General features: G+C 33.3%; 1 protein-coding gene across 2 annotated transcripts; it reads right to left on the reverse strand.

The window, feature by feature from the left end:
* Positions 1 to 13,386: 13,386 nt before the first annotated feature.
* On the reverse strand, positions 13,387 to 148,520 carry CDH9 (cadherin 9). Of its 2 annotated transcripts, XM_074200029.1 has the most exons (11): positions 148,293 to 148,520; positions 70,452 to 70,746; positions 62,268 to 62,387; positions 61,499 to 61,666; positions 53,209 to 53,396; positions 51,045 to 51,298; positions 27,341 to 27,477; positions 26,354 to 26,475; positions 16,415 to 16,532; positions 16,073 to 16,324; positions 13,387 to 13,874 (listed from the first exon to the last, which is right to left on the reverse strand). In XM_074200029.1, exons 1-11 carry the CDS (start codon positions 148,518 to 148,520, stop codon positions 13,387 to 13,389), a joined length of 2,370 nt encoding a protein of 789 aa, XP_074056130.1. The 2 variants fall into 2 exon arrangements, with proteins under 2 accessions (XP_074056130.1, XP_074056131.1); XM_074200030.1 differs by lacking the exon at positions 62,268 to 62,387 and having other exon boundaries at positions 148,293 to 148,367.
* Positions 148,521 to 288,358: the final 139,838 nt, after the last annotated feature.

Here is a 288,358-nt window from a genome sequence, read left to right on the forward strand (position 1 = left end):
TTTAAGAGACCTTCAGTAATCAATGCAGAAGCCCATGACTGTTTACCTGAAGTTAAAGTCAATATGCCTCTAATTGAACTTCCAGCTGAAGAAGAGGTTTTGAATGCCATTAGGCTCCTTTCTTATGGCAAATATACCTGGTGCTGATTCTATTGCAGATGAAATTTAGAAGATCAATGGGGTTTATTGTTCATACAAAAGCTGACTGTAATTTTTTAAGGTTATATGGCATGGGGAGGTTATTCCCCAGAAATTCGAAGATGCTTCCATTGTTCATCTCTATAAATGTAAAGGGAATGGATGATCCTGTGATAGTCTGAGGGGTTTTTCTCTCTCTTAATCATTTCTGGGAAAACTCTTGCTAGAGTCCTCCTTAATAGCTAACTGGAAGATGACCACCTATCTGAGAGTCACTTTTAGAAGTCTGGTCTCAGAAAGGGTTGTGTTTGTTGTTGGACAAGCCCAGGAGTGGGATGGAAGTCTGCCTTTTGTAGTTATGATCAAGGTCTTGGTACTGTCAGTTGTGAAGACTTATGGGAAAATTTTTTTTATGTTTTTTGCTAGGCAAATGGGGTTAAGTGGATTGCCCAAGGCCACACAGCAAAGTAATTATTAAGTGTCTGAGACCGGATTTGAACCCAGGTACTCCTGACTCCAGGGCCGGTGCTTTATCCACTGCGCCACCTAGCCACCCCAACTTATGGAAAATTTTCTTCAAAATTTGGATGCCTGGTGAAGTTTATCAGTATTGTAAATTAATTTCATGATGGCATATTTGTCCTAGTTGTAGACAGTGGGCAATGCCCTCTCCATTTCCCAGTCACCACTGGACTAAAACAAAAATTGTGTCCTTGCTCCCATGCTTTTTAGCACGATGTTTTCAGCCATGTGATCAAATGCCTTCACTGAGGATGAAGAGTATCAAAGGTCAACTTCCCCACTAATGGTAGGGGAACTTAAAAAGATTGCAAGAACAGGGCCAAAGAGGAAGTAGTATTGGTACATGATCTTCTGTTTGCAGAAGACTGTGCACTCAATGTAGCCTGTGAAGTTAAGATTCAACAAAGTATGGATTGATTATTTGCTGTGTGTTCTGATTTTGGCCTTGGTTTTTCAATCAATACCAAGAAAATGCAGGTCATCATCACACAATCCTTAAGTCAAACCATTGATTACAGTCAATGGAGAAATTTTGAATACTGTGGGTTATTTCACTTACCTAGGCAGCATATTTTCCAGTTCTATAAATATTGATAATGAGGTTGGCATACACTGCCAGAGGTAACCCAGGGTTTGAGAGGTTCCAAAGGAAAGTGTGGGAGAAAAGAAATATTAGACTGACTAACAAGGTGAAGAGCCATTAATACATTAATATCTCATTAATACTTTAATAGCTCAATAATGTATGCTTCTGGAACCTGGAGAGTCTACCAGTGCCTAGTAGATTTCCAAATAAATTGTCCTAGAAAGATTATGAAGATAATATAGCTGGAAGGATAAGTTAAAAGACAATGAGGTCCTTGTCAATCTAAACTGCCAAGCATTCAAACATTACTAAAGAGAGGCAACTTCCATGAGCTGACCACCTTGCTCAAATGCCAAAAGTACTATTTCATGAAGAACTCAAAAAGGAAACTTTTATAGGGAAGTAAAGGAGAGGGTCAAGTAAAACAATATAAGGACACAATCAAAGTCTTTCTTAAGAACTTTGGAATTGGGGGCGGTTGGGTGGCGCAGTGGATAGAACACCTGCCCTGGAGTCAGGAATGCCTGAGTTCAAATCCGGTCTCAGACACTTAATAATTACCTAGCTGTGTGGCCTTGGGCAAACCACTTAACCCCATTTGCCTTGCAAAAATCCTAAAAAAAAAGAACTTTGGAATTGATTGTGCAGCATGAGGGACACTGGAACAAGAATGCCCAGAATGATGTGCTCTCTTTAGAGAGGGTGTTGTACTCTATGAACAAAGGAGAATTGAAGTAGCTCATAGGAAAAAGGAGATGTACAAGTTTAAAGAACTTACCCAAGTTGTTCACATGACTATTTATGCCCAACCTATGATAGAACAATTAAAGCTCATAATTATCTAATCAGCCACAGTCATGCATACTGTAACTTCTCTCTACCATAGTGATGTCCTTTTGATTTCCTAGATAAAAAAGGAAAAGAACCATCATGATGACCTGTTTTCAGTTTAAAAATATTTTAAAATACATAAAGATAAAAGTAGAAAACATTTGCATAATCAATGCAATATAATTAATGGAAAAATAAATCTAATACTATCTGCAATAAAAAGATACAGCTCAGACAAACCACTTTAAGAGGAGTGGCCAGGCCAAAAAAAAAAAAAGAAGGCAGATAATTTTGGGGTTTATCTTAGGTTTTTGCAAGGCAAATGGGGTTAAGTGGCTTGCCTAAGGCCACTCCTGTACTCCTGACTCCAGGGTCCATGCTCTATCCACTGCACCACCTAGCCACCCAGATTCTTTTTTTTTTAATCTGGCAGAAATAAAGCGTTGACAAAATAAAACCATCAACATAAAATCTTTTTCTTTGAGGTAATTAAAGAAAAAAATGACAGCGATTGGAGCACATAAGAATTGTGGCTGTCTCATGGTGAATCTTTAATAGTTCTAATGATTAGAAACCATTGGATAAAACAATCTCTGCTTTCTTTCCCAGTTTAAAAAAAAATAATACCTTTAGTGTCATGTTAAAATTGAAAGTCCAAGACAATATTTAATTTAAAAATACATTATTTAATAAAGTCCCTTTAAAAAAGTCTTTAATTGCTTTAGTCTTTATAATTGATTTAACTTAATGCCAAGAAATGTGGAATAGTAGAAGGAGAACTAAAATTTAGAATCAGGAAAACTGGTTTCAAATCCTGCTTCTGATGCATACTAAATAATCACTTCACCATGAAAAAGTTAAATAAATTCTCATTGCTTTAGAAAACTTCCTAAGAATAGACATTTTAGAGGCAGGTTCTGTTTGATGGAGGGAATTTTCTTGTCAAGAATTCCTTATACCAATGTAGTGAGAAGTCTTATTTTGTGTGTGTGATTTGACATCTTATTATACACATCATACACATATACCTAAACATACACATACACACATAGAAACATGAACACATTTGACATCCATGTGCATAAAAATAAATATACATATACATGAATATATGCACAATATACATGAATATAAGCACAATATAGATATATATTTAATTATATATTTGTCCTCTTCACTGCTATTGTTATCTAAATGTTTACAATTAGGAATGAAATCTTTCATGTTATTTTAGTGGTTTAAGCAAATTTGACTTTATATTATCAAAATACCCATTCAATATTAAACAAATTTCAAAGTTAAAAAAGCAACTGAAAGATTTTGAAACATACTATTTTAGTATATTTTGTGTGAAACATTTTAAAATGGATTTTAGCCATTGTAAAATATTTAAAGTAACAAACGAAATGTATTTTTTCAAAGAAGATTTTTAAGATAAAAGTTGACAAAAAGGTCATTCTAATTAAAGGTATATTTCTCTTTCCTAAACTCCTGTAAATAAATATCATTTACAAGGAATTTATTTTTTCCTAGTGATTGAATTTTAAAGTAGGAAGAGACCTTAGATGTTATCTTTTCCAATACTTATTCAAATAATCCCATCTAAATAATTTGTTCTTAGTATGTATCTAGTCAACTTGATGAATGACCTTACAGCAATCAAAACTTGCTCACTCTCAGGTATCCTATTCCAGTTTCAGACCATTCTAATTTTTAGAAAATTCTTTCTCATCATGGATGGGAAATGATTCTATGACTCCTGTTTCCCTAACTATCCTCTCAGACCAAGAAGTTATGATCTTATCATGCCAGTCCCTCAAAAATTTAAATATACCTATCATCTATTATTTATCTTTTCACACTAAAAATCCCAGATATTTACAATGCTTCTCATAATCTTTTAAGCTATTGATAGCCTTCATTTAGATAGGCTTTTACTTGGTGATTTCCTGTCCCCAAAATGTGTCCCAAGGCCTATACAATATTCTAGACACTTTCTCACCAAAGTAGAATATTATATGAACATTAGGAACTTTACTATGATTTTTTTATATTAATACAACTCTTCCATTAATACAACCAAAAATTCATTCACCTTTTCAACTGCCAAACAATTCTCCATGTTCTCCTTCCTCTCTTAGGAAATTTTTCTTTCTGTTTTAAAATAACAACTTTGATGACCAACATATCTTTTGTAGTTATCAGAGTAGATAATTAATTTGAAATCACTTTACTTTATCGTCAATTTGCATATGAAGGTCTTTGGGAACAGATTTGCCAGAAAGCACTAGATAGTGAGCCAACATAAATTAGCTAAAGGTGAAAGATGTAGGCTGATTACTGGTTAACAGAATGTAGGTGAAGGGGACATCAAGTTGGACAGACAGGTAGAATAGTCAAAGTGGGCCGGAGGAACAATCTACTATACATTTGCTAGAGAACTACTTATAAGAGATTTAGAATGCCTAGAGCTATGGGAGTACAATTTATGATTTGTGGTTTTATTTTCTCTAAGAGTTCTAATACATATTCTTTTTCTATAAATTTTTAAATAAAATGTATTGTGTCATGTGAATATACATGGCTGCAAGGGGAAGGGTGAGGGAAAATGCCCAATGCAAAATTTTCAAACTGGTTAGGAGGCAATGAGCTAGCAAAGCATGAAAAGTCCTAAAGTATAATTGGGTTCTTAATGCCAGAGTCAATTGTCAATCAACAAGCATTTTTAAGCACCTAATGTATTTCAAAAATTGAACTAAGCATTGGGGCTGTCAGTGGGAAAAATAATTCTTGCTTTTAAAAAATTATCACAGGCTATTGGGGGAAGCAATATTATAAACATTATCATATATAATATAATTATACATATATAATACATACATATTAAATTGTGGATTAAAAAAAGAAAAATTACTTATATTAAGTGGTATCAAGAAAGGCTTCTTATAGATGGAAAGATTTCAGCTAGAACTTGAAGATGTCTGGGGACATCAATAGATGAACAAAAAGAGAAAAATAACTCCACATGGCAGACAATCAGTCAGTGAAAATGTCCAGACTCAGAAGAGGGAGTGTTTTAGGGGAGCAACAGCAAAACCACTGTCACTGAACTGCAGAGTAATTGCAGGGAAGTGTGATATGGGAATTTTGTAAAAGTAGAAAGACCCAGGTTGTGAAGGGCTTTAGAATATCAATAGAAAATTTCAGGTTATTCTGGAAGTGACAGTGAGTCACAGGATTGTTTTTGAGTAGAAGAGTGAAATGGTTAACTTGTATTTCAGAAAGATTAATTTGACAATTGATGGTGAGGGCCTTGAGAAAGGGAGACCGATTAAAAGATTATTACATCAGTGAAGGCATAAGATAATGATGGTGTGTATCAGGATAGCGGCAACTTCAGAAGAAAGAATGGAATATTTTGGGGAAATATCAAAGTAAAATTAATGAAACTTGATAACAGATTGGATATGTATAGAGTACAATAAAGAATGAGGGATCTAATTTGCAAGTATGGATGATTTGGAGATTTTGAAGGTAAGGGTAGTCATGTGGCATAGTAGGCAGAGAACTAGAATTAAACCAGAAAGACTCATCTTCCTGAATTTAAATTCAGTCTCAGACAGTTACTAATTTTGTCATTCCTGTACAAATCATTTCACCCTGTTTCCTTCAGTTTCTTATCTATAACACAAGCTGAAGAAGGAAATGACAAACCACTCCTGGATCTTTGCCAAGAAAAACTGAAAATAGGATCATGAAGAGTTGTACATAACTGAAGTGATCAATAACACTAAATATCACAGGTAGTAATAGAAAAAATTAGGAAGTTAGGAGGGGTAAGTACAAAGATAAGGAGGGGTTTTTTTAGTCATATTTAATTTAACATGTCTAGAAGACATTCAATTGATTCAATAGCCAGTTCAAAGTTGAGTCAGGAAATCTAGAGACCAGAAGAAATGTTAGAACTAGATAAACATCTGAATAATGTCAGGACAGAAATAATTGCATACCTGTCATTTGCTGAAATCACAAAGTGAAAGATAAAGAAGAAAAGATGGCCCAGGATAGAGTCTTGTGGGACACCCATGGTTAGCAAAGGAGATTGAGAAAGACTAGTTATGTAGGAGAAAATTTAAGAGAAAATAATGTGACAAAAATCTAAAACAGACAGTATCAAGGAAATGTTGATTGACAGAGTCTAAAAAAAATAAGGATTGGAAAAGTTCACTAGATTTGGTGATAAACTACCTGCAACTTTGGAAAAGTAATTTCAGTTGAATGATGCAGCTTGAAGTCAGACTACAGAAAGGAAATCTTTTCTACAAGAAGTAACCTGAGAGAAATTTTTTTTCACAAATATTCCTATTATTAATGTAGAACAAGCAATACATTAGACAGAAGTAAGCCCAACAATGGTGGTTGTCATAATTTTTAAAGATACCTTGCCCAAGTCAAAATTGGTGATGGAATTCTTCAAATCGTTTTGTTTATTGATGGTTTCATGCTAAAAGCATCTTGGCCTGAAAATCTATAGATCCTAGTCAGTAAGATCTACAGTAAACAGAAGATGAACTTAGTCATCTGACCAGAGAAATCAAAACCAGTAAATAATGAATATGATATCAAATTTGATAGATTACTTATTGAAGTAGTCTATCAGGATGAGTTTGTATTTTTCCATATATATGTGTGTATGCATATGCATTGTATTTGGTATTTGTACGACTATTTTATCCTGGTATATTATCAGTAGTTTAGATAGTGTTGACACTATAATCTTTTCTACACTTTAATCTAGAAGAATCACATGTTTAGCTAACTCAAAAGACAATGGGTTAAGAAGAGAGAAACAGGATAGATATTTAGGTTAAGCAAACTATAGCCTCTAGGCCAAATCCAGACTACTGCAAATTTTGTATGGCCTATGAAGTAAAAACGGTTATTACATTTTTTAAATAAATTGTTCTTAGAATACAGCCAACCTCATCTGTTTACATATTGCCTTTGGCTGCTTTTGTGCTACAATAGAAAATTTCAGTGTTAGTGACATATGAAGCATGCTCATCGCTTTATATACTTACAGTAATGTAGTCACTATGACATTTCTCATTCATTCCTTGGTTTGTTGATGTTTTTAATTATATATATATGTATTTATTCATAATAATGAATTACAATTCTGTCAAAACAAAAAAAGATGAGGGGGAAAATAATATTCTTTTTCCAGCTCAGGGCCAAGTTTTTTGTTTTTTTTTTCTCCTGAATGATAAGAACTACCCTCTCCACCATTACAGAACACTGCTTAGCTTTAGAAATTTCTTTTGTTTGCTTGTTTTTTTTTTCTTTTGTATATTTGTTGATATTCTTTAATGAATTTGTCATAAAATTTTAAGGCAAAAAAGACCTAACATATGAAACATGCTGTAATGAAGTTAGTTCAACAGCACATAACGTTGCTTGAATCACAAATAATGTCAAACTGTTTTATACACATCCTGTGTTGTCAAAAGTTAAACCAGGAAGTGTGATCTCCATTTGATTGCAGGTTTGCAGTGGATATATTTATGGGTTCAAATTACAGCTCTAGTAGTTGTGGGTTTGTATTTTTTTTTTTGTATTTTTTGGACCCAGATGCAAATTCAAATGATTTTTCCATATTTTCCAAATTTGATTATCTATAAAGAACAGATTATAATGACAATCTGGAAATGTTTTCTAAGCAATTAATATGCTCAATTAAAACCATATAATTTAGATTTATATTAGTATTGGCAAAGTTATCTACATGAGAAAACATTTTTAAAGATAAATCCTACAAAGTCTCATTATAGATTAGCATTAACAGATAAACAATCATAATCAACTTTGATATGGAATCTCCAAATTATCAATACATTATCCCACAAAAAAGAATTCTGTTCTTATTATTAATAGTCTAGTATTACAAAAAGTACTGTTTCTAGATTTAAATATATCTTGCATAATTCTGAATCTATATAATTTTAAGATAATTATAATAATTAAATAATATTATTCTAGTGTGAATTTTGTCAATACAATATTTGGAAGTTTAGAACCATTATTATACCCATTTTTCAGATGTGAAAACAGAAACAATTGCAGGTTAAATGACTTGCTTGGAATCACATGACTAGATAGTATATGAGATCAGATTTGAACTTAAGTCTGATTCTAGACCCAAGTCTTTCCAATGAGTTACTTATCTACTGTTTTTGTCATTTTCTATTATTTTTAACTCTTACACTAGTACCCTACTCCCCCATGCCTTTTTGCTCCCATAAATGTCTTCATAAAAGTTCCAAGACTATGATCTTGCCTCTGAGTCCTTCTGGGTGATGAAGTTTGGTGGTCAGGTGATGACCTAGGCTTTGATTAATGAAATAATTTCATGAAGACTCATGACCCCAAGTTATAAGGGACAGATATAATTTACATGCAAGTGCAAGGTTATTGCATGTGGATTTTATCTCAAAAAGATAATCAATTAGTCAGGGTTTATATAGGAGTACAGGGAATGACCTAATGTGCTGGGAAGTGGGTAGGGATTAGAAGTGGTGCAGTGTAAGGTATTATATCAGAATGTTCAGGGATAACAAAGATCTGTTTCTGTGGATCAAAGAGCTAGCAGTTTGCTATCAGGATATGTCTTCCACCTCCCTGACCTTGTAGGATCTTTCTCAATGGCTAATGCATCTACAGGAGACTCATATAATTGTTATCAATTCAAGGTCTGGCACAGAGAGGCAGCTAGTGATATTACAAGAACATATAGTACTTTCCCAAGGTATAAAATTTGTCAGTTTGTTGTAAAAACCACAGAGTCCTGCCTAATATTTCTATGGCGTTGCTGGAGTCTCATGTTCATTTCAAAATTGTACTTCCTTGATGCTAATATCAAACATACACAAACTTGTCTCATCCAGAAATGTAATGGTGGAATGGAAAGAAAATTTAACTGAGAATCATGAAGAAGATTGAATTTTGAATTATATCTGTCCTAGTTTGTTTCTGACTGTGATGGAAGCTTCTGTTTCTTTATGTAAATAAAGAAAAGAATTCGATTATTTTTAAAATTTCTCACTGGGTTTTATTTTGTCAAGGCAATGGATTAAGTGACTTGCCCAAGGTCATACAGTTAAGTTAATTTTAAATGTCTAAGAACAAGTTTGAACTCAGGTTTGTACTCTATCCACTGTACTTACTAGCTGTCCTTAGCCTTAAGGCTTTTTAACGTTTCAAACCTTCCTACTTCCTAGCATTTCCATAATTTTGTACAAAGACTAATTTAATAAGTTAACATACTTTCAGTGAAACCTTCCTAAGCCTAATTTTACCACCTTTGTTCATAGAATCTTAATATAACACTTTCCAGTTGAGTCTCAGCTGCTCTTCTTTGGACCCCTGACAGATCTAATGATTTATCTTGTTTTTGGACATCATCTACAAAATAGCAGTATTAATACATTTTCCCCACTGAACCTAAATCTTGCAATATTTCCATGAAATGAGTATGTTCCTATATATTTTCTTATCAAGTAAATGATTGATTAAGGCTTGATGCTTATGAATAAATTGTACCTTATTTAAAAGTAAAGATACCTTTAATGAATGGGAAGCTATGTTCATAATTTTTGTGTATTCACAATTTATAATCTCAGTGTTGGTTTAAGTAGTATCTGTTAATTTCTTGTACTTTAAGAAGAAAATGGTACATTTGGGATATTAATAAAATTCAGACTTGCAGACAGATACTGACCCTCAATTTGAAGAGCAAACTGTAATTATGCTTTGATTATACCTCCAGCAATTTTGATTTCCCAGATTTTAATTAACATTATCTTCAAAACAATTATAATTAAATGGTTTAATTCTGTTGAATTTAAACAAAAGGTAGACGAGATATTTGTAGGTACTTTTTTAACTATGCCTAACTAGATCCCCATGAGAATTACAGTAAACCGTCACAATTAAGTATTTTTTAAAAAAATCATGCAATTACACATAAAACTAAGAATTAATGCTATATTGTTAACCTATTCATAATAAACTCACATAATATAATATATTTATTTATGATGTTTGCCTCTAAAAGAATATGAGGACCTTGAGGGAAGTGCATAATTCATTTTTTCTTATTCATGCACTATGGATATCATTTGTACAATGTTAAAATTTAACTCATGCTTATTTATTGGTTGGTCAAGAGTCTATTAGTTCTCTATTATAGAATACTTCTGTTTTATATTTTGATAAAAATTAAGCAATTAGAGAACTTTTTGAAATTGATTTGAATTATAATAAATAAAAATAAATTAATAAATAATACTGATTACATATTATAACAAAATAATATATCAAAGATAAATAATTAATAAATAAAATAAATGAAAAATGTCTGTCTTCCCTCTGGCTGAGTCTAATATTGCAATTAGACCAAACTTTTCAAGAATCATTGTCAAGGAAAAAGAATATATTCATTTTAATTCTCTGTTTCAATTTTATGACTCTAGTGGTCTAGCTGTGGGATCACAAATTAAGGATTGGAGCAGCTACACAAGAAATACAGATGGAATGGTTTCGTGCATGAATGAATGGGTGCTCAGATCTTTGTCAGAACCAGATGGCAAAGTAACCTCATTGCTTGCCTCCTAAAACCATTACCTATTTCCCAAATACTGCAGCACTTATAGTGTTCCCTGAGCACAGATGTATCTAAAACACTAGCATTGTTCTGCTTAAACCCCACTGATACCACAACTAAGTTGTACAGACAGTTGAATTTTGAGTCATGAAGTCCTGAAATCAATTCTGATGCCAAATATTCCCTAATTTTATGACTTTGAAAAATTCATTTAGCCCCTTTCTCATTTTCTTCCTATAAATTTGTTATGAAAAGTAAATTCTACATTTAAAGAACTTAAAAAACATTAAAATATTACATAGGTGAATGCTGTTATTAGAATCTCTTTGTGGTCTATCATGATAATGGCCAACTAACCATAGGTCAACAAACCTTGTTAACTATTGCATTGTATATTTGAATTAAAAATATTTTGGTAAAATGAAGTCACTGTTATAAAATTTAGGTTTAATTGTTCATTTCCTTTAGTAACTGACTTTAAGAATAGTGATTAATGGATTACTATCAGCCTTGAATGAAGTCTCTAGAAGTATCCTGCAGGATCCTGTCTTTAATTACACTCTTTCTGACATTTTCATAAATGATTTGAATGAATACATATATGGTCTGCAGACCAAATCTATAAATGTATAAATAAAAGTTGGAGGTGTAGCTAATACACCTGAAAACAGAATTATAATACAACACAGATCTCAACAACTTGGAATGATGTGATAAATTTAACATAACTAGATTTAAGTTACAAAATATGAAAATTTTACCTAGAGTCAAAAAACTTCTTTCATAAGTATATACAAAGGGAGCATGCATGAGCAAAATTTCATTTACTAAGGATTAGATGAAAATTATTTTTATGACTAACAAATGCATACTTTTTAGTATAAAGAGACACACAATGAAAGATTTTTTTCTTTGAAAAATAAACTTGGAGACTTCAAGTTCAATGTATCAATGATGTGGCATCCATCAGTCAACAAAGCTAAAAAAATTCTATGGTAAATTAATAAAATTGGAGAATCAAAAGTAGTATGAGAAACCTAGAACTATTTTTCTGATAGTACAATTTTAGTTGAGTTTTGAAGGAATCCAGGATATCTATGAGGTAGACATGAATAAGAACATTTCAAGAATGAGGGAATAAATAAAATAATAAAAAGGAGCATTCTATTCAGTTCTGTGTACCAGAATTTAGGAGGCAGACAGAGTAATTAAAATCATTCCATATAAGGAATGGTGGAAGGAACTTGCAATATTCAGAATGGAGATAATAAAACTTTATTGCCATCTTCATTGTTTTCAAATATTTGATTGAATATATGAAATAAATGAACATTTCAAACTGTTTATTATGTACCAAATATTTGGTTATCCAAATTGCAAAAGCCATTCCCTGCTCAAAGGAATTCACAATATATTTAGAAGAAACAAAATTATACAAGGGAATGCTCAGTGACAGAAATGAAAGGACAGTGAGTAATAAATATGTAACTTCAAGGCCCCGAGATACTTCAAGTATATTGAGAATTAATTTTTTAATAATGGTAGATCCAGAGGGTTTGATTGTTGGGCCCACAATAAAATGATGTTTGACATGATAATTAGGGAAAAAATGATTAGATTCGCTTTATTTGCCTTCAGAAAGCAGAAATTGTATCAATGTCAGTGTGAAGATATAAGTGGATTCAGAGACATCAGCCAAGCAACTAGGACAGTCATTTAGTGAAAGTAAAGATCAACAGAATGGTACATATTTCAAGTGTTGGACTAACATGCACCCAATACCCAAAAAAATAAAGGAATCTTCCAGAATGCTAGTTAATTTCTCTATACAAAATACATATAAAGAATATGGATAAAAATAACCTAAGGTCAGAAGTCAAACATGGATTGCAATATCCATCAAGGTTGGGTATACTCACATTGATGTGCTCACAGATACCACACAAAGAAATGGAAAAGGGAATACATTGGCCCAGGAGGTAATGCTATTCCTGTGACTTGATATGGTCCAGCAGGTATTGCATAATCAGTTTGTTGTTTGTTCATGGAAAATTCTAATGGTCCTCACACACTAAATATTCTATAATTCATTATATTATAAGAGGGGACTGAAATGTCTATAAAGATAGTTAAAAGCATCTAATTTTTATAAATACTAGTTTATTTCATAAAAATACAAAAATAGAAATATACATTTATAAAAATATCATGAATGAATCAACACAAAGACTTCTTCAACTCAATAAATATGGCAGTAATAGTTATTTAGCTTTTTATATTAGTTTATAAAGTACTTGCACAATATTCCATATAATAAAGGTGATTGTAAGCAAGATAAGAAAAAAATTTAAAGTTTCCTTCTTTTTGAAAAGGCACAAAAAGCCTTTTAATGGTATCTTTGATACTGATGTGATACATCTTCTAAGATTCTTAGGCAGAAAGGGTGAAAATTTCTTATAGCTATTCCATTCATATTCATTCACGAGGACATAGTGATTAGGCAAACCCTTACTAAAACAACACTTATGTTTTGTTTCTATGTTTGAGTTTGTATTTTCCTCTGTTCAAGAGAATGCAGGTCACTTAATTTAGCAATAAAGACATTACTTTCATTAATGTTGACCCAGTAGGTCACTGGCAAATTTTATCAGTCTCGATCACTGTCATCTCCCCCATACATATCTGCAAGCTTTTTAAATCTAGGTCCCCAGTTACTGAGATAATCATAATCTTGGTTACCATCTGCATTAAGCGATTCCAAAGAACTGAGAGAATCTGCTATGGAATCATTCCCTTCATAAGCATATGTTGCTAGGGAATCATAAGGTGGAGCACTTGGATCTGAATCATTCTCTTTTAATCTTCTATGGATAAAGTCTTGTACATCAATGTTTTCCCACAGTGGAGCAGCCCTCCTAATCTGGAAAATAGTTTCAGGTATTACATCCCTTCGGAGTTTACTGTCTTCTCTGGCTTCTGGATTCCGTAGAGTCCCAATGTCAAAAGCTTGGGTGTCTTCTTCCCCACCTCCTTCATCATTGTAAGTCACAATATTGTCTCGAACATCTTCTTTTGAAATAATCAAGGGTTCCTTTTTTCTCTGTCTCTTGAGTGCAGTAAATAGCACAACTAGAACTGAAAATAAAAATGAAAAAAGTTGAATAAATTTTAATGATTGAGAAGAAAGCACATTTTTGGGATATGAGTTCAATAAAATTGCCAGCAAAAAGAAGCAGGTTATTCTTTGATACCAGAAAGACTTGAGACTCAGGAAAAATATAGTGAGGTCTTGGTTAGTAGAAATAATGAATCCAGGTGAAACATTACATTACTCAAATTCATATTTTAGTTCGATTGTGCTAAAATCAATTGCTTTATTCTCCATAATGATAGTTTCTAATAATGTTTGTCCCTTTCCTTTCTGGACTTGAATTTTTTACAGTCCTACCCCACTGAGTAAAGAGGTATGGAAATTCATGCTTCAACTTGCATTTTTTTAGTGTCTTAGGGTTTGTTGATCTTCCCAAATTTAGATGAAGATCATGTGATTTTTTTGCTTATTTTATCTTAATTTTTACTTTTATTGTTTAAAAGCAGTTAAAACTAGATAAAACAATTATGAATAGATCTTCTCTGAAACAAAATATTTGGTGTGTACTATGACCCATGGTACTCCAAGCCTTTACACATGACATCAAAATTTTATTCCATTTGCTTAACTAAATACAATTCATCAATATTTTCCAAAATTTATTCTGTGGACTTATATTTGTTAAAAAATCTATTTGCAATTTTCTACATCATTTCATAAAACTTGTAATTCCCAAGTTAATTTAACAGATGATTAGCATTTGGGAATGTGCTTTTATTTTTTAATTATGTTATATTTAAATTGTGTAAATTTGTGTGGGGGATATGACTAAAAAGGAAGATAACTTTCAAAAGAGGGTTGTCCGTATAACACTGTAAGTCATTTTTATTCTCATTAGGAAGGACAAAAGGAGATTAAGAAATATCTGTTAGCTATACTTTTTTGAAGACTGCTTTATAAATAACTAAAGTTCAAGAATGGGAGCTAAAGGAAGAAAGAGTTGGAAATAAAAACAGCATCTACAAAGGATTGTAGGAAAGTGAAAAGAACATACTTTGGACTTTTCTAATACTTTATACTTGGAAAATGGAGAAAATTTTCCTTCCTTTGTACAGAGAGCAAAGTTGTAAATTTTATTTGGTAAAGAGAAATTATCCAAATACAAGTAATTTATTGATAATTGGAAATACACATTTGTATAACTGAATATTTTACCGAAATGTATAACGTATACAGTACATTGATCACACATAAGTATTACTATGTGTAATTATGGTAAATAACAGGTCAAAATAATAGTTCTTTTTGCACAAAGGAAATGAAATAAATTTTAGTAGTAGTTGCCCACACACTTATATTCACAACTGCATCATTTTGGGGAAATAAACATATTTTTAATGTCTGTGAATAGTTGCATCCTAACAGCTGGTTGCATTTGTTTGTATATTAACTGTTTGGCAAAATTTGCCCTTACTTCTTTCCCCCCAAATTTTTTTTTTAATATTTGGATCATTTTAACTGCCCAAATGATTTCTCATCCATTTCCCTCATGCATCCACTGAAGTCCTGTAAGAGTTCCTGGCCAATGGGAAGTCATCCAGGTGGTTTGTGAGCCTTTTCATTGAAAAACAGCCAGCTTGGACTAGCATTTGAAAATAAATTTGGCTGGCCTCATTGCCCTCAGCATAAGGATTTCTGGCTGAACAGCTAAGGAAATGAATGTTTTGAAATTGTTTGACAGTAGAACAACTGTTTAATTGAATCAAATGTCCTGTTAGTATACACTCAAATAAAACATTTGTTTTTGTGAAACCCACATTTATTTAGGAAAAACAAAAACAAAACCATTAGCCTTGATGTTCTCATGGTGGCAGTTCAGAACTAATACAATCTTTAATTAGAGCATTGCATCTTATATAACACATTTATATTGTAGTTATTGATATTCCTTATAATTAGTATGAGCACTACAAAAGTTTCCATGCATTTGTCTACTAGACACTGAATATTTTTACGAAATTTAATCTTATTTTGGCATTGTTTGCAAATGCCAACAGTATGTGCTCTCATTTTGAACATAATTAAGAAGTGGCCAACTAATGTGAATGTGTATAAGAGAATGTGGAAATTAAAATGGCATTGTGTATTCTTCACTTCCAAGTGCTTTCCAAATGTTATTCTGATAAAAAGAGGGGCAGATATTTTGCAAGTTGAAAGAACATTTATTTACAGAGCCACTTACTAAGCAGAATGAAGATGCATAGGAGAATAGCAATGAGAGCTCCTGTACTCAGACCAGCTGAAAGGATCAAGGCCTCTGCATTACAGGACTGCATATTTCCATGATTATCACAGGCACACACATGGATAGTTAGTGTTCCAGTGCTACTTTGGATAGGATAATCATTGTCAAATATTAAAATTGGTAGGAGATATGTACTCATTTTATGGCGGCTATACCCATCCTTTCGAGTAAGAATTCCAGCTGTGTTATCTATAAAAAAGAGTAAAGATAAAAAAGATAATATATTTACTATCTAAGAGAGGCAAATAAATTAATTTAATGAGTAAGATTTATGAATACCTTTATTATCTACAATTGTGAAGTTTGGATTAAGAGGAAATTCTGGTACTGGTTCAAAGAAGAACTTGTGTCCCCGAGGAGGGTCATCTTTGTCCATGACACTGATTGTCTGAATCAACTGGAAAAATAATAATTTTATTGTCATTAGAAGGAAAATTAAATTGAATTGTTTGTTGGATAAACTTTTGTTTCAATAATCTTGTAGATTTTATAATCATTTAAAAAAATTCCAGTGTGGCTACAGCATTATTAAATTGAATATTTTTGTTTTGTTTCTTTATTCTTTTGGTGTTCATGAGTTTTTTCTTTTTTTAATTTTTAATTAATATTTAATCTATATATATTTTCCAGCTACATGCAAAGAGTGTTTTCTTCAATCATTTTTTTTACAGTTTTCAGTTTCACATTTTCTCCTGCCCTACCTTCCCTCCCCTCCAACAGAAAGCAATCTAATATATAATTGTTAAAAATATATTTATATTAACCATGATATGAAAGAAGAATCAAATCAAAAAGGCAAAAAATAAGAGGTATAAAGATCATAATATATAAAACAAATTTTAAAGCTTGAAAATAGTAAGCTTAGGTCTGCAGTCAGACTTCAGAATGCTTTCTCTAGATGTGAATGGTATTTCCTATCACTAGTCTTTTAGAAATTGTCTTTGATTATTGTATTACTGGCATGAATAAGTCCATCTTGGTTGATCAGCCATTAATACAATGTTGCTTTTAAATACCTTTGTTTTTAAGTGTTAACTGTCAGAAGAAAAAATAAGTTTGTTTTTACCATTGAATGGTTTCTTTAATAACAGAAGTTCAAAAAAAAAAAAGGTTTTTACATAAACTTCCCAAGGATGAATATAGAGCTTCAAACTTCAAGCAATAGTTTACATGCAAGTCTAGAATTTGGGACAGAGGGAAAAAATAGTGATAATATTATGGGAGTAAACAAGTAAATAAACAAAAAGAGCTTAAACAAAGAGTAGAGGAGACTGTAGGGAATGCCCATTTAAAGAGATCAAGCAGAGATCCAGAAGAGTGGGGAGAAAATTGTTGTTGCTGTTATTTTGATTAGGGAAACAGCCACATTTACAGAAAGATGTAAAAGCAAACATTGAAGATAAATGAGAAAGAAGGCATAGCTGCAGGAAGATTTTGCACAAGATGAGTAAGAATTGAATTAAGAATACAGATAGAATTGCTATCCTTAGAAAGGAAACAGGATTCATCTCCCTTACTCTGAGATAAAGAAAGGAGGAAGGATGAATTGGAAAAATTAGATGTATTTACAAGTAAGGAAGAAGAATAAAGAGTACTTCACTAGATTTTCTACATTTTTAGTAGTCTATCTTTTTTTGTTGTTTTTAATTCACTCTATGTGTTGGACATGAGAATTTGGAAGGGAAATTTAAAATAAAAATTATTATAATGCTAGATATTTTTAATCATAATCAGTGCTATTAGATTGAAATAAAGACTTTATGATGGCAGTGAGAGTATAAAAGAGTTCAATCACACAGTATTTAAGTTTATAATAGTTGAAGTCATTGATATTCCATGATTTTCTCTAACAGGAATGTGAGGAAGTATTAAAAAAATATGTGATGGAATTTGACAAAGCTGAGATCTTCATTTTGTAAATGGTTTAAGGATAGTTAATGAAATGACTCAACCATTATCAATCTATTTGACTTTGGATTAGATAATCATATGATATTTTCCAACTCTCAAATTCTGTGCTTTTATGTGATGACTAATTTAAACATATCTATATAAAACTATAGTACAGTCTTTATATGGTCCTATCAATTTAGATTATTTATAATATTCTCCTTTAACAAAGTTAGTTTGTAAAGAGATTTATGTGGACAATTCATTTGGAACAAGACACATCACTTTGGAATTTTAAGTAATTTGCAGGCACTGAAAATTTTCAGCTTTTATGAGTTTATTTCCTCATTCTATTGAATATTTTCTCTTACAATTATGGAAAAGACTTGAGACTTCTTTCCAAACTAATTACATTTGAATTTATCTACTTCATCCATGTCTTTTATAAAATCCTAAGGTTCTGCATTGTTACAAGTAATAATTTCCTTCATTTAAGACTGTAAGAGGAAGAATAGTGATTATTGAGTGCTTCCATATTCTTCTCCTGAAACAGAGGGAAATGAACCTGAATACACAAGAGAAGAGAAGTGTTTTAATAATCAGACTGCCAAATTTGTTTTCTGCCAACAAAACCTTAACAATATAGTTTTACAAAGTATTAATTCGTTTTACTCTCAGAAGAGAAGATGAAAATCCAAGAAAATGCCTTTCTACTTTTCCATCTATCTTTTTTGATACGGTAAGTATTCTTAATTAAAAGACCTGGTAGGAAGTGGCAGAAAAGTTTCAAAAGAAGTAAACAAAGACACACATACCAATAAGTAAGAATGGAACCAAAGATAGAAGTAATAACTGAAAGGTATTGAAAAATAGAATAATGGTAAAACAAAAGAAGAGGAAGATTTTGTGCATTTGATGCTTTTCTCGAGACAGCTGGGTAGTACAGGACACCTAGATAGCACAGTGAATAGAGCACTGGCCCTGGAGTCAAGGGTACCTGAGTTCAAATCCAACCTCAGACATTTAATAATTAACCAGGTGGGCGACCTTAGGCAAGTCATTTAGCCCTATTGCCTTGCAAAAATAAAAAAAAAAGTTTTTCTCATAATGATGTGCACTGTTATAGCACAAAACAATTTACCAAGGACTAAAAAGGGGGGAAAACATATCAATAGATAACATTTAGGAAAATTTTTAAATAAAAGATATCTGTATATTTATGTGTGTTTGTGTGTGTGTGTGTGTGTGTGTGTGTGTGTGTGTGTGTGTGTATAGTTGATGGGGAGAGGAATACATAGATAGAGGATGGATAAATAGCTAGATAGACAGGCAGAGAGAGAGAAAGAGAGAGAGAGAGAGAGAGAGAGAGAGAGAGAGAGAGAGAAAGCAAGAGAGCCAGTCTACTAAGAAAGTACACCAAAAGATTATAGAAAATATTCCACCTATAATGGTAGCTATACTCATTATAATATTTAATAATTAACAGAGATTATTTAGATATATCAAGACTGGTACCTCTTGCTCCTTTTCATGTTTTCCATGGAAACTAAAAAAAAAGAAATCTGTATTGTTGTGTGGTCATGAATATTTGGAGAGAAAACAATTAATTATGAAAAAAAGTTGTGTTTTCATCTCTGCTATCAAATGAAGCTAGTAATTTAAATTTAAATAAAAATATTTTTATTTAGTACCAGTTAAGAGATGGAATAGAAGTCAGCTGGGATTAAACTTGGCTTTGTGAACCATGCTATGACGCAAAAATTATGCAGTCTTGACCCGAATTAGAGAATTTTTAATAAATGCAGGGGAAAATGTTTCAACTTGAAATGCTGTCTAATCTTATTAAAAGAAAATGAAAAGACAGTGATAAATAATTTCCTAATCATTTATAATAAGTGTCAAGGGGTAGACCATAGAAAGATAAGAAAAAAATATCAGTTAAATAATTCATAGTAGAAAATTATGGAAAAACAAAAGCTATATTTATGGATTCAGTTATCTAAATGCATATGATATTGTCAATAAACAAAATATACTAGCAATAATAAGATAAGTAGGTAAATGTATCTTTTAAAGGAAAATGAAATTTAGAATTGTTGAGATGCATCTCTGTACAGGAAAATTACAATCAATAGGTACATTTAATTGAAAAGAAATAGAGAGGTGAAACATTTAAAAACGGAATGGAAATAAGTTGTAGAGTTGTAGAGCTATCCACAGTAGAAAGAATAGGCTGTAAAAGGCAAGGATTTCCTTATAACTAGAAAAATTCAAGTTGAGTTTAGTTGACAACTTTGTTGACATTATTTTACAGGGTATTTATATTTCAGTTAAGACAGGATTGCCTCAAGGATTCCCTCAAATCTTATAAATCTATGACTCTAGTAAAAAGAGAATTGGGAAGTCTCAGATAAACTTCCTTCCTAGTCATTACACTCAACATTCTGGCCTGTATGTTCTTTGCATTTTATATCCCGAACAAAGGGAAAAAAAACAAAACTTAAGTGTAACCATATTGTTGATGTTTTATTGCTGATATCAATCTGATCTTAATGCATTATCATAATAGAGATGTTAGCCAAGTACATTATAATCACTGATTGCTGATATGAAAACCTACTGGTTATATGACAAGCATTTAGAATTATTACTTTCTGAAATGATGCCAGCATATAATGAATTGCTAGTGCCTTAAGGCACTTAAATAGAGAATATGAAACCACCCTAGTTATTAAAAAAGTCAGTTGAATATTTCTCTATTCTACACATTTGTTCTAGAATCCTATCAGAATCATATTTTCCCTTTAACTTCTTAGTATATGTTCCTGGGAAGTTCAGATGCTTTCAATACAAAGTTAATCATTTTGAAAAGTTATCTTTTTTAATCCCTTCTTCTATATTCTACAATATACATGCATAATCACATGATTAACATGACATCAGTGAATATTTCATTTGCAATTGATTCAGTATTTTATTAGTTGTTTAATGTGTAAGGAAATCAATGTTTGGTTTTAACAAAATAATAATCACACTTTTTTTGCTTAATTCTTTCACATTTTTAAACCTCTGAGAAAAATGTTTATCCTATAAGTAGAAAATATATCAGAAAACATTATGACACTCCCTGTAGCAAATACAGTTAAGTATTTGAAATAGAAAGCACGACAGATAAATAGAAGAAATAACAAATAAGAGTTGTATCATTATGCATACTACTTGGGATAACATTCTCATTCTTCATTGAATTTAAATTCTCTATTATAAAAATTAGAACATATTTATAAATATTTTATACTCAGACCATCACTTGATATGGTTGCAAAGAGAGAGTATAGGGTGTTCCAAAATTTGTAGGACAACTTTATGCTGGAACTTTTCAAAATCAATATAGTTTTAAGCTTAAAATTACATTCAAACTTTTGGGAAACCCTGTATAGGTTATCTCAACAATCATTTAACTACAAGCTAGGAACTGTGCTAAGTGTTATGGTTTCACAGAAATGGAAAAAAATATATAGTCCCTGCTTTTAAGGAACACAGTAACTGATAGGGGGAAAACATGGCAACTCTTATGTCCTGAATCAATACAGACAAAAGAAATTGAAAGTAATCCCAGAGGGAAGACACTAACATTAAAAAGAATCAGAAAACTCTTCTTGCAGAATGGGGGATTTTAATAGACAATTGAAGGAAGTCAGCAAAGGAAGTTAAACTTTTCAAAACACTTTGAAAACTTTTAAAATAAATATTTTCAAACATTAAGTGTCTTTATTATTGATAATAATAATAATAATAATAATAATAATAATAAAGCAAGTCAATTGGACCATAGCTTGACTTTTGTATAGGAATTTATATTCATTTATATAGACTCAGTGTTTTTAGTTAGGATGACCTCAGAGAAAACTTAAACCAATGCTATCATTTAATAGATGAGGAAATAGAAGCTCAGAGTAATTTAGGTAATTGAATTCCTGTTAATTCAATATCTGATTATAGAAGTATATAAATTTTTGAACATGTCTAATTTTGAAAAGAGATAACTTGCAAATTATATTGAACAACAATGGAGCTCTAGATGGTTCATTAGCTTGCCATGGTGACTGAGATTTTAAGTGATGTATTAGAATTTAATTTTAAATATCAGTAGGTTTTAAAATTAATCAGGTAGTGTGCCATCTAAATCCTGAGATCCTGTTATTTCTCAATTAGAAGTGTAGCACTCTGACATATCAGTAAGAGAGTTTGATTTTTAAAAGATTTCAGTACTGTAGATAATCTCAAAAGTAAAGTACAATAACTGAGATGAATAGTATAATTGGTAAAGAGGTCTGATTATAGAATTCACTTCTTAATTCAAATTCTGTATGACTGAGCTGCCTTGAATTCTGACCAATATGAAGAAGTAGTTACTGAACATTAAATGAAACTGACATAGTGCACATTCAAAATTCCTTTGCTATGAAAATCTGTCTAAGACCATCAGACTTACCAGTGGTATACTGAGGTGTTCTGCATATGAGATTTTCCTTAATCTGGAATTTGGTTGGGGTAAGAGTGAAGCAGGAAATTATGTATATGATGACTGGAGAAAGAAGGCTGCCTCAAGTTGAGATACCAAACATTACCATTTTAAATAAATCAATTATTGATAGAGAGCATGGGTGTGCCTAAATTATGAGACTAAAGATAAGAAATAATCATTGCTCCTGAGAGTTCTAGACATACATGTACATTTTCAGTCTCTGCTCCATGCATATCTATGGTAAAGAGTAAAAGTCAAAAGAAAACTACCAAAAACAAACCACCAAAACCATTTAAAATCAGTAGAGAATATGGCATTTGAATAGAGCAAACTGTCCATAGTGGAAGGAATGGGTAGTAACATATGATTTTTGGGTAATGTCCCTGTCACACTATATTTCACCCCACTCTTTAAGGTTAGAAATTCATTATTAGCTATTCAGTTCAATGATATATGAAATAAAGATGATGCTACATGAAATCAAGATAATTTCATTCAAGAACCTTCTTTTAATGTGTCAAATATAAAATCCCATGCTATTCATTACCTTTCATCTTTCCCTCCCTCCTTCTAATTTTCTAGTCTTCTTACATCTTATATATCTCTATAGAGTTTGTTTTATCCACTGACCCTAACCTTTGTAGTTTTCCTCCAGTAAAAGACTAGATATTTTCACTGACTGACTCCCCAACCTGGAATGTTCTCCCTCCTTAATTCTCCTTCAAATTTCCATAACATTCTTCAAATTACAACTAAAGTTTCATCTTTTCCAGTCTCTCTTAATTTTAATACCTTCTCTCTGAAGATAATGTTATATTTATTCTTATTTGTAGATAATTATTTGCATTGTCTCTGCCATTAGATTTTGAGTTTGTGAAGGGCAGGAATTGGCTGATATTTAAAAAATATTGCATCCCTATAGTTTTGCACGGAGCTTGGAATTTAGTAGATACTTAATGAATATTTATCAGTTGACTGATTGACAATACCCTTAGAAGGATAAACAGACTTTCTAACATGATTGACAGGCCTTAGAGTAAATTAGTTTACCTCATATTCCAGTAAATTAGTTTAATTTATTTGTTGTTTTCTTTACACTAAATTTATCTCAACTCCTTTGAGAAGTATTAAATAGGAGAAACTGGAGAAATTATGAAACTGTACTGAATAGATTTGCTATAAATTTGTCTTATGTAATCTCACTGAAATGAGACAAAACTCCTACACTTTTTTAGTTGACTCAACATCGCACTTACCAGATTAGTTTTTCTACACTTTTTTCCTTTCTTCAAACCTTTTATAATTCCTGCTTCCCTCACTTTCAAGCAAGAAACTTGTTTTGTTTTTCAAAGAAAAAAATAAGTCATTCATTCATTCACAGATCTTCCTATTTTTATTTTTTTCTCCTCACATTTTCCAGATGCCTTCTGCTGCTATCTTTATATTTACCTCTGTCACACATGAAGAGATGTTCTTTATCCTTGCCAAAGCAAAACCTTCTATTTGTATAATTTGTCTCATTCTATTCTGTCTTCTTCAATAGATATTCTCTATATTTTCTAATTATTTTGTACTTCTCTTCACTACCCCCACATCTACTGGCTGCTACCTTACTGCCCACAAACTTGTCCACATTTCCCTTCTTCTCAAACAACCCTCACTTGATCTATCCATCTCTGTTAGTTATCACCCTATCTCTCCTTTTTTTGTGTCTGTGTGGCTCAACTCCTTGTTTAGCTAGAATGTGTGGGCAGTGAGTACCCAGTCAGTGGGAACTTGTTCCATGAAGATGAAACCAAGCAAAGCTGCAGGTAAAAAAGTGCAGTGAGAAAGTTTTCTACAATAGATGACTCCACTCCCTTTACTCGTTTCTTAATTGTTTGCTAGCTGGTTTCTAATTTCATCATTGAACTAAAACTTCCCTATCCTAGAGTTCTCTTAATTGACAAATCTAATGGAAGGCAAATTAACCTAAGAGGTCATAGAGCCACAGATACTCAGAGTTGAAAGTTAATTCCTGTCTGGACAAATCCCATCCAGTTTAGCCAATAACTGAACAAGAATCCTCTCTACAATTTATCTGAAATGTCTTTATTTATCCTTAATTTGCATATTTCATTTAGAGGATAACTCCTAACATCTATATTCAGTTTATTTTTCTAAAATCCTTAAGAAGTTTTCCTCATGTGAAATTTAAATTAAATGTAATAAATGCATTTATTTATAAAATAAATGAGTTTACCAAATTTTTAGCAACTTTCACTTACTGCTCTTAATTCTACCATCTGAGACTTAGCAGAACTTGTCTCTATTCTCTCATCTGTGTTACATTCCTACAAATACTTAAAAATGGTATTTCTATTCAGTTCACCTCCAAATCTTCTTTCCTCCAGTCTAAGTATCCTTTGTCCTTTTGACCATTTTGCAAAACCATGATATTAAGGTCCTTCATTTTAATGATCCTTCAGATGGTATCGAGTTTATCAATGCCTTCTTAAAATATGGATCCCAGAATACAAACTACACTTCGAAAGTGATCTGACAAGGATAGAGTACAACACAACTTGTGATTATCCCTTATCTTATCTTCCTACTATCCCTCTTTTAATGAAACTTAGTCTCATCAGCTTAGCTGGGGGGGAGTGGATTTAATGGATTTTTTTAAATTTCGCATTTATTATGTTGGGGTGACCATCCTGAAATGCTTGCTTAGGGATCTGTGACTGAAATTGATCTTGAACTACATTGATAACTGAATTTATAGTATTCTTTGCTCAATTTGCTTTTCTCATCAGTTTTGAAAATATCATTTCAATGGAGCTAAAACAACTTTTGAAAGTTTAAAAGAGAATTCCTCCTTCTTCAGAGTGACTAACAAGTATTTAGAAGCATGTATGTGAGTTTTAGTGTCCTTGCATACACATAAATATGTGTGCCCAGTTTTAGATTGACCATTGACTCATCAATATAAGTCATGGGAAAATTTTAGTATCTTTTAACAAAATTTTCCCTTATGTGATTACAAATAATTTAGTACTTATGCATTTAGTATATTTATGAGTTGCTTTGATCAATTTGAAGATATCCAAGGAACATAAATATTATTTATTATCTATTTGCTTTTCACTTTTCAATTTATGAATTTTCTATTAGAACATTTTATGACTATTACTTAGAATCATATTTCTTGTATAAATTTCTTACATGTTAATTATTAGCCAAGAACATTAAAATAATGGCAGAGAAAGCTTTCCTGATAGAGCTTCTAAGAAGCAGATAAAATAACCAAAAAATGAATTATCATATATCATTTACTTTACTGTAGGTAAAGTTCATTTTTTCAGACTGCTGATGACTTCATTAGGGATTACATTCCAGTAATTTGATGAGTGCCACCCAACATCAGCATAACAATGATTATGCAAAATATCTTGTATCTATATCATCTTCATTATATATTTGGTGCATAAATTAATGCAAATCATATTTTTCTTCTATGCTTGTATCCCTGGGCATCTATAGCAATATCATAAGCAAGAAGTTTTCTTTGAAGTCAGTGGAAGCTGTGAGTCCATACATAACACAGGCAAGTGGCAGAAAGGAATGAGAACAAAGCATTCATATTGCAGTACGTTGATGTATGTGAGAGAAATTTTGGGAAAGAGGACCAAAAAAGAAATCTTCTCCAGCTAATCTGCCTAAGTGAATGCTGATTTAAAAAAATGGAAGGAGAGAGAGAGAGAGAGAGAGAGAGAGAGAGAGAGAGAGAGAACACAATTTTATGTACAGCATGTATTTACCTGCCCAGGTTTTGCATTTTCACAAACAAATGTTTCATAATATCTGGCAAATTCTGGTGCATGGTCATTAATATCTAAAATTCTGATGAAGACAGGAATGTGACTACTTTGCTTTTGGTTATCTGTAATTAAAAAACAAAAAAAAATTCTGTCTCACAAAATTACAATGATGTCATGTGTATCATTTGTTACCTACAACAAGTGATTTCTGTGATTTCTCATTTCCTAGATCGGATCACTTTTGAATGTTTCATTATACTTACAAGATCTAAATAAAAAAGAAATTAATATAAATTAGAATGTCCTATAAATCTTGTTAACTAATTATCTTAGCATGATAAGTAGTTTGATTTGATGTTTTCTCTAGCCCATAATTAAGACAGAAACCGAAAAGATTATGTACATATAGATATATGTATGCATATATATATATATATATGTTCATGTTTGTATATACATTAAACTGAGAACACACCTATTTCATTGTTAAGGGAAATTTCCAGTATAGAATCTACTCCCTTTACTAATTCCCATGACAAACTTTGTATCTTATAGTCTTAGATAATTGACTGGTGCTCTAAGTAACTTTGCCTTTGCCAGAACTTATCCTTAGGTCTTCTTAATACAAAAGAGGGCTTTAATTATTTTTGTTTCAGTCTCTTTCTCTTTAATATCTGAATCTTTCCCTTCATTCTGTTTCTTTATGTCTGTATTCTCTCCTCCTGTTTATGTCTGTCTATATTTTTTGCAATAGTTCTTCTAAATCGTGCTGATTATATAATCCCATCAATAAAATATGCTGCTTCCTATAATCTATGTAGTTTTAATAATAGAGAAATATTTTCAGAAATTATATAATGTAAAAAGAAGTTATGTTAAGATAGCATAGAATAAAAAAGAAAAGCACAAAAAAGGCTGACTCTTATAAAGTATGGATGTGTGTTAGTGAAAATATAAGAGTTTTGGATAAATTAATCTGCTTCTTACTAATTTCACTTGCAATAATGGTAATGTTGTGCCATGGATATGCTTCTCTGTCAAGAGGTTTCACTGTGAAGATTGATCCATTTGCAGAGTGGATATTGAATATTCTGTCCATATCAGTGTGTCGATCTACTGAGTATCTGTCAGGAAACAGAGATACAAGTCAATATGTTTCACAATATTAGGCTATATTATTACTGCTTGAAGAAAAAGGTTATAGAACATGACTCGAGATTACATTAACACTTGTATTGACATTTCGGAATAAATCTACATTATTTGGCTTTTCCCAGTTTTGTTCTTCTGCACTATATTAATACTTTCTTTGGAGTGCTTGTTTTTTCTGATGTTTAAGATTGCTTTCATGAGCCTGCCAGGGTTTAAGTGATGCTACAATTGTCTTCTCTCATTCTAGGTTAGCTTTAGCAGAATGTGAGAGGTAGCCCATTATTAGTTGCTGAACTGAATTGAACATTATCAAATTATGGTGCAAAATACTTTCAAAGAATCCAAGGCTTTGTCCCAATAGATAACAGAAGATTTGCCCAAGGCTAAATGATTAGAATTGCAATCATAACTAAGTGATCTATTTTGTTGCTGCTGTTTATCAGTTTTGATCATATCCAACTTCTCATTACCCCATTAAATTTTTCTTGGCAAAAATATGCACCATTTCCCCCTCCAACTCATTTTTAACAGATTAGGAAACCAAGGCAAACAGTACTAAATGACTAGTCCAGGGTCTTGAAGCTTGTCTGAGTTTGAATTTTAATTCAAATCTCCCTGACTTCAAACTTAGTGTTCTATTCACTGTTCCACCTAGCTAACCCAGGTGATCTGTAATAAATTATATTAGGATCAATGCTGAAGAGACAAAAGTCTCTTTCCTCAATGTCATGATTTTGTTCTTATTTTTTTTTCCTATAAATCTTTGCACTCAATCCCTATTCAAGTTGTATTATGGAGCACCAAAATTTTTTCATTCTGCATTCATTCAGCTTTAATGAATATGTTAGAAACACACTAGAGAAAATATTATTTTGTAATCTATGTATCTGATCAGTTTCTGGTGACCTACAGGTAGAATCATTCCTCAAAAGGCCCAAATTCTTTTAAAAAAAATTGTTTTTTCCCAATGGAAAACTGCAGTGCATTTTGATTTATGCCCATGTCAAAATTTAATGTCTATTACTTTTGTCAGCACACAGAAATGTTTTGTAACTAATGCTGAAGGATGATAGAGTTGCTCTTATGTTAAATCAAGAATTGAATTATCCATGGAGATCACCAAGCCTGGATGTTCCTTGTCCTTATAATATACCAGGGTTTTTCCATCATCATATGCTGCTTCAGAGACTAGGGAACATCCAATTGCTTTCTGGAAATTGACTCCACATCTATGGAACTTATATAAAGATATAAGTTCTGTCAAGTAAAATAGTGAATTAGAAAATTACAAGCTAAACTCTACCACTTTTTAGATGTTCTAATATTGCCTTCAGTCTTAATAACTGGTTTATTCTTTTTGAATAATGATCATATGCTTCTAAAATAAAACATTTCAAATTCATCTATCTACATAGTAAAATAAACTAGGCATGCATGTATATGCACATATGTATGTACATACACAAGTGCATCTATGTATCCACCTATGGTATGAAGGATCCTACTCTTAGACTTTCAATTAACTAATAAAGGGAAGAAGTTTGTTTATATTCAGTAGGGGAGCTAGACTTTTTGCAAATCCTGCTGTGGTATTATTATTATTATTATTTAAATCAACAATTACTACCGCATGTATTCTTTCATGTGAGATCAATTAGTGTTCTAGCATGATGGAAATTGAATACTTTATAGTGATGTTTCTCTTCCCATCAGGGTGACATTTACCTAAAAATACCCCATAATATTTAATGTAAAATCTTCAAGAAAGGAAAATATTCGGTGAAAATTTGGACTCATACTTTTATACAATCATTTGGCAAACATTTTCAGACAATCTTGTAGATAATTAATATCACTCTGAAGAAAGATGGACCATGGGGCGGCTAGGTGGAGCAGTGGATACAGCACTAATCCTGGAGTCAGGAGTACCTGAGTTCAAATCTGGCCTCAGACACTTAATAATTACCTAGCTGTGTGACCTTGGGCAAGCCACTTAACCCCATTTACCTTGAAAAAAATATTAAAAAAAAGAAAGATGGAACATAAATTCAATTCATGAAACAACAAACAAACAACAATGAAGTATCATTCTGCAGAGCCCTTCTTGGAACAGATCTTGAGACATGAATACATTGAATAGGTGAGGCACAAGGTTGGGGAAATTTTAGTGAAATGTAAAATGTGTCAGGAAGAGTACTGAGGAGAAAATATGATTTATGGCAGTATGTAAATGGATAAGTAAGATGGAGACAGTATATAAAAAAATGAGAGTTTGAAATGCAAAATTTGTCAAAGGTCTCTTTTTTTTTTCTTTCTTTCATCTAAAGTATTATATATCAACATTTGACCAGGGTCATGATATTCCTGGTGGGAAAAAAAAAACTATTCCCCAAAGGAATTGAGGGGAAAGAATTTCTAAGGTAGTAGTGAAGGGGACTAGATTGGGAAACTAAAAACCATTCTAGTATTAGCTGTCCAGTGCTAAAATCGTAATATACAGGGACACTTAATTCATGGCAGAGAAGAATGATTCTATAGAAGGGCTAATGGAAAAAAAAAATCTGCAGAAAATACTTTTTATAAGACGCTGTTTTTTAAATAATGAAAGTACACTTTGTAGGAAATACCTTTTTTATTCCCCTTCCATTTGAATTTTACTCTTGTCCTTATTTCATTTGATTGTTAAAAGAAATATTTTCGAGGGAGTGTGCATGAAGAATAAGCCTGAAATATATATTATAATGTGGAAGTACATTAGCTCAAATATGAACTCAAACATTTGCTATCTGGGTAATCTTTGGACATGTCTTTTAGCCTGTTTGCCTCAGTTACCTCAACTGTTAAATTATAATGATAGCATCTGACTTACAGAGTGGCTATGTGGATAAAATGAAGTAATATTTGTCATAACCTTACAGTGGTGTTTACTACATAGAAAGTGGTACAAAAATGCTATAACTACTACTACTACTACTACTATGACTACTAGGACTACTGCTGCTGCTGCTGCTGCTGCTGCTGCTGCTGCTGCTGCTATTACAAATTTGACTGGGAAAGAACAACACCTAGTTAAGAGTTTATATTCGAGGGCGGAGCCAAGATGTAGACAAGAAAGGATCTTGTCTTAGATGCTCTCTCATAAAACTCATAAGCAAAGGACTCTAACTAAACTTTTGAGAGACAGAACCCACAGAGGGACCCAATGAGACAGTTCTCCTACTCAAGGTAACCTGGAAAAGAGCAGAAAGGCTCTGCTCCCTGGGGTCGGAGGGGTATCCTGCAAGAGGGTTGGGCCGACAGAGCAAAAGAACTACAGCCTTACAGAGGCAGCCCCAGGGTGCTGGGAGCCACGGCTCACAGCAGCAGGGGAGTCTCCTGAGCTGCACCCTGGGGAGCACCGGGCACAATGTGGGGTAACAGCAGGGGGACCTCTGCCAGAGGGAGCATGTGAAGTCCAACCCTCAGGGCACACAGCAAACAACATGGTCTTTTGGCAGCCCAGATCCAGGAACTGAAGAAGGCGGAGCCTGGAAGCAGGAGCCCCCAGGGCATGAGCCCATTGAGCTGCAGGAGGGGAGTGAAGAGAGAGATAGGGGAGCTTTGTCCTCTGCCCCTGGAACAGGACTCTGGGGCTCTGACCACATTCACATCCTGATCGCAGTCTAGGCCCCCCCCCATAGAACAGCAGGGACCCCCCACCTCGGCCCCATGGCAGAGGGGGGCACTTATGGTCATTCACAGACCAGGAGAGAGGACAGAGCCTCACAACACACTGAGATACTTGTGGTCGTGTCCCAAAAGTCCAGGAAGCACCCTAAAATCAGGCTAAGGCTGGGAAAATGAGCAAACAGAGGAAAAAGAGGAATACCATTGAGAAATATTACTCATATGAGCCCAAGAAGGATCAAAACACCCAGTCTGAAGATGAGGAAGCATAAGCTCTTGCATCTAAAGACTCCAAGAAAAACCAGAAATTGGGCTCAGGCTATGACAGAGCTCAAAAAAGACTTTGAAAATCAAATGAGGGAGTTAGAAGAAAAACTGGGAAAGAAAGGAGAGAGATGAAGGAAAAACATGAAAATGAAGTCAGCAGCCTAGTCAAGGAAATCCAAAAAAATGCTGAAGAAAATAACATGCTAAAAACCAGCTTAGGTCAAATGGATAAAAGAGTTCAAAAACGTTATTTTGGCGAAGAATGCTTTAAAAAGGAAAATTGGCCAGATGGAAAGAGAGATAAGAAAATTCTCTGAGGAGAACAAATCCTTCAGACAAAGAACAGAATGATGGGAAATCGATGAATTTACCAGAAATCAGTAATCAATACTTTAAAACCAAAAAAATGAAAAATTAGAAGAAAATGTGAACTATCTCATTGAAAAAACAACTGACATGGAAAACAGACTTAGAAAAGATAATTTAAAAATTATTGGAATACCTGAAAGTCATGATCAGGAAAAGAGCCTTGACATCATTTTCAAAGAATTACTACAGGAAAATTACACTGATATTCTAGAAGCAGAGGGCAAAATAGAAATGGAGAGAATCCACCGATCCCCCTGCGAAAGAGATCCCAAAAAACCAACCCCTAGGAATATTATAGCCAAGTTCCAGAATTCCCAAGTCAAAGAGAAAATATTACAAGCAGCCAGAAGGACACAGTTCAAATATTGTGGAGGTGAACTCAGGATCACACAGGACTTAGCAGCAACTACATTGGAAGCTTGTAGGGCTTGAAATATAATGTACCGGCAGCCAAAAGAGCTTAGAATGCAAATGAGAATCAACTACCCAGCAAGGCTGAATGTCCTCTTCCAGGAAAAAAGATGGACTTTCAATGAACCAGGGGAATTTCAAATGCTCCTGTTGGAATGGCCAGAGCTGAACAGAAGGTTTGATCTTCAGATACAGGACTCGGGTGAAGCATAGAGATTGGAGGAGAGGGGCGAAAATATGAGGGACTTAATGATGATGAACTGCATGTACTCCTGCATAGAAAAAGGACACTGATAACACGCATATGAACCTTCCCAGCTAATAGAGCAGGTAGAGGGAGCTTTTATAGTTGAAGCAAAGGAGAAAGCTGAATTTGAAGATAAAATATGGAGTAAAAATGGAGAAAAAAAGGGAAATGTAATGGGAGAAAGAAAAAGGAGAGGGGGAATAGGCCAAGATATTTCATATAATAAGATTTTTCTTTATTACAATGAGCTATAGAAATGATATGGAAAGGGGGAAGGCAATGGGGGAAACAGGGAAACTTCGCTCTCATCAGAGGTGGTTAGGAGAGGAAACAGCATATATACTCAATGGGGTATGGACACCTGGAGTAAGAATTGGGTGGGACAGGGGGAAGGGGTGGGGATGTGAATGATGGAGGACAGGATGGACCATAGTGGGAGAGTGGTCAGATATAACACATTTTCTTTTTTACTTCTGGCAATGGGCTGGGATTGGATGGCCTGTCCGGGACCATAGGGCCAGGTGGATGCTGGGCCTAAGGGGTGGTATGGGGACTCAGGGCCTCTTGACCTCAGAGCCGGGGATCTGCCTGCGGCTCAACTACCCTACCACAGAGTCAGAGTGAAAGGAGAAAGAAAATATAGTACATGGTATTGGAGAAATACGAAAGGAGGAAGTTGCGATCATCAATGGCAAGGGTGGAAAAATATGGAAGTAACTTTAGGGATGGACTTATCATAAACAATGTGATCCACCCACAACAGAGTTGTTGGTGTTGGAACAAAGACTCAAGCACATTTTTTGTTGTTATTATTTTGGGGGGTGGTGCAGGGCAGGTGGGGCTGGGTGGCCTGCCTGGGGCCGCATAGCAGGGTGATCCTTGGGTGTCTGAAGGCAGATTTGCACCGGGGTGCTCCTGGCTCAGGGGCCTATGCTCTGTCCACCACCTAGCTACCCCTACTATTATTACTATTTTATTTTATTTTGGGTCTTTTTTTTTTCTTTTCTTTTTTTTCTATTTTTTTTTTTTTTTGGTTTTTGCAGGGCAGTGGTGTTTGGGTGCCTTGCATCTCACACAGCTGGGTGATAGTTGGGTGTACAGGGCCAGATGTGGGCTCAGGTGCTCGTGGCTCCAGGGTTGGTGCTCCATCCATTGCACCACCTGGCTGTACCTACAATTATTACTATTTTTTAAAATTTTAATTATTTTCCCTTTCCCTTTTACTTTATTGATAAAAGAATTCTATATCTATGGGGAGGAGGGGGTATTTAGTTTACTCTTATACAAGAATATTTTATTAATGTAAAAACACATTTGTACAAAATGAGAATAAATATTAAATAAATAAAAAAGATTTTAAAAAGTTTATATTCGTGTTACTTGAGGAAAAAGGATAAGGAGTTATGTATTGTGAGAAATGGAAGCATTAGCATTTTTTTTATAAGTGTATTATTCCTATTCATTTGGCAGCTAAATAGTATAGAATCCTAGTAATGGAGTATGGAGGCTGTGAGATCAAATCTGCCCTCAGACACTTAATAGCAATGTAACTCTGGGCAAGTAATTTAACTCTGTTTGCTTAGTTTCCTCATCTGTAAAATGAGCTGAAGAAAGAGTCAGACACAAATGAACCATAGCCACTCAAATGAATCCAAATGTCTTTTTGTTGAATTATAATTTTATTTTATTGTTATTTTTTTTAGGTTTATGCGAGGCAAATGGGGTTAAGTGGCTTGACCAAGGCCACACAGCTAGGTAATTATTAAGTGTCTGAGACTGGATTTGAACCCAGGTACTCCAGACTCCAGGGCCAGTGCTTTATCCACTGCGCCACCTAGCTGCCCCTATAATTTTATTTTTTACTGAGTAACAAAATTGCAATTTTTGAAAGGAACATTAATAATTATCTTAAACAATAAATGTCATACTATAGTATAATAAATATATGCATAACAAAACATAGTGAAATTCTTTTAAAATATCCATAATAGTAAATCCATATTAATGCATTATTCATAGTTACAATATATTGTTTAGATTAAGAGCAATTCCCTTTTCTACTCAATGTATAGTTGTATAATAGATAATTTACGGTGTTTTCACTTTCCTCCTACACATTAACAAGGTTAAGGTAGTGCTCCTAACTGACTCTGGAATCAAAGGAATTAGGTTCAAATTTTAACTTAGATCTTTACTGTGAGACCTTGAGCAAGTCACTTAAATTCTCAACAAGGTATTGTGGAACCTCATGATCACTGGTATTGAGGAGAAAATGAAGAAATACATCCTTACAAACTGATGGTGTTACTCAGCAACATTTAAGAATTTTTCCTGGGGCAGCTAGGTGGCGCAGTGGATAAAGCACTGGCCCTGGAGTCAGGAGTACCTGGGTTCAAATCCATTTTCAGACACCTAATAATTACCTAGCTGTGTAGCATTTGGCAAGCCACTTAACCTCGTTTGCCTTGAAAAAACCTAAAAAGAAAAAAAAAAGAATTTTTCCATTCTAATATGAAATAGAAAATACTCCACTATTTTGTAGTTGAGTAGAGAACAGGCAGACAATTAAGGAAGTTGGATATTTACCTTATTTCATTTAAAAATGATGAATATACACGTATACACAGATAAAAGTATCCATAAATATGCATGTGTGTATATCCCTTACACTAATGAAATCACATCAAGTCTATCTGTAGATATCTAAATTTCTTCATTTATATCTTAATATTGTATGTGTATATGTTTGGATGTAATCACATAAATATACATTTAATTGCATTACATAAATATATGCACATATGTGTACATATTTAGCATTCTTCTCAAATTATAATATGAATATAGTATAGGATAGCTATATATATCTGTGATTTATGAATATATGTATTTGTGTATGCTATATATATATAAATATATGTATAACATATGTATTCAGCCTCCTTTAGATCTTGTTGAATTTTATGTAAATGAGTGGAACCCTCAGACTACAACCAGGATTCCCTTTCTCCTTAATGCTAATTATCACCAGTGACTTAAATTTGTCAATGTAATACACCAATTCCAGGTAAATATAAAAGAAATTCTAAATAGATGATGATGATGATGAAAGTACTTTACCATGGAATCTTCTATTCTGGGGTTCATAGATTATGTGTTAATTACAGTAACCCCTCTGATTCCAAAAATGGACCTTCCTTAATGAGGCCCATAATAATTCAAAAGAGTTATACATAAAAAATTTGGGTAAAAAAATATTTTATCCTACATTTTTGAAGAAAACTACATTAAGGAGGTGATGCCATGATTTGAGTGAGATTGTGCTATGCTAAGTCACTAGCCTCATTTTCTCTTCTAGAGTCATCTGAGTCCAGTGACTAGATATGGATCAGGACAACTGGAGATAGCACTGAAGGGAGGCAATAAGATTTAAGTGACTTGCAACAAAGTCAAATAGCTAGTAAGAGTCAAGTGCCTGAAGCAGAATTCAAACTTCTGTCCTCCTGACTTGAAGGCCAGTGCTCTATCCATGTATCACCTAGCTCCACTTTATGTGGTGGAGGGGGAGGTAGGGTGAGGAATGAACAAACACACATTCAAAAACATTACGCCATGATGTTAAATGAGAGTCCATCAATAACTTGGACAGGTTCATCAGAAGATGAATTAATTGTTGAAGTTCTGAAGTATTGAAAAGAAAGAATAATCCTAGATAGCTTTCATTTTGGAAATTAAATAGTACTTCCTTGTGAAAAAAATGCATCTTATTTTTATAACAATAATAAATGACATTTTAGAACTCTTTCAGGTTTTTAAAGCAATTGTATTTTAGCGTCAGAAATATCCTTTGAGTTCTATATATACCATAGATAGTACTATTCCTATTTTACAGATGAGGAAAGTAAGGTTGGGAGAAAGCTGCCCATCTAGCATTTATGCAGAGATTTAGGTTTGCTATGCTCTTAAAATTTTTATATCAAATGATCCTCACAACAACCCTTGTAGGTTGCTAATATTATTATCCCACTTTACAAATGAGGAAAAAAGAGTACAGGTTAAATGACATCTCATAGTAGCACTTAGCTAGAAAATATATGAGGTCAAATTTGAATTCAGGCCTTCCTGACTCCTTAATGTGCCACTGAGCTATCTCAAATCACCTAAGAAAGATTTGAGCTCAAATATCCTTGTGTCCAAGTCTAGCACTTTGTCCACTACAGCATGGTCTCTCTCCTAGAATGAATGTTCCTGTTTTTATAATATTTTATTTTTATTAGTATCTTCCCCCATTTACATATTCAGAAAAATTTTAGCATTCACTGTTACATGATTTTGAGTTTGAAATTTTTCTCCCTCCCAATTCTACCCTCTTCTGAAAATGGTAAGCAGTTTAATATAGTACATATATATATATATGTATATATATATATTATCATATAAAGCATATTTTCATATTACTCTTAGTTGTAGAAGAAGAAACAGATCAAAATAAAGAAAAACCACAAGGAAGAATAAAGTTATAGGAAAAAAAGCTGATTTGAAATTAGAGTACACTAGTTCTTTATTTGTATATGTATAGCATTTTTCCTTTGTGAATTCTTTGTATTTGTCTTAGATCTTTGTGTTGCTGAGAAGAGGTGAATCATTAGTTATTATTCATCACACAATACTGCTGATACTGTATGTAATATTTTCCTGGTTGTGCTCATTTAATTTTGCATCAACTTATATAAGTTTTTCCAGGTTTTTCTGAAATCTGCCTTTTCATCACTTCTATTCCTACACCACATTGCTATACCACAGCTGGTTCAGCTATTCCCCAAATGATGGGCATGCCCTCAGTTTTTAATATTTTACCACTATGAATAGGGCTGCTATAAATTGTCTTGCATATATAAGTCCTTTTCACTCTTTATCTCTATGGAATATAGAAACGGTAGGGGTATTATTGGATTTAAGGGTCACACAGTTTGATTGCCCTGCTTGAGTGATCTTGTGGCAATAGAAAATGTTTGTGAATCTTGGAATTGCAAAACCTGTAAGGAATCAAAATTATATTTATTCTAAAGAACAATGCAGAAGCATAATGCGGGTACAAATGATTAAAGTGCTTTTTTTCAAATATATATACCCAGAAATGAAATGGAAAAAGGGACTGAATCCTGAAAGGGCATCTAGGTGGTACAGTAGATAGAGCACAGGCCCTAGAGTCAGGAGGAATTTTGTTCAAATGAGGCCTCAGACACTTAACAAGTTCCTAGCTGGGTGACCTTGGGTAAGTCACTTATCCCCACTGCCCTGCAAGAACCAAAAAAAAAAAAAAGAAATACTATAATAAATGCATTTTAGAGTACTAAGTAGGGTGAGAGGATTTGCTATCTATTTCTTTTTTTTTGTAATAGAATCATTTTACTAAAAAGGGATGGGGAAAGGAACTGAATTTCCAAATAAATTTCTGTCTATTCAGAATAATATTGTGCCATTGTTTCTGCAATGACCCTTATTTGTAAGAGGGGAAAAATATAATACAGAATGCCAAGGATGACATATAATTTTGGTACAGAGAGCAATGTTTTAGTATATATAATGGATCTTTAATAAGTAATGGAGCAGTCTCTCAAATTCGAGTAAACAGTTAAACATGAAAGGAAAGAACAGCAGTTTCTAAAAACCTCTCAAATTTAACCCACCTTATTATATATTCCCACAGAATCATAGACAACTGCTAGAACAAGGCAAAATTTTGCAGAACATAGTTTGAAAATATCAAGTCTGAAGTTTGGAGTATAAGATTAGAATCACCAGTATGTGAATAATTGTACATCAGTTTGATTTTTCTCACTGGAAAAGTTTCAATATAACAAGGAAATATAAAAATAACCTCTCCTTAGTTCTGCAACTTCTTGCCTTAAGACCTAAACAGATTTTGTTTAAAGGAAGTGATGTAGACATTTATAATTTTACTAGGCAATATGGCAAATTGGGAGGACCACTGTAGTGGGATTCAGAAGATAGACTTGAGATCTAACTGTGACTCTTAAATAACTGACCATGTATCCTGGGTCTTTATTCTCTTACTCTTGACTTCACCAGCAGCAGAATGAACAATGTGAGGATCAGTAAATTCTCTTCCATTATGAAAACTATGCGATTTTATGCCAGGATCTTTAAGTAGTACTGCTGAGGGACAAAATTTATTCATTTTTCTTATAGATTTAAACTTTAGATTATTTTTGAAAACATAGATTCCATTCACAAAAGAGAGTCCAATGAGAATTTAATTTAGCTGGCAGTGCTTTTGTAAATTCCAGCTTCTGTATTCATTCTATTCATTTTATTCAATGCATTCTCAATTAACAAACTGAAAGAAGAGATCTTTTCCCTAAATTCTTTCTTGTTGATCCTCTATAGCCTCTGACACTGCTAACCACTCCCTTCTCTCAGTTTTTTTTTCCTCCACCTGACTCTCTTTTGTTTCTCCTCCTACCTTTCAGACCATTCTTTTTTTTTTTTTTTTTTTTTGCAAGGCAATGGGGTCAAGTGGCTTGCCCAAGGCCACACAGCTAGGTAATTATTAAGTGTCTGAGGCTGGATTCGAACTCAAGTACTCCTGACTCCAGGGTGAGTGCTCTATCCACTTCACCACCTAGCTCGCCCCAGACCATTCTTCTCAATGTCTTTTGCTGGATCTTCATACAAGTCATGACTTCTAATCATAGTTGTCTCACAATACTCTGGCCTGGGCTTTTTCTCCTCTATTTCTATTCTATTCACAGGTTACCTCAACTGCCTTTGTCAATTTAACTGCTGTCTCTAATCTGCTGAGTCTCAAATCTACCTATTCTGACTGACCATTTCTACTAACGGATAACCATTCATTTCTTATTGTTTTTCAGATATTTTGAACTAGATGCCAAATAGGTATTTTAAACTCAACATGCCTAAAAAAGAACTCAAGAACTCAACATCTTTCCTCCATTACTCTCCCTTTCTCTCTCTGTATAAACATATATGTGTATATGTGTGTGTATAATTAGTTTACTTATTGTCTCCTACATTATATTACTTTTAGAGTGTCTTTTACTTCTTTTTTTATAATCCTAGAATACAGCACAATACCTTGCACATTTTGTTGTATTGTTGAGTTATTTCAGTACTACTCAGTTCTCCATGACCCAATTTAGGTTTATCTTTCAAAAATATCATAATGGTGTTACACTTTTTTCTCAGGATTATTTGACAGATGAGGAAACTGAGGCAAACAGGTTTAAGTGACTTTCCCAGGTCACACAGCTCATAGGATTTTAATTCAGGTTCCTCTGTCTCCTGGGCTGGTATTCTATCCTTTATCCTTCCAGCTGCTTCTGTTACATATAAGTGTTTAATAAATATGCAAATATTTTTTAAAGTATCCTATTTTATGTAGAAAGAGGACTATAGTACCTGTATTTTTTTGACAAAAAAATTTCATTTTAACAAATAATCAGATTGGATTATATGCATTCTTTGCTGCTTTGAATTGTACTCCCAGATGTCAATGAACTAAGCAGTCTCTATGTAGAAATCCTCTCATTCCCTTTCAACTTGATCTGGCTAAAACAATGCCTATATTTACAAGTGTTCTGTTTTTGGTAGCAAAGAACTAGAATAGTGTCAACTCAATTATGTAACTAACACTTGAAGTATTACAAATGTAATTATACAATTACTATACTTTACCCTTGAACAACTACCAAAAAAGAAAGTAGAAAAAGTAATTAACCATCAAGTCACTAGTTTAAGTTCTATTGTTTCTATATTATGGATGAGTTGAAGTGAGTAAGATTAAAAGGGTTCATGGGTTCAGAAAGTGAAATTTCATTTTTCCATAAAAATATTTTTCATGGGTGTAACTTATCTTGCTATAATTATTTAAAGACAAAATCAATATCTCATTTGATATTCCCATCAACCCTATGGGTTTTGTCATTATGCTATTCCTATTTTACATGTGAGGAAACTGAGATTAAGAGAGGTTAAGAAATATAACAAAGTCAAACAACAAATAAGTTTCTGGAGCAAGACATGAAACCTGATTGTCCTGTTCAATATTCTTGTCATTCTACTATTTAATTACAGATTGGTAGGCAGTATTATTAACTCCACATTACCAAAGAGGAAACTGAGATTCAGTTAAAGGACTTAATTTTTCTCATTCTCACAATCTGCAAATGAAAGGAATAGCTTTTAAACTCAGGTCTTTTGAATTTAGACTCTGATTTTTTCACTATTGAGGGGATTATGCTTTGCTTGTAACTTTAGAGGCACTTGGTGCTACAGTGGAGACACTTCTTGCCCTGGAGTCAGGAAGATCTGAGTTCACATCCTATATCAAATAGTTGTATAACCCTGGGAAAGTCACTTAATGTCAGGTTCCTCAGCTATAAAATGAGAGAATAATAGCAATTCCTCCTGGGGTTGTGGAACAACTCAACATTTGAAAGAGGGTATGACACATATTAGGTGTTTTAGAAATGCTAGCTGTTATTATTAGCTTGTGCGATATGAGAATGTTATTTTTAGCTCTGTTATCTTTGGAATAAAATTCCATTCCAAAACAACAGTCTGGAGGTCTAGTACAGTTTGCTATACTTGGATTTTGCCTGAAGAATTCTAAACGCTCTGTCAGAAAATAGTTGTCTCACATGCTTTCTCTTTGCATTATCATTGGAAAGAAAGCAGATTGCTTCTTGTTTGCTCCTTCTCTGAAATAAACTTCCAGTCTTCTCTGAGTCATGATGAAATACCTGGGCACCAAGTTTTGTTTGGTTATAAGTTCTTGAATTGATATCAATGGCAAGGGGTGCTTCTAAAATAGCTGAACTTTAAAATGCATTGAGATCATAAGAGGTGGGAGATAGGAAGCATCTGTTCTCAGAACCTGTGAGGATATAATCAAGTCTGTAACCTGAGGGAAACTTGATTACTAATGAAGTGAGGCAGAGCTGACAACAGCTGCTAATTGTGATGATAATCTCAAATCCTTTTTACATGTTTTAAGTGGCAGATGAATTTCCGAAAGTGTATGTGATGACTGTTGTGCTGTTTGGTGGGGTTAGTTTCCTGCCTTCTGTAGCAGAGAATTGCTAGTCTAGTTTTATTATATGTCTTTCCTTCACCTGCTTCTTGAAACCTTCTGACTTCCAGATCAGGCTCTCTTGGGTTATATAATCTCAATGACAATAGAACAGGATATTCTAAATTGTTATCACAGATTGACTGAGAAATCATCATGATATATTGGAATATATGTATATATGTATATAGAGAGATATATAGATATATGGAATTATTTGATTTACCATCAATGTTTATATTTGAACTATAGATAATCCATGTTTTACTTATGCAACTATGAACCAAATAACATAGTCCCCTTTTAAAATAGGTTCTACTGAACCTCTCTAATATTTCTCAATTTATTTCTCAAATTCTCATCATATTTCTCAAATATATTTCTCATATATTTTATGATTTTGTAATTCTAAGTAAATCTATATTTGGCATAAAGTGAGAGACTAATATCATCTCTTAACCAAAAAATAGTTCTCCCAACAGCTGTTATAGTTCCTGAATTTCAAGTATTTGACATTTAAATTTTCTATTAAAATGCAAAGGTTACCATGATTAATTCATAAATACAAATAAAAATATCTCTGGGAAGAGTTTAACCCAATGATATTAACCTTTTACCCAACAGACCAAGTAGACATTAAACTCCTAACCAGATTAAAATATAATGGAGAGGGGGCAGCTAGGTGACCCAATGGATAGAGAACCGGCCCTGGAGTCAGGAGTACCTGAGTTCAAATTCAGACTCAGACACTTAATAATTAATTACCTAGCTGTGTGGCCTTGGGCAAGTCACTTAACCCCAGTGACTTGCCAAAAAAAAATTATGAAATACATAATGGAAACAATGTTTAGCACAATAAATAAAAATAAATTGCAACCTAGATATTATTTATTTGTGGTTTGCTAAGTCAAGATGCAGCCCATAGGATGCTTTTTTCTATTTGAGTTTGCCATCACTAATGTAGCACAAAGAAGTTTTGGGTAATGTTTCTTTCAATCTCCGCCCCCATTCAGATTCCCAGAGCTAATTTAGCAACAATTATCCCTCAAATTTCTTGGTGTAGCTCTCAGGTTTCAGGAGTGTTCCTCTTATGTCATTATATTGAATTCCTTCAGATGTGCTCCCTCCCCCCATTAGCAGTTAAAAATCAATTTAATCAACAAATTTTAAGTAACTTTTAGAATTTACTAAGGTGTTAAGGTAAAAAATATTTAATTTCGGACATTCCTCATTTTCCCTCAAAGTCTGTGATACATACAAGTGCATAATGAATCTAAGGGGATCTTGATGTTGGAAGTCTTTTTCCTCTTGTTTTTCAGGTGCTTAAAAAATTTCCCTTAGACTTGGAATCTCTTTCCTCGGTTTCTTGTAGAAACACAATCCAAACTTCCTTTAGCTCCTGGTGATCCAGAAATACACAGTCTAAATCAGAGATGCCATTTAAGACACTGCTGACAAAGTAGGACTCTATCCTGGTGTGATGCTAGGGTGTTGATGAGAAAGTGTGAAGTTCACCATTTTCCAGACTCTCCTAAGAGAGAGAAAGGAGACCTGTCTAAGACAAAAATCTCTCATTTTCTTCCACCCTCCATAATTCCTTCAAGAGTTCCCATCTCGATGGTTTCATTTGTAGTCCCTCCTATTTCTGGAATTTCCTCCTTTCTCAACTGCATTGATTATTTTTTTTAGGTGTTTTTTTTTTTTTTTTTGCAAGGCAAATGGGGTTAAGTGGCTTGCTCAAGGCCACACAGCTAGGTAATTATTAAGTGTCTGAGACCGGATTTGAACCCAGGTACTCCTGACTCCAAGGCCAGTGTTTTATCCACTGCCACCTAGCCGCCACCTAGCTGCCCCCTAACATTGATTATTTATAGATGATCTTGTCACCAAGCTTCTTCAGCCTCCCAGAAAATCTATATTGTGCTATAGTTGTAGTCTAAAGGCTTATTGTATTTGGATTAAGATCTTTGATTGGAATAAATGATTGATGGATTGATACTTGTTCTCATCAATTTAAGATACCAGAGCTTAATATGAGAATTTGGTTTCATTCAATCCTTACAAAGAAAACATCTGAAATCTTCATCAAGTACCAGGTTAGTAAAGATAAATTTGATTATAACATCCCTCTTGTGGAATGGAGCAACTGACAGGAGATTCTAGAGAGGAAGAAGAATCTGAGAGAAAATTATATAAAATAGAAGGGAACAAAAGAGAAGATCTCTGCCTGTTTCACAATGTTGCCGAGGTCATCCTTGACAGTAACCAGCTATATCATTTTTCAGGCCTTTGCCTTCAGTAATCCATAGATGACAATAATCTTTAAGTTTTTCTTTGTTAATGTTGCTTTCATTTGTATTTTTTTTTATCCAGAGCTATCTGACTCTTTTCAATCTAAGATCACTTTGGAAATCTACAAAGTTTCAATGGGCATAGTGTAATGATTTATTGCTTTGGGGGCAGATTTAATTTCCTACCAGATCAGAACTGTTCAGTATTCTAGTAGAATGCTTTAAATCCCCTCTAAACATCATATCAGTTCTTCTGATTTCTAAATATAAGGGAAGATTTATAGGAACTTAAAATATTTTCAATGATGGAATATTTCAGAATGTGGAAGAATCCAAACATTAGTAGCATGGGCTTCGAACAAAATTGACTATAGTATGACTTAAAATTTTTATGCCAATTTTTGTGTCTATAGTATGCTATGCTATATCCTTCTTAGATCCTTAAACCAGTTGGCATTACAAAGAATAATGCTAGAGAAATCCAAAATAATGCTCCTAACAATTAGGGCATTCATAGTATACAGCTCCTGTCTAGAGGCATACATATCATTTTACTCTTTGAGAATATACCATACAGAATATGAAATGTTTGAGGCTCCCTCTGAAGGTTATTGACTGTTCTATTGTGTTTCCATGTCTTATTTAGAAAGATGTCACCCTGATTTAAAACAATTCAGCAGTAACTAAGATCCATATATAAGCAATAAAATAAAAAAGAAACAAAAAACAGCCATCGCAACCACCCAACAAACAAACAAAAAAACACAATTTCTTCAACCTATTTAGATATTTAAAAGGAATTTTTAAACTTTTTTTTTGGCTTAGAATTTTTGGTAGTCTGGAAACCCTAGGGAATCCTCTTCAAACAAGTGTTTTTAAAGGTATGAAATAAAATAAAATAAAATAGATTTCAAAAGAATGCAATTATATTAAAATAAGAGTTTTAAATTTTATTAAAAACTTAATGTACCATAGTTTAAGGACTTTCTAGAGTGTTTGTAGGCTGTATGGAATCTTTCATGTTACAGAAAAGTAAACTATATCAGAGAAGATAGGTGAACTGGCCAAAGTATCTTGATTATTAAGCATCAGAACATAGGTTCTCTGGCTCCAGAGGATGTACTTTTTTTTCTTTCTGTTTTACCCTGCCTTTCTTAGCACCATATATCAATTTAATGAATCATAAAGCTAAAGCAAAGAAAATACATTGGGGAAAGTTCTTTACAATAGTGCCAAGTGACCATTGCCATCATCAATAGAGGAATCTGAGCGTCCTGTTTAAAATTCACCAAAAAGTTTGTATTATTCTGTAGTATAAGATGCTTTCTAATTCCTCATACCCTAAAACAATCCTGTACTTTCTGTAGGAAGTGTTCAATAAAAATGGAGTATGCTGGAAATGGATTCAGGAAGATGTGAGTTCAGATACTACCTGAGTGACAATCCCTTAGTCTTTTTTTTTTGCCTCAGTTTCTTATATTCTAAAATGAGGACAATAATAGTTTCCATCTTACAAGGTTCTTGTGAGGATAAAATGAGATGATATTTGTAAAGTGCTTACTAAGGTCCCTCTTTCCCAAATAGTAGTTGCCTCTGTTATCTCTATTACCAGGCTCTATAGGAGCCCTAATTCACAGTACTTAAGCATCAATAACTTCCTCCTTATTTGTCTTTTCAATTATCAAACCCTAATGAAACAAACTCTTGTCATTTTTCCTGGATAGGTTTTATCAATTTATTTTCCTATGACTTCCCTCTCCTATGACTCCCCTTAAACTAAATTAAAAACTTGTCCTTGAGGACAGGACATAATTTTGTATATGTATCTTAAAAGTTTAGCATGGTAAGTAGATCATATTAATTGTTTAATTTTTTCATTCAATATCTGTAAAATGTTACAGATGTAAAAATTTAGAATTGTTTTTCTTTCACTAAAATATACAGTATTGTCTATTATCATAATGCGAGTACCTAAGTAAAAGTTTTTTTTGGTAATTCATTAAGGAATAGAGATAATGCTAAGTATCAAAGGGTAACTTAAAGGAACATAAATCCTGAAAGGCTCTACTCAGATGGAATAGGCTGTGAATGCAGACCAGAATATAGATGGCATTGCTTGATTTTAAGGACAAGTATATGAATAAGTATTTTAATAGAAAGTTGATTAAGAGTTGATACATTTCATTTGTACCATAGCAATATGGTAACACATAGGTGAAAAAATGATAAAATATCTCTCAGACCGATGTGAACTTCTTACACAGTGACAATGTGGTTATAGTGTGGTAATTAGAAAGTACAAGCAGTCTGAAGCATTCCTTAGTCATCAAAGAATCTTGCTAAATCTTAAAATTTTTTTTAAGGTTTTGCAAGGCAAATGGGGTTAAAGTACCTTGCTAGGTAATTCTTAAGTATCTGAGGTCACATTTGAACTCAGGTACTCCTTACTCCAGGGCTGGTGCTCTATTCACTCTGCCACCTAGCTGCCCCTCTTAAAATTCCTAATATACATTTTTCCATTGATCAAATAATTGCCACAAAATACATGCATTTTAATTTCTTCACTATAAGTGAAGCCAGAAGTCTTACTGAAAATAGAGGTTATTGAAAAGAGAATGATGCATAGTTTCTCTTCAGTGAAGAAAATAAACCAGTTGATATACTTGACATATCATTTTCTAAAAGGCAACAAATAACTAGAACTTCTATCATGTGAAATGTCAAAGATACTTAAAAATCACCATAGAAATTGTTTAATCTTTCATGCTAATTTACATATGTTAGATAGTAAAAATGTAAATAAAGTCTTTTGAAAACAAGGTATAACAGACCAACTAAGTAAATACCTTTATTTTTAGTGGCTTAAAAATTATAATGGGCACAGGGAGATATGACAAAAACAATATGGAAAACAATTTTGGACAAAGAAATGAAAAAGGCCTAATAACTGAAAAATATTCATGAACTTTTACTCATATATTTTTAAATCATATATACTTTCTTCAAAAACATCAAAAGATACTAGGGTTAACAAGAACCAAACATAATTTATGATTTCTATTTAGTTGTATTTGTCAGTCCTTTCTCACTCTTTGTGACCGCACTTGCAATTTTCTGGGTAGAAGTATTGGAGTGGTTTGTCATTTCCTTCTCCATCGCTTTTTCCAGATGAAGAAACTGAGGTAAACATGATTAAATAAATTGCTAGAGTCACATAGTTAGTATCTCAGGTCACATTTGAACTCAGTTCCTCCTGAATGTAGGACTGACATTATCCACTTCACCACTTAACTGCCCAAAGAATAATTAAATGCTAAATTTTCTTTGAATTTAAATACTCATTTAATTACCTAAGTACCAAAAGCCTAATTACCTAGGAAGTACCTTAGTGGTAAAGTACCTAGTTACACAAGTATCTAAGTGCCTATGTTTCTACTATTCAATTAAATAATTACTTAAATACCAAATTACCTAAGTACATTATTACCTAATCCTATATGGCTAATTACTTAATTATATAATTGCCTAAGTGTTTATGTACTAATTATCTAAGGGATCAATTTTGTTGTTTTGTTGTTCAGTCTTTTCAGTTGTGTTTGACTCTTCCTGATCTCATTTGGGGTTTTCTTGGGAAAAATACTGGAATGATTTATCATTTTCTTCTCCAACTCACTTTACATATGAAGAAACTGAGACAAATGGGGTTAAGGCATTTGCTAAGGGTCAGTCAGCTAGCATCTCAGATCTAATTTGAATTTAGCAAGTTGAGTCTTACTGACTTCAGGTCCATCACCCCATCCAGTGGGGTACTTATCTGCCCACTTATCACTTAATAAGCATCTAGGTTTTTAACTTAGATAAGTACCCAAATACATAAACATCTTATTACTGAGTAAATAATTACTCCTATAGGTACTTTTCTAAGTACTTTGTCTAATTACCTGAGTACATAAATACCTCTGTATATTAGTTCCTAAATACCTAAGTATTTATTTCCTTAAGTATCTGAGTATATAATTCCCTGAGTACACAAGTATATATCTCTATATATATAGATATATCTATATATAGAGATATATCTATATATATATATATAATATTCCTATATGCTTGAATATCTATCTTCAATCTGGTTCAAACATTTTATTTCAGTTTAAACTGGTTCAAATTGGTTCTATCATGTTCCAGTTATTTCAATTTAATTATGTCATTTTGACCTTTTATTTTTTTATATATTGTTTCTATTTTTATGGGTATCTAGGACCAAAACGTTTGTTAATGATTTCCACATCAGTGATGTAAAAAAGTCTTTTCAAAAACTGATATTTCCTGTACTAGGAACAATCTGGAAGGAAATTGTTTGAAGAGGGAGTTTAATGTTAAATATGAAAGTACCTCAGAGATTAAAAGTATAATTTCCTTAAGTTATCTTACTAGTCAAGTGAATCCTACACTGAGTAAATCCTTTTGTTAAAGGAGTCAACCAGGAAGCTACAATGAGTCAAAGTCTTGCTCACTACAAGATAACATTGCTAATGTTTGTTGACTGACCTTACTAAACTGTACAGCTCCAACCCCGTCCTACTAGCTTTGTGGTGAGCAGGTCCTGCAGAACATCTTAATTCTGTTAGCAGGTCTTGCCAAGCATACTTCTGGGAAAGTATTCCCCATACTTGTTGGACAAGATTGTCCATTATTTTTTTTTGCAAACCCTTCCCTGACTCTCCTCTTTGTCATTTTTCAGGTATAAATCTCCCCTGCCTCCTGGACTATGAGTTCCTTTGTATTTTGTACTGGAGGCCTAGACACTGGTGTCTGATCTTCATCCTAATAAAACTTTTCTGCTTGCATCCCATTTTGAACTCTGTACTTTGAAGGGTGGGCTTCATCCTATTGACATAAAGCATGTTAATATGTTGATTATTCATCATTTTTCATTTAAAGGGACTCTAGCTATCATGAAAGTATTAATGTTTTGTATTAGATTGAAGCGAATTGAATTGCACTGGATAAAACTATTTTTATAAAATGAACTCATAGCATTTATATATTTCTAACTATTTGTATGTCTGTATATATATCTATCTTTCTATCTTTCTGTCCATCTGTCCATACCTACATCCATCCACCCATCCATCTCTCCATCCATCCATCCATCCATCCATTCATCTATCCATCCATCCATCCATCCATCCGTCCGTCCAACCATCCATCCCTCTATCCCTCTATCTATCTCTCTCTATCTCTCTATCTCTCTATTCATCTATCTATCTATCTATCTATCTATCTATCTATTGTTCTAGTACTCTATTTCCATATTACTTGAGAATGTTGAATGAAAGGAAATATGGGAGAAAAAGGTCAATTTCTATTAAAAATATTAGAATTATATTAAAACTAACACTTTTATGTAATTAAATAAAAGAATGCACATAATTAACTAACACAGTTCTATCACGTTTTGTGTGATATTTACTCATTGTCAATTCTTAAGTTATTTTATATTCAATGTTTCTCAACTACTTAGCAAAAGTAGAATTAAAAAGCTGTCACCCACTGAGATCCAGTTTCACATCACCAAATATATTTTCTTTTTTAAAATGATTTTGATTTACTATTTTTTTTTGCAAGGCAGTGGAGACTTGCCCAAGGTCTCACAGTTAGGTAATTATTAAATGTCTGAGATTAGATTTGAACTCAGGTTCTCCTGACACTAGGGCTAGTTCTCTATCCACTGTGCCATTTAGGTGCCCCACGAAATACATTTTCAACAACTGAAAATGAATGTCCAATTTATATCTACTGGTTGCCATACAAGAGTGAGTGGAGAGGGAAAAAAAGGAAGAAAAAGAAATTTATGCACTAGGTTGTTATATATTTAAGGGACCAATAAATTACATAAAATAGATTTGCAGTTTCATGTGCCATATTTTTATTATGCTGTGTTATAAAAATATTTGTTTGATTGAAAAAATTTATTTTTTTAATAAAAGGGTATTTTCTAAAACACAGGATTAATCCTGTCATTTTCCTATTCAAGTAATCTCAGTAGCTCCCCATTACCTCCAGAATCATATATAAAATGCTTTTTGGGCATTTTAATGCTGACTCACTTTTTCTATTTCAAGTTTTATGACATTTTATCCCTATCATGTATTTTCCCACCCAAGAATAGAAAAGTAAAATCAATGAATAACTAAAGCTAAGTCTGGTTATATATGTAGCAATTTGTTTTGAAAAAAAGTTCACTGTGATCTTTCTGTTTAAATGAGGCAGTGATGATATTATTACATTTTTTATTATAAACATTTAAAATCGTGTTTTTGTTCCCAAAACAGTGAATATACCAATCAATAAACACACAAGTAGATTACATAGAAAATAAGTAGGATTTATGAAAAAAATGGAAAAGTATTGTATAGAATGAGTAGAGATAATTTATGATGTGTTAATGGGTTAAAAAATACATGTTAATGACAAAAATCAATCAAATTATTAAAACCTATAAGTATATGTCCTTTAATAATCCAAAGAAAATTATCTTGTATTATAAACGTCACTGTATTTTAAAAATTTTTAAATGACAAATATAGGGAAAACTGTTAGTATTATAAAACAAAGTTCTAAGGGTTTATAAGTTATTTTTAACCAATAGAAAATGCATCTGGGATTCAGAATTTCTAATGATAACTATGGACAGTTTTAGCAGCATAATTCCAACATATTTTCTTTTCTATTTTGAGTTTTGTGATATGTATGTAATTTCATGAACAATTGTTTTTTCCCCCAATTCTTCACATGTATAGCAATAAGAATAACAAATAAACTCATCATCCTGTCCATTCGCAAAACTTAGTTTTGTTTTATTTTGCTTGCAAGGCAATGGGTTTACGTTGCTTGCCCAAGGCCACACAGCTAAGTAATTATTAAGTGTCTGAGGCTACATTTGAACTCAGGTACTCCTGACTCCAGGGGCGGTGCTCTATCCAGTGTGCCACCTAGCCACCCCCCCAAAAAAATCTTAGAATTGAATGATTTCCCCATGATTTATTTGCTAATTTTATTTAAAGAACCATGGTGGAAGAAGAAAATAATTGATTATGACTGATGAATTTAAGAAAAAAATTTTTACAGTTTTGTGTGTCGCAATGTGAACATTTCTGAAGTACTTACTTTATTAAATTCTTGTTGGTATCTGGATCATAAGCTAGTACTTGTCCAATAATGCTACCCTCTTTGACATCTTCATCTACTTCAATCAAATAAAAAGGTTTGTTGAAGACAGGGGGTTCATCAACATCTTCCACAGAAATTTTGACCACTGCTATATCCTTGAATGGCCCCAAATGTTGAAAACGTGGATCAGGATGGGTATTACTTGCTTCCACTCTTAGAGCATATACCATTTTCTTCTCAAAATTTAGTTGCTAGAGATAAAATTGGCAAGAGTGTACTTATTTAATAAAAGCACATTTTCTTTAATCCATGACATTATACTAGTAGTAGTAATTACTCTTCTTAGCATGAACTATAGATAAATAGTTTTCCAAAGTAGTAAGCATCACAAAAATGACAAAAAATAATGCTTACTTAACAATTAAAAAGGTAATCTCACTATAAAATGTATTTCTGCAATGTTTGTGGAGTTGGATTAGACATTTATCAGATTTTGTAAAATATATAGCAACTGACTCATTATTGGTCTTCCTGATTTGAGTCTATTCTATATTCAATATTTGCATCAAATACCTGTCAAATTGAGATAATGAAATACGTACTTGATCATGTTAACTTCTATTAGAAATTAAAAAATCTAAAAAGACTCACTATTGCTCTATGATAAAATTTAAAACCTTCAGTCTGGACTATCATTATCTGGTTCCCACCTATCTTGCCAATTATGTTTCTTATTTTTTTTCCCACTTACTTTTCTTTCTGGTTAAAATGACCTGCTAGATATTCTCCATGAATCACATATTATATCCTTCCCTGTAATTTTTGCCCCATTCAGAGAAAAAGTCTTAACCATCTGCTTCTTAGAATCCTTAGCCTTCTCTAGTGTTCAACTCAGATGACTACTGCTCTATGGGTCTCTCCATCCATCTTTTCTTTGTTTTGCATCTTTGTTTTCTCATTCTCTCTCTCTCTCTCTCTCTCTCTCTCTCTCTCTCTCTCTCTCTCTCTCTCTCTCTCTCTCTCTCTCTCTCTCTCTCTCTCTCTCTCTCCCTGTTTCTCCTTCTGTCTGACTGTCTCTTTCCCTTGTTTTCCTAGTAGAATGTTTGCTACTGTAAGTAGATTCTATTTGCTATTGTTTTTGACCTACAAGTACCAACGCATTAGAAATTTAGCTCAAAAATATTTGTTGAAGGAAAAAGTTTTAGTTGAAAATGGAATTTCCTTTTATTTTTAATATTGTTATGAGGAATATGAATATTACAGTTCTCAATTTTTCAGTAACATACATATAAATATAAAACAAGTGAGTCTGCTCTGAGCTATTTGTCTAAGTCCCCCTTTTAATTATTTTGACTATCTGATTCTTTTTTTTTAGGTTTTTTTTTTTTGCAAGGCAATGGAGTTAAGTGTCTTGTCCAAGGCCACACACCTAGATAATTATTAAGTGTCTGAGGCACCATTTGAACTCAGGTACTCTTGACTCCAGGGCTGGTGCTCTGTCCCCTGTGCCACCTAGCTGCCCCTATCTGATTCTTAAGAACACAAAATGAAACATTTTTGCTAATCCTTGGGAGGAAATGTTGAATTGATATAACCATAAAGCATAAGGTAATTAAACAAATTTTTAAAATTTGACTTGTCAGTTTCAGCATATTTAGGAAAAAAGCAAAAAAAATTTATATCTTGTCTTAAAATTCATCAAAATAATTATCAACTTGAAAAAATGTATGATTATTGCCATTACACATATTATACTTATGTATTAAGAAATTTAATATAATGTAATAAGCTAGGCATTGACCTTCAAAAGAAGTTCTTTGTATTTTCTAACCTCTTTAGTAGTTTACTTTCTCTTCAGGACATCTTTAATGGAAGCATATAAATTAAACTTCAAAAACTAGTTAGCATTTATTTTGAATGCTAATTTTTTTGAATAGTAAAATACTGTATGAATTTTTATTTGAACTATTAAATATGTTTGATATGGCAAAGAGGAGGTCTAATGGGAAGAGAAATGTCAAAACAGTTCTCATTAATTAAAATCATAAGGGATGAATTTCCTCTAAAGGAGGTAGAAAATTAATCCAAAAGTTTCATGGAAACAAAACCTTCAAACAGATAATTTCTTCTACATTAATTTAGCAAAAACATATAAAGGAACCTTTTTGACAGTTATGATTCCTTCTTGTGTATCCTTATCTGTAATGATGTCAAACATGTCTGAACCATCTCCTTCAACCAGGCTGTATTCCATCTCTGCATTCTCCCCAACATCAGGATCACTGGCTTTTATTCTTCCCAGTGGAGTTCCAAGGGGTACAGTCTCAGGAGAACTGAACTGATAAGAACCTGCAAATTAAGTAATGCTGCTTTGACATTGTGACTTTAGATATAGAACAATATTGATTTCCTCTTCCTTATGTCATTTGAATAAAGTGGTTTTAAAATTTCAAAGGTGTAAAAATTATTTTTTTTCATGCAGAGCTCTGAGCTTTGTATTATCAAATTAGCGAAGTTAAGATTTGGAAGAGGCCTAAAGATTACCTAGTCCAAAGTTGACATTTTTGAGAAGAGGACACTGCGGACCAGACAGATTATACCAAAATATCAGTTACTTAAAAATTTGGAATACAAATCTATATCTCAAAAAATTCAGAGAAAGGCAAGAAAATCTATTTTGCCTTTTATTATTCCTATACCTTAAAAGAGGAATTTCATGAGTCTGCCACTTAAAGAAAAAAATCTATATTGCTACTTGATTCCCTCTGTATTCTAAATAGTCAATAACGTATACCTCTATCAAAATATTCACCTTTTAAATTGGTTTGTAATTTTTTTTCACTATAGTTTGATATGGCATCCAGATGGTTCAATGAACCTGGTATTTCCATAAAGATGGATCACAGAACACAGGAATCATCATTTGTATTGGTTTCATCAAATTCCTCTTTGTGTCAACAGTCAATGGCCCTTTTGTTCACATTTAAGTAGGGCACATATCCTATTGGAATTTAGGTAATTAAAGAAAAATTTGAAGCACTACTTTCTTTTTAGAAATCTAGTTGTGTTTTTTTTCCCTCAATTAAATAGAAAGTAGAAATCTTGCCCGACCGACTAATGCTCAATTATAAGTAAAATTCAGGATTCAAACTCATTTTAGACGACTTCTCACTTGTGGAGAATGATTACTCAGTGTTTCTGGCCTATAGGAAAAGATTTGAAAATTTGAAATCTAGTAGAGATTCCAGACCTTCTGGCTTCAGTTTTCAAAGAGAAGATTAGTAGTCCTGGATGCTCTTCAGGGGAGAGATCATTAAAGGGAGATAAAGAGAGAAGATTACACAAAATAAACCTGTAACCTTGATTATTTTGCTCTTCACAATGTACCATGCTAGAACTTAAGGTGATTTCCCCTTCTGTGAGATCCTGGACTTTACCTCTCCCATGCTTGAACTGATATCTTTCACCCACAGTGGGAGAACTTATTCACTCTGTCCCTTAATAGAATATGCTAGTTTGTATAATTACTCTAATTCTTATTTGCTATTGGTTGAATTTATGAGTTTTGCTATTAACTGTGTGAATCTGTCTAATTGACATTTGGTGGGAAGGAAGTCAAACCTTTGGATACATTATTTGGAGGGATTATTAAGGGATAATGATCTGAAACATAAATAGAAAAAATATGACAAGAAATAATAAGAAAAAATAAGAAAAGAAATATAATTTTTTAACAAAAAAAATACTTCTTCTTGAGTCAGTAGATCAAGTTTCAAATCCCACTGACAACACATACAACCTGTGTGACTGGATAAATCACATAAATTCCCCAAGTCTCATTTTCTTCAACTATCAAAAAATAAGGCATAAAGTAGATAGTTTGATGTTTTGCTGTTCTATATCTATGATTCTTCAATCTCTAATCCTTATTTGTTTTTTTAGTTTTTTTTTTTTTTTTGTAAGGCAAACGGGGTTAAGTGGCTTGCCCAAGGCCACACAGCTAGGTAATTATTAAGTGTCTGAGACCGGATTTGAACCCAGGTACTCCTGACTCCATGGCTGGGGCTTTATCCACTACGCCACCTAGCTGCCCTAATCCTTATTTGTTGATCAATTGTTCACTCATATCCAACACTTTTTAATTCCATGGATCAAAGCACGCCACACTCTTCTATCTTTTATTGTCTCTTGAAGTCTGAGCACCTTCATATTTATAGTTTCCAAGATACTAATTATTCATCTCATCCTCTGCCATTCCCTTTTCCATTTGCCTTCAATCTTTCCCAAATTATGTTTTTTTCCCTCTGACTCCCATCTTTTTATTTTGTGGCTAAAGTATTTAAATTTCAGCATCAATAGTTGACCATACAGTGAATAGCCTGAATCAATTTAGTCATTGACTAGTTTGATCTTGCTGTCCAAGGGAATCTTAAAAGATTTGAAAAAATCAGTTCTATAGTGTGCAGTTTTCACTACTATCCAACTCTCATAACCATAATTGCTACCTAGGAAAATCATAGCTTTGACTATATAGACATTTGTTGGCAAAATAATGTCTTTTCTTTTTAGTATTTTGTACAGATTTCCTTCAACAGAGCAAACATCATTTAATTTCATGATTTCAATTGCCATCTGCAGTAATCTTTCTATCAAAAAATAGAAAATCTGACAATTTCCATTCCTTTCTGTTTGTTACAAAGTGATGAATCTAATACCAAAATCTTAGTTTTTTCTTTTTTTTTCATTTTTTATGTTAATTTGTAATCCAGTTTTTCTACTTTCTCTTTGACCCTCATCAAGAGACATCTTAATTCTTCTTCACTTTCTGCCATCAGAGTGATATCATCTGCATATTGATATCATCTGTATATCTGAGATTGTTGATATTTCTTCCAACAACTTCAATTACAGGTTTTGATTTATAGAGTCTGGAATTTTGCATGATGTCATCTGCGTAAGAGTTAAATAAATAAGGTGTTGTACTTTCCTTATCTTAAAACAATCAGTTGTTTCCATGTTCATTTCCAACTGTTGCTTCTTGGTCTTCATACAAGTTCCTCAGGAGACAAGTAAAATGACCTGGTACTTTCATCTCTCTGAGGACTTATCACTTTTTTTTTCCTTTTTTTGATGATCCACAGAGTCAAAGATTTTAGTGTAGTTAATGAAGCAGAAGTATATTTTGCTTTTCTGAAACTCCTTTGTTTTCTTCACAATCCAGTGAACATTAGCAATTTGAAGTCTAATCACACTCTGCTTCTTTGAAAGCTAGCATGATTTTCTGATTAAGTCTTAGTTTACATTGCTGAAACTTAGCTCTGAGAATTTTCAGCATAACTTTCCTGGCACGTGAAATGAGCATGATCACTTGGTTATTTGAACATTCTTTGGCATTGTTCTTTTCCAAGTCAGGGTCCACTGATAATTTTCAAAATTTGCTGCCTTATTGAGTGTAACTTTAACAGCATACTCTTAGTGTTTTAAATATTTGAGCTGGAATGTCTTACGTTTAAAAAACGGTTCCTCGTTCCTGGCAAAATTCTCTGGCCTTACTTTACAGTATGGAATATCTAGGTTCATTCAATGTTCAGCTCAAATGTCACATACTATGTAAACTTTCTTGGTCCCTTGCCCCTATTTAATATTCCACAAACCAATTTAGTATATTTTAGTACATTTTGAGTGGACATGTCTGTAGCTAGATTGATACCTTAATTAAAATGTAAGCTTCTTCTGGGAAGGTAATTTTTACTTTTTTATTTATATCCCCTGTACTTAGCAGGAGGAATTGAATAAATGTTTGTGAGGCTGAATTTTAACTTTTTTACTTACATTAAAGTGTAGCAAGTAAGGAAGTAGGGAGCCATGCTTAAGTGTATGAGAAACAATCTAGAAGAATGTAATTAGTGATGGACTTTGAATTAGGAAGTTCTGGGATCAAATGTCAAATACTATAATAAACAAAATTCCATGAAAATTCTTTGAACCTCAGGGTCCTAATCTATAAAGTGGAATAAGAAATCTTTAGTTTGGTCAGGTAGGCATATTATGGTGCTCCAAGGAGTCAAAGATGTTTTTCATGGTCAGGTCCAGATCACCTAATATGAAGGGAATGTATACCCCCTAGCTACCACCTGGGTAGAAGGAGTTTCTTAGTTTAACTGCATTGTCAGAAATTCTGTATCTTTAAAACTGTTGAGTCTGAAAATCACTTTCTTTTCCATGTGCTCTTTGACCCAAGTGCCATGAACTGAATAGCAAAGAGGTAAACATTTTTATTAACCTGATCTCCATTTTACTTCTTGATACTGAGGGTTTCTTTCTCTTTGGGTGTTTGTCCTGTTTTATTTCATCATTCTCAGTTCTAGATAACATAAGATTAAGCACAGGAATTTAACCCATGGGGATGTGAATTCTAGTGGAGACACTGCAGTTCCTCGCACATTAGGGAAGATCAGAGTAGACATGATGGCTAGGATTCAACCATAAAGTCAGTTTTGGACATGGAACAAGAACTATGCTCTGTAGGAACTGAGCCAAGATGTGAACCTAATCCCTTTCTCATTCCCAGAGACTAAGCTGGCATAGTAAGACAAAAATGATAGAGAGTAGGTTTATTTATTTGTGATTATACATTCCGAAGTAAATATTCCTTTGAAAATGAATTCTGGGGGTAGCTAGGTGGCACAGTGGATAGAGCACTGGTCCAGGAGTCCAGAGGTCCTGAGTTCAAGTACAACCTCAGACTCTTAATAATTACCAACTGTGTGATCTTGGGCAAATAACTTAACTCCATTACCTTGCAAAAACTAAAAACAAAAACAAAGAACAAAAACAAAACTAAAGACTGTTACTTTAATTTAAAAAAAGTTATCTTGTGCATTATGTAATTTAGCTATTTCCTGTATTTTATTTTTGCTTCAAGGAAATGATTTTCCCTCAACACATTCAAATCTGATCAATGTATAGCATAGAAACAATGTAAAGACTATGAGATTGCCCTCTGTGGGGGTTGGGGCAGGAATGTGAGGTTGGGGGAGAATTGTAACATTCAAAAAAAAAAGAAGAGTTGACAGCTAAAAGTACAATTTAAATTGTATTATCTAATTAAATTGATGTGATACCATTCAATTTTTTTATTTTCTCTGGAGGCACAGATGAAACCATAATATGCAAAAAAATTAAAGACACATTTAAAAGCTCTAAAAATAAAGTGTTTGCCATGCTTATGCATATAATACCAAGTTGATCATTTTAGGTAAAAAATGTTGGATAAAAGAAATATCTATTTTAGTATACATTATGACAAATAATACATTTGATATGTGTTTGAAATGATATAAACTAGTACTGTGATAAATTCAAGTATTTTGTTTGAATCTTTGATATTATAAATTAGGCACAGGTATATAAAGGTTGACTAGAAGTCAATCTTTATGCACCACTTTATTCTGTATAAGGCTTATTAAGATACCCAATCTTTATTTTCCTCTCCATAATTGCTCTGTAAGGTAAATGTTTCAAGTTGTTCTAACCCTTATATCTATTATAGAAAAAGAAACTGACTTAGAGGAAAAGCCTTGCCCAACTCTAAATAGTAAATGAAAGAACTATTACTTGTCTTATTCTAAATTCCCTTTTTCTAACCTCTGACACTCAGAGAATGAAGGCTACAGAAAATGATGGAATTTTGCATCAAACACATTCTTAAATGGACAATTTCAAATTATCATGGTAGTCACCATTTATCAGAATGCTTTCAAAGCTCTTAATATATGTTCTTTATTTTTCTTCATAAAAAATCCTTTGAGGTATATTGTATAAGGAGAGTAATTCACATTTTATAAATAAGGAAGCGAAGCATTAGAACATTTTTTTTGTTTTGTTCACTTTTTTATAATCACACATCTCAGTAGTCATAAAAGAACTAAAAATCAAAGTCTCATTTTTAATTTCAGTATCTTTCCTAGCTTAATTTCAAAGAATATGCAATTCTCTAATGATATTATCATAATTTAAACTATTTCAGAGAATAACTAGCTGAAACACTGATGGTAGGTCTCAATTGCCTATTGGAAAGGATAAATTTTAAGGGAATTTCATGTTCACATGGTATATGCAATTTACCAGGTAGGATAACCCTGAGACTTGGGAATTTTCTCCTTCAACAATTCATCATCAACATCATCATCATCCAACATTCAACATCCATTATAATCCTGTATTTTGGAGCTATGCAACTTAGTATAGCCAATGCTATCTTTATTAAAATGAAAGACTTTTTCTTAGAAAAAGAATTATAAGTAGGATTGCATGATATAAACAAATTTCACTTTGGGCTATTCTATGATTTCAGTCTCAACATTTAAGAAAGGTAATGAAGGATAATGAGAATATATTTGCATAATAGGACAGGATAGAATATTATTATAAAATTAAGGGAAGATTTAGGTTATATAAAAGTTATGACAAATGGAATAATATTATAATAAGCTCCTATAAACTTATAAGATTTTTTACTGATTTCCTCTTTCACCAAAACAAAGATAATTCTGTTATTAAAGACTGAACTAGAATATTCAAAATACCTATAGATCTCAAGTTTTAAAGTTTTTAAATTTTGATGCAATTATAAACTGGATGTCTGTTATTACAGATTCTGCTTAGTTGATTTTAAGAAACATCAGAAATTTGTTCATCTAGATACACTTGGGAGATAAAACACTTGTTTTCTTATTGTTTATTTTGTATTATTATTTTGTATTTTTATTATTTTGCATTAATATATTGTCCCCAGAAAATTGCCAATCAAGCTGTGAAGCTGAGGTGTTTCAATCTGAGACAATGGGAGTCTTGTATCTTCTGTGTTACAGAGGAAAGATAATTTTCAGTGAGCAGTTTTCAAACATTTCAGTTTATGAGGGACCAGATAATTTAGATTTGCTTGACAAAAACAAAATGAAAGGCACAGAGGAATGGTTCTCTGATATAGGTTCCCAATTCCTGAAGTGCATTCCAAACAATTCATACTATAAAATGCACTAGGCAGTTTTTGAAATTCAACCACATTGCTTCAACAACACAATTTTAATAAATATATAAATTTAATTGATAAAGCCTTGTTTTTAAAGGTTTACAATCAAATCATTCTTTTGATTAATTCTTATATGTGACATGACAATGAGAAAGCTACTTAACATGTTAGTGTCCCAGGAAACTAGAAAGATTATGCTCCATATATGTTACTCATCTGCATTAGTGGAAGGAGTTACTATACTTAACATTCCCTATACCCATGAAATCACATGTCTAGCAAACAAACCATGAGTACTGGAAAAGCTATGGAAGAATGAAAATTATAATAATATATATTATTTAACATACATTACATAATAGAAACTGCTTTGGGTCACCCTAATTCCTGAACATATCTGAATTGATGCTTTGATTTAAAGTGAAATCATTAATTTTTTTGATTGTTTATTCATTCATTTGCTTATAAAATGATATCTTTTTAGACACCATTGTTCTCTGTATATATCAGTTGTACAGTATTCATTAATACTTAGTTATTATTATTGTTATATCAAATGAGATGAGTTTGTTGTCCTGGTATTAATGACTAGTCTTTGGCATTGAAAGAATGTATGTTATTTTTATTGAATTGAATTATTTTGTCATAATTCAGACAGGCAAAAGTGAAATAAGTAATATGAATAGCGTGTTATATTTGAAGAGCTGAGCTAAACATTTGGGGTGGTGCCAGGGAGGGACTGGGTTGATTCTCCTCATTAGTCTTGTCTATACTTTGGTACAAGTACCTTCCAAACTCCTCTTGACACTGAAGGGTTTCCATTTACCAATTTGGAATTTGATAGCATTTTATGTTATGATAAAGAAGAAGAGTAGGAAAAATTATAAAGTGAGTTGATGAAAAGACAGAAAATATATAAAGTGTTGTGGACTGATTTTCTGATTGGAAGAAGGATAACGGATTTATTCAAAATAAAGAGTACTTTGTCTTAATTCCTTCTACTAATCAATTCAATACTAGTAAAATTGCAGTCCTTTTTAAGATATTAAGTCAAGTAAATGACAGTGGCTAGTTAGACTTGCCTTAGACTTGTTACTCCTGTGATCCCAGTCAAATGACTAAATCTGTCTTAAGCTTCAGTTTTCTCATTTACAAAAAGCAGATAATAATGACACCCACCTCATACAGTAGTTTAGAAATTAAAGTGAGATAACATGTAAAGTGTTTTGCAAACCAAACTTGCAAGCTATTGGAAAGATAAATAATATCATCTTGGAACTTTCCTCCACTTATTTATGTATTCAGAATAAACTTTATTCTACTGTAAAAACACAAATAGTGAATCTACTTAAGAAAATAATGGCACATCATGAAAGCTGTTTTAAATAAACTTCAAATGAATTCAAATATTCCTTACTCTGGGGGAATCGTGGAGGATTGTTGTTGACATCGGTTAAAGTGATATTCACTGTGGTTGTTCCTGATAATCCACCCATCTGTCCTCCCATATCTTTGGCCTGGATGACTACTTGATATTGTTCCCTATTTTCTCTGCTCATATCTGGTAATGCTGTTTTTATTATACCTTTTGGAGAAATAAGAGAGAGAAGTCATGCATTTTAAAACTAAGGTTTCAAAATGGTTTTATGCAAGTTATACTGGACCAATGCTAATCACTGCAAGGAAATAAAATTTAGGTATACTGAAATAAGCCTTTCAATCCATGGCCAATTTGATGTAATTGACAGAATAGAGATTGTTCTAGTCCTGCCATTTAATTATCCTTTTGATAACAAGCATTAGCTTTTCAGTCTATGTAAATCTTTCAGTCAAAATTCTTGTTTAATTTTAGAATTTGTCACAACCTTCAGGGTTTGTCTCTTTCTTAGATTGACCCATGTTTTAATTATTTGAATGAAGCTCTATTTAACTTTTTGTTATATAATTTAAATCAAGACACAGGTAGTTAAAACAAAGTAGAAAGGAAATTCAAAATTAATGTACTTTTTTAACATACATATACATATTTCCTTGGTGATATGGATATAATTTAAGTCACATGATCAATGATTTTTTTAAATATATAATTTTTTTCTATTTATAGAAAAAACATTAAGAGGAATTTATTCAATATCTGATTCTAAAACAATTTCATTGAAAATTATGTTCAAGTATCATTTTCTTACCAGATTCTGGTTCCACTGAAAAGTATGGCTGTCCTTGAAGTATACTATATACTATTTTGGCACTATTTCCATAGTTGGCATCATCTGCATCTGTGGCCATAACTTGGATAACAGATGTACCTAAAGAAAAAGAAGCATTCCACCCCCCCCACGAAACATGCTTGAAGATATATGTGAATAAGTCAAATTTAAAATAATGAATTGGATCATCTTTGTGGTAGTCTAAGATCAATAAGCATCAACTCAGGGAATCATGAAGCTCTGACTGACAAATATTAACATCCACTCTAATGGAAATTCTTTTGTACACTGACAAGATTATCTGTCCTTTCTCCCTTTTCATGTTTGTTTGTATTGATTTAAACTGGATTACTTTAATCTGATTTTGCTTCTAAGTGTAAAAACAAATTCATAAGATTTTATGCCTTAGAAGAATATAATATGGCTTAATTCTGTGACATTTTTAATTTACTTGAAGCACTATGAAAATATTTTACCACTGTATATAATGTAAGCATAATTTTCAGATACTAAAATGATTTCTAACTGTAAAAGAATAGTCGGTTCTGAATATCACACTTATAATCCTCCTGGTTTTCCTTATTTGTATAACATTAATCATCTTTTGTTAAAAAAAAAGCGAGACATGAACACCAAGTCAAAAATCTGCTTTTTATGAATCAAATACAGGAGGGCATAGAAATAAAAGTTTTGATACATTTTCTTTTTGTTCTTAGGCCTGTAATATTTATGTAATAATAAAATATGCATGCACATCTCTTATTCAGCTTATAGAGACAAAGTTAGGTATCACAGTGGAAAGAGTTCTATGTTTGGAGTCAGTAAGATCTCAGTTCAAACCATACTCAGACACTTACATTTTACTTGACCCTGGGCAAGTTACTTAACTTTTGTTTGCCTCAGTTTTCTTAACCATAAAATTGTTACAATAATAAGATATAGTGGATGCCTACTAAAGGGTTGTTGTCTTTCACTTCTCTCTATATAAACTTAGAGAAAGTAGGAGAGGATAATAGAACTTTTGACAAGAATGCAAAGGGTCTGATTTTAAATAAATTCTCATAGTGAGTCATGTCTGAGGATCAGTCTTGTCATTTTAAAATGGTGATAGAGGCAGAATTACATAGTGACTAAAACTCTGACCACGGAATCAAGAATCAGTTCAAGCCCTGACACTTAGAATCTGTGCCGAAAGGGTCACAAGAATGATCTGTACTCCTTGATAGAAGTAATTTCTCAACTAAATCTTCCTACACTGACTAAACTGTATATTGTTTTAATAATGCAAGTAATAATCACACGTAGATTTCAGGGTAATTGTTAGGTTCAAATAGTCTAATGTTGCAAAAAACTTTATAAAACTGTATTATTAGGTGAATGTTAACATGAGTCATCTTTCAAGATCTTTTATAGATAGATATTTAACAAAAATATTGTCAGAGAGGTAAGGAAGAAGGAGTAAGGAAGGAAAGCAGGAGAAAGAGAGACAGAGAGAGAGAGAGAGAGAGAGAGAGAGAGAGAGAGAGACAGAGAGAGAGAGAGAGAGAGAGAGAGAGAGAGAGAGAGAGAGAGAGAGAGAGAGAGAGAGAGAGAGAGAGATTGCCGAGATATAAGCTTTAATTTTGTGGACTTCATTATCTTAATATTTAATTTTTCTGTTTTCAATATCATCTTACTGCTTTATTATACCTAAATGATAAGAAAATATGAAATAAAAGCTACAAAATCATTTGACTCATTTAGATGTGATAATTACATTTTTCAGTAACTCCACCTATTGCATTATAGTGATGTTCTCATTTCTTTGTTACACTCTGATTTCTACAAAGAATGAAATCACAGTTTTGACATTTAATTTATAAATATCTGTAAATACCAGTTGATTGTGAATATAATTTTTCTTGTAAAAATTATCAGTTATTTGTCCTTAAAAGCCATTTCTAACTAAGTTTGAGGATCCAATAATGTATCTAATTTTACTGGCAATTGAAGTTCCCATATTTTCTATCAGTAATAATATACTTGAAATCAGTTTGTCCTCCGATAAATGTTCTAGTTGTGAGATAAGAATAGGTATTTTTGCCTACACTACAGGAAAACTGAGGTAGAGAGAAAATCAATTCTTTGTATAACAATATGATATATGACATATTTAAGCAATAGTAGTAAATCATTTCTTGCTTTACATTTCAAACTCTGTTCCCTAAATCAATTGATGATATTTCTATTTAATATATGATAAATTGTAGACTCACTTACTTCAACAGAGAAACTATTAAAAATGTATTAAGGTTATATCAAACACAGGGTGTAATTATATGAATAGCATATATCATGATGCAGATAACAATCTGACTTCAGTTCTTCTCCCACTAGGTTTCCTTAAACTTTTTCATTGCCCCCACTACTTTGTACGCATATAAAACATATGCAAATGTGATATTTTTAATAGTTCAGAAATAATATTTTACCAACACAATTAATGTTTTATCATCTTAAATGTAACATAGCAAAAAGATGTCTGGAAAAAGCATCTTCATGGAATAAAAAATTACAAACCCTTAAGCCAAGTTCAAAATTAAAGAATAAATCACTTACTTTCTCAGACTATAAGGGAACAGAAACCAATTGCCTGAAAATGAAAGAAAATAATTCCTATTTGGAAGAGAGTAGAAGTGATAGAAATGGGATAGATAGGAATTGTTTTACTATGTTAGATGAATTCATTTATATAAGATGTGATAAAAAGTTCTGCATGTTTGATATTATTGTGTCATAATGGAAAAGGCTCAAGTAAGTTTCTTATGCTGCTTATAATGAAAAAAAAATAAGCAAAAAAAATATGCCATGTGTTGAAAGAAGAAAAAGCAAATGCTTTGATTATTTTTGCTAAACTGAATACGTACAGAAAATAATGAGCGAATATTTTAAATGGTTTTGACTTAAATAATCTTAGGAAAATTGATAAAATTCTTTATATTAAAGTTTTAATACTGTTTATAAATTTAAAGGAATAGAGATTCAGCACTTTTGAAACCATTCTATTTGGGTAACTAAATGAAATTCAGATGGTCCAATCTCTAATTTGAATTGACTATTTATGAATTTATCTCAAATGATCTGGTCTCAGACAAGTTACAAGTTTGCAGTGGAAAAATAGCTTTTGCTTTGCATTAAAAATATGGTGCTAAATTGACTGTGACTACATATGCTAAATAGGGGAGCCTTTGTCAAAGAAGATGTTAGAGAACAGGAATATACCTGTAAACTAAGTTCTCTCTGTATTTTCCACACATAGCTTAACCACTTCCATTCAATGAACAGTCATTATTTGTGTACTATGTAGCAAATAATGTTTCTGGGCCCTAGAGAAAACATAAAGATAAAATAAATATAGCATTATTTTTTCCCTTGGGGAATCTAGGTATATCTATTTATTAAGTAATATTATAATTTTGCCATACTGCATTTTCTCAAAGGACAAAAGAAAATACTAAATTATTATTTATAAATTTTACAGGAATTCATTTAAGAGTCAAAAAGTAGACTTGCCAAAACAACCAAGTTTATTCAAAAAAGAATATTTTTGACCAGTTTTAGAAGAAAATACAGGGAAGGTAGGAAAGCTGTTTTGGACTTTATATCTATGGCAATATTATCATAAATTATCATATGAGTTATCAAGGGGAGAGTGGGCAGTATTATCCAAATTAAATAAATTAGTCCTTCAGAATGTGACCTATATATAATAGTCTGATAATTTTTTTTAAATTTAATAATGTTTTAGGGACAACTAGGTGGCGCAGTGGATAGAGCACCGGCCTTGGAGTCATGAGTACCTGAGTTCAAATCTGGCCTCACACTAACTGCGTGGCCTTGGGCAAGCCACTTAACCCCCACTGCCTTGCAAAAATTAAAAAATTAATAAATCAATCAATTAAATAATTAATTAAATTTGGTGAGTTATTTAATCACAATTATTTTCAAAGATCAATTATTTGTAACTAAAAATCAACACTAATGTAATTATTTGGAAATCCAGAAGAAATTAGTTTTTTTATGTTTATTATAGATGACCATATTAACTAAAATGTGCTCCAGTATGTTAAACAACCACTGTTACCAATACTGACACTATTAATACTATAGTAGCTACTGCTGCTACTACTAATACTACAGCTGCTGCTATTGCCTTTGCTCCTGCTACTTTACTAGATACAATTACTATAATTATTATATTACAACTGCTTGCAGAAAAATATTGTATTTCCCCATGTATAAGATGCACGCTTTTCTGAAATATTTGTGGTCTAAAAACTTTAAGTGTCTTATACAGTGGTTGAAGATTTTTTTTAACTTGTATTTCCCACTTTTTTTGCACTTGTTGCCTTTGTGCTCATTGTTTCACATTTGTTGCCAGTAATTATGCCCAGAAATGACTCTGAAAAGATTTTCTTACATTTCTGAATTCAAGTTAAAGGTGATTGTGCTGCTGAACATAAACTTGGTCCTCCAACTTAGAAAACAATCCAAGACTGCCTACAGGAAGAAGAAACCATACTGAGACAGTCACAGAAGAAAGCCAGGAGAGACAGAACAGCTAAATGGCCTGATTTAGAGAGGGAATTGAAGAGATGGGTTGAAAAGCAAAGGACAAGTGAAATTCCTCAGTCCACAAAAATGTTTCAGCAGGAGACGAGAAAAATTGCTGATGAAAAAGAAGTAAATGATTTCAAAGGACACAAGGTGCCATGAAACAAAATGAACTAAGCATGTGTCCACTGACTAGACTTGTCCAGGAAATACTTGAGGCCAATCACAGGCCAGACCACAGGCAGGAGAGTGGTCTGAGCCTCTCCTAAGATGATGATTTGTCATCAAACATGGATGAGGATAAGCTAACTGATGGAAGTTTTTGACAGTGATGAGTTGAACAAATATTTTGAAGAATACAATTTTAGTTAAATAATGTTATGTTCTACAATCATTTTCAAATTGCAGGCTCCAAATTAAGCTGTGTCTTATACATGGGGAAATATGATAACCTTGAAATATTTGAATGTATTTAGTTTTAATATTAAAGATAAAGTGTAACACTTAAAATACAGCATATCTCCTAAAATACTAAAGAATCTATACTCTTTCTGAACACTGCATGGTAATACATTAACCCTTGGAGCTTTTTTTAGTCATATATGCTCATGGATACATTATAAGTATGATGCATAAAACAAAATTTAAATGCATTTTAATAGTTATCTATTTGAAATAAGGAATGTAAAAAGTTAACCTTTAGGAAAGAGACTTTAAAATTTAAAATATAAATGCTCAAGGAGAGAAAATCTATGATATGGTCATAGATTTAGAGATAGAAGGCTTAGCAGTAAGCTATTACAGGACCCTCATTCTATATATATAAAGAAATTGGAAACTAGAAAAATTAATCAATGTTTATGATTGGTTGATAAGTAAACACATGTTGTCTTGGTAATAAATGACAGAAAAGAAATTTATCCTCAGGGTCTCTTATTCTCAAACCAACACTGTTTCCCACAGAATACAAGTTTGTTGTGATTTGAAGATAGCCACTACATCTGAATCTTCTCATTTTTAGGAATTAAATTGAATGACTTATAAGGGTCCTTCCAGTACAAAAATTTGCTTTTGCTGTATAAAAATCAGGACATAAAAGGAATGTCTAAATAAATAAAATTTAATGAAATTTTATATTACTAAGTATATTTTTCCAATGGCAATAAAGTGAAAAGAGGGAATTAAACAAAGAAAGAGACCATATACAGCAAAAAAGCTATATTTCAGTTCATATTGCTTTATGAATGTTAATACTGCTTATTTTCAGCCTGTTGATTTCACACAGAATTATAAATAGTGTAAAAAAATTTGGAAGACTATTACAGTACCCTTACTAATGTAGCCAGATCAGTGCGACCATCTTGACAAATGGGGTAATACATTAGTTTTAATCCATTATATTAATCCATAGTATTCATAGTTAATCCACAGTATTCATCTATGCATATTGTCTGCGGAAATCAATGAAAGCATCATATTATGTTGCTATTACAAAAAACTTTTTATAAGAATATGCAGGTTGAATACAAAAAGGGAAATAAAGAAAACTAAAATTTTTAATAAACTTAGTGAATTATTAAATCTTTTCTGATGAGAAGGAAGAAATTGTTTTCATCTTAGAAAGCTATAGTTTAGCCAAAAGGAGAAAAATGTCAATTTACTAAAGGGAAAAAGCATTTCTCATGCTTTTCTTCTAGAAGCTATTATATTTATTACATTATTATTATATTATATATTATATTTATATTTATCCAAAAATGAAATAAATGGTGAAATTTCATCATCTCTGTTTTTTGATATTAATAGTCAAAATTTATAGACCACTTTGATATGTGCCAATCACTGGCTAGACATTTTAAAATGATTTTGCCATTTGATACTTACACCAACCAAGGAAGGTAGAGTTTATTATTATTATTATTATTATTGTTGTTGTTGTTGTTGTTGTTATTATTATTATTGCCTTTTTACAGTAGAAGAAATTGAGACAAACAGGGGTTAAGTTATTTCTCTAGGATCACACCTATAAATTCATTTATGTTATAATTTGAGCAAAGTAATACAGAACATTGAAAAAACAAGTCAGAGTCAGGACATAAAAACAAATATGAGTCCAATGAGAGAATACCATGATGGCATGAGTTACATGCATTAATTTCACTCTTGTCTATAACTAGACAATGGAACAGACTTTAGCCTCAATCAATGGATTTAGGTACATTTAAGAAATCTTTTAACCTCAGCAACTCAATCTCCAGGTGGATTGTAATTAGTACTTCAATTCTTATTCCTACTCAGAATCTGAGAAGTAATCACTCAAGCAACTTAAAAGAAATAATTTCTTGGCAATTATAGGATCCAGGGAACTTTTGGAATTGTTAAGGTTTACAAATCAGGTTGGTTTTTTTTTGTTCATTTGTTTTGCCAATAAGAATGTATACTGCAGTTACTTAGGATTATTGTCCTTGAGTGTTTCTGTAATATTGGAAAACACTAAGATAGATAGATAGATAGATAGATAGATAGATAGATAGATAGATAGATAGATAGATAGATAGATATAGATATAGATATAGATATAGATATAGATATATAGTATTATTCATTTTTTCTTTTATTTTAATTAAGTTTTTCCTACTGTATTTTAACCTATTCACTTTAAAATCTTACAGTTTATTTTCCATTTGAGAGTTATAAGGAAATCTGGTTACTTTAACGGGTTATGGTAAAAATTAGAGGAGACATAGTGTATACATGTACAAAGTACCATATAAATGTAATGGACTTTAATAGAAAAATGTTTCTGATAATATTTACTCATATATTTTTAATTTTTTAAAATTTTTTGTCCATTTCATCTAGACTTTATTCCCATATGTACTTAAGCAATATGAATACTGTGACAGGGTAGAATTTAAGTTTTGGTGTCATTGCATTTGTATACATGTAAAATATGATTATAATAACTCAGAGTTACATATATAGAGAAATATACAAAACATAATTATACACACACACACACATTGCTATATATCAGAAACTAGAAAGTTGGATAGGTAGGAAAATAGATAAATAGAGTGGCAAATAGATCAATTTTAAAATTATTATCTCATTTGATCCTTACAAGAGCCCTGGTATGGAAGGCATTATTATACTAAGTTTAAAAATGAATAAACTGAGTCGAGTAGAGGTTAAATGACTTTCTCAGGGTTATATATTTAGCAAATATTCTAAATCCAGACCCAGTCCTCTATCCACTATGACAACTTTGTTTCCTCAATCCATGTTGGTGTAAAGAAATTTTAACTGAGATTGTTGGATTTTATCACAGTTCTCATTTCCCCTACACTGTTTATATGTTTCAACAGACATTATAGTTGTTAGCTGCCTTATGGGGGAAGGGAGAAACCAAAAACATTTTGTTAGGTTGAATTTAAGGAAGTAAGAAATCAAATAACTATGAAATAATTCTAAATCTATTTCTTATGATAAGCAGTTGTCACAATGCTATAATTATAATTGCCTTAACCAAAAAGTATTAAATTATGTATGAGAATATTTTATACCTACCAACCCTGGACATTTCTGGAACACTGGCAGTATATAAATCCTTTGAAAATTTCGGTTCATTGTCATTTATATCATGGATTTTAATGATGAATTCAGATTCAGGCTCCACTTGTCTCCCAGTCTTCCTGTCTATAGCTTTGGCACGTAGAACATACAAAGATCTTTCTTCTCTGTCTAATTTCTTTGCAGCGTGAATATCACCTGTATTTTCATCTATAATGAACAGACTGCCAGCCCCATCTCCTGTTAATATGTATTTTAAATTTCCATCTCCTTTATCTTGGTCAGTGTGTAGCTTCAGGGAAGTAGAAAAAGAAAAAACCCCATAAATAAATCTCTTGTCATCACAGACCAAATCATTCAACACATATGAAAAGTTTGTTCAAATCTTAAATATAATCGGGGACAGCAGTGGTTATCTTCTTTCTGTCTTATGGTTGGAAAAACCACAAATTTCAGATTGTCACACTCAAAAATCATTAAACAAATGAATAAAGCCATGAGGGCATATAAATGATAAGAAATAGCATTAAAATAAAATGACAGTAAACATGATATATCATTCAAGTCAATTCAAAATTCCCCAGAACTTTATTTAATAAAGATTAGAAACATCTGGTGCTCTATAACTTTACAAATGAGAAGAACACAGACAGACAGACAGATAGAAAGCATTTTGTTTCTGTGGGTAAAATAATGCTTGTACTTTTGAAAACAACTACATAGAATTTTAAAGCACTTTCTTTTACTTTTATCATTTTGATATAGCAAAACTGAATAGTTGTGACCTATCATTTTAATTACACTTCCCCATGTTATGACTTGCCTTTGTCCAAAATAATAAATTAAATGTGATTCTTATTTTTATTCGAACATCATTTGGTTATTTCTGTACAGAAAGTTGATATATTGCTCCTTTATCATGCACTAGCAAGCATGTTTCAATCAATTCAATATTATCATTTATAAGTCACCTTGTTATAAAATAATTGACATATGATAAACTTCTTCCATGAGTTAATAACTTATTATAGTGAATATCATGATTCAGAGTTGAAATTATGTTTACAAGACTCTATATCTATTCTGACTAGATGCATTGTCTTTCTTTGGGTTACCAGGATTCTCCAAGCGTCTTCATAACCATTGTATCTTTGTATCTGTGTCTGTGTGTGTGTGTGTGTGTGTGTGTGTACAGGGTATATATATATATATATATATATATATATATATATATATATATATATATATATATATATCTACTTTTGACAATTTGATGTATTTTTAAGGATCTCCTCTGAGAAATATTTTAAGAGAGTAGAGTAAAATACATTGTCAACAAAGGAAATGCATTATCTTGAAATAAATTATCAAGATATATATACATATATATATATATATATATATATTTATAAAAACCTTAAATCTAAAACAATAAATTTCCTGATGACAATTAGGAAGCTTTTTCACAAAGTTTAAATTGGAAAATGAGACTCTGTGTTCTGTTTTAATAATGAAATAATGTTAGTAATAAAATTTTGAGTGCAACTGCAAAATGACAATTATTTTTTCTAGATATTGAGCAAAGAGATTCTGGTAGTCCAGAAAGCACTAGAAAGAGCAACAAATTGATCTAGAAGAACTGTGCAAATTTGCATCTAACAATGTAGTATAAATTGACAGTTATAAGAAGACTCCACTGTATGATGTTTTAATGTAAAGGATGAAGATTCATTAACTTAATTTATCAAATATTCAATATATCTATCATTTTCTAGGTTCAAAGAAAGAAGGGGAAAAGAGATGACAATCAGTATCCAAAACAATTTGTGATATGGGCAGTGGGGTGAGGTAGGTATGACAGGACCATAAATATAACTTTAGAATTTTAGTGAACAAAAATGAATTCAGTTGATGTAGGAGTGGCTCCCATTCATAGGACCATGAATGTTTTCATGAAGGAGGAAAATTTGAGTGTGAAATCATGCATAAGTCAAAGAATGATAAAAATGAAAGTTTAGAATTTGAATTGTGATGGGTTTGGTCAGTGTTATAAGTTGTATACTTTGTCAGAGACGAAAATTGCGTCAGGAGGTTGTACCTTAAATTCCATGTTCCAGCAAATTAAGTTTACAATAAAGTTAAAAAATCAGTTAGAAAGACTTAACTTGCTGAAAGAACATGGGATATTTGATACATTTAGTAAAATAAGCAAGCTTTAAACACCATAAACTATTTTGGGGACAATTTCTATTACCTCATTGACAAAAATTATTAATTTTTAACAACTGACAAGAACAGGTTATATGTGTGAAATGTGACAATAATGTAGCTTTTTCTTCTCAAATAAATATGGAAGTGTTACCTTCTGATTAATTCTTGTTCTTTAAATATTGAGAAATTATACTTTCTTCAATAAAAATGTCATTGCTTGAAATATATTTTCATTTACATTATGAATTTTCTTTCAGAATTAGTTAAGAAATCTTTTTTAAGAAAAATTAATTCCATGTAATATTCATTGTTGTTGTTCAGTTAGTTCTTTTTGACTAAATTTTGGGTTTTCTTTGCAGGAATATTCAATAGTATGCCATTTCCTTGTCCAAATTATTTTAAAGATGAAGCAAACGAGGCAAACAGGGTTAAGTGATTTGCCCAGGGTCTCCCAGCTAGTAGGTGTATTCCTGTCTCCTGAAAAGCAATTCTATCTACTTTGCCAAGTAGTTTTCCCACCATATTCTATGTACTTTATGTTTAATAAAATGGAATTATAGCAATTGTATGTCCATTAACTCTAAATGACCTTTGTCTCCTAATAATTCAATCCACTCACAACAGACTAAATTTCTGACACCACTAGTGATATCCAAACAAAAAAACAACTATGACATTTCTTCTTCTTCAAGTATTAGAAGAAGAATCAAATGTAAAAACCTTTGAAAGTGAAATTGACATCAAAATAAAAGTATAGCCTCCTAAAGTGATAACCATGGCAAGAAAACCACTCAACAGGCTGTATACATTCTGGAGATATACACTAGTTTGGTAACCTTGACCAAGTCAATCTCTGCTTCAGTTTTCTCATCCATAAAATAGGGATAATCACACCTACCACCCAAGGTTGTTGTGTGGATAAATGAGATAATATTTTAAGTACTTTAACAAATTTTAAAATTTTACATAAAAGACAGAAAGTGGCAAAAAATCACCATCATCACCATCATCACTTCTGGGCTTCAGGCTTACCTGTTTGAATACTGAAGCAAATAATACTTGACTTTATGGGAACCCCAATCCATGAGTGCAAATACAAGTTAAAGTTTATGGAGAGTCTAATGAGAGTACTTGAGATATAAAGGGAATGTGGTCAAATCAGATGATTTGCAAATCAAAAGGAGGAAGCATAGTAGACACCATTTGAGTAAAGATCAACATAGGTATAAACAGGGAAAAAATAATATTTTGACATATATTGCATAGGACTCAGGACAGGAATTTACCAAATCATTTAGGAAACATAGAAACCATGTGGAATTATGGATAGGCTAAGTTTAGAGTTAGGATAGCCTGGCTTCAAGTATTCTTTTTTTATGTCTTTTCACTTTGTGATATTGGACCAACAGGCAAATTTCAGTGATTATAAACTGAAAAATAGTTATTGATATACTTTGAAGGGAGGGAAGAGAATGTATTAATTGGAAACTTTCTAAACTGATGCTACTGGATATGAGGTAGAGTTAAATAGGGGGTCAAAAAGAGGAGTTAGTCTTTACAACAACTACAAGAGAAAAGCAAAGGCAGAATTACATAACAATTTCAATCTCATTTTCTTCTGATTCCTTTGCCAAGTACAATGACAAGAATGAAAAGATCAAAGATAATGAATAAGAGCAAGATTTGTAAGGGGACATAGCTATCCACAATGAGTTTGAGTAACTAAGTCAGAAGAACTTCATCCCTACTGGATGAACGGAATCTTTTGCTGGAAGAACTGTCTGTTAATTACACTCTTGATAGCTTTGAATGAAGATGGAAAATATGGAAGTTAAACCAAAATGAAGAAAGTATAAAAATTGCCCTACTTTGAACATGTTTGTTTGTTTATTTGATGTAAATAGAAAGCTTTAAACTATTGTCTATTGAAATTGACTTTGCTTTCTGAAAGATAGTGCATCAATGTGTGGAAGAAGTCTATAAAATGGAATTAAAAGGATAATTATAAACAAGTAAAAAAGGATTCAGTGACTGAAAATAAGCATTTGATTTTCTTTTTCAAGAAAATGTCTTGTCAGCCATAATTTCCTTTTTTGGATAGGATTGTTAACTACTAAGTACAAAGGGGCTACTTTAGACATCATGTAAAATAACAACAATCACTTAAGGAAACTAAAAGCTCCAGGGGTTTTCTTGAGTTCAGATGGGATAAATATGTGTAAAAGAGTTGTTAAGAGGAATCTGAAATAAGAATGGGAAAAAAGAGAGTAATTAATTCAGTGCTTTTGTGGTGAAGACTCAAGTGGAAAGACCTTTCCATGACTCTTTAACATTTGCTATTTTAATTTTAGGAGTTGGATAAAGACATTGATTGTTTTTAAGATATTGTAAAGATGTGGCAGCTTAAAAATTAGAGTACTGAGTCATAAAGTACATAGTCTTTAAGAGAATAATCTAATTTCATCTAAAAGAGACTTAAATAGCAAAAAAATACATCTGCTGAGAGGGAGATAAAATTTTAGTCAATTCAAGTTAAATGAGTCAATAAGGTGATATGAAAGCAAAAAATTCTAATGTTATTATAATCAGATTTAAGAGAAATTTAATATTCAGGAATTGGGAGGTGGTAGTTGCTTTAAATTTTATCACTTTAAACCTGATCTAATTCCTTCTACTTTTTCTGAAAATAATATATTCGATGATTCATTGAAAACTAGAAACAGTCTTGTTGAAGGTCCTGAATTCTATGGCATCTGAGAGCTATTTTGAAAAACCTTAGAGGTAATTTCTAAAAAGGAAGGGTTTTTCCAAGACTTTTGTACACAAGCAGCAATGGAAAGAAGGGGAGGGGAGAAATAGTTTTAAGTAGGTATATTCATTTGACCAATTTGAGCATACCTAGGAACCAGACAACCAACATATGAAAGGAAATATTTTGATGAAAACAAAGAGAAAGTAGCAGAAGAGAGAAATGAATGAGGGTTTTAGAAAACATTGCAAAGTCTGAGTCTGACATAGAGTTATTGCTACTGTTTTTTTTCCAAAGTAATACAATTCATAAATTACATCTTGCATTTACAAAATGATGCTAATGGTCAAAAGCCAGAGAAAGTGATAAGTTTTAACTTAGACCAGCCAACAGAAAAGCAACAAGGATTTATTAAAGGCCTATTATGTGCAAAATATTGTAATAAATTCTTGGAATACCAAAAAAATATTAAAAGGCAGTCCCTGCCCTCAAGAGGTTCACGATGTAATGGAATGAGACAACATGAAAGTAATTAATTATATATAAATTCTATGTAGATAAACTGATGTTAACCCAACTGAGGTAAAGTACTTGCATTTAAGATTTAGTGGGAAAGATGGTAGAATCTTAACTGGGACTCTATAGAAGCCAGAAGGTGAAGATGAGCAGGGCAAACATTCCAGGCAGAAGGGACAGCCAGTGTAAATGCATGGAATAAGTTAATGGAGCATTTTGTATTAAGTATAGTAAAGACATCAATTAAAAACAATTATTAAATTAGACATAATGGGATTTTTGATAGGAAGTGTGACCTATTTGAAAGAAAAGTAAAGGAAAATGGACCACACATAACAAATACATGTAAAGATTAGTCAGTATAAAGCAAATCTTGTAAACAATGTCAAGAAAAAAAACATAGATGTATTTTTTAGCTATTTTAAGGGAAAGACAGGTACAAAAATTATAGTACTTCAATAAAAATTAGAAATTACAAATGAAGGAAGAAAACAAAACACTAATATAAATATTAGTTTCATTTCTATCATTATTTTAATGGAACTCAGACAGAAATAGTCCTGAGACTAGTTTTTATTTTTAATTTCTTAATTTTAGTTTTCTGAGATTTCTATTATGTGGGTGATAAAATGATTAAAGTCTTATATTAGAATATCGATTTGGAATTAAGATGCAGCTTCTATATATATATACATACACTGAAAACAGTTTTAGGATAATTCCAATAATAGAAATGATATCTAGGATGATATGTGCTTCATTTTTGCCTATGTGATTTTGATATTTTTCCCCTGTTGGTTTTCTATATTTTGGAAACTTTTCATTAAATAAAGCATATAGATTAAGACTATTTGAGAAGACAATATCTAGTTGTCATTTAATGAATATTTGCTGAACTATATGTGCAAGTAACTTTTTTTGGATTTGATATGTTGAGGTAGAGAAAATAGATTTCCTAATTTTAAGAAATATTTTTTCAGAAACATATTATGAGCCTTTATCATTTATTTGTGAATTATTATTATCAGTTCCGAAAATGTAAATTATTGTTACAGCTATACAGACTGGGAGCATTTAAATTTGTTGATGGTATTCAAATAAACAAGTCACTATCTTGTCACGATCAAATAGACAAATCATTTCAAATAGACTACCACTATCTAAAAATTTTTGATGGTATTCAAATAGACAAGTCACTATCTTTTACATTTGATTTTCTATCTACTACTGAAGAGATGCAGAATGATAATGATGAATTTCTCTCCAAAGGAAAGATAACAGAGTTTATAAAATATATGCAATTAATTCTGACTTGGATTTCAATTCCTGTCAAAATTATAGAATGTTTTATTAAAAGAGCAAGTTGTTGATACAATCATTCTGGAGAGCAATATGAAACTATGGCTGAAAAGTAATAATACTGATCATAATCTTTGACCCAACAATACCAATATTAGATATTCTAGAAGAAATCATAAAAAATGGAAAATCCCACATGTTCCAAGATATTCACAGCAACTCTTTTTGTAGTGGCAAAGAACTGAAAATTGAGGGGATGCATATTAATTGGGGAATGGCTGAAAAAGTTATGGTATATGAATATTATAGAATATTATTGTTTTATAAGAAACAAAGAGTGGTGGTACTTTAGAGAAGCATAGAATGATTTTTCAGGAACTTATGCTGAGTGAACAGAGCAGAAACAAGTGAACATTGTATACATTAAAAACAAAATTGTAAGTTGGTCAACCTTGTTGAAAGTAGCTCCTCTCAGCAGGTCAACCTTAGGAGATTTATTATGGACAATGCTATCCCCATCAAGAGGAAGAAAAGCAAAACAAAAGAAAACAAAACAAAAACCCTTCCAAATCCGAATGAACACTTCACTCACTTTTCAAAAAATTTCTCTTATGTATTTCTTTCCTATCTCATAGTTTTCTTTCTTTTTCCTTAATCATAATTGCTCATATAGAAAATGATTAATCTGTAAATATGTTAAACCAGAAATGTATTTGTTCAATATTCACCTGACTGTTCACCACTGATGGAAGGGGGATAGAAAGGGAGGGTGGAAGAAAATTATGTAACTTAAAATATATGCAAATGTATATGGATGGATGCTGACAGCATCTCATGACATGTAACTGGAAAAATGAAATATCAATTAAAAAGTAAAAGAGAAAGTAGCATAAAGAATAGACTGTCTAATTCCCTTTTCTCTTTTATTTTTTTTTAGGTTTTTGCAAGGCAAACGGGGTTAAGTGGCTTGCCCAAGGCCACACACCTAGGTAATTATTAAGTGTCTGAGACTGGATTTGAACCCAGCTACTCCAGACTCCAAGGCCGGTGCTTTATCCACTACACCACCTAGCCGCCCCCCCTTTTTTAAAATGGTTATCTAGACTTGAATAGGATGGGGAAGGCAAGTATGATAATATACATAAGTTTTAGTAAAATAGTTGTAAAAAGTCTCTTGATGATTTCTTTGTGGGTAAAAATGACATGTTGAAATGAGATTAAAATTAGATAGATTTAGGATTAACTATATGACCTGACTCAAAATGTTTTAACTTAAGAAGAAGACATTAACTTCAAAGAAATTCTCTGAGTGCTCCAAGAATCTTATTCACTTGATCTGTCTTCCATTTAATGACAATGTTGTCAATGACATGAAAATATAGCAGACATGGTTAACCAATTTTCAAAGGGCAAATATTGGGGAGAAGGTAGATGGGAAGTATGAATGAATAATAGAATTACTATCTAAACAACCAACCAACCAACCAAAATGTCTTAAAATGATAAAACAATTTGTTGAACAAAATAACATAAAATTCCATATACATGAGGGCAAAGTCAGGTATTAGAAAACAAAAACTAATCTTTACCATTTGTAGTAAATGAATGCATCATTATATAACAGTTATGTAGAATTAAAAAAATATTAGTGACTTTTGTAAAAATCGCAATTTGATTTAATGACATTTTTATTTGAAGTTGATAAGCATTTATATATTTTTGTTAGGTTTTTGCAAGGCAAATGGGGTTAAGTGGCTTGCCCAAGGCATTTATTAAACACTTAATTGAAGTGTTAGGTTCTGTAAATAAAAAGATTAAATGAAGCAATCTTTGAATTCAAAGAATTTATCTTGAACTAGAGGAAAGGAAGGCAACTATTTAGATTAATAATATGAAATACAAATTACAAATAAAATGATTTCAAGATTTAGAAATATTAACAATTTGATGTCATTATAAGGACCTTTTAGGAAATGGCACCAGAATTGAGATGAGTGTTTTCATCTTTTTTAATGGATTTTTGAGGGTATTCTGTGCGGTTATATAAACTTGGACTTAACTTTCTACTAGCTAGGCAATTACTATAGAATAAAAACTATTCCTCATGGAAACTGTATATGTTTTCCAGTGCTCCCCACAAAAATGAGTGAACAGTACAATATGACTACCAAAAGATTGATTTAATAAACCTAATGTACATTAAGAAGCATGAAGGGGACAGAGTCAAGGTGGTGGAGCGGAGGCAGGAAATCCCACAAGGTCCCCCCTTACTAATCCATTTCCCTTTAAATAATGATTGCAACTAAATTCTAGAGTAGCAAAACACACAAAAATACTGAGTGAAACATTTTTTTCTGTTTAAGAACTTGGAAGATCCACAGGAAAGGTCTGTTACACCAAGGTTAGAATTGCCCACAGCACAGCCTGGGTTGTGCTGGCCACAGGAGCAAAAAGGCTCCAATTATCCAGCTACAACCAGTGGGATACCTAGGGTCCCTGGGATGCTTGGGTCTGTGGCAGTGACAGTAGTTGCCAGGTCCTTCCAAGTTGTCCCAGTGATTGCCAAGGACAACTTGGAAGGACAGTGGGGAAACTCTGCCAGACCAGAGTGGGCAGGGACCCCATGCAACACAAGCCTCCATGCAGACTTGATTCTGGGCACCAAGAATAGGCTTGCAAAGCCAATCAGCAGTTGCTTCCAGAGCACTCAGCCCAAGAATGGTAAGGGGGACATGGGAGATTATAGAGGTCTCTCTGCTATCTATTCCTGTGGTATGATTCTATGTCATTGCTTGTGCTCAGATTCAGACTACAGTCTGGTCTCCTGTATCAAGAAAGGGAGCTGTACTCTCATAGCAGAGGAGTGTGCTTGTGGTCATCCACAGATCAGAGAATAGGCCAGTCAGAGCCTCTCATAAGATCTTGAAGGAATTGAATGTAGTGTTGTCCCTAAACACAGCTTCAATAACCCTCAAAAGTTAAGGACAGTGCAATCTCCACCCTAGAATCAAAACTCCACCTTAAGAAAAGCAAAAATTAAAGACTGGGAAAATGAGTGAACAAGAGAAACAAAAAAAAAATCTGACCATAGACAATTACTTTGGCCCTATGGAGGATCAAAATGCACAATCAGTAGATAGCAAAATCAAGGCTTCTGTTTCCAAAATTGCCAAGAAAAAATATGAATTGATCACCAGCTATGGTAGAGCTCAAGAAAGATTTTGAAAATCAGGTAAGGGAAGTAGAAGGAAAAGTGGAAAAGGAAATGAGAGTGGTGTGGGAAAAATCATGAAAACCAAGACAGAAGCTTGGAAAGATATAAAATATATTGAAGAAAATAACATCTTGAAAACCAGCTCAGGTCAGATGGAAAAATAAAAACCAGTCCCATAGATCAATAAGCAGAAGAATGACTTTAAAAAGCAGATTTGACCAGATGGAAGAGTATCGAGATATAAAAACTCTTTAAGAAAATAATTCCTTCAAATATAGAATGGAGCTAAAGGAGCCTGATAACTTGGTGATAAATCAAGAAATAATAAAACAAAAGACTTGTAAAACTGGAAGAAAATGTGAAATATCTCAGTGGAAAACAATTGACCTAGAAAACAGATCCAGAAGAGCACATTTATAAATTATTGGGCTACCTGAAAGTCATGAACAGAAAAAGAACCTAGACTTCAATTTTTAATAAATTCTCCAGGGAAATTGCCCTTGTATCCTAGAACAATGCTGTTCAACCTTACTTTTAAAACGTTTTTATTGACAAAATAGACAACATTTTTTGATTTGCCATTTTAGTGAGAGCTCTGTAGTAGCTTGGCTTTGTTTAATATAGCATAGCCAAATTCCAGAACTCCCAAGTCAAGGAGAAAATATTACAAACAGCCAGAAAGAAACAATTCAAATATAGAGTTAGAGTCAGGATAACACAGAATTTAGCAGCACCTACATTAAGGGCTCATAGGACTTAAAATATGATCTTCCAGAAGGTAAAAGAGCTTGGATAACAAACAAGAATAAACTACCCAGAAAAACTGAACATTCTCTTTCAGGGGAAAAGATGGAAATTCAATAAAATAAGGGAACTTTCAAACTTTCCTGGTGAAAGCACCAGAGCTGAACAGAAAGTTTGATCTCTAAGTAAAGGACTCAGGCTCAACATAGAGAGGGTGGATGGGAATGTCAAATTATGAGAGATTTAATAATGTTGAATTTCTTGTATTCCTACATGAGAAGATGATAGTACTAACTCCAATGATCCTTCTTGTTTATTAGGGCAGTTGGAAGGAGTATATTTAGACAAAGCACAGGAGGAAGCTTAATATGAAGGTGTAATATATTACAAAAATGTAGTTAGTGGGCAAGAAAGGAATGTACAGGAAAAAGGAAAAGGAGAAGTAGAATGGGCTAAGATATTTTGCATAAAAACTACAAAAAAAGCTTTTTTCAATGGAGTGGAAGGGAGGAAGGTGAAGGAGAATGAGTAAGCATTCATTCTCATTGGAAATGCCTCAGAGAGGAAATAACATCTACACTTAATTGGGTAGAGAAATATATCTTGCCATAGAAGGAAAAAAAAGGAGAGGAACAGGATGGAAGAAAGCCAACAGGGGAGGGAGGGATGTATATGACAGAAGAGAGGGACGAGCATGGGACAGGGCAGTCAGATAAAACACAGTTTTGAGAAGGGACAGGGTGAAAGGAGAGAGAGAGAGAGAGAGAGAGAGAGAGAGAGAGAGAGAGAGAGAGAGAGAGAGAGAGAGAGAATAGAATAAATGAGAGTGGGGAGGAACAGGGATGGAGGGAAATACAGGTAATAGTAATAATTGTGGAAAAAATATTGAAGCACTTTCTCTGATGGCCTTGTGATAAAGAATACTATCCTTCTCAAAGACAGAGTTGATGGTATCTGAATACAGACTGAAGCACACTTTTTTTTCTTTCTCACTTTATGTTTCTTGAGGTTTCTCTTTCCTTGTGGAGGGTTATATTTACTTTTACAACATGACTATTGCAGTAATGTGAAAGCAAAATTTTAAAATATAATGATAAAGAAAATATAAGGAATGGAACTTCAGAAAAACTTAGAAAGACTTGCATGAATGCTGAGTGAAATGAGCAGAACCAGAACTCTTTATTCATTAACTATAATGCTGGGTGATGATCAACTATGATGAGCTTGCTCATTTCATCAGGAGTATAACCAAAGACAATTCTAAAAGATTTGTGATTTAAATTGCAAAAAGATTTAAATTTTTAAATGCAAACCAAAACATAAAATCTTCAATTTTTAAATGTTATCTCGTGAATTATTTTTTCCTCTAATGTTTTTTTCTCTTTGTGATTTGATTCTTCTTTCATAGCATGATTAATATGAATATATACTTAACATGGTAAATATACATATAACCCACATTAACGTTATGTCAGGGGGAGGTGAGAGAGAAAGAAGGGAGAGAAAAAAATGTGAAACTCAAAAGTATTGCAAAAAAAGATTATTGAAAACTAGATTTGTATGTAGTTTGAAAAATAAAGTGAGAATCATGCAGAGGTATATTGGAGAGAGCTCCTAAACCTCATCATATTGCCAAAATTTCACTGTAGTCTATATAGTATAGAAACAAGAAAACCCTACAATTTAGGGTTTGATTTATTATTTTGTTTACTTCCCAGACATAGAAAGTTCAGAACAAATTTTAAAATATGTGCTACTCCTTTTTAGATAGATTTCATTTATTTTGAATTTTATGATTTCCCCTAATTTTGCTTTCTTTCCCCCACCCACACAGAAGGCAATCTGTTAGTTAAAGTATATTTTTTAAAGAGGCAGTTTTAAAAATCATTTTTAATTTATGGAATAAAAGAATTTCCATAATATAGTACCATTAAAATAAGATTGTTGTTGTTGTTGTTTGTCCTTCTTTCTAGAAGAGGACCATAACATTACAAAGATGATGTCATGACTTGCAAGTGAATTGAATTTAGGTGAGGCATGATCGTGCAAAGGCACTGGTTTTCCTCTTTGCTCTAGCATTCTTCTAGTACTCTGGGTCTAGTGGCAATATATAGATCAGGAATACTGTATGTGGTCCTTGATGCAGTTGGAGACATTGACCTTTTTAAGCTAAGCTCTTTCCCAGGTCTCAGTTTGTCTGAGACAACACATATTCAGTGAATCAGACTAGAAAAGAAATAATGCCAAAAATTGGCCTTTATGACTTAATAAAAAAGTAATCTGGGAGGAGAAGACACAGGATTTCTGGTCAAACCAGAAATAATTGCTATTTACATTTACTTTGAGGCATCAGAATCAAAGCATTGACATATAAGGTAAGCTTGGCCCATGATCTATTGTTGATCAATCAGTAAAAACTGAGCCCAGGGTTTCCATCTTTTTGATGAACTTTTGAGAGAAGTCTTGTTGTTCTAAGTCCTATAGATTTGGAATTATACCTCTGTTAGTTTGTCAGCTACTAATGGATAGAATCTATTTCTCATGGAAACTTTATATTCTTCCAGTGCCCCCCTTAATATGAGCCAAGAGAACAATATGCCTACCAAAAGAATTGATATAACACTAAGATACATTAAATAGCTTTCCAGGTCATGTTGGACCAGCTCCTATGCCTTGTCAGAGTTGATTGCTAAAATATCAGTGTAGCCTTTTTATATCAAAAATAGAAAAAATCCCTACAAATTAGGAATTGATTTATTGTTTTGTGCATTTTCTAGACATAGAAAGTACAGAACAAATTTTAAAGTTGATGCTACCTTTTTATGAAAAGTCAGTATTTTTCTTTAAGTTATTAAATAAAATAAACCTTTTCATAACATAATCTATTAAAAACAAAAATATTGTTGCTGTTATTTGTCCTTCCTTCTAGAAGAGAACCATGATGTCATGACTTTCGGGAAAATTGGATTCCAGTGAGTCAGACTTGTGCGAAGTTCCCAGTTTCACTCCTTCCTCCTTGAGGCATCTGGGTTCAGTGACACTGTATAAATCAGGACAACTCTATATGACCTTTGAAATAGTGGAAGAACTTGGTCTTTTTAATCTAATCTTTTTTTTTCAGCTCTCACTTTTTCAGAGACAACACACAGAGATTAAGGAAAGCTCAGAAATGATGCACAAAGTGACCTTTTTTTTTACCTACTCCCAAAAAATAAAGAGGAGAAGGCCCTCAGATTTCTAACTAAAACAGAAACAATTGCTATTTACATTCACTCTGGAGCATAAGAACCAAAATAATGACCAAGGTAGACTTGCCTTGGGATTTATTGTTGACTAATCATTAAGAGTTTGAATCCTTAAAAAATTCTATCCTGTAAACCCCAAAATATCATCCAAAGTTTCAAAATCAGTATGGTTCCCTATTTGGACAGAAAGAAAGGAAGGAGGGAGAGGAAGCAGGAGAAGAAAGAGAACAAGAAAGGAAGGAAGGAGCTGTATCACCCAAATGGAACTGGTCAGTTGGATCAATTAAAAAAAAAAAAAGATGGCACATGAAACTGCAGATCTACTATGCACAACTTAATATTCCTTTTAAATGTACAATACAATTATGACAGAACTTTCTTTTTCTTCTTCTTTTCCCTTCCCTTCCTCTTACTTCCAGAGATGGCTATTTTGTATAAAGGTATTGTCATGACTGCCTGTGACACAGAAAGAAAAAATATGATCTCCTAATTAGCTCAAATTCTATTGAGAAAGACAATATGGAAAATATTATCCATAAAAATGTGAAAGGAAGGTATTTTGATAATAAATGGGAAAGGGGTGAAGAAGAATTAGTACAAACCATTTCACGATATATTTTTCCCCTCAGTAGAGGTAATACAATACTCATTTGTTAGTGATATTATAGTAGGGATTCCTTTACAAGTGTTCAAAAAAATCATGTGAACCACTAAATGAAAAAACAATACAAGGTTCAAAAGAGGAACTTGGAATGAACCAGAGTCTGATCACAAATTACAGAGTTCATGAACATATTTATTTACCTAAAAGAAAGAAGCTTGCAAGTTGGAACAGTACTTGTTCTGACATGTTCAAGGACCAACTGAAAAGTGTGAGATATTTATACTTTTCAAATAAATGAAGGCAAGGGATTTGGGAATAAAGAGAGGAAATAGAAATAATTATGTGGGGGAGGCCTGGGATGGGGGATAGCACCGAGATGGCAGAGAGATGCCAAGGAGTTGCTTAAGCCGTGCCACAGTTTCCTTAAGAAATAATGTTAAATCTAGCCTCTAAAGGGATTTTGGAGCAACAGAGCTCCCCCAAAATGGAATAAAATGATTTTCTGTATTAAGATAACTCATAAGAATTTTCAAGAAAAGTCTTTCTTCCCTGAATAAAAAAAAATGCAACCCAGCTCAGGAGGAATTTAGGTAAGCCAGGAAAAGTCTCTGAGGTAAAGCAAAGATCAACAACCAAGGACTTCAACTTGACTCAGTAGACCAGAGGCCCAGTACACCAACTGTGAAGTCTCCAGTCCTAGGTCAGAATGCAGATTGCCAGACTTTGAACCCCCAGCACAATACTGACAACTAGGTCAGGCAATTCTTAGAAAGTGGTGAAGCCACCAGCACCTGAACCTTCAATAAAAAAACAAAACAAAGATCAGGACCCTAGCCCCCCAGCAAAAGAAACTTGGGCAAGTGAAAGTGTCACTAGTGCCCCAAGAGCAGATTTCAAATGTTGCCTTTCTGTAATATCTTTCTTGAAAAATGAAGAAAAATGAAAAAACAAAACAAAACAAACCTCGACCATACAAAGGTACTATGGTGCCATGAAAGATCAAAGCACAGTCTCAGAAAAAAAGACAGAAATAGAAAAATACCTTCATGTAAAACCTCAAAATGTGAGGTTCTTTCAAGTGCAAAAAGTCCTTTTGGAAGACCTCCAAAAGGATTTTAAGAATTAAATGAAAGAGATAGAAGAAAAATTGGGAAAAGATATGAAAGTTATGCAGAAGAATCATGAAAAAAGGAAAACTTGGAAAAGGAAGCACCAATTTTGACTAAAGAAAACAACTCCTTAAAAAAGAATTGGTCAAATGGGAATAAAAAATTTTTCTGGGGGGAAAACAAATAGAAAAGATAATACAAAAACTAATTGAAATAAATCATTCTTTAAAAATTAAAATTGGACAAGTAGAGGCTGATAACTATATGTGACATGAAGAAAAAGTCAAATAAAATTAAGGTAATGTAACAAAAAGGAGAAAAATGTAAAATACCTGACTGGAAAAAAGTTGACGTGAAAATAGAAATAATTTAATAACTATTTAATCAATTATTTGGAAGCCATGATCAAAAAAAAATAGGAACTTGGATAGCATCTTTCAAGAAATTATCCAAGGAAAACTTCCCTGATATCCTAGAAGTAGAGGGTAAAATAGTCATCCAAGGAATCCATTGATCACATTCAGTTTACTTTTTATTTTTTATTATTTATTTAATATTGTTTTATTTTATTTTTTCCAATTACATGTGAAGATAATTGTCATCATTCACTTTTTTTTCAAAGTCCAGCAGGTATGCATTATGAAAACATGAGAAAGGAAAAGGGAGATTTTTGTACAATAATATTTTTATACATTACTAAAATATTCTTGTTTAAGAGTAAACATAACTCCTCCTCCCCCCAAAAAATAAAGACCTGCATGAGTGAAAAAGGAAATGGGAGAGAAAAAAATTAAAATAATAATAATAATAATAATAATAATAATTGCAGGTATGACCAGGTGGTGCAATAGAAGGAGCACCAGCCCTGGAGCCAGGAGCACCTGAATCCAAATCTGGCCCCAGACACCCAACAATCACCCAAGCAAGCTTTAAAAAGCAGAATTGGCCATATGGAAAAAGATATAAGAAAGCTCTCTGAGGAAAACAAATCCTTCAGACAAAGAATGGAACTGAGGGAGGTTGCTGATTTTATAAGAAATCAGGACACAGTACTTCAAAAGAATGAAAAATTAGAAAAAAATGTGAAACATCTCATTGAAAAAACAACTTATATGGAAAACAGATTTAGGAAATATAATTTAAAAATTATTGGAATACCTGAAAGTCATGACTAGGAAAACAGCCTTGACATCATTTTCAAAGAATTACTACAGGAAAATGGCCCTGATATGCAAGAAGCAGAGGGCAAAAATAGAAATTGAGAGAATCTACCGATCTTCTTGAGAAAGAGATCCAAAAAAAAAAAAAACAAAAAACAACCCGCAGGAATATTATAGCCAAGTTCCAGAACTGCCAAGTCAAAGAGAAAATATTACAAGCAGCCAGAAGGACACAATTCAAATATCATGGAGCTACAGCCAGGATCACACAGGACTTAGCAGCAACTACACCGATAACATTCTGAAAGAGATCCCAAAATGAAAACTCCAAGGAATAGTGTAAACAAATTCCAGACTTATCAAGTCATAGGGAAAATACTGTATGAAGTAAAAAAAACCTATTTAAATACCAAATAACCACAGTCAATATTACATAGAACTTAACAGTTTTTACATTAAAGGATCATAACTTTTAGAGTTCTAAAACGCAAAATAAGTTGTAATACAATCAAGAATAAACTACCAAACTAAGTTGGGGAAAGACTTTTTTTTCATATAAATTTGACTTGTACTCTATATATGTTAGAAATGAGTCCTGTATTGGAAATTTTAGCTATGAAAATTATTCCCCAGTTTTTTCCATTCCTTCTAATCTTGGTTGCACTGTTTTTATTAGTGCAAACTTTTTTAATTTAATACAACTAAAAATTTTCATTTTGCATTTCAAAATGATTTCTATCTCTTGTATGTCCAAACATCTGTCTCCACTTCACAGATCTGACAGGTAAAGTACTTCTTTCTCTCCTATTTATCATATGGTATCACTCTTTATGTCTAAATCCTGAACCCATTTTCACTTTATCTTGGTATGGGGTGTGAGATATTGGTATATGTATAATTTGAATGCATTATTAAATATATATTTGGCAACCATTTAATAATGAAAGAAAGGAATGAAAAGAACCAGAATGATCTCCAGATCAGTTCATGATATAACATGTACATTTCCTTTTCTTTTGAGGAAATTATTAATCCATGATAGAAATACTGTGGTTATAGTTTACCTGAATTTAAGCACAACTTTTGATTGAATATCTAATATTATTGTTTTTGGGAAGCTATAGAAAGATAGCTCTTAGAGAGTGAGACATTCATTAGGCAATTAAGCAAATTCAGAACTAGCCAGATGGTGAGATCCAAAGAAAAGTTGTTTCTCTGACCATGTGGCAGAAAATTTCCAGTCTAGTGCAGGATTTGTTCTTGTTAATATTTTTTATCAATGGCTTGGAAAAGGATGTGGATGGCATGACCAGTAAATTTTTTTCAGGTGACACAAAGCTTTGAACAATAATTTGCACACTGATTGGCAGAGAATCTAAGGGATTTTTGACCAGTCAGAAGTACCAACAAAAATCAGATAGAAATAGGGACCATTAATCCACAATTAAGAATCAAATTGGACAGCATATTGATTTAATTTTTATATGTAATGTTATGTTTTATTATATTTATATTTATTGTGTTGAATATTTCCCAGTTACATTTAATTTTTTAAGAAGTTGTCTTGTTCAGTCAATTTTGATTCTTCCTTTTCCAAACTATTCTTTTTCTAGTTTAGACAGTAGTAAGGAATGTGGGCAGTGTTTCTGACTTCATTGAACTAAAGCTTTTGGTTTTATAATAGTGATAAACTATAGTTTAAGTACTAAAAATAAATCCCATAAATATAATATGGTTGAGTATGTAAGTACTTCATTGTTTCAAAAAACTCTGAATGTTTTAGTTGATTTCAAAGTCGATATGAATGAGTTAATTTGATAGCAAAATAATTTAATATGGTCTTAAGATAAATGAGATGGTCTTAGCTTCCGGGGAAGTGATAACCCTAGAGTTCTTTAAAGAGAACTCATATGGAGTATTATGTACAAATTGGAATGTGATGATTTAAGTATAAAATACATAAGCCGAAAAATGTTCAGAGGATGGTAATCAGTGTGCTCAAAGTACTTAAGATTCTTTCATATGAAGATTGGTCAAAGAAAACTATGTATATTTAACCTTGAGAATAGAATACTCAGAGAGGAAATGATACCTAAATTCAAGTATTTGATGATCTGTAAGGTGCATTTTGGATTAGATTTATTCTGTTTGGCCACATATGACAGGTGCAGGAACAAGGAAGTTACAAAGAGAAAATATTAGCTGAATAAAAAAAAATCCTCAAAAATAGACCTGTGCAAAAATGAAATAGTGGGTACTCTCAACATGGAGGTTTTCAAAGAGAGAGTAGCAGAAAAATTGTCAGATATATTTTAGAGAAAATTGCTTTATGGTATGGTTTATTTCAGATAACTATCACCATGCTTTTCAAACTCTCTAATTATGTTATTTAATAAACAATTTGCTCTGTTAAAGTGTGTCTTCACATAGTTCACATAACACTTCTTCCTTGTTTTCTTTCTCCTTATCTGGATTTTCCTTTATTCATAGCCTTTAATGATTCATATTTAAAGTTTTGCCTCTCTCCAATGTCATTAATGTAGAATTGACTTTTATCACCTGATGGGGGGGGGGCTCATAACGAGACTCATAATCAGTTATCCTGATTTGCCTCTCCCATCTCCAATCTTTCATTCCTAGTGCTCACAGAGGGATATTCTTAAAGGAGAAATATGGGCAGAGCACACTTCTGCTCATAAAACTTTTATTAATTCATTTTCTTTAAGGTAAAATGCCAATTCTTAAACTTGGTATTTATGACTTTATGCAGTCTGAGATCAACCTGACTTTCTAAAATTATTTCACACTACCCTTTTACATATATGATAAATTCCAATCAAACAATGCTAGATATTTCTGAACTGAGCACTTCAGCATAACTTCTGTATATATATATATATATATATATATATATATATATATATTATATATATAAAATATATATATTAGTTGTCTACCATATTCATGTTGCTATTACTTAAAAGAAATTTATTCCCTTCTTGATAATACCTCTCTCTGCTCAGGTTTCATCTCTCCTCTGAAGCTTTAACTGTTTTTTTCACTGTCATTCTCCAACAGCAGTGTTACTTGTCTCCTCAAAGTACCTTAAGTCCTAAGTGCCCATCTATTTTATATATTAACAGTGTAATATAAACAGGTGTATTAAGAAAAATGGCATTTCAGTATTGCTCTTATATCCCCCCACCTAGCACAGAGAATGTACATTCAGGAACATAGAAGTTGATGGAGGTTGGTTAAAATCTCTTTTAAAATAAACTACATTAAAATTAATATTTCTAATGCTTAATCATGATCCCCTTACTATAGCACTTGTATTTGCTATCTTGTCTCTGTAACTTTGTTCACACATTTACACAAGCTCGGAAACCCATATCTCATCTCTGTCTTTTAAAATATTACTCATATTTCAGAGAGCAATTCAAATGTCATACCCTTCATTTATCCTCTTCTTTATCCTCACTTCCAAGATATAATCTCTCCTTCCTACTTCTGTCCTTGAATTTACCACATTTGGCCTTGCATTAGACAGTCCTTTTCTTCAGAGCCAAGATGAGTTCTTTAGTAATTTTCAGACCAGAAATGAATACCTTTCTTGGCATAGTCTAAAGTTCAGAATATTTAGATAAAGATAAAACAATATAATATTGTTAAAGAAATAATGGCATCTTAAGAAAGATACATATGATAGGAAACCACTGTATATAGTCAACTCTATTGTCTAGGGTTATGAATCAGGCTTGTTACTTGTCTTACTTACACTGTACTTTGTTTATGATTGATGAAATAATAGGCTAACTATATGGTTTTTTTAGAGACAGAGCATCTCCACAAATACCCAATGGGATGGCATTAGATATATTGCTGACAGGAGATCTATAATAACTGTGACTTCTTGAACTAGGGGCTCCATGATGTCTTTTAACACTAGTAAATCTCACTTTGCCACTAGAGCAAATACATGTAATGCTCTATTCCATGAAAGAAGCTGTTGATTATTGTGCAGCCACTTTTAAACAATAAACACTTCAAAACCCACTAATGGAATTTGAAGCGAGAGGGGGAGTAAATACTATTCTATTTCTACTAAAGACCTGAAGTAATTGAGATAAGGACTTAAAAGTCCAAGAAACTGTACTGGAAGGGATGGTCTTCGAATCCAACAAATTCCAAAACAGAAATTCCCTCTACAGCATACAAAACAACTGATTATTCAACTTTCAGTTTAAAATCTTCAGTAACCAATAATGGGAACCTTTGTATCCATGGGAATTTGTACTGAGTTAGAATAAACAAGTCTACAATAAGAACTCCTGTCAAATTTTCAGTTCAAATTCCACCTCAACTCACTTCAAATCAAATAATATTTTCAAAATAACCTCACTAAGAAAAGTATCATTTAACTTTTCTGCAAACTGAACTTAAAATCTTTGGTAAGTTACTTCAAAGTGGGTTCTTTACAAGTCTTTTAGTCAGTTGACTAGTGGAGTTTACCTTTGAAACCCCACAAACTTTAGTTAAAAAAAAACATGAATAAAAATAATTTTAAAAATACAGTAGAAGTTGGGGTGCAGAGGTTGCTTGACTTGAAAAAATAATACATAACTAGAAATACATAAATCTTATTTTTGTTTAGAAATTAAGAATAGCCCAATTCATTCATTTTTAAGGATGAAAGAAAGTTTAAAGTGGAGGAACACTGCCATCTATGAGCAATAATAAAAAAGTACATCTGATGCAGTTTAGTTGCTGGTAAATTTTTGTTACTATGGGATACAATAAGTTAAAATAAACAGGTAGATATATACTCAAACAAAATGTTATGCTTTATTTCAGCCTTAAATGTAGGTATCAATGTTTCCTTCTATTTTCTAACAATTTTCTTTAGTACTAGCAGCTATTTAAACATAAAACCAACATAATTTCATTTAGCTTCTCACAGATAGGTTTTATTCTAATTTACACAATTAAGCAACTGAATATTTTTTCATACAATGAAGAGAAAATGAATCATTACCTATGAGAAAATGTATTTTTTAGTAGCAGCCTTCAATTTTAATAATTATTTTGAAGTGTGCATTGAATTTTCTCATGCTATGGCAAATATCTCCATTTTACAGATTAGAGATTTGGATATTTGAGAAACGGCATAATATGCTTATGGGTCCATAAATAATATATGACAAATTGTAATATAAGTTCTGTGTAATATTTCCATATATGGAATTACAAATCAAAGTATTTCAAACTGATAATGTACTACAGTGGTCATTCAATCTAACACATACTTAAAATGTTTAAAAAGCCTCTATGATATTTTTGACAAGAGGTAAAGCCATGTTTTTCCCAGAAAATGAACAAGAAGCTAAGTTCATTACCATCTAAAGCAAATATCTTTTAGAATATCTCAAATTATTAATAAATCTCCATTTATATCAAACCTAAATTTTCCTTTTGACAAATTTCTCGCACTTCCGTATCTCTTATTTCTAGACAAGTCTAGAATTTTCAGATTTCATTTTCTTTTCTTCCTTAATAAAAAAAAATCTGATACATATGACCATCTCAAATCCTGGTTCACCTCTCCCATTCTCCATAAACTTTGAAAAAATATTGATTGAAAGAACACATCTTATCATTCTTTCAGTCTCTGGGTTTGGAGCACAGGTGGTGCAGGTGACTTTGACTCTTCAGTGATAGTTAGGAATTTCCTGGGAGCTCTCTAATTCAGATTTCATCTCCTTATTAGTTGTATTTTCTGACCTTTCTTATTCAAATACATTTCTTTTTTCTATTGTTTGGCTTTCTATAAAGAACTAAAGAATTGAGGAGTTCAGCTTTCTCTGTAGAGTCAATTAATATTGTCCCTCTCTTCCTGAGTATGACTCTCTTATTTATCCACTTTAACAGCAAAATTAAAAATTAAAATCAAAAAGATCTTTTTATGTCATTGTTATGTTTACTTTTTCTAACCATTATATGCCTTAGACTTTTAGCGCTTCAAACATTTTAAATGACAATGATATTTTTGCATCTTTCCTCTATTTTCTTGGCTAATGTCTTAGATCATTATAATTTAAAGGTTCATTGGTCCTTTTTATTGTATAATTGAGGAATCTGATGATGAGGTAAGTTAAATGATTTGACTAAGGTCCAACATCTATGCATTTTACTTTATTTTTTAAAATATTTATATTAAAAGTTTTCCAAATTCCTTTCCTGTCTCTTTCTCTCCCCTCTTCCTTTTCTTAGACTATAAGCAATCAGACTTAAGTTATTCATGTGCAATTATGTGAAATATTTCCATATTAGACATTTGTATAGGAAGTCTCAAATAGAAGAAAATTGGGAAAGAAAATGAAAAAAAATGGCACACTTGGGTCTGTATTCAGACAATATCAGTTGTCTTTCTGGAAGTGTGTTTTATTATTAAGATAATTATACATCATTATATTGCTGAGAATAATTAAGTGATTCCTAATTCTTCATCAAACAATATTGTTGTTTCTATTTACGAAGTTCTTTTATTTCTATATCTTTCCCATGCTTCAGTTCATCTGAGTCTTTTCAGATTATGCTGAATTCATCTTGCTCGCCATTTCCTCTAGGAAAATAATATTCCATTATAATCACATATCGCAGTTTGCTTAGTCATTCCCCAATTGTTAGATATCCCTTTGATTTCCAATTCTTAGGCCTGGCAAAAGGAGATATAATTAAAAAATATTTTTAACAAAATTGGGGTATAGACCTAAAATGGTTTTGCTGTATTAAAATATATGCACGGTTTTATAGCCTTTTAGACATAACTCCAAAATGTCCTCCAGAATGGCTGGATCAGTTCACAACACCACCAAGAGTGCACTAGTATCACAGTTTTCCCACATCTCTAACATACATCATTTTCCTTTTTTTGCCATATCAATCAATCTGATATGTGTGAAGTGGTACATCAGAGATGTTTTAATTAGCATTTCTCTTATCAATCATGATTTACTTTTATGCATTTAAAAAAAAATCTATCATTTCTAATATGTTTACACATTGTATATATGCTAGGTGGCACAGTGGATAGAGCACCGACCCTGAAGTCAGGAGTACCTGAGTTCAAATGCAGCCTCAGACACTAATAATTACCTAGCTGTAAAAAAAAAAATAAAAAAAAATTACCTAGCTGTGTGGCCTTGGGCAAGCCACTTAACCCCATTTGACTTGCAAAAAGTAAAAAAATTAACCATGGTGTCATCTTGAAAGTGTCTTCCATTTCGTTCTTGGCTTCAATTTTTTTAGTATTCATTTCTATCATTTTACAGTGAATTATTAATAAATAACATTATTCAGTAAGCTACTATTTGATATACATTTTTCTTCTATAATCATAGTTCTTTCCAAACAATAAGCAGACAAGAAAGATAAGGAACTGTATATATATATATATATATATATAGATATATAGATATATAGATATATAGATATATAGATATATATAGATATATATATATAGATAGATAGATAGACAGACAGACAGACAGATAGATAGATAGATAGATAGATAGATAGATATAAATATATATAATATGTATATATATATATATATAATATATATATATCCTCTAAGGGAATTAAAAGCTTAATAAAAAACACTTTTAAGTAGTTTTGTTGTTACATTTTGACCAGATGGAAATGCCCTTCCCAATTCTCACTTATTCCTTTCAGAGAATAAAGCTTTCTGATTGTTGACATTGTTCTTTACACACTTCCTATTTTTTAAATTTCTTTGTAGTATGTGTCTGTGTTCATTTTTCTCTTTTTGTCTCTGTATCTGCATAGCTAAGTCTTATTAAGAACACAGAAAAGGAAGTATTGTTGAAGGCAAATTAGATCAGCATTTTTTGGTATTTTTTTTTGATGTCATGGTGATTTGCATTTGTGTATACGTGTGTGTGTGTGTGTGTGTGTGTGTGTGTGTGTGTGTGTGTATGGACAGGCAATGGAGGTTTTATTACATTACAATGACCATGTTTGCATTGTATGTATTGAATTCAAGTATACTCGCTGTGATCACAAAAGAATGCAGAAATCCACAAGAAGTTAGCAGAGATATTGTAGTTTATCACACAAAGGTTCTTGGTTATGTGGCAAGAAATGACAGACTAAATAGCCTGACTTATGAATAGGGTACTAGAGACCCACAAACGAAAACACTGGAAGTTAGAAAATCATTTTGATGAGACAGTCATCTGAGTGTTTAACCAAAAAAAAAAAAGAGGGAAATATGTATTTTCTATTTGGTCAAATTACAAGTAGCCTGGTAATATTATAAAGAATATTGCTTTTGGAAGCCTTGGACCTACCATGTACTGTATGCCCTTGGGTAATTCATGATCAGATCTTGCTGAGTCTGTATCCTCATCTATAAAAGGGACAGAGATTAGTATTTTTGGTGGTGATGTTTGTCCTTCATTCTCAACAAAAAACATGACATCATGTGAGGTGATGCCATGACATGTACATGAATTGGATTTGAGTGAGGGGATGTTGTGCTAAGTCAACAGCCCCACTTTTTCCTCTGGAGTCATCTGGATTCAGTGGTCACATATTAATCAGGATGACTGGAGATGGCCCTGGATGTGAGGCAATCAAGGTTAAGTGACTTACCCAAAAATCAAATAACTAGTAAGAATCTCAGATCATATTTGAATTCCTGTCCTCCTGACTCCAGTGTTCTATCCACTGGGTCACCTAGTTCCATAATATTCATTTCAGTAAAGTATTGTGGATTTTGTAATGTAATATATAGATTGCTTAAAGATTTATTTTATAATATTTTAGGTATTTGCAAGGCCAATGGAGCTAACTGATTTGCCCAAGGTCACACAGTTAGGTAATTATTAAGTGTCTGAGGCTGGATTTGAACTCAGGTACTCTGGATTATAGGGCTGGTGCTCTATTCTCTGCACCACCTAGCTGCCCTTATTTTATAATATTTTGCCTTTTATATTCTTGAAGCTATTGAAGTTTAGAACACTACTAAAATTTTTGGGATAACCCTTTATAAAGGTGAATTAGTGCTAGCAGTATTATCTGTGTTCCAATTAGAGTTGGAATTGAACTAATGACACTCTACAATTCATATTAAAGCATTTTCTTTCTGAACTTAGAGGAAACAAAATAACTTTTATGCTGTCTCTAAACTCCATTTGCTTTCATCTCTATTATTTATCCAAAGACACCTCCATTTAAAACTGTCAATTATTCCATTTTTGCAGACTGTTACTTTCTACATTCTACAAAATAATTTTGGTAAATTGCTGTGATTTCTGACCCTACCTCCCACAACTTCATAACATTTATTATAATTTCAATTTTCATCTCTTTTCTGATGATCCTCAAATGTACATCTCAAACTCTAATTTTTTCAAGTTTTTTTCTTATACTTCTATACTCAAAAAATTTCTACTGTCATCATCTAAATTATAATATCTGAAATAAAATTAACACTTTTATTACTCTTCGCCCAATTCTTAAATTTTCTATTATCAAAAAGATTATGCAACATTGGGATACATTGTTCATCACAGTTCTTTTATTTTTATTTTTTATGCAAGGCAATGGGTTTACATAATTTGCCCAAAGTCACACAGCTATGTAATTAAAAGTGTCTGAGGCCACATTTGAACTCAGATCCTCCTGACTCCAGGGCCAGTGCCCTATTCACCTAGCTGCCCCTGTTCATCATATTTAACAAGTTATTAAGTGCTATGACTACTTTTGCATTTTGCTGGGATTTGTCTTTTTTCAATTTCTATAAAAAATAAACACAATTCTAGATGCTTAATTACCTTTTACCTTGATTTTGGAAATAACCTTCAATTTCTCTCTGGGAAATCCTTAATATAGTCCATCACATATTATCACTGTCCTGACAGTTTGAGTAAAATTATTCTTTTTTTTTTTTAGGTTAGTTTGTTTGGTTCTTTTTCCAAGGCAGTGGGGTTAAGTGACTTGCCCAAAGCCACATAACTAGGTAACTATTAAATGTTTGAGATTGGATTTTGATTCAGGTACTCCTGACTCCAGGAACTGTGATCTATTCACTGCACCATCTAACTGCTCCATAAAGCTATTCTTAAAAATATCTCCTTTTCATTTTGAGAATTCATGCTTAAGAAAGCTGTGACTCAAAGAGTTCTTTTATTTATTTCCCTCTTCCAAATATAATTCATTGAGTAGGGGTACAGACAGTAAAAAAGTAATCACAGATTTCAGGGAGCATAAAATGAAATAAAGATGGCACAAAATAGATGTAAGAGAAATTAACATATGAGTGCATGGAGTTCAAATTCCTGTCCTTCATTTTTTGCACAATGAAATTGAGGTTCCAGTGGTTAAGAAATTTGCATTAAATTTCTAACTTTTGACTCTTTATCTAAAACACTTTCCACTACATTAACTTGACATGAGTTTGTGTTAGCAGATACAATAGGTATTATATTTTTGTTTAAGAAACAAACGCGGTAGCATCAAGGGGGTGAAATTGAGTTTGAAGGATGGTAATTATGTCATTATGTAAAGTTAAGTGGGGAGAGAATTATTTAATGTTACTGACAATAGAGTAGTAAATGTAAATGAAATGCTAATAGCAATGTAAAAGACTGAACCCTTCAAATAGTTCAGATTGTCAGAGAAATGACTAACTTTTATGATGTATATTACATTTTTTCTCTATAGTCAATATTTACTTCATATCATGAATCCTGGCTTCAACAGATAATATTTCATATACATGTATATATACATATATATAATATGCCCAAGATTTTCATATACATATATGTATATGAAGCTCCTTTGATTTTTGGTAATGAACATATTCTCAACTTGTAGCAGCAGGGTCTTTTGTTCTGAATTAGATTTGCCTCCCAATTTTGTGAAGTCTTCCTCCCACATTGGAATCACTCTTTCACATACCAGTAATTGGTATATGAAATCATTAGCACTCATTAGTAAATAACAGTCCTATCCACTGTAGGCTATGGCATTCTTAGCTATTTATTTGATTCATTTAACTAATATGTATTTGTAGGCACTCCTCAAAGTTGTTCTTTTCCATCCTTTTATTTCTTAATAAATAGTTTTTTCCTTGAAATCTATACTGCCATGGACTTAACTATTACTGGTGTATAGAGATGATAGATCTTTATTTGCAGATCTAATTTTTTTCTCTTAAATTTCATTTTCATAATTTCAGAGTTGTGCTGCAATGACTAATAGATTTCTACCTGCATATCCATTATTGGAAATTCATTTTCACAAAAAATTAAATATATTTACTTCTCAAACCACTCCCCCTGATGATTTTCCTATTTCTGTCCAAAGTGACACTATTCACATTCCCCAAACTCTAAATCTTAAGTTAATATTTAATAAGTTCTCATATCCTCTCATAACTTCTCACTTCTAATATCCACCATCCAGTAAGTCACCACAAGTCCTGACAAGTTTACTGCTGCAATATTGCACTTATATTTCATTATTTCAATTTCAACCATAAAATTTTCAATTCTTCTCCTCATTGCCTCTCAACTGTATTCTTACAATAGTTTCCTAGTGGAGCTCCTACTTGTCTGTTCTGAATGCATTTCATCCCATATACACTAGAAGATTTCATCATTCCTATTTGGAAAATTTAGGAGTGGTAGCAAGCTCAAGGAAAGTTATTAAAAAACACCAGGAAACATTCTTTGGCAAAATATAAGGAAGAACTTTGTAAAAATTATCAAATTTTGAAAATAGATTGAATGACCATTACTCAAGATTTTTGGATAAGCAATTCATGACTCCTTTAGTGGTTGAATTACTAGACTACAAAAGTCTTTTCCAACATTAAGAATCAATTACTCTAATCTCCCTAAAAATAGATCTGAATAGGTTACTTTCCAGCTCAGATTCTCATATAAGCCCCCAAGAAAAATATAGATTCCTCACGCTTCTGTTCAACTCTCTCTAGAATATAGCTCCAACAAGAATTTCTAATATTGTTTTATAAAATTATCCTGCTGTTATATAGCCTAAATTTCATTCTCTGTTGTGGCTCATCAATAAATTTATTATATCCCATGTTTTCTTGATATTACATTTCTACTTGATCATGAATTGTTCTTTCTTCCCATCTCAAAGTACAAAAATGACACATGGTAGTAGCTTTACCTAAGTATATTTCAGTCTCCATACATAGAAAAGGCTATTGTACATAATCAATATCCAAACTATCCTGCAAGGTCTAGATCAAATGTTACCTTCCTGAATCCCACAGTTCTCTTCTTCAGCTTCCCATAAAATTTTTTGTTGGTACCATTCAAATCAAATTTATAAATTCAGCCTGAGAATGCATTTATTTATTTATATGAATAAATTCTTGTACTAAATTATGAGGCCCTAAGTTAAGAGAATGTGTTTCATTCATTCTTTTATTCTCCATAGTTTTGAGAGCAAATTACATATCATAATTTGGAATAGTTTGGTGATTTCTGAGCTTCACAATTAAGGAGAATTGGAGTTAGTTCATATTTTTCTTTGCTGACTTTGCTTTCTGATTTGAAAGAAGATGGGTCTGTCACAAAATATATCAAAGACTTACTCAAGCTAGATAAAAGTTGATCTAATCATGATTCTGTCAATGGAAAGGAAATAATTCCTTTGAAGAATCATGAAAAAATGAACAAGAGAAAAGATATAAGAAAACACAGTAGAGAAAAGAATTATATGGAACAATTGACAGGTTGTCAGTCACATAGAAATACAGTAATTGTTGTGTTACTCTAAATATATATTATTAGAATCAAGTCATTTTGAGGGCAATTGGAACACTGATTAGTAAACGAACATTGTTCACCTAATGAAGTAAAAAACGTTTCCTGATTTGTATGTGATAAAATACTATGTACACCTGTGGCATTTTTAGGCAAAAAAATTCCTGCTCACAAAGAATACATGATCTAAGAGACTGAGCATAGACATAAATACAACTAAACAGTCACAAAACACACACACACACACACACACACACACACACGTGTGTGCAAATATATGTGTTCATATCTACATACAGACACAACTGCATTTATGCATATTTTGTGTGTACATATATGGACATATATATATGTATATATATATAAATGTGTGTGTGTTTGTACATTTATATAATATTGTTTCTGTATTTAGATAGAAAATTGTGCAGCATTCCAAGAGGAGTTCATTATATCTAAGAGACAATTTAGCTTGTAATGAACTAATCCTTATGTCTATCCAAGATTACCACAGGTATTATTTTTTTTACGTAGCCTCAAGGAGCATACATATTTTAAAAAGATAAATTTTTGCAAGTCAAAAACAAAAGTTTTTCATCAGGACTTTTTTCTTTCAATCTTATTGGAAGAACAGTAGAGTTTCTATTCTTTTGTATGTCAATGACTGCCCTTCAGGAAATCTTATAGAAGCTTCCTACTATAATAACACACATACAAAGTCATAGTATAATTATAATTTACTCTTAAGTCATTGAATTTGAAGACTAACAAATGTATTTGATTGTTAAATATTATCTCATTATTGATTAAAAAACAATTTAAAATTAGATAGGTCCAAATCATTGCTGAGTAACTATGGTATATTTCATTGCAATATAATCTTTTTTTTTTCTCTTTCCAAAGGTTTTTTCTGGGAAGTTCTTACTTCACAAGTCAAGACAACAAGCATTCATTAAGCATATATTATGTACCAGTCTTTAGGAAAAACAAAAATACTTGCTCTTGTTAAATAGTTCATAATCTAATGGGAAAGAATGAATGCAAACAAACTTGTACAATCAAGATATTTACAGGATAAATTGCAGATATTCTCAAAGGAAACTCATCATCAGAGTTTCAGAGATAAGGCATCTTGAGCAAGTTGGGGTACTAACACCAAGATAAGGTGTCCTATAGTTAGGACTGCTTTGAATTAGTTAAAAGTTTATCTTCATCAGGAATTCCCTAAACTATTGTAATTATAGGCCTAACGGTATATCATACCATAATATTGATGAATGGAGTTGACATCAGTAATATGATACCAATTCAGCTATCCAGAAATACAGTTTAGCTCTAGTATGAAGATCCTGCATGAGAATATATAAGATTAGCAATGTGATACTTCCAAATTATGTGAAGCCTTGATTTCCAGGATAAACATGTTGCATTTTATTTGGTCAGAAATGAGGTGATTCCCATATAAATTTAAACTGGTTTTGAAATTTGATTTTCTACCACTTTTATCATACTATTTACTCCCCCAAAATGTCTTAATTTATTATAACTTTCCTCTCTTTCCCGCCATTTTTTCCATATTGCACCTTAAAAGGAACAAACATATTTTATAAAATACTTAATGTGGTTGTGTAGGTTCAGAGCCATTTCAATTGCACACCTAAGTTAGAAAACTGTTTAAAGTAAAAATGAATTAAAATATATTAATTTTAAAGAAGCAGACCTTCCATCTCATACAGAATTATGACATGAGTAACCAGAATAATTATTTAAGTCAATTCTCTCCTGTTCAAACAAAAATATATGCTATTTGAATATATAAAAGTTTTGAACTATAAGCAACTTAGAACTCCTTTGTTACAAATATCAGAACATCTCTGAACCAGATGAAAATAACTTAATCAAATTATATATCAATAGAAACCTGTGATGGTAGTTGCATCAAAATACCAAACAAACCTCTGCAAGAAGATCTATTGTGGGGTGGGGTTCACATCACTTTGCAAGATAATCAATTCTACTTTAGTATTGCTTTCAAAATAAGAAGCCTCTCTCTTATTTGAGAGTAAAAGTAGATTATTTTAAATACTATTATGACTTATTCTTTGTTCTGCCTTCTGAGAACAATCAGCACAAAGTTAATAATCTCTCAATATGATAGCTTTTAAAAATAGTTGAAAACAATTATCATGGTGACCCTAAATATTATCTTCTATTGTTTTTCTGTTCCTCCAAACAAGTATTGCATAATATGACATAGAAGAGTGACAGTGTGATGAAGAATGCACAATCCTGATTTCCCTTCTCCAGAGAATTTTACCATTCCTCTAGGCTAACCTAAACAGTAAAGTGATTCAGGGAATAGAGTGCCAGCATATAGTTAGGACTTCTCATTTTCCTGAGTTCAAATCAAGCTTCATATAGTTACTTAACTGTATGACTCTGAGGGAATGAAGAGTTAGACATGGCTAAAATGACTGAACAACAACAAAACCTAGCTATGGAGAAATTGCAACCCTTTACAAATAAAGTCAATGATCATATTATATTTTGCATTCTTTACAAATTTGAAAAGTTATTGTCCACAGTTTTGGCTTCCCAACCAATCACCACACAATTAAAGATTAGTTATTATTACCATTTAATGCTCTCCTTGCTATTCTTCATTGCCTCATCTTTGCCCCTTAACTATTTTCCAGAGATGGAGGCAGAAAGGCTGTATCTATCTATGGCTCTTCCCTTCATTCTTGTAATGTTCCCAACCATAATATTTATTCTGGGCCCCCACTCTACTTTATAAATTGTCTTTTTCTATTAGTTTGTACAAAAATGTTTAAGGGCAGAGATAGCCTTTAATTTTATATATTTTTTAGCTTTTTTTCTTCTAGGCAAATATAATTAAGGGACTTGCCCAAGGCCACACAGCTAGGTAATTATTAAGTGTCTGAGGCCAGGTTTGAAATCAATTACTCCTGACTCCAGGGCCGGTGCTATATCCACTGCACCACCTAGCTGCCCCAAATTTTATATTTTTAATAGCATATATTAATAAATATCTTTAAAAATCATTTCATTTTCATATATTCTAGGAATTCTACTAAGCTCTGGGGATGTATTGACACAAATTGAAATTGCCCCTGCCCTTATAATACTTACATTCTATTGAGAAAGTAAAACCATACATTGATCGAATATAGAGAATATATACAAAATATATTTTTGGTATTTGTTGCAAGGAAAGAAATTGATAGCTGAAGGATTCTAGAAAACTTCATGTGGAAGGTAATGCTTGAGGCCAAGACTTGAATGAAGAAAGGAAACAATTACTAGAGACTAACATGTTTGGTATCCACTAGGCATCTTCAAAGCTGTGCCCTCACCATAAACCTTCTCAAATTATCTTAGGCTATTGGGAAAGTTGAAATGTGCAAAGAGAATCAGCATTCTAATAGAAGCTTAGACAAATTTAGCAATATGAAAAGTCTATCTTTTAATTCTAATTTAATAATCCAAACACTACAATCTAAATTATTATTTCTTCTTTTAAATAAAATGGACATTATGAATATATTGAATATTCAATATTATTATCCTTTGAAACACTAAGAATTTCATTATTTCTCCTAGACTTTATTCCCATGTTAACCATGATCTATTACTGATTTCAAGTGGGAAGTGCCATGCTATAGACTAGATACCACAAAATTAAAATTTTCATAACAAAAATCTTTACCTTTTATCTCAAATGCATCCCTATTCAGAACTTCCATAGTTCTCTCAGGGGTACTACCCAACCCTCCATTATCTCATATTCATAACCTTAGAATTATCCTTGACTATCCTTCCCTACATCATAGGTGATATCATATCATTTCTAACTCTAGAATTTCTCTTTTTTATTACCCTTTCTTACAAATCCCACAAGAATCACCTTAGTTTAGGCCTTCATAATTTGTCAGTTAGACTTGGAAATACTTGGTCCCCCTGACTCAAGTTACTTCCGGACTCCAATACACCTTCCATAGGTTTGCTGAAGAGATTTTATTTTAAAAAAAGTATTGTTCTGAAATTCCAATAATTCTCTTTTGCATTCAGGCAAAAAAATTCTCTTATTTAAATTCTAACCCAACCTAATATAGAGGGCCAGCTCCTGGGAATCATTTTCACATATCCTTGGTGACTTTTGTTTTTAATTTTGATATCTCTTATACTTTATTTTTCTTCCTTAAGAATATGATTTCTCTCTCATCACATTCAATTTGGATCAATGTATACCATGGAAGCAATTTATAGACAGACTGGCAAATTGCGTTCTCTGGGGGGTGGGGGGAGGGAAGCAAGATTATTTATTTATTTATTTGTTTGTTTATTTATTTATTTATTCTTTTTTGTACAAATAATGTTTTTTGTGCATTACTAAAATATTCTTGTTTAAGATTAAACATAAAACCCCCTCTCCCCCAAAATTATAGACCCACATGGGTGATAAACGGGAAAGAGAAAAAATTAAAATTAAAAGAGAAGAAAAATACTAATAATAATTGTAGGTATGGCCAGGTTGCACAATGGATGGAGAACTGGCCCTGGAGCTAGGAGCACCCAAGCACAAATCTAGCCCAAGATACCCAACAATCACCCAACTGTGCAGCCCCAGGCAAGCCATTCAGCCCCATTTGCCTTGCAACACCACCAAAAAAAATAATCAGAATAAAATTGTGCTTCAGTCTGTGTTCCAGCACTATCAGCTCTGTCATGGGTGGATCACAATATTAATGATAAGTCCATCACAAAAGTTGCTTCCATATTTTTCCACTGTTCCCATTGCTGTTTACAACTCCCTCCATTCGTACTGCTCCACTACCATGTAATATACTTTATCTCTCCTTTCACTCTGACTGCTGTAGTGTAGCTGAGTGGCACAGGAGACAAATCCCTGGTCCTGGGGCCAAGAGTCCCTGAGCCCCCATACCACCCCTTAGGCCCAGAATCCACCCAGCCCTATGGTCCTGGACAGTCCATCCAATACCAGCCCCAAGCAAGAAGTAAAAAAGAAAATGTGTTATATCTGAACACTCTCCTTCCATGGTCCATTCTCTCCTCCATCACTCACATCCCCCCACTTCCCCCTGTCCTCCTTCTCTCCTACTTACTCCAGATATCTACACCCCATAGAGTATGTATGCTGTTTCCTCTCCTAGACACCTCTAATGAGAGAAAAGATTCCCTCATTCCTCCTTGCCTTTCCCCCTTCCATATCATTGCAATACCTCATTGTAATAAAGAAAAAAATTTATTATATGAAATATCTTATATTATTGCTCCTCTTCTTTTCCTTTCTCCCATCACATTTCCCTTTTATCTGCTGACTCCAATTTTTACACCACAATAAATCTTCATATTCAGCTCTCTCATGTGCTTCACCTATAAAAGCTCCTTCTACCTGCTCTATTAATTCAGAATGTTCATCTGAGTATTATCAGTATCATTTTTTCTGTACAGGAACACTGTAGCTCATCATCATTGAGTCCCTCATATAATCCCCTTCTCCACTCTCTATACTTCACCTGAGTCCTGTATTTGAAGATCATACCTTCTGTTTAGCTCTGGCCATTTCAAAGGTAACATTTGAAATTCCACTGGTTCATTGAATGTTGATCTTTTTCCCTTGGGAGAGGACATTCAGTTTTGCTGAGTAGTTGATTCTCGATTGCATTCTAAGCACTTTTGCCTTCCAGAATATTATATTCTAAGCCCCATGAGCTTTTAATGCAGTTGCTACTAAGTCCTGTGTGATCCTGAATGCAACTCATAAATATTTGAATTGTATCATTCTGGCTGCTTGTAATATTTCTCTTTGACTTGGGAGTTCTGCATCTTGGCTATAATATTCCTGGAGGTTGTTTGTTTTAGATCTCTTTTGCAGGAAGATGAATGAATACTCACCATTTCTCTTTTGCCCTCTGCTTCTAGGATGTCAGGGCAATTTTCCTGTAGTAATTCTTTAAAAATGATGTCAAGGCTCTTTTCCTGGTCATGACTTTCAGGTATTTCAATAATTTTTAAATTATCTTTCCTAAATTTGTTTTCCATATCAGTTGTTTTTTTTTTCAATGAGATGTTTCACATTTTCTTCTATTTTTCATTCTTTTGGTTTTGAAATATTGTGTCCTGATTTCTCATAAAATCAGAAGCCTCCCTCAGTTCCATTCCTTGTCTGAAGGATTTGTTTTCCTCAGAGAGCTTTCTTATCTCTTTTTTTCCATCTGGCAAATTCAGCTTTTTAAAGCATTCTTCTCCTCAATAACTTTTTGAACTCCATTTGACCTATGCTACTTTTTAACATGTTATTTTCTTCAGCATATTTTTGTATCTCCTTGACTAAGCTGCTGACTTCATTTTCATGTTGTTCTTGCATCTCTTTCATTTCTTTTCCCAATTTTTCTTATATATCCCTCACTTGATTTTCAAAGTCTTTTTTAAGCTCTGTCATAAACCTGAAGCAAATTTCTGGTTTTCTTGGAGTCTTTAGATGCAAGAGCTTATACTTCCTCATCATTAAATTGAGTGTTTTGATTGTTCTTGGGATCACAGGCAAAGTAGTTCTCAATGGTGATCCTCTTTTTTCTCTGCTTACTCATTTCTCTAGCATATGCCTGGTTTTGGGTTGCTTCCTGAGGTTTGAGTATTAGTTGGACACCTCCCACAAGGATCTCCATGTGTGAGGCTCTGTCTTCCCTCCTGGTCTGTGAATGATGATAAGTGTACCCCTCTGCCATGGGGCTGAGTTGGGGGGCCCTGCTCACTGCATCTCTCTGTGGATTTTGTCTCATGAAAATTTAGAGTGCTTAGGTTATAGGTTTTGAAAAAGAGCACCTAAGAGAGAAACCTCTCCTATCACCATCTTGTCTGCCCCTTGGTGACCGTTTCCATCAGAGATATGTATGAATTATGGCTCATTGTTTGGATTTGTTTGGCTCTCCAGTGAACCCTGACCTGGGATTATCTGTGGCTCCAGAGGTGGTTGTAAAAGGCTTTTCTGATAGAGAAGTATGCAGATTTCTAAGAACAAATATTTTAAATTTACCCAGGAAATTGTGAAACTGGGTCTCCTTTAACTGGTGATTCCTAAGATAAGTTTCCGTTATTAAAAAGTCTGAGTTTCCAAAAATAAATTTAGTAGATTCTTGAATCACAACCTTATTTGTGTGAGTACATGCCTACTCAACCTGACTCAAGTAAATTAATGTCCAGACTCACACCAGAGCTATCATGGGTGGTAACCTAGGTTTCCAATCTCATTGAGCTATTTCTCATATTCAACAGTCCAGAAGGTGGGTTTCTGACAATTCCTTATAAGAATAATCTGTCTTCTAATTCCATGCCTTTTTACTAATTTCTGGAATTTGTGCAAAGTAGTCTCTTTTTATTTCCACTTCTTGGAAATCCTTAATTGACACATGACTGCTAAGTACCACATTCTATTTGATAGTTCCTAAATACCACAGTTTATTTTTATTTTTCCTTTCCTTAAAAATTATATTAAATTTCTTTAATTCTACATATATTTAAATATATATATACATATATATATGTATGTATATATATATATATATACATACATATATATATATGTATATACTGTCTCCAAATATGATTTAACTTCCTTGAGAGCATAGGCTATATACTATTCTGTCTTTGAATCCCTAACACTTAACAAATCACCTGGATCACAATTGTTTTGTTAATTTTTTCATAATTGGTTTTTAATAAATGTTTGTTGGTAAGGAGATTGATATATATTCAAACCTCTAGGCAATGTTGTTGTTTTGTAGATGACATGTGACTCTCTGCATAATAGTGTCTCCAAATATGTTTATCCAACATCACTTATCAACTAATAAACTCCATGTTTATATTTGAAGACAAAAGACAATTTGAAATTGGAGAAGTATACATCTAAGATTGAATTGACTCTTTATTTTCAAATAACATTATTAATAAAATAATTAATTAAGCATCTAATGTGTGTAGAGCAGATTGGTAGAGTAATTTATTAAGAAATGAGGATGGAAATATAGATAAAATGAATTCTTGATCTTATGATAATAATTCCTTTAATGATGCAAACTTTCCCCTCCCAAATTGATTCTTTTGTGAAGGAAAACAAAAACTTTTTTCCGTCAATTCTTATTTAGACTTTAATCACTGGATGAGTGATCTCAGACAATGTGAGATATGGGAAAAAGCTTAGTTTACAAAGGCCAAGGCTCCCCAATACATCCTGGTCCATTGCCAGGCATCCTAACAATGTCTTGTCATTGGAATTAGTTGTCCATGGAGAAGAGAGCAAGGTTGATGACTATGTATAGCTCTGCCTTACTTAAATTCAATTGACTCACAAGTTAGTACATTACCCTCCTGATATCATTGGTCTTCTTAGAGAACAAAGGATAAACAATAAATCTTACTTAATAGTCAATTGGGCCAATACAACTATTGAAATGTATAGTTTTGAATTCAAGTTTTGCAGTTGTTTTGAATTCACCTTCATATGCTATTCTGTATTTCAGAGATAACCATTAAAAGACAAATGATTCTTAAGGTAATTTAGAAATAAATTACCTTTTTTGTTTTTCAAAACTAACTTGAACTAAAAAAATAAAGCAAATGTAGGAATAAAGGTATATTAGAACGTCAGCTAGTAGTGAAAAATATGTAGATATATGCAGAGACAAAAATCTCGATACGTGTATATGTCTTGATGTGTTTATCTTTATATCTAATTATATATAATATATCCATATACATATCATCTATAACTATATGTGAATATACATAAATGTGCTTTGTTGCTAGCTGCATTATTAGGGTATTCACAGTGATGAAATAAAAGATACTTGGTATTTATTTATAAGCGCATATACAAATTTAGATAAAGAAATAGAAAATAAGTTTTTTTTTACTATAGGTAGTCAGCAATTCATTATCAATAGTAATTAAGAAAGTAGCACAATATTGACAATAACATTTTTCATGATTAAATGTGCATATAGATATATAATTTTAATAAATAAAGGAGTATTTTATTATTTTTAGAATTTTTCTCTTAAATAAAAACACTTTCTATAGAAGTTTCTACAGAAACTTAATTCTTAGGTTGCTCAGTGGATAGAGCACTGGCCCTGCAGTCAGGAGTGAGTCCAATTCCGGCCTCAGACACATAAAAATTACCTAGCTCTATGGCCTTGGTCAAGCCACTTAACCCCATTGCCTTGCAAAAAACCCCCCCCCAAAAAACAAAAAACAAATAAAAAAATTAATTCTATGAAGATATTGCAAAGAGTATATATCTATACTTGTTTATTGCAAAATTATTTACTATGTGTGTGTTTGTGTTTTTCTGTATGTGAATATATATACAAACACTGAATTCTACTTGTTTTTTTCCTGTGATAGAATTCTATCTAAAATCAGACAACTTATCTCTTAGACTTATACAAATTATTACCTACTTAAGACCTTACTGTCTAAAATCTTGATCAAAATCATTATTTGAGGGGGCAGCTAGGTGGAGCAGTGGATAGAGTACTGGCCTTGGAGTCAGGAGTACCTGAGTTCAAATCCAGCCTCAGACACTTAATAATTACCTAGCCGTGTGGCCTTGGGCAAGCGACTTAACCCCATTGCCTTAGAAAAATCTAAAAAAAAATTATTTGAGAATTTTTTTCAAAAAATTTACCTATTGTAATGCAGATTGAGTGAAAGCAACAGGAGATAATTAAGCATAAAGAATAATTATGCAGAGTAATTTATGGACTATGAATAAAATTGAATTAAAAAAATTTGTTCCTGATGAAATGAATGCATATGATTCCATGAGATAATCAAGCGTTATGTCTATATGAATGCATAGATTATGCTATTTTAGGCATCCAACATATAATTGATGTCTTGCATTTGCCCTTTAATTATGAAATAAAATTCAAGAAAAAATAATTTGACAGTGAATATTCTTTAGAAATTATTATTTATTTCCCCTAGTACAGAAATACATATTATTTTTTCCTAGAGTGAAGAGTATACTGCCTTGTACTAAAGAGTTGCAAAATTCGTTAGGACCAGGTTCAATTTTAGCCAGGCAATGTGAGACAATTTTATAGCTTCCTAACAACTTTTTCTGTCTAATTTGATTTGACAAAACAATTCAAATTTTATCAGCAACAATTTTTAACTATGATCAATGTGCTTGCTGAATTAAAATTTTGAAGTCCAACAATTTAGTGTCTTTAATTGATTAAAAAATAAACCACATTACATCTAAGAAAGCAAACTAATGGTTCTGTATTCTTTAGGAATTTTTAAAAAATTGCCTTCAATTGTTTTTTCGCTGAAGGATGAAGTAGCATGCCACATATCATTGTACTAGAATTACCAATAGCAGTTTTAGATATAGACTTCTCTCTCAGGGAATTGCCCAGAAACATATTGGCTGATTAGCAGGTATTTAGACTACATCTGTTTTCAATTAAATTATTGTTAAATAAAGGGTTTTATATTAACAGAGATTATAAAAGTACATTACAATGTCATATAACTCCTTGCAATAGTGTTCTATATTTAGTGAACAAAAAGGAAGTTAATACAGTAAACCATGGAATCATTATTTTTCTGTCCTCCTCTCCTCTTTCTTGCTTTTGACCACATCATTCCAGCATAGCAGACCCACCCATTATTGTTAAATACCATTTTTAATTTGGTTAACATTAGGATAATCCAACTTATTGAACCTTTTAGGAAAGAAGAAAATAGGGAACAATTATGATTTTAAAAAGGAAAAGAATATAAATCGAGAAAATGATTGTCAAATGGTTAGAAAGCAAGATGACGTGACAAGACAGAAAGGTAATTACACTTTGGATTATTAATTCTGTGTTATCTTTCATAACATGACATATAGAAATATGCCATACATGATATAACATGTATAACCTGTATCAAATTACTTGTCTTCTCCATGAGGAGAGGCAGGAAGAATGGAGAGAATCTGAAAAAAATTTAAAAAGAATATAAAAAATAGTTCTTAATATGTAATGGGAAATAAATATACAAATATACACCCTCCAAGATATATATTTTAATATTTTTAAATGAAGGAAGAAATAAAATGAGGTACAAAAATAGTACAATATAGTATTTTTTTCTTAATAGAACACTAGATTTGTGGTTGGGAAAAATTTGTATTTAAATCCCTCCTCTAACATCCATTAGCTGATTTTCCTTTAATACCTAGAAAGCGCTTGAGTTGGAGTCAGGAAGACCTGAATTCAAATTTGAACTCCTAGATTTGTTCGTTGAGTAATTTTGGGCTTAATCCTCAGTTTTCTCAGTTTTCTTATCTATAAAATAGGCTAAAGAAGAAAATTTCAAGCTATTCTAATATCTTTGCAAAATAACAAAGCAAATCAAAACAAAAGCACTATTTAATTTTATTTGAAACCACACAACATTAAAAACACCACAAAACAAAGGAGGTAACAAAAATTGGATAGTCTGGAAATGACTAAATGACTAAACAACCATAACAAACCAATAAATCTGATCTTCTTCCTCTTCTTCAAAATTAGTACAATGATATTTGAAATAACTCTCTCTCTCTCTCTCTCTCTCTCTCTCTCTCTCTATATATATATATATATATATATATATATATATATATATATATATATATATATGTATGTATGTATAGACTTGCAGATATTCAGGAAATATTTTCAATATCTGACCTGGAAGGTGATTAAAGGGTGGCAAAAACTTTTAAAGACAGTGTCATACAATCAGAGACAGTTCATGATAGATATGTATGTCAGTACCAGGAAAGGCATGTTTTCACTGAACTTTAGCTAAATGAATTTCAAATAGTTTTGATATGGACATAAAATAAGAGCTTAGTATTCAAAAACAAAATCTGAAACGGTAATTTTATATACATATATGTGTATAATATATATGCTTATAAAGGGAAGAAAAGAGGAAATGTCTAAAAGACTAATATAAGCAAAAAAGATCTAATCTTTAAAAGATCATGGATACTCTCTTAACCATCTTCATCCTCTGTTTCCTCATTTATGAGATAAGCATCTTGAACTGGCTGACCTCTGAGTTTTCTTCTAGGTTTAGAGCAATGATTTTCTGATCTTTTGCCAGAAAGGGATTGAAGATCTTGAAAGTAAGTACAATTTACTAAGAGCAGAATATAATTATATGTAAAATTTTATCCTAAAGATACACTAAGAAAGGGAAGTTTAGTGTAAGGTGAATGTATGAAAAAAAATGTCAAGAAAACAAAAATGAGTTATTATTGTATGGTTTTGCATAGCTATTCTAGTAACAAAGGGAAAATCAAAGAAAATAGTGTTCTAATTTTGGCATAATTCAAAAATAGTGAATAAAAATATATTAAGCAAATATTACTGTTCCAAATGCAGGGAAATGTAATGAAAAAAGAGAAGTATACTATGTTCTTGAAAATGTGAAATTTTATTGAGGGAGATGATGACTCTAGGGGAACAATGAATAGAGAATGGAGTCTCAGTTTGGGAAACCAAAGAAATGGTGGGTGGAGACAAAGTACAGTTAATTCTCATCCTTTAGATTAGCAATTAAAGTATTACTTTGATTGTTGTGCCCACATAAAAAGTTGAAACATCATGGTGTTTTTTACCAAAATTTGAATAGCTTCCAATGGAACGGCAAGAAGATTACCAAGGGATGGGGGGGCAAAGGACAGGGCTGTGACTGATTATATTCATTGGGCTCTAACTAATTAAGATAACATACACTTAGGGCTACATTTCCTAAGTCAGATGTCAAATAACAGCAAAATGAGAAGCAGAGGCAAGGCTTTATGAACAGGAAGATATTAACGGAAAGAAACAGTTAATTATTTTGCATCTATTTTATCTCCTATGAGAAATAGCTACAAAATTTGCCTATGATAAATGTGCCAAATGGCAATTAGAAAGTAAAACACTAAAAAGGGAGAATGTCAAAAAAGCAATTTCCTATGGAATTCAAGTTCAGTTTGAGCTGGATAAATGACATACTATAAAATGAAAAGAACTTGTAGATGGGATTCTGGGAAGTAAATTTTATACCATAGTAAGTTTGAAGCTCAAATCAGTGAGTCTAATTTTAATTCCTTGTAATATTTTATAATGGATTATTGAAAATAATGTTTTAAGATATTAGAAAGAGAAGACATGATCAATATAAGGCATAATGTGTTCTTTTTTTTCCTTTGACACTGCTATTTTATTGGTAGATCAGGTGAATGATATGGATATAACATAGCTGGATTTCAACAAATGTTTTTGATAAACCTTCTTAAATATCCTTGTGAACATGATGGAAGAATATGAACTAGCTGATCAGAGTTAACTTAGAGGAATTAAAGATAATAATATTAGTGCCATACTAGAGGAAAATCCCCATTATGTGGCCTTGATCTTTTTCTTTTATAAATGTTATAAAAAGATTTAATAAAGAAAAAGCTGGCATGTTTATCACATTTACAAATCATACAAAATAATATTCAACAGCTCCACCTCACAAGATCCATGCACAACTCTCTGGAATGGTGAATTAATTCTAATCAGATATCATTTCACAAATATAAATAACTGATTTTTCTAGTGAATTTTTTTAAATAAAGCAATCAGCTTCATAAGTATCAACTGAGAAGATATGACTGGCTAGAAAAAAAATGTTTTAAAATATTTGATATCCACTTAGTAACAAATTGATACCATGCCTCATATTCAATTCTTCTGTTTTTGGGAAGGAAGGTATAATTTTTCCTCAACAAATATCATGATTGCAGTGGCTAGGTGTCACAGTGGATAGAGCAGTGGCCCTGGAGTCAGGAGGACCTGAGTTCACATCTAACCTCAGAAACTTAATAATTACCTAACTGTGTGACCTTTGTCCCCACACCACCAACAAAAAGAAAAGAAAAGAAAGAAATTCCATGATCAATTCCATCGAGGCTAATAATCTTGGTCTCTTTTTCTAATTTTTTCTTTACCTGTGTCTCTATCTGACTTTGTCTCTCTGTCTGTCTCTCTGTCTCTGTCTCTGTCTCTCTCTCTTTTTCTCTTTCTCTCTCTCTCCCTCTCTCTCTCTCTCTCTCTCTCTCTCTTCTCTCTCTCTCTCTCTCTCACACACACACACACACACACACACACACACACTTTTATTAACAAATATGAGTGCATTTTCCCCTACAGGATATAAAGACAGATAATTATTTACTAATGGTGACAGTTGTAGTGCTGAATTTCATTGAAATAAGAACCTGTAAATAAAGGAAAAATATTTGAGGATTTATAGGACTTAGGCAGTTTCTAAAAGTACCTTATAAACCAGGAAACAGTTTATATTCTGGAATACTCTGATTCATTGAGTTACCATTTGTCCTTCCTAGCCAGATGCATATCTATCAAATTCATAAAATAAATAAAACCATAAATTATCTGCTATCTTCTCTCAGTTCATCTATTCTGCTTTCACTGAATAATAGCTGTGTTGATTGAGTGGGAGAAGTTTGCCCTCATGAATCAAACAACTCCTTCACATACAGTTGATTTTAGGCACCTGTGATTTTTTTCAGAGATAAATAAAACTGTTTTCCAGCAAGCCCTGTTCCAAACACTTATCTACTTTGTAAAAATATTTCAGCTAATAATTTTTCTTAGTGACCTCAATGTTCATAGGAGAGGTTGGTAAGAAACAATTTCTATTTAGTATGTAAACTTTAAAAGTTCTCATTTTTTATTTTCTGTCTTATTAAAAAGAAACTACTTTAACTTCCTTTTTTAAAAAACCAAAACCTTCTTATAATAACAATTGAATAACTCTTTAAAGGACCTGCTTTCAGAGTTTTATCATTCATGATGTTTGAGATGATTTCCTCCATTCTTTGTGGCATAAAGTTCACATATCTTCCACTATTAGGTTTTGGGACTTTTATGATTCTAAGATATAGGGAAATGATAATAGAATCATCAAATATAAATATCTTTAGCTATTTTGTGCTATTCCTCTCTACATGTTCAGTTTTTTCCATAGAATGTTAAACACAAAAGCATAGAAATAGTTAATGAATTAGGCACTAAGGGACCATTTTTTTTGGTACCATTTGCAATTTGAAGTTTGTCTTGGCATAAAGGAAGCATCTCCAGATATCATAGTTGGCTCTGCACCTCAAAGAATTTTGTGGCAATGAATAGTAAGAAAACACATGATTTTTTAAAAATTAACTATTTATAAAACCTAATAGCATTATGCATATTTTTGTTAGTTTTTAAAAGCCAATAACTAATATTGTTCTATATATTTCTTGTTAATTGAAGGTTTTAAAGTCAGTAGAATTTTTAATGTACCAAGAAATTCTATTAAAAGCACTCTATCAAAAAAGAGCATATTTATTCCTTGTTCATAAAGACCTATACCTATATTAAATTTGCACAATCTGCTTTGTTATTGATCCTTGCAATTACTATCCAAGTTATCAACTATGACGCCTCCTACCTTCTGATGCTTAATATATCAAATTAGTATGCTAATGAAAAGAAAGGGAAATAGAAAAGTTGCTTTTCCTATTATCAATCATTTAACAGACTTATTTATCAGCTATGTGAACAAGACATTCTCCTAGGTGCTGCGAAAAAAAGATAAAAAGATCAATAATCCTAACTTCAAAGGATTATAGTCTAATGAGGGATAAAAGAAACACATATGCACATGTACACATTTATATGTACACTTAGATACAAACAGAAGATACCAGACTCTAAAGCTTGAACCCTACAAGTTAAAAGTCCAATCACTTTCTGATGAAAAAAAATATGTTTTTGAGATATATTTTTCCAGAAAAAAAATAAATCCAAAGAAAATGAAATAGTACACTATATTATGTGCAACATTATATTGTGATAACTTTGAACCAGATTTTTAACTTTATTTGTTTAGGGAATTCCTGATGAGTGTATTATCATTTCTGTGATACATAGGCATCTGCTCAGTAATCTTTATCTCTGGGAATTTTAGGGAAAACTGAAGCATTAAGTGACTTCCCTAAAGTAATAAAGCCAATTGAAATTTGAACCTATGTCTAGTTGAAGCTTAGGCTAAATCTTTTTTGCACTATATAAAGTTACTCTTGTATGATATTTTATCCCAATATATAGCCACGGTCAAGTGCACTTTTCAGTTTATTCGTTTAATAATACCATAGCTTCACTTCATATATGTGCCTGAAGAGGGGCAGTCTGATGAAGTTCAGTGGCTTGAGCACCAGTCCTAGAGTAAGGAGGACCTGAGTTCAAATCCAGGCTCAGACACTTAATAATTACCTAGCTGTGTGACCTTGGGCAAGTCACATAACCCCATTGCCTTGCAAAACCAAAGGGAAAAAAAACATACAAACAAACAAAAAAGCAGATATGCCTGATGAGTACATCAAAAGCCCTTAACATCTGGAAAATTTTCTGTACTTGCACAATTCATCTCAAGGAAAGAGACCAAGACAAAAATGTCCCTTGGAAAGATGGGTTTGTATTCATTAATGATTAAAGCTGCAGGTTATTTTTTGTCCTCTTTTACTTTGTTTTTCTTAATTATCTTTGCTATATCTTCCTTACTTTCAAATGGATCAGAGATAATTAAATTACATAAGAAGTCCATTAATAAGAATTTACTTGGTATCTATTTATCTTGATAATGCAATAGTACTGTATAACAGATTTAAAAACTACAAAAATTGTTTCCTATTAAGATCCTGGAATGATTTGACATAGCTAAGTAATTCAGACTCCTCAGTCACAGTTCAGACTGAATCTGAACAAATCTTTCATTTTTTTGTACTTTTTGATTCAAAGTGAAGTAAGAATAGAGTAGCAAAAGTATCTGAAAACCTTCTCTAATAAAGTAGTCAATCCTTATCACTGTTCACACATTTTTGCTACTTTTTCTCCATAGAGTTTGATACAAATACAAACTTAGTCTCTTCTCAGTAATAAATTTGCAAGTCTCCAAATGGTATACTCTATTTTGAACCCTGACCAAAGTCACAAAATAGAACATGGTGCCATGTGACAATAAAGACAGTTAATTAAAAAAATAAAGTATTTTATGTAAAACTGAATCTATTATGGGTGGATTCAAATAATGTATAATTAGGACTTATTTATTAAATATTTAATGACTTAAAGAATATGAACATAGGTAACTAGTGAATTACTGTTTTAAAAATTTTCTAAATATAACCAAGTTTACAACATTGGAATTGAAACCAAAGTCAGTTCTATTTTAGACCATTATTCAGTAATAATTCTTCTCTTGTCATATACATAGAGCTAAACAAACATATACAAGCATAAGTATGCACAGTACACATATATTCATATAATATGCAGATTACAATTGTAATCATACACACATGCCTATGCAATAATAGATGCATGTATGTATTCACAAACATACACATATATTGCAGATGTATATGTATGTGTATGCACCTAGATAGTTTTTTTCATTGAATTCTGCACATATTATGACTGTGAAATAAATGGGCATTTTTAATAAAGTAGATTCTAATTTTTAAAAATAATTTCCAATTCTTATATTTATAACAATTTGTATTATAAAAATCAAGAGTTTTAAGAGACTTTGATTTTATTTAATTCAATCCTACATCCATTACAAGAATAATTCCTATACCATTATTGAGAGTTTTTCCTTCAATCTTTGATTTGATACATTTGTGAAGTTCTGCTTAATGAGGCAGTGTATTCTATAGTTAGAAATTTCCAGTTATTAAATTGTTCTTATTTATAATGATATGAGTTATTCATGTATGTCTCTCTAATTTCAATAAATTTTGTCATTTGAGAAAGTTTTGAGAACTCTTCCTATACTTATTGACATATCCCTAATACTTTATTTTCATCATCCCTCTTAAAATACGATAACAAATATAAATCACTGGATATGATCTGATCAACACAGTTTATAGTTAAAATTCTTTTTATTGTGTTTAAAAATATTTTTATTAGTTTCTTTGTAAGACTAAATTAGTATTTTAGCAACTAAACTATAGTATTGAGATTTGAGTTTAAAAAGCCAATATTTATATTGTTTTTCTAATGAGACTAATTTTTTATGATCCGCTACTAATAAAGTTTTCTCTAAATATGTACTACACAAGAGACTTTAAAGGCATGGATTAGAAATTTTACAATCAGAAGGTTGTATGACTATGTTTCTTTAAAGGTCCCTAGAGAAACCCTAGAAAGTACATTCAGAATCTATAGTTTATTTCTAATAATCTTAGGATTATTAATGACTAATAAGCTTCTCTTCTCTAATGTTGGCTATAATTTTGCTTTGTTTTTCTTGTTATATTGAGATCTCTGATTTAATTGGTGTGAAGAAATCCCAGTGTGAAAAAATGCCCCAGATTTACAGATAAGCAACTACTCTGTCACTTATAGAGTTGGTTGCATAATAGAGTGATAACTTAGCTTACTCATAATCGTATATCTCCTCTGTGTCATAGTCAGGGCATTAATCAAGAAGCCCTCCCAACTTTAAGCCTTTCTGTGTTTGATACTCTGTTGACTAATGCTAACAAGAGGACTGTCCTTACTGATCAGTATTTAACACTTTATTTATTAATATTTTCATTTTTTGACCTCTTAAAAAGTATTTTTTGGTGTGTTTATAGCATACTTCTTTATGGACCCATACTTTGTAACTGAAAATTTCAATGCTACTTATGAGGTCAAATTTATCTTAGTATCACGATATCTCTGCTATCTATATTTATCAAAACTGAAATTGATATTTTGTGATAAATTTTGAAAATGCTAGATGTCCACAGTCTCATGTGAGTCTCAATAATGCTGAGTTATCAGTCCCTTTTGAAAGATAAAGAAACTGAGGTGCAAAATATTGAAGTGTTTTACCAAGCGCCAAACAGCAAATAAGTGGTCATAGGTAATATTAAAACATATTTTGTAGGCTTCAAAATCCAGTACTCTGTCAAATATACTTTTATCAGTAGTTATAGGCTATTTTGATAGCTCTTTTGAAGAATATTACTATCCAACTACTCATCAACCCTTCAATTGATTTGAATTAAAATCATTAATTGTCTGTTTTGTAATAATGATGTATGCAAGCATTTTTCTAAGGTTGGGGATGAATATACAAATAGTTGTGCTCAGAAAGGTCTTACTGACTTTAAGTACATTATTCAATTTCTTATGCCATGCTGCCTTCAGTTCAAATTTTTTCTTTTATATTTTGCAAGGCAATGAAGTTAAAAGGCTTGTCCAAGGCCACACAGCTAGGTAATTATTAAGTGTCTGAGAATCCGGAGTTGAACTCAGGTACTCCTGACTCCAGGGCCTCTGCTCTATGAACTCTACCACCCAGCCACCCCCAGTTCAATTTTTAAAAGAAGTTCACTGTCTTAGTACCTAAAACAACATTTTGTACAAAGTAGGTACTATTAAAAAAATGGTCAAACAATGCTTAAAAACTGTTGAAAGTTTCTGGGATAGTAAAGAGGTAAAATTTATCATTACTTAAAGCAATTAACTGAGACTTCACTGAAAGGTCAAATACTATAGGTAAACATATTAGAAGATAGGACTCATTGAAAAAGACCCCAATGTTGGGAAAGATTGAAGGAAAAAAAGGAGAATGGGACAGCAAAGGATGAGATGAATATCATGGAAACAATGAACATGAGCTTGTACAGATTGGGAATAACTGGAGTATAAAAGAATCTGGCATGTTATAGTCTAGAGAATCATGAAGTGTCAGACATGACTGAACAATTGAAAAACACTTGGAGTTATCTACACATCCAAAGAATGCTGCATTCCTGCTTTGGTGATATATTTGCCTCCTTATTTTCTTCTTACTACTTACTACTAAAATCAGAATATACTTAAATATGTACTTATTAAATCATTCCATATGTGCAGTTATATGCACAATGTGGATGCACATAGATATATATATTTCACATGCAGATTTATATACATGTATATATATATATATATATATTATATATATATTTGAAATATAAGAAATTAAACATAATTATTTCTTTGGTTTCATTTCATGGGAAACTGCACCTGTAGGTGCAACTAGGTGGCATAGTGGATAAAGCATGGGCCCAGAAGTCAGGCATACCTGAATTCAAATCTGGCTTCAGACTCTTAATAATTACCTAGCTGTGTGACCTTGAGCAAGTCACTTAACTCTTAAAGCCTTGCCAAAAAAAAAAAGAAAAATTCATCTACAGATCTCTGAACTAAAGAGGTTTTTTGGTATAGTAGAAAAAAATGCTGGAATATATGAGAGATCTTATTTTGAAATCTGGCTCAGATATTTAATAACACTGTCATGATTAAAAGTCACCTCCTCTCCTTTTCCTGATTTTATTTATCTGTAAAGATAAGCTACAAAAAAAAGAATATTTTTGGTAGAATCTAAGTCACAAAAATTGTTCTGGGGGAAGTACTTTAAATTGGTGAGTACAAGTGTATTATATAAATAAAAGAAAATGGGAAATGAAAAGAAACAATACTCTTGGAAATCCCTTAGTACAAAGGGAAAGAAACTGCACATACACAAATACTGTGAATGCATGGTTTTACATCATTAACCTTTATTATTTATTGTATAGTTTTGTTCTCTGTGTCCTAATATCCAAGACAAATATATATGTGCAAACTATATATTTTTATGTTTATACATATAAAACCCATATAATAACTTTCTGGAGTGAAGAATAGATGAGACAAAGCTTCAAAGACTTTATTTACTTAGGTTCTAGGTCCACCTTAATGTTTCAATAGTTTGAAGTATAATTTCATGGCGAATTTTTTCATATTTGATAATTAATTAATGTGATTTTTAAAGAATGAAATTTTAATGGAATAAATTTTTGAAAAGAAAGAAGTCAAATGTATAGAAGCAATGGGTAAATAAGATGAAAGATAAAGCCAATTAAAGTGATATTATTAAGAGGCTAGTCTCTTTAGAATTTGATTGCATTTTTCTGTTTCAAAATGATGGTCTAATCTTTGAAAGATTTTTCCTCCATTTTACTATATTTTTTGAATTTTTATTTCCCTAAATGAATTAAATGTTTCATTCCTCATTGAGATATTTTAACATTAAAAAGTCTTAAAATTTAACTGTGAAAAGAAAATAACTTGAAATTGCCTCTTTTCATTTTCATTTCACAATGGTGAGTAATATATTGAAAAATTATAATCACAGGGAAAAATGCTCAACATAATTGAACATATCAATAGCAAAATCAACAGAAATCATAGGATTATCTCAATAGATACCGAAAAAGACTTGAGTAAAATGCAAAATCCATTCCTATTAAAAACATTAGAAAGCATAAGAATAAATGGAGTTTTCCTTAAAATAACAAGTAATATCTATCTAGAACCATCAAAAAATATTATATACAATGGGAATAAGCTTGGGGCATTTCTAATAAGATCAGGGGTGAAACAAGGACTCCCATTATCACCATTATTGTTCAATGTAATATTAGAATTTTTTACATTCAAGGGTAGCTAGTGGGCTGGTTTTTTTTAGCTAGTTGTCTACAACTGTAAATGAAAGTCCAGAGGCTTTGCAGATTATATTATTTCCTCCTGTAGCTGCTCGTAGGTATGTGAAGAAACCTGTGTTTGGTGCAAATCTGAATGTTAGCTTTAGGGGTAGCTGAATTGGTGGTTACCAGAGCACCAACCCTAGCATTAAAAGGACCTGAGCTCAATCTGGCCTCAGACATTTAATAATTACCTAGCTGTATGATCTTGGGCAAGTCACTTAACCCCAGTGCCTTACAAAAAACAAAACAAAACAAAAAGCAAAAACAAGAAATGTTAGCTTTAGCAATAAGAGAAGAAAAAAGAAATAGAAGGATTCAGAATTTGCAATGAGGAAGCAAAGCTTTTGGTCTTTGCAGAGGATATGTTGGTATACTAAGAGAACATGAGAAAATCATCTGAATCAATTAATAAATTCAGGAAATTAACATAATAGAAAATAAACCCAACTTAAATCATTAACATTTCTATATATGAACAACAAAGCTCAAGAACAAGAGAACGATAAATTCAATTTATCTACAGAAAACATTGAATACTTGGGAATCTACCTTCCAATACAATTCCAGAAAGTATGAACACATTTACTAAGCACTCTTCAGACAAATAAAGTCAGCTATAAACAACTGGAAAAAATATCAATTACTCATTGTTGAGTTGAGCTAATAAATAAAAATGACAATTCTACTCAAAATAAATTACTTATTCAGTGTCATACCAATCAAACTACCAAATTACAATTTTATCAAGCTAGAAAAAAATAGTAACAAAATTCATCTGGAGCCACAAAAGGTCCAGAATGTCAAGGGAACTCAACAAATGTAAATGAAGAAGGTCTAGTGTACAAGATCTAAAACAATACTATAAAGCAGCAGTCATCAAAACTGTCTGGTACTGCTCAAGAAATAGAGTAATAGATCAGTAGATTAGGATAGATTCAAAAGAAACAATAGTAATGACTGCAACAATTTGCTGTTTGACAAAACTAAAGACATTAGTTTCTGGGATAAGAAATCACTATTTCACCAAAACTGTTGAGAAAACTGGAAAATGATATGGGAAAAACTAGGCATACTTAGATCATAGACCAAATACCAAAATAATGTCAACATGGGTCTAAGATTTAGACATAAAATATTTATAAATTAATAGAATAAGAAATATTCTGTATGTCAGATCTATGGAAAGGGGAGAAATTTATGACCAAACAATGTTTTTGCACTAATAAAATCAATGCCACCAAAATTAGAAGAAAAACTGAAAGTTGGGAAATAATTTTCACAGCTAGGGGTTCTGATGAAAGTCTCATTTCTAAAATATATAGAGAATTACATCAAATTGATAAGATGACAAGTAATTCTCCAATTGATTAATGGTCTAAGGATATGAACAGACAGTATTCAAATGAAGAAGTTAAAGCTATATATAATCATATGAAAAAATGCCTCAAATCATTATTGATTAGAGAAATGTAAAGGAAAATAATTATGAGGTATCATTTCACACCTATCAGATTGCTATGATAAATAAAAGGGAAAATGATCAATGCTGCTGGAGTTGTGAACCGATCCAACCATTCTGGAGAGCAATATGTATCTATTGTTCCATAATATATCCTAAAACTTTGATGTTCTCTTAAAATGGTATTAGTATTAGTGGGAGATTAGAAATATTGTCTTTCTAACTAAGACTGTTTCGGAACCCTAATTCATTAGAGCCCAAACCAGGTAAAGTTTGTCTTTCATTTTCGAGGAAGACCACCACATAAGGGAGGTGATGCCATGACAAGCATGTGAATTGGATTGGAGTAAAGCCATGCTGTGCTGTCACAAGCTTCACTTTCTCTTCCAGAGTCATTTGAGTTCAGTTTTCAGATATGAATCAGGATGACTGGAGATGACTTTGGATGTGGGGCAATCAGGGTTAAGTGCCATGCCCAAGGTCACACAGTTTGGAAGTGGCAAATATCTGAGGTTGGATTCAAACTCCAGTCCACCTGGAACCAAGGCCAATGCTCTGTCCACTGAGCCACTTGCTGCCCCTACAAAGCAAGTAAATCATTCACAATGTTCATTAGATGCCTTCAACACTCTCAAACATGATTGCAGTGGGAATGCAGTACTATCTCCATAGTGCAATAGTTTGAAACAAATTTTCATCTCACTTGATAACTTGCTTAGAGAACTTTTTCTGAAATAAAATGTTAGTTGTGATCTTTCTCTTTTGAATCACTATTTTTTCCCTGGAAATTGAGTCACATAAAATTTCATATGCTCTTCAGTTCATGTGGCTAGAAAAGGGTTCTTGAATCTTTAACCTTGAACTTATCCATAGTGCAATAACACCATAACCTCTCATGACAAAAAGTAGCAATCCTAGAATTTTAGCCTTCTAGAACTCTTGAAGGTCTTGAAATTTCAGCCTTTATTAGGAATCATTGGTTCAAGAAATCCCTCTTCTTGGTTAGAGAAAAAAGTTTAAGAAATATTTTTGTGTTTGAAAATATGTACAGAATTGGACAGCTTCTAAACAATGAGATCAGTATCTCATTTTCCCTGATGGTTCATATATCAAGAAATAGTTAAGCATTTATACCCATGAGTTCTTTAGGCACCCAGTGATATCATTCATATGAGAAAGCTAACTTAATTTCATCAAAGGCCATAATTTTCTTTTTTTTGCATCAGTTGCCTGTTATCCACCCCCCTTCCCCCTTGCATTTCCATTGCAAAAGTCAATCAATTTTACTGGAAAATACAATAATATAAAAAACAACCAAAAAGTTAGCAGGTGGCCACATCTCTGATGTCAATTATAATCTCATTCACCAAAAGCAGAGATCCTTCCTTATCCATCTTTTTTCTTTGATTTTTTTGCTTGTTATTTATGTTTGTTTATTTTAATGAGGACTTGGTTATAAGTTTCATCTATACCTAATTTTTTAAATTATCTTTCCTTCCATTAAGCATGAGTTCCATGAGGGTACAGTTCCGTAAATTTAAAGTTCACTTATATTCAGTAAAGTTACACTGCCACCCTCCCTTTTTAGTAGTGATCATGGACTTAAGTTCATTGTTTCAAACTTTCTAATGAACTCCACAATTGAATATTGTGCATTGACTTATCTTTCTTTTGTCTTTTACTGTAAGATTAATAAAATCAGGACTCATCATTGCCAGTGCTTAGCATAATTATTGAGTCCCTTTTTCAGACTCATATGGTTGAGTTCCTTTCTGGAATCCCTTATCTTTTCCCCAGGTGAGCATTGGAAGGGTGGGAGACAAGGAAGACAAGAGAGACAAGTTCTCCCTTTGTGTACCAAGGTCTCTAAGGTCTCCATTTATTGAAACAAATACCAGTTCTTAACTACCTCCCAAGTCTCTAATCCACTCCCATGGAACTTAGTAAGATAAAGGCTCTGGTGCTCAAGGACACCAGGTGATGATAATTTACAGTGCTTCCATATACAACAGTTTTGCCCACAGTAGTTGCAACATATTAATTATGTATGTATGTGCCCATAGACACAAATAAATATATGTGTGTAAATTGAGTGAATGCTTGAATATACATAAATAAGCTAGACAGCATATCTAATTAGGATAAGGAGCATATTGTGTTTTTTAACAAAATTTCCCAGAGGAACTTAATATAGTACCTTACTCATGGAAAGCACTTAAATGGTATAGTTTTTATGAAACGATCACTGAAATTTATAATTTATGCTGTATATTTAACTGTGAATTAGATTTTACATCATTCTGAAGCTACTTACACTTTTCTTGTTATTGTTCTAGAAGTGGTATGTAGTGTTTGACTGAAAACAAACAAAAAATTGACTTGTAATTAAATAAAATTCAACAAATAGATATTGCATGTCTTTTATGTGCAAGGGGCTTTCTTAAGTACTATAGAAAGAAAGAAATTGAAACTTCTTGAACTAAAGATACATATATTTACTGAATGAATACAAGATATACACAAAGTGACATAGCTCAATGAAAACTGAAGTGGAAGTCAACACTTAATCAGAGAAACCTTAGGTTACTTCATGACTCAGTGGCAAATGAACTGAACCCTGAGGAAAGATTAAACACTGGGATAGAAAGCATATATTCAAAGAATAGGGAAGTCTGTGTCTGTTAATGTGAATATATATTTCATGTAGTTTGTAATGTCTTTGTAATCAATTAATTAAACTGAGAGGGACTCACCATCTACAGACATGTTTTCTATTTTTTTCCCAATTCCTCTGATTATTGCATTCCTCTGCATCCCCCTGAAATCTAGTTATATTGCTACCTCCTTAATGAAGATTTTCTTTAAATACTTAGGCAACATCACCTTTTTTTATAAGTCATATATAATTTGTTTTGTATCTCTCTAATGTTTACATTTATACATGTGCCATATTTGCTCTTAAACTATAAAATACAAGAGGTCAGAGAATTTGTCTTACCTAGATTTTGTATATTTACTGTGCTTAGTATAATGTTCAAAATAAAAAGTCATGAATTTCTATTGTAATAAATATATATTCTGATGTTTTTCCAAATGTATTAAAATTACCGCACCACTCAACTTTCTCAATAGATAGAAATGATTTAATTATTACATTACTACAAAAGGGATTTGGAGGATAGAAAATGAAGCAAATTTCTTTATTCCAGGATGGGAGAAGGATAGGCCTGGAGAGGGGAAATTGTTTCACATTTTTGTTATTTATTTTTTAATGTTATATTTCTTAAGTTTGCATTTTAAAGAAAGTTAATAATGTACATTCGAATATGAGTGAGAAAATTTATTTGACATGTTTTATAAATAATCCTAGATCTCACTTTTAATCATTCCTTTACTGATTCACAAAAGCAGATATTATAGAAGAAGTAGGTTTGAAGCATTTAATATCAGGAATTCATTTACTTCTAATGGAAATCTAATAAATTGAATTAAAAAACAGCATGGATAATAAATGGGATACAATAAATAGGAGAAAAAATATGTGATTGTAATATTAATGCCCTAGGCAGATGAAAATATCCATGTTAAGACGGGTCATAATTATGACAGAGGACTTTGAATGTATAACTATATGACAGATGTCAGTTTCTTCTTATGATGAGAGGCTGAAAAATTTTTTTATTTCACTTATAGATACTTCAGATGTTAGAGGAAATGAGGAGGAATATAATGTAATCATAGTTCTTAAATGAGGAGGATCTAATCGGGTAAATATAAATTCTTACTTGTGTAGGACCATGTCATCTTAGTACTTATGACCATATTTTACTGATTCAGACTAGCAAGGCTTTGTGATTTTAAGTGACTTGCCCAACAAATCATATTAGAAGCAAAGAATATTTAAACTCAGTTTCCATAATATCAGTTCTTGTATTCTTTCTACTTTACCACCATTTTTTAAACCTATTTTGAACAAGGCATTTCAAAATCTTTCAATAACATTCAAGAAAATTTAAACATTGTATTCGAGACCTTCCACTGAATCAGGTCGTCCCACCATTCTTTTATATTCTTATCTCAAAATTTTATCTTCCATGTGTAGTACATTTCTGCTAAAAATATATTCCATAGCATATAATTGTTTCTCTTTATGTCTCCATTTCTTTGTTCATGGTATTCCTCATCTATGGAATCACAATTCTCATCACTTTCTTACCTCTTTAATGTTCTCTATTGCCCAACTGAAGTTTGCTGTATAATGAGAACTTTTCTGATACCCCTCTTTGAAGTGATAATGATCATTTCTTTGAAAACACAGAAGGCTTATATGAACCATGAATAGTTAAGAGAAGAATAAGCATAATTTTATCTCTTAGAAGAACAAAAAGAAATTGAAGGAAAAATAAATCTTGAGAAACTACAAGTCAGATGGAGTTTAGTCAGACCATTTTATCTTCTGTAGATGACAGTAGAGGAATGACAGGAAGCAGATAAAAATATAATAAAGCCTATTGTAGTAATCAATTTTCATTTGTGACAAGAACTACTGTAGCTAGAATATAACCACCACAATTTCCAATGTCCCATATGAGGAAGTAGCATTTAAGAAATGGAGATAGGAAAAGTAATGATACCTGACCAAAAACATATAGAAGAAACGTTTGTTTGGGGTGACATAATGTTAAAGGTATCCAGTGACTTCTCAAGATACCTGAAGAGAAAAATTCCAAAAGAATGCAATAGTAGAGTACATTTCAAGTAAAAAATGCAAGAAATCATCAGCAATTATTAGACAATATTAAATCATTTTGATAAGTTATATCTATCAAGGATATCTTTGTTGAAAATATAAAAAAGAAACAGGTTTTTATATTCAATGTTCTAAAGTGGCAATATCTATCTATATATATATATATATATAGAATGTCCTGAAAGTTTAAAAGTTTAGATTATCTCTCTATCTCTTATTGTTGTGTTTGACTCAACAGAACAAAAATGCAGCCTTGAAAGCGATATCCATAAATGATGCTATTCATGTATATCTTAAACTCCTATGGAATTCATTGACAAATAGCTATAAAAAGCTTATGAGTTAAACAAACATAAAAATTAAGTGACTTCTTTAAAAAGGAGCCATTCTCACTTAAAGTTTTCACTGGTGTGCAGAACAACATTTAAATGAAAATAGATTTCCAGATATTGCACTAACTGGATTGAGTAACAGAACAGGTTCAATCCCACAGATTGCTTTTGGACTCTAGCGTATGATTTTTCAAAACCATTAGACAAAATTATAAATGTTAGCTAGAATGTCAATATAGAAATCTTTTCCAAGACATACCTATAACTAGTTTCACTCAACATTTTTTTCCATCCAAAGGCATAATAAAAGATTAGATAATCACATTTTAATTTACTTTAATTTTCAAGTGGGCCTAGTTAAACCAATAATTTTCTCATATCTACAAACTTTATCCTGAAGGTTTTGTAGTGATCCTGCAGTCATTCAACAAGCTTTTTGTAAGTCATGTTGATGCATCAGATATTATACTAGGTACTGGGGAAAGAAAAGAAAAAATAAACCTATCATTATACTAAAGGAACTGATATCTTATTTGTGGAAAACAAATATCCATAATTTTATCTCTTAGAAGAACAAAAAGAAATTGAAGGAAAAAGTCTCCTCACCTTTTCACATAATCATTTCCCCAGTTACCCAAGCTTGCTCAGATATATCTTCAACTGCTTCCTACAAAACTAATGTTCTATTGTCATTTTCCAATTGATCCTGAATGGATTTACTCATTATTTCTCACCTGGAATATGGCAATTTCATTTTTCTCTTAGTCATGATATTTTCCCCCAAGCAGTTAATGCTCTATACAGTTACAGAAGTTATATTCCAAAAGTAAAAATGTGAATATGCCAAGAACTTCTAGTTTCTACCTTTTGCCACTAGACATAAAGGCATGTAATTCTCTTTTAGGCATTTAAGGTCATTCTTTAAAATCTAGATCTAGTCTTCATTTTTCTGCTTGTCATTTTATTATTTTCACAAACTCTCTCTTGTCTGTCTCTGTCTCTGTCTCTGTCTCTGTCTCTCTCTCTCTTCTCTCTCTCTCTCTCTCTCTCTCTGTAGTTCTCTTCTGCTTCTCTTAGTTTCTCTGTTTCTGTCTTTGTCCCTCTCTTACTTCTTCTTTTTTTTCTTTTTTTCTGAATAACAGACCTATTTCCTATATCTATGGTCTACTCCAGTTTCACTCATCTCTTAAAATTCCTTGCTTCTTTCATATTTAAGTTTAATTACCACAAGCCACTCTTTTCATTTGAGTGCCTTTCTCATAAAATAACTTTGAATAATATATGCCAATATTCTATATTCATGAAAGAAAATTATTATTAAATATTTTGTATTTATTTTTGGTGTGTTTTGTGTACAAGTTGTCTTCCACAAATAGGATGTATATATATATAGTATAATATCTGATGCATCAACATGACTTACAAAAAGCTTGTTGAATGACTGCAGGATCACTACAAAACCTTCAGGATAAAGTTTGTAGATATGAGAAAATTATTGGTTTAACTAGGCCCACTTGAAAATTAAAGTAAATTAAAATGTGATTATCTAATCTTTTATTATGCCTTTGGACGGAAAAAATGTTGAGTGAAACTAGTTATAGGTATGTCTTGGAAAATATTTCCATATTGACATTCTAGCTAACATTTATAATTTTGTCTAATGGTTTTGAAAAATCATGTGTTAGAGTCCCAAAGTAATTCTATCTGCCTCATAGGATTTAAAATAACAAATAAATTAAAAGCCAATGGAAAGATGCATTTAGGCTACAGTATATCATGAACTATGAAAAACTTGTGAGAATCATCACAGAAACAACCCATTGTCAATAACTAACATGTCAAGGAAAAAATGAATAGACTTCTCTGGTATTGAGACAGAAAATATGCAAAATATGAAATTGTTTCATCTATTTGGGGGGATCCCCTACAAATGATTGTAGAAAGACATTGGTGGACTCATGACATGTACTAAATTTTATTATATATTGGTTAATGTATCAAAGTTTTAAAATGAATTTGTAGAACTGGAGATAAGGTATGTAGTATGAATAAGGACCATTGTGTAAAAAAATGAACTGTAAAACGAAGGTACAACAAACTGTCATGGAATGGCAATAGTTCAGACTTACTGTCAAGAATGAAACTATTATAATACTGCAATTATGAAGTTATATGTATCAGTACTTAATTATCTTGATTTCATTATTGTAAATATTAATTCCATGGATTCAGATAGTAGTAAAGTCTTCAATAGCTCCTGTGACAGAAAAAGGTTTTCACTTTGAAGCTAATATGACAATGATAGTTTCTGAACCAAACTCAACTGGTCAACAAATGGCAGATCTAACATTCCTCAGCAAATCTTTCCCTAGCATATCTTTCAAGCAAATAAGGTCATCTAATTGACATGAAGAAATTCAGTGAAGGACTATGATTCAATGGAGTGTTAATTTATCAACTTTTAATTCATTGCCTTTCTCCTCTATTAATGGCACATGACTCCATTTGCTTTGTGCTTTGAAGCTTTTAAAGATAGTTTTACTCCTGCTGTTTTATTAACTGCACATTAAAAAAAAGGTAATGAAAAGAATGGTACAATTCTGATTCAGAAATTTGTAAAGACTACAAAAAACTGATCAATATACAATCTCTATTTTATTTATTTAAATAGCATTAAACATTTTATTATATAATTCTGATAACTATATTAAATTGAATTAAGTACCAATAATTATAAAGAGAGGGGGGTTTTGGTGTGTGTAAGAGATTTCTAGAATAATATTTCCAGCTGTGAAAATGCCTTACAAGTTTAAATTCAGGAAAGGAAAGACGTAGTTATCCTTGCTAATGGACTGGGGCACTGGTACGGAAAAATTAAAAATCGTGTGTAATCTCCTGAACTATTTTGAGACACACATTTCAGTTCAAATGGGGAGTGGGAAGCAGAGGGTAGGCCATGAAGCTAAGGAAGAGAGCAAAACACAATGAATATTCATTAGGAAGCTGTATACTGCAACTAGTCTTTCAGGAATTTAAGAATGCTATCATTTGCATATTTTCAGGCTTTGATATAAACATTTTTTCCCATTCCTTACTTAGTTTCATTGAGCTATGTAGAATGTTTCATACAAAAAATAATCTCAAAATAAAATAACAGTACCAGTAACAAAGTAAATCATTTGATTCAATATGACAAATATTTAGTAAGTGCTTATAAGTTGAACTCAGATTCTAAATTGAACTCAGGTCTTGCTGACTATGTCCCATGTTTTATCTGCAGTGGCTTCTGAATGCTTTGTATTTTGACTCCTTAAGTTTATAATTTGCAGAACATTTGCTAGTCTACACTGGTTGAAGGAGTTATCTCATTAGCAAACAAAGCATACCAATGAAATTATAATACCAGACTGCTAATGCTACTGCCGTAATATTCTTAATATGGTCTATGGGAAGTATGTTTAAAGTAGGAGTTCCAAATATATATTTAATAAGTTCAAGTTTTTAAAATACTTGGACAAGTATATTTAAATACAATTGATTTCCTTTGTAGTCCATTACATTTTTGCATTTGAAAACATTTTTCTCAGATGAATTCAACAGACTCTCAAAGACCTCCATGAGACAAGAAAGGATTTAGTGCTTTTAATTTAGAGTATTGCTCTCTTTTCAATTGCCAATATGACAGCAAACATTTGAAACATTGTGTTAAGGAAATATTTTTGCTTCATTCGTGGAGATCATAACATCAGGCAGGTGGTACAATGACAAGCACATGAATTGTATATCATTGAGGGGATACTGTGCTAGGTCACCAGTCTGACTGTCTCCTCCAGAGTCTGATGACTGGAGATGGCCTTGTATGCGAGGCAATCAGGAATAAGTGACTTGCCCAAAGTCATACAGATGGGAAGTGTCTGAGCTGGGTTTGACCTCCTGTTCTACAGTCTCCAAGGCCAGAACTCTAAGCACTGCATCACCAAAAGGCAGTGATTCGAGAGGGGGTGGAGCCAAGATGGACAAGAAAGGATCGAGTATTAGGAGCTCTCTGATAAAACTCATAAGCTAAGGACTCTAACTAAACTTTTGAGAGACAGAACCTACAAAAGGACCCAGAGAGACAGTTCTCCTACTCAAGGTAACCAGGAAAAGAGCAGAAAGGCTCTGCTCCCTCGAGTCGGAGGGCGGCCCACCAGAGGGGCAGCCCGCCAGAGGAAAAGAACTTCAGCCTCCCAGAGGCAGCCTCAGGGAACTGGGAGCCCCAGCTCACAGCAGCGGGGGAGTCTCCTGAGCTATGCCCTGGGGAGCATCAGGCACAAAGTGGGGGAACAGCGGGGACCTCTGCCAGAGCGAACATGTGGAGCCCAGCCCCCAGGGCACACAGCAAGCAGCATGATCTTTGGCAACCCAGATCCAGGAACAGAAGCAGGTGGAGCCAGTAAGCAGGAGCCTCCAGGGCATAAGCCCATTGAATAGAGGGAGGGGAGTGAAGAGAGAGGGACTGCTGAGCTCTGTCCTCTGCCCCTGGAACAAGACTTTGGGGCTCTGACCACATTCAGATCCTGATTGAAGACTAGGCCCCCAGACAGAAAAGCAGTGGCCCCCTCTACCTCAGGCCCATGGCAGACGGGAGCGCATATGGTTACTCACAGACTAGGAGGGAGGACAGAACCTCACACACTGAGACTCTTATGGGAGTGCCCTAAAAGCTCAGGAAGCACCCCCAAAACAGGCTTAAGCTAGGAAAATGAGCAAGCAGAGAACAAAGAGGAACACCATTGAGAAATATATTATCTATGATCCCAAGAAGGATGGATATACTCAGTCTGAAGATGAGGAAACAGAAGCTCCTGCATCCAAAGAATGCCAGAAAAACAGAAACTGGGATCAGGCTATGACAGAGCTCAAAAAAAAGACTTTGAAAATCAAATGGGGGATTTAGAAGAAAAACTGGGAAAAGAAATGAAAGAGATGCAGGAAAAACATGAAAATGAAGGCAGCAGCTTAGTCAAGGAAATCCAAAAAAAGGCTCAAGAAAATAGCATGCTAAAAACCAGCTTAGGTCAAATGGATAAAACACTTCAAAAAGTTATTGAGGAGAAAAATGCTTTAAAAAGCAAAATTGGCCACACGGAAAAAGAGATAAGAAAACTCTGTGAAGAGAACAAATCCTTCAGACAAAGAATAGAATTCAGGGAGATCAATGAATTTACCAAAAATCAGGAATCAATACTTCAAAACCAAAAAACAAATGAAAAATTAGAAGAAAATGTGAAATATCTCATTGAAAAAACAACTGATATGGAAAACAGACTTAGGAAAGATAATTTAAAAATTTTTGGAATACCTGAAAGTCATGATCAGGAAAAAAGCCTTGACATCATTTTCAACGAATTACTAGAGGAAAATTGCCCTGACATTCTAGAAGCAGAGGGCAAAATAGAAATGGAGAGAATCCACCGATCCCCGCAAGAAAGAGATCACAAAAAACCAACCCCTAGGAATATTATAGCCAAGTTCCAGAACTCCCAATTCAAAGAGAAAATATTATAAGCAGCCAGAAGGACACAGTTCAAATATTGTGGAGCTGCAGTCAGGATCACACAGGACTTAGCAGCAACTACATTGGAGACTCGTAGGGCTTGGAATATAATATAAAAGAAGGCAAAAGATCTTAGAATGCAGCTAAAAATTAACTACCCAGCAAGGCTGAATGTCCTCTTCCAGGGAAAAAGATGGACCTTCAATGAACCAGGGGAATTTCAAATGTTCCTTTTGGAATGGCCAGAGCTGAACAGAAGGTTTGATCTTCAGATACAGGACTCAGGTAAAGCATGGAGATTGGAGGAGAGGGGGAAAATATGAGGGACTTAATGATGAAGAACTGCATGTATTCTTGCATAGAAAAATGACACTGATAATACTCATATGAACTTTCTCAGCTAATAGAACAGGTAGAGGGAGCTTTTATAGTTGAAGCACAGGAGAAAGCTGAATTGGAAGATAAAATATGGTGTAAAAATGGAGTCAATAGAAAAAAAGGTAAATGTAATGGGAGAAAGAAAAAGGAGAGGGGGAATAGGCCAAGATATTTCATATAATAAGATTTTTCTTTATTACAATGAGCTATTGCAATGATATGGAAGGGTAGAGGCAAGGGGGAATGAGAGAACCTTTGCTCTCATCAGAGGTGGCTAGGAGAGGAAACAGCATATATACTCAATGGGGTATAGACATCTGGAGTAAGAAGGAGGGGGGAGTAGGAGGAAGGTGGGGGGATGTGAATAAAGAAGGCGAGGATGGACCATGGCGGGGAGAGTGGTCAGATATAACACATTTTCTTTTTTACTTCTTGCAAGGGGCTGTGATAAAGCGGAAGTCCTGTCCAGGACCATGGGGCCAGGTGGATTCTGGGCCTAAGGGGTGGTATGGGGGCTCAGGGACTCTTGGCCCCAGGACCAGGGATCTGTCTGCTGTGCCACTCAGCTACCCTACAGCAGAGTCAGAGTGAAAGGAGAGAGAAATTATAGTACATGGTAGGAGAGAAATAAGAAAGGAGGGAGGTGTGATTAGCAATGGCAACTTTGGAAAATATGGAAGTAACTTTTGTGATGGACTTACCATAAAGAATGTGATCCAACATGACAGAGTTGTTGGTGTTGGAACAAAGACTGAAGCACATTTTTTATTATTATTATTTGGGGGAGGGTGCAGGGCAAATGGGGCTGTGTGGCCTGCCTGGGGCCACATAGAAGGGTGGTCTTTGGGTTTCTGAGGCCAGATTCGGACCCAGGTGCTCCTGGCTCAAGGGCCAATGCTCTGTCTACCCCCCATCTACCCCTACTATTATTACTAATTTATTTTATTTTGGGTCTTTTTTTCCTTCTTTTTGGTATTTGCAGGGCAGTGGGGATCAGGTGGCTTGCATGTCACATGGCTGGGTGATTGTTGGGTCTACAGGGCTGGATGTAGGCTTGGGTGCTCTTGGCTCCAGGGCTGGTGCTTCGTTCATTGCGCCACCTGGCCATACCTACAATTATTACTATTTTTTTATCTTAATTTTTTTCTCTCCCCTTTACTTTATTGCTCAAGCAAGTCTATATTCATGGGGGGGAAGGGGGTATTTCACTTACTCTTAAACAATAACATTTTATTAATGTAAAAAGAAACATTTGTACAAAATGAGAATAAAAAAATTAAATTAAAAAATGCAGTGATTTACCTGAGTTCTCCCCTAAACCCCTCAAATGCATTGAAATAATGATTCTAAACATTTTCTAGAATGTCAGAACCCACAAAAAGATGGAGCAAAAACATGTTTCAGCTTAAGAAAACTCAGGTCACCAGGGTGAGAATGCAACACTGTCTAGTGCAGACTGTGAGAGCAGAGTGCTGGCCCTAGAAAACCAGGAGCAGACTTTAGGGTGACTGAAGCTGGCAGTAGTAGAATTTTGCATGTGTGTCACACCTGGCTGAGAGAGGAGTACAGTCCAGCCCTACCCATGTCAGCACAGGCCTAGCCGCAGAAATCCAGAAGGAGACCTTGGGAGCCTGCAATAGCAGCAGCTGATTCTGGAGTTCTTAGACAACAGATGATAAGAGGATGATGAAGAATAGGTTTGAAGGAGATTATAGGGGGCTCTTTGCTAGCACTGAGTGAGGCAGGACTCTGTTGCTTTATCTACACACAAAGAGAACTAGTACAACAGGGCTTTGGGTCACAGGGGAGTACGGCAAAAAAAGTGTGCTTGTAGTCACTCACAGACCAGAATAAAGAATAAGAGAAAAGTAAAACGCTTTTTTTTTTTTTTTTAGATCAGGGCTGTCCAAAATGTAGCCCTTGGGTCCAGTGCAATTTTATGTAGCCTGCCAGTAGTTTAACTAAATGCTTTAGTAAATGAATCTGAGCTACCACAGAGTTTTCACTAAAATGGCAAATCAAAAAACATTGTCTATTGTTTCAATAAATATTTTTAAAAGTAAGATTGGACAGCCCTGCCTTAGATCATAACACCATGAAACAACTGAAAACATACGGGTCTCTAGAACAATCTCTGAAAACAACAACATAAAAACTTCCTGAAGCTTGGGACAGTGCAACTCCCACCTTAGAAGCAAAGCCCTACTTTAACAAAAAACTACAATTCTATGAATAGGCTGGGAAAATGGGCAAACAACAACAACAAAAAACTCTGAGCTTTTAGAGTTACTATTGTGAAAAGGAAGATACAAACAAACTCAGAAGATAGCAGTCTAAACTCCTAAATTCAAATCCTCCCAGAAAAATATGAATTGATCACAGGACAAGGAAGAGTTCAAAATAGATTCTGAAAATCAAGGAAGAGATATCACATCTTAAAAATAGCCTAGATCAGATTTTCTGGGCAGACTCAAGATGGCGGTGAGAAGCTATGTAGCTAGCAGAGCTTTTACTGAAACAACATAAAGTGAAGCTTCTAAATACATCAAAATGCTACAGAACTCATAAAACTTAGAGTGAAACAATTTTTCTGCACAATATATCTTGGAGGAATTTCAGGAAAGTTGTCTCATGTTGGTAAAAGGGGAGTATAACCCAGTGTAGGCAAGGGAACTGGGTAGCAGACCGCAGGCTCTTAGTCACAGTACAATTCAGGTCCTGGTTCAGCAGGTCAGTGGTACAGCAAGTGAAGTTCAAGTCCCAGAATGCTGGGAGGACTGTGTTGGGTTACCTAATTCAGAAAACAAAACACAAACACCTGAAACACCAGAGTGGAAAGCCCAGACCCTAGAACAAAAAAATTCACATTGCTCATTCTGTGCCTCAGAAGCAGAGCTCAACTTCCAAAATCAGGGGGATAAATGGGCACTGACCAGGGGAATCTATTAAAGTGACAAGGAAGATCAAAATGCCATCTCGGAGGAGAACAGTGACAAAATAATAACTTGTGAAGCCTTAAAAATATTATGAATTGGTCTCAAATCCAAAAGATCTTCTGGGAAGAGCTCAAAAAGGATTATAAAAACCAAAGAAGTAAGGAAAAACAAAAACTGAGAAAAAGAAATATGTGCCATGAAAGAGAACTTTGAAAAATTGGAAAAGGCAAGAGAAAAATTGACTGAGGGAAACAATGAATTGAAAAGTAAAATTGCTCAAATGATAAAGGAAAATGGTTCCTTTAAAAGTAAAATTAACTAAATGTGGAACTCAAAACAGAAAAAAAAATGAGTATTGAAAATGATCCTTGCATATAGGAGGACAATTAATTATTTTTTAAAAAAGGTAAAATTAACTAGAAGGAACATGAAAGCAAACTGAAGAATGCAAATCCCTAAAACTTTGAATTAGACAAATGGAAACAAACAACTTTAAGAGATATCAAATTTCTAAGTAAAGTAAAACCAAAAGATGGGGAAAAAACAGAAGAAAGTTATATCTTAGGACAAATGACTGACTGGAAAAATAGATTCAGGGGAGATAATTTGTAAATTATTGTTCTACTTGAAAGTCAAAATAAAAAGTAATTTGTATAATGTCCTCAAAAAATAATCAAGAAAACTACCCTTATATCTGAGAACAAGAAAGATTAAAATAATATTTGCAAATAATAGCTGCATGAAATTTTTTAGCCAACATTCAGAATAATCAACTAAAGGAAAAAATACTGTAAGCAGTAAAAAAAAAAAGCAATTTAAATGCTAGGGAGAAATAGATCAAATTGCCCTGAAGTTAGCAACAAGAACAACAAGAACATCGAAGGAGGGCCTTGAATATTAAATTCTTTTCAGCAAAGGAACTTGGAATAAAAGAATCAACTTTCCTGAAGAAAAATCAGATAATTTTTTCAGCCGAAAAGATAGATTTTTCAATGAAATAGAACATTTTCAAACTTATCTACTGAAAAGACTAGAACTGAACAGAAGACTTGATCTTTAAAAAAACAAGACAGCAAATATATAAAAATGTAAATGGAAAGAAAAAAATGCTAATCATTAAAAAGAAACTGCTTGGAGTAGGAGGATCTGAGTTCAAATTCAACCTCAGATGCTTAATTACCTTGCATAAGTGTGACCTTGGGCAAGTGACTAAACCCCATTGCCTTGCAAAAACAAAAACAAAAACAAAAAATAAATAAATTGGTACATCTTTACATTGGAAGCTAATAATTTCAACTTTTGATAATTAAATTTCCATTAGGACAGGTGAAGGGAGAATACTTAGTCAGAAGGTGTGGTTATAAATTGATTATGAGCTCATATAAGCTTTCTTATTTATTAAAGCAGTTAGAAGGAACAAATATAGACAAGGCACAGGTGGGAGTTGAATTTGAAGGGATAATTTACTAAAAAGATGGGTTAGTTAATGTGTGAGAGAAGAAAGTATGAGGAGAAAGGGAAAAAGGGAGGATAGACTAGGGTAAACTATTTCACATAAAAGAATTATGAAAAAGATCTTGCAGTGGAGTGAAAGGGGAAGATGAGAGGGAGTGAATGAGTCTTACTCTCATCAGAATTGTCTCTGAGAGGGAATAAATTACATACTCTTTTGGGTAAAGAAATGCATCTTAATCTAGAGAAAAGTAGGAGAGGAAGGGATAGGACAAAGGGTGTGAGGATAGACAGAAGGAAAGGAATATTGTGGGGGGGAGTAGTCAGATACAAAACACTTTTTTCAAAATGGGGTGAGTTGAGGGGTGTATTCTCATTTGATTTTGCAGCATTCGCTTCTAATGTACCTGTATTCATTTGTCCCAGAACAAAATCTGACTTGGAATAACCCTTTGAAGCAAAGATGCACATTCCCAAGCTGGAATTCCACCACTCCAACAAGTGAATCATTCTATATATGCAACTTTCCAGTTACTAGCTAGGGCAAAGAATGCAAAACTTCATATGTGAAAAGGGTGAAAAGAGCAACAGATTAATAAATTGGTGTGGGGGAATAGGATAGAGGGAAATGCAGTTAACAATAATAATTGTGGGAAAAATAATGAAACAATTCTTTTATCAAGACTACATTTCTCAATAAAAAACCGTGAACAATTTATTTCAAAATGAGAATTTCCCAATTGATAAATGATCAAAATATATGAACTTGTCAGATGAATCATCAAAGCTATTTAAATCGTTTTTAAATAACCTAATTCAATATTTAAAGGAAAAAATATGAGTTGCAACATTTTTGAGATACTACTTTATACTTAATGTTTTGGCTTATAGGACAGAAAGAGAAAATGATAAATATTGGAAGAGATATGGAGAAAATTAGACATTAATGCTCTGGTGGAGGAGGTGTGGAAAAATTCAGCAATTCTGTTGAACAATTTGGAACTAACAGTGCCACTACTCGGTCTGTGTTCCAGAAGAGATGAAAAAACATTAAGGAAAAGGACCTAAACATATAAGGTTATTTATGCAACTCTCTTCTGATGGCAGGGACCTGGGAATTGAGGGGATGGTGTTGGGGAATGAGAAATGAATTGTGCGATGTGATCAAGATGAAATGTTATTCTGTGATAAGAAATAATGAATAGGACACTCTCAATAAAAAAAAATTATAAAGAATATGATCCATCCAAAAGACATAGTTGATGGTGTCTGAATACAGATTGAGACATTTTTACTGTATTGTTCTTGAAGTTCTTTGCTTTTTGGGGGGAGGGTCGTATTCACTTTTACCACATGACTATTGTGATAATATTTTTCTTGACTACATTTTCTTGACTGATATTTTCTTTTCTTTTTCCAATTACATATGATGAAAGTTTTTCAATATTTGTTCACTGGAATATTTATGTTACACATTTTTTTCTATCAACCTCCCTACACCTCCCAGTAGAAAATGGACTAGTAAAATTTGCATATGTTAATTTGCATTTAACATGTTGACATATTAGTCATTTTACCTATGAGGAATTAGGATTAAGAGTAAAGAAAGAAAACCTTAGGGCAGGAAGAAAAACATAAGAGGAGATTTACAATAGTGAACACAGTATCCATTCAGATTCTGTGGGTTATTTTTATTTTGTTTAATTTTTTGCTTGTTTGTTTATTTTTCTCTGGATGTGGATGGTGTCCATAACAGGTCTGCATGGGTGGTCTAGGTCTCTGAACTATTGCGATTTTATTAGTAAAATCCTACAATAATTTATATTTTTATCTTTGTTCATAACAGGAACTTAATAAATGTTTAAGAATGATTTTAGTTGAACCTTGTAATAGTGAGTGGGCATTGATTGCTTTGTTAATAAAATATGAATATAATTTGCAAATCAATGGAAAATGATGTCCAAAAATTTTAAAAGACTCCTAAACAGGGGCAGCTAAGTGATGCAGTGGATAGAGTACTAGCCCTGGAGTCAGGAGGACCTGAGTTCAAATGTGGCCTCAGACACTTAATAATTACTTAGCTGTGTGATCTTGGGCAAGTCACTTAACACCACTGCCTTTCCAAAAAAAAAAGACTTTGAAATAAAAGAAAATTAAAAGAAGTTTCATTCTTAAGTACATGGAGAATACACAATAGTTTCATATATTTAAGTGATCTAAGAGGATAAAATCAAGACATTACATTTACTGTGATCAATTTTTCAGTCTAACAACATGAAAAACTATAGGAATTAGTGTCTGCCACTTTCTTTGGTATATGACCTTAAGTTTATAATATAACCATAAGTTTATAGTTAAAATTGGTAATTATACAATATTTATGAAACATATCATAAACTTGAGCATTGATTGATTTATTAATTTTTGTTTCAAATACTATTTTATTTTTTAATTATATGCAAGGATAGTTATTAACATTCATCTTCTTGTAAAGTTTTCAGTTCCACATTTTCTACCCCCTTCCTTCCTTTTCCCATCCCTTGACAGTGAGTAATCTAATATAAATTAGATATATACAACTATGTTTAACATAGTTCCGTATTAGTAAAAAAATCACTTTTTTAGAATAACCAACAGGAGATGAATGATCTCTCATTTAAAAATTTCTATACTGTGAGTGATTATTTTTCTAGGTTTTTCTTTGAACAGCATGATGCCATGTATGTGAAAATTCAAAGAAGCACTCAGATGTTTTTGTAATACATTGATTTTTTGTAATTTTTGTATTTTTTGTAATAAATTGATTTTTAACAGTATTTTTTACCTTTTCATTGATTATCATTTTCCACCTTCACATCTTTAGTTACATAATGCAGTACCTGGGCTGTAGTATTGAAGAGGATTCATAATATTGCCATTCAAAGTAGTCACCGTAATTGTCCTTCCTAATTACATACATACAAATTGATTTGCTGGACTTGCTTAGTTCGGAGTAATCAGTTGAGTAAACACAGACTTGATTAAAAAGTATTTTCCCCCTCTACATTTTTTAGCCTGAGGAAATATTTTGACAACAAGAAAATAAACCTTTCACTAATATTACAAAAATATTCCTTGCTTTACTTATGATGTCAATAAGTTAAAATGAGTTAAAAGATAATTGAAAGGCAAAAAAATGAGAAAAGGAAATGTGATGGATCTACATGGAAACATGATGTTAGAGAAATAGCTAAATTTAATTTGGAATGCCTTAGTTCAAGTCTGCTCTTTATTAATTATGTAAACCAAATCAATTTGGGCATCTGAACTCATGATCTCATTTATAAAATGCACCCTTCTTCCAAAAACTCTATTAAGAACAAATAAGCTCATAATACTTACTTATATTAGATATAATAGATAAAAATGAGCAAAACCAGTTTTTTCATTTTAAATATTATTTAATTAATAATTTCAATGGCTAAATAATACTTGATTTGTAAATATTAAATCCTGTTTCTGAATCTTAATTATTATGTAATCCTGTATAAGGCATATAACAATTTCCATTATCTCTTTCCTCATCTGTGAGAATGAGGAAAATAACAGCATTTACTTTATAGGTGTGTGAGTACTGAGTAAAATAATGTAAAATTTCTTAGAAAATCTCTGAGACTATATAAATGTGAATAGTTTTAAAGATATTGAAATTTATTTTGATAACTGTAACTGAGGTTGTTCATGTGACAGTCTGGTGGGTAGTAGGTATACAAAAAAAAAAAAGAAAGAAGGTCCTGCCCTCAAGGAAATTACATTAATTTTCTGGAGAATGCATCATGGAAATTGATAGAAATCTAGTTTGAGGAAAGAGAAAATAATAACTTAGAACAGGAAAGCTTCTCATAGCAGGTGAATATGAGATAAGCCTTAAGAGAAAATAGGAATCTAAAGTAGATTGAGGAAAGAATTCCTTCTAGGAAAAGGTTGAGTGGTAGAAATTGAAATCTTGAACTATGGGAATAGTAAGTAGGACAGAGTTAATAGAATGGTGTGCAAAGGGAAATAATATGGAATTATTTGAATTAGTTGACTGAAACCAGATTGGAATGTACTTTAAATGCCAAAGAGTCAAAGTCACAATAACTGTTAACTAGAATTTATTAAGTGACAATCTGTCATTTAATATGAGGTCACATATTAATGGGGGAGATCTCAAACAAATACTATATGTAAATAAGATGCAAACAAGAAAAACAGCATTTTCAGAAGGAAAACAATAAGAGAATTGGAAAAGATTTCTTTCAGAAAGAAAAAAATTTAAATGAAACTTTAAGGACCATAGCAGAGCAAGAAAGCAGAGATAAAAAGGATGAAAATTACAGGAACAAGGAACCAGTCAGTGAAGATGTTGGGAGTCAAGAGATAGAGTGCCATGTTCCAGGAAGAGTAAAATGCTCAACGTCACTGGATCACAGTTACTTATGGCATCACTTTTTTTGTCTAAATCATATATCCATTTTGATTTTATCTTAATATACAGAGTGAAATATTGATCTATGCCTAGTTTCTCTGATATGAATTTTTTAGTTTTTCAAACAGTTTGGTCAAATAGTGAGTTCTTATCAAAGAAGTTGAAGTCTTTTGATTTATCAAACAGTAAATTACTATAAACTTTTACTACTGTTTCTTGTGCACTTAATTTATTCCACCGATCAATCACTTTTTATCTTAAAGAGTAGCTCAAACTTTTGATGATTGCTGTCATAATTTTTTCTTTGGATCTAATACCTTTAGGCCATTGTCTTTTGCATTTTTTCCATTAAATCCCTTTATCCTTTTAATTTTTTTTTCTTCTAGATGAATTTTCTTGTTATTTTTTCAGCTTTATAAAATATTTATTGGTTTGTATGCTTTGGCACTGAATAAGAATATAGTTTTGGGTAGAATTTTCATTTCCATTTTATTAGTTTGGCCCACCCATAAGTAAATGATATTTTTCCAATTGTTTGGATCTGAATTAATTTATGTGGAAAGTGTTGTGTAAATTGTGTTCATATCATACCTGGGTTTATCTTTACCTTTACAGGTAGACTCCCAAATATTTTATCTTTTCCACAGTTGTTTTAAAATTAATTTCTTTCTATATCTTGCTTTTGAACTTTCTTAGTAATATATTGAAATGTTTATAATGGTGTTGATGATGATGATGGTATTTTTCTTCATTCTCAATGAAGACCATGGCATAAGGGGGATGATGGCATACAAGCAAGTGATCTGGATTGGAGTAAGAGATTGTTATGCTAAGTCAGCAGGCTCACTTTTCCTCTAAGGTCATCTGGATGCAGTGGCCAGATATAAATCAGGATTTCCAGGCATGGCTCTGGATGCAAGACCATCAAGTTAAGGGACATGTCCAAGGTCACCCAAGTAGCAAGTGTTAGGTGTCTGAGACCAGATTAAAATGCAAATCCTCCTGACTCCAAGGCCTGTGCTCCATTCACTGTGCCACCTAGTTTTCCTATATGGCCTCAAGAAGCTGATAGTCAAATGAAGGCAGCATCATGAAAAAAATAAATAGAAGAAAAGAAATTTGCAGTTTAGAGAGGAAATAAACATCAGGTGGAAGTTTTATATGCAAATGTTTTCCCCAAGTCTTCCTCTCCATTCAGGGATCTAAAGAGAGGATGGAAATGTCAGCCTGATTTCTAGGTTAGAAGCAAGTAGGATCCCAGGATCTTTCCTTTTGCCTATTTTTACCAACTCTTTTTACTATCTTCTTACTCAGAGAGTACTGAGTAATTAATTTCCATTATATGGTAAAAACCCATTCAAGTGATCCTTCATGCCAAAGACTATATATTACCCTTTACTCATGGATATTTTCTCTTCTACTTTTCATGATAGTAGTCATATGGTTCTCCTTTGCAATCCCAATTTCCATATCACATTATCACTATCTAACACACAAATCAGCTAAATATTTGATCGATTTCAGTTTAATTTGCCAACGTGCTTTTTCACATATATTTTAACTCTTTTCTACTTTCTCTGACTTCTACTTTCACATGTTTCTAAAATACTCTTTTCACCCTTATGTTTTGGAATTCCTATCTACTTTTTAGGACCAAATCCCCTTAAAGAATCACCTTCAGTATTAAATCCTACATAATCTATTTCCTGTCTACCACCCCAACCCAATACATTTGTTACTCTACTCCTATAATCATTTTATTTGCTCTGCATATGTCATATATATATATGAACACATAATATATATATACATTATATATATATGTAAAACATGCATCCACTTAGTATGTATACAAATATATTGATGGAAATCACTATATCTATTAATTTATCAATATACATATATATAAATATATATTTTATAACCATACATACACATATATGTGTGTATATACAAACATGCAAATACAAGCAGACACATTGCTTCTCAACCTCAGGTTTTCACCTAGATTAGGTTCTACTTGAACCTAATTTTTGTATCTCTTAGTTACCAAAGCAAATCCCCTGGTTCAGCATCTCTAGCCAGATAACTCTTCACATCTGGATAGCTAACCTCATTCTCTGCCAGCTTCATTTTTTTTTAGGTTTTTGCAAGGCAAATGGGGTTAAGTGGTTTGCCCAAGGCCACACAGCTAGGTAATTATTAAGCGACTGAGACTGGATTTGAACCCAGGTACTCCTGACTCCAAGGCCAGTGCTTTATCCACTAGCCGCCCCCCGCCAGCTTCATTTATGGATCAGCAGAATCCTAGTTAAAATATCTCATTGGATTTCCTGGACAGATCTTATACAAGAGTGCCTAAATTCTAATTCCCCTTAACTGACTGTTTTTCCATTTTTGACTTCTCTGTTTCCACCAAAGATATATATATAATATATATATATATATATATATTTGAAATATCTTAAGATCACCATCTTAGTATTATTATTGAATAATTTCTTTCTCTCAGTCATGCTGCATAATCATTCCTTGTTTTCAGTTCACAACATCTCTTGAATCTGACCTATTCTCTCTACTCAAATAGGTACCATTTCAGTTCAGACCCATCAACTCTCATCTGGATTATTGCAATAGTCTACTATTTTATCTTTCTCAGGTGTCTCCTCATTCCAGTTCATTAGACATAATGTTGTCATTGTAATTTTCCTAAGCCCACATATGATCACATGAACTCCCTACTCAACTAACTCCTTTGACTTCCTATTGTCCATAGGATAAAAGAGAAAATCCTCTGTTTTTAAAATCCATTCAGCCTGGTTCAAAAATGGAAATGGAAAATATTTTCTACCCCATACCCTTCAATATAGTAAAATTGGCCCTTGCTATCTTCCTCAGCTATGACACATAACACTTCACTTTCTATCTCTACACTTTTCACTGGCTGTTTCCCCATACCTATAATACATGCCTTCATTATTTCCACATCACAGTGGCCCTTTATTTAAAAGAGAGAAAAAATACAGAATTCTGTAGAAACACTGTCCTGACCCCCCAAATTGCTAGTATCATTCAACCCTAATTATTTTGTTTTTTTAAATCAATTTGGATATACTTGAATTTATTAATTTCATGGTTATATGGTATATTATTTCATTTATCTATTTTATTTATTTGCTAATTTATATAATAGTTGCCTTTTCCTGTAAGTATTTAAGGTCATTGTAAGTAAGAATTCTTTCATTATATGTATGTGCATCTTTTAGTGTTTACCACAGACCTGACACATAATAGGAGCCTAATAAATATTTGATTGATTTCCGTTAAATTGACCGACATGCAGTTTCACACACATATCATTTCTTTTCCATTTTCTGTGACTTTGCAGATATGAATCTCACATACTTCCAATATACTTGCTACTAGGAAACACTTTCAGAGAAACTACTTGTCCAGATAAGGAAAAATAAAACCTTGATTTTATGATCACAGTAAAATAAGTAAATAAATAAAATAACCAATAGCAAAATATTTGATGCACTAAAGCATAGTGCTTGGAGATAGGATAGCATAGGTTCATATCTTACCTCTTCCCCTTCCCAGCTGTGTGACCAGGGCAAAGTCACTTTACAAGCTTCCCAGTCTGTAAACTGATGGACACATAGATATTGCAATGGATAGAGAGTGTCAGACCTAGATTCAGGAAGCACATCTGATATTTAAATCTGGCCTAAGACTCTTTGTAGTAATATGACCCAGGGCAAGTCTTATGGTCTTGTGTGTCCCAGTATCCTCATCTTTAAAAATAAAATAGCAAAGTAAAACTAGATCATTGCCAAACAGAAACCAAAATAATACAAATAAACAAGAAAAAAACCATAGGAGGTCAGAGAGAGTAAGACATGACTGAAAAAGAGCTGAAAAATCACAAGAAAGAGGTTCATATTTTCTTATAGCCTCTAAGTTTAGTATCCACTGAGATCCCCAGCAATTAAATCTCTCACACTACATAAAATTCAAAGAACTTTCTGAAAGTGCCATTCACAGGTCATCTGTGATATTTTTACCAGCCAAGGGAATATTTTGGGCTTCAGTAAGAACACCTGGGTTCAAGTTTAACTTTATAAACTACAAGAAGTTATTAATGTTGATGCTGCTGCTGCTGCTGCTGCTGATGATGATGATGACAAGGAGGAGGATGAAGGAGTTAAATGACTTCCAAGTTTTCAAAAGATAATTGAGATTGTGATGTTGCCATTAGAACTAAATCACAAGTAAGCAATGATAGGTACTACATTTATCAAATTAATGCATTTCTATACCTAGTAGTCTTTTTCCAAATTTGATGGTAATTTTGATAACTTAATGAATTATAAATTAGGAAAAATGAACAAATAAAGGTAAGTAATTTGGAATATAAAGGAGAAAGATTTGATTGAACTAATAATGTCCTTATCATAGAAGATACAAAGCTTTTTGGAAAATTGAAGTTGGGAAAGGAGGGGGACCTGTCACTTAAGTATGTAGTGCATATGATATCATCTAAAAATGACAAATACCCCTTGCTGCTAAGCAAAAACTCCATCTTGAGGGGAAAAGTAAGAGATAAAGGAATTCTTTTCCCTTTTATCTGCTGACATGGAAGTCACTATTACTCTTTCTATTATCAGACAACAGTGCAGTGTTTCCTAATAATAGATTCCTCCTGTTAACACCAGGGAGAGAAGGAGAATTGTAAGATTAGTTGTGCTAAATATTTCATTTATTTTGACATTACATCAGAGAGAAGGAATATAGTTCCAGGACCCATCACATAAAGTCTATCTTGTCTATATCGTAAAGAATCATATAATCAGGGTCCAATGAATGATATTGCTCCTCTGAGGGAAAAGGTTTCATTCCTTTGATACCATCAGTTTATTATCAATTCATGAGTCTAACTATTATTTGAAAGATAGTTTTCTCTTTTAGTGTTTATATGTTTGGGTTAAAATTCTATCAATAATTAATATAAACCCCCAAATTTCTTCATATACATAAACATATAAGTATATATGTTTTCTTACCTTGACTGTATACATTTTGAAAAAATGAAGTTGTGAAAGAACTGATCTTTAATTCAATTTCTGCATTTGACATCTTAAAAAATGCTTACCTTGCCTACATATTGAGTGTCTGATCCTGTATACTCCTCCAGTAAAAAAAACTGATTCCACATCCAACCACGCTTGATGCGATGCAGTGTTTTTCCATGATCTTCTGAGAGACCAAGTGTCCTTTCACTTTGTAAATAGTTGTTCATTCTTTCTAGTAATGGTGTCAGGTCAACAACATGAAGAATACAGGTCCAAATAAATAAGAACAGCCAGGAGCAAGTCCTCATTGTGTGTGATTTTGACAGTCTGTTAAGTTCAATATTTCTGTTTTTCTCTGTCTTTGTTTCTCTTTGTCTGTCTCTGTCTTTGTCTCTGTCTCTCTCTCTCTCTCTCTCTCTCACACACACACACACAAACACACACACACACACACACACACACACACACACACACACACACACACAAGTTCCAAATGTTGTCTTCTGCTTTCAAAAGACCTGTAAAATAAACAAAATATAATACTTTACTTAGTTTAATAAGTCATATAGTTCATTTTGACTGTCAAAAATCTTGATACCTATAGGGAATCATTGAAATAAAATATCAATACTTTCTTCAGTCTTTTTTCATACAGTCACTGCTGACATTTCACATCTGGGATTGTGCATAATAATCAAAAATTATTATAACATATAATTGAGACAAAAATACAATTTAAATAGCTTCTTAAAAATGTAAATTAGATATAAATATATAAAAATATAAGTAATTAAATATATAATTATATTGAAAATAATTGAGTTTATATGATGCAAGTTTTTATCTGAAAAATGATTTTCAAAATTGACAATCGATCATACAAATTTAAGGAGTGTATGAACAAATAAATAAGTCATATCTTCCTTTTGCCATAACAATCAATCATGATGTTTGTATGCAACAGACCTACCTTCTCTTATCCCTTTACATTCTCCAGGTTTTCTTCTCTGATATGGAAGTTAACATCCTCGGTTAGCATGGATGTGACAACTCAAGGCTAGTTGTAAGTTAAATAATACCTAGACATCCATGGTAGCACTTATGAGATACTACTGGGAAAATTTTTATGTTCTCTTCCCCCCTTTAAGTTTACCTAAGCTGTCTATTACATTACTACCACGGATTAGAATATAGACCTCTTTACATTATTCTTCCCCCAAACAATCTGTCCAATAACGTAATCATGTTTACAACTTTTATGTTATCTTCAAGTCCTTACACTTGTTTAACCATATAGTCAATCAGTTGCAGATCTTGTCATTTCTCCCTTCATCTACTTCTCTAACTTGCTCATTGCCTATGCCTAGTATTCATTCCCTACATTCTTTTATCTCATTCAACCCCTTTTTTACTGCAAGTTTGTTCCTCAGGCAGCTTTCTCTACACAAAATCTTTCCTGAACCTGAATCTGAACCTGCTAGAGCCTTTCCTCTGAAACAATTTAAAATTTAATCCCTTTCAATTTATTTCTCTCTTTCTTTTTATTATTATTCATTCTACTCTTTCTTAAGCAGTTCTTTTCTCACCATTTATAATGTAAACTCCCTGTGATTCAAATATTTGAATTCTTTGTAGATGTATCCCCATTAACTAGCAGAAAGCAAATACCTGTTGATTACTTATCTGAAGGATGGACTGAAGAGGAGAGAGTTTTGAAGCAGGAATAGCAATCAGAAAGCTATTAAGTATTCCAGAATTCAAGTGATAAGTTTCTAAACTATGGAATGGCAGTTGATGAGATTGCCCTAAACAAATGTTTAATCATGTCACTACTCAAATGAATGAATTCTTCAGACTTTCTCCTGAATTTTGGCAAAATATTATTTAATCTTTAGCTTATTTTTTTATAAAAATGTACATTTTACTTATGCTGTTATAATATATTTACCAATAGAATGGTACTATGTATATTTATAAAATATGAACATATTGGGTGTTATACTTTAAAAATCACTTATTGAGTGAAGAATCAAAGATAGTTTGGAAACTATGGTTATAGCAGCCTTAAATATAGTCTTTGATAAAAATGAAAAATTAGAGAAAATAAGTTCAAATTCCAGCTTTGCATATTATAATACATAAATTCTTGGGAAAGTCACTTAATTGTATCTTAATTTTATACTTCCAGCAAATCTTTCAAGAGAAATTCTTAATGTGTAAATTCATATTTAATTTCTGAGTCACCAATAATTTATTAAGAAGAAATTCCTCACTCCACTGCTGCAAACATACCAAAAACACATTTATTATTTTTTTAAATATACACTTTTTCTATCTATGAGATTTCTAATATGAAAACTAATGTTTTTTTTATTCTGATTCTTCTTTCACACCAGTATTAAAGTGGAAATATGTTTAACATAGTTATACATGTATAACTTATATTGACTGCTTTCTGTCAAGGAGGGGAGGGAAGGGAAGGAGGGAGGGATAAATATGTTGAACTTAAAAATTTCCAAAAATAATTGTTGAAAACTACTTTTGTATATAGTTGGAAAAAATAAATTCATAGATTAATGAAAAGGAAAAAATAATGTTTCATTAGATATTCAAATGAAATAGAAAAATTAAATATATATTTGAAGGATATAAATCTCATTCTTGAGAAAACTAAATGATTCCAAGTGACTCAATATTTTGTTTCATCTATTCTCATGTTGTATTTATTATCCACTTGGTTTCCTTTTAAAAATATTAATATTTGAAATATATATTATAAATATAAAGTATTAATTTAATATTAATATTTAAATATATGTTATATATAAACTATTAATTTAAAAATATTCTCTGTGAGAGTCAGTTACAACCTTTAGAATATATGATATTCTTAGTTTATTAGCAAAAAATATTTTGCCACTTAATAAGATAAGGTCAATATCATTAAAATGGAAGTGACTTCATAGTTTTCATTCAATTTTTATACCTCTCATTATATATATATATATATATATATATATATATATATATATATATATATATATATATTCAAGTCAACAAGTCAAAGAAAGCTTTGTCAAATATCCTTATGAACAAAATCATCTCAAGGGAATTGGAGGATGAAAGTGAAATGAAGACAAGAAAGGAAGAAAATTGGATAATTTTGCAAAAGATTTTTAAACAAAATTGCTCTTATCAAGAAAACTAGAATCATATCAATTAGATATTGATATCAGTATCCCCAAGTATTAAAGAAATAAGTTGGATTATATGTATGTATAATTTGAATATATATATATATATAATATATATTTCTTCACAACAAGTTACCTCTCATTATACTAACTTCTCTATATCATTTAGGATTTTTTGACTGTCTAAAAAAGAAATTACTCTATTTGCTGAACATTTAAAAATGAACACAATGTTAGATGTAAAGCAAAGAGATAGATACTGAACAAAAATTTGATGTTGTTTGATAGAGAGTTTTCAAGAAAAAGAATCTAGTTCAAGGGGAAATTGTTGAGGATGTTTAGGTTCTGAAAGCTATTTTCATATGAAATTTTTTTGATTAAATTAAACTCTAAGAAAATGGAGACCCTCCTGGGATCTATCTGTTACACACACACACACACACACACACACACACACACACTCAGACACACACACACTCAGAAGACACACACACACACATACACACACACAGACAAAATTGTTCTATCCACCTACAGAAGAATGAACAAATAAATGAAGAGCTTATATTACTTAGATTTCAAAATACATCTCAATGAATACTTGTGAAGCTTGTATATCCACATGTATATCTGATATAGAAAAAAAAAAGCTAGGTCAAATATCAAAAAGGATTGATGGCAAAGAAAAGTAAGGACTTACCTGAGTTCTCCTCAAAATCCCTTACAAATACAAAGCAAATTCTGAAGTGGAAAAATATACAAAATTATGGAGTGAAATGAATTTCCAATCTAAGACAAGTTAAAAGCTCAACAGAAGAGATCAGTTGAACCTAGTAAGAGTTGACCACAGTCCAATCCAGACTACCCCTCCAGCAAATAAACTGTCAGTTTTGGCGGTAAGGAAATCAGTGGTGGCAGTTTCCTTGATCTCTCAGCCCTCAGATGGAAAGGGATCAGACTAAGATTAAAAGATTGTAAGAATTCCTTTTTTTGGTACCAGGGTCAGGACTATGTTTCATTGTTCTTATTTGTATTTGAATTTCAGGTCCAGAGCTCAGCCCAGGAAGGAAAAGCACTAGCACACAAGGGCTTGTAGCCTCAGGAGAACTGGACTCATGATTACAGTGTCAGGATAGGATTGTTGTTATAACTTATACACCAGAAAACTGACCAGGAGTCTAGTAAAACATGTCTTTCCTTAAATCAGACCACCTTAGAAGGACTAAAAACTTATTATTCACCAGATTTATCTCTGAAAACAGCTGTACCGGTAGAACCACGAATTTTAGTGTACCTTCTACTTCAGAATCATTGTCTCACTTTAATATTCAGTTAAAAGTCAGGACATAGACTGAAAAAAATGAACAAACAGCAGAAAAAATATCCTGAGTATAGGAAGTTATTATAGTAACAGGAAAGATTGAAGCAAAAATTCAGGGAACAAAACCCCAACAAAATAAAAAAATACTATGTCATATGCATACTGGTATATATATATATATATATATATATATATATATATATATATGAATGAAGTTGACCTTGAAATTACATAAAGAAGAGATAATTTAAAAAATTGTTGAACTACCCAAAATGTACAATCAAAAAAAGGAACCTAGATATAATCCTTGAGGAAACTGATAATTCTTTTTTTTAGATTTTTTTTGCCAGGCAATGGGTTTAAGTGGCTTGCCCAAGGCCACACAGTTACGTAATTATTAAGTGTCTGAGACAAGATTTGAACTCAGGTACTCCTGACACCAGGGCCGGTGCTCTATCCACTATGCCACCTAGCTTCCCCTGAAATTGACAATTCTTGAGAGATTTTCCTGGGTAAAACTTCCCTGATATCCCAGAACTGGATGCAGAACACAAGGCAAAATAGAAATTGAAAGAATTCATTGATCAGCTTCTAAAAGAGATTCCCAAATCAACGCCAGGAATATAATTGCCAAGTTCCAGAATTCTAAGTTCAAGGAAAAAATATTGTTAGCAGCTAAAAAGAAATGAGTAAAAAATCATGGAGCCACAATAAGTATATTTCAAAATGTAACAATGACTTGGAATATAATTTCCTGGAAGGAAATAGAAGTAAGATTACAACTAAGAATCACCTACCCAGCAAAACTGAATATAATTTTCAGAGAAAAAATTGTCAACAATGATATATAGAAAAGTGAAAGGGTATGGAGAAAAGAGAAGAAAAAAGTGATGGAAGAGAGGGCAGATTATACAAAGTAAAAATCAGAAGCAAAACATTTTTGAGAATGGAAAGGGTGAAAGAAGAGAGAGAGCAGATTGAGAGGGCGAAAATAGAATGGAGTGAAATACATAGTAATCATATCTGAGAAAAAATTAAAAAGACCTCTAATATAGAGCGAACTGAGTCAAATTTCTATTAATAAGGGTCATTCCTAAAGTGATAAATGGTTAAAGCATATGAACAAGCAGTGTTCAGTCAAAGTAATCAAAGCTATCTATAATAATATAGAAAAAAATGCTCTTAATGACTATTGATTAGAGAAAGGCAAATTAAAACAAGTCTGATGTTCTATTACACACTTATCAGATTGGCTAATAGAAAAAGAAAACGACAAATGTTTGAAGGGATGTGGAAAAAATGAGACCCAATTGCATTGTCGATGAAGTGGTATATCAACTGGCCATTCTATAGAGGGAATAGGAATTAAGCCTAAGCATTATAAAATAATGATAGTATTTAATAAATTTCAAGGCAGCTTGTTTAGTAGTGGCAGAGTTGAGAATTGGGAAGATGCCTTTCAAAGGGGATAAATCAGAATGAGTTTCTGTGTATTATTATGATAGAATACTGCTATGGTGTTAGAAATGATGAGCAGTAGAATGTCCAAAAAGTAAAAATAATACCTGAAAAGACTTACATAAATTGATGAAAAGTGAAATGAGCAGAACCAGGAGAATAATTAGCAATATTGCATGATGATGATAGCTATGTTGAGCAATGCAATGATCTGAGACAATCCTAAAGGAAACCTGAAGAAAATGTTTTCTATTTCAAGAGAAAATAATTGATGGAGTTTGAATGTACATCAAAGCATACTTTTTCTTTAATTATTCCTCTTTTTGTCCATGTTTTCTTTCACAAAATTATTAACTTGGAACTATGATCTGCTTAATTCCCCATGTGTAATCTAGTAACCACCCAATCCCTTAGTCCCAGATGGGCCAACCGATCCCACCACCTCACAAAGAGTAAAAAACAGAATGTGTTATATCTATCAGCTCCCATGATCTACCTTCTCCTCTGTCCCCGACATCCCCCTCCCCTCCCCCTGTCCTGTTTCTCTCCATTTTCTTCTAGATTTCTATACCCTATTGAGTATATATGCTGTTATCTCTCTGAATCGTTTCTGATGACATTGAAGGCTCCCTCATTTCCCCTCACATTCCCACCATCCATATAATTGCAAAAGCTATGTCTTGACTCTTACATGAAATATATTAGCCTATTCAATCTCTCCTTTCACTTTTTCCCAGTACATTTCCCTTTCACACATTGACTTCATTTTTACAAAATTTTACAAAATTCAGTTCTCTCCTGTGCTTTGGCTACATATACCCCTTCTAACTGCTCTAATAAATGATATGATCTATATGTGTATTATCAGTATCTTCTTCCCATACAAGATTATAAGCATTCATCATCATTAAGTCCCTCATAATTTAGTCTTCTCTTCCACTTTCTATGCTTCACCTCAGTCTTATACTTGAAAATCAAACTTTCCCTTAAAAATTTATTGAAAAATTTAGTCTAGGCTCTTTTCCTGATCAAGACTTTCAGGTAACCCATTAATTTTTAAATTGTCACTTCTGGATGTGTTTTCCAGTTCAGTTGATTTTTCAATGAGATATTTCACATTTTCTTCTAGTCTTTCTTTTGATGTTGTTTTATTGTGTCTTGATTCCTTGCAAAGTCACCAGCTTTCTTTAGCTTCATTCTATATTTGAAGGATTTGTTTTCCTCAATGATATTTCATTTCTCCTTTTCCATCTGGCCAATTTTGTTTTTTATGGAAATCTTCTCCTCCTTAAATTTGTGGAATGTTTTATCTATTTGACCTAAACTGATATTTAACATGTTTTCCTCAGCAATTTTTGGATCTTCTTGATTAAGCTTCTGATTTGGTTTTCAAGTCTTTACTGTATCTCTCTCATTTATCTTCCAAATTTTTCCCTCTACCTACCGTACTTGATTTTCAAAATCTTTTTTGAGCTCTATCATAGCATGAGCCCAACTTCTATATTTCTTGGAGTCTTTAGATGATAGAAGTTCGAACTTTCTTATTTTTTGAGTGTGTGTTTTGATCCACCATGGGACCATATTAACTGTCTTTGGTCAGGTTCCTTTTTTTTCTGTTTACTCATTTCTCCAGCCTTTGCCCTGGTTATGGGGTGCTTCCTGAGCTTTTTGGTATTATTGGATTACCCCTACAAAGATCTCAGTTCCTTCAAGTTCTTGTGGGAGGCTCTGATTGTTTGCCTGGTCTTTGAATGACAATAAGATCACCCCTCTGCCCTGTGGCTATGAGGAGGTTCCCTGACCTATGACAGCACTGGGGCCCATACTGCAACCAGGGTCTGAATATGGACAAAGCCCCAGAGTCCTGTCCTAGGAACAGAGGAGAGAACTTGACAGTCTCCCCCCACTCCTTTACATTCTGTGAGCTAATTGATTTGGAAGCAGCTGGGGGGCAGCTCCCTCATGGGTGGCAATATGGGCCTGCTTGTTTCCTGTGATCTGACTGTGGTGAGGGTGGTGGCTAAATTGAGGTGGGCCACATTGCCTTGGACTTTGTGCTTGCTCTGACAGAGGTTTCCCTGCTGATCCTCCAAATTGTGTTTGGTGCTGCCTGGGGTGGCAGGCCAGGAAACTACTTCTGTTGCCAGGAGTCAGAAATCCCAGGTGCCATGGGCTGTCCCAGGAAGGCTGGGTTCCTTCGCTATGGTGCAATGCCACTTTTTCATGGTTTTTAATAAAACATTAGCATTCCATAACATTCACATATCATAACTTGGAACGGATTGTTCTCTTCCACTAGGGACAAAAAGGTGTTTAAGTGGATAGAGCACTGACCTTTGAGTCAGGAGTTTGGGAGTTGGAATCTGAGCTCAGACGGATCACACTAAATAGCTGTGTGACTCTTTTCTAGTCAGTTAACTGTGATTGGCATGCATTCGGGGTAATTTCCAGTCATCCTGATTTATATCTGGCCACTATACTCAGATGGCTCTGGAGGCAAAGGTAAGGCTGCTGACTTAGCACAACATACCCTAAATCAAATTCAATTCATATGTTTGTCTTGGCATCCTTCCTAAAGTCATGGTCTTCATTGAGATTGAAGCACAAACATAATCTCTTCCATTCATCACACCAGGGGATGCCTTCACATGTGGTTTAGCTTTACCCTGGTTTAGGCTGCTTGCCAAGATATTTTAATGGTGTATGTCCTCCATGGCATGCAATAACTTCTTGGAAACACAGGTGCAAACTGAGTACCCAATGTATTTGAAAGATGGATGATTGGCCCTTAAATGGACTTGGCAAGTCCTCATATTAGAGATGCTAATATTGATTGAATACCAAAATAGGCTTAAAAAGTTACTTGAAAGAAATAAGTACCATATATGTCCATGACCAGATGAATTCACAAGAGAGTTCTAGCAAACATTTAAAGAACAATTGGTTCCAATTCTATGTAAAATCTTTGGAAAATTAGGTAAAGACAGAACTCTGCCTAACTCTTTCTATGACAACAATATGTTAATGAAAAGACAAAATAGAGAAAGAAAATTATAGAAGATTTCCCTAATGATCTTTTTTTAGGTTTTTGCAAGGCAAAGGGGGTCAAGTGGCTTGCCCAAGGCCACACAGCTAGCTAATTATTAAGTGTCTGAGACAGGATTTGAACCCAGGTACTCCTGACTCCAAGGCTGGTGCTTTATCCACTATGCCACCTAGCTGACCCCCCTAATGATGTTTTAAAAGGGGGAAATTGTATTTGTTATGTGCTATTAAGTGAAATATTTGTCCCAACTACTAAATAAATCATGTTACATGTGAACAGGGAAAACGAGTTATCAAATATCAAATCTTTTTAAATAAAATCTTAGGAAGGTGATCACAGCAAGTTATTACTAGAACAATGCACTATGAGCAAGCAGGATTTATTCCAGTAATGCAGGGTTGGTTCAATATTAGGAAAACTGTCAGTATAATTGCCATTAGCAACAACAAACCAAGCAAATCATATACATACTGAAAATAGCCTTTGCCAAAATGCAGCATCCATTTCTATTAAAAATACTAGAGAACTTAAGTATAAATGGAATGTTCCTTAGAATGCTAACGAGAATCTATCTGAAACCATAAACATGCATTATATGCGATGGGTATAAGTTAGAAACATTCCCCATAAGATCAGTGTGAAACAAAGATGCCCATTTCAATACTATTTAATATTGTACTAGAAATGTTAGTTTCAGCAATAAGACAAGAAAAATAAATTGAAGGAATTAGAATTGAGAAGGAAGAAGCAAAACTCTTACTCTTTACAGATGAAATGATGGCAGTATACCTAGAGAACCCTAAAAATCATCTAAAAAACTTCAGGAAATAATTAGCAACTTAAGCAAAGTCGCAAGATGTAAAATATATCCAAATAAATTCTCAGCATTTTCTATAAATGACTAGCAAGATACAACAGTAAGATCTAGAAAGAGCAATCCCACTTAAAGTAACTTCAGACAACATAAACTACTTGGGAGTCTACCTGTCAAGGAAGACTCAGAAACTCTATGAAAACAACTATGAAACAGTTTTCAAACAAATAAAATCAGATTTAAATAACTGGTCAAATATCAATTGCTCATGGATAGTCCATGATACTATAATAAAAAATGACATTTCTATCTAAATCAAAATACTTATTTAGTTCCATTCCAATAAAATTTAAATTAAAAATTACTTTAGTGAGTTAGAAAAATTGCAACTAAATTCATATGGAGAAACAAAAAGTGAAGAACAGCAAGGGATTTAATGGAAAAAGTGCAAAAGAAGGTGGCTTATCCTTTCCAGATCTAAAATTATATTATAAAGTATCAATCATCAAAATTATCTGGTACTGGCTAAGAAATAGAGTGGTGTATCAGTGAAATAGTTGCCAAAAGGTCAGCAGGAAATGATTAAAGTAATCTGCTGTTTGATAAACCCAAAAAAGTCCAGCTTCTGGGACAAGAACTCACCCTTCAATAAAAACTGTTGGGGAAATTGGAAGTTAGTATGGCAGAAACTTGGATTAGATCAACATCTCATGCCCTATAAAAGATTTAGCCATAAAAGTAAGCAAACTAGAAAAACAAGGAATTGTTTACTTGTCAGATCTAAGGAAGGGGGAGCAGTTAACGACCAAGGAAGAGATAGAGAACATGATAAAAAAAAAACTGCATGATTTTGATTAAATTAAATTAAAATATTTTGCACAAGCAAAAACACTATAACTAAGAACAAAAAAAATGTAGTAGATTGTGAAACATTTTTTTTACAACTAGTGGTTCTGAAAATGGACTCATTTTAAAATATATAGAGAACTGAGTCAAATTTATAAAAAAAAAAACACCAAGCCATTACACAATTGGGATATGGTAATAACATATTAACAGGCAATTTGCAGATGAGGAAATCAAAACTATCTATAATACTTTGAAAAATTGTTCTAAATCATTATTGATTAAATGCAAATTAAAGAATCTCTGAAGTACCACCTCACAACTCTCAGATTGGCCAATATGACCAGAAAAGACAATGATCAATATCAGAAGGCATGTGAGAAATCTGGGACACTAATGCATTGTTGTTGGAGTTGTGAACTGATCCAACTATTCTGGAAAGAAATTTAGAATTATGTCCAAAGAGAAATAAAAATATGCATCCCCCTTGATCCAGCAACATCACTGCTGGTTCTATACCCTGAAGAGATCATGAAAAAGAGTAAAAACACCACTTGTACAAAAATATTCATAACAGCTCTATTCATGGTGTCAAAAAATTGGAAATTGAGGGAATGTCTATCAATTGGGGAAATGGAAAACCAACTTGTGGTATATGTACATCATGGAACACTATTATTCTATTAGAAATCAGGAGGAGTGGCATTTCAGGGAAGTCTGGAAAGACTTGAAGGTATTGATGCTGAGTGAGATGAGCAGAACCAGAACATTGTACAGCCTAACAGCAAAGCAACATGGGTTGATCATCAACCTTAATGGACATTCTCATTTCATCAATGCAATAATCAGGGATAATTTTAGGGTAACTGCAATGGAGAATACCATCTGTATCCAGAGAAACAACTGTGGAGTTTGAACCAAGAACAAAGATTTTTACCTCTAATTAAAACAAAAAAAGTTGTTTTTTGTTCTATGTAATTTTGCTATTTATTTTATTTCTTCCTTAAGGATATGTTTTTTTCTCTCAACACATTCAATTTTGATCAATGCATTTCATCAAAACAAAGATTATCAGATTGTCTTCTGTGAGTGGGGAGGGAAGGGAGGATGGGGAAATTTTAAAATTCAAAATCTTACAAAATTGATAGGTAGAAACTACTATTGAACATAATTGGAAAATAAATAAAATAATTATAAAAAAAGATTTTTAGGAGAATTGTCTAAAACTGCAGAGGATCCATTGGTGTGCATGAATTGATAGATGGGAGGAACATCTAAATTTAATGAGGTAATTTAATTCCTTCAAAATAGAGGTGTCAGATATTTGACCCATAGGTCAACAGAACCAGATAAAATTGTAAGTAAGAAATATTTCAAAAAATAAATTAGTAATGCAATAGAGTCTAAAAAGCATTTGTTTTGTTTTGGTATATATACATGGATAAATAGGACAGTCTTGTGAGTCCTACATATATATATATATATATATATATATATATATATATATATATGTATATTATATATATATACATATATATATATATATTTATATATACCTTCACAAAGTAAAGTTTTAAAACACAAAAAAATGCAAAAATGCATAGTATTATGCAGCAGTCTACTTCCATATAATAAATAACAAAATAGTTGGTTTTTTATGTTTGTGTATGCCAAGTTAATAATCACTAGTCTAAAAACTCCTCTCCCCCAAAAACACTCGTACACACACACACACACACACACACACACACACACACACACACTCACAAACACACACCATTTAGGGAGGAATTTATATGGATTGAAAAATAGTTAGAAAGTTATTGGAAGAAAAATTTGAATCAGGGGATGAGGGTCCTGTCATATGGTTCTGAAATCAATTCAGTGCCTGTTGTGTAAAGATGAATGTCCACATCAGGCATTATGGGATCAGGACTTCAGAGTCTTTCCTGAATCAGGGCTAATTGTTATGGCCTTCTATAATTAAATATTTGATAATGCATAAGATATATTAGCTCAATTAACACTATAAATGGTCAATTGGACTGAATTGAGGTAAAATTTCTTTTGAAAATTATCCTTCTATTTCTGATAATTTTTTTTTCATTTGATTCAAATCCTGTTTCAGACATGTGATACCTACTAGGGATATGATCTTGGACTCATTGCCACATGCAAACAAACAAAAAGTCTTTTATTTGTAAGGTCTAAATGACATCATTATATCATTTAAAAGATCTCCAAGAAGGCAGAATTGTTTAATTTTGTTTTAGTGGTGTTAAATAAGTTTGTGGCATCCATGAATATTAAGCAATTGAAAAGATGTTTCTCCTTTCTAAACCTTTAATCCCCTTCATCCCCCTAGAAACACAACATGAACTGAGTTTGGACTTTGATGAAGGATGTCATCCTCATCCTCATCTTCATTATACCATTATGATTAATGTTACTGAAGATATAGGTATTAAATAGTTGATGCATATGTTTTGTAGTTTAAATATTTCATGTTAGTTCCATTAAACATTATAGGGGCTGCTAAGAGGTGTGGTGGTTAAAACACTAGCCTTGTATTCAGTAGGACAGGAGTTTTAATCCAGCCTCAAACAGTTGTCACTTATTAGCTGTGCAACCTTGGTTAAGTCACTTAACCCTGATTGACCTGTATACAGAGCCATCTCCCATCAACCTGATTCACACAAGACACTGGACCCACATAGCGCTGGAGGAGAAAGTGAGGTTGGTGACTTACTGCAGCATGTTCTTCAGTCAAATCCAATTCATGTACTTTTCATTACACCATGACCCTGTTGTCATGGTATTATTTAAAATGATGTACAAATATTACTATTATTATTATTATTAATTATTACTATTAATTTTTATTATTCAAGATTATGCACAGCTAAAAACATTAATGTATTGTCATGGTAATAAATTTTTGATAATTTTAAACATCAAAATACTGTCCATAATAAAGAGAAAATATATATGTGACAACATTTTCTTTGTAATAACAGTGACAATCAGATTTGTTTTCTAGTGATATAATAAATCTAAACCTGTACAGAATAATTCAAACATGTGTCTAAATAAAAAAAACTACCAATAGTTTCTGAGAGGAATCATCCAACCTTCAAACAAATATTTGCAACATTTTATTTTCCCACCTGATGAAATTACTTTATTTTCCTTCATAAAGATGATTCCAGTGTCAGTGAAACTTATTTTTATAATTATTAGATGTTCTCATTTCTTAGAGAGGAATTACCTTTTCAGAACATTTCCATTTGAACATATTTACATTTTTGTTTCTTTGTTTATTTTTTTGTTCTTATGAACTGCAAAAAGCCCTATGAAATGTTTTCTTGGATAAATGAATTTCCTTTTTGATCTTATTTGTAGGTAATTACCACTGTCTTCTTTGAGGACTGGTGGTAAATTAATTTCATATGATTTCTCTGTGAGCTTTTTAGAACTTGATTATACTTCCTTTGAGAATTGAAATGTCTTATTTTTAAAAAAAATAAATTATCAATATAAGCATCCTGGTGCTTATAAAAGCAGCAATAGAAGCAGCTATTTTTTGGTTGCTAACAATTGGAAATTGATGAAGAATGGCTTAAGGAGTTGATCTGTAAGATTATAATGGGCTATTATTATGATATAAAACTAACAAATGGGATGATTTCAGTGAAAAAAAAATCCTGGAAAGACATACTTTAATTGATACAAAGTAAGGTGAGCAGAATGAGAACTTTGTATGTATGAACATCCCAACTGTATAATAAACAATTGTAGTGCAGCTAGGTGGCACAGTGGATAGAGCCTGGACTTTGGAATCAGAAGGACCTAAGATTCAGACACTTAATTCAGCCTCACATACTTAATAATTACCTAGCTGTGTGATTGTAGGTAGGTCATATAACACCATTGCCTTGCAAAAACCAAACCAAACCAAACCAAAAAAACCCCCAAAAATAATTGTTAACAACTTACCTATTTGGGGCAATAAAATGTTCTATGATAATTCTACTGGACTCATGATGAAAAATGTTAACCAATTTTGAGGAAAGAGCTGAAGTTGTCCAAATACAGAGGGAAACATACTATTTTCCTTTTCTTCCTCCCCTCTTTCTTTTTTTGTAAGAAATGATTAAAATGGAAATATTTTATATCATTGTACATGCGTAAATATAGAAATTCTTTACTGTCTAGGAAGAGTAGAGAAGAAGGTGACAGGGATAGAATTCATATCACAAAACAAAAAATGTTGAATGTTAAAATTATTTTACATATAGTTGGGTGAGATGAAATTATAATAAAAAAGATCATAACAATGAACTGACAGAACAAATTTCCTAGACATCTCCTGAGTCTCTTCTGACAATAAAAAAAACTTTCTTTAATATGTTTATACTCTGTTGCCTGTGATGCTATTCCATGTGTTGTTTTTACCTAACAAAATAATCAAAGAATTAGCTTCATGGACTGTATAAAAACATTTTGTTTCTTTATCAGATTATTTCATTACATCACTAATTCACTTTATTTGCTTTTTATTTATAAATATATAGTTCACTTTTGCTCTTGTGTGTCTTATTTCTATAAGAAACTTATATCAATGCCTAATTGTAGTCTGCATAAATATGTAAAGGTTTTTTTTCTATTTCACTAAAGAATAATTGGAGATCTACCATCAATAAACTATCTCCAATTATTGCATCTATTGCTATAAATCTATTGGCAGATAATTGTAAAATACTTTAAAATATTATAGTATTCCAACTAAGTTCCATAACTAGTGGAAAACCATGCTTTAAAACCATTTTACTTAATAAAATGAGAATGCAAAATGAAGAAAATTGTTTTAAAAGCATCACATATAATTTGATTATATATAAAAGATTTTTTCACATCCACACAGACATTAACCTATAGACAAATTAATATTTTTCTGGGCCTTATTAATCCATGTCATCTAGGCATAAAGAGAAACCACCTTCTTTCCTAAAACGTAAAGAGAATCAGATTCTGAGAAATGTCTCTTGCTCTTAGGTCTATGAAATTAAATTAATACCTCAGAAGATATAATTAAGTAGATACAAAAATGTATCCTTGGACATATACACATACATACTTGTACATTAATACTAACAAATTTACCATATAAGCAGAGCCAAACATGTAAAGTAAACATCTTGCTTTCAAGAGAGTAATAGAACTAACATATATTTTGTTTAAAGCTAATTTTTACTGTTTGTTTTTTTTAACAACTTCAGTGCCCTTCTCACAAAATTTTTCATAAATGTTAATTAGAGTTGGAGGAGAAGAGTTTGAAATTATCTTTATCTTTTGTAAATATCTTCTTTATTCTTTGTCCTTGAACTGTCTGTAATGTCAGGTTCCTATTCTGTTGTCTTTATACAATCACTACAGATTGTATTAACCTTTCCCTCCTCATCTGCAAAAGAAGACAATTTTCTTCAGGAACCTAGTTTCCAAGCTTATAAGTTTACAGTTGATATGGGAATATCTTATTCTCTCTGTAACTTCCTATTGCCTTTGTTTAACCTTTTTTCCCCTTATTACTAAGAATCTCATGAATTCATTGCTAGAATATCATATCTGGTAGAAATATGGTTAATCCCAATAAATATGCTAATCAGTACTCAGAATCAAAATAAAGGAGTAACTTACCTAAACAAATTAAAATCTAGGGATGTTTATTATGCAATCAATATCACAGAATTTTACATGAGAATCAGTAGTACTGTAGTTTCTTTCTGTTATCACTGAAGTGGCAAAGCCATAAAGTAATGTTGTCCTTGAGTGTCACCTTTCAGTGTTCTGAAATATGTTTTGCCATTCTCAGATATTCTTAGTGGTGCCCAGGACCTTGTACCATCTCCGACCTGTTCTTACTATCACTCCTAAACAGTAAAAGGAAAGGTTCTTATATCACTAAAGAGTTTGAATAGAAAAACCTAATGGTAATGTCCTAATAATTCCTCACATAAATTATTCATGAAAAGAGTCTTTTAGGGAAGCAGGAAAGTGGAAACATCAAAACAAAACAAAAATTGTGAAGTAAAGGGCACAAATTATCTCTTCTTTGCAAGTGGCCCACATGCACTGAGAATGAATTTGGAATAGCTGGAGATGAACTGGAACAGACCTTCTGCTTTAGATCATGGGAAACTAATTTTTTTGTAGTCCTATGTAGATACAGATTAATTTTAATCTTGCCACTTAATGAATATAAATTGACTTATCTATTATTCCTCAAATAATAAGGAAAATCTGTCCATGATTCAATCCAGGGCATCTAAACTCACCTCACTCACCTTAAGAAAATGTTATCATGAATAATATTTTAATAATAATAAATGTGTATTAAAATGGCATGTTGAGTAAATACAGGATAATGAAGAGAGTAGGATCTTCAAGCTAGGAAGAACCAGATTCAAGTATTCTTTCTGACAAGAATACTATGTGATTCTGGGCAAGTAACAATCTCTAAACTCTTTAGGGTATTCAGGTATTCTTTGAGATTATAAATTACAGAGAAAATACATTCTTTAGATGTGATTTTCTTTAAACAAGAGCTTTCTATCCCAAAGCAATTACAAGTCCAATAGCTCTACCTATTAAATAAGGGATAGGTTTGTATTTACCTAAATAGAGTATTTTGTTGACTGCATGATAAAGAAAAGAATACTGGACAAAATTTCAAGCTTCGCTTCTTTGTTCAGTGTGAGCCAGGGACACTACTATTCCTTTCTGGACTCCATCCCCCACTATTAAATCCTAAATGAATGATTTATCAATATATGATCCCTGTGGTCTTCTCAAGTTCTACTATCTGATTTTTAAAAATCATATTTGCAAGTTTAAGAAGAAATGGCTTTGATTGGATTGAACCTGGGATCTCAATGGTATAGGGAAGTTCTTATGAGAAAAAACTCCTGATTGATTCATATCACTACTGGTTCTGCATCTTAGTCTCATGACTTTACTTAGGGCACTAAGAAACTAAATAATTTTCTTGATGTCTTTTTTAGCTTTTAGAGGCAGAATTTGAGCCCAAGACTTGCTGAAAGGAATTTCACCCCTTTCTTCATTACATTTTGCTGACTTTGGCTGAGCAAAATACATTACGGAATTAAATCGTTAAAAGTCTTCTCATTTTTACCTATAATGCATTCAGATAAACTAGAAAAGCCATTCCAAAATTACATCCCTTCTGTGCTTCTGCAAAGGAAATTAATAAACCCAAAGGTCTCAATGAAAAGAGCAAGTGTTTCAATTCCTGCTCCTACTTAAGGTTATTAGTGGAATTTTGCTCAATAATGACTTTTCCAACTTGATGGACTTTTTAAAAAATCAACCTTGCTAATGCATTTGTTTGGTTGGTAGGACACCTGATAGGAAGAGTGGCTTTTCCCTCTATAGCTGATCGATAAAAAAAAATGAATCCAGGTGTTCTACACAGTTCTTTTTTGTTCTATACTGTGCTGATTTATTTTTTTCCTAATATCTATATTTTCTTTTAGAAATATAGTACTCTTCTGAGATCCCTTTACATATATACTAATTTAAAAACAACTAAGATTTTTCCATAAAATTAATGTGTTTATATTTTGTTTTTAGGCAAAATGACATTTGTATGATATTTTAAGTTATAATGGAATACTATACTTAAAATAACTGATTCTTTCTTTCTTTTTTACTAACTGAATCAGGAAAACTCCTAGCGAGGTAAACCAGGAATCTATAATAGTTTAATTAAATGTTGTTCTTGATATGAACTACATAATATATATGTTTGAGCTCTATAGCCTTTGGATTAAATATCTTCTTAGGTATGCCTTATTATTCCAGACATGTTTAGAAAGCATTTACAGAACTCCAGGAGAACCCTCCTGGTACTAATTTACTACCTATAAATTCTCATGCTATTAAACTACGTTATATGTTTTAAGTAATATTTTGTTACTCCATTGTTTTAAAGTCAGCAAGTTCAAAAACTATGGGTTTTATTAAAAATTCTTCATATCTTTCATTCTTTGACAGCAGCAAGATCATTATTGTCTTCTCCACTTAATTATCTTTATCATTTCAAATACCTTTCATTTTAGTCTTTTTTTTGTTCATAAATAAAATATATACATTACACCCTTTGTTATTAAATAAAATATATTTAAGAATGTTTATGGAATCAGAGTACTAACTTGTAGTTTATTGGTTTGAAAAAGTTTATTCAATCGTTTATCCTATTAAATCAGTTTTAAATTTATTTAGAAGAAAATAAAAATATTCTTTGCCTAATTGAAGATAATAAATAAATCTCTTTTTTAAATCTATTGAATAGGATACACAAATCTTTAAATTGTATTTATCAGTAGACGAATTCTGAAGATTAACATAGAAATTTTAAGTAACAAAGTTTATTTCATTTAGTCTGATTATTACATGACTTTATTTTATTAATCATCACATCAGAATAAACAGTTAACTGATAATGATGATGATTGCTAGCATTTATATAATGCTTTAAGATTTACAAAATGTTATACAAATATGATTCAAGTAATGTAGGTGTCATTAGAATATCCACTTAAAAAATAAGAAAACGTAGCCTTCAATGAGGGCAAAGTTGATCCAAGTTCTTGCTGGAATTTGGACGCTTCCATTTTGTCCCAGAAAGCTCTTTATCTTGGAAGATCATTTCAGCTCTGGAATTTATATGCTTGCCTCATTGAGATCTTTCCCTCTGATTGGATGACTCCTATCAAAACTTCCATTTAAATTAGATGAGCAAAATAACCATTTCTTTGTTATTCACAAGGCAGCAATCATCTACACTCCTCTATAACACTTTCTGTTATGCCTTCAACTCCTATTTTTTTTGTTTCCTTTTATATGTAGTCTTCCCCCATTAAATTAGAAACATTTTATTTTTATTCCAAAGGCTTAAACGATCCTGATGCATTTAAAAAAAAATACTTGTTTATTGAGTATGGCCAAGAAATGTTAATTGACTTGCCCATGTCACACAATTAGTAAATCTATGAAGTTAGAGTTGAAGTTGGGGCTTCCAGGTCCAGCATTCCAGATATAGCATTGCAAGCTGTTTTGATTGACTTCTATGATGTTGCTTTTAATTTAAAAATCAATAGCACATATATACAGAAATGTATATAATGATGATATTGCCAGCTACTAATAATGTATCTGTAGTGAACACTTTAAAATATATATCTTTGGTGCTGATAGGGAAACAATGGATAGAACTCTAGTCCTGGAATCACGAGGAACCAAATTCAAGTCTGACCTCAGACACTTAATAATTACTTAGTGTGTGAGCTTGGACAAGTCACTTACCTTGATTGCTTTGCAAAGACAAATAAATAATATATAAATATATGTTTGTGTGTAAATATATACATATCTTAAGTTATTTTTAACAGTTAAATTGCTTCTGTATACTTGTAAAAAAACTAAATCTTAATATTGTTCAAAATTCTAACTGTTCTCTTTCATAATGAGCTCCTCCTCAATGAATAAATCTGTCAATTTCTTTTAGAAAACTCACATTTTGGGACTTCAGGCGAAGATGGCAGAGAGAAAATAGGTACAGTTCTTAAATGTCCTGATCTTTCCCCATATATAATATGAAACAAACCTCTTAACAGAAATACAATCAACAAAACCCAGAAAGAAAATCCAGGAGAAAGAACATCTACCTCAGGATATGACTTCTGCAATCATGGGTGAGTATGGGGGCAAAGAGCGGATCAGCTTCAGATCAGCCTGATTAGCAGCAGGGTTGGAGGCTGGGAACCTAAGGGCCAGAGAGCTGGACCTGCTTGATCCGTGGCAGGGCTAGAGCCTATTTGACCTCAGGAGCTTAGGTCAACTAGGGAGCAGAGGCATTGGGGTTAGAGCTTACCAACAGGGCTGGGGGAAGAGTTCCAGTGCAGGAGAGCTTTGGACATCATCCCTGGGCTCCTCTGGTCTGAAGAAATCTGAGTCCATGCCTCCATTTCAGCTGAAGCTCCTTCCCAGAACAAACATAATTACAGACTACTTCTGCCCCAGGTACAGGTGTGTGAGCAGAAGAACCAACTCACCTGACAACTAGGAGAGGGATGATCTCACACCAAGGTAAAGCCCAGCACTGACTGAAGACAAAAGCATTTAACAGCTTCAATCATTCCCTCCAGGCCATGGAGAAGGCTTCAATCAAGGTCACAGACATACCAGAAAAAGAAACCAGCACCTCCTACTGGCCAGCTAGAGAAATTATACCCAGTGAGCAATTGCTCTAGTACCACCTACTAGCCAGTTGGAGACATTGCATTCAGTGAGTAAAGCCTCTGGGGATCCCACAACCAAACTTCTATGAATCAGCCCCTCCTCAACTCAAGGTCTTAACAAAATGAAGAAAGGTAAGTGGAAAGGTAGATCTATACAGAAATTTTGGAAGGAAAAGACCCTAAATCAGAGAGACCTAGAACCACTGAGGAGAATATGATCTGGTCTCCAGCACAGAAATACTTCCTTGTAGAAATAAGGAAAGAGTTTAAAAATCAATTGAAAAATTTGGGAAGTCAATTAACACCTTAGAACAAGAAAACAAATCATTGGAAAATACAATTGGACAAATACAAAATGAGACTAACTCTCTCAGAGCATCATTTGGACAAAGACAAAATGAGAATAATTCTTTCAGATCCTCAATTGGGCAAATTCACAAAGAAAATAATTCTCTCAAAACTTAAACTTGTCAAATGGAATGTTCTTTCAAAAATAGAATTGACCAACTGGTAAAGGAGTTGCTAAAGGTAAGTGAAGAAAACTCCTCTCTAAAAAAAAGAATGGAGTCTGTGGAAACAGATGACTTCATAATACAGCAAGAGCCTGTTAAACAAAACAGAAAATAGAAAAAATAGAAGAAAATGTAAAATACCTCATCAGCAAAACCACTGACCTCAAGAATAGATCAAGGAGAGGCAACCCTAGAATTATTGGATTTGCTGAAAACATTGAAGAAAAAAAAAGCCTGAACTTAATATTACATGATCTATTGATGGACAATTACCCTGATATCATGGAACCAGAGGGCAACGTAGTTATTGAAAGAATACATGTATCCCTTCCAGAAATAGATTCTAAAATGAAAACACCATGAAATGTTGCGGCCAACTTCCAGAACTATCAGATAAAAGAGAAAATCCTGTAAGCAACCAGAAAGAAACTATTTAAATACCAAGGAGTCACAATAAGGATTATACAGGCTACATCAACATTAATGGATGGAAGGGCCTGGAATGAGATATTCCAAAGATCAAGGGAAATTGGAATTCAGCCAAGAATCCGCTATACTGTGCATCTAAACCTTCTTTTTAAGGGGAAAATATGGATATTTAATGAAATGGAAGAGTTCCAAAAATTCCTGATGAAAAGATGAGGGCTAAATAGAAAATTGAGGCATCAAACAGAAGGTTCAAGAGACATATGAAAAGGTAAAAAAACTGCTATCCAATTAGTTGAAACTGTCTATATCCCAGCATGGGGAAAAAGATTCTCATAACTCTTGAGAACTTTAACTCTGTCAGAGAGAATACACATAGCAGAAGTGATGGACACTCATGACTTATCCATGACACTGCTATCCAATGGGATGAAACTGGCTATAACCCTACTTGGGAGAAAGACTCTAATAACTCTCCTGAATTGTAAGTCTATTAGATAGAATATACTTAGCTAGGAGAGATGGATACTCAGAATTGTCTATGACTCAAACAGAATGATTTACAACACCTCCTCTTTAAAAAGGGGACAGGAAGGAGATGGGAGGAGGGAGGTGATTGAATGGGGTAAATCTCATTACATTAAGAGGTACAAAAGACGTCTTGTAATAGAGGGAAAGAAGGAAGCAGATGAGAAACACCTGAATATTCTACTCATCAGACTTGGCTTAAAGATAACTAACACACATACTCAGCTAACTTAAAAAATGTTACCTCTTAAAGTATCAAAAGGGGAAAAGGGGGGATGGATAAAGGGAGAGGAAGAAAAAAGGGGAACTAGCAGAAAGAAGGGAAGGGAAAAGGGAAAAGGGGAAAGGGGAAAGGGGAAATAAAGGGGAGGGGGTGAATATATGAGGGCAAACACACTGAAGTGGGGTGGTATTCAGAAACAAAATACTGGGGAGTATGCATAAGGGGGTAAAAAGGGAAAAATGCATACAGATAGAAGATAGCATGGAGGACAGTAAAAATTTAGTCATTATAACTTTTAATGTGAATTAGATGAATTCTCCCTTAAAATGTAAGTGAATAGTAAAGTGGATTAAAAACCAGAATCCTACAATATGATGTTTAAAAGAAACTCATTTGAATCAGAGAGATAAGATACATATAGAATAACGGTGAAAGGATAGAGAAAAATATATTTTGTTTCAGCTGAAGTGTAAAAAGCAGGGGTAGCAATCCTTACCTCAGACAAAGCAGCTGTAAAAATAGTGTTAATAGAGATAAGGAAGGAAACTATATCCTCCTAAAAGGTACCATAGACAATAAAGTGAATTCAATACTGAATATATAAGCACCCAATCGGATAGCATCCAAATTCTTAGGGGTGAAGCTGAAAGAACTACAGGAAGACATAGACAGCAAAACTCTACTAGTGGGAGACTTCAAAATCCCACTCTCAGATCTAGATAAATCGAATCATAAAATAAACAAGAAAGAAGTTAGGGAGGTAAATAGATTGTTAGAAAAACTAGATATGATAGACTAATGGAGGAAAATAATGGGGATAGAAAGCAATATACATTTTTATCTGCAGTACATGGCACATATACAAAAAACTGACCAAGTACTAGGGCATAAAAACCTAATGATCAACTGCAGAAAGGCATAAATCGTCAATACATCTTTCTTAGGTCACAATGGAATAAGAATCACATGCTATATATTGGGCCAGGGAGTTATAGACCCAGAACTAATTGGAAACTGAATAATCTCATTTTAAAGATTGAGTATATTAAACAACAAATTATAGAAAGAATTAATTATTTTATCCTAGATAATGAAATGAAAGAAGCAACATACGGAAACCTATGGGATTCCTCAAAGTGGCTGTCAGAGGATATATTGTATCTTTAAATGCTTACATTTATTATTTAGAGAAAGAGGAAATTAATGAACTAAATATGCAACTAAAAATTAGAGAAAGAACAAATTAAAAATCCTTAATTAAATACCAACTTAGAAATACTAAAATTTAAAGGAAAAGTTGATGAGATCAAAAACAAAATACTATTGAATTAATAAATAAAACCAAAAGTTTGTTTTATGAAAAAAACAATAAAATTTATAAACCTAAAGTTAATTTGATAAAAAAAGAAAGAAGAAAATCAATTGCTAATATCATAAATGTAAAAGGTGAACTCACCACCAATAAGGAGGAAATTAAAGTAATATTTCTGGATTATTTTGGCCAACTCTACACCAATTTGACAATCTAAGTGAAATGGATGAATATTTACAAAAAACATTAAGTTGCCCAGGTTAAATGAAGAGGGGATTAAATACCTAAACAATCCTTTCTCAGAAAAAAGACTTTCAACAAGCCATCATTGAATTCCCTAAGAAAAAATCTCCAGGGCCTGATGGATTTACAAGTGAATTCTACCAAACATTTAAGGAGCAATTAGTTCCAATTCTGTATAAACTCTTTGGAAAAATAGGGAAAGAAGGAACTCTGCCTAAGACTTTCTATGAAACCAATATGGTGCAGAAACCTAAACCGGGAAGTGTTAAAACCAAAAAAGAAAATTACAGACCTATCTCCCTGATGAATATAGATGCAAAAATCTTAAATAAAATCTTAGTAAAAACAGTTACAAGTTAACACTAGGATAATATATTTTGACCAACTAGGATTCATCCCAGGAATGCAGGGTTGGTTCAATATTAAGAAAATTGTTAGTATAATCAATTATATTAACAACAAACCTATCAGCAATTATATGATTATTTCAATAGTTGCTGAAAAAGATTATGACAAAATACAGCACTCATTCCTCATAAAAACACTAGAGAGTATAGTAATAAATGGACTGTTCCTTAAAATAATAAGCAGTATCTATCTGAAACAATCAGCAAGCATTATATTCAATGGGGAGAGGAAAGAAGCATTCCCAATAAGATCAGGGGTGAAATAAGGATGCACATTATCACCACTACTATTCAATATTGTATTAGAAATGTTAACTTCAGCAATTAGGGAACAAAAAGAAATTGAAGTAATTAGAAATGGGAAGGAAGAGACAAAACTCTCACTCCAAAACTATTGGAAACAATTAGCAATTTTAGCAAAATTGCAGGATATAAAATAAAACCTTATAAATACTCAGCTTTTCTATATATGAATAGCAAGATACAGCAGGTAAAACATAGAAAGATAAATCCCATTTAAAGTAACTTCAGACAATAAAATACCTGGGAGTCTATTTGCCAAGGCAGACTCAGAAACTTTTTGAAAACAATTATAAAACCCTTCTCACACAAATTAAATCAGATCTAAATAACTGGGCAAATATCAACTGCTCATGGATACATCGAGCTAACATAATAAATATGGCAATTCTACCAAAATTAAGCTACCTGTTTAAGTGCCCTACCAATCAAAATTCCAAAAAATTATTTTAATGAGGTAGAAAAAGTTGTAAGTAAATTCACATGGAGAAATAAAAAGTCAAGAATTTCCAGAGATTTAATGAGAAAAAGCCTAAAAGAAGGTGACTTTGCCCTACCTGATCTAAAATTATATTATAAAGCATCAGTCATCAAAACTGTCTGGTATTTGCTAAGAAAGATTGGTGGATCAGTGGAATAGTCTAGGTGCAATAGCAGGAAAAAAATTATAGTAATATGCTGTTTGATATACCCAAAGTGTCTGGCTATTGGGATAAACACTCTCTCTTTGATAAAAACTGCTGGGAAACTGGAAGTTAGTATGGATAAAAATTAGATTAGACCACCTCACACCCTATAACAAGATAAGATCCAAATGGACACAGGATTTAGACATAAAAACAATACTTTAAGTATGCTAGAAGATCAAGGACTAGTTTACCTGTCAGATCTATGGAAAGGGAAGCAGTTTATGACTAAGGAAGAAATGGAGAATATCACTAAAAGCAAACTAGATGATTTCAATTATATTAAATTAAAAAGATTTGTACAGACAGAACTACTATAACCAAGATCAAAAGAAATACAGTAAACTGGGAAACAATTTTTACAACTAATATTTCTGAGAAAGGACTCATTTTTAAAATATACAGAGAATTGAGTCAATTTTCTTCTTTAAAAAAATTCCAATTCCCTATTGACAAATGGTCAAAGGATATGCAAAGGTAATTTACTAATGATGAGAAAAAAGCAATCCATAGTCATATTAAAAATTGCTGTAAATCATTGCTTATTAGAGAAATGTAAATTAAAGCTTCTCTGAGGTACCACCTCACACCTTTCAAACTGGCCAATATGACCAGAAAGAACAAGCATCATTGTTGGAAGGATTATGGGAAATCTGGGACACTATTACATTGATGTTGGAGCTGTGAACTCATCCAACCTTTCTGGAGAGCAATTTGGAACTATGCCCAAAGGGCAACAATTATGTGCATACCTTTTGATCTTGCAATACCACTACTGAGTCTATTCCACTGAAGAGAGATGATGAAAAAGGGGAATAAAACATCAATTCTACAAAAATATTCATATCAGCCCTATTTTTAGTGTCAAAGAATTGGAAATCAAGTAAATGTCCTTCAATTAGGGAATGGCTTAGCAAACTATCATATATGTATATTTGTATGTCATGCAACACTATTGTTTTATTACAAACCAGGAGTGATGGGAATTCAGGGAATCCTGGATGGATTTGCATGAACTGATGCTGAGTGAGATGAGCAGAACCAAAAAAACACTGTACACCCTAACAACACAGGGGCAAATGATCAACCTTGATGGAATCGGTCATTCCATCAGTGCAACAATCAGGAGCAATTTGGGTCTCTCTGGAATGGAGAATACCTTCAGTATCCAGAGATGCAACTGTGGAATTTGAACAAAGACCAAGGACTATTACATTTAATTTAGGAAAAAAAAAACGGATATCTTATTCTCTAATCTTGCTGTCACTTATACTTTATGTTTCTTCCTTAAGCTTATGATTTCTCTCTCATCACCCTTTCAATTTGGACCAATGTATACCATGGAAACAATGTAAAGGCTGACAAATTGCCTTCTGTGGGGGAGGGGGAAGGGAAGCAAGATTAGGGAAAAATTGTAAAACTCAAAATAAATAAAAATCTTTAAAAAAAAGAAAACTCATGTTTATTTTAACTGATCAAAATAATAGAAGAGCTAAAAGAGAGCAATTTTAATTGTCTGTGATTTATATTTCTTGCAATTAATGTTCTTTTAGTTGTCTGAGTAGTCAGTCTTGTTATGTCACATTTCTGTCAATTCTCATCATTTATTTAGTTAACCCATTTTAGAGTAAATATTTCAAAATCTGGAAGTCCAAGATGGCATGATATGATTTTAGAATCAAAAAAGAATAATTTAAACTTTGAAATAACTGATTTTGTGTCTCTGTTGGGTTGAGAATTTTTATCCATTTACATTCAATTATTAATATGTGAAAAGTTAAGGTCATTCTTATTTCAAAATCTACCATTAATTGTCATTGATTATATGTGTGGAAGAATGTCCTCGTGGACACTATTATATGAACATATAAAAATATAGATATGGATATAGATGTAGATAGGTAGATATGTTTCTGTGTATTCAGATGTACACACACATATATTTATGTTTATATATGCACACATATATGTTTCAGGATAGCAAGAATGATAGTAAAATTGTGATAATAAGAAAGATTATATATGCATATGTATATGTGTTTGAGTTTCTTGTTTTGTTGTAGTTAATATATATTTATTTGGTATACATATTTTCTTTATTTTTCCTTTAGGGGTTCTATGACTGTGAAGCCAATTATATCAAATGAGAGAAAGCTTCAGAAACATTAACAACTGGAGATCAATTAGGTTTTCTTTGGCAATAGCTCTCAGTGGATAGAGTGGTAGTTCTGGTATTAAGAGGACCTGAGTTCAAATTTGAACTCAGACACTAAGTATCTCTATGATTCTAGACCAGCCATTTTAATCTTGTTCTCTTCAATTTCTTAAACTATAAACATGAGATATATAAGTATATGGTCAACTCTAGTATATTTGTTTATAAAATGCCAAACTGAGTTCACATAGATTCAGATAGAAGTGAAAAATAAACCCACCACAAAACTAAATGGCAAAGCATTTCTCTGTCATTGAAGGTGAGTAAATCAGAACTCAGAGAATTGAGAATTTTTTCTAAGGCTGCACAAGGGTCGGACTATAACTGGAAAGGTTTTATCCAAAATCCTGGAACTGTCTACAACACAACAATGCTATCTCAGATTAAAGGCGATATGGCATGCTTACATTAAATTTAGTACTGCCTATGATGTCAACAACAGAGAGATTAACAAGAGAAGTTACATAACTGATATAATTATTCAAAAGCTAATATTTTCTTGGGAATAAATTTTGTCTGTGTGTGTATTTAACAAGGTCAGATAAACATGACCACTATTAAATTATTAATAAATATAATAGAAAGTTACTGTCAGTATGAATATTATTATCATTTCATTTGTTACTTTTATCTATTTAAATGTTATCTCATTGACCCGTGACAATGAAATATAAAATCTTGGATCTGTGTTTAGCTATTAAACATTATACATTGTTTCTTGATTTTATTGGACTAGTTTTTAATTGACTAGTATTTTTAAATCAAGTAATCAACAGATATTTATTAAATGCCTATTTTGTGTAGACACTTTTGAATACTTATACTCTTATTAGAATTACATACTCTTATTTCAGTCTTCTTACATCTTAAACCACAAATTCCTCTATAACATTTATAAATTGTCACTCGTTCTTTTGCTGTTGCTTGAAGTAAATATTCCACACTCCAATTCTGAATATTTCATGACCTAATGCCATACAATGAATTCTCTTCCCTCCTTATCTTCTCCAGGATTCCTTAACCTCCAATCTCCAACTAAAATCTTATTTTCTAGAGGAAGAACTTTCCAATATCTTTTAATTCTATTTCTTTTTGTCTTCTGATTACTACTTATGCTATTTATAGTTTTTTGGACATTGTTGATTATTTTCTGCCTTCCAATTAGTTTTGGTGTCCTTCACTGCAGAAATTATCTTTTGCCTTTTGTTGTAACCCAAATGCATATCATAGTGTTTGGCTCATAACAGTTACTTTACCTCAAGTTAAAGTCAATCAATCCCTAGCTGAAGTATCATCTGAAGAAGAGGTTTTGAATGCTATAAAACCTCCTTTCAAGTAGCAAAGCACCTGATGCTGATTCCATTCCAGTTGAGATCTATAAGATGAGGGGGGGCCAGGGGCATTTGTTTTATGGAAAAGTTGACTGAAATTTTCCAGGTTACATAACATGAAGAGGTAATACTTCCACTGATTCCACTATCATCCTCCTCTGTAAAAGTAAAAGGAATAGATTGTCCTGTGGCAATCAGAGGGGTATATCTCTTTGAGTCATTGCTGATAAGTTTCTTGCCAGAGTCCTTTGCAATAGGTTAATCACTTGGAAGATGATCATCTCCCTGAGAGTCAGTGTGGCTTCAGAAATGTTCAAGGAACAGTCAATATGTTGCCTAATAACTCCAGGAAAAAGCCAGGAACAGAATAGAGGTCTTTATATAAAAGTTGTAGATCTGACCAAGGGCTTTGATACTATCAGTTGTGGGGGCTTATAGAAATTTATGTCAAAATTTGGTAGCACAGAGAAGTTCAGCAGTATAGTACATCAATTTCATGAGGCATACTTGCATAGTGCTAAATAGTGGTGCTTTTGAGATTTCCTGATCTCCAATGGAATTAAACAAGGCTGTGTCCTTGCTCCCATGCTTTTTAGCATGATGTTTTCAGCCACATTATTAAACACCTTCACTGAGAATGAACAGAGTGTCAAGTTCAGCTAACGCACTCTTCATATTCTTCAACAAGAAAAGGCTACAAGCTAAGACCAAAGTGGAGGAAGTGTTAGTGCATGATCTTCTGTTTGCAGATGACTGTGAACTCAATGCAGCCTCTGAAGGTGAGATGCAACAAAGTATGGATCGACTTTCTGTAGCTTGTGCTAATTTTGACTTAACAATTAACCAAGAAACACAGGTGCTCTATCACCCAGAACCACATCATCCTTATGTTATCCATATGTTAAGGTCACCTGTCAAACTCTTTAACTTAAAAAGTCTACAAGTCAAGACCATATCATCTATTATAGCAAATGGAGAAGTTTTGAGTACTGTGGACAAGTTCGCTTACCTTGCAGTGTCCTTTCTAATGAGGTACACATTAACAATGCAAACTGATGCATGCATTGCCAGAACTAACTGAGTATTTGGGAGACTCCAAAATAAAGTATAGGAGAGAAAAGATATTACACTGACTACCAAACTGAAGATCTACAGAGTTGTTGCATTGACCTCATTGCTATATGCCTCTGAAATCTGGATAACCTACCAGCTCCATGTCAGGAAGCTGAATTGCTTCCATTTAAATTGTCTTGGAAAAATTCTGAAGATCACCGGATCAGAGAAGATACCAGACACTGAGTCCTTTCTTGAGCTAAACTGCCTAGCTTTCCAACATTATTCAGAGAGTCCAACCACAATGGGTTGGACACACTGTTAGAATGACAGATGTATGCTTGCCAAAAAAAAAATCTATTTTATGGACAACTCATACAGGGAAGAACTCACAAAGGGGTCAGAATTCAAGTACTTCAAAGGAAACATGACTGGTATTTACATAGTGTTCACATGTGTTCACATGGACTATTTGTGCCCAGCTTGTGGTAGAGTATTTCAAATTCAAATCAGTTTCATCAAGCATAGTTGGACACACAGAAATTTATCTTAAATAAAGTGATGTCATTTTGGTCTTCTTCAATAATGAAGGAGGAGAGCAATACAACCAACTAGTTACATAATAAATGTTTATCGACTGATACACTGAGCTAAAGGAGGATTAACATGCACATTGATAAGCTATCAAAGTTTAAAACTTCATTAAAAAATATTGGAGCATCCTGTATAAACAAAATAAATCAAGGTAATTTGAGGAAAGATTAAAACCTGCGAGAATGATGAAAAGGCATCATACAATAGCTGGTGATTTTCGGGGGTTTTGAAATCCTGTTAATATGTGAAGGTGAAAAGAAATTGCATTTGAGTTATGGAATGTATAAAAATAGATAGATAAAAGATAAGCTGTCATATGTGAAGAAGAAAAAGAGGCCAAGTGAGACAGATTGCAAAGTTCATGGAGGAATACTAAGTAATAAAACTGTAAGAGAAGTAAGGAGTCAGGTTATGAAGTTTTAACTTCAAACAATAATTTGCATTTAATCTACATTTAATTGGTATTGTAGTTAATCACAATAGAGAGGAAGGATAGCTTATTTATCAAGGAAATCACATTGTCAAACTTGAATTTTTAAAATATCTTTGTTAATTTAAGGAGAAAGATACAAGATGGCAGAGACTTAGGAAGCAAAACAGATCAGGAATCCTAGACAAACCCCTCAAAATAGATTAAAATAAGGACAAATTCACAGTGATCTTTGTCCAGTCCAGCTTGGCATAGGTAAGAGAGGTCTATAGACCTTAGGTGCAGAGACCTCAAAGAATATTCCAACATTCATGGAGAGATTGAACACCAAAGTAAGAGTTGGGCTTGTATCTATACAGGGTGCATTATATCATTCAGAGTAACACAACAATTTAAAATACAAACTACATAGCAGGCTTATTACAGGTTCAGGATTATTGATCCAGAGTTGACGGAGAAGAGAACCTGAACTGGCACTGATATTCCTGGGTAAGGAGGCCCTGAGAGTTCTACCGCACAAAGGGGAATCATGCAAGCCTAGTAACAGTGTGAATTAGACACCAGAAGTAGCTCCAGTTTCAAGTGCAGAATCTAGCCCAATCAACAAAAGCATAACCAGAGGAGGAATCTCAAACCAGCAGGGAAGCTAATGTTCTGCCACTTAAAATGACAGAACATTCCAGCTGTCAATAAGGGCAAAGTGCAGTAAAGTTTCATGTTACTCATACCTAAAACCAGGTTAAGAACTTGGAAAAGCTGACATAAAGGGGGCAAGAATAAGACTTCATTAGAAGATCACTGGACTTTAGGTTGTCAGCTTGTGTTTTCTGTGAGAATAATCTTTTCTATAAAGAAAAATAAAACATTAATGCCGCAAGGAAACAGTCCAAAATTTTCCATCAGTATTGTAGCAGTTCAGTCCTAACATCAAGTCTGATTTAATACTGGAAGAATGAGCAAGATAAAATAAAAGATGGTTGGTTCTTGTCCTTCATTATCAAAGATCAAAAATAACATCACTGTGTTTGAGACAAATTACAGTGTATCTGACTGGCTGATCAGACCAGTACAAACTCAGAATACTCTACACAGGTGGGACATAAATAGTCCATGTGAACAACTGTGGTACTCTAAACATATGTATGCAATGTTTCCTTTGAACTAATTCAAGTCTGTATTCCTCATAGAGCACAGCACCCTCATTGATGAGGGCATGCCATAGTCTTATGCTGTAAAAGCAATTCTAAGCTTTTTCAATGAGACCATCAGGGTGTCTTGGTATCACTTCTTCTGCCTGCCCCCCCCCATGAGCACTTACCCTGTGTGAGTTCTCCATAAAATAGTTTATTTTTTTGCCAAGTGTACATCTGGCATTCCAACAACATGTACAACCTTGTGTGATTGAACTCTCTTTAATAATATTGGAAGTTTAGGCAGTATAGCTTGAGAAAGGAACTTAGTGTCTGGGATCTTCTCCTGTCAGATGATCTTCAGAATCTACCTAATGGAAGTGATTCAGTTTCATGACATGGTGCTAGTAGACTGTCCAGGTTTCACAGGCATATAATAATGAGGTCAACACAACGGTTCTGTAGACCATAAGTTTGGTGGTCAGTCTAACATTTATTCTTTCCCACACTTTCCTTCAGAGCCTCCAAAATACTGAACTAATTCTGGCAATGCAAATGTCAACCTCATTGTCAATGTGTACCCCCTTGGAAAGGGCAGTACTAAAGTAAATAAATTTCTCCATTTGCTGTAATTGATGATTCCATATATGGATGGTGCGGTGTTGACCGATGGAGCATCTGTGTTTTCTTGGTGTTAAGTATTAGACAAAATTAGCACAAGCAGAAGATAATCAATCCATACTTTGTTGTATGTCAGCATCAGGGGTTGCATTTACAATCATACAACAAATTTAAAAGAATGAAAATATAGAAGAGAATGTAAGGTATGCATTGAAAAGAATTAACCTGGAAAACAAACCAGATCAAAATATTAAGGATTTTTGAATTATCTGAGTTCCATATCAAAAAAGTCTGTACATCATATTTTAAGAAATCTTAAAGTAAAAACTTCTCAGGCCCCTTAAAAGTAGAAGGAAAAGTTGAAATAGAATTAATTCATTGCTAACCTTTTGAAAACTCCAAGGAAAGAAACATCAAAACTGGAGTTTCAATTTCAACGAAAATAAATTTTTATAAGTAACCAGGGAAAAAGAACTTGAATAGGAACCCAAAGTTAAAATCACACATGATCATGCAAATCTAAAGGATCAGTGACCTTAGAAAATATTATTCCAGAAGGCAAAGGTTATGAGTATAGAGTCAAGAATACGCTATACTATAAAACTGAGTATATTTTATAGAGGGGAAAATGTTTTTTTAATGAATTAGAGGACTCCCATTCATGATGAAAAGAATATTCTCGTATAGAAATTTGGAAGTCCAAACATAGGAGTAAAGAGAAACCTAAAAACATAAAAAATAATTATCAATGGATAAAGAAATTCTTAAATGTAAATAATGGGAAGAAGAAGCAAGCATACTTTCCTATCATAATAAAGGATCAAAGAAGGAATCTAAATTTAAAGTCTGGTAATGTTTGTGTTATATTGATGATTTTAAGAGGAAAAAATTCATAAAGTGGGGAAGAGGTTTGCACTGGTGTGAAGGATGAGTAGAGCAAGTTTAAAGAAATTTTTTTCACATGATTAGACCATGCATGCACAAAAAGGAATGACTGAAGGAGAATCCCTGATGCTTGAATTTCACTCGTAAAAATTGATCAAAAGAAAGAAGAACACATATGAACAGCATTGAGAATCAAAATAGATTTAATATAAATAGTAAAATAAAAAGTAACAGGGAGAAAGGAGAGAGAGAAAATTAAGAGGAATGCATTGGAGGGTAGAGAAATCAAGGATAAGAAAAAATAATTCATGTAATCAGTAAATTCAAGGAATTTGTGGGGAAGGGTGTAATAATGTGATTATTCCAAAGGGGGTTAAAAAAAACCTCCAAGGATTTGCAAAACATATGTTTAGCACTTTTTGAAGTGGAAAATTCTGAGGAGATGCCTATAAATTGAGCAATGGATGAATCAGCTTTGGTACAAAACATAATTAAATACTATTTTATTAGTAGAAATGATGAATGAGTGATAAAATCTAATGAATAATATTTTGTTAGAAGTGATAAACCATAAAAATCTGACAGATTTGCATAAAAAGGCAATTAGCATTTATGTAGCACTATTAGGTGCCAGGCACTGGACTAATTTTTTTTTAACAAATATTGTCTCATTTAAGCCTCACAATGTTTCAAGATAAATGATTTTATAACTTCCATTTTACAGTTAAAGACACTGAGACAGAGTTTAATTGGTCAGTCAAGGGTCATATTGCTAGTTCGCAGATTTGACCTCAGTTTTTTTCTGACTCTAGTTCTAACACTCAGTCATCACTAAGTGCTTTTAAAAAGAGCACAAAGTTGCTAAAAGTATGAGCCACTTGGTCCTTCTTGATTCAAGGTTCTATTCATTGTGCCATCTAGTTGCCTTATACAGAATGAAGGGAATAAATTTAGAGGGGAAATATCAAAGAATGACAGCAATATTTTAAAGGCAAACAAATTAGGGGAAAAGCAAACCTGGGAAGATACCGTTATCATTGCAATGATCAATCTTGCTTCCAAAAGAATGAAACATGCTACATTTCAGAAAGAAAGGTCAAGAACTCAGAATACAGATGAGACATAACATCATTTTGAATGTGGTCAGAATGGAAATTAGTTTTGATTAGCTATACATAGATTTTATTATTGATTTGTTTTAAAGGTATATTTTTCTAATGGAAAGAAATTCTATATACTATGCATAAGTATATATGTATATATCCATGTATATATAAATGTGTGTATATATACATATGTATATGTGTATGTATGTATATACACTTACACACATGCATACAAATATGTTGAAATGTTGTGAAGGATGAATTTGAGGAAGAAGAAAACTGAAGTCACACAGTAAATTAAGAGTCTATTACAATAATCCAGATATCAGATAGGAAATCATGAAATTAATATGGTTGCAATGGAAGTGGAAACGATTATGCAATTGAGATAGACTGTGGAGGTAGAATAAGTAAGATATGATAACTGATAGGATATCAAAGTATAAGATGTTGAAGGGAAATGAAGAAATAATGATCACAGGTAACAAAATTTGGCAACCAAAAGATTTTGGAATCCCTGATAGACATAAAGATAGAATTAGAATCCAGGAAGTAGAAGAGTGGGAAAACCAACAGAGGGCTTTTTACCACAGAGCAGTCTAGGTCCTGACAGCTTAACAGCAGCAGAGATACCAGCAGCTAGATAGCAAGCCAGCAGGGTGGACACTTGCCCCAAACAAAGCCTGTGTCCTGAGAACACCAGGGTAAAAGACAGGACTGTGTTGGGAACAAATCACTGTTAAGTCAAAACCTAGACATAAAGGAAGGGGAGGGGGGAACCTCTGCAAAGGCAAGGCCTGGACTGCAAAGGTAACATCTTAGACAATAGAAAACCAGGGATCAGACCCAACCCCAGTAAAATTTAAAAAAAAATAAAGAATAAAGGTTAGATCTATACTCCCTGTATCCCAGCAGTAGTACTAAAACAGCAAAGATGAACAAAAAAGATAAAAGAGTGCTCACTAAAGAAAATTACAAACAAAGATGACAACAAAGCCATGTCTGAAGAATAAAGCAATGAAAAATTACTCACAGTGGAAGTTTCAAAATGGTCTATAAATTGAACTCAAATACAAGAGCTCATCGAAGAGTTTAAAAATGATTTTAAAAACCAAAGAAGAGAGGAAGAAGAAAAATGGAAAAATGAAATGGAAGTCATGCAGGATTTTTTTTATTTTACTGTTAAAAGTAAAAATAACCAACTGGAAAAGGAAACGGAAGCTAAATGAAGAAAATAAAACCCTAAAAATTAGAATTGGACAAACAGAAATGAATGAATATACAAGACTACAAGAATCCAGTAAACAAAATAAAAAGACTGAAAAAACTGAAGAAAATAAAAAGTACCTTTTAGGGAAAACAAATGAGCTGGAAAATAGATTCAGGAGAGATAATCTATGAATCACTGGCCTCATAGAAATCCTGGATCAAGAAAAGAACCTGGTAAACATCATGCAGAAAATTATAAGGGGAAATTGTCCAAATCCACTAGAACAAGATAACAAAATATCCATTGGAAGAATCCACAGAACTCCTCCAGAAAGAGACCCCAGGATAAAATCTCTAAAGGCTGTAATAGCCAAATCACAGAACTCTCAAATAAAGGAGAGAATATTGCAAGCAAGAAAAATAAAACAATGCAAATATAAAGGAAACAGAATCAAATTCACATAGGACCTATCAGTCTCAACACTGAAAGATCAGAAGACCTGGGATAGCATATTTAAGAAAGCAAAGAACCTGGGATTACAACCCAGAATGTATCATACTGCAAAATTCAGCATGTACAGTCAAGGGAAAAGATGGATGCTCAACAAAATAGAGGACTTCCTGACACAAGACCAGAACTGAACAGAGAATTCAATTGTCAAATATGCAACTCAAGAAGTGAATTTAAAAAAAGGTAAATGAAAAGGGGAAGGAAAAATCAAATAAAAACAAAATAAATGTTTGTCAAGACTATCAAATTGCAAACAACCCTAAAAGGGAAGATATAACTGTTTTAATTCTTTAGAACTTTATTTATCTTAGAATAATTAGAGGATAGAATATAATTGAAGAGAATGAACCCAAAGGATATGGGGATAATTGGGTCTTATCTCTCATTTGAAGGGATCCAAGATGACATCAATATGTTTGAGAGAAAAAGCTCAGAAGAAAAGTGAAAGTATAAGCTTTATAATTAAGTGTTACATTAACCTTTGACTCACTTTAATCCTACTGTGCTTGGCATGTTGTCTAATGAGGGCATCACAAACTGTAAGGACCTGAATCCTTCTTGCTGTAATATAAAATTATTTGTAAGGTTTTCAGGTGAGACCTCCAGAGCCTTCCAATATTTAGAGATCTTTAAGAATCTTACAGTTAATTAGATCAGAGTTTGACTTAACCCATGCTTCACTTAAGAAGGGGTTAAGTACCCTAGATGGAAATAGGGGGCAGAGATAAATTGGGAGAGACAATTGGCCTTAATGAGGTGTTAAATACCTGAGGTAGGGGCAGGGGGGAAAGTGTGAAATAAAATAACCCTAAGGGGATGGGCACAAATGGTTCAAGAAATAATTAGGCTTTGGATGATACTTTGGATCCTGAGGAGGACTGTGTGTACTTGAAAGATATTTGAAAGAAGAGTAAGGTAAAAACTTGATTATAATTATAATTTGCTGCCCTTTTAGTCAATGATGCTTATCAAGCATTCAAATAAACAATGTGTGATGATATCTTGACAAGAATAGGAGCTTATCAAGCAATCAAATAATCAAACTGTGATTGATGATACCTGATTAATAATATTAGAGCAATAAATAACACCAAGGGAAGAGGAACAGAGATTTATAATTTCAGAGGGAAAGAAAGGAGAATGCTGAGAAAATTCTATTTAATAGATTTAGCCCATTGAGGGATAAAATACATTCCCATTTGGATTTAAAATTCTAAATTAATCTACAGGGAGGAGGGACTGAAAAAGGGAAAGATAAGGGAAGAAGAAAATGATAAAAGGAAATGGATGGTATAAGTGAAAATAAACTGAAATAAATTTGAAAAAGAAAAGTCAAAAGGAAGGCAGTAAAATCATGGTGAAGCTAAATAAGATAGAAGGAAAGAGACAAATATAAATGGAGAAAGATAGCTTGGAGGGGATATATAGAATTAGGAATCCAGTAGCTTACTAATGTGAATGGGATGCAATGGCCCATAAAACAGAAGGGGATAGTAGAATAGATTAAAAACCAGAAACCTACAATATGTTGTTTACAAAAAACATATTTAAGCAGAGTGATACATGCAGAGTAAAGGTAAAAGGTTAGAGCAAAATATATTATGCCTCAGCATAAGTAAAAAACAAAATTAGGGATAATGATCCTAATCTCACATAAAGTAAAGCAAAAACCAATATCATTGAAAGGGATAAGGAAGGAAACTATATCTTCTTAAAAGGCACTATTGGTAATGAAGCTATATCATTATTAGATATATATGCACCTAGGGCTATAGCATCCAAATTCCTAGAGGAAAAGGTAAGTGAATTTCAAGGAGACATAGCTAGCAAAACTTTAATAATGGGAGACCTCAATCTCTCTCTCTCTCAGAATTAGATAAATCTAACAACAAAATTAACAAGAAGGAAGTTAAGAAGATGAATGAAATCTTAGAATGTAATCTTATTTAATAGAGTTTTGGAGAAAACTTAAAGGGGATATAAAAGAACATACATGTTTGTAGCAGTACATGACACTGCCACCAAAATTGACCGTGTACTAGGGCCCAAAATCTTTATAATAAAATGCAGAAAGGCAGAAATAATAAATACACTTCTCAGACCATGATGCAATAAAATTATCCAGTAATAAAAGGTCAGGTAAATATAAGCCAAGAACTACTTATAAATTATATAACTTTTTCTTAAATAATGGGCAGACCAAAAATCAAATAATAGGAATAATCAATAGTTGTATTCAAGAAAATGATAATAATGAGACATCATGACAAAATTTATGCAAAGCAGCCAGGGAAGTTTTGAAGGAAAATTTTATAGCTATAAGTGCTTATTTAAATTAAATAGAGAAAGAGGAGCTCAAAAAATTGGGCATGCAACTAAAAAAGCTAGAAAAAAGAACAAATTAAACATCCTCAAATAAATGACAAATTACAAATTCTGAAAATCAAGGGAGAGATTAATAAAACTGAAAGCAAGAAAACCATTGGTCTCATAAACAAAACTAAGAGTTGGTTTTATGAAAAAGCCAATAAAATAGACAAACTTTTAGTTAATTTGATTACAACAAAAGACACAAGCTATCCAAATAACCAGGATCAAAAATAAAAAGGGTGAACAAATAAGGAAGAAATTAAAGAGGCAATTCAGAAATACTTTGCCAAAATGTATGCCAATAAATTGGGTAGCTTGAGTGAAATGGATGAATATTTACAAAAAAAACCAAACTTCCCAGATTAGCAGAAGAGGAAATAAATTACATAAATAACCCCATTTCAGAAAAAGAAATTGAAGAAACCATCAACAAACTCCCTAAGAAAAAGTCTCCAAGTACAGATGAATTTACAAGTGAATTCTACCAAATATTTAAGGAACAAACAATTCCTGTTCAACATAAATTATTTTTAACAATGAGAGAGGAAGGTGTTCTGCCAAATTCCTTTTATGAGCAAAAATGGTGCTAATACCTAAACAAGGAAAAACCAAAATAGACAAAGAAAATCATAGAACAATCTCCCTAATGATTACTGATGCAAAAATTTTAAATAAAATTTTAGCAATGAGACTGCAGCAAGTTATTATTAGGAGAATATGCCATAATCAGGTTTGCTTTACACTAGGTAGGCAGGGATGGTCCAATGTTAGGAAAACAATACACATAATTAAACATATCAATAGCAAAACCAACATAAATCATATGATTATTTCAAAATATGCTGAGAAAGCCTTTGATAAAATACAAAATCCATGCCTATTAAAAACACGAGAAAGTTTATGAATAAATGAAGTTTTCCTTAAAACAATAGTGTCTATCTAAAACCATCAACATATATTATATTAATAGGGAATAATAAATTCAGAGCATTTCCAATAAAAACAGGACTGAAACAAGGATGCTCATTATCACCATTACTATTCAATAAAGTATTAGAAATGCTAGCAGTAGTAATAACAGAAGAAAAAAAATTGAAGGAATCAGAATTGACATTGTAGAAGCAAAACTTTCACTCTTTGCAGATGATATGATTGTGTACCAAGATAATCCAAGAAAATCATCTAAAAACCTCCTTGAATGAATTAACTAATTCAGCAAAGTATCAGAATATAAAATAAACCCATATAAATTATGAGCATTTTTCTATATCAACAACAAAACCCAGGAAAAAGAGATAGAGAAATTCCATTTAAAATTAAATACTTGGGAATCTACCCTCAAGACAATACCAGAAATTGTATGAGCAAAATTATAAAGCACTCCTCACCCAAATAAAGTGAGATCTAAATAACTAGAAAATATAAATTGCTTATGGTTAGGTAAAGTTAATTTAATAAAAATGACAATTCTATCCAAATTAAATTTGTTATTCAGTGTAAGAACAATCAAATAAAAATTTTCCTGAGCTAGAAAAGATAGTAGCAAAATTTATCTGGAGCAACAAAAGGTCAAGAATAGCAAAGGGAACTGAGGGAAAAAAATGTAAGGGAAGGTGGCCTAGCTCTATCAGATTTAAAACTATACTATAAAACAGCAGTTATCAAATCTGCCTTATACTGGTTAATAAATAGAGTAATGGATCAGTGGATTAAGATAGGTTCAAAGGAAACTGCAGTGAATGTCTACAACAATTTACTATTTGACAAACCCAAAGACAGGAAACTTTGGGTTAAGAAATCATGATCTGACAAAAATTGTTGGGAAAACTGAAAAATAGTATGACAAAAAGTAGGCTTAAATCCACATCTCACATACTTTATCAAAATAAGATCAAAATGGGTACAGAATTCAGACATAAAGAGCAATACTATAGGTAAGTAAATAGACCAAAAATACTTTATTTAGCTGATTTATAGAAAAGGGATAAATTTTTGATCAAACAAGAATGAGATTATTATAAAGTATAAAATTGATGATTTTTACTATATTAATTTGAAAAGGTTTTGCACTGATAAAATCAAAGCTGCAAAAAGTAGAAGGAAAACAGAATGCTGGGAAACAATGTTCAAAGCAAGGAGTTCTGATAAAGGTCTCATTTCTAAAATATACAAAGAATTGCATAAAACTTATAAAATCACAAATCATTCCTCAACTGATGAAATGGTCAAAGTATATGAATAGACAGATTTTAAATGAAGAAATTTAGGCAAAATATAATCATATGAAAAAATGCTCCACATCACTATTGATTAGAGAATTGCAAATTAAAACAACAATGAGATACCATCTCATACCCATCAGATTGGCCAAGATGAGAAAAAGCAAAGATAATCAATGTTGGAGAGGTTATGGGAGGACTGGGATATTGATGCATTGCTGGTGGAGTTGTAATTGGATCCAACTTTTCTAGAGAGCAATATGCAATGATGACCAAAGAGTAATTAAACTTTTCATACCCTTTGACACAGCAATTCAAAGTCTATATCCAGAAAAACATTATAAAAAATGGACAAGTCCTACATGTTCCAAAATATCCATAGCAGCTCTTTTGTGGTGGCAAAGAATTGGAAACTGAGGGGATGCTCATCAAATGGTGAATGGCTAAACAAGTTATGGTGCATGAATACTATTGAATACTTTTGTTTTATAAGAGACCATAAGTAGTCAAACTTTAAAGAAGCATAGAATGACTTACGAGATATAATGCTGAGTTAAGACAGTAGAATCAAGAAAACAATGTACACCTCAGCAATATTATGAGATGAACAATCTTGATGGAAGCAGCTCCTCTCATCAGTACAACTATATTTGAATGGCTATAGACCATATTATCCCCTTCTATAGGAAGAAAAACCAATTTAAAAAAAACACACAGAAAAAAATTCCAACCCTTCCGAATGAGATTAACAGTTTATAAAAATTATTTATTTATGCATCTCTTTCCCTTTATCATAATTACTCATGCCACAAATTATAATGTGTATAAATGCTTATCAAAATATACATGTAAAATGTATGTAACCTGACTGTTCTCTGCTGAGGAGACGGAGCTAGGAAGGGAGGGTGCAGGGAAATTCTGTTTCCTGGAAATATTATTGTGCACAGGGATGAAAATAAATTAATTAATTAATAAAGAATAAAAAGAAAGAAAACCAAAAAAAAATAAGAAAAATACCTGGGAACACTTAGGTGGTGCAGTGGATAGAGCACCAATCCTGGAGTTAGCTGAACCTGAGTTTAAATCTGGCATCAAATACTTAATGATTGTCAAGCTGTGTGACCTTGGGCAAATCACTTAACCCCACTGGCTTGCAAAAAATAAAAAATCTTAAAAACAAACAAACAAACAAACAAAACCAAGAAAGATACCTGATATAATCTTAACTATCTGTGTGGAGTTGATAATGAGATCTTATGAGTTTATCAACAGAGAGAATGTAGAGAAAGGAAAGAAAGCACATTATAATGTTTTGAGTATAACCACTATTAGAGTTTGAGTCACAAACAATAATATCATAGAAAAGGAGTCTGAGAAGGAGTTATTTTATAGAATGAACATAAACCATTTAAAAAGGATAGTATAAAACAAGAAAAAGAATTATCCAGAAGCTAAATTGATGTTTAGATGAATAGAGACTGAAAAAGAAAATAGATTAATGAATTTCAAAAGCTTTGAAAAGAAAGTATCAAAGTTTTCAAATCAGATAAGTAATAAGATCCAAAATTATATTGAAAGGGGTTGTGAAATGAAAAATTTGTTAGGAATTGTATTGTGGAAGTAAATAAACTTATAGACTGATGATTCAAAAAGATGTTAGGATCAGGTGAGCTTTCTTTATAATTTTTTTTTATTTTAATAATGGTAGGGAGCAATGAATGTGCTTGAAAGCAGCAAAAGAGGAACTACTACACAAAAACTGAAGATTAGAGAAAGGGGGCATGATTGCCAAAACAATCATTAAAATTCTTTACTATTGTCATTGTACAATTTACTTCTGTTAAAATTAGTGATTATGAATGAAAATTCAAGGATGTTTATAGAAACCTAAAACATATCTCTTAATAAATCAACCATTTATTAAATCCTTACTACTTTTAAATACTTACTACTTAAAAGTTACTACTTTTTCTAAATTCTATTCTGTGGTTTATAAAAAATATTATGTAACTATTAGTGAAACATTTCCTTATTCAATGACCTTTACCTAAGAAACTAATGTTCTTGAAAGGGAGAAAACTGATAAATTATTTTATATTTAGAGGACTCTATTGAAGGGAAAATAAATCAAGTAATCTTATCTGATGACAACAAAAGTTTTATGCCAAAACTTTGAAAGATTTTGATCTGAGCAGTTAATCTAAAGAAATTTTTAATTTCTTTTATTATAAAAAATGAACTCCTCCTACTATTTTTAACAAAATAATTTGTATTATAAAATGCTTGTACATTTTTGAGTTGTACTAAAAATGAGACATAATTGAAACAATAATGAAGATCTTTCGGCACTTTGATTTTAAATGTTACTATAGCAATTTCCATGTTAATGCAGACTCATGCATGATATATCTCCTGTAATCTTCAGTAACTTCATAACAGAGTTTAGAAACTTTTTTAAAAAAGTATAATGTGATCCACTAAGACAAACAACGGTGGTTTAGTAAACTTGTCTGTGTGCTAGTCATGGTTAACATGGTTCTGAGTGAAAGGAGAAAATAATATTATGCTATTTCCACTATTATTTTAAAACATTATAATCCTGACATAATTAATGTAGCAAATATATTATAAAGTAACACAATTAAAAATCTGGAAATATGCACTGAGTTACTTCTATAAACTTTTGCAGATAATTTTTAATTGGATTGCTGGTATTATGATGTTACATTCTGTTGTGTCACATAAGTTTTGTTGTATTATACTAAAATGGTTTTCTTATGTTACTCAAGAAATGCAAGTGAATTTGGAACTGGAAGTCCTAAATTACAGACCTGGCTCTCTTATTTTATGTCTCTCAATGTGGATAAGTCATTTTTCTGAGATACCTTTACCCATTTCCAAAATTAGGGAGGTTAACTAGATGATCTGTAAGAGTCCTCTAGGTTTAAATAAATATTTCAGTGATTAGATTGCTGATGCTACCTGTGGGTTCTAAATATTTGATTATGAGAACATTCAAAACCTATTTCTTCTCATTAAATTATTTTTCATTCTCATCTGATTCTTCAGGACCAGATATTAAGTTTTCTTGGCAAAGATATTGGAATTTGTTCATTATGATTTGTAAAATAAAAATAGAAGGAAACATCAGTGGAATGAAATACATATAAAATTTACAGTGACAAATAAGCATAATAGATTTTTATTTGACATTTTTAAAGATAAGATTTGGGAGAGCAGCCCTGCAGTAAGAACCTACAGTGGGAATCTGGGGAAATCAGCCTGCACCTCCAGAATACATCCCACAGACAGTAAGGGATCAGGGAAGATTGCAGAATCTCTCTGCTCTCCTGGGGGCAGAACTCTGCTGTTTGCCTACCCTCAGAACCTGGATGCAGTTTGGCCTTCTATACTAAGATAGCGGGGATCCTCCTCACAGATCCAGGGTAGAGGGGAGTATCTGTGGTCATCTACATATCAATGCACAGGCAAAAAAACATAAGACGTTGGAGGAATAAAGATCCCAGTGTGGTTTCCCAAAAAACTCCCAAAGAGGGTGTTCCAATAATACTCAAAAACTCAGGAAGCATCCCAAAACCAGGTACAGGCTGGAGAAATGAGTAAACAGTGTAAAAAGAGGAACACCATTGAGTAATTCTTTGTCTATGATCCCAAGAAGGATCAAAATACACAATCTGAAGATGACAAAGTACAAGCTCCTGCATCTAAAGACTCCAAGAAAAACAGAAGTTGAGTTCAAGCTATGACGAGCCCAAAAAAGATTTTGAAAATCAAGTAAGGAAGATAGAAGAAAAATTGGGAAAAGAAATGAGAGAGATGCAGGAAAATCATGAAAAAGAAGTCAGCAGGTTAGTCAAGGAGATCCAAAAAAATGCTGAAGAAAATAGCATGTTAAAAACAAGCACAAGTCAAATAAATAAAACTGTTCAAAAAGTTATCGAGGAGAAGAATGCTTTAAAAAGACAAATTGCCCAGATGGAAAAAAGAGATAAAAAAGCTCTCTGATGAAAACAAATTCTTCAGATGTAGAATGGCACGAAAGGAAGCTGAAGACTTTATAAGAAGTCAAGGCACGGGAAGGGGGGGAACCAAGATGGTGACAAGAAGGGATCTAGTCTTAGGAGCTCTCTGATAACACTCATCAGCTAAGGACTCTAACGAAACTTTCGAGAGAAAGAACCCACAAAGGGACACAGTGAGGCAGTTCTCCTACTCAAGGCAACCTGGAAAAGAGCAGAAAGGCTCTGCTCCCGGGGACTGGAGAGGCAGCCCGCCAGAGGGGTGGTCCACCAGAGCTAAAGAGCCTCAGCCTCCCGGAGGCAGCCCCAGGGAGCTGGGAGTCTCAGCTCACAGCAGCGGGGGAGTCTCCTGAGCTGCACTTCAAGGAGCACTCTGCCAGATCAAGCACCTGGAGCCCAGCCCTCAGGGCACACAGCTAGCAGCATGGTCTTTCCCCAGCCCTGATCCAGGAAACAGAAGCAGGTGGAGCCTGTAAGCAGGAGTCCACAGGTCATGAGCCCATTGAGCTGAAGGAGGGGAGTGAAGAGAAACTGCAGAGCTCTGTCCTCTGCCCCTGGAACAGGACTCTGGGCCTCTGACCACATTCAGATCCTGATAGCAGTCTAGGCCCCCCCCAGAGAACAGCAGGGCCCCCCCCACCTCAGCCCTGTGGCAGAGGGAGGTGCTTATGGTCATTCACAGACCAGGAGGGAGGACAGAGCCTCACACACTGAGACCCTTATGGGAGTGCCCCAAAAGCTCAAGAAACACCCCAAACCAGGCCCAGGCTGGGAAAATGAGGAAGCAGAGAAACAAAAAGAAGACTATTGAGAAATATTTTGCAAATGAGCCCAAGAAGGACCAAAATACTCAGTCTGAAGATGAGGAAGCATAAGCTCCTGCATCTAAAGACTTCAAGAAAAACAGAAGTTGGGCTCAGGCTATGACAGAGCTCAAAAAAGACTTTGAAAATCAAATGAGGGAGTTGGAAGAAAAACTGGGAAAGAAAGGAGAGAGATGCAGGAAGAACATGAAAATGAAGTCAGCAGCTTAGTCCAGGAAATCCAGAAAAACTGCTGAAGAAAATAGCATGCCAAAAACCAGCTTAGGTCAGATGGATAATACAGTTCAAAAAGTTATTGAGGAGAAGAATGCTTTAAAAAGCAAAATTGGCCAGATGGAAAAAGAGATAAGAAAACTCTCTAAGGAGAAAAAATCCTTCAGACAAAGAATAGAATTCAGGGAGATTGATGAATTTAACAGAAATCAGGAATCAATACTTCAAAACCAAAAAAAATGAAAAATTAGAAGAAAATGTGAAATATCTCATTGAAAAAACAACTGATATGGAAAACAGACTTAGGAAAGATAATTTAAAAATTATTGGACTACCTGAAAGTCATGATCAGGAAAAGAGCCTTGACATCATTTTCAAAGAATTACTACAGGAAAATTGCCCTGATATTCTAGAAGCAGAGGGCAAAATAGAAATGGAGAGAATGCACCAATCCCCCCAAGAAAGAGATCCCAAAAAACCAACCCCTAGGAATATTATAGCCAAGTTCCAGAACTCCCAAGTCAAAGAGAAAATATTACAAGCAGAGAGAAGGACACAGTTCAAATATCGTGGAGTTGCAGTCAGGATCATACAGGACTTAGCAGCAACTACATTGGAAGCTTGTAGGGCTTGGAATACAATATACCGGAAGGCAAAAGAGCTTAGAATGCAGCCAACAATGAACTACCCAGCAAGGCTGAATGTCCTCTTCCAGGTAAAAAGATGGACTTTCAATGAACCAGGGGAATTTCAAATGTTCCTTTTGGAATGGCCAGAGCTGAACAGAAGGTTTGATCTTCAGATACAGGACTCAGGTGAAGCATGGAGATTGGAGGAGAGGGGGGGAAATATGAGGGACTTAATGAGGCTGAACTGCATGTATAGAAAAATGATACTGATAATATTCATATGAAGTTTCTCAGTTAATAGAGCAGGTAGAGGGAGCTTTTATAGTTGAAGCACAGGAGAAAGCTGAATTGGAAGATAAAATATGGTGTAAAAATGGAGTCAATAGAAAAAAAGGGAAATGTAATGGGAGAAAGAAAAAGGAGAGGGGGAATAGTCCAAGATATTTCACATAATAAGATTTTTCTTTATTACAATGACCTATTGCAGTGATATTAAAGGGTAGAGTCAAGGGGGAATGAGAGAACCTTTGCTCTCATCAGAGGTGGCTAGGAGAGGAAACAGCATATATACTCAATGGGGTATAGACATCTGGAGTAAGAAGGAGGGGGGAGTAGGAGGAAGGGGTGGGGATGTGAATAAAGGAGGAGAGGATGGATCATGGGGGGAGAGTGGACAGATATAAAACATTTTATTTTTTACTTCTTGCAAGGGGCTGGGATTGGAAGGCCTGACCAGGACCATAGGGCCAGGCGGATTCTGGACCTAGGGGGTGGTATGGGGGCTCAGGGCTTCTTGGCCCCAGCACCAGGGATCTGTCTGCTGCACCACTCAGCGACCCTACAGCAGAGTCAAAGTGAAAGGAGAGAGAAAATATAGTACATGGTAGTGGAGAAATAAGAAAGGAGGGAGTTGCTATCAGCAATGGCAACATTGGAAAAATATGGAAGTAACTTTTGTGATGGACTTATTATAAAAAATGTGATCCACCTGTGGAAAAAAAATAATATGGAATGTCCACTCTGAAAGGAGCCTTAGAACTTCATTCATCTCAACATAATTAATAGAAAAAAAATTAAGATAAATAAGATAAAAATTTAAGAACATAGAAGAATGAAAAATAAAATGTTACCAAAATTTCAAAAAAAATGTTCTTCAATTGGAACTTCAGTTAGGGACTGATTGACTTCAACTTGAGGTAAACAGTCAATAGCTTCTGCATTGATTGATGATGGTCTGTTAACAACACTATGGAGGTGTGCAGCCCACCTCTCTAGGATCATGTCCATATTGTTAATCAATAGGGATCCATCAGCACTGAGTAGTTGAGATGCACCATATGTCTTTGGCCCATAACCTTCAAGGCATCATAAAAGCATTTTGGTTTCTTACTCTCTGCATAAAATTGTATTTTATCCATATTCTTACTAAACCAAGAGTTTTAAATCTCTTCAAGTTTTACTTGGACTTTACTTTTGATAGAATTAAATGCTGCCTTCTTAGAAAAAAATAAACTAGCCAACTATGTGACTCAGTGCCAATCATTTAACTTTGGTTAGCTTCATTGCCCTTATCTATAAAATGGGGGTAGCACTTATATTCCAGAATTATTGTGAAGATCCATCAAATGAGTTAGTGTCTGGAAAGTGCTTTACAAACCTCAATTTTTGTTGTTCATTTGTGTCCAGCTCTTCCCCATTTGGATACTGGATACTGGAGTGATTTGGCATTTCCTTCTCCAGCTCATTTTACAGAGGAGGTAACTGAGGCAAATAGGGTGAAGTGTTTTGTCCTGAGTCACACAGTAAGTGTCTGAGGCTAGATTTGAGCTCCGAAAGATGAAACTGGAAAATGAACATAGGAAAATTCCTGATTCTAGATCTGGTGCTCTATCCATTGCACCATCTAGCACAGTGCTCCTTTCCCTACAAACCTCAAAGAGCTATAGAAATCTTAGTTGTTACTATTATTATTTTAAAGAGCAGAAAAAAAGAGACTTTAAAAAGTGATTTGTCCAAATTGCCATAACCAGGAAGTGGTAAACCAAGGACTTGAACCACCACATGCTTCTAATGAAAGAATAAATTCAATCTGTAAATAACAGATGTGGAACTGGAGGGGCCTTTTGTGGTCAGCTAGTTATAGGATCACAGATGATGGATCAAGAATTAAGACTTCAGAAGTCATCAAGTCCAATTATCTCATTTTTACAGATATATCATCTGAGGTCAAAGAATTTGACCTTAATCCACACGTATTTGTACAGTTTCTACTATCTGGCAGGCGCTAGGCTAGAGCAATGGTTTGAAGTACAAAGAAAAAAAAATGAAACTACATCTCCTTGTGAGAATCTTCATTCTGAGGGACTTGCCCAGGATCACACAAACAGGAAGAGTCAGAGCTGAGATCTGAGTTCAGACTCTGATTCTACTGTGCCACGGTGCTGCTCTTTGGAAGCTCAGAAAGGAATGTACAGATATTTCTCCTTCAGGCTCCGTGGTAAGTTTAACACAGTGGCATTATTTATCAGGAAAGCAAAATTCTTCCTCTTCTGGTGACTACAATGAGTCAGCTATGGGTTTGGTCTTTTCATGTTAAAGTGCAAATTTAATAAATCACCTCTCTTCCAACATGGTGAGGACTTCCACAGTGTTGCCGAGAACCCAAGCCTACTTACTAACAAATGGCAAGCTGCCTGGGACCCCTTGTAATGTAATGAAGAATTCTAGTATTGTGGTCAAAGTACCTGTACCCAAACTCTGGATCTGCCATGTTCCTCCCATCATTTAAGAGCCTGCGTGTTTAAAAAAGGAATCATTCTCTTTAATAAACATATATCCAAAGAAACATAAAAAGAAGTCAAGGCACAATACTTCTACTCCAAAAGAATGACAAATTAGAAGAAAATGTGAAACATATCATTGAAAAAACAACTGATTTGGAAAGATAATTTAAAAATTATTGGGATACCTGAAATTCAGGATCAGAAAAAGAGCCTTGACCTCATTTGTTAAAGAAAGGAAAATTGCCCCGATATCATAGAAACAGAGGGCAAAAAAGAAATTGGGAGAAACCACCAATCTCCCCAAGACAGAAATCCAAAAACCCAACTTCCAGAAATATTGTAGCCAAGTTCCAGAACTCCCAAGTCAAAGAGAAAAATATTACAAGCAGCCAGAAGGACACAATTAAAATATCTTGGTGCTCCAGTCAGGATCACACAGGACTTAGCAGCAACTACATTAAGGGCCCATAGTGCTTGGAATATAATATTCCAGAAAGCAAAAGAACATGCAACCGATAATCAACTACCCAGCAAAATTGAACATTCTCTTTCAGGGGGAAAGATGAACTTTCATTCAACTAAGCGAATATCAAATGTTAATCTTGAAATGACCAGAATTGAGCAGAAGTTTTGACCTTCAAATATAGGACACCAAGTGAAGCATAGAAAGTAGAGTAAAATCAAAAAATATGAAGGACTTGATGGTGAATTGCATGTATTCCTGCATAGAAAAATGATACTGATAATATTCATGTGAAACATCACATGTAATAGAGCAGGTGAAGGAGCTTTTATAGATGAAGCACAGGAAAGCTGAATTTGAAGATATAATATGTTGTAAAAATGGAGTCAACGACTAAAAGGGAAATGTAATAGGTGTAAGAATGAAGAAATGGAATAGGCTAATTATATAATATGTATATGTATATATATGTGTGTGTGTGTATACATATATATTGTAAAATTCATTATAATCCACACACACACATATATATATATATATATATATATAAAATATAATATATATTATGATGAACTTTTGTAATGATATGGAAGGGGGAAGTCAAGAGGGAATGAGGGAAACTTCACTCTCATCAAAATTGGCTGAGAGAGGAAACAGCATACACTCTCAATAGGGTATAGACATCTAGAGTAAAAAGGAAAGAAGGGGAAAAGGGGGAAGGGGGGGATGTGGGTGATAGAGGAGAGGGTAGATCATAGGAGAGAATAGTCAAATATAACACATTTTCTTTTTTAACTTCTTCCAAGGGGCTGGAATTGGGTGGCCTGTTCAGGACCATGGGGTGGGTGATTGCTGGGTCTCAGGGGTGGTATGAGGGCTTGGGGTCTCTGAACCCCAGGGCTAGTTATCAGTTCCCTGTGCCACTCAGCTACCCTACAACACATTTTAGAAGAGGGACAGAGTGAAAGGAGAAAGAAAATATAATATATGGGAGTGGAGAGGAATGGATTGAGGGAATTACAGTCAGCAGCAGCAATAGTGGAAAAATATGTAAGTAGCTTTTTTGATGGACTTATCATAAAGAATGTGATCCACCTGAGACTGAGTTCATGGTATCAGAACACATATTGAAACACAATTTTTTCTCTTTCCTTTACTTTACTTCTCATGAGGGTCTATATTTTTGGGGGGGTATGGTTATTGTGTTTACTCTTAAATCATATTTTAGTAATGTAAAAAAAATTCACTTGTCGATAATATTCATAGCAGCTCTGTTGTGGTAAAGAATTGGAAATTAATTAAATGTCTTTCAGTTAGGGAAAGGCTTAAAAAAAATGAGGTATATGTATGTGATGGAACACTATTGTTCTATTAGAAGCCAGGAGGGATGGGAATTCAGGGAAGCCCAGAAAGATTTGCATGAACTTATGCTGATCAAGATGAGCAAATCCAAAGCAAGATTGTGTACCCTAGCAGCAACATGGGGTTGATGACCAACCTTGATGGATTTGTTCATTCTATTAGTGCTACAATCAGGCACAATACTTTATTTTTCTTCCTTAAGGATATGATTTCTCTCTCATCACATTCAACTTAGATCAATGTATACCACGGAAACAATGTAAAGACTAACAAATTACCTCCTGTGGGGGGTGGGTGGGAGGAAGGAAGCAAATTACGGGGAAAATTGTGAAAAACTGTAAAAAATTCAAAATGAAAAAAAAATAAAAAAAGATAAAATTTGGGAATAAGCATTCATTATTTGGTAAAAATTTTGGGGAAAACTGGAAAAATATGGCAAAAGTGGGCATAGACCAATATCTTACATCATTTAGCAAGATAAAGGTGAACTGGATATTTAATATAACTGTAAAGAGAGATTTTACAAGAAAATTAGGGAAAAGTTGAGTATATAACTTAGATTTATGAACAAGCAGGAAATAAATTAGATGGAAAGTGTATAATTTTGACCACATTGAGCTAATAAAAGATTTTTAACAAATAAACAAATATAATCAAGATCAGAAAGAAAAGAGAAAATCAGAAAAAGACATTTTTATACACATTTTATATTCAAAGGTCTCATATCAAACATATATAAAGAACTTTGTCAAAACTATAAGAATATGAATCATTCCTCAAATTATAATGGTCAAAGCTTTTCCAGTGAAGACATCAAAACAAAATGCTCTAAATAATTATTGATTAGGGAAATGTAAATTAAAAGAACATTGAGATATCATTTTACACCTAACAGATTTGCTAAAGTGATAGAAAAGAAGTTAACAAATGGAGAAGATATGGAAAAATTAGGGAACTAATTCAGTTTTTTGAATAGTAAACTAATCCAACCATTTTGGAGAGTAATTTGTAATTTTTCCCAAAGAGTTATTAAACTATCTATACCAGTTGACACAGCAATTCCATTAATTTTTCTATTTTCAAAGATGATTAGGGAAATAGTTTATTTATAGCAGTTTAGAGGTGTCAAAGGACTGAAAATTGCAGGGATTTCCATCAATTGCTGAATGACTGAACAGTTTGTGATATTTGATTTTTATACTATTGTGCTGTAAGTAATGACTTGCATGAAATAGTGAAAGCCAAAATGAGCAGAAACAAGAGAATGTTGTATACAAACAACGATTTTATCTTAAGAATGAATTTGAGGGGGAGCTAGGTGGCGTAGTGGATAAAGCACTGGCCTTGGATTCAGGAGTACCTGGGTTCAAATCCTGTCTCAGACACTTAATAATTACCTAGCTGTGTGGCCTTGGGCAAGCCACTTAACACCATTTGCCTTGCAAAAATCTAAAAAAAAAAAAAAGAATGAATTTGAGGAAATAAATTTTTTAGACTATTAAAAATAGGCGAAAGAACTATAAAGGATCTTTGGAAAATAATGCTATCTGCATGCAGAGAAAGATCTGAGAGAAAGAAAGAAGTATACAAAGAGTAATTTTACAGACATACACATATCCACACTCCCACACATTCATACATACATATTTGAATCTAATTGTTCAGGGAGGGTAGGGAGAAGGATGAATGAATTAAAGAAAGGAATTCTATATATTTGAAAAGAATAGGAACTTGTACATATTATATTTGTAGCTTCATGTATAATCATCTTTTTTATTGTTCCTCTTTTTTGAAAATAATTGTTTTATTCCATAAATTAAATAACTAAATAACAAAAATAAAAAGATACTGAAGATCAGGCTATTCCTTCCATTTATTTCTAAATATGTTCCACCAATAGATAATATTGTTTGTGTTAATTGTTGAGCTTGAGAAAAATTCAATAAAGCTGTGTACTGAAATAGAAACAATGCCACTTTTCCACTAACTATATTCAGGCTTATAAAACAGAGGAAGTAAGGAAAAACAAGAAGGAGGAAGGAAAATAGGAAGGATGAAAAGTAGGGAGAAAAGAGGTATAAAGAATTGTGTGTTTTGAGGAAGGAAAATTCTTCACTTTTCATTGGGTACAGGAAATATTTTATGATGTAATTAATTATCCTTCAGACATTCTTAAGTTTAAAAATTCTCAGACCTATTTTTTTGTCACAGAATGAAAATAGAAAACTGGGAAACAAATCTCAACAACTAGGGATTCTGGCAAAAGTCTCATTTCTAAAATATATAGAGAATTGTATAAACTATATAAGATTACAAATCATTTACCATTTGATAAATGGTCAACAGATATTAATAGACAGTTTTCCAATGAAGAAATTAAAGCTCAAAATAATCATATATAAAAAAGCCCTCTAAATCATTATTGATTAGAGAAATGCAAATTAAAACAACTATGAGGTTCTACCTCACACCTATCAGATTTGTTAAGATGACCAAAAAGGAATATGATCAATGTTGGAGAGATTGTGAGAGGATTGGGATATTAATGAATACTTGGTGAAGTTTTGAACTGATACAGCTGTTTTGGAGAGCAAAATGTAACTACATTCAAAGAGCAATAAAACTGGTCATACCCTTTGATCTAGCAATACCAATTCTAGGCCTATATCCAGAAGAAATCATAAAAATTGGGGAAAGTCCCATGTTACAAAATAATAGAATTGGAAATTGATGGGATGCCCATCAATTGGGGAATGACTGAACAAGTTATAATATAAGAATTTTATGAAATACTATTGTTTTATAAGAAATACTGTGTTTCTATAAGAAGCATGGAATGATGCGCAGAGGAGAACTAATGTACATATTAACAACAATATTGTGAGTTGATCACCCAAGATGGATGTAGCTCCACTCAGCAGTACAGAGAGCTAGGACAACCCTATGGGACCTGAAATGGACAATGACATCCCCATTCAGAGGAAGAAAAACAAGTAAAGCAAAATAAAACAAAACAAAAAACCCTTCAGAATATGAACACCACATTCCCTTTTTAAAAATTTCTCTTATGTATTGCTTTCCTGTCTCATAATTTTCTTTCTTTTTTCCTTAATCCTAATTCCTCATATTGAAAATCACTAGTCTGTAAACATTTTAAACATTTTAAAGTATGTACAATATTCAAGTGATTTTTCATTGCTGAGGGGAGGGGTATGGGAAGGGAGGCTGGAAGAAAGTAACTTAAAAATAAAAATATGGATGCTAAATAGCAGTCATAACATTTGGAAAAATAAAATAAAATATCAATTGGAAAAAAGACTAAGTTTAGCTGCATTCTCCTACTACGTACTGTAAACCCAAGGGGCCAAAAATTCAATTAAAACACAGACAATGTGGCTTATAAATAAAGGTAAATCCTTCTGCTATTTTATTTTCATTGTATTTATATATGGAAATGTTTGATTTGTAATTCTAAGGGTTTGTCTTTCAAAAAGACAAAAAAAAAAATACAACCCATCTCATTTCTATAAGGATCTTCCTTGCTAGGCCTTTTGCCAATCAATACAATGGAAGCACAAGAAGTATTTCTTGTTATTCCTGAAGAAACAAGGTCTTTTATGCTTTTTATTTGATCTTTTGGTATATATATATCCTACTCTGCATGAGACAGATTTCACTTTTCCATATAATTATACAGAAATCTTTATATGTTTTTTGCCTCTTTTTTATTTATCTGAGAGACATTTGGTGATTGTTTACAATGCATTAAGAAGTGAAGAAACAAAGAGAAACATGGTCAACAAAGAATGTTTTCCTCTAATTGTTTCTCTTTCACAAAACAATCCATTACTCAAAATGATAAATCATTTAATGAGTTGCTTTTTTGGCCCTTAATATTACCAAAGTATGTTCATAATTTATAATGATGTCATGCTGACAATAAGTATAAAATTATTCTGCCTTATGTAACATAAGTATCATTAGAAAATTAAAAATTATAATCAAAATGCCATTTTCCACCACCCTCTTTTAAAATTACTTATTTTACAGTATGATACAATTGTCAACAGTGACTTATACCATGGGAGGCCTGCTTGCAATTTATCAAAACTTCATTTAAAAAAAAAAACCTCTATTTTTACTTCCCTGATAAGAAATACTTTTTTTTCTGAAAACTTCTAAACAGATAGGTGTTTTTATTTTTTGGAATGAACTTCTTCTTTATTCCACCTCATTGAATTTCTAATTTTCTTCAAAGTGTAATTCAAACAATACAAGATCTTTTCTGTAAATCACAGTCATTATCACTTCCTGACTTTAAATTTTTTGGTGTTATTTTGTATGTATGTATATATATATATATGTGTGTGTGTGTGTGTGTATTGTATTTACTTACTTTTACCTCCTCATATCCCCCAAAATAGAATATAAGTACCTTGAATTAAAGGATTCCTTTCATTTTACTTTGTTTATCCACAATATTGTGGTGTAGGATATTAGTACAACCTATGGCAGATGAGTAAACTACATACAATACTAAAACACCAGCTGGACTGTTGTGAACACAAATTTATGGTGGAGCCCAGGGTCATTTGAATTAAATTTGTGCAAGGACAAAATTAGCTGTGACACAAGTGTTGAATCTTTGGGCAAGTAGGATCTAAAATCAACTCAGTTTTTGTCAACAAGGTCTTAGGAAACCAGAGGATTATCTTTACTCCTTGTTTTTTAATTCCTTCATTGAAAACTTTTACCTGGTTTGATTTTCTTCTCAACTGCTAGAGGTATTTGAATATTTTCTTATTAAATGCAATATTTATTTAAAGCCATGAGATCTAAAGAAAGCAACTCAGACAGATGGCATTTACAAAGGATCTTGTATAGAATAGGTCCTCAATGTTTGTTGAGTTCAATAGAGACAGTGCTGTACCAAGTAATGAGCTATGGAACCAGAGATCTGAGTTAAAATTCTTTCTCTAATGTTACTTGGGGTAATACTTCCATGAATCTCAGTTTCCTCCTCTTTAAAATAAGGAGATTGAACATGATGGTCTTTGAGGTGTCTTCAACTTCAAATTCAAATGTTTTTCTAACATATTATCTAATGTTATTTTTAACAGTTTCTATTCATACTGGTGGAAATGAGAAAAGGAACTTAAATATTGAATTTACAACTGTAGGAATCTCTTAATGAGAAATCTGCTACACCAAAGCATATTGGTATCTTTGGAAAACTGCAGTGTTCATCAAACCATTTTAATATTAAGGGACTGACCCAAGATCACATATGCAGAATATGTCAGAGATAGCATTTGATTCTCATCTATCACTTCATTATACTATCTCTAAATCTTTACCTATAGAATTTATGAACCAATAATTATTGGTGAACTATATTATGCTGCCTCTAAATCTATACCAAAAGAATTTATGAACAAATAATTATTGCTTTGAAGTCAGTGGTGTTTTATCTCTTTGTTCTGAAGATATTATTTAAGTGACATAATTTGTTTCCCCATCACATATTCAATATATATGACAAAAATCCTGATTTATATTGGCAATAAAAAGTCATTCTCATTATTTTAGTATACTTTAGAAGTGCATAAAGTGAATGCATTTTGATTGTAGATTCATCATCCAGGGGAGACAAAATGACAGAAACCTACTGAGAAGGAAAGAAATAATTTGTGAAGAGGTGGAGAAGGCTGAAAGAACATGTTTTATAGAAAGATGACATAACATGAATACCAATGTAACAGGCACTGCATGTATCAGGTCTTATAGTGAATAGGATAGACAAGATTGCTATAACAGAACTCATTAATCATTAAACATTGATAAATATCTGGAAGATAAAAGGCAAAGATACTCAAAGATTTCACAGGATAATAAGATTAGAGAGTTAGAAGAAATCTCAGGGACCATCTAGTCTGACACATACAAGAAAGGAATCTTCATTGTAATATACAAGTTTCATTTAGTCTCTGCTTAAGGATCTTGAAGGAAATGATTGGCTTTACAAAATATTCCAGTCATTTCATCTGCATATATATATATATATATATATATATGAAATGAATTAAAAGAGAAAAATATGCATAAACATTAGGTAGTTAAATGTAAAGAAGTTTGACAAGGAGAGAAATATTAGTTGATGAAAAAATCCATCTTGACATCGGTACCAACAATCTTCTTGAAGAAAATAAGATAAGTATAAAATCTATTCCAGGTGAGAGAAAACAAGCAAAAACGAATACATAAACAAGCAATGAAGTCAAAAGTCATCTGGAAATTAAGAACATGAGGAACTGAGAGAACATCACTTTAGGTAAATTTGAAAGATTCTGGGTGGAGTGTCATCAAATATTGGAAGATTTTAGGACATAGATAAAAGATCAGAATGTATTTTCTTTTGGCCAGAAAGACTGTAGAAATTACAGAACCATACTGTCCATGGATCTTTTTTGACAAAGATACTGGAGTGGATTGCCATTTCCATATCTAGTGGATTAAGGCAAATAGAAGTTAAAATCCCAAGGTCACACAGTTGTTAAGTTTCTAAATTTAGATTTGAGCTCAGGATTTCCTGATTATAGCTCAAAGTTCTATCCACTGGCCATAAGGAATAAAAATTTGGGGAAATGAGTCAAAAATATGAGGCAGGATTTTGCTCAATAGAACAAAAATTGTGATAATTAGAGACATCCGAAAAATGGAATGAACTTTCTTACGCTGTAGTCAAGGAAATTTTCCTTTAAGATAAGTTGTAGGTGAGTTGAAATTTGCAACATTGGAGGAATGTTCTAAAATAGAATTTCATTAAACTTATTAAAATGCAAGTTCAGCAAGAAAATATTTTTATCCATATGGCTACCTACCAGTGTTTAACATTTAGTGGAAGATTGTTTTATAAACCAAAGAAATCTCAAATTCAATATGTTGAGAAACAAAACATTATTCATTCCTTCAAATACCACTCTTCTAATTTCTCTATTTTTTGTACATAACCATTCTTCTTGTTACTCGGGTTCACAATTTTGATATGACCCTACATTCCTAATTCTTCCTCATCCTGCATGTTCAATCTGTCAACAAATATTGTTGATTGCACCTCACTGTCACATATCCATTTTCTTGAATCTGAAAAATGCCATTTTCACTCTGGGTTATTATAATCTTCTAATTTGTCTTCTTAACTAAAAGTCTCTGCATTTTCCATTCTATTCAACATACAGGAAGTGAAATTTGATAATACAGATATCTTACTATGAAAACACACAACACACACACACACACACACACACACACACACACACAATAAAGGAACTCCTGTCACCTTAAGAATAAAATATCACGTCAGCTTTATGATATTTCAAGTTCTTGATAACAGGGATTAACCCTACTTTTCCTACTTCATTGTACATTTTTCTGCTCTATGCACCTTATAATTCAGCCACACTGATCTATTTGTTCCCCATTCTTTATATATGACATCCCATCTCCCATTTTTTGCCTTATGCCTTACATTTACCTCTAAGAATCCAAGCTTTTCTTCAAGATTCAACTTGAATCACTTTCTATCAAATCTTTTCTGGTCATTCCTCAATTTGCACCTACCCCTACCCAGATGTTCATTCTTTCCTTTCTAAAGTTAATCAGCATCTGTTTTGTATGGATTTTTTTATGTTAATGAATATTCATGCTATCTTCTAGCACTTAGCACAGTGCCTGGAAAATAATAGTAGGTGCTTAACAAAAGTTTGTTGGATTGAATTAAATATTAAATTTCAAACTCCTCAAGTAAAAGACATAATATCATTAATATCTTTGAATTTGTAGGACCCAGAACAATGACTAGCACATAATAGCTATTTAATAATAGCTTGTTGAATTCAGTTGAACCTACTTTTCTGAACTAATTATTCTTTGTATCCTTTTATGAATTTCAAGCTGGTTTTCTTAACTGTTATTCCCCTACATGATCTTGCTAAAAACAAGTTTCAAAAAAGCCATAGTTTCTATGAGGGAGAATGAAGAATGGGTGAATTCTAAGGATGTAGGTAACTTTTTTGCAACAACTAGAAATTAAATCTTCTTCAGGAAAAAAAAATATAAGAGCTAACTGCTATAGGTTTCATCTGTTTCCCTCTCCCCAAAATAAATGTATTGTACATATGTATGTATGTATGTATGTATGTATATTTATATGTGCGTGTGTGTGTGTACATATACTTGTCTTAACACATTAAATTAAAGTTCCTCTAGGGCACTGATTCTATTATTTTTGTCTTTTATGGTAAATACACAATACAATGTCTGGCAAACAGTATAAGATTAATTACTTATTGATTAATAAAATTTATATGGTTCATCTAGTTAGGATATTGAGGAACTAGAGCTAAAATTTTCATCTCCTGATTTTCAATCAAATATACTTTCGCTGACACTATATTTTCATCTATCTAGATCTTCTCTTTGTAGCCTATTTATCCTATAAACAATTAAACTTTCTGTTTTTGGTTTAACAGAAATGATCAAACAACAGAAACAACAATAATAACAATGATGATCAGAGAATGCTAGCTTAAAAGGAATAGGGTGGAGTTGAGAGCATATATGTGACTACAAGAAAATGGTAAAATTGTCTAGGTCAATGACTGGAGAGGGTATGAAGGTGAAACATGATCCAATTCAATACCCTTGACATTCAACCACATATTTTGCTGTGTTGTTTGTTCATGAAATCTAATTCAAGTCTGAGGTGGCAATTTGAAAATCAAATAAGATAAAAATTTGATTTACAGTAAATGAAAATTGTAATAAAATTTGCTAAAGATAATTTTGCATATTCAACAGATCTTTCAACTTAAGTTTCAAAATATAATGATTGCTATGGATAGAAACAATCTGAACAAAAATGGAATCTTGGACTAAAATATTTCAGTCTGACATATTCATTTTTCAACAAAAACATTTTAAGAGATATGATTATGATAAGTAGTATTTGTGAGATTTAGAAAGTTAAAGAACCAAAACAGGAAGATATTATAATTTTGTTTTTGTTATTTTTTAACACAGGAAAAACAAATACACACACCATGACTTTTTGAGAATTTGTCATGGTGTGTGTATTTGTTTTTCCTGTGTTAAAAATGTCTCTGAACTGTACTTTAATGATTTACTTTAGAGATCATTTTGATATCGATATTTTCTGGGTTTTTTCTCTTTTCTCATTTGTGATTTCCTTAAAATTATATTGGCTTCACTACTTTTCACTTTTCTATTCTTACTTCTCTTCTTCTCTTGTCTCTTTCCTCTTCTGTCTTCTCTGTACACTATCCTACCCATTCCCTTCTCATCTTCCTCCTCCTCCTCCTCCTTTATATTCTTCTTTCTCCTTATTTTATTATTCAACTAACTGGAAGAAACCCCACTTCTTTGCTTAGATCATGAATACATAGATGTGTGTATAGAGAAATCTTAAATCAAATAGCCACATTTATTTTGATACAAAACATTTGGTCATAACTTTCAGTATTTTGAAAAATATTGTCATTCTTAAGTGTCTTCTTAAAAATCACATAATATTCAACAGATAAATAAAGACATAAAGGAAAGTGTATTCAAAAAGAAAATCCTTTCCCTGGAATTCCAAGTGTTAACAGAAAAACAACAACAACAATAAAAGCCAAATATGATATCCTAGCTTTGCAACTTGGGATTCATTTGAAGCTATTACTGACAGTGCCTATTACATCTTTACTGTGGAATTTCATTTCACAGTAAGAGAAATTTTCAGTAATGTTCAACATACCAACGTTGAAATTGAAATGACCATAAGCATCCAGAATATATCCCAAAATCTTGAAGGAACCTATCTAGCATAGAGATATCCTCAGGCCCTAATCTGCAGCTATTGATTTAGGATTGTGTGTGAAATAAATCTTCTGATTAGAAGCAGTGGGAACACATTGATTTGAGGGATGTAGGATGTTGGTTGTAATAACTGCCTCCATGTATTTGAGGGCAATATATAGAAAAAGGACCAGATTGTTCTCTTTATCCCCAGGAGTCAGACTGGAAACAATAAGTGGACGTTGCAGAAAACCATATAATTTTAGCTCAATATGGAGTGTGGGGCTGTATGTGAATTTTGTAACAAATAGAACTTTTGAAAAGAAAACCAAGATATTTCAGGGACCTTATGGGTTACTCATTAGAGGCAAGTCTTCAAAAGGAAGCATTATGGCCACTTTTCACCTCATTGATGCTGGAATTCTTATTTAACTACCAATTGAATAAAATAACCTTTGTAGTTCCTTCTATTTATGAGATTTATTATTATTGTTATTGTAATTTATTTTAATAAAAACAAGATATAAAACAAGAGGCTGAAACAGAAGAGAGTGAAAAGCAGAAAGAAGATAAAAACTATGGTATTGCAGCAGTCATTGCTAAGTGTAATGTTTTCTATCTCATATTAGAGAGATACCAGCATCAACAAGACTGTATATGTTCTCTAATGGGAGTTTAAAATCTTGTATATGGGGAAGCTGGAATTATAAATATACACTATTAAATATGATATTAAAATTGATGTTGTTTTGATTCTCTAGATAATTTTAGACTATCTTTAACATTCTCTATTAATGCAACCAGGAAAGATTATCTATTTTGGAACTATTTTTATTAAAATGGTTAAAAATTTATGGACCCATAGAAATAAATATATCTTGAAAAATCACTTCTGTAGGTTTGATGGTAATGGATCATTAGACTTTTATGATGCTAAGTTTCAGTATAGGATAATAATATTATGGATTCCAAGGAGCATTATAGCTTTATTTTACAAAAGTAAAATTATTTTAGAGCATTCATATAACTATATGTGTTTTATGCCTCTTACCCTCCTCACACCCTGATCTGGAAAAATAGGTGAAGCAAATGAAACTTGGGACTGTTAGTCCATAAACCCAGCCCATAGAAACTCCCATTCACTACAAAACTTGTGGCTGCAAACCTTTTTTTCTACAAACCTCTTATTCTTCCCATTCCTGTATTACAGAATTATCAGCTACCTAGAAGTAAATTTTACACAACCTTATGTGCCATTTTCTTCATCCCTACCACATCTGTCACAGTACAAATCTAGTCACCTGTCCTACTGAAGCCTCCATCATGCACCAATTTCATTCCTTATTTCTTTTTATACTTTTCCATCTGTTTGCTCTTAGTGAAATCCAGTTTTTCTCTAGATGAAAACTACATCCATGACAATTTTCTAGCTATAACTTCATTCACTTCCCAACATTAGTCTTCAAGATAGAGTTAAAATACTCCTTTCATTTCATTGACAGTTCTAGAATCTCCTAATCCTATCATTACTCAGCACTTTCTCCTCCTTTGAAGTAACTCTATTAATATTTTTTCCACCCATAAAGACTTTGCTGGGTTTCAACTACTGGTCCCTAGCTATTCAGTCTCCTTTTTTAAGGAACTCACCAATGGATCACTGTTTAATTGTCTTTTCCAACTGCTGCCCTTATTTGAGATTAAGTACTTAAGCTTTCAAGAGGCAGCTAGAAGGGTCAGTGGATAGAATATTAGGCCTGAAATTAGGAAGACCTGTGTTCAAATCCAGTTTCAAATGTTTATTAGATGTGTTACCCTAATAAGTCAGTTAAACTCTGTTTGCTTTAATCTACTGGAGAAAGAAATGGTAAACCATTCCAGAGCTTTGCCAAGAAAATTCTATAGACAGTATGGTCATTGAGTTCAAAACAAAGAATCAGACTAGATTGAACAAGAAAAACAATTCAACATTCATGCTGATGTTGTCTCAAGCAACTTAATTTCTTGATTTCTTTATTTTGTCAGATTCCGGAGCCAACACTTTTACTCTACTTCAGTTACAAATATCTATAACATCAGTATTATTTACAAATATTCCACTTTCTTGATTTAAAAACAAATGAAACCCCCTAAATATTCCTTTATTTGACCATAACCTCTACTATTCTCCTTCCCTCTGCCTCACCACTCCTAATATTATTCATCCCTCTCTTTACAAACTGTAATTCCTCTAACCCTTAGAACATTACCCTTATCTTGATTTTAATTTCCTGCCTTCTCAGTCTCAAATGTAAAATTCAATTATATCCTATTTAGTACCATAAAATCTGTATTCCCTTTTACCATTTATTTTTTGTCACCATTTATCCTGATCTGAACTTAAATTGCTCTCACAATTAATTTCCTATGCTTCTAGTTATTTATTTGGTGAAAGATGGAGTTTGAGGAAGATATACAGTCATTTTACTGAATCACAATAAATTTGCTATTTAATTTCAATATAGCATTCATTAAAACAAAGTAAAGCATTTGATCTTGTCTGCTCAATTCCCTGTCACTCTTATAAAACTATCCCAAACATTCTCTTCCTTCTTCATGCTCCCACCTTCTCTAGCCCCTTATCTGAGAAGCTTGCATGTTCATTAACTGAGAAAAATGGGGGTGGGGTGGGGGAGCCAAGATGGTGACAAGAGAGGATCATCTCTTAGGTGTTCTCTCTTAAAACGTATAAGCTAAGGATTCTAACTAAATTTTTGAGAGACAGAACCCACAGAGGGACCCAGTGAGGCAGTTCTCCAACCCAAGGTAACCTGGAAAAGAGCAGAAAGGGTTCACTCCATGGGGTTAGGGTGCAGCTGGCAAGAGGGGTGGCCTGCCAGAGCTAAGGAACTTCAGCCTCCCAGAGGCAGCCCCAGGGCACTGGGAGCCCCAGCTCACAGCAGCAGGGACAGTTTCCTGATCTACACTATGGGCAGCACCAGGCACAAATTGGGGGATCAGCAGGGGACCTCTGCCAGAGTGAGCACATGAAGCCCAGCCCTCAGAGCACACAATGAGGAGGAACGAGCCCTCCACAGCCCAGATCCAGGAACCAGAAGCAGGCAGAGCTGGTAATCAGGAGCCCCTAGGGCATGAGTGCTGAGCCTAGGGAGGGGAGTGAAGAGAGACTGCCGAGCTCTGTCCTCTGTCCCTGGAACAGGACTCTGGGGTTCTGACCACATTCAGATCCTAATCACAGTCTAGCCCCCTGATAGATAGCAGCCCCACCCACCTCAGCCCTGTGGCAGAGGGGTGAGCTTATGGTCATTCACAGACCAGAAGGGAAGACAGAGCTCACACATGGAAATCCTTGTGGGGAGGTGTCCCAATAACACTCAAAAGCTCAGGAAGCAACCCAAAACAAGGCTCAGGCTGGTGAAATGAGCAAGCAGAGAAAAAAACAGGAATACCATTGAGAAATACTTTGCCTGTAATCCCAAGAAGGATCAAAACACTCCATCTGAAGATGAGGAAGTACAAGCTCCTGCATCTAAAGACTACAATAAAAACAGAAACTGGGTTCAGGCTATGATAGAGCTCAAAACAGACTTTGAAAATCAAGTGAGGGGGATATAAGAAAAATTGGGAAAATAAATGAGAGAGATGCAGGAAAAACATGAAAATGAAGTCAGCAGGTTAGTCAAGCAGATCCAAAAAATGCTGAAGAAAATAATATGTTAAAAACCAGCATAGGTCAAATGGATGAAACAGTTCAAAATGTTATTGAGGAGACAAATGCTGTAAAAACAGAATTCCCCAGATGGAAAAAGAGATAAGAAAGCTCTCTGAGGAAAACAAATCCTTCAGACAAAGAATAGAACTGAGGGTAGAACTGAGGGAGGTTGCTGATTTTACAAGAAATCAGGACACAATACTTCAAAACCAAAAGAATGAAAAATTAGAAGAAAATGTGAAACATCTCACTGGAAAAAGAACAGATATGGAAAACAGATTTAGGAAAGATATTTAAAAATTATTGGAATACCTGAAAGTCATGATCAGGAAAAGAGCCTTGACACCATTTTCAAAGAATTACTACAGGAAAATTGCCCTGATATCCTAGAAGCAGAGGGCAAAATAGAAATGGAGAGAATCCACTGATTCCCCCCACCCCCGAGAAAGAGATCCAAAAAAAGCCCAACTCCCAGGGATATTATAGCCAAGTTCCAGAACTCGCAAGTCAAAGAGAAAATATTACAAGCAGCCAGAAGGACACAATTTAAATATCATGAAGCTGCAGTCAGGATCACACAGGACTTAGCAGCAACTACAGTAAAAGCTTGTAGGGCTTGGAATATAATATTCTGGAAGGCAAAAGTGCTTAGAATGCAACTGAGAATCAACTACCGAGCAAAACTGAACATCCTCTTACAGGGAAAAAGATGGACTTTCAATGAACCAGGGGAATTTCAAATGTTCCTGTTGGAATGGCCAGAGGTGAACAGAAGGTTTGATCTTCAAATACAGGACTCAGGTGAAGCAGAGTGGAGGAGAAGGGGAAAATATGAGGGACTGAATAATGATGAATTACATGTATTCCTGTATAGAAAAATGATACTGATAACACTCATATGAACCTTCTCATTTATTAGAGCAGGTAGAAAGAGCATTTATAGATGAAATACAGGAGCGAGCTGAATTTGAAGGTGTAATGTGGTATAAAAATGGAGTCAATATATAAAAGGGAAATGTAATGGGAGAAAGTAATAGGAGAGGATGAATGGGCTAAGATATTTCATATAATAAGATTTTTCTTTATTACAATGAGGTATTGCAATGATATAGAAGTGGGGAAGGCAAGGGAGAATGATGGAATCTTTGCTCTCATCAGATGTGGCTAGGAGAGGAAACAGCATATATACTCAATGGGGTATAGACATCTAGAGTAAGAAGGAGAGAAGGGGGACAGGGGGAGGAGGGGATGGACCATGGAGGGAAAGTGGTTAGATATAACACATTTTCTTTTTAATTCTTGCAAGGAACTGGGATTGGATGGCCTTTCTGGGACCATAGGGCCAGTTGGATGCTGGGCCTAAGGGGTGGTCTGTGGGCTTGGGGCCTCTTGGCCCCAGGGCCGGTGATCTGTCTGCTGTGCCACTCAGCTATCTTACAGCAGAGACAGAGTAAAAAAGAGAGAGAGAAAAAAATATAATTCATTGTAGAGGAGAGGTATGAATGGAGGGAGTTGCGATCAGCAATGGCAAAGGTGGAAAAATGTGGAAGTAACTTTTGGGATGAACTTATCATAATGAATGTGATCCACCTGCGACAGAGTTGGTGGTGTTGGAACACAGACTGAAGCAAGTTTTTTATTATTATTAGTTTGGGGAGGATTGCAGGGCAAATGGGGTTTGGTGGCCTGCCTGGCGCTGCATAGCTGGGTGACTGTTGGGTGTCTGAGGCCAGATTTGGACCCGGGTGCTCTTGGCTCAAGGGCCAGGGCTCTGTCCGCCACCTAGCTGCCCCTGCTATTATTATTACTATTTTATTTTATTTTGGATCTTTTTTTTTCGCTTTTGAAGGGCAATAGGGTTGGAGTAGCTTGCATGGGGTCACACAACTGGGTAATTGTTGGGTATATGGGGCCAGATTTGGGCTCCAGTGCTCCTGACTCCAGGGCTGGTGCTCAGTCCACTGCGCCACATTGCCATATCTACATTTATTACTATCAGTTTTTTATTTAAGTTTCAATTTTTTTGTCTCCCCTTTACTTTATTGCTCATGAGGGTCTATATTTTTGGGGGGGAGGGGTATTATGTTTACTCTTAAACAAGAATATTTTATTAATGTATAAAAAATCTTATTTGTACAAAATAAGAATAAATAAATTAATTAAGTTTAAAAAAAGAAAAATGAAGAAATTCTTTATAAGCTCACTTGTCTCTCCTTTGCGTCTCCAAGGCCCTTCTATCTCTTCTAATATTTGCCAAACTCAGTTGTCATACATGTACCATTGATTCCATCACCCTTCACTTCTCTCAAACTGTACATTCAATTGTGACTGATCTCTTCTGAGCTTCAATTTCTCTCTAGTTCCTAATTTTCACCAACTGACTTGAAATTAACTAAGCCTTCCACATGTTTAAAAATCATAGAAGCAAAACTAACAAAATTTTTTTTAGTTTTTTTTACAAGGCAAATGGGGTTAAGTAGCTTGCCCAAGGCCACACAGCTAGGTCATCATTAAGTATCTGAGGCCAGATTTGAACTCAGGTCCTACTGACTCCAGGGCTGGTGCTTTATTCACTAGGCCACCTAGCCTCCCCAAAACTAACAAAATTTTTAAAAAACTAGCCAGCAAAATAAATCTATTTCTTGACCCTAATCTGTCACTCCCTCAAAAAATTATAAATTTTATTCCTTTCTCTATGAAATTGTTTTTATAAATCCATTACTTGTTTCCACATTCTCCCCCTTCATTCCCTCCTCAAGCCTTTTGCCATCTGACTTCTGACTTCATCCATCAAATGAAACTTTCCCCACTTCATTTATATTGATGTACTTTTTTTCCAAATCTGATGGACTTTTTTCACTTTTTTCCTAATTGTCTTCTTTGATACATTTGAAAACCCTCTCCTTGAACAGAGTTAAATTTTCAAAAGAACAAGTCATTCCCCAATTGACAAATGGTCAAGCGATATGCAAAGACAATTTACAGTTGAGGAAATCAAAGCAATCCATAGTCGTATGAAAAATTGCTCCAAATCATTACTTATTAGAGAAATGCAAATTAATGGAACTCTGAGATACCACCTTATGCCTCTCAGACTGGCCAATATGAATAGAAAGGACAATGATCAATGTTGGAAAGGATGAAGGAAGTCTGGGACACTCATACATTGTTGGTGGAACTGTGAACTCATCGATCCTTTCTGGAGAGTAATTTGGGATTATGCCCAAAGGGCAACAAAAATGTGCATACCCTTTGATCCAGTAATGGCACTACTGGGTCTGTACCCTGAAGAGATTATGAAAAAGGGTAAAAACGTCACGTGTACAAAAATATTTATAGCAGCCCCGTTTGTGGTGGCAAAAATTTGGAAATTGAGTGAATGTCCTTCAGTTGGGTAATGGCTTGACAAGCTGTGGTATATGTATATCATGATACACTATTGTTCTGTTAGAAACTGGGAGAGATGAAAAGCCAGGGAAGCCTGGGAAGATTTGCATGAACTCATGCTGAGCGAGATGAGCAGAACCAGAAAAACATTGTATTCCCTAACAGCAAGATGGGGGTTATGATCAACCCTGATGGACTTGCTCATCTCTTCAGTGCAACAAGCTGGGACAATTTTGAGTTATCTGCAATGCAGAATACCATCTGTATCCAGAGAAAGAATTATGGACTTCGAACAAAGACCAAAGACTATTGCCATCAAATTAGCAAAATAAAGGCGTTATATCATTATGTAATTTTACTAACTTATACTTTATTTTTCTTCCTTAATGATACAATTTTTCTGTCATTACATTCAACTGAGATCAATGCATAACATGGAACCAATGTAAACACTAACAGAATGCCTTCTGTGGTGGGTGGAGGGAGGGAAGCAAGAATAGGGGAATGATTGCAAAACTCAAAATAAATAAATAAAATCTTTCTTTAAAATAAAAATAAACCCTCTCCTTCAATACACTTTATCTTCTCTGGGATTTTCCTTTCTTCTATTCATTTGTTTATTCTTCAGTATCCTTTACTAGCTCATCACATACATAATATATCTTATATGTTAAGAATGTTAATGTGTCTCAGGTTTCTGACCTAAACCCCTCTTCCTTTATTTTTCTATCCAATCGCAAGAAAACTTCATCTGTTTACACAAACCTAATGAATCAATTAAATGTTTATAACTTCTGGATCTACCCAGCCTCAGTATCTCCCTTGACCTATTCTACATCACCAACTGTTGATAGAACATTTTAACAGGATGATTCATGGAAATTCCAAAATAAACTTGTTCCAAACTGAATGCTTTATCTTTCCCTTCAAATCCATCCCATTTTTAAAATTCCATATAATCTGTTGAAGGTTATTTCATTCTTTCAGTATCCAGGGTTCAAAACTTCAGAGTTTACCTTATTTTTCTTCAACTTACATGTCCAATCAATTGTAAAATGTTTTCTATCTTCACAACTTCATATCACTCACATCTGATTACTTCTATTTATTTTATTTATTTATTCTTATTATTCATCTCTTTACCATATTAATTCAGATCTCTTTTTTCTTCAATTACTGCAGTATTTTCTATCTGCTCTCGGTCTCTATGAATCTCATTTGTTTTTTGTTAAAATTTGAGTATGATCATCTTACCACCCTACTTAACCAAATCTTACTTCCTCTAGGATAAAATATAAATTCCTCTGTATGATTTTTGTAACACCTCAAAAACCTTACATCCAAATGCCTATCTTATCTTTTAATATATTACTACACTTTCTGTACAAAATTGTCCATATATATTTTCTTTTCATGACAATTCATCATGTGTGAGATAAAAATCTAATTAAAAATGTAGTGAGACTCCACTGAGCAATATATATGTATGTATGTATGTATGTATGTATATATACATGTATGTATACAGTTTTTTCTTGAGAAAATTGCATACTCCAAGGCTCACAATGGTAGCAAAGATCAAGGAGCTGATCTGAACTGACAGTCAAGCAACATTATATGGCCTAATTTGATCCCTTCTTGCCCCTATTGTCCTTCTCTGTTGATTCATTTTTTAGTCTTCAGAGTTACACTTTACCTGTGAAAATCCACCCAAGCAAGAAAGAAAAGAATGAAAGGTTTTCATAAAAAATTACCTCACCATCCAGATGGTGAGAATAATCTTCAGGATTATAACTATCTTATTGAAGTAATGTAACTTGTCTTGGAATGCAAGGTCTAGGAACAGTCTACTATCCTCCTATTCAGTACTTATCATCAAACAAGAGGAGGCGTATGAGCTTCTTTGGAATGCAAGGTTTTTCTCAAGGGAAAAGGACTACTTTCCTTCTAGTAGTCAGTAAAAGTAGTCTTATCAAAACTTAGGAGGTTGGGGGCAGCCAGGTGGTGAAGTGGATAGAGCAAAAGCCCGGGAGTCAAGAGGACCTGAGCTCAAATCTGTGTCAGACACATAATAATTACCTAACTGTGTGACCTTGGGCAAGTCACTTAATCCCATTGCCTTGTTAAAAAAAAAAGCAAAAAACTGAAAGTTAGGAGAGTGCAGGGGCTTTCTTCTAGAAATAGTTTAGGAATAATTGTTTGTTCTTTCTTTAATATTTCTTAACCCTGAGAGGACTTGCCTAGGAATATTAACCCTGAAATGGTTTTATTGGGAATTATAGCCTGGAATAGCTCTGGTGTGGGTCCGGACATGAATGTCTGAAAGTCAGGTGGGGTAGAAAACCACATGCAAACACACGAGGCTGGGAAGTGAAAATCTACTGACTTTAATTTTGGAAACTCAGACTTTTTACAGCAAAAACTTATCTCAGGAATGACTGGTTAAAGGAGATCCAGTTTTACAATTTGCTGGATAAATTTACAATATTTGTTCTTAGAAATATGCATACTTCTCTATCAAAGAAAATTTTTACAACCACCCCCCAGAGTCACAGATTATCCTAGGTGCAGATTCACTGGTCAGCCAACAGATCCATATAATGAACAATAATCCATGCATATCTTTGATGAACAAGATCACCATGGATGTGTGAATATCACTCCATGGGACTGGACCTCTACAGGGAATATTCCATTCAATCACTTATCTCCACAACTTTGGGCTTCTTATATGCATGTCTAGAATACTTTATTTCCTAATCTATAGATCATTAAATATATGTCTTCTTTAAAAATAGAGCCTGGGGCATCTAGGTGGCGCAGTGGATAGAGCACCAGTCCTGGAGTCAGGAGTACCTGAGTTCAAATCCAGCCTCAGACACTTAATATATTATCTAGCTGCGTGGCCTTGGGCAAGCCACTTAACCCCATTTGCCTTGCAAAAAACCTAAAAAAATAGAGGCTAAGTGCTTTCTTCTTCATGAATTCTTTCTTGCTCTTCATTCCCTAACCTTGCCTTCCCTATTTAACTAACTTGGGTTCAACTATCTTGTATTTACCTTTGCATGTGTTTATTTTGCATTTATCAGTTATCCAGGCCAGATTTGGAATGACTGCATCATAAATTGGGGTTGAATCACTAGAAATCCTGGTGATTGTATTCCTAATAAACTCAAGAAGAACTAACATATCATGGAGAAATGCAGAGTTGGAATTCTATTTGGAGTGAAAGGACATGGAAGAGTCATGGTTTGCCAAGAAGTTAAGAGCACCTTATTCTGCTTTTAGGGAATTGAGTGGAACCTATGATTTTTCACCACTGGGGAACTCTGGATATTATCTTTTCCTTACTGTCCCACTTTTACTAGGACCATCGTTTCTCATCCTGGGTAAGAAGAAAACCCCAAAGCCACTATCATCTTAGAGATAATGATTAGCTTCTGAGGATTTAATTCTGGAGCCAATGAGTCAGTTCAACATATCTCATTTTTCTGAAAAATTAAAAAGTTTTAAAATAGTTTATTAATAATATTCACAAAATGATCTAGATAAATTAAGTGCAACAATTATTATTATTATTTCCCATTGCATTATAGATCTCTATGACAGAGAAAAAAATTCAATACAAGAATTATCTTGATTTAGAACCACCATTGAAATATAAACAATCAGAAAATAAATTTGAAAGTTCAGAGGAACATATGGTCATCAGAGGGTCTTTGTGGAGTCAATAATAACCTTAAAGGTGAATGGAATTGGAGAAAAAGGAAGGTGATTTGTCATTTATTCATGATCCCTCTGAGAGGAAAGTGTCATAGATTTTCAGTCCTTGCTAAATTATCTTAATAAAATAAGCAGTAGACCAGGGAAAATACAAAATTCCAACTTCCACAAAGTTTAAAGTTTAAAGTGTGTCTCTCAGAAAGTTTCTAACATCTACAACTGTTGCCTTCTCATCTTGTTTGCTCACTCCCTCCAAATCTCATTCCAATATATCTTCCAGAGAGTTTTAAAAATTGAATTCTAATCCTTCCCCACTTTCAATTCTCCTAATTCTGACAGCAATGCAGATCTAGCTTTTCCTGAGTTTGGAACAAATAAAATATCAAATTCTTTAGCAACTGCCTCCACTCTTTTCCCTTCCTTCTTAAGATAGCCAGAATGCAAACCTTGACTTAAATCAGATATATACATATATATGTATATATGTATATATTTGTGTATATACATATGTAGTTTGAGATATAGTATAGATATAGGTATAGATATAGATATATAAATAAATACACATATGTGCATATATGTATACATACAAGTAATAAATTTTCTACCTTATAGAATATAAGCTTATTGAGAATCACTTATTCATTGCAGTTGAACCTTCAATGCTTGAAACATCATAAGAACTTAATTAAACATCAGACAATTCCTGATGAAACTTCCCATAATTTTACATGAGAAAAAAAGAAATTCAGTCAGTCAGGGGTAAAAAAAGTTTCCTTTTGACCTATTGTCTCCTGATCTCACCTGCTGAGCCAAGAGTGGAGGGAGATAAAAGTCAGAATTTGCAAGGCATTGTGACTTCATCCCCCTTCGCCACAGAACACCTGTATCTATGGGGGAATAAAAGGCAAGTTGTAAATAATATAGTAGAGTTCAAAATATATCCTATCTTTAAATCTAAGCTATTTGCTAGAAGTATTTGGTTCCATTCCTTCTCTCATTATAAGCTCCTAGTAACAAATGTTAGCAATATTTTATTTTGAGTCATTCATAGAAAATGCCATTGCACAGACTGCGTGAGAAAATTGAGGAAACAATAACAATATGGACATATTTAAATATGTTGATGACAGAAGCACAAAAATAAAGCTGCTGCTATTTGTCAAATTAACTTCTATATTGAATCACTCAAAATAATTTAAGTTGAACAGGCAAGAAAGAAATATTAATGAGATATTTGGGCCATCCTATTCATATGTAGTAGAAAAAATATTATTTGAAAATTCTTTCTTTCTATGTGAAGTCTTTTGAGAAAAAAGGGAGACAGGCTGGTAACTTTGCTGTTTACTTCTTGCTTTTAGTCACATGATACATTAATATATCTTCATTTTGTTTCTGATTTTTTTCAAAAAAAGAATGCATTCTTTTTCATAATTTTTACTGTCTCAAATTTTCTACTTCTTTTTCAGATTTTATATTGAATACTTGAAGAAGTTTCCAAAATGTTTGATGAATCAGATACTTAAGACATAACATTTTGTAGCTGATGTGAAAAAAGAATACTATTGACAATGTATTCAATGTATTCATTTGACAATAGAGAATTATTAGAAAGGGATATAGAAGAGGAGAAATGAAAGACTCACAGAAATAGTCAAAATAAAGTGATTTTCTTCCATTGACTGCCCTCTGATGATTCATCTGTTACAACTTCTTTACTGTCATTAAAGTAATAACTATTTAATATGCACTGCAATGCATTGAAATTTTGATTTTGATAATAAACCAGGGATTTATTATTCTATATACATTCAAAGGGTACTTAATGTGATTGAATCAATGCTGATTAATGTTTAGAAAGAGAACAGGAATTGATTGAAAATAACTTTTTAAAAATTGTTTAAATGAATATTAAAAGCAAGTTCCATTTTATTAATACAAATTTTATTAGTTAATTATAAACATGCATACTCTCTATTTTTTGCAAATATCTGCAGCAATAGCACACTATATTCACTTATTTGGTTTTAATATTCCAGTTACATTGTGAACTTCAAAAATATGTGGCATCAATTATTAACATTATTAATATATTTATTTCATATACAATAATTAAGATGAAAGGTAGTATCACATAGTGGGCAGAGCAGCTTTGAGACTAGGAAGATCTGATTTGAGTATTTTATTCTTAATGATACTAGTTAAATGATCCTGGATAATTTAATCACTCACTAGGTAAATCTCTAAAGAATATAAGTACTTGTCTGGATTGTTAAGGAGGCTTTCATTTACCAGAGAATTCTCAAAAACAATCAAAACAAAGTTACCATCCCTATTACACTAATACTTAATGTGGTTGAAATGTTTATAAAGGTAATAAAAATGTAGCCATCTGAAATAATTATTTAATTTCTCAGATTTTATGTTTATCTAAAAATTATTATCTGAAATGTTTCCCACATTCCTTAAAAATTACTAGTTATAAAATCTTTATATTTCAAAAAAAGAATAACATAGCAAAAAAATGAAGGACTGTTTGAAGGAAATTCTTTTGCAATTCAATACTATTTGTAAAAAAATGCTGAGGGGTGGCTAGGTGGCGCAGTGGATAGAGCACCCAGCCCTGGAGTCAGGAGTACCTGAGTTCAAATCCAAACTCAGAAGCTTAATAATTACCTAGCTGTATGGCCTTGGGCAAGCCACTTTAACCCCATTTGCCTTGCAAAACCTAAAAAAAAAAATGCTGAACATGATGTCAAAAGACCATTCAAGTAATTTCTAATTCCAAGAAATCTTAAAAAAATTCAAGGACAACAAGGAAATGAAAAAAAAGTGAATTCTACAATGTATTCATTCAACTTTTTCTTTAGTCTGTATATATATACATATACATATACATATACATATACATATACATATTTGTGAATTGTCAGTGATATCTCCTTTTTTAAAGGAGAGAGGGGGAAAAAAGGGATAGGATTTTGTTTCTTTGCATTTTGCTACCTGTTTGCATCAATATGGTAAAACATTTTCAAAAATATTTCATGAAATTTTGATAAACTGCTGAATCTTCAGAGACATTTCAGTTTCAATGCAATGGTTTGGTTTACTGTATTTCTGTAAGCATTTATCACAACTTTGATTCATTTTGTTTCTTTAAACACTAGCCTTCAGCAAAGTCTCCCAAAGAGACAGTGAATCTGTAACTAGATCTTGTTAAATTTTCTTCCACTTAAATATTAAAATTCCTGGTACCCAAAAGAGGGAGCTATAGCATTGGACTAAATTGTTTTCTGTTTTAAAACTTATATTTCTAGATTCATTCCACACATATTCTTCAACATGTTATTCAATGTGTATATATTATTGAACATGTACAATTACTCTTTGTACAGTGTACAATGTACAAATACTCTTTGACCCAACAATATGGCTACAAAATCTATATACAAAAGAGATAAAAGAAAATGGAAAATGATTTTTATGTACCAAAACAGTCATAATTGTGGTGGTAAAACGTTGGAAATTGAAGAAATGCTCATAGTTGTGGGATGACTAAAAAAGATGTTGGCATATGTTACAACAAATGACAAGGGAGATGGTTTGAGAAAAAATAAAACAAAACAAGGGAAAACCCATATAAACTGATAATAAAGTAAAGTGAGCAGAGGAAGAATTCTTTGTATACAACAATAGAATATTATAATTATGATTTATTGTACTGTGATCTATACAATGATCTCAGAGAATTTCAAAAGACTCATGATAAAAAAGCATGCTATTCATCATCAGAGAGAGATCTGATAGACTCTGGTTGCAAATGGAAAAATAATTTTAGCATTATTTTTTGTTTTCTTTTTTAATATTGCTAACACAGGAATCAATTTTAAATGATTTCACTTGCATAAGTGATATCATATCATTGACATCGCAGTAAGTGGAGGAGGAACAGCAGGGAAAGAGAATTTGAAACTCAATTTTTAAAATAAAAGATGAAAAATAATAAACTTAATGGAAAAAAATATACTATTATTTAAAGTTTTTTAATGAAGAATTTCAATAGGTGAAGACCAGGGAGATAAAGGAAATGTACTTTTTACTGATTAATTTTTCAACCCCACCAGAGCTTATACTAAGAGCAAATTTTTGGATAACTATTATTCTATCTTAACTATATTTCCTTTTATAATAAGTAGAAATGTGCAAACCTTTTAACTCACAATAAATTCAGTTGAATTTAGTTTAAATTTGTTTTCAATAATTCAATTTAAAAAAAATTGTATCCACCATCTGTTATCTTCAAGAGAGAGGCAATATGATACTGTAGATAGAGAGCTAACCTCAGAGCAAATAAAAGCCTCTTTCAATGCTCCTATTGATACCATTATCCACAATATACTGTGCAACTTCCAAGTATTCTGTGTAGCTCTCTACAATAAGCACAATTGATTTTTTTTTTCTGGAAAATAAAGAAATTAAAGAGTAAAATAAAAGAAGGCTGATAAAGCAGTATGTAAATTGTGAATATCTATAAATCTCGGTCTAAAGGAATTTTCTATTTCATGTTGTTTTCAATAAGGAGATACAAAAGTTCCCTTAATATTTGCTGAATGGAATTTTGAATAGGGAGATTGGCATGCTTGGTTAGACGTATGTTCTGTGAAGATTATTATAGTAACTTTGTGAAGGCTGAATTAGCAAGGGAGTGACTAAACACAAAGTATAGGTAAGAATCAAAGAGTGTATTTGAGTTGATTCTGAAATTTTTAAGTATAGATACTCGGGAGGAAGAGTTCTCTCTATTAATAGATCAAGAGATGTTGGTCAAAAAAAAGGTCTTAAAAAAGTGAAGTTCAGCTTTGAAGCTGGGCATTCCAGCAACATTTTTGTGATATCCAAGAACCAGGAGAAACTCAAGAAAGTAATTAAACTTAGACTTATAAATTTCGGTATGCCTAGATGAGACTATTAACCTATGTTCCCAGATGTAATAAAGAGGAGATAGATAAAGTTTAGAGAGAGAAAACCAAAGTCAGAACCTTGAGAAGACAATCATTCTAAAAGATGGAGAGGAGGAAATTAAAGTATAAACAACTGGAGAAGAATCAGAAAGGAGTATAATTATGGAAGTTTTGACCAACAGTGGAAAATGATGTCAAAAAGGCAAAGATGGTAAGTATTGAAATAAATAGAATTGAGGCAGCGCAAGTCAGTAGTAAGGAATTAGGTCCAACAAGTGAAGAATGTTCTAGCTAGATAAAATGGAGACTTGGAAGGAAATGACTGGAAGATGTAACATTGTCTTTTAAATAAAAGATTTTTGTTATAATAGATAGTATTTGAAATTTTAAGATACTGAAAATATATTACAATATTAGATATATTTAAATATTCACTTGGATAATTCAGATCATTAATATATATTGATTTCCATAACCCAGTTTCCCTTCCATATATATCTGTTCAACTATACCGCTATTGTTCATTAACTCCCATAAATTCAATACAGTGGGTTATACCTTCTTGGATTTTTCCTGACCTTATGAGAAAATTCATGGCTTACCTATGAGCCTCATCTATTTGCTATCCCAATGCTTTATAATTCACAATAAAAATTAAAATGAAAAGTTTTATTTTTTCTTCAATCTACTTTATAAAGTGTTTGAAAATGTCAGAATGAAAATAAAATCATCAGAGCTAGCCTCAAATAAAAATCTGAAGAGTTTTAATGGAATTCCTATGTATTCTGAAATTTTTTTAAGTGGCTATATTAAGGTGGTTTGTTATAATAAAATGAAACTAGGCTTATAGTCAAAAGTAATATTTCTAGTTGACTAGTGGCATGAAAATAGGTTAATCAGAACTTCTATTTCAATTTCTTGATATGTGTAATGTGGATAATTATAGGAAGAAAATATTCCATAAAAGGTTAATATGAGTACCAAATTAAGTGAAGCGTAATGAAAGTTTTTTCCAATTCCAAAAATACCATATAAAGTTTAGCTAATCATTTGCCTTTAATATAAATTGACTGGTTATGTATTATTGTTACTAAAATGGTTGATTTTTTTTCCTTTAAATTGTGACATAATAGTAAAACACTGTGATTGTTTAACAAAAGTTTGCCTCATTTAAAAATAATTTTAATTGAAGAACAAAGATAAAAATTCAGATCAATAATAGTTTCTTTCCCCTAAAACTACAACATTGGAAAATATGAGGGGTTATAAAAAATATGAGATTCAGAACTGAGCAAAATAGGGGATAATTTTAACCTGAATTGAAAATGCAATCCCAAATGAACTCTCAACATGTATACTCTTTATAGCCTACATATCAAGTATGCCTGAAATTGAAAATTTAGTTTAAAATGTAATGTAGCATATGTATGTACATATAACAGCATCAAAGAATTTGAGAACTGGAAGGAACATAAGGAGTAATATATTAAAATTAATAGTTCATTAAAGAAACCCAAGTGCTTGTATCATCATCCCACCTAGACTTAAATATGTCCCAATGTAGCCCACTATACTTTTGAAGAGTTCCTGCCTTGGGCACATAATATCTTTGTGACCTAGGGTAAATCCCTAGTGTCCAAGGCAACTAACTAAGTAAGTAACTTGTAGATAAACTTTTATTCCACTATATTAGAGAGAATTTTCATACTAGAGCTTTTTCCACACGTATACAATTACATATTCAAGCTCTACTTCAAAATTTCTTTCTATACTTCTATTTATCTAGCACTTATTTATCTAACCTTAAATATATACTTAAAGATAATAAAAGTGCCAGAGAATAAATCAAATGACAGAATCAGGATATAAAAAGGTCAAAACTTAATAAGATGAAATAAATGAAATTTAAAACCTGATAGGGGGTTTAAATCAATTTCAAGGTCTAATACAGAGGAGGTATGGATAAATAGTAATTCATTTGGGAAAAAAAGACTGTCTATAGTGTGACATGTCATCAAAATTTATAATAGTTCTTTCAGTCTATATTAATAACCTTAAGCCTTTTTTGCCAGTTGGTTATATCTGGAACATTGTGATCAGCTCTGGGCATCAAATCTCATGAAACTACATATTGTCCAGAGGAGGATGAGAAGGACTGTGAAAGATGTAGCTTAACCTGAATGAGTTGAATGAAAGAGTGAAGTTTAGTTTAAAAGAAGAAATGATATAGGAAGGGTATTATAGTCATGTTCTAACACTTAAAGGGCTATTCACATGGAACAAAAGAAAAAGAAAGATGAACTGTTCTACTTGTCTATTGAGTGATAGATTAGGATTTATAATGGTTAGAAATTTAAAAGAGATTTAACAGTATTAATAATCTAAGCTATCTTGAAATGGAATTGCTTGCCTTGGAATTCAGTGGATTAATTTAAATTTATATCTTCAACCAAAGATTCAATGAACAATTATGAATGCACAGAGAAAAATTCTTCTCTAGGTATTGGGTAGATTGAGTAATTTTTGAGTTCCTAATAGAACCTTAGATTTTCTAATTCATGAATTTAAGTAACAATTTCGTTGCACATCAAATCCTTAATCTGTAAAATGGTAGGCAGTAATTTTTATGCTACATACCTTAATATGTTGTGAGGATTAAAAAAAATAGAATCAGTTTGAAATTACCTTGTACACTGAAATGATCTGTATAAATAATGTTATAATTGCTTCCTAGTAACTGGTATCTTTGTTTTTTTCTTATTTTTGATGGAGTTCAAAATAAAGTCTATTGTCCATAAAATAATTTGGTTACTATTATTCACATATATATTTATATATAATGACAGCAATAATCAATTATTATTATGTTAAATAACTAACGAAAGAAATATCAAGTAATTGTAATGACATGGTAAAAGAATGAACTTCTTGGTGGAGTTCAGTGATTTAGAAATGGGCTGCATCATAGCTAGTCTTTTGGAAGATCCTAATCAGTTTAGTTACTGCAACTGTGTCTCCTGAGAACTCCCTGAGATCATTGTGTGTGACTTACCAGAAATAGTTTAGATGATTAAGAGAAAGTAAAATATTGCCAACCTGACAACTATTGTTCTTAGGGTCAGTAGGATATATGTTTTATATCACATTAGCCAATTTATCCTTTTTCCTACATCTTTTTTTTTTTGTAAGGTAATGGGGTTAGGTAACTTGACTAAGGTCACACATCTAGGTAATTATTGTCTGAGATCAAATTTGAACTCAAGTCCTCCTGACTTCAGCACTGGTGCTCTATCCACTGTGCCAACTAGCTGCCCCTCAATTTTTCCTATTTCAATATTCTTGAATAACCTACATAGACTGCAGGGTCAACTAGGCAGTGGATAAAGTGGCAATCCCAGGGTAAGAAAATTCTTTTTTCCCTAAGTTCAGACCCGGCTTTTTGAAACTAAATATTAGCCATTGGCAAGTCACTTGATTTTTTTTTTGTTGCCTCAGTTACTAATCTGAAAAAAAAATGAGCATGATTTGGAAATGTTTAATCATTCCGGTATTTTGGCAAAGAATACAACAAATGGGGTGATGAAATGTCATAGGCAACTGAAATGACTGAACAGCATGGATTTTAAATTTATCAAGGAAGATAATCTAAAGAGTAGAAGATACATACTTTGCTGAAACATTCCATGAGATAGAGACCTTTTTTAACAAATATTTGTTGCATATTTGTTATGTAATATTGAAAAGAAAGAATTGAAGTCTAATGTAACTAGTTTGATTAATTAAGCATTAAAATCCATCCAAAACATATTAGATAGGCAGATTTTAACATTTTCTTGTGAAATGATAATCATGTGTTGTAATTGGAAGTCAAAATATCTTACAATACCACTACATTATGAAAATTTCTTGTGGCTTATGGTTTGAATATGAAGACTGCAGTGAATTTTAAATTAATGCATGGGGTTAAATGCTATTAAAGGCTCATTTCAATTTGAAAAGGATTTATTTATTTTTTATTTGATTTAAAAATATTGTCTTTGAAAATTACTTCCAAGCCCAGTTTTTAGAATCTTTTTCACTTCATGGCAAGTCTGAACTTCTTTTCTTTGTCAATAATTAGACATTTAAAGTGAAAATAGGAAACTTACTGCAGAATGTTGGTGGCATATTACTTTTGTTGGGATAGAGACACACATTGATTTGGGAGTCAAAAGAATTGAATTCAAATACCACTTCTGTCTTTTACTAGTTATATAACATTAAGCAAGTTACCTAGCTGCCTATTAGCTCTAATTCCTCACAACAAAATTGTGGGAGCTATTTAGATGAAGATGAGGGCCCTTCCAGTTGTAAATACAATGAGATTATGAACCTCCTCATTTGTCAATAGAGGAAACTGAAGCTATAAGAAGTAAGACCTCATTCCCAGGTTACAGTAAGTGGCAGAGGTAGAACTAAGACACAGGTTTCTTGTACTTATTGCAATATCACTGAGATAGTTGCCTATATATATATATTATATATATATATAGTATATATATGTAGATATAATAGAAATCAATAGTGATATAAATATGTGATATGTCACTTGGAAATCTGTTTATAATGAACTGCTTAGTTTCTAAATAATAAGTTCAGTGTTTCTTTACATCTGCATGAATATGATTTGAAGGAAAAATTTCACTGAGTATGAGATCTGACTAAAAACCTTTTAAGAACTCTGGTAGAAGAACCAAGGAAAAAAAGTTTGTCAAATTTTGCTGGACTGGTCACCATTTTGCAAATACACATTGTTAGGGTCGACCTTGTACCAGAAACTAAACAAATCTAAATTGCTGAAATAAAGGGTGATGAAGAACATGCATGATTCAGTAAAACAATCTGCCATAGGAAATTATAAGTTATCAGGTAATTTGTTAAGTATCCAAATACAAAAGCAAGCAATATAGTCATTAACATTAATGACCACGAGTTCTAATTGAGGAAGACAACAAATAAATGGAAAATTGAAGAAAGAGTTTTAAATGTGTGATAGGAAAGTTTAAAAATTGTTAGGAATTAATAGAGGCTTGATATATCTTGGCAAGATAAATATAAATAACATCCAAGAAAACCAGATCCAGTCTAGATTTGATATGAGGTATGGTAGGATTGTGGTCAATAGTTTTAAGGAATTTATTAAAAATTCATTCTTAGGCCACTATCTTTTTATCATATTAATTAACAAATCAGATAAGCTATTATTTTGGGGGGCAGACTCTATGCCTATGCTAGGTATTGAGAATTAAATGGCAAAAATAAAAGAACTCCAATTAAGGGGCATACATTGCATTGAAAGAAACCACTTGGGGGCAGGTAGGTGGTGTACTGGATAAAACATCGGCCCTGGAGTCAGGAGTACCTGGGTTCAAATCTGGGCTCAGACACTTAATAATCACCTAACTGTGTGGCATTGGGCAAGCCACATAACCCTGTTTGCCTTGCAAAAGAAAGAAAGAAAGAAAGAAAGAAAGAAAGAAAGAAAGAAAGAAAGAAAGAAAGGAAGGAAGGAAGGAAGGAAGGAAGGAAGGAAGGAAGGAAGGAAGGAAGGAAGGAAGGAAGGAAGGAAGGAAGGAAGGAAGGAAGAAAGAAAGAAAGAAAGAAAGAAAGAAAGAAAGAAAGAAAGAAAGAAAAAAATAGAAAGATACTGGGCTAAAATAGTAAAGATAAGAACTCAACTGAATGTTCCAGCTAAAACCCTGTATAACTGTAAATAATGACTAAACAAATTCTAGAGTGACAGAACTAACAAAAAGTCAGAGTGAAACAATTTTCCAGCCCCAAACAAAAACCAGGAGCATATTGCAGAATGACTGAATTAATGGAAACAATGACAATTAACACACCTCTTAGCACACGGATACCAAAGGCAACAGACAAGAGCTCAAGAAGGATTTTGAAAATCCAAAAAAGAGGACAATTAGCAAGTGAAATGAGAGTTTTGCAAGAAAATTGTGAAAATTGTTCACAGCTTGATAAAAAGCCCCCCCCAAATAAACACACACACACACAAACACAAACACAAAGACTACTGAAGAAAATAAAATCTTAAAAAAAGACTAGATCAAATGATAAAAGAGATACAAGAATCCAATGAAGAGAATTACTTAAAAAGGAAAATAGTTCAAATGGAAAAAAGAGTCACAAAAGTTCACTAAAAAATAAAAATCCTTAAAAGAGCTTTTTAAAAAGGAGAATTTTCCAAATGAAAAAGGAGTAACAAAAAGTAGAAAATAATTCCTCAAAAAATTAGAGTTGAGCAAAAGGAAGCTAATAATTTTATGAGAATTCAAGGTGCAATAAAACAAAATTTAAAAAATGAAAATATAGAAGGCAATGTAAAATATCTCATTGGGAAAAATGAAACACATAAAACAAAAACAAACATACACTCTTGAACTGGAAAATAAAATAGAACTGGAAGAGATAATTAAAAATTTTTTGGATTACCTGAAAACCATGATCAAAAAAGAAAAAAGGTATTTTGAGCATTTTATATTTTTCAAAGTATTTATGAAGAATGAGAAATGAGAAGATTCCATTATGGTTGACAACATAGAACTCTTGGGTAATGTTGGATAAAACAACTTCTTCGGACTGATGAGAATGCAAAATATCAGAAGGTAGAGGTTTGAGGGAAAAAAAGTAGAGGATAGAAAGTAGAAGGAAATAAGAGTTTTCAAGGGTTCTAACTGAATATTGAATATGAACAAAAGAATGATAGAGGTCTAGTAGAATCTATGGAGTCTGTGTGTGTGTGTGTGTGGGTGGGTGGGTGTGTGCTTTTGAATAATACGAGAATTATCTTGGAGAGAAAGGAAGAGATGGAAGATTAAAGAGAGATAGAGGTAAAGCGATACTTTACTCAGAGTAAAGACCCAGAATAAAACTACTCAGTCTAAGTCCTAATTTTTCCCATTTATAAACTGGGAGTAATGATTATTACAATAATATTTTTGCATTACCTGAATTACAGATGGTTATGAAGCTAAGATGAGTCAATGTACAGAAGTTGCCACATATAGTACAGTAATTTGCATTACTTTATGATTGATTTCTTATGAATCATATTTCTTTCAGTTGTTCTACCCTCAGGTATTCAAAATATAAAGCCTCTAATAGGACTTTACACAATCACCTAATATTTATGATATAATACTCAAGACCTTTGTGCCCTTGTTGCCACTTTCCCTTATCCCCATAATTACATTGATATAGGGCACTTACAATGATAAAACTTTCTCTATCAATGTAGCTTGCCTTTTGTTCTGCAGCTTAGTCAGAGAGAGTTTTCTAGGATAATGAGATGCTAAATGAATTGTTCAGAGTCATTGGAGTCATTTAATGTTTCTTTATTATTTGGGCAGGTTGTCATGTATACATTCATATTAGAAAAATAGATGTAGTTATGTGCACACTTTATATATAATTGCTTATATGTTAAAATGTATTTACAAATAAATAAATAAATTGTTGCCTATGCTATATTTTTATTTATTTATTTATTGTAGCAAGATTTAAAATGTGTCAGGGTGGGGACTGTGGTAAAGATAGTTCTCCATATATCTGAAGACTTATTAAGTTACAATTAAGGTCAACAACAACACTGTGAGATAAACAAACTTGCTGGAAGCAGCTTGGCTCAGCAGTTCAGAGAGCTGGGACAACTGTATTAGACCAGCTACCCCAACCAGAGGAAGAAAAACAAACAAAACACACAGAGAAACACATACACATACACACACAAACACAAACACGAAACCAACCCTTCAGAATCTGATGAACACTTTATAAAAGTTATCTCTTATGTTTCTCTTTCCCTTAATCCCAATTCCTCATACCAAAAATAACTAATACTAATCTGTAAATATTTTTATCAAAATATGTATATAAAGTGCTAACCTGACTGTTACTGAGGTGTGGGGTTTGGGAATGGAGGGTTGAAGGACATTTCATAACCTGAAAATATGCATGTGCAAATGGATGAAAATAAATAAATAAAAATATTTTTAAAATTTTATGTTCACAAAAGTTTTTATTTTACAAAATTATTACTTATGTAAGTCTATTTTATATAATAAATGATGTTTTCTTTTGAATAAAGGGTTCTTTACATTTTGGAATATTTAACTAGATTGACTATTGAGCTTAAATATACTTTTCTTTTTTCAGCATTTAGCTATTTTTCCAGCTTTAAAAACTATATATGCATATTCTTTATAATTTTATGCAAATAAAAATTTTCATGCAATTTTAAGAACACAATTGTATTGCAACAATTGAAAACATAATATTCAAAGCAAGAATCATACAAAGTATTCTTCTTTGACTAAATTTGAATATAGATTTGGGATCATTATGACACCAGAGTTTCTATCTGCATTCATTAATTACTTTATACATTGATTATACAATGATCCAAACATTGCCATCTTCATCACTGATATAGACTGATGCCTTTGTCATCATTATTAAATTTAAATATTTTCTCGATTCTTCTGTTCTGAATTTTCTTCCAGCTATACACAACTGGACAAAATCAAAAGCCTATGGAAGATCACTTGTTTCTGTTCAACTATATCTTTTTGTGTTCCAACTAATTTTTCATAACAGGATGAATATTACTACAGACCTGCTTTAGGTTTATTTTCAGATGTTTTCTGAAAAAAATTGTTGGAAAAATATTGCTTCTCTGTACTGTCAAGAATCATTTAAGGAATTTAGAAACTTTTATGAGTACCAACTAGAGATCCTCAAATGAATCAAATGTACTCATTGATTCTACTTGTAAGAGAAAACTGACTCAAGAGATCAGTTCGAGAAGGTCAACATATTGTTTTATGATGTAATCTCAAAAAATTGTTCATTCCAAAATTGTTGGCTATTGAACATAAAAATTTCCATGGACTATATAAATGTATAAATTTTATAATTGTAAAAATGTATAAAATCATTCCTAGAACTTTCAATCACTCTATTTTCTTCCATTTATTTTTAATTTAACAATAGTGGCTTTTGTTATTCTGAGAAAAATTAAATCAAAATTTGCATAGTAATTAGATATGTTCTTTAAAACAATATTTTTATAACCAAGAAGAAAGACAGAATGAAAATCAAAGGAAATCTATATTAGAAAAGATCTTACAAATTTTGAAAATATTCCTAATAACTATTCCTGAAATATTATTAACTCACAAAATATACATATATAAGAAACTTATTTTATTAAGTATTTACCATGGAATCCTCAAGGATTAATGAAATCTTTTATAATATTCTCTGGCAGTAATAATATTGAATTTAAAGTGCAACTAGGATTGAAAGAAAAACGTTTAAGTCCTCAAGTTTTTTAAACAGGGGAAAGTGAAATTTTATATACATACATATATATGTATTTATACATGTATTTGTACATATGTATTTGGAAAATGTATTTTATATGACAATTTTTCCATTTTCATCTATTTTTAAAATTTTATACTTTGATAAGTATTGTTCTGAGGAGGAATTCATATTTTTCACTAGGATGTCAATATGATTCATGACAAAAATAAAGATTAATAATCTTTGATATCAGATATTTGCGGCTATATACTATTTTTGACCAAAACAATTAGGCTCTTCCCCTTAAGTATTGCTATATATAATACTATATTATATACCCAATATTATACATGGTCATTCTAAATTTTCTGAATAAGTTCCAGGATAAGCCTAGACAATTTATCCCTGCAAAGTTATCATTGAATAATGACATTACTGGCCATGCATTATCTTAAAAAGAAAACACGATTATATTTTAATTCAAGTAATTTTTCCACAAAAAATAATACTACAAACTCTAATGGACTATAACTAAGAAAGGAAGACTATTTCTAAGATATTCAACTTAAAAGATCATTTTCTTAAAGTATAAAATCATGAAATATAATAATGTTGTTTAATTTCCCTAGAATAACATTTAGAAGTAACAGAGATGAATAATATTAGGGACATAATTCCAGAAAGAAGTATTGAAACCTTCACTCAAATATTGAACTTAATGTTTTTTAACCCTCTGTTATTTTATACTTAGAATAAACTTAAATGGGCATAGAGCCTACACTTTTTTTTTGCAAGGTAATGGGGTTAAGTGACTTGCCCAAGGCCACACAGCTGGGTAATTATTAAGTGTTTGAGGCTGGATTTGAACTCAGGTACTCCTGACTCCAGGGTCTGTGCTCTATCCACTGCACCACCTAGCCGCCCCTAGAGCTTACACTTTTAATGAAGATAATATTTCAACTATGAAATGAATAATGGATCAAAGTGATTTCCAATTTAACCTTAAGTAATATTTATATCTATTGCCATATACAAATGGTTTGTTTAAAATTCCATGTTAAACAGAAGCTATCAAATAGGACAAGCAGATATTAGTGAAATACCATGCAGATGAGTCAAAAGAGAACTCTGTCTCTGTCTGTCTTTTTGTCTCCCTCTCCCTCTCTCTGTCCCTCTCCTTCTCCTCTCCTCTCTTCTTTCTCTCTGAGTCTGTTTCTCAGATTCTGTAACTGTCTTTCTCTTTGTCTTTGTCTATCCATCTCTCTCCAGTCCTGTTCTGTTTTCATTTCTGATATGCCAAATTAATTAGTTTATTTACTCAAAAACCATTAATGTACCAGTCAAGTACAGAATGTCAATAAGCATTTATTTAGCATAAACTTTGTGTGAGACATTGTGCTGTTACCCTATATGGATATGCAAAAATAAAAATGAAATTAAAAACAAAATATCCATGTTACAGTTGCCCCATTTAAAAAAAATAAATAAAGATCATTATTTCAAAATTTGTTTGTCTATTTTTACTTTTCAGAAGTTATACATCCAAAGGGATAGTCATATTTGCTAATGTAACTTTGTATCATGCATTTATAATTTTTAAAAAAACTTTGAAATTAGTGTATTTCTCAATATATTCCAACTTGACATAATGTAACATTTATATAGAACTGTGTAAAGTAGAAAATATTACTACCATGCACAAATATTTTAAAATATCACATTTTTGAAATTCCTCTTTTTAAATATTTAATATTTATCTTACAGTGAAATGAACATTTATATAGCAAAATGATTTCTGGAAATTTTACTAAATTACTATAGCAACCTCCTTTTGAATCAAAAATAGAATACAAAAGAGACTTTTTTGTAATGCTGGTATAAACTTAGTTTCACAAATTTTAATGAGTTGAATCTTGATTAAAAAAGAGATCTTGTATATTAAAGTTTAAATTACATTTAGCATATAACATCATACTCATTTAGTACAGCTGCAATTGGTTATTACCACTACCAAAGAGAATTTCTATAACATGAAGCAACTTTCTTCTACTATATTTAAGAATATTATAAATTGATGTCACTTAAGTTCAAATTCCTGATATTATTTGCAGGTCCTGATATTATTTGAAAGTTTAGTATTTCTAATAGGAATTGAATGATCACTTAGAGAGGAAAAACCAGAATGAAGTCATGAGTCATTCTGCATTATGTGATTTTGAAGTCATGAATTGTATAAAAATTACATACATTTCTACATATGAATTAATTGTATGCACAAGTATTTTATTGATTTTTAAAGGACACCTAAAATTTTCTTATGCAACAGGAGAAATGCAGATTGCAAACTATTAATTAAACATGAAATTGATCTTCAATTTTTAAACCTAATGGAATGAATAGAAAAAAATAAATTTGTCTACTCCCCCATAGCATTAGCAACAAAGAGCAATTTTTTTCCCTAAAAATCTCAAGATGCTTGAATTCTTCTTTACATTTAAAAAGATGCATTATCATCACTTTTATCTTTTTCTTCACAGAGGTTTTTCAGTGCTGTCTTGCAGGAAAATGGTCATAGTATTGAAGTTCTGGTTTTTCTAATAGACTTTCTTGGTGTGCTTATATGAACATTCATATACAGTACTAAACTTAGGTGTGAGTATATTGAAATTTCAGTTCTCCTTTACAAAAGGATAAGAATCTCAAAAGTTTTAAATCCTCCTCCTCCTCAATTCACTTAACTTAAAAGTATTAACTTTATTTCACTTGAGACTCATGTAGAAAAGAAAATGACTAAAAAAATAATTATTTGAAAATTGAAATAAGATGATATTCATTTTTTCAAAGTAAATAAAAGTACTTCTATGTATCTAAATGAGAGTAGTATGTATCATTAATGACTCAGTATTCATAAAATATTAATGAAGCAATGTCATAGATTAAAATGAGATCAACTTGGGGAAATACTTTTTTAAGACACAACAACACATTGAAAGAGTTGTAGTAAAACATTTAATTAGAAAGATGTTTTTTTCTTGAAATGCATAGCTTGTTCCTGTTAAAGCTATCAAATAACTAACTTATGTCACTTATGCCCTTCAGAGTTAAAAAAGGTCTTGGTAGTTCACATTAGATTTCTTTTTTTACTTCTTTCTTGCTACTATCACCTCCCACCTTTTTTCTTCCTTTTCAACATCTCTGTTCTTTTGCTCTCTATATTTCTCTTTTATATTTTCTCTCTATACTAGTGGCATCCATGAACTTTACTCACTAATTTAAATCTCTATAGCTGACAGTTTCAGACTTTAAAAAGCCGCTTATCTCTCTTTTAGAATAATGATATTGAATGAATCCATACCATGTCTTCTTAAATGCTATGTATTTACTAAAAATTTAAAGAAATACAAAATAATCAACCTCAAATCAACCAATTTTACATCAAATATTTGATTTTGCTTCTAAATTCTTATTTAATACCATGCCTCTAAACAACAAAACTAGGTTCCTTGCTACCCTCTATAGAGTATGCATTGTTAGAGGTTAGAAGGTTAAGTGATAGTTGGAAGAATAATGTCAAAAAACTATTTATTCTTGACATTCATAATCAGGGGGATTTTATTTTTCCATTTACATTCTTTCTTAAGAATAATCATTACTTTACACATCAGAACCCTTATAATCTCATAAGTCCTTCTAGATCATTAGCTATTTGATGAAAAACAACTTCATTAATGTTTTTGCATTCTAAATAAAGTTAATCAAAATAGTATTGGATTTTTATGGAATTATTAAGTCAGAAAATATTTACAGTTTATTTCTTCATTTTTTAAGAAAATGCATATTTATTATTTCAAAATTAATCTTCAATAAAACTCAAATAATATCCATATTAAGACTTCACTCAAACATTTAAATTGTTATTTTGATACTTATGACTCTAGAAAGTTCATTTGACTATAAGTTATAATGTGTTTGCAAATGTGCATTGAGAAGCTACTAGAAATGGATCAGAAAGATTTTGTAATTGGAAAATTTCAGTGTATTAATTTCATAAAAATACATTCTTGAAAACAAAACATAGAGATTGAATTGATATGTAGTACTTGTACCATTATCCAAGGAATTCTATTCAGTTCAATCATCAAAAGACTTCCAATTCTAGAAAGTCACTTATCAACAAGGGGATTATGTCTCCTCTCAAATTGAAGAGATATAGATAGGAATAAAAAAAATTCACTTTTCACTTTAAAGTTTGTTTTTTTTAATTAATAAAATATCAAACTGAAAAAATGAAATACTATGTAGATGCATTTAGGGTTTAAAGGAAATCCCTCTCCATCTTCACTTCCCCCACTCCTCCCCCTCCAAAAAACAAAACCTTTAGTGGTCAAGATTCTAAAGAAATTCTAAACCTATTCATGCCTTAACACGAAGAGCCACATGTGAATGAGAAGGAGAGAAAAACACAAATGATTATGATATAGAGTGAAAAGGAGATGTGTATTTTTAAGTAATAGTATCATCAATTTGTTTCAATTGCATGAAATTATGGTGATATTACTATACAACTAAAGTTCTGCTGCCAATATCAAGAGTATGCTAAAATTATTATTGGTTGATTAATAAAGATTATATCATGCCACTTATAATTCCATTAAAAAAATAAATCTAATTTCAATTTCAAAATTAAACCAGAAGAAAGCATAAAAGATTATCTCTAATGACTATAGCAAAAATAAATTTTCCATATGAATATAAATTCTACTAGCATATATGTTTTAATAAACATTAAGACACAGAAGAATCTCAGTAATCAACTTCAATAAGGGAATCCTTTCCTTCCTCTTTATTACTTTTTCAAAATATATTTGCACTTAAATTTTGTTCCTATTATTCATATTATCCAGTTGTGTATTTACTTGGTTCAACATTCCATAAACTTATTGATATTATTCTATGTCAAATCAACAAATTTGTATCCAGTATTAAAATGAACTTTTTTATTTTTGCCCTTTCAAAATATCTTCAGTTCTTCTATCACAAAGTTTTACTTTGCCATCCCTGAACAAAATACAGCAGTATCACATGAACATTTAATGCAATCTCTAATTGTATCTGCTTTCAAGCAATTAGAATATAATTAACATAGTCAATCTGCGACTTAAAAATGTTAATGACACTTTTCACACCTATGAGCCTTGAATTATTATACTCATCCTTGCTTGCTACCTCTAAAATATATTTTAATCTCATAGCTGTAGTCAGTATTTCTAAGTGAAGCTTTATTACTGTCTGGTTAAAAAGTTATCACTTCTTTTATATTTACCAAGACAGCTCTATGCATTTTCTATGTTTATTAGTTTACCCAAGACCTTTGAAAAGGGATTGAGTAATGGGGAGTATTATTTTTATTAAAATATCCTAATGATAAAACTAATATCACTTCACCAAAACCAATAACTGTTTTCTCTTGAAATACTAAATTATGCTCACATAAAATCAATCTGGGAAGATACTCCAAAACTTTTCTAATATAGTAAGTGACTTAACTGTACCATCTTATATTTTCTTAACTACTTATTTAACTGGTCTGGAGAAAATGAATTGCTATGATATGTCCACAACCATGCCATTTCAGAGGATATTGGTTCATTGAGAATTGGCATTCATTATTCTTTGTTTCAGATTGCTGTGCTCTCTACAATTGAATTGGCATGATTACATACATACTGCATGTCAGAAATGCTTTATTAAGCAACTGCATCTGCCAAAGTACTTTTAATTCCAGGTGCCAATTTTGCCTTTGCTTCTTCCTTACTGTTCTCTGTATCTTTGGGGTTTTTTTCTTCCCACCTCTAGATCTTGTTACATAAAGATCAGGTTTCCTAGGATATTGGTTAATGCTTCTGGCAAATCATCTTATACTTTAAGGCTGCTGACTTTGACTTAACTGCTTTGCATATGTGAAGAACATCACTTTTATCAAAGAGACAGTCATGTGAACTAAATAGCATTTAACTAATATTTCTTTCCTACTGATTTACTGATTTATCAAATTTACTGATTGTGAAATGGAAATCTTCACTTTAAAAGGGGAGGGGTAATCTTAATCATCATATAATCCAATCTTTAATGAAGAAAGATATATAATACAATTAAAGTGGTAAGTAAAGATGCCTTTATAGGCATATTTTTAACTTATAACTATTTATCAAAATAGGAGTTAATGAGAAAAGCAGAGTCTTGCAAAATGAAAAAATGTGCTTTCTATAAAACATGTTGATATATAATTAACATAATAGCACCAAGGTCAGTCCACATAAATCAAATTATAATTTTATTTCATCATTTATAATGATCAGGCATGCATGTATCTGAAGGCACATAAATTATGCTTGTATTAGTTCTAAAAAAATGCATAAAAATTCTGTCATTCCAAAATCTTTCACTTTTACTGAAATATCTTGAATTTATTATTTTCTTATTCCAAATGTTAAAATTGAAAGAAGATATAGAAAGCAACTTAGAGGAGCTATTCAAAGATTTATACAACTTCACTACCAAAAGATCTCTCTGTCTCTCTGTCTCTCTCTCTCTCTCTCTCTCTCTCTCTCTCTCTCTCTCTCTCTCCTCTCTCTCTCTCTCTCTCTGTCTCTCTCTCTCAAAATAAACAAGCCACTTACCTTATTAATGAATATAAGAGCTTCTAGGTTTTCTTAAAGATAAACTGACAGCCCAGCATTGTTTCGGTCTCATTCCTTTACTTTGCTTCATAAAATAATCTCCGTTGCTTAATTCTCTTGTCTTTAACTGTGCTTCCCTCCTCAGCATCACTTTTAACTCTGGCTGGCAGGAAACTGAAGCCAAAGGGACTCGCAATCTGATTGGTTTCCATTCAGAGTCCCTGATTAATAAGGAACGTCCCTCATATAGAGAGATATTGCTGCTGATGGAGCCGCAGTGCTCAACATGAGAAGGTCTTGGTCCACGGTGTGATTTGCAAGTGAATAAAGTGGGAGTGTTCAGAGAGAAGTGCTTTGTTAAAGACCCCCCTCAAGACAGAATAACTGTGTCTATAGTCTCAGTTAATCAGCTCTGCTTAATCTGTTTTTCAGTTTTAGAGAGAAAGGTTACAGCTTGCCTGTAACCTGTAAATCATCTGTTGGGAAAAAAATACAGCACAATGTATGAGTTACAGCTCAACAATCTTCTTCTGCCAGATACAGTAGTTCCTTATTTCAGCTCAGGGACAAGATTTGAAGTTGAAAGTAGGAAAGAAAAGGAATCTAGTTTTTTTTTTTTTTTTTTTTTGTCCATTGATTATGGTGAATTTCCCATTGTGTCTCTGAAGATATATGATCCAGAATTTTCATTATTATAGTTATTTTAAATAACTTTGTTTAGTTATGACTAATGATTTGCAGACACCACCCCTCTTCATAAAATAAAGACAGAAAAAGGCTTTTTTTTTAAATTTGGAATTCCTACCTCCTTTCTTCTTTGTCTTATTCTTAAGAGACTGTCATCTTCCTCTGAAGTATCAGATAATAATATGAAACAGTCTTGGTACAAGAATAGAAGGCCACCTGTTAGAGCCCCTATTATAAATCTTTTGAACATTAGGGGGAACAATTACATGAGAATTTACTTGATTTTGTAATGTCAATTAATACCCCACAAAAAGACAGAAGACAGCTGATTTTAAGATCAAATTCCAATATTAAAACAAATCTGAATAAAAATAATAAATATAAGATATGTACAAGGATGATATGATTAGAAAAATGGTTCAGACTATAACAAAAAGTTCCTAAATCAGGGTAAAATGCCATTTTTTATACAATATCTCATTAATAATTTACCTATAAAGGAAAAGTACTAAAATGTTAACTTCTATCAATCAGTCTAATGGCTAAACTTGTAATTCTGAATACATACTTACTATTCTAAGTCAGACAAGCTATTCATATGCCTCAAAACATACCTTACAGTACATGGAATTTTGAAGCGAGCTTTCCTCTGGACATGAGTAATGTTCTGCACTTTCAGAGTCTAAACAATACAACCTTACTGGTTTCAAGAGCTAGAAACCTGGAAATTCTTTTTCCAAGTATGAGTGAATGACAAGCTGGTATCATGGGAAAATGAAGAGGTTGTGTTTGACTGGGGAGCTTTAAATGAGTAATGATGCTCAGCTGGAACTAAGTGTACATATAAAAGATTTGTATGGACAATATCTCAAAGTATTCCCTTTCAGCTTTCCAATGAAGGAGCTTTTGTGAGCCACAAGGTATTGAGAAGGAGCAGCAGTTGCTCTTTCTATCTCTGTAACTTTCTCTCTGTTTGTCTCTCTCTCTCTCTCTCTCTCTCTCTCTCTCTCTCTCTCTCTCTCTCTCTCTCTCTCTCTCTCTCTCTCTCTCCATCCCTCTCCAATTTTCTGTCATGTTATTATGAGCACTTAAAACCTCTGCTTCTCAGAGGTTTCCTCAGAAACCACCAGACCTGTTAGAAGAGAAAGCTGAATCTTGTGATGAAGCTTTGTAAAAGACAACACCTGTCCAAGCCAACTCACTAGTGAGTTGAAGAAAAGTTAGTACTTTATATTTTGGTCAGATAGAGGGATTTACTCATCATGATGCTATGTCCTGAAATATATATAGGGGAAGAAAAGATATCTAAAATCTAGAAGCTTTTGGATAACTTTTATAACCATGCATTTGCTAACAACAAGAATACTTTGACTTTATACTCATACTACCATGGTCCCTGATGATGAGTATAGAATATAGTAGTACACAGATTGGCAGTATTTATTAAAACAAAATGTTTCAGACAACTCTCCCCAGAAATCTTATGCATATGCAAGGAGAGTTAACTCAATTTTTGAATGATTTTTAAAGGGAAGTTTACTTCTTTTACTTTCATTTCATAATTGCTATACATGCACTCCCTTCTTTTTACCTTCAACTGAAGCGTAATAGATTCTACTCCAACCCTTACTTTGAGTCTTTTTTTTGTTTGATGTGGGTATTGAGTAAACAATATATTCTGATTCCCAATAGATTCTACTATATTTTATTGGTTATTTATTATATTAATTTATATTTTATTTTTGAGTACATTCCATTCATATTCACAGTGGAGGGGCACAACTGATAGAAGTTTGGGGTTAGCCTTAGAAACCTTAGAGCAGAAAAATTCCATCAAACTTTGAATATTTAATCTGTGAGTATAATGAGAATTAGGAGAGTGAACTGAGGAATAGTATTTCATAAAGATGTCATAGAACTAGAAATATTATTTCAAAATATTCATCAATATTATCCAGATATCTAGTTTCTTCATGTAAAACCTAATATTCATTTTTCAGTGCAAAATAATATTCAGAAAAGATATAGCCAACACATAATTTAAAATTAGACTGGTCATAGGGTAAAGAGTTCAGTAACTCTGCACTCTTTTAGACATCTTGAAAGGAGAATAGGTAGTATTTATAAAAGTCACAGACTCCTTTGATCCTATTTCTACAAAATCCATGTGAAATAATCCATGTGATGAAAAAAGCAATATCAGTAATAACCACAATAATAATAAACAATCATAATAGAAATAATACTAAACAAAATACTAAAAGAAATTTAAAAATTAATACTGCACTTTGTGGTATTCATAGCCTTTCAAAACCTAGTCACTTACTTTTTCAGTCTTCTTAAATATCATTACTGACTTTATACTAAAGGATCTAGTGGCATTAGTCTCCTGAATATTTTGCAAACAAATCACTACATCTCTTAGCTCCAGGTATTTTCTCTGCCTCTCCTTTATGTCTGTAACATGTATTTATATCTATATCAATTAATATATTTATACATTAATTTGAGACTTATCTTGTCATATACATTTTAGGCGCTTAAAAGTTTTTTCTTGGTCTTTCCTGTCTATCCCTTTTTTATGGTAATGATCATTTATTTGTAATGTTTATTTTTCGAGCTTATTTTTTAACTTAGAACTTTATGTTAAAGTGATCTTTGTTTACCAAGGTGTGTTCTCCATTATGATGTTATCCTTCGTTGTTGTTTTTATTACTTTTTTCTTTTTTCTTGATATTCTATTTTTCCAAATACATGTTATGAAAGTTTTTCAACATTCATCCATATGTCTATGCATATATTTAAGTTAAAAAATTTCCTTCCACCCTCCCTTCTCACCCTCCTCCACTCAACAGTGAACAGTCAGGTTAATATTATACATACACATTATGTTTACAGATTAGTCATTTTCATTATGAGGAATTATGATTAAGGGAAAGAAATACAAAACAGAATTCTTTTTTAAAGTGAATGCAGTGTTCATCACATTCTGAAGGATTTTGTTTTGTTTTGTTTTGTTTTTCGTCCTCTGGATGAAGATAGTATTGTACATAGCAGTCTAATGTAGTTGGCCTAGCTCTCTAAACTGCTGAGAGCAGCTGCATCCATCAGGGTTGATCATATCACAATATTGTTGTTAATATATACATTGTTCTCTCAGTTCTACTCCTTTCATTCAACATCAGATGCTATAATTCATTCCATGCTTCTCTAGAGTCCAGTCATTTATGGTTTCTTACAGAACTATCATATTCCATAACATTCATATACCATAATTTGCTTAACCTTGACCCAACTGATGAATATCATTTCAATTTCCAATTCTTTGCCACACAAAAAAGAGCTGCTATGAATATTTTGGAAATGTGGGACTTTTCCAATTTTCATGATTTCTTCTGAAAATATGCCTAGTAATGGAAATTGTAGGTCAAATGGTATAATAAGTTTTATTGCTCTTTGGGCATAGTTCTATATTGCTCTCTGGCATGGATGGATAAGTTCACAACTCCACCACCAAAAAATTAATGTCCCAATCTTCCCACAATGTCTGCAACATTAATCATTGTCCCTTTTTCTCATCTTAGCTAACCTGTTAGGAATGAGGTGATACCTCAGAGTTGTTTTAATATGCATTTCTCTAATCAACAGTGATTTGGGGTATGTTTTCATATGATTATGCATAGCTTAATTTCATCATTTGAAATACATCTAATCATAACTTTTGACCATTTATCAATTGAGAAATAACTTGCAATCTAAAAATTTGATGCAATTCTCTATTTTAGAAATGAGATCTTTGTCATAACTCCTGGTTGTGAAGATTGTTTCACAGCTTTCTGCTTCCCTTCTAATTTTGGCAGTATTGGTTTTATTAGTGCAAAATCTTCTTAATTTAATGTAGTAAAAATCATTCATTTTGCAGTTTATAATGTATTCTATTTCTTGTTTGGTCATAAATTTGTCACCTTACCAGTTTTTCTATGGTGTCACCCTTAAAGTCTAAATCCTGTACTCATTTTTTACCTTACTTAAGTATAGGGTGGGAGATGTGTGTCTTTGTCTAATTTTGCCATAGTATTTTCCAGTTTCCACAACATTTTTTGTCAAATAGTGATTTCTTATTCCAGGAGCTAATGTCTTTGGGTTTGTCAGACAGGAATTAACTGTAGTCACTTATTATTTCTTCTTTTGAACCTATCCTAATCCACTGATCCATTACTCTATTTATTAACTAGTAAAGCAGTTTTGATGACTACTGTTTATAGTATAGTTTTAGATCTGATAGAACTACACCACCTTCCTAAACCTTTTTTTATCAGTTCCCTTGCTATTCTTGAACTTTTTTCTAGCTCAGTAAAATAATTATTTGATAGTTTGATTGCTATGGCACTGAATAAATAATTTAATTTGGGTAGAATTATCATTTTTATTACAATAGCTCGACCTAACCATAAGTAAATAATATTTTCCAATTATTTAGAGCTGATTTTTATTTGGTTGAGAAGTGCTTTAAAATTGTGTTCATAAATTTTCTGGCTTTGTCTTGGAAATTAGACTTTTGCTTTTTGTAGATCTAATTTTCAGTGTCTACAAGTTTTGGTTCTTCCAAGCTGGCACGATCTGGAGAGAGTTGTGAGCAGTGAACTGTGTTATGTTCTTTACTGAAGAAGAACTCCTGATTCTTTACAACCACAAATGCTATGTCTGTACTTTGCTTATGGTTTGGTCAAGCTATTGTAATAAAAATGATAAAAATTTACAAAAACAGAAACTATGCATTATAATTGACTATACATCAATAAGATCCTGGTGCCAAAAAACAGAACATTTGAAGTACACTATTAATAAAAATTTATTGAAGAAAAATTTAAGCAAAACAGAAGAGTGTAAGCTTAATTTACATTAAAAAGTACATGTGGTGAAGGTTGCTATTATTTTGCCCTTCATTATTAATGAGGACCACGAACTGAGGGATATGTTGTAATGGCATGTAAGTGAATTGGATTTAAATGAAGGATTGTGCTGTCACCAGGCTCACTTTTTCCTATGGTGTCATTTGGGTCTATTGAACAGATATGGATCAGGATGGCTAGCATTGACTGAAGTCTCTCCCACTGCATTAGAGGAGTATCACTGACATGCATATTGTCTAACTTAATAGTTGACTACACACTGCTACATTGATGTCAGGATATCCTATGTGATTTGTTTATAAACTCTTTCATATTTATTTCAACTGAAATATATCTTTTTCTTGGTTAAGTTATAATGAATCTACAAATAACAAATTCTTTCAATAAAGTTCACCAACTATCTAATTATTTTTCCCACAATTTTACCAGGCAGTAAAATAAAACAAACTGCCCTATATCTTATTATATTACTATTACTATTATTATATTATTTTTATATTTTCCTTCCTTTTTTCTTTCCTTTTCTTTGTCCCTTCCTTCTTTCTTTCCTTTCTACCTTCTCCTATCTCTTCCTCTTCCATCTCCTCCTTTTTGTTCCTCAAACTTAGAACAACCATTTCTCCTCACCCATCTTGTAACATCTTATCTTTTTCTGAAAGTTTTCCAAATATTAACATTAGGGGCTGAAGAAAGATCTGCAAATCAACAGTTTTATTTTCTTTTAATTTTATTGCTTCTTGTGCTTTTTCTTTCACCAAAAATTTCTCTTGCTACTTCTCCCCTCTTTCATTTCAGAAAGTCATATCATTTTACAAATAATATTATAAAGAAAAAGATAGTCAGCAGAGACAACCAGCCCATCTTTTTAAATGCATTTATTGTATTTTACATGTATTAGAAGTGTTTTTTTTAACAAGTGCAATGTATTACACTGATGGAACTCTATAACACATAGATAATGTGGTATATTTTTTTTGGAGTCATTCTTTGTCTTTGTAATTTTATAGCATTCACTTTTAACTATTTTGTGGTTATTGGTTTCATTTAGTTTTAGTTATTTTTCCATTATTTTCCATTATTTTCTTGGCTTTGATTATTTCATTCTGCATTAAATTGTATATATTTTCTTTTGCTTCACTACATTCATAATTTTTTCTTATTTTTTTACTGCAGAATAATATTTCATTATGCACTTGAAGCCTAATTTGCTTAACCATTCAGCAATTATTGCTCATCTATTGTAATTATTTATTTTTCCTATTTTACAAAAATGATATATTTTATATATTTATATATATTCATATATGCATATGGATTATATGAATTTTTCTTATCAATAACCTCCAAGGCATATAAATTTACGAATTGAATATCTAAGTGAAAAGTGTGGGATTTTTTAATGTATTTTTATTTTTAAAATTTAATCCAATAATAGTTTTCAAAATTTGTCTTTTCAAGTCTTTGAATTCTATGTTTTTCAATTTCCTTCCCTTACCCCCCCTTCCCTTGACAGTAAGTAATCTGATATAGGTTAAGCATGTACAATCATGTTCAACATATTTCCATATTAGCCATACTGTGCAAAAGAATCAGAACTAAAGTAGAAAAAATGAGGAAAAAAAAACTTTAAACAAATTTAAGAAGTATAAATAGTATGCTTTGGTCTGCCTTCATAGTTTTAATCTAGAATCTCAATGGCATTTTTCATCAAAAGTCTTTTAGAATTAATTGTTCTTGTTCCTTGAATTGCTTAGAGGGGTAAATCCATCATAGTTGTTCAAAACTCTATGCAACTATTAATGTGTACAGTTTTCTCTTAGTTCTGCTTACTTCACTCAAAATAGGCTCATGCATGTCTTTCCAGGTTTTTCTGAATAATAAACTCTTATGATTTTTTTTATGGAACAAGTGCTCTACTCCATTCATATTTCAAAATATGTTCAGCCATTCCCCAATTGATGAGCACTCCTTCATTTTCCAGTTCTTTGCCACTACAAATAAAGATATTATAAATATTTCTGTACATTTTGGCCTTTTTCCCCTTGTTTATGATCTTTTTGAGATGCAAAACTAGTAGTGGTATTACTGTATCAAAGGATATGCACAGTTTTATTGACATTTGAATGTCACTCCAAATTGCTCTCTATCAGAGTTAGAATAATATTTAAATCTACCAAAAGTGCATTAGTGTCCCAGTTTTCCCATATCACCAATATTGTTCATTTTCCTCTTTTTTGACATCTTATCCAATCTAATAAGTGTGAAGTGATATCATAGTTGTTTTAATATGTAATACTCTTCAATATTGATTTAAGAGCATATTTATATGACTATCTACCTATCTATTTATAGAGATCTATCTATATCTAACTATATCTATCTCTATCTATCTCCATAATCTATATCTATATCTATCAATATCATATATATATATACATAAAATACCTTTAATTTCTTTATCTAAAAACTGCCTTTTCATCTTTCTTTCACCAATTATCAATTCGAGAATGTCTTGTAGTCTAATAAATTTGACTCAGATCCTATCTATTTTAAAAATAAGTTGCTTATCAGAAGCACAGACTGGGAAAATTGTTTCTCACCTTTCTATATTCCTTCTAATTAAGGGTGCATTTGTTTTATTAATGCAAAAAACTTCTAAATTTAATGTGATCAAAATTGCCCATTTTGCATTTTTTTCATGTTCTGCACCTCTAATTTGGTCATAATCTCCTACCTTCTTCATGGATCTGGTAGATAAGCTATTGTTTGTTCTCTTTCTTGGCTTATGGTAACACTCTTTATATCTAAATCCTGTGTCCATTTCAACCTTATCTTGTTATAGGGTGTGATATGTGAGACTGTGTCTAGATAAGCATTATTCTGATAAACTTGCTAATTATTTCAAGGAATTTTTTGTTGATTTTTTTAAGATTCTCTAAGTATTCCATCATAATATCTGAAAAAAAGTGAAAATTTTGTTACTTCATTGCCATTCTAATTACTTTAATTGCTTTTTCTTCTCTTATTACTAAAGTCATAATTTTTAATACTTTATTGGAAATAGAGGTGATAATTGGCATGCTTGTGGCACCACTGACCTTACTGGGAATGCTTCCAAATTATCCCCATATTTTTCTTGCTGATGATTTTAAAGAAGTACTGCTTGTCATTTTTAGGAAAACTATTTTTTTTTCTGTGCTCTCTAGTGTTATTTTTAATAGGAATATCTATTGAGCTAACAAAATGATTTCTGTTATGTTTTTGAAAGGGTCAGTTATGCTGATGGTTTCCTTATATAAATCCTATCTGATCTTACTATATTATCCTAATTGTTGCAATCCTTTTGCTATCATTTTATTTAAAATTTTGGCATCAATATTCAGTAGGGGAATTGGTCTATACTTTTCTTTCTTTTCTTTGGTTTTTCCTGGTTTAAGTATTAGCAATTTATTTGTCAATGTAATTTGACATTACTCCTTCATTTATTTAATTTAAATAGTTTACATAGAATTGTAATTAATTGTTCTTTAAATGTTTGGTAGAAGTCATCTGGGAATCCATCTGGCTCTGGGAGTTTGTTTTTTTTAGGGAGTTAATAGATATTTTGTTTAATTTCTTTTTCTAAATGGGGTTATTTGAGTATTTTATTTCCTCCTCTGTTAAACAGCGAGATTCATATTCACCCATTTCACTTAACTTGTCAAATTTATCATCATACAGAAGGGCAAATTAGTTTCAAATTATTGTTTCAATTTCCTACTTGTTGGTGATAGTCATCTTTTTTTTAAATTTTTAATATAGGCAATTTGACTTTTTCCTTTTAAAAATCAAAATAATTAAACTTTATTGTTTTTCCCCACAAAAGCAACTTGGGTTTACTTATTAGTGCAATAGTTTCCTTACTTTCGATTTCATTAAACTCTTCTTTGATTTTGGAATTTCTAATTTGTTCTCTTCTAAACCTCTTATTTGCTTGCCCAATTCATTAATTTCCTTTGTCTCTATTTTATTCATGCATTTAGAGATATAAATTTTCCCTGGCAACTGATTTACCTAAATACCACAAGTTTTTTATGTCTAATTATTGTCATGGTCATGTATGAAATAGTTGACTATTTCTATGATTATTGTTTCATCTATACATTCTTTACTTTTTTATTTTTTAATTTATCTATTTATTTTCATGCATATGTACATGCATATTTCTGAGCTACAAAATTTCCCTCCACCATCCCTTCTCACCCCCTTCCTATCAGCAAGGAAAGTCAGGTTTCACATACATATTTTGTTAAATATAATGACAAATTAGTAATTGTGGCATGAAGAATTAGGATTAAAGGAAAGAGATACATGAGATAATTGTTATAAAGTGTTCATCAGATTCAGAAGGATTTTTTCCTCTGTGTTTTGTATTGTTTTGTTTTGTTTTTTCCTCTAGTTGGGGCTAAAATAGTCCATAACCAGTCAGACACAGCTGTTAGCTCTCTGGACTGTCTAGGGGTGCTGCTTCCATCAAGGTAGTTCATCTCAGAATGGTTGGTATGTATATTGTTCTCTTGGTTCTACTCCCTTTACTCAGCATCAGATCCCATAAGTCATTCCATGCTTCTCTAGAGTACAACCCTTTATGATTTCTTATAGAACAATAGTATTCCATCGTATACATTCACCACACATTCTTTAAAATTAGGTTATTTAGTCTCCAATGAATTTTTAGTCTATCCATTATTAATTATGATTTTATTTCATGAATTTATGATATTTTCTTTCTTACAAGTATGCATTTCATATTTCTGTATCTTTTCATATGATTATTAAGATTTTAGGTCCTAATACATGTTTAGGTTTATTCCTATTCCCTTTGAATTTTCTCCAAACATGTATCATATCCAGCTTTTAAAAACATCATTATCTCCTTAACTAACTTCATGTTTATTTTGTTATTAGATTTATTTAATTCTGAGAGAGCGAGGTTGAGGTTATCCACCAGTATAGTTTTGTAGTAAATGTCTTCCTATAGCTCATTTAATTCTTCCTCAAAGAATTTGGATACTATGCCATAAGGTGTGTATATATTTGACAATAATATTACTTCATTATCTTTGGAAAATTTAGGAAGATGAACTTCCCTTACTTTTCATTTTTAAAGAGATATATTTTTGCTTCTACTTCATCTGAATTCAAGATTGCTACCCCTTTTTTTACTTCAACTGAGTCATAATATAGACTGTGTTAGCCTTTTACCTTTATTCTGTGTTTATCTCTCTATTTCAAATGAGTAACTTAAGAACACATTGTAGGATACTGGTATTTAATCTATTCTGCTATCTACTACCATTTTATGGGAGAGTTCATTCCACTTACATTCACAGTTATGATTATTAATTCTGTATTGTCCTTCTTCCTATGATACCCCCATTTGTACTTTTGTCTCTCCTTTCAGTCTATTTGAAATCAACAATATTTTGCTTCCCTCAATTTGTTCTCCCTTCTATCAGCTCTTCCTCCCTTTTATTTACCCATTTCCCACTTACTTTTGCCCTCAAATCTGTTTCCATTCTATTAGTTTTTCCCCCTTCTCCTTTCCAAATTGCCTCTAAGATAAGTGAAATTTCATTTTTTCTTTAAAAAAAATTGGGGGAAGGGGTTTGTAAGGCAATGGGACTAAGTGACTTGCCCATGGTCACAATGCTAGGAAATTAGTAAGTGTTTGAGGTCAAATCTGAACTCAAGTCCTCCTGGCTCCAGGGATGGTACTCTATCCATTATGCCACCTAGCTGCCCCATAAAATAAATTTCTAAACAAAACTGGGCATATATGTTATTGCCTCTTTGAACTAAAAATAATGAGAATAACTTTCAAGCAATTCCCACCCAATTTCTCCTTTCTCTCTACTGTAACAGATCCTTTGCGTTTCTTCATATAATTTACATTTTTCTGCCTCCCCATTTTCCCTTTTTGAAGTACAATTATTTTTTAAAAGAAAGATTTTATTGGGGAGGCTAGGTGGTGCAGTGGATAGAGGACTGCTCCTGGAGTCAGGAGTACCAGAGTTCAAATCTGGCCTCAGAGACACTTTCTAATTACATAACTGTGTGGCCACTTAACCATTTTGTCGTGCAAAAACCTAAAAAGAAATAAAGAAGGATTTTATTTATTTTGTGTTTTACAATTTTCCCCCATTCTTACTTCCCTCCTCCCACCACCCACAGAAGGTATTCAGTTAGTCTTTGCATTGGTTCCATGTTATATATTGATCTCACTTGAATATGATGACAGACAAATCATATCCTTAAGGAAGAAAAGTAAAGTATGAGAAAGAAAACTTTCTTAATTATGTAATGGTTTTTTTTCCTAATTTGATGGTAATAGTCTTTCGTCTTTGTTCAAAGTCCATAATTCAGGCGGCTAGGTGACGCAGTGGATAGAGTACTGGCCCTGGAGTCAGGAATACCAGAGTTCAAATCTGGGCTCAGACACTTAATAATTACCTATCTGTGTGGCTTTGGGAAAGCCACTTTACCCCATTGCCTTGCAAAAACCTAAAAAAAATACAAAACAAAAAAGAAATACCAAAAAACCTCCCAAAGTCCATAATTCTCTCTCTGGATACAGATGGTATTCTCCATTGTGGATAGCCAAAAATTGTTCCTTGTTTATTGCACTGAAGGGGTGAGCAAGTCCATCATGGTTTATCATCACTCCCATGTTACTGTTAGGGTGTACAGTGTTTTTGTGGTTCTGCTCATCTCGCTCAGCATCAGTTCATGCAAATCCTTCCATGTTTCCCTGTATTCCCATCCCTCCTGGTTTCCAATAGAACAATATTGTTCCATGACATACATATACCACATTTTGTTAAGCCATTTCCTCATTTGAAGGATATTCATTTAATTTCCAATTTTTGCCACCACAAACAGGGCTACTATAAATAGTTTTGCACAAGTGAAATTTTTTTCCCTTTTTCATAATCTCTTCAGGGTATAGACCCAGTAGTGGCATTGCTGGATCAAAGGGTATGCACATTTTTGTTGCCCTTTGGGCATAATCCCAAATTGCTCTCCAGAAAGAATGGATGAGTTCACAGCTCCAACAACAAAGCATTAGTGTCCCAGATTTCCCACATCCATTCTAACTGATCATTGTCCTTCCTGGGCATATTAGCCAGTCTGAGAGGTGTGAGGTGGTATCCCATAAACACTTTAATTTGCATTTCTCTAAGTAATGAATTGCAGCAATTTTTCATATGATTTTGTATCACATTGATTTCTGCAACTGAAAATTGCCTTTGAATATCCTTTGACCATGTGTCAAATGGGAAATGGCTTGTTTTTTTGAAAATTTGGCTCAGGTCTCTGAATATTTTAGAAAAAAGTCCTTTGTCAGACATAGTAGTTGCAAAAATTGCTTCCCAATTTATTATGTTTCTTTTGATCTTGGGAACAGTGGTTTTGCATGTGCAAAAATTTTTTAATTTAATGTAATCAAAATTATCTAGTTTATTTTGAATGATGTTCTCTGTCTCTTCCTTGGTCATAAACTATCTCACTTTCCATAGATATGACAGGTAAACTAATTCTTGATCTTCTAGTATGCTTCTAATGATGTTTTTTTATATATCTAAATCTAGTATCCATTTGGATCTTATCTTGGTATAAGGTGTGAGGTGTTGGTCTAAATCTAAGTTTCTTTCATATTACTTCCAATTTTCCCTACAGTTTTTATCGAAGAGAGAGTTTTTATCCCAATAGCTGGACTCTTTTGGTTTATCAAACAGCAGATTACTATAATCATTTCCTGCTATTGCACCTAGTCTATTCCACTCATCCACCACTTTATTTCTTAGCCAATAACAGACAGTTTTGAGTACAGATGCTTTATAATATAATTTTAGATCTAGTAAGGCTAAGTCACCTTCTTTTGCACTTTTTTCATTGAATCCCTGGAAATTCTTGGCTTTTTATTTCTACATATAAATTTACTTCCAACTTTTTCTACCTCAATAAAGGTGTTTATTGGAATTTTGATTGGTAGGGTGCTAAACTAGTAGTATATTTTGGGTATGATTTGTCATTTTTATTATATTATTTTTGACTTATCCATGAACAGTTGATGTTTGCTCAGTTATTTTAATCTGATTTTATTTGCCTGAGAAGAGTTTTGTAATTGTTTTCAAAGAAGTTTTGAGTCTACCATGGCAGGTAGACTCCCAGGTATTTTATTTTGTCAGAGGTTACTTTTAATGGTATTTCTTGTTTTATCTCTTTGTGCTTTACCTTGCTAGTCATGTATATATAGAAATGTTGAGGATTTATTAAGGTTTATTTTATTTCCTGCTACTTTGCTAAAGTTGTCAATTATTTCTATTAGTTTTTTAGATGTCTTTTTGGGATTCTCTAGGTATCATGTCATCTGCAAAGAGTGAAAGTTTTGTCTAGTCCTACCCTATTCTAATTCCTTCAATTTCTTTTTCTTCTCTTATTGCTGAGACTAACATTTCTAATGTGATATTGAAGAATAGTGGTGGTAATGGGCATTCTTGTTTCACCCCTGATTTTATTGGGAATTCTTCAAGCCTATTCCTGTTGCATATAATCCTTGATAATGGTTTCAGATAGATACTGCTTAGTATTCTAAGGAACAAACCATTTATTCCTACACTCTCTAGTGTTTTTTTAGGAATGAGTGGTATATTTTTTAGCATCTATTGATAGAATCATATGACTTTTTTTTTACTTTTTTGAAAGTAAAATGGGGTTAAGTGTCTTGCCCAAGGCCACATGGATAGGTAATTATTAAATATTTCAGGCTGGATTTGAACTCAGGTACTCCTGATTCCAGGGCTTGTGCTCTATCCACTGTGTGACCTAGCCACCCCAATGATCATAAGATTTCTAATAGGTGTGTTATTGATATAATTAATTATACTAACAATTTTCCTAATATTGAACCAACCCTGCATTCCTGGGATAAATCCTATTTGATGATAATGTATTATCTTAGTGAGAACTTGTAGTAACCTTTTTGCTATGATTTTATTTGAGATTTTTACATCTATTTTCATCAGGGAAATATCTATAATTTTCTGTCTCTGTTTTATCTCTTCCTGGTTTAGGTATCAGCATCATATTAGTGTCACAGAAAGAGTTAGGCAGAGTTCCATCTTCACCTATATTTCTGAAGAGTTTCTATAGAATTGGAAACAAGTGTTCCTTAAACGTTTGATAGAATTCACTTATGAATCCATCTGTTCTGGAAGATTTTTTTCTTAGGGAATTCAGTAATGGATTGTTGAATTTCTTTTTCTGAGATAGGGTTATTTAAGTTTTTAATTTCTTCTTCTTTATATTTTCTTCCTTATATTTTTGTAAATATTCATCCATTTCACTTAGATTGTCAAATTTATTGGCATTGAGCTCGGCAAAATAATTCCAAAGTATTACTTTAATTCCTTCCTCATTGGTGGTGAGTTCACCTTTTTCACTTATGATAGTAGCAATTTGGTTTTACTCTTTCTTTTTTTTAATCAAGTTGTCCAGAGATTTAGCAGTTTTTTTCATAAAACCAGCCTTTGGTTTTATTTATTAGCTCAATAGCTTTCTTGCTTATAATTTTATTCCTTTTTCCTTTAATTTTTAGAATTTCTAATTTGGTATTTAATTGGAGGGTTTTAATTTGTTCTTTCTCCAATTTTTTACTTACATATTTAGTTCACTGATTTCCTCTTTCCTCTAAGTTATTCATGTAACCAATTAAAGCTATAATATAACCCATGACAGCTGCCTTGAGTGTAACCCATAGCTTTTGTTATGTTGTATCATTATTATCATTATCTAGCATGAAACAATTATTTCATTCTATAATTTGTTGTTTGATCCACTCATTCTTTAAAATGAGGTTGTTCAGTTTAAAATTAGTTCTTCATCTATATCTCCCTGGACCAGTATTGCATATTATTTCTATTGTATTATGATCTGAGAAAGATGTATTCACTATTTCTGCCTTTCTGCAACTGATCATTAGGTTTTTATGACCTAGTGCAGTGTCAATTTTTGTATAAGTTCCATGTAGAGCAGATAAAAAGTATATTCCTTTCTATCCCCATTCAATTTCCTCCATGGGTCTAACATATCTAGGTTTTCTAGCAATCTATTTACCTCCTTAACTTCCTTCTTGTTTATTTTATGATTAGATTTATCTAAATCTGAGAGTAGGAGTTTGAGTTCAGCGACTAGTAGAGTTTTGCTGTCTATATCTTTCTGTAGCTCTTTCAACTTCTCCTCTAAGAATTTGGATGCTATCCCATTGGGTGCATACATATTTAATATTGAAATTACGTTATTGTCTATGGTACCTCTTAGGAGGATATAGTTTCCTTCCTTTTCTCTTTTTTTAGGTTTTTTTGCAAGGCCATGGGGTTAAATGGCTTGGCCAAGACCACACATCTAGGTAATTATTAAGTGTCTGAGGCTGTATTTGAACTCAGGTACTCCTGATTCCAGGGCCTGTGCTCTATTCACTGTGCCACCTAGCTGCCCCATTCCTTATCTCTTTTAACACTATCTATTTTTGCAACTGCTTTGTCTGAGGTCAGGATTGCTATCCCTGCTTTTTTTCACTTCAGCTGAAGCAAAATATATATTGCTCTAACCTTTTACCTTTACTCTATATGTATCTCTCTTCTTCAAATGAGTTTCGTGTAAGCAGCATTTGTAGGATTTTGGTTTTTAATCCATTCTGCTATCTGCTTACATTTTAAGGGAGAGTTCATCCCATTCACATCCAAAGTCCCAATTACTAACTCTTTTTTCCCCTCCATGCTATCTTCCTTCTGTTTGTATTTTCCCCCTTGTTCCCTTTATTAATATTCCCTAGTGTTTTTTTTTCTGAATACCATCATCTTCAATGTATTTTCCCTCTTATATCTACCCCCCTCCCCTTTCCCGTTTCCCATTCTTCCCTTCCTTCTGTTAGTTCCAGCTTTTCTCCCCCTCCCCGTCGCCCCTTTTAATACTTGAAAGGTAAGATAAGTTTCTTAACTTGATTAAGTGTGTCTACACTAACTTTAAGCCAAGTCTGATGAGATGAAGATTCAGGTGGTTCTCACCTCCTCCCTTCTTTCCCTCAAATACAATAAGACTTTTGTACCTCTTGATGCTATGAGATTTACCACATTCAGTCTCCCTCCAACCTCCCTTCTCCTTATTGCCTCCCTTTTTAAGGAGGCTTTGTTTTTAAATCATTCTGTCTGATTCACAGCTAAGTTATGAGTGTACATCTCTTCTGGCTATGTATATTCTCTCTAATAGAGTTATAATCCTCAAGATTTATGAGAATTTTCCCCCCAATTGGGTATATAGCCAGTTTCATCTTATTGTATAACAGTTTGGTTTTTTTGTACCTTTTCATGTGTCTCTTGAGCCTCCTGTTTGATGTCCAAATATTCTTTTTAGCTCTGGTCTTTTCATTGTGAAATCTTAGAAGTCTCCCATTTCATTAAATGTCCATCATTTTCCCTGAAAGAGATGACTCAGCTTTGCCAGGTAGTGGATTTTTGGCTGCATTCCAAGGTCCCTTGCTCTTCAGAATATCTCATTCTAGGCCTTTTGATCCCTTAAAGTTACTGTGGCCAAATCCTGTGTAATCCTTACTGTAGCTACTTGATATTTAATTTTGTTTATTCTGGCTGCTTGCAGGATTTTTATCTTTTATCTGATTGTCCTGGAATTTGGCCACAACATTCCTTGATGTTTTCATTTTAGGATATCTTTCTAGAGGGGATCGATGTATTCTTTCAATATTTACTTTGCCACCTTGTTCCATGATGTCAGGACAATTTTCCATCACTAAATCATGTAATATTAAAACCAGAGTTTATTTCCTCTTCAATTTTTTTCAGGAAGGCCTATAATTCCCAGATTCTCCCTTCTTGACCTGTTCTCAAGGTCAGTGTTTTTGCTAATGAAGTATTTTACATTTTTTTCTATTTTTTTTCTATCTTTTGGTTTTGTTTAACACAATCTTGTTGTCTTATGAAGTAATAAGTTTGCACGGATCCCATTCTTTTATTAAGGGAAGAAGATTTTTCTTCCTTTATCTTTTTCAGCTCCTTTTCCAGTTGGTCCAATCTATTTTTGAAGTACTTTTCTATTTGTCCAAACGTAGTTTTGAGAGAATCATTTTCTTTTTACATTTGTCAAATTGTATATTTTGATAGTTATTCTCATTTTTGTATTTGTCCAATTGCATTTTCCAAGGATTAGTTTTCTTGTTGCATGATGTTAATTTTTTCTTGCAATATGTTAATTTTCTCTTGAGTTTCTTTTCCAAATTTTTCCAATTGATTTTTAGACTCCTTCCTGATATCTTCAAGACCAATTCTTATTCTCCTCAGCAATGCTAGATCTGTGCTAGAATCTGTCTCTTCTAAGTATTTCTTCATGTGACCCCCTTTTCTCTGGTCTTTTTTCATCTTGTGTTGGGGGGGAGCTGGCTCTGAAAGTTTTCCTTTTGAAGACCCTACAGGCTTTATTCACTTGACATAATAATTCCAGGGATCAGCCAGCAGAGAATGCTGGTTGTTTTCTCTGCCTCAGAAGCGGGGTCTGAGTTGACCTTGAACACTAGGCTGGGCCTGAAGTCTCTATGACTGAAGCTGGCCCTCTGGCTTCCCTCAGATGCCATCCCCATGCTGTTCTTCTGCTATTGTCTTCTGGTTCACCTACAGTCCCCTGAGCCAGACATCTTGGTAGGTGTTCTTCTCCTAGCTTCTCTTTCTGGGTTTTGTTTATTAAATTCCTGTTAAGAGGTTTCTCTCATGTTATTTCTGAGTGGAAAGAGAGAGCACCTATCACAATGCCTGTCTTCTCTCCACCCCCTTAGCTGAAAGTCTACAATTCTTTTATAATGTCTTAATTTTTCACATCATACCATCAAAATCAATTCAAATCCACATCATCCATGTATTCAGTTTCTAATATAGGTGCAGTTCTCAGCAGTTACATGTATCATTCTTATGTATAGGGTTGAAATCATATTAATCTTATTGAGTAGCATTATTTTTATTTTTATTTTTTAACCTTTTTCTTAATACCTTGAGTGTCATATTTGAAGATCAATTTTTTGTTCAGCTCAGATCTTTTCATGAGGTAAATTTGAAAGTCACCTATTTCATTGAATCTCCATTTTCCCCCTGAAAATATATTCTCTACAATGGGGAGAGAAACCTGGAGCTTTCTTAAGCTCCCCTGATTCCAGAGAATTGAGCCCCAGAAACAAAATTAATCAAGTCTCCTTGCAGATACTGGAGTGAGAGAACCCCCAAAAGAACAGATTGGAACATGTTCTTGGAACATCACATGATCAGTCACAAAAGATCTTTCGGAGTAGAGGGAAAGAAGGAAGGAGGGAGAACTGCTTTTATCTTGCTCTTATTGGATTTGATTCAAAAAGAAAATAATAGATACTTTCAACTGGATTTAGAAATTTATCTTACCCTTCAGATATTAGGAGGGAAAAGGGGAAGGAGAAGGGAAGGGGATAACTTATATAAGGGAGGTAAAGAAGAATGGAAAATGGGAAAAAAGGGACAAAAAAGGGAAGGCAGGTGATAGAAAGGCAGACAAAAGGAGGCAGGTGATATTCAGAAGTAAAACATTGAGGAGGAAGTATAAGGTGAAATGAGGGGGAAAAATGCCAAGCAGAGGAGGGGTAGCATGGACAGTAATGAGGAGTAATTATAACTGAGTATGTGAATGGAATGGAATTTCCCATAAAACTGAAGCGGACAAGCGGACAGCAAGGTGGATTAAAAACCAAATTCCTAAAATATATTGTTTGCAAGAAATACATTTGGAGCAGATATATATATATATATATATATATATATATATATATATATATATATATATATATATGCAAAATAAAGATAAAAGGTTGAAGCAGAATATATTATGCTTTAGCTGAAGTGAAAAAAGCTGAAGTAGCAGTCCTTGTCTCAGACAAAACAATTGCAAAAATATATCTCATTTAAAAGGATAAGGAAGGAAATTACATCCTTCTAAAAGATGCCATAGACAATGAAATTATTTCAAAACTAAACAAGCAAGTGGTATAGGATCCAGATTCTTAGAGGAGAAGCTAAATGAGTTATAGGAAGACAGAGGCAACAAAACTATACTGGTGGGGGACCTCAACTTTCCTGTCTCAGAATTAGATTAATCTAACCATAAAATAAACAAGAAAAAAAGTTAATTAGGTGAATAGAATTTTAGAAAAGTTAAATATAAAAAACATCTGAAAAAATGGGGATATAAAGGAATATACATGGTATCTTCTCAACAAATGAGCATGTATTAGGGAATTAAAAACTAATAACTAAATGCAGAAAGACAGAAATATTAAATACATCCTTTCCAAATAATGATACAATAACAATAATGTGCAATAAAGGATCATGGAGAGAGACCTAAAATTAATACGAAACTAAATATCATCATTTTAAAAATGAGTGGGTAAAAAAATAAAGCATAAAAATAATAATTTCTTCTGTGACAATGATAATAACAAAGCTTGTGAGATACAAAGTATTTATTAGGGGAAATTTTCTATTTCTGAAAGCTTACATGAATAAAATAGAGAAAGAGGAGATTGAAGATTTGAGTGTACAAATAAAAGAATCTTGGAAAAGAAAAGCAATTAAAATTCCCAATTAAATGCCAAATTAGAAATTCTGAAAGTACAAATTTTAAAAATCAAAAGAAAACTATAAAACTAATAAATGGCCGGCAGTTAGGTGGCAGTTAAGTGGCACAGTGGATAGAGCACAAACCCTGGAGTCAGGAGTACCTGAGTTCAAATCCGGCCTCAGGCATTTAATAATTACCTAGCTGTGTGGCCTTGGGAAAGCCACTTTAACCCCATTGCCTTTGCAAAAACCTAAAAAAAAAAACCCTAGTAAATAAAACTAAGAATTGGTTCTATGAAAGACCAATAAAGTAGAAAAAAATTTAGTTAATTTGATTTAAAAAAAGAAAACCAAATTGGCATTATTAAAAAAAATGAAAAAGGTGAATTCATGGGCAAATGAGTAGAAAATTATTTTACCCAACTTATGCCAGTGAATTTGACAATCTAAGTGACATGGATGAATATTTAGAAAATTATATATTGCCCAAGTTAAAAGGTGAGGGAATCGAGCGCATAATACCCAAAATTAGAAAAATAAATTTAACAAACCAACAAAAATCTCCAGATGAAGAAGGAATTCAGCGGCATTCCTTCTATGATATCAATTTAATACTGTTACCTAAACCAGGAAGAGTCAGAGGAAAAAAAACACATTTCTCTAATGAATATGGATTAAAATTTCAAATAAAATCTTAACAAACTAATTATAACAAGTTATCACTAGGATAATACACTATGATGAAATCAGATTCATGCCAGTAATTCAGGATTGGTTCAATATTAGGAAAACTGTCTGTATTGATCATATCAATGACACAGCTTATAGAATCACATTATCATTTCAATAGATGCTGAAAAAGATTTTATCAAATAACAACACCTATTTCTATTTTAAAAAAAAAACACTAGAAAGCATAGGAAAGATTGGTGCTTTTCTTAAAAAATTAAGTGATATCTATCCACAATCATCCACAAACACTATATTGATAAGCTAAACATATTCCTTTATGATCAGGGATGAAAAAGTATGGCCATTTTCAACACTATTATTCAGTATTGTATTTGAAATGTTAGCTTTAGTAATAAGAGAAGGAAAAAAAAGTTGGAGGAAATGGAATAGATAATGAGGAAGAATAACACTCATCCTTGTCAGAAGATATGATGGTACACTTAGAGATTCTTAGAACATCATCTAAAAAAACTAGTTGAAACAATTAGCAACACAAACAAAGTTACAGGATATAACATAAAGCCAATTAAGTAATCAGAGGGTATATATATATATATATATATATTAATAACAAGACATAGCAACAAGAGATAGAAAGACAAAATCCTTTTAAAGTAAATATAGACATGAAAATATGTGGGGATCTACCTGCCAAGACAAACTCAAAAATTTTATGAAAACAACCATAAAATACTTTCCATAGAAATTAAATCAGATCTAAATAACTGGACAAATGTCAATTATTCATGAATAGGCCAAGCTAATATAATAAAAAATACAATGCTGCCTAACTTAAATTGCTTATTCATTGTATGAATCAAACTTCCAAAAATTACTTTATTGTATTAGAAAAAATAGTAACTAAATTCAAAAGGAGGAAAAAAGGACAAGAAAATCAAGGGAATTAATGAAAAAAAAATACAATGAAAGATGACCTAGCTATACCAGATCTAAAATTATATTATAAAAAAATCTATAATCCAATCTGATTCATCCTGGCTAATAAACAGAGCAGTGAATCAGTGGAACAGATGCAAAAGGAACGGTAAATAAATGACTATAGTAATCTGTTGTTTAACAATGTCAAAAATTCTAGTTTATAGCATAAGAACTCACTGTTTGATAAAAAACTTCTGGGGAAAAAAACAGCAAGTAGTATGGCAGAAACTAGGCATAGACCAACATCTGACACTCTATACCAGGAGAAGGTTAAAATGATACAGGATTGGTGGGGAGGAGGGGCGGCTAGGTGTTGCAGTGTATAGAGCACTGGCCCTGGAGTTAGGAGTACCTGAGTTCAAATCCAGCCTCAGACACTTAACAATTACCTATCTGCATGGCCTTGGGCAAGCTACTTAACCATATTGCCTTGAAAAAATCAAAAAGTATGGTACAGGATTTAGTCATAAAAGGTAATATCATAAGCTAAGTAACGGAACAAGGAATCTGTGGAAAGGGGAGCAGTTTATAATCAAAGGGAGAGAACATTATAAAATGTAAATTGCAGTAATTTGGGAAACAATTATGACAACTCATGTTACAGACAAAGGATTTATTTCTTTTTTAATTCGATTTGAATTTATTTATAAACAGACATTACTAACTTTTAATGAGAGTCATAATGAATTTAGATTACATCAGAATGAATGACAGTTAAAAATGAAATAGCATAGATATAATCAACACATGTTGTTGTTATGGTGTACAGTGTTTTTCTGGTTCTGCTAATCTCACTCAGCATCAGTTCATGCAAATAATTCCATTTCTCCCTGAATTCCCATCCCTCCTGGTTTCTGACATTGTTCCATGACATGCATATACCATAGTTTGTAAAGCCATTCACCAATTGAAATACATTCACTTAATTTTCAATTCTTTTTATTTTTAAGGAAGTGAGTGACTTAGAAAATTAGGAGCTGATAGATGGAAAGGTAGTCTTTTTATTTTATATTTTTTGCATTTTATTTTATTTTATTTTTTAATTCTCATTTTGTACAAATATATTTTTACATTAATAAAATATTCTTGTTTAAGAGAAAACAAAATACCACTCCCCACATGAATATAGACTTGCTTGGGCGATAAAGTAAAGGGGAGAGAAAAAAAATTAAAATAAAAGAAATAGTAGTAATAATTGTAGGTATGGCCAGGTGGTGCAATGGATGAAGCACTAGCCCTGGAGCCACGAACACTGGAGCCCACATCCAGCCTCATAGTCCCCAAAATCACCCAGCCATGTGACATGCAAGCCACCCGATCCCCACTGCCCTGCAAAAACCAAAAAAGAAGAAAAACAAAAGACCCAAAATAAAATAAAATAGTAATCATAGGAGAGATGGCTGGGTGGCAGACAGAGCATTGGCCCTTGAGCCAGGAGCACCTGGGTCTAAATCCGGCCTCAGACACCCAAAGATCACCCTGCTATGTGACCCCAAGCAGGCCACCCATCCCCATTTGCCCTGCACCCTCACCCAAATAATAATAATAAAAATTGTGCTTCAGTCTTTGTTCCAACACCAACAACTCAGTCATGGGTGGATCACATTCTTTATGGTAAGTCCATCGCAAAAGTTGCTTCCATATTTTTCCAACGTTGCCATTGCTGATTGCAACACCCTCCTTTCTTATTTCTCCACTACCATGTACTCTATTTTCTCTCTCCTTTCACTCTGACTCTGCTCTAGGATTGGTGAGTGGTGCAGCAGACAGATCCCTGGTCCTGGAGACAAGATGCCCTGAGCCCCCATACCACCCCTTAGGCCTAGAATCCACCTGGCCCTATGGTACTGGACAGGCCTTCCAATCCCAGCCCCTTGCAAGAAGTAAAAAAGAAAATGTGTTATATCTGACCACTCTCCCGCCATGATCCATCCTCTTCTCCTTTATTCACATCCCCACCCCTTCCCCCTGCTCCCCCCTCCTTCTTACACCAGATGCCTATACCCCATTGAGTATATATGCTGTTTCCTCTCCTCATCAACTCTGATGAGAGTATAGGTTCCCTAATGCCCCCCTTGCCTCGCCCCTTCCATATCATTGCAATAGCTCATTGTAATAAAAAAATCTTATTATATGAAATATCTTGGCCTAGTCCCCCTCTCCATTTTCCTTCTCCTATAACATTTCCCTTTTTTTCTATTGACTCCATTTTTACACCATATTTTATCTTCAAATTCAGCTTTCAGCTGTGCTTCAACTATAAAAGCTCCCTCTACCTGCTCTACTAATTAAGAAGGTTTATATGGGTATTGTCAGTGTCGTTTTTCTATGTAGGAATACATGCAGTTCATCATCATTAAGTCCCCCATATTTTCCCCTTCTCCTCCAATCTCCATGCTTCACCTGAGTCCTGTATTTGAAGATCAAACCTTCTGTTCACCTCTGGCCATTCCAAAAGGAACATTTGAAATTCCCCTGGTTCATTGAAAGTCCATCTTTTGCCCTGGAAGAGGACATTCAGCCTTGCTGGGTAGTTCATTCTTGGCTGTATTCTAAGCTCTTTTGCCTTCTAGTATATTATATTCTAAGCCCTACGAGCTTCCAATGTAGTTGCTGCTAAGTCCTGTGTGATCCTGACTGCAGCTCCATGATATTTGAACTGTGCCCTACTGGCTGTTTGTAATATTTTCTCTTTGACTCAGGAGTTCTGGAACTTGGCTATAATATTCCTAGGGGTTGGTTTTTTGGGATTTCTTTCTCTGGGAGATAGGTGGATTCTCCATTTCTATTTTGTCCTCTGCTTCTAGAATCATAGGGCAAGGTTCCTGTAGTAATTCTTTGAAAATGATGTCAAGGCTCTTTTCCTGATCATGACTTTCAGGTATTCCAATAATTTTTAAATTATCTTTTCTAAGTCTGTTTTCCATATCAGTTGTTTTTTCAATGAGATATTTCACATTTTCTTCTAAATTTTCATTTTTTTTTGGTTTTGTAGTATTGATTCCTGATTTCTGTTAAATTCATCAATCTCCCTGAATTCTATTCTTTGTCTGAAGGATTTGTTCTCCTCAGAGAGTGTTCTTATCTCTTTTTCTATCTGGCCAATTTTGCTTTTTAAGGCATTCTTCTATCCAATGGCTTTTTGAACTCTTTTATCTATTTGACCTAAACTGGGTTTTAGCATGCTATTTTCTTTAGCATTTTTTTGAATTTCCTTGACTAAGCTGTTGACTTCATTTTCATGTTTTTCCTGCATTTCTCTCCTTTCTTTTCCCAGTTTTTCTTCCAACGCCCTCATTTGATTTTTCAAAGTCTTTTTTGAGCTCTGTCATAGCCTGAGCCCAATTTCGGGTTTTTCTTGAAGTCTTTAGATGCAGGAGCTTTTGCTTCCTCATCTTCAGACTGAGTATTTTGATCCTTCTCAGGCTCATATGCAAAATATTTCTCAATGGTCTTTCTCTTGTTTCTCTGCTTGCTCATTTTCCCAGCCTGAGCCTGTTTTGGGGGTGCTTCCTGAGCTTTTGGGAGACTCCCACAAGGGTCTCAGTGTGTGAAGCTCTGTCCTCCCTCCTGGTCTGTGAATGACCATATGTACCCTCCTCTGCCACGGGGCTGATGTGTGTGGGGGGGCCTGCTGTTCTATTGGGGGGCATAGACAGAGATCAGGATCAGAATGTGGTCAGAACCCCAGAGTCCTCTTCCAGAGGCAGAGGACAGAGCTCTGCAGTCTCTCTTCACTCCCCTCCCTCAGCTCAATGGGCTCTGCCCTGAGGGTTCCTGCTTACCCACTCTGCCTGCTTTTGTTCCTAGATCAAGCTGCTCCTTGTGTGCCCTGAGGCCTGGGCTCCTCTGATCATTCTGGCAGAGGTCCCCCGCTGTTTCCCCACTTTGTGCCCAGTGCTCCCCGGGGTGAAGATCAGGAGACTCCCTGGCTGCTGTGAGCCGAGGCTCCCAGCACACTGGGGCTGCTTCCAAGAGGCTGAAGTTCTTTCGCTCTGGCAGATACCCCTCTGGTGGGCTGCCCCTCTGACCCCGGGGAGCAGAGGCTTTCTGCTCTTTTCCAGGTTACCTTGAGTAAGCGAACTGCCTCACTGGGTCCATTTGTGGCTTCTGTCTCTCAAAAGTTTAGTTAGAGTCCTTAGTTTCAAGTTTTATCAGAGCGGAAGGTAGTCTTAGGGAGTTAAAAACTCAAAAGCAAAATACTTCTGAGGGAAAAAAAGCTAATTTTCAATTCTTTATCACCACAAATGGGGTTGGTATGAATATTTTTGTACAAGTGATGGTTTTACAATTGTACATAATTTCTTCAGGGTATAGACCCAGTAGTGGTTTTGCTGGTTCAAAGGTATGCACATTTTAGTTGCCCTTTGAGCATAATCCCAAATTGCTCTCCAGAAAGGTTGGATGAGTTCACAGCTCCTCCAACAATGCATTAGTGTCGAAGATTTCACACATCCCTTCCAACATTGATCATTGTCCTTTCTAGACATATTGGCCAGTGTGAGAGGTGTGAGGTGGTATCTGAGAAATGCTTTAATTTGCATTTCACTAATAAGTAATCATTTGAAGCAATTTTTCTTAAGACTATAGATCACTTTGATTTCTGCAGCTGAAAATTGCCTTTGCATATCCTTTGACCATTTGTCAGATGGGGAATGGCTTCCTTTTTTAGAAAATTTGACTCAGTTCTCTGTATATTTTAGAAATGAGTCCTTTCTCAGAAATACTAGCTGCAAAATTGTTTCCCAATTTATTACATTTCTTTTGATCTTTGTTACAGTGGCTTTGTCTGTGCAAAAACCAGTTAGATGATTTCAATTACATTAAATTAAAAAGCTTTTGCACAGATAAAATCCATGTAACCAAGATCAAAAGAAATGTAGTAAAAACAAATGTAGTAAATTGGGAAACAATCTTTAAAACTAATGATTCTGACAAAGGACTCATTTCTAAAATATACAGAGAACTGAGTCATATTTTTAAAACAAAAAGCCAGGCCCCAGATGAGGAGATCAAAGCAATCCATAGCTATATAAAAAAAAATGCTCTAAATCATTAATTATTAGCGAAATGCAAATTAAAGCTTCTCTGAGGTACTACCTCAGACCTCTCAGACTGGCCAATATGACCAGAAAGGAAAATGATCATTGTTGGAAGGGTTTTGGGAAATCTGGGACACTATTATGCTGTGGGTGGAGCTGTGAACTCATCCAACCCTTCTGGAGAGCTGTTTGGAACTATGCACAAAGGGCAACAAAAATGTGCATACCCTTTGACCCCGCAATACCACTCCTGGGTCTATACCCTGAAGAGATGATGAAAAAGGGAAAAAATATTACTTGTACAAAAATATTTATAGCAGCCCTGTTTGTGGTGGCAAAGAATTGGAAATCAAGTAAATGTCCTTCAATTGGGGAATGGCTTAGCAAACTGTGGTATATGTATGTCATGAAACACTATTGTTCTATAAGAAACCAGGAGGGACAGGATTTCAGGGAACCCTGGAGGGATTTTCATGAACTGATGCTGAGTGAGATGAGCAGAACCAGAAAAACACTGTACACCTTAACAGCAACGTGGTAGTGTTGTTCCACCTTGAAGGACTTGCTCATTCCATCAGTGCAACAATTGGGAACAATTTGGGGCTGTCTGCAAAGGATAGTGCCATCTGTATCCAGATAAGGAGCTGTGGAGTTTGAACAAAGTTCAAGGACTATTCCCTTTAATTTAGGGAAAAAACCAGACATCTTTTTGTCTGATCTTGTTACCTCTTAGACTTCTCTTCTTTAAGGATATGATTTCTCTCTCATCACATCCAATTTGGATCAAGGTACAACATGGAAACAAAGTAAAGACTGACAGATTGCTTTCCGTGGGTGGGGAAGTAAGATTGGGGGGAAAATTGTAAAACTCAAATAATATCTTTAATGAAAATTAATTTAAAAATATTGTTTTTTATGTCTAAATACTGTATTTATTTTAATCTTATCTTGGTATAGGGTATGAGGTCTTGGTCTAATCCAGGTTTCTACCATACTAACTTCCAATTTTCCCCCAGAGATTTTATTGAAGAGAGCGTTTTTATCCCAATAGCTGTAGTCTTTGGGTTTATCAAACAGCAGATTATTATAATCTTTTCCTGCTATTGAACCTAGTCTATTCCACTGATTCATCACTTTATTTATTAGCCAATACCAGACAATTTTGAAGACTGATGCTTTATAATGTAATTTTAGATCTGGTAAGGCTAAGCCACCTTCTTTTTCATTTTTTTTCAATGACTCCTTGGAAATTCTTGACTTTTTATTTCTCCATATGAATTTCCTTTAAATTTTTTCTAATTCATTAAAGTAATTTTTTAGAATACAGATTGGTATAGCACTCAAGAGGTAATTTAGTTTCGGTAGAATTGTCATTTTTATTATATTAGTTCAGCTTACCCAGGAGCAGTTGATGTTTGCCCAGTTATTTAAATCTGATTTTATTTTTATGAGAAGAATTTTGTAATTCTTTTCAATTTTAGTGTGCCTTGGCAGGTGTATTCCTGGGTATTTTATATTGTCTGAGGTTTCTTTGAATCGGATTTCACCTTCTAGCTCTTTCTGATTTATCTTGCTAGCCATATATAGAAATATTGAGGATTTATGAAAGTCCTGTAACCTTCCTAAATTGCTAATTATTTCTAATAGTTTTTAAAAGATTTTTTTAGGATTCTCTAAGTATACCATCATGTCATCTGCAAAGAGTGAGGGTTTCCTTCCCAATTCCTTCAATTTCTGTTTCTTCTCTTATTGCTGAAGCTAACCTTTCTAAAACGATATTAAATAGCAATAGTGATAACGCCCATCCTTGTTTCACCCCTGATCTTACTTGGAATGCCTCTAGCCTATCCCTGTTACATGTATTGCTTGTTGATGGTTTCAGAAAGGTACTTCTTATCATTTTAAGGAACAATCCATTTATTCCTATACTCCCTAGTGCTTTTAGTAGGAATGTCTGCTGTATTTTGTCAAAAGCTTTTTCAGCATCTATTGATAGAATCATATGATTTCTCATAGGTTTGATGTTGATAAAATAAATTATATTGACAGTTTTCCTAATATTGAACTACTGCTACATTCCTGGGATAAATCCTACTTGATCACAAAGTATTATGCAACTGGAAACTTGTTGTAATCATTTTGGTAAGATTATTTAACATTTTTGCATCTATATTAATCAAGGAGAGAGGTCTATAATTTTCTTTCTGTTTTAACTCTTCATGGTTTACGTATCACCAACATATTGCTGTCATAAAAAGAGTTATGCAGGGTTCTATCTTCACCTATTTTTCCAAAGAGTTTCTATAGAATTGGAACAAATTGTTCCTAAAATATTTGATACAATTCATCTGGCCCTGGAGATTATTTCTTAGGGAGTTCAATAATGGATTGTTGCATTTCGTTTAATATATATTTTAAAATAGTCATCCATTTCAAATAGCTTGCCAAATTTATTTTCACAGAACTGGGCAAAATAATTCCCAAGTTATTACTTTAATTTCCTTTTCATTGGTGGTAAGTCCAGATTTTTCATTTATGATAGTAGCAAATTGGTTTTCTTCTTTTTTTTAGTCAAATTTTTCAGTTTTATAAATATAAATGGTTTTGTCATAAAACCAACTCTTTGTTTTATTTATTCCTTCAATAGTTTTCTTGTTCTCAATTTTATTAATTTCTCCTTTAAATTTTAGAATTTCTAATTTGGTGTTTAATTGGGGGGTTTCATTTGATCATACTCTAATTTTTTTAGTTGTATATTTGGTTCATTGATTTACTCTATTTATTCATGCTAGCATTTGAAGATATAATATATTTCACGACTGCTGCCTTGAGTGTATGCCGCAGGTTTTGGTATGTTGTTTCATTATTGTCCTTATTTAGGATGAAATAATTAATTCTTTCTACAATTTGTTGTTTAATTCACTCATTCTTTAAAATGAGGTTATTTAATTTCCAATTAGTTTTGAGTCTGTATCTCCCTGGCCCAATAGTGTACATGATTGTTATCACATTATGATCTGAGAAAGATATTTTCACTATTTCTGCCTTTCTGCAAATTATATTTAGGTTTTTACGCTCTAGCACATTCTCAGTTTTTGTGCAAGTGTCATGTACCGCTGAAAAAAAGTATATTCATTTCTATCCCCATTTAATTTCCTCCATAAGTCTTTCACACCTAGGTTTTTTTTAACAATTTACCTCCTTAACTTCCTTCTTGTTTATTTTAAGTTAGATTTATCTAAATCTGAGGAAGGGGTTGAGAGCTCCCATTAATAGTGTTTTGCTGTTTATATATTGCTATAGCTCTGTCAACATCTTCTCTAAGAATTTGGAGGCTATACTATTGGGTGCATACATATTTATTATTGAAATTATTTTATTGTTTATGTTACCTGTTTGTCGGGGGTCGGCCCTGACCTCCTGAGTGGATAGGACCTCCCCGAGAGTGAGGTCAGGCCAATCTAAAGAAGACACGGCTCCTTAAGGGGAGCAGTGGCTTCACCTGGTTGGCCTGTGTCCATTGCTCCAATCGGGTGGTAGGTCCTGCCCTCGGGGCGGATCGGGGTGGCAGCCCAGAACGAACCCCCTATATTAGCCATCACCCTGAGCTATTCAGGGGATCCCTCTGCACCTAATAAAACATATGCCTCCTGAAGAAGTGTCTGCCTGAGTCCCTCCTCGCTGATCCCCGGGGAAGGGAAAACACCAGGGACGCCTGAAGCAGTGCCCACTGAGGAGCTCACTCGGGAGTCCGGGGAAGAAGACCCCGGACAGAACTGGCCCCCGAACAGGGACACCCGAAGACCCCGCCGAGTGAGGTAATCCTGTTTAAGTAAAAACAGAAGAGGCAGACACCCTAGGTCCACGGGACACCGAGAGGGAGTAAAGATGGGCAAAGGAATGTCTAAGCATTTACAGCCAGAGGATTCAGGAGTATTAGCATGTCAAGTACATGCACTAGTAAAGACTCATGGTATAAGAGTCCGTATAAAAGAATGTAAGGATTGGGTGGAAAAAATATTGGTTGTCTCTCCTTGGGTCTCCCACACCGGCATTGACCCTCAGAAGTGGAGAGTGGTAGGAACTCAAATGTCCTCTTACAACACAGAAAAACCTGGCTTTCTAACGGACACAGACTTTGTAATTTACTCCGTGGTGGCTGCGGCCCTTGACCCGCAGCCCCCACAAGGAGCCGTGTCTGGAGAATCACAAACAGGACCCTCATTACTGGGGGAACCTGAATGGCCCCCGCCCCCAGATGAGGGGCTTGATGACCGGAGGGAACCAGCCCCCAAATACCCTTGGGAAGAACTGGCTGCCGCGAGTCGATCGCCTGCCCCGGTAAAAAGTGATAGTAAGATTTTAGAACAAAAGGGCAAACATACAGAATGGCAAGGGATCTGCGGACAGGGTGCAGATGGCCGGAGCCACGTGCTGATAACAGGAAAGGAAGGGTCTGGGGCAACCGTCCCCAGACAGGCACCCCGCCGGACTCATTTACAGCAGGCCATTCATAAGGCTTTGGAGGATGGGGAGGAAGTAGAGGAAGAAGACCTAGACTATCTTACCTCCTCAGCAGCTGCTTACCCAATATTTGTGCAAAGAGAAAACGGCCAACAGGTTAGAGTTCGCCGCCCAATACCGTACAAATTTATCAAAGATCTCAGAGAGGCAGTCCATAATTATGGGCCAGGATCTGCCTATGTAAAACGGCTCATAAGTTCTAACACTCAGACTGCCGCCTGGCTCCCCATGGATTGGGATGAAACTTTACAAGCGGTGTTAGAGTCATCACATTACACCGCCTGGGCTGCCTACTGGCGCAGAGAGGCCAGGCTACAGGCTGAGATCATAGACCCAAATAATTCTGATTTAGTCACTAATCAACTCACTGGATGTGGCCAATTTAACACGGTGGAGGCTCAATTACAACTTTCAGAACCCATTGTCAGGGCAGTGCAGATAGCAGGACTGAATGCCCTGAACAAACTGGCTCGAGCAACCTCGACTCCCCTGCAGCAGCTGAAACAGAGAGCTAAGGAGTCTGCTGTAGATTTTATCAGCAGAGTGCAGACTACTGTGGAAGGGAAATTCGGGACAGGAAATGCAGCACAGCCGCTAATCATTCAGTTGATAAAGGGAGGGCTAACTCATTCAAAAGGCTTGCTAGCTACTCTGCCTGCTGACCCCTCCTTAGAGGAGATAATTGATAAGGCCCTAGACGAGGAACCCCCCCCCCCGACCCTCTCCAAACCTCTATTAACCTCCTCGTTAATGCTTTACAAACCACAAGCTTGGTGCCTAGATCAAAGGGTAAAGGAAACTGTTTTCGTTGTGGGAAGGCCGGTCACTTTCAAGCTGAGTGCCGTAATTCCCAGAAGAGTGCAATGAAGTGCTTTGTCTGTGGTAAACCTGGTCATATAGCAAAGCATTGTAGACAGAAAAATAAGAATCAGAAGTATAGTAATGATGGGCCACAGGGAAACGGGAAGAGGGGTCGGGAAGCCGAGGGCCCGACCCCAGGGCTGACCTATTAAATCCCTCGGTTACTATTCCCCTCTCAGAGAGCACAGAATTGAGCCCATGGACTACGACTACTGTTAAAGCCTCCCCTAGGGACTTCCACCGTTTAGTGATTGGAACTGCTCTCGCTCCCCAGGTCATTGTCCACACACAGCTCCTAAGCCCAGGCCAGACTTCTATAACTGTTACAAATCCCCACCATTACCCAATAGAACTAAAAGGCGGTGAGCCTGTTGCTCTTGCTATTTCCCTCCCCTGGATAGATAAGGATTGGAGAGAGTGTACCAATGAGGACACATTTGTGGCATGGACACAGGCTATATCAGCCCACCGTCCCACTTTACCACTTATAGTGGAGGGAAGAGAGATTGTAGGTTTAATTGATACAGGTGCTGATGTCTCGGTCATATCCACAAAAGATTGGCAGCCCTGTTGGGAACTTTCAAAAACTCCCCAAGACATCAAGGGAGTTTCAGGAGGAACTTTGGCGAAAAAGTCCCTGAGATTTCTAAAATGGAAAAGTGATGATATAGCAGGGATTTTCCGCCCTTTGGTACTTACTATTCCTATGTCCCTATGGGGGAGGGATGTTTTGCAAACTTTGGGCTTGTCTCTGACTACAGACACAGCTTTAAACCACTAGGGGTCACTGGAGGGCCGCAACCCATACCGCTGACGTGGAGATCCGACAAACCGGTTTGGGTAGATCAGTGGCCCCTCACAAAAGAGAAATTACAGGCCCTTGCTAACATAGTACAAGGACTTTTATCGGCTGGACAAGTAGAGCCATCCACCAGCCCATGGAATTCCCCAGTTTTTGTAATCAAAAAGAAAAGTGGGAAATGGAGAATGTTAGTAGATCTAAGAAAGGTAAATGCCACTCTACAACCTATGGGTACCACCCAGCCTGGGTTGCCTTCTCCAGTTGCCATTCCAAAGACTTGGCCCATAACTGTTATAGATATAAAGGATTGTTTTTATAGTATACCCCTTAACCCTGTAGATAGACAGCGCTTTGCCTTTAGTGTACCTGCTGTAAATTATCAAGAACCTGCTCAGCGTTTTCAGTTTAAAGTCCTTCCCCAAGGCATGGCAAACAGTCCCACTCTATGTCAGGTTTATGTTGCACAGATTTTGATGCCCATTAGGCAAGAACACTCAGGAGCCATTATTATTCATTATATGGATGACATATTAATTACTGCATCCCACCGGACTGATGTCTCGCTTATTTTACAAAAGATTACCTCAGCCCTAGCAGCATATGGGTTACAAGTTGCCCCTGAAAAGATACAAACAGAACCTCCCTACACATATTTAGGACATCAGGTATACAAGGATTTAGTGAAGAAATCTCCTAAGATTGATACAGCTCAAGTTTCTACATTAAATGTCTTTCAGAAATTAATTGGTTCGATCCAATGGCTGAGGAATGTAGTTCCTATTTCCAGTGATATGATGTATCCATTGTATAATATTTTAAAAGGCTCATCTGATTTGAACTCGCCTCGTACATGGACCCCTGCAGCCAGGGAAGCTGTTACTCAGATACAGGACTTAGCATCCACATCAATTGTTGCCCGATTAGATCCAGCCGCTCCGGCTTATGTAACTCTGGTGTGTCATCCTTCATTGGGTAAGGCCGGAGTAGTGTTCCAAGTTACAGGTCCTTTACAATGGGTACATTCATCTAAATCCATGAAGTCTATACCCTCCAAGTTTGAAGTGGATGCACAACTCCTTTTGAAAGCAGCGGAAGCTGCAATCACTATTTTTGGTACCATTCCTATGTTACTGCTCCAAGAGGATCCTGCAATACTTACTCATCTAGCACAGAACTCAGAGGAGTGGGCCATGTTATTGTCTATTTATCCCACTTCTCAGGGTCATCCACCTCCCTCATTACGAGGATGGTTGCAACTCCCTTTGAAGTATCCCTCCAACCCTGTAGTTCCTCAGCCAGTACAGGGAGTCAATGTTTTTACGGATGCTACCAAACACCATAGAGCATCTATTTATATTCCAGACAAGAAGATATTGAAGGTGCTACAAACCCCATATACCTCAGCTCAAAAGAATGAATTGCAGGCCATTGTGATAGCCTTAGAACTGTGTGCTTATGAGCCTTTTAACTTAATCACTGATAGCTATTACTGCTTTGTCTTATTGCAACAGCTAGCTCTAGCAGATCTTTCTTTGTCCAATTCTGCAGTCATAGATCTTTTACACCAAGCACAACGGTCTCTCCTACACTGCTCTGACCCCCTCTATGTCTTACATGTCAGATCTCATGTGTCCACTTCTGGCCCAATATACTCAGGGAATGCCATAGCTGACTCGGCTCTCCTTGACCCTGATATCAAAAGTGAGATAGTCATGTATGCAGATCCTTCTATTGTTCATGACACATTTCATCTCCCAGCAAAAACACTTGCACGGCTTTATGGTCTTCCTAAGGAAGAGGCACGTCGCATTGTCCGACAATGCAGGCATTGTGTCCCTTTCCGCCCTGCCCCGCTTGTACATGCCACCAACCCCCGGGGCCTGGCCCCTAATGACATTTGGCAGATGGATGTCACCCACTTTCAGGCCAGCCTGATTCATGTCACTGTGGACACTTTTTCTAACTTTATTATGGCCACTCTGCAGCCTGGTGAGGCTGTACGCCATGTGATAGCTCATTGTCTTCACTGCTTTGCCACCCACGGGATACCTCGGTTGTTAATAACCGACAACGGCCCGGCCTATACCTCCTCTGCTTTTGCTCGCTTCTGCCACCTATTCGATGTCACTCATGTTACCGGTATCCCTTACAACCCCACCGGTCAAGCCATCGTGGAGCGTGCCAATCAATCCTTGAAGCGCACTCTCATTAAACAAAAAGGGGGAGTGCGTGGTAGGCTCACTGCAGCCCAGGTAGCAACAGCAGTATTCACTAGGAATTATTTGATTGATAATGAACAAGGCATCACCCCTGCCATGAAACAGATGCTGTCAACATCAACACAGACACAAAAACATGAACAACAAACACAAAAACATGATGAACAACAAACACAAAAACATGATAAAAAAGCACACTTGCAAAGTCCGACCACAGTTTGGTGGAGATATGAGGAGGGTCGTTGGCACGGCCCTGTACAGGTTAAGGTGTGAGGAAAGGGTTTCTTATGTCTCCAAACAGGTGAGAGAACACACTGGGTGCCCGTCAAATGGACCAGGGCCTGTGAAGAGACGAAGGAAAAGATATCGGAGCATACCTACGGTACCCTGCTCCACGGGCATCCCAAGACTAGGACCACTTGGGCTACCTAACAACACTGAGTTATGGTTTTGGGATGGACAGCAGAACCACACCACGTACACCATGAGACCCTCTCCCACTCCTGTTGCCTAACCGTATGGACAGATGCATCCCGACCTCTGGAAAATAGGAGCGGCCTTAGGGGGAGTGAACGCCTCTTTTTGCCTGTGGCCATGCCCTCGTAATGACGATGCCTGTCATGACTTTTCATTCCAACAATGGTATAATGTGTTTAAGACTCTTAACAGCTCTTGCCATCAAACCAAGGACGGCACAGACCGCTTGTGCTACCGGCTGAGTGCCACCACGCACACCCCTCCGGACGCTCTCTTCCTTCTTTGTCCCCCTGCTAACCTGACTATTCAACTAAAGGGGGAGTCCGCTGGTTTACCCCTTTTTAACATCACTTGTACTGACCCGATTTTTACAAATGTTTTACGGTATAATCATACTGGGTATGCTGTGTTCCTAGCTGTATCCCCTCCCTACCAACTCCTACCTGTCAAAGCAGAAGATTTTGCGTTGTCCCCCGCTGATTCTTTGGTGAAAAAATTGTACCGTGCAGTGTTGGGGGAAAAGTTGTTACGTACCAGGAGGGATGGGATCGGGGATGCTTTGAGTTTGGTGAACTTGGCTATTGAGATGTATGAGGAATGGCAGATCCAGGAACTAGAGAGTGAGGTGACTATGTTAGCTTCTACTATCCAAACATTTATAACAAACCAGGTCTCCCTCTGGCATTACCAGCAACATGTTGACTCCCTTCTACAGAAGCAAATAGGAGCATTGGAAACAACAGTCCTCTGGTTAGGGGATAGACTGGCCCTTATGGCAGGGTACATGAAACTTCAATGCCATTATAAGTATCAGCCTCTCTGTGTGCTTAATTTGCCTGTAAATATGTCACAGTTCCCATCGGACTGGGGTAGAGTTAAACAGGCGTTACAGGGGGCGATGTTAGCCTACAACACCTCCAATGACATCCACCAATTAGATACGCTGATAGCCCAGCTCAACAACATTTCCTCCCATTTCAGAGCTGAGTGGGATGATCAAGAAGACTCCTTTCTAAAATGGTTTACGGGTGCCCTCCACCTGAGATGGTTGTTTTCCTTCTTGCCGGCTGTAGGAATGTTTATTATGATTTGTCTTTTTTTCCCATGTATCCTGAAACTATTGTTCTTCATCTTTTCTCGTTCTCTGGAGGCATTGAAGGCGGACCTTCTAGGCCCACGCCATCGCCGGGCTCGGGCAGCCCCTGTGTGATTACTGACCGAGCCGAGCCAGGGTGCTCTGCCCCCCCCATAAGCAGGTGGGGCGCTAATTGTGTTAAACAAAAAGGGGGAGTTTGTCGGGGGTCGGCCCTGACCGCCTGAGTGGATAGGACCTCCCCGAGAGTGAGGTCAGGCCAATCTAAAGAAGACACGGTTCCTTAAGGGGAGCAGTGGCTTCACCTGGTTGGCCTGTGTCCATTGCTCCAATCGGGTGGTAGGTCCTGCCCTCGGGGCGGATCGGGGTGGCAGCCCAGAACGAACCCCCTATATTAGCCATCACCCTGAGCTATTCAGGGGATCCCTCTGCACCTAATAAAACATATGCCTCCTGAAGAAGTGTCTGCCTGAGTCCCTCCTCGCTGATCCCCGGGGGAGGGAAAACACCAGGGACGCCTGAAGCAGTGCCCACTGAGGAGCTCACTCGGGAGTCCGGGGAAGAAGACCCCGGACACCTGTTAGGAGGATATAGTTTCCTTCCTGATCTACTTTAAAAATATCTATTTTTTCAGCTGATTTGCCTGAGATAAGAATTGTTAGCTCTGCTTTGTTCACTTCAGCTGAAGCAAAATATAATTGCTCCCAACCTTTTGCATTTACTCCATATCTATTTCTCTGTTTCAAATAAGTTTATTGTAAGCAGCATATTGTAGGATTGTGATTTTTAATGTAATCTGCCATTCAATTAAGTATTAAGGAAAAGTTCATCCCATTCACATTTAAAGTTATAAATTATAATTAGTCACTCTTTATTGCCCTGTGCTATCTTCCCTATGTTTATATTTCCCCATTTTTACCCTTTATCCATATTCCCCAGTATTTTGTTTCTGAATACCATCACCTTCAGTGTGTTTGCCCTCTTATATCAACCCTTCTCCCCTTTCTTTCCCCTTTCCCTTTCCCCTTCTTCCTTCCCTTTCTTCTGGTAGTTCCCCTTTTTCTCCCCCACCCCAGTCCACCCCCTTTCCCATTTTAATACATGAAAGGTAAGATATTTTTCTTAACTTAACTGAGCATGTGGAAGTTTACTTTCAGCCAAGACTGATGAGATGAAGATTCAGGTGGTTCTCACCTCCTCCCTACTTCTCCTCTATTATAGTAGCACATTTTTACCTCAATGTAATGAGATTTACCCCATTCAATCTCCTCCGCCATCCTGTCTTCTTACTGTCCCCCTTTTTAAAGAGTTATTATTTTTAAATAAATCAGTCTGAGTCACAGAAATGTCACAAGTCTCCATCACTTCTGGCTAAGTATGTTGTCTCTAATAGTTACAATTCTTGAGCATTATTAGAATCTTTTTCCCAGGTAGGGATATAGCCTATTTCATCCTATGGTATACCATTTTTTTTAATTTACACTTTTATTTTACCTTTTCATATGTCTCTTGAGCCTCCTGTTTGAAGTCCAAATTTTCTATTTAACTCTGGTGTTTTCATCAGGAAATGTTGGAAACTTCCCATTTCATTAAATGTACAACAATTCACCTAGAAGAGAAGGTTCAGCTTTGCCCAATAGTGGGTTCTTTGCTGCATTCCAAGCTCCCTTGCTCTTGTGAATATCTCTCATGCCAGGCTCTTTGATCCCTTAATGTTGACCTGGCCAGGTCCTGCATAATTCTTACTGTGGTTCCTTGGTATTTAATTTTTTTTTCTCTGGCTGCTTTCAGGATTTTCTCTTTTAACTGATAGTTCTGGAATTTGGCCACAACATTTCTTGTTTTCATTTTAGGATCTATTTACAGATGGGATCAATGTATTCTTTCAATAATATTTTGCCCTCTGGTTCCATGATATCAGGGCAATTTTCCCTCACCAAATCCTGTAATATTAAGCCTAGGCTTTTTTTCTCTCTTCTATGTTTTTTGGGAAGACTTATTTGTTGAGTCCAGTGGAGGGAACTCAGGCTGTCACCAATATGATGCATAAGCTGCTTCGTTTATTGATCACAGGATACATACTTTTATACTCTACATTTATGTAACCAATTACATAAGCGTTTAGCAAGCATTTTTTTCACATGCATACCTTTTGTATGTCTTAGGTGATTGTTTTGAGAACCAAACAGTGATTTGATAAACAGAGTGCAGAAGGTAATTATCTCAGAATGCTCTATCTGTCTGAGCCTGGGAATATACCTCCTTAGCTCAGACATGCAGCTACTCCCTTATCTAAGCTCTGAAGTACATCTTGCTCGTTAAAGCACATAACTATCTCTGTGTTAACCCTTCATAGCTCTTAGACTGGAATACATATGACACAACACTTATTCTTCTCAGGTTGTCCCTTCTCCATCTATTCTCGAGATCAGTGGTTTTGCTGATGAGGTATTTTACATTTTCTTCTATTTTTTTGATCTTTTGGTTTTACTGAACATTATCTTTTTGTCTCATGAAGTCATTAGTTTCCACAGACACCATTCTCATTTTAAGGGAAGAATTTTCTTCATTTCCCTTTTTTAACTCCTTTTCCAATTGGTCAGTTCTATTTTTGAAGGAGTTTTCCATTTGCCCAAGGGCAGTTTTTTTTTTTTTTTTTGGTAAGGCAATAGGAATAAGTGACTTGCCCAAGGTCTCACAGCTAGGCAATCATTAAGTATCTGAGGCCAGGTATGAACTCAGGTTTTCCTGATGCCTGGGAAGGTGCTCTATCCACTGTGCCACTTAGCTGCCCCCAAGTGAGTTTTAGGGAATTATTTTCTTTCTGCATTTGCCCAGTTGAGGATATGAGAGAATTATTCTCGTTTTATTTTTGTTCATTGTATTTTCCAAGGATTTATTTTTCTTGTTGAGAGTTGTTAATTTTCTCTTGCAATGTGTTAATTTCATTTGAGTTTCTTTTCCCAATTTTTTCCAATTGATTTTTAAACTCCTTCCTGATTTCGTCAAGAAAGTCTAGGGGGCATAGCCAAGATGGCGACAGGAAGGGATCCAGTCTTAGGAGCTCTCTGATAAAACTCATCAGCTAAGGACTCTAACTAAACTTTCAAGAGACAGAACCCACAAATGGACCCATTGAGGCAGTTCTCCTACTCAAGGTAACCTGGAAAAGACCAGAAAGGCTCTGCTCCCCAGGATCGGAGAGGCGGCCTGCCAGAGGGGTGGCCGACAAGAGCCAAAGAACTTCAGCCTCCTGGAGGCAGCCCCAGGGTGCTGAGAGCCGTGGCTCATAGCAGCAGGGGAGTCTCCAGAGCTGCACCCTGAGGAGCACCGGGCAAAAAGTGGGGGAACAGCGGGGGACCTCTGCCAGAGCAAGCATGTGGAGCCCAGCCCTTGGGGCACACAGGGAGCAGCTTGGTCTTTCTGCAGCCCAGAGACAGAAACAGAAGCAGGCGTGCTGGTATGCAGGAGCCTCCAGGGCATGGGCCCATTGAGCTGAGTGAGGGGAGTGAAGAGAAACTGCAAGCTCCGTCCTCTGCCCCTGGAACAGGACTCTGGGGCTCTGACCACATTCAGATCCTGATCCCAGTCTAAGCCCCCCCCCCCATAGAACAGCAGAGGCCCCCCCACCTAAGCCCCATGGCAGACCAGGAGGGAGGACAGAGCCTCACACACTGAGACCCTTGTGGGAGTGTACCAAAAGCTCAGGAAGCACCCCCAAAACAGGCCTAGGCTGGGAAAATGAGCAAGCAGAGAAACAAAAAGACTATTGAGAAATATTTTGCAAATGAGCCCAAGAAGGATCAAAATACTTGGTCTGAAGATGAGGAAGCAAAAGCTCCTGCATCTAAAGACTTCAAGAAAAACAGAAATTGGGCTCAGGCTATGACAGAGCTCAAAAAAACTATGAAAATCAAATGAGGGAGTTGGAAGAAAAACTGGGAAAAGAAAGGAGAGAGATGCAGGAAAAACATGAAAATGAAGTCAACAGCTTAGTCAAGGAAATTCAAAAAAATGCTAAAGAAAATAGCATGCTAAAACCCAGTTTAGGTGAAATGGATAAAACAGTTCAAAAAGTTATTGAGGAGAAGAATACTTTAAAAAGCAAAATTGGCCAGATGGAAAGAGAGATAAGAAAACTCTCTGAGGAGAACAAATCCTTCAGACAAAGAATAGAATTCAGTGAGATTGATGAATTTACAAGAAATCAGGAATCAATACTTCAAAACCAAAAAAATGAAAAATTAGAAGAAAATGTGAAATATCTCATTGAAAAAAACAACTGATATGGAAAACAGACTTAGAAAAGATAATTTAAAAATTATTGGACTACCTGAAAGTCATGATCAGGAAAAGAGCCTTGACATCATTTTCAAAGAATTACTACAGGAAAATTGTCCTGATATTCTAGAAGCAGAGGGCAAAATAGAAATGGCGAGAATCCACCAATCCCCCCCAAGAAAGAGATCCCAAAAAACCAGCCCCTAGGAATATTATAGCCAAGTTCCATTACTCCCAAGTCAAAGAGAAAATATTACAAGCAGCCAGAAGGACTCAGTTGAAATATCATGATGCTGCGGTCAGGATCACACAAGACTTTGCAACAACTACCCTGGCAGCTCATAGTCCTTGGAATATAATATACCGGAAGGCAAAAGAGCTTAGAATGCAGCCAAGAATGAACTACCCAACAAGGCTGAATGTCCTCTTCCAGGGGAAAAGATGGACTTTCAATGAACCAGGGAAATTTCAAAGGTTCCTTTTGGAATGGCCAGAGCTGAACAGAAGGTTTGATCTTCAGATACAGGACTCAGGTGAAGCATGGAGATTGGAGGAGAGGGGATAAATATGAGGGACATAATGAGGATGAACTGCATGCATTCCTGCATAGAAAAACGACACTGATAATACTCATATTAACCTTCTCAGTTAATAGAGTAGTTAGAGAGAGCTTTTATAGTTGAAGCACAAGAGATAGATGAATTCGAAGATAAAATATTTTGTAAAAATGGAGTCAATAGAAAAGAAGGGAAATGGAATGGGAGAAAGAAAAAGGAGAGGGGGAATGAGGGAACCTTTGCTCTCATCAGAGATGGCTAGGAGATAAAACAGCATATATACTCAATGGGGTATAGACATTTGGAGTAAGGAGGAGGGGGAAGCAGGGGGAAGGGGTGGGGATGTCAATAAAGGAGGAGAGGATGGGCCATGGGGGGGAGAGTGGTCAGATATAACACATTTTCTTTCTTACTTCTTGCAAAGGGCTGGGATTGGAATGCCTGCCCAGGACCATAGGGCCAGGTGGATTCTGGGCCTAAGGGGTGGTATGGGGGCTCAGGGCTTCTTGGCCCCAGGACCAGGGATCTGTCTGCTGAGCCAGTCAACGACCCCACAGCAGAGTCAGAGTGAAAGGAGAGAGAAAATAGAGTACATGGTAGTGGAGAAATACGAAAGGAGGGAGTTGCGATCTGCAATATCAATGGTGGAAAGATATGGAAGTAACTTTTGTGATGGACTTTCCATAAAGAATGAGATCCACCCTTGACAGAGTTTTTGGTGTTGGAACAAAGACTCAAGAACATTTTTTGTTATTAATATTTGGGGGAGGGTAAAGGGCAAATGGGGCTGGATGGCCTGCATGGGGTCACAAAGCAGGGTGATTTTTGGGTATCTGGGGCTGGATTTGGACCCAGGTGCTCCTGGCTCAAGGGCCAATGCTCTGTCTGCCACCCAGCCACCCCTACTACTGTTACTATTTTATTTTATTTTGGGTCTTTTTTTCTTTTTTTTTTTTTTTGGTTTTTGCAGGGCAGTGGGGATTGGGTGGCTTGCATGTCATACAGCTGGGTGATTGTTGGGTCTACGAGGCTGGAAAATGGCTCAGGTGCTCATGGCTCCAGGGCTGGTGCTTCATCCATTGTGCCACCTGACCATACCTACAATTATTACTATTTTTTTTATTTTAATTTTTTTTCTCTCCCCTTTACTTTTTTCGCCCAAGCAAGTCTATCTATATTCATGAGGGAGGAGGGGTATTTTGTTTACTTGTAAACAAGAATATTTTATTAATGTAAAAAAACATTTCTACAAAATGAGAATAAAAAATTAATTTAAAAAAAAGAAAGTCTGAACTGGAGAACAATTCATATTCTCCTCAGAATTGCTACATCTCTCTGGGTTAGAATCTATTTCTTCTAAGTATTTCTCCATGGGTCCCCCTGATCTCTGGCTTTTCTTCATTTTTCTAGGATCTTGTATTGGGTGAGGGGCTTGGTCTCAGATGTTTGCTTTGGAAAACCATAGAAACTTTGTTCATTTTGCTTAGAAATTACAAGGTCTGGCCAGTATGGGGTGCTCCTTCCATTCTCTGGAGTTTGAAACCCTCTTCCTAAACCTTGAGGGAGTGAGGAGGGCTAGCAACAAGGTCTGAGTTGACTTTGAACAATGGGCTGGGCCCTATGGAGGGAGTTAACCTTCCTTTCATCTGAGTGAACTGTGTTGCTCACACCTGAGTCTGAGAGGGTGGGGGGGTGATACGGTTCTTTTTGGGAAGAGTGCTCTGCTAAAAGTATGGAGGTCAGGTCCCTCACCCAGCTGATCAATTTCCAGGCATGCTCTGCATCTCTCCATGCTGGAACTCACCCTTCCATTGACTGGGGCTCAGCAGAGTGCCTCTCCTCCAAGTCAAAGATCCCATGGCTAAAGTTGGTCCTCAGATATTGATTAAAAACCAGTCGAGAACTGAGTCAAAATTATAAAATTTGTAAAATTTGTAAAAAAAAATCAAGTAATCCAACCAATAAATGATCAAAAGATATGAAAAAAATAATTAATAGATAAACAAATTAGGACTATATGGAATCATATAAAAATTCTGTCATTATTGATTGAAGACATGCAATTAAAACAACTCTGATGTATGACCTCATACCTATCAGGTTGACAAATATGACTAAAAAGGAAAATAATCAATGCTATAACGGGATGTGATAAAACTGGGACACTAATGCCTTGCTGGTGGAGTTGTAAACTGATCCAACTTTTCTGGAAAGCAATTTGAATTTTCATACAAAGTACAATAAAACTGTGTATACCCTTTGGTCCAGCAATACCACACTAGGTGTGTGTCCGAAAGAGTTCACTCTTTCTATCTCTTGCTGCTGTGTCTTATTAGAATATATGGACATTTATATTATTTTTAAAACCACATTGCAAAAATATTTATAGCATTTCTTTTCATAGTAGCAAAGAATTGGAAATTGAGGGGATGTATGTCAATTTAGGAATGGCTGAATAAATTGTGGTATATAAATGTGATGGAGTTTTACAGTTCTTTAAGAAATTATAATGGATGGGGTTTCAGAAAAGCCTGGGAATACTTAGATGAATAAATGCTGAATAAATGAGAAGACCCAGGAAAGCATTGCACATGCTAACAGCAACATTGGATGAAGCTCATTAATGATGGATTTCTTCATATTACCAGTACAATAATCAAAGAAAATTCTTAAAGCTTCTTGATGGAAAAATACCATCCATATTCATAGAAGGAACAGTGGAGTTTAAAGACAAACCAGAGCATACTGACTTCAATTTTAAATAATTTCCTCACATATTATTTTTTTTCACTCTGCATTTTCCTATTTTGATTTTATTCATCCTTCAGATAATGATAAATAGGGTTTTATGTTTAGCATGGTTATACATATATAGCCTATATTACATTGCTTTCCCTAAGGGAGACGAGAAAAGAGATAGAGAGGGAGAAAATATGAAACTCAAAACCTTGAATAAAAAGGTTGTTAAAAATTACAACTACTAGGAATTACAAAAATAAAATTTTGAAATATCAGACAAGAAGAAAAGAAAAGATAAATTATTGTCAATTTGATTGGATTATTGATTCTTGCTTGTAGTACAAGCTCCTTTGCTTTTTGGAATAATATATTCCTGACCTTTTGATCTTTTCAGATTGGGTCTGCCAAGTTCTGTGTCTTCCTGACTGTGGTTCTTTGAAATTTGAATAGTTTGTTTCTGGTTGCCTTCAATATTTTCTCCTTGATCTGATAATTCTGATCTTAACTACAATATTTCTATAGATTTCAATTTGTGGTCTCTTTCAGCAGTGAAATCTTTCCTTGAATATTTTAAGCCTTTTGTATGAAGACATCACGAAAGTATTCCTTGTTGATTTTTTGTTTTTAATATTTATTTATTCTCATTTTGTAAAAACAATGTTTTTATACATTAATAAAATATTCTTGTTTAAGAGTAAACAAAATACCCCCTCCCCCAAAAAATATAGACTCACTTGAGAGATAAAGCAAAGGGGAGAGAAAATAAATTAAAATTAAAATTAAAAAATAACAGTAATAATTGTAGGTATGGCCAGGTGACACAGTGGATGAAGCACCAGCCCTGGAGCCAGGGGCACCCAAGCCCATATCCGGCCCTGTACACCCAACAATCACCCAGCTGTGTGACATGCAAGCCACCCCAACCCCACTGCCCTGCATAAACCAAAAAAAGAAAAAAAAAGACCTAAAGTAAATTAAAATAATAATAATAATAATAGTAGGGGAGACTTGGTGGCAGACAGAGCACTGGCCCCTGAGCCAGGAGTACCCGGGTCCAAATCCAGCCTCAGATATCCAATGATCACCCTGCTATGCATTCCCAGGCAGGCCACCCAGCCCCATTTGCCCTGTACCCCCCAAAATAATAATGATGATGATGATGATGATGATGATGATGATGATGATAATAATAATAATAATAATAATAATAATAATAATAATAATAATAAATGTGCTTCAGTCTGTGTTCCAACACCACCAACTCTGTTGTGGGTGGATCACAAAAAAAAAAGTCCATCACAAAAGTTACTTCCATATTTTTCCACCATTGCTATTGCTGATTGTAACTGCCTCCTTTTGTATTTCTCCACTACCATGTACTGTATTTTCTCTCTCCTTTCACTGATTCTGCTGTAGGGTAGCTGAGTGGCACAGCAGACAGATCACTGGCCCTGGGGCCAAGAGGCCCCTAGCCCCCATACACCCCTTAGGCCCATCATCCAACTGGCCCTATCGTCCCGGACAGGCCATTCAATCCCAGCACCTTGCAAGAAGTAAAAGTAAAAAAGAAAATGGCTTATATCTGACGACTCTCCCTCCATGGTCCATCCTCTCCTCCTTCATTCTTATGCCCACCCCTTCCCCCTGTCCCCCCCTCTCCTTCTTACTGCAGATGTCTATACCCCATTGAGTATATATGCTGTTTCCTCTCCTAGCCAACTCTGATGAGAACAAAGGTTCCTATATTTGAAGATCAAATCTTCTGTTCAGCTCTGATCATTCCAACAGGAAGATTTGAAATTCCCCTGGTTCATTGAAAATCCATCTTTTACCCTGGAAGAGGACATTCAGTTTTGCTTGGTAGTAGATTCTTGGTTGCATTTTAAGCTCTTTTGTCTTCCAGTATATTATTTTCCATGCCCTATGAGCTTTTAATGTAGTTGCTGCTAAGTCCTGTGAGATCCTGATTGCAGCTTCACAGTATTTGAATTGTGTCCTTCTGGCTGCTTGTAATATTTTCTCTTTGACTTGGGAGTTATGGAACTTGGCTATAATATTCCTAGGGGTTGGTTTTTTGGGATTTCTTTCTCAGTGGGATCTGTAGATTCTCTCCATTTCTATTTTGCCCTCTGCTTCTAGGATATCAGGGCAATTTTCCTGTAGTAATTCTTTGAAAATGATGTCAAGGCTCTTTTCCTGATCCTGATTTTCAGGTATTCCAATAATTTTAAATTATCTTTCCTAAATCTGTTTTCCATATCAGTTGTTTTTTCTATGACATATTTCACA

This window comes from Macrotis lagotis, chromosome X, assembly GCF_037893015.1.
Source record: "Macrotis lagotis isolate mMagLag1 chromosome X, bilby.v1.9.chrom.fasta, whole genome shotgun sequence".
Classification (NCBI taxonomy): Eukaryota; Metazoa; Chordata; class Mammalia; order Peramelemorphia; family Peramelidae; genus Macrotis; species Macrotis lagotis.

What these genes read in the sequence shown, in the direction of transcription:
- CDH9 (XM_074200029.1), bottom strand. Translation starts at nt 148,520, where the DNA reads ATGAGGACTTGCTCCTGGCTGTTCTTATTTATTTGGACCTGTATTCTT. An exon ending in ACACTCAATATGTAGGCAAG is followed by an intron (nt 70,747 to 148,292) that starts GTAAGCATTTTT and finishes ACTTCCCTGAAG; the next exon opens with CTACACACTGACCAAGATAA. An exon ending in CATTATTGCAAGTGAAATTA is followed by an intron (nt 26,476 to 27,340) that starts GTAAGAAGCAGA and finishes TTTTAATTACAG; the next exon opens with ATAACCAAAAGCAAAGTAGT.